This window comes from Castor canadensis, chromosome 15, assembly GCF_047511655.1.
Source record: "Castor canadensis chromosome 15, mCasCan1.hap1v2, whole genome shotgun sequence".
Taxonomy (NCBI): Eukaryota; Metazoa; Chordata; class Mammalia; order Rodentia; family Castoridae; genus Castor; species Castor canadensis.
The window spans coordinates 75,400,850-75,689,207 of NC_133400.1; the positions used below are offsets into that span (position 1 = coordinate 75,400,850).

At 39.2% G+C, this 288,358-nt stretch overlaps 2 protein-coding genes, 1 long non-coding RNA gene, 1 other non-coding gene and 2 pseudogenes across 22 annotated transcripts; 3 read left to right on the forward strand and 3 right to left on the reverse strand.

Annotated features, from left to right (window-relative positions):
- Positions 1-762: 762 nt before the first annotated feature.
- Positions 763-162,545, reverse strand: Mllt10 (MLLT10 histone lysine methyltransferase DOT1L cofactor). Of its 17 annotated transcripts, none has more exons than XM_074056535.1 (25): positions 162,457-162,545; positions 162,131-162,290; positions 157,857-157,936; positions 123,997-124,051; positions 117,819-117,928; positions 98,877-98,980; positions 96,474-96,567; positions 93,822-93,917; positions 70,380-70,475; positions 58,709-58,964; positions 55,300-55,869; positions 48,623-48,667; positions 47,376-47,408; positions 39,839-39,886; positions 28,017-28,195; positions 17,003-17,120; positions 15,613-15,685; positions 13,060-13,214; positions 10,869-11,057; positions 10,368-10,456; positions 9,892-10,253; positions 8,766-8,862; positions 8,119-8,233; positions 4,292-4,468; positions 763-2,437 (listed from the first exon to the last, which is right to left on the reverse strand). In XM_074056535.1, exons 2-25 carry the CDS (start codon positions 162,288-162,290, stop codon positions 2,430-2,432), a joined length of 3,309 nt encoding a protein of 1,102 aa, XP_073912636.1. In that variant the 5' UTR covers positions 162,457-162,545; the 3' UTR covers positions 763-2,429. The 17 variants fall into 17 exon arrangements, with proteins under 17 accessions (XP_073912636.1, XP_073912633.1, XP_073912634.1 ...); XM_074056532.1 differs by having other exon boundaries at positions 8,096-8,233; XM_074056533.1 differs by having other exon boundaries at positions 8,096-8,233; positions 162,431-162,480.
- On the reverse strand, positions 79,762-89,161 carry LOC141417513 (thiosulfate:glutathione sulfurtransferase-like; annotated as a pseudogene).
- Positions 119,786-120,247, forward strand: LOC109687623 (ribosomal biogenesis factor-like; annotated as a pseudogene).
- Positions 140,307-140,437, reverse strand: LOC141417754 (small nucleolar RNA SNORA48). Its single transcript, XR_012442388.1, has one exon. It is a non-coding gene; the product is annotated as a small nucleolar RNA SNORA48 (small nucleolar RNA).
- Positions 162,546-176,946: 14,401 nt separating the features above from the next.
- Skida1 (SKI/DACH domain containing 1) lies at positions 176,947-182,162 on the forward strand. The gene is made up of 2 exons (XM_074056552.1): positions 176,947-178,222; positions 179,109-182,162. The coding sequence occupies exon 2, from the start codon at positions 179,222-179,224 to the stop codon at positions 181,967-181,969; it is 2,748 nt and encodes a 915-aa protein (XP_073912653.1). The 5' UTR covers positions 176,947-178,222; positions 179,109-179,221; the 3' UTR covers positions 181,970-182,162.
- A 19,300-nt stretch (positions 182,163-201,462) lies between these two features.
- Positions 201,463-240,751, forward strand: LOC141417514 (uncharacterized). 3 transcript variants are annotated; one of them, XR_012442144.1, is made up of 4 exons: positions 201,463-204,688; positions 213,645-213,824; positions 239,432-239,639; positions 240,148-240,751. It is a non-coding gene; the product is annotated as an uncharacterized lncRNA (long non-coding RNA). The 3 variants fall into 3 exon arrangements; XR_012442145.1 differs by having other exon boundaries at positions 239,436-239,639; XR_012442146.1 differs by lacking the exons at positions 239,432-239,639; positions 240,148-240,751 and adding an exon at positions 214,273-214,458.
- Positions 240,752-288,358: the final 47,607 nt, after the last annotated feature.

Genomic DNA, 288,358 nt, shown 5'->3' on the forward strand with positions numbered 1-288,358 from the left:
CACGCTTTTAAGAAGTGAAAACCTACACAGCCTTCTAACATTTAACTCACAGTTTTAGTTACTTGGACAGTCTGAAAATTAAGGAGGCAGCAATAGATGATCCACCGTGTCATTTTAGTGGAGTGATCATCTGTCCTTAGCCTTATTAGATAAGACTTTCTAGTCATCTTTTTCATATGTATATAAACTCATTCCTTAATAAAGTTAGGAAACTAAAGCCACTTTTTCTTGTTCATTCAACTCCTAATTACTAAGCAATACACACAGATCAGTATATTCTGAACTCGTCTGAGAAAAAAAATCAGCACTGTTTTTAAAAAGTACAGGAGGCAATTTGAGTGGCCCAAGAACCAGTAAATCAGTCTCTCTTTCAGGGAATTTCCCTAGTTAAATCAAACTGTATAAACAAGAGGAATGTGATCTTTTTACCAAATATGCACACTATTCATGTGCTATAACTAATGATCTCATCCGGAGTTGGCTTTCCTTTTATCTCACTGAGATTACTTCCATCTTCTTTGCCTTGGAGAATGGACACAGTCTTCTCTCCTCTCCAGTGCTGACTGTGCCATCTCTGGGCACAAGGTCGACTTGCTCTGCACATAATACAAAACTCTCCTTCTGAGAAGCTTAGATACTCCACGGTGATATTCATGGTGCCCCCCACACAAAGCACAGCCTTGCACTACTGGAAGGAGCTAGGCGTAGGCGGCCCAGTGGTCTTCAGGACAGTCATCCTCTCCAAACAAGAATGACACAGAGTTATAAACATTATTAAATTTTATTAACAAAAACTTTGTACATTTTAATACATGTGGAATTTTACATCTAGGTAAAATATCAACACATTCAAAATTTACCATTTATACAAATTGTTACAGAATAATAACCAGTGGGTTAAATAAGTAAAATAAACCACACTGGTTTTTTAAATTATCTACAAAAGGTCTGACTTTAAAATTTCCCTGAACATATAAAAATAAATTAATTTTACTTTTCAATTAAATCTACCAATTAGAAATATTACAAATCAAAATATCAGTGTTATCTTATGAATTTTCACAATACAAAACAGATTCACAAAACCTTATTTACAGAAATGAGGTAAGAACTGTGCAATGTTTAACCAAGAGACATATTGCAGAATCAACATGTTCTTCCAGCTAAATACACAGTGGAGGTCTAATTACAGCTGGGTCTTTTCCACTAATAATTCACACATTTAAGAACAGATCAATGATTATATCCCCAATTTTTTCTTACTCTGACTTTTTGTCATATCAAGAGCATGGGTTTTGCCCATTCAGGAACTGTAGTGGCCGGGCTGTCTTTGTTTGAATGGTCAGAAATGGAAATTGTTTAAATAAAACAAATATAGACTGTTAGCAAATCCCCTCATTTTCTTGTGACTCATTAGTGGACAAACACCCAGGTAGTAGTTTCGCCTGAGCTATCTACAGTGGCATAGGAAATTTTCAACAAGGGCAGAAGCATGCAGAAGGCCACTGGTGTGAGCAGCCTCTTCTTGCCACTTATGAGGATTGACTAGCTGGGGCTCTGCTATTTAGAGCCGCTTCAACCCAGGGAGGTCCTAAACAGGCACTTAGTTAAGGCCAGGCCCTACCAGCAGTTTCCAGAGCGGCCTCTCAAAAGAAATCTATCACTTTGAATTGATCTGGTTCCCCCAGCAGCCTTAGAACTCACTTAACTCAAAGTCTCTTTAAAACATGAGTAGGTCATAACAATAAAGAAAAAGCATTTAGCGGAAGAAAAATCACCTTTAGCAGAAGTAGACATTTCCGTACTAACTTGATTACCAAAACTGGCCAAATTTTGTTAGAAAGGAAATTTTTTAAACAAAGTTTGCAAAGTCCAAGTTGATGATTAATATAATGGCAATGAATAAAACCCCAGGAGAAGAAACTGGACAGTTCCTTGAATTTAGGATCTGACTCACAAGAGCGAGCATATTGTATATAAGATCATATTTCATATTCCAGCTTGCACAAAACTGAGTAGTTCGTAAATGGAGTAAGTCTTTAGTTTTGCTGTTCATATCTCTAATTTGTTACAAAACTAGTTGTGCACCAACTACATTAAAGTTTTCTTGGTTTAATAAACTCATTGCATGTAAATTATATCACTGACAAAAGTTAATTATTAAATTTTCTTTAAAAGTTCAAACACTTTGGGTAGGGGGTGAGAATTCCATTTCAGTGCAACAAAGCAACAAGAACATGAATCAAAGCCTTACAAGAGTATCCTCCTGGCTGTCCTCTGTTGTGCGGATTCTTGTTGCATTTCTTCGTAGCTGTGGTAAAACTGCAGGAGCAGCCAGGGAAGTGAAGTACCAGAACAGCAGGACAGGCAATTTTTAGATCCTTCCCAAGTGTCAACTCTTCTCTTGAGCCACAGGCCCCGCCTTATCACTAAGTCTCTGCATTTACAACAAACAAAGTCAGATGCATTAGTTCAATCAGCTCTGCCCAACACTGAAGAGGATATATGCTCTGAATTTGACACTGAGATGAAATGTGGTATACAGTTACACCTTTTTTCTGTACATTTGACTTTTCAGCATAATGTAGACATGAATTTAAAAACATTAAGTTCAGGGGCATACAAAGACGAGAGAGGTAGTATGCCCACCCAGCTTCAGGACACAGCTTCTAAAGACTGAGAGCAGAATCCATCTGCCAAATCCACTCTTCCATGAGCCATATGTAACACAGTGTTGTTGAGAATGAGTTTTTAGGGACTAAGAAAGCCACAGGCTCTGATCCTACATCTGCCATTGGTCCTTTACTTGCTTCACTCTCCATTTACCCATCCATAAAAAGTGGGGTTACCCTTTTATTTTAGAGACTGAAGTCACATACACAGCAGGGCATGTAAACTACTTCCTGGTGCTACAAACAAAACTCTTTTCTGTCATGATTGATTTTGAGACAAGGTCTCATTTTTGTTGCCAGTCTGGCCTCAAACACATAATCTTCCTGCCTCAGCCTCCTAAGTAGCTGGAATCGTTTAAGTGCACTACCATAACCGATTCTGTTATATTATCTATTATTGTGATTCCTCCTTAAAAACACATTTAATACTGTATAATCCAGGAAAAATTAGCTTTTTAAATCACTTTTTGACACAAGGAAAAAAACCTGTGATCAAAAGTGGAAAAAAACTGCAAAATTTCTGTATTAATACAGAACTACTGAAATTTCCCATGTCAACATAACACTGAAGAAAGGTAACAAGATTTGTGGTAACAGTATTCCCTATCAGGAAGCCAGCAAAACAAGAGCGCAAACAAAAAGCACTGAAGTATTAAGAAAAAACAATAATTGTACATTTTGAACCACTTCCCATTCCTAAACAAAAACCAGTTTCTGAAGACTTAAGAGCACAGTATATAGAAAAATTTCAAAGTAATGGTAACTAGTAAACACTGGCTTTTAACTTTTTTATTTGCCAAGTTTCCCTCCTCATCCTTTCTTTTCTCCCCTTTCCTAACACCCACTCTCCAGCTATGTCCCAATACCCTTCTTCTAACAGGGCTCTGCCCTGAACTGGACTTACATTCCAGTAAGCAGATCTGACTGACTGGGAGAATTAACAAAGACAAACAACCTTAGTGTGCCACTGCAGGTTAGCATAACTGTTCCTGCATCCGTGTCTAATTTATCTTTCACATTAAAAGGGTCAGATGCTATCAAAATTAAGAACTTAAAATTTAAATTCTATTAAAAATAACTGCAATTTACTTTATTTTAAAAAGTAATCTAGTAGAATATTTTAATTGCCTGGTCAAAAATGTATGTATTAATCATATTATAAACATAACTACATTTTAAAAAGCTATTTGGAACAAAATTACATAAACACTCCTAAATTACTAGGCAAATTAAAGTTCCTTTTTAAAAAATTATCTTTTGATTGTACTGTCACATACAACTTGCTAATTAAAACATATTTTCAGGGCTGGAGGTATGACTCAAGTGAGCTGCCTAGCAACCTGAGTTCAAATCCTGGTACTGCAAAAATAGGACTGCTAACTTACTAAAAAAAAAAGGGTTTCAAACCCTTATGTGCAAATCAAACTGACATAGTTAGGGGCTATATAAATTGGCTTAGGTCCTTTGTGCTTAGAGCATCTAGCTGCTCAAACAACTGGATTATAAAAGAAAATACTAGAAATTATGTTAAAAATAAAGACGCTAGAGAATCGTCATCTGATGAATCACACCATTCTTCTTATTCCATCAGCTGTAACACTGAGCACGTATCTACTTACTGTGACTTTCTGACCCGCACTGTCCCCATGGATGGTGAGGAAGGGGTTGGTGGAGGCTGTGTGGAGCGGGGGCGGCTGAGTGCCTGTGAGAAGGTTGTTGATGGGAAGCTGCAGCTGCTGGAGCTCTGGCGGGTGGTGCTGCTGCATCAGCTGGTACAGAAAGGCCTGGTGCTGTTCCTTCAGCAGAAATATGACACAAAGTGAGTGCTAGCCTCAGATGTCAGCAGTTAGCAAAGCCTGCTTTTTCTATTTCTTTATATGTAAGTCACATTCACACCATGAAGAAGGAAAACAGGAATTTCATTTAGAAGAAAAGCATACTGCACTAAATAATACCCACCTACTATATAAAAGCCAGTGTCTCTGAACAGCCCATGTTCAAAACAGGACAGAGACCTGTACTCAAGTTAGGTTGTCCATGATGAGCAACGAGCAATGAGAACAGCTACTGCAGCGGAGTCACAAGCTTAAGGTGTATCATGGAGGCCAAACCCTTCCCATAATTCTGTTAAAAGTTCCCACTCATGCCTAACAAGAGGGAGCTTTCTGATGCAGTTATAGACTATTTTTCTTAGCAAGCATATATTTCCTCAGCACATATTTCCCTGAGTGCTTATTATGTACCAGGTACTGTCTTCGTTGCTTGGGACATAGGGAAAACGGGGTCCTTGCCTGTCTACCCTAGGAGAAGAAGAGATAAAAAAAATGTTACCCTGTGATGATTGCTAAAGGTAGAAAAATGAGTATGCATGAGACAGTCTGGTGCAGGCAGGGCAGTTAGGGTATTCTCACTGAGAAGTTCTCATCTGGACAAAGACTTGGAGGAATCAAGGGGAATTGGCCAGGTGATGAGAAGGAAGAAAGGGACTTGTAGGCAGATAAGTAAGCCAGTATCAAAGATGTACACCAGAGTTTATGCAACTCAATCCAGGACCTACGAGGAGTCTGGTGGGGCTGTAGGGAGCAGTGAGGAGGACAAGAAGGATGCAGGGCTTGGGGCTATAGACCATGACTACTTTGGCTTTCACTCGGAGAAGATGGCAAGCCAATCAAAGGGAAGTTTGGGGCAAAGGAGCCACACCATCTGACTCTGGAAATTCCCATGGAGTAAGTCACTGTGAGATGTCATGAAAAGGAAGGACTGCAAAGATTTTGGCCTAAGCAGCTTTAAGGATGAGGTGGGGAATGCTGGGCAAAGTGGGTCTGTAGAGGAAGAGCAATTTGCTTTTGGACAGGTTATGTTTGAAATTCTTCTACGATGTGCAAGTGATATTGAGTAAGCAGGTAGATCCAGAAGTGTGATGTTCAAGAGAGAGACCTGAGCTCAAGGTGTAACTATCAGCAAGATGATATTGAAAGACACATGACTGGCGGCCAACACTGACTTCTAGGGCATATTCAAAGTAAAAGATGCTGAAGAGAAGAGGGAAAACCCCGGAAGGGAGGTGAGAAAAGAGGGACCAATTAGGTAGGAAGACAAGCAAGACAGCTTCATGTCATGGGAGTCGAGGAGAAAGTGCTTCAAGGAAGAGAGTATAAACTGTCAAATGTTGACTGACTGGGCAGGTAAGATGCAGAATAAGATACTGACTTTTGGATTAAGCAATGTGAACCTCACCGGGGAGGAGACAACAAGCAAGAAATAGGGTGGCTGAGGGGGAAGGAGGAGGGTGGTTAAGCATGAGTACATTTTTAAGATGGAAAATGTATGTATGAGTAAAACAAATTCTTGCCTACACAAAGTTTGATGCCCATAAATAAGCAAACTTTGCCCCACAACTAAGGCTGACAAAGGAAAAAGTAGCAATTAAACTCTTTTAGTCCTTGTGGTCTCTGGGCAATAATTTGTGCTGAAAATATTTCTCAGTCATTTTGTAGAAATAAGAAATCTATGTGTGCTATTATTATTAGAGTAAAATCTTAAACAGGAAGAGACCCAAATAAACTGAATACGAGTATTTTATATTAAGATGAGGTAAGACATGATGAGATTACAGTTTATATAAGTATTTCAGAATTTATATATAGTATATCTATTTGAACTATGATAAGAATGGTAAAAGTACATATGTAAATTCTTAGAGAAGCTATAGGCAGAAGCTGATGATACCCTGTCCTGTACTGTTAGCCAGTGCATGTTCAAGTTGCACTAAATGGAGTGTGCTAGGGGATGGGGCTAGAGAAAAGTCACTTGATACCCATTTGGCCTCACATTCTTCTGATGAGCACAGAGGACCAGCACTGACTGCCCTTGAGTTTCAGCTATACGCTCCCTTGTGCATCTAGGTCAATTCTCCACACACACACCCCTCTGACCTCTATTTCATAATTTCTCTCTCCTCTATCAACACCCCATCTCCCTCCCTCTGCTGGCAACTTTACTTCTAATCCTAATTGAGAAAACCCCAGAAACACTAAAAGTGGTATTTCCTCAACTTCCTGCAGCTGTGCCCTGTCTACCCCATGATCATAGTAAAAGACATTTTTCACCTTTGCTCACTAACCACCTCCTCCCTCCCCAACCAAGAACTCTCCCATTGATACACACTGCTAGTCAACTGAACACAACCAGCCTGTTTTTCTCCATCTGCCCATCGCTCTCTTTTTTTATAGTAAAATGTCCTGAGGTGCATCTTCACTTTCCCTCCTATTTTCTACTGGACCACTTAATGACTAGGTTTGCTAACTCTCATTATATTAATACTGCCTTTGTCAGAAACTTCCAAGCAACAAGATCAAATGGCCAATTCTCATTCTATCAGAATAATTTAAATTTTACACAACTGGCACCCTTTCTAGAAACATTCTCTTTGCCTGGCAAAGTAAGACACTGTTCCTTTCTTAACTCACTGGTCACCTTTTCTTTGTATCCTTCACTGGCTTACTCCTCATCCTTTAGGAAAACACATCAAATCTCAGGTTCTTCACATCATCTATACAACAATGACCCCAAATTCCTATCTTAATACCCTTCCCTGGGACTCTAGACTCATAGTTGGGCTGGGCGTGGTGGGGCACACCTCTAATCCTAGTACTGAGTGGGCAGGGGCAGGAGGATCAGAAGCTTTAGGCCAGCCTGAGCTATGTCATGAACTCCCTCCCCTGTCTTTAAAAAACTAGTATCTGCCTATAACCTACACCCATCCCTACATATACAGATTATAATCTCTAACATGATGGGAATGCTATGTCAATAGTCAGGTGTTTAGGGAATAATGACAAGAAAAGGCTGTACAGGTTCAGTACTGAAGCATTTTGTTTTTCAGTATTTTTGATCTGCAAATAACTGAATCTACAGACAGGGAATCCATGGGTACAAAGGACAAAGTGTGTGTCTATACGGGAACTATTTCCTCTCAAAAACTGGTTTCCTTCTGTTCTTCTAAATCTCCATAGAAGTCAACATCCAGTTATTTCAGGATTCTTTTGTCTTGTATGTCTCACAAACACATCAAAATGTAGCACAATTCTAGTTTTTCACCACACAGAACACACCATTTTAAGACACCAGCTCATCATGTTGAAGTTCAAACTTTACAAGTAATTCTGAAAATAATCCTGAGAAAGAAAACTATGGACAGATGAAACATGACTAACAAAACTGAGATAATTATTGAAATGAAGTGTTAGTTGAGGCTTCCGTATATACTACTCTCTATTGTTGGTACACTAGAAAATTTCCAAGACAGAGAATTTTGTTTAAAAGCATCACCAACGGCTTTCTGTCACACTTAATAAAATCTGAATTCCCTGCCACAGCCAAACAAGGTGGTACCCACTTCTAGAGGACACACACTCCCTTACCTCTCTCCTCTGCTCCGGCCTACCTCTCACTCTGCAGTCATGCTGCATTCCTTCTAGTCTTCCAAAACACAACACATGCCCAGGTGTTTTACAACTGCTGCTCCCTCTACCTCGAACACGCCTTCTCTTCTCTCTCCCCTAAGTCAAAAAGGCACACTCCTTCAACTTTTATACAGGTCTGTGCTCAAATATCATCCCCCAAAGAGCTGGACCAGCCTATCTATAATGGTCCTCACTGTTTAGCTCAGGGATAGAGCACTTACCCTGACACATGCAAGGCCTTGGGATGCATCCCCAAAACCACAAAATAAATAAATTGGCCCTCATCTCACCATTCCCTATCTCCATATCTTGCTGCCTTTTTCTTCTCAGCATTTATCACTATGAAAAAGCATGTACTTACTGTCCATCTCCTCTATCAGAAAACACAGACTTATGTCTTAATCACAAGAACCTACAACGGTGCTATGACACGCGTTTTAGTATCAGTACATTAATGAATGTTGTGTCACATAGGTATGCCAACTGTGCCAAATGACAAAAAAACACTTTTTGGATCATGCATTCAATACTGTTTCACAAAGGACTAATCGGAATCCACACTGAACATCTATTACAGTTTAGAATACTTGTTCCTGATAAAAATCCATTAGTAAAAAGAAGAACTTACTGGTGTGAGCTGTTGAGAATTTAACAACTGCTGAAACTGCTGTTGATGAATAAGCATTTGCCTTTGCTGGTCAGAAAGTAATCCCAATCCTGAGGCACTGAAAAATTAGTAAAATACTTATTTTTCTACTATATACTTCTAATGCCTTTTTAAAAATGTAAACTGAAAGACAACTTTTCAATTTGATATTTAACACATTAGTAAGTTTTTAACTGTAACACTTTTTAAAAAACAATTATATGCAAGTTTTCTTTGTCTACACACATGTGTACAGCTAAGTAAGAATTCACATTGTCAAAAAGCATTACTATAAACCAATAGGCACGAGCTTATTTCATGGAACAAAAATTTACACATTTATAATAAAACATATACAATAATTTCTTTTTGATTATTCAAGGATAATTTAACCCGTACCAAATAATATATATATATCAAATTCAAAGAAAGGAGCACTTCCCTGCCATGGCCCAGGCCCCAGATTTGATCCTTACCATGGCTTAAAAAAAGAAAAATACCACTAACTGATTTGACCTAGCTTTTTTATTCCAATGGTCAGTAAAAGCAAGCATCAGAGAAAAGAAAGCCAAAAGAAATAGCTTACTAATACCCACTGCAAATCCACTTAAATTACTTCACAAAAGTATATTTAAAAACAACGTGGCTTTAGTTCCCTTATTTTGAACTAACATTCAAATGAAATCCTAAAACAATGAAACCAGGGAATCTCATTTCCTGGAAATTCAAGATAAATATTTGCCCCTCATATCAAAACTTTTAGATTAGAACAGTAAGTTACATTTGAATTTTAAGAAGCTGATATCATGTGATCACCACTATAATGATACCTATCTTTAGAACTTACTATATTGGAATGCAATATACAAAGGAAAAAAATTAACATTTAAAAAGACATTACAGATCAGACTGACATTTTCAGCACAGAATACTTTTAATGCTTTGTTACTGAAAAATGATTAAATATACTGAGTAGCATATACTTAGCTTAAAAGTTTTGGTAGACTTTTTTTCTTAGAGTACACGTATGAGAAACAGATAAAAAAGCCCAACCTATAAAATATAGAGCACAGTGACATTTTGCATAAAATATACGTAAGTTTCTTACCTGTTAGTCAGTGTAGCCGGCATTGGATGTGTTGCGTTAGGCGGCACAGTTGTGTGGGTGAGCGGAGCAGGGTTCTGGGATATTGTGACAGGGGTCTGAATAACCCCATTTAAAGCTCCTACAATGCCATTAATTGCCAGTTGGTTACCTGGCAAAGCTCCAATTATTCCACCCACTGCAGACACAGCAGGAATGGTAGATGTTACAGTCTGCATTCCACTAGCTAGCGCTCCTACTGTCACGCCATTGACCTGCTGAACTCCACTAACTCCTGAGCCTTGCTGGGCTGGACTCTGCCCAGCAGGAGGAGGAGTAGAAAGAGCAGAGGAACTGCTGGTGCTCTGTCCACTGGAGGTTAGGTCCTAATGTACAGAAGAATAGAAACTTCCATTGTAAAGAGCATAGGAAAACTGTTTAAAATAATTTTATTTTAATTATACACTATTGTTCACAAGGAAAACACAAATGAAAATTACCTGATTTAACACAGGGAGGGAATTGTCTGGTAAATAGTTGTTTCCTATATGTGGGCTCTTACTGCTGTTCAAGGAATCAGTAGTAGGAGCTAGAATAATAAAAGACAAAAATAAATTTATTAACCCTGTTAAATTACAGTATGTGTTAAAATTAAAAGTTTATCAAACACTTTTTGCTAAAGTGCATGTTAAGAACACTTAGGTAGCATCTTGCTGCTCCTAAGACCAGTTTAAGTAGGGGAAAAAACTACATTTACTGAATAAATCAATAATGAAATCATTACACATTTAAATAAACTTCACCATGAAACCACGTACTAAAGAAGAGAGAGAAAAAGCAAGTCAATCACTAAGCAGGTTCTCTATGCCCTTCAAAAATAACCCATCATTTCTTTTCTACATCTTCATACAACTGGTAACCAGTTATTGCTCACTTAATATGCAAGTGGCATTGTCTATTATATTTTCCTTAAGATAGAAAACAAGTATTTTCATACTTACCAGTCTGTGTTGAAAATGCATGTATTTGATGAGATGGACTGGGATTTGTTGTTATTGTTGGGAAAGGCACTGAAAGCTGTGCATTCAATAACTGAAGACGTTCCTTTTTGGCAGTCAAGTTTTTAATTTGCTCCTCTAATCTTCGATTTTCAACTTGAAGTTGGTGTAATGATTTCAGCATTCCTAAAACTAGCAAAAATTTGATTAACTTTTAATAAAGACAAGTCCCACATCCAGGACTAAGTATTTTATGGACATAATATCAATAATCTTAGAAATAAGTTAAAACTCAAATGTAGAAATCCTGTAAAATATTTCTAAATGGGGTTATTCCTAAATTTTTATGTAAATATAAATATATCTAAGCATGAAAGGATAGTATTCCTTGATGTACCATCTGGAAACTTTGTTGTCCACATAGCAGAAAAAAAATCCATTAGGTAATTTCTATCCTCAAAAAAAAAAAAAAGATAGCATTTTATTCTCCTCAAAGTAAAAGCCTAATTAAAATCGAAGTGGGACGGGGCACAATGCAAGCTGTAGAGTGCACACCTAGCAAACGTAATGCCCTGAGTTCAAACCCCAGTAATGCTCCCTCCTCCCCTCCCAAAAACACGAAAAAAATCAAAACTCAAGTGCCTGCCATGATTTTTCATTAGTCATATTTGCCTTAGGAAAGGATGTCACACCAATGTCCTTCACCACAAGGAGCACACATTTTATTTGTTGCTTGTTTGCAGCTCAGTGGTAGAGCACATGCTTAGTTTGTGCAAGGTTCCAAGTTTGACCCCAGCATTAAAAAAAAAAAAATTACACATGTCACCAGGCACCACCTGGCAGGAAGCCTCCAATTCCAGCTTTCAGCCTGTTACTCCACAGGTCTCCCAGCAGGGAGCGCTGTGTGTGCGCCCCTGCCACCGTTCTCACTTCCCAGAAAGGCGTGTATCATCTATATAAACAGGCTGACTTTCTGTCTTGCAGGTCACCTCAGATACTGTGTTAATTCCTTCCAAGACCTGGGCCTCCCAAATGACAACACAGAGCATTGCTTTTAGGCCATGGTGATGGACACTTTAAAAAATTCTATGTATTAAAAAGTTTTATTTGTTTAACATGACCCCAGGGCTTTGGAAAGACACAGCTCTACTGGTACAGACACACATGGTCATTTCCCAAGGATTTAACTTTTATCCCTCCTCTTAAAGATCCCACAAAGAAACTCTTAGTGTGCCCAAATGAGATGCAATAAGACTAAGCTAAACCTGTCCTCCAGCTATCATGTTTAAAGGATTATCCTGGCATGAATTTCCTCACAATTAGCATTTTTTGTTGGGGTACCATTCATAAAAACACCAATTTATGGAGTTGGCTCACTAGCAATTTAAAAAGTATTTTGTTTTAATAAAGTAGTAAAAGTTATCCCAAAATGATGAAAATCATCTATTTTCCCCAAAGTCATACATATAATTAGTACCAGGACACTTCAGCTAATCACCACCTGCTCTTTCACTTTTTTTTTTAAGTATTTTTCATCCATGGTCCTAATACTTAAAATCTTAAAGACATTAAACCTCTATATACAAGATATACCACTATATAAGTATACCACATAATTTAATAAACATGATAAACATGACATACTGATTATATAACTTAGTAATTTCTCCTCCTTCTAAACTATACAGTAAGAAGATACCTGCCACATTTCACTAAATACATTCTTTTAAAGAAGTTCTCCCAAAGTGAAGTTTTCTTCAAACAATTAATTGCTTGGAGAAAATTGAGCTCATGTAATTTCATAAATTGATAAGAACTAAGTATAGCACAATGGAGAAACAAAGCATCAATGTTACCACAGTGTAAACAATAACCAGATAACAAAAGGCACTTTAAGATGTTCTTTACATTTTTCATGTCATTTTCTCCTAACAACAACAACCCTACGATGCAGGTAAGTTCTTATTCCACTTCTACAAATGAGAGTAAAGAACTTCAAGAAACTTGCCCAAGATCATAGTGTTAGTAACAGTTAATTAAATTGGTTTCATTAAACTACCACATTGTACCTTCTTAGCATATTATACAAGATGTGTATCATAATCTCGTATTTTTCTGAGTAAAAAGGACTTTGGCACTCATTTGCCTGCTTGTCCATCCATCTTTATTTAAAGACAAGAAAATAAGTACTTACTGTCACTAGGAGTACCCTGTTCTAATAAAAATTGCTGTCCTTCACTCCACTGCCTCTCCAAAAGCTGTTCTATACTGGCTGCTACTGGAGGCAGATTTTCCAAACTGCTGTTGCCTGGTTGATCATAGCGAATCTGTAAACTGCTTACAGGGGATCTGTTGAAAACATTAATTGTCAAGTTACAAAGAAGGAAATGCTTTTAAGGAGAGTACATTAGACTTTCTTACCTTACACTGACCCCTTTTTCCTGTACAAGTTTCCTAACACCAGGCTGCTTATGCCAAACATATCAGGTTTCTGGGTTTTAAAAACTATAATCTACCCTAAAATTGAGTAATTATCATTCTTCCTCCCAGAATTATAAAATAAAGGGAATAGCTGACCCTACTACATAATTAAAAACCACCAGAAAATATAAAAGCAGCCCAAACAGAAACAGTTCTACACAATTCTGCCTTAGTATACATATCAAATAATGCCAATTACAATACTGTAGAAGGCATCTGGATTTACAACCAACAAAATACTATATATCAGTGAAAAGAAAATTTTAACAATTTTGAAGCAGCTTTTTGTTATAAATTCAAAATTACTATTTTCAATACTAAGGACCATTATTAAGTCCAAACCAATTTTTATTTCTAGGCAAGCTCTCTACCACTTGAGCCACCCCCAACCCCCAAACCAACTTTTATTTCTAAAATGTCTTAGATCTGTACTTCAAATGGCAATCATTAATCAACCCTTCCAAAGAATTAAGATGAATGTGTAATATTTTCTTGTTCACTTTTTGTTTTAAATTACTAAATTGGAGCCATTTTTGGTCTCCAGATTCTATTCTACCATAATAAATCAATAGCTTTAGCATTTCCAAAGTGTTTCTACATAATTATCTCATAGACCTTCACAACAACCCAGTAAGCAGCCAAAACCTGGGTTACAGGTTCCATGTGCACATAAGGAAACAAGATGGGCTTTTAGTGACTTGTCCAAAGACACTACTGGTGAATGACAGCTGTGCCACTACTTGGGTCTTCTAAGCACCTACTAATGTTCATGCACAGCCTTAATAAGCTCCTCTACGAAGAAATCTCTTAAAATAAGAAGTTCAAGTGATAAGGCTTTATATTTCATATGAAAATGCAATGTGCAACACACGTTTGGCCATGCCTCTCTAAGGACGACGTTATGCCAGGGTAATTTAGGCTATTCCATTTCAGGCTGATTTTTAAAGAATAATAAAGTAGGAAACATTTGCTAAAAATAATTTAGTTCTATGCATCGTGTTATGTTCCATTAAAAAAAAAACTATACTAAGTAAAGTAATCACTAAGGGATTTTAAATAATTTCTGGGTCACTTAAGTGATGTTCTAAGTTTAAAAAGGGGACAAAGAAATGCTTCTTCCACTACACATGAGCAAAAAAACCATTGGCTTCTTTGAAAAAGAAAAGTATATGAAGTATTCTCAACATAAAATCACAGAGTAGTAAGCTAATATTGTCATTTATATTTCAGAATCCTGGTTTACAAAAAGAGATGATTTAATTTTCTTCAAAGTTCAATAAAGAAAAACACTACTACTTTTAGTTCAGCTAGGAATTGCATAGGGAAAAGACACTACTAGATGTACCATTAGAAAAACAGAAGAATGCGAAGTTATTAGACTAATGTCTATAATGATAAAATGTTCCTTAACAGACATTCCCCAACTATATCACCCAACACAGAAACACTAACCCTCATTGTTGTCATCACATGAAAGTTCCCACTTTTCCTCCCATTCTCCATTGTCACCCAGTCTAATGTTTGAAATGAGTTTATAAAATTAGAGAACACAGAGAAAACAAACTAGAAGGTGGTGCAGAAGCTGAAAAAGTGGAATAAAGCAAAAAGACAGCTACCATTAAAGTCCATTCTCTTCTATAAACTGACACACTATGTCACACCACCATTCTCCCCATTAGACACAGAAAGAAGACACAGTTCCACAACCTCACACTGATTAATAACTTCCAGATTAATAAATGGTACTGGACTGCTGTCATATAATATCTAAGGTAACTTCACAAAAATGAAATATGTTTGCTATACTCTGCTTCCAACAATTTAAGAGCTGGAGGGCTATCAGGAACCTGCCACAGAACTCCACTTGCAAAACAGCAACTAAAGACTGAAGGTAAGTGCATTGCCCACAATTGCCAAAACTGGAGCCCAAAGTCACAAGTCTTAAGACTATTTTATCAGCAAAAATCATCACCCAACTCACTCAATGCATTAATTGCACCAGCAGCTAAATATACAAGTGATAAAAGAGTGCTCAAACTGAAAATATAAGAAAATGCATTCCTTTTAGCTTAGAAATCGAATGTGTTTAAATTAATATTCAAATTAATTCAGAATCATTTTTCTTGACTGTCTAGACATGTTTCTTATCTACAGAATGCTTTCACAGCCTCACAAATGTACACTCTTCTGATAGGAGATAAGCAAGTTTCCAAGTCTCAGTGTTTCCCTTTGCTTCTCTATGCAGTGTAAATAGCAGCTTGCTTACCGTGGTGAGAGACTTCCCCGGGGTGAGCTTCCTCGGCCAGCTATGCTGCGGCCATTGTCTCCAAGATCTTGATCTGCAGTGTAAATATTTCAGAGCTGATAAAGTGACTCTCACAAGATAAGAGGTTTTAAGCTCTTGCCCTGATTTTTCCTAAAACACACATTAAACCTTTACCAGGATCTATCCAGTTACCATGAAAGCAGAAGACCTAGCAAGTTGCTACTTTAGAATTGCTGAGCTGTGGCATGTAAAGCGTTGTCCCTACATGTTTCTGTGGGTGCAGAAGGCATGGATTATGTTCTGTTCTTTCATTCCTTTCAATTTTACAGCACAGAAGCGTGGTTTGAATTTGCAGTACCCTCCCCTCAGCCACTTTTAATTTCTACCGTTAAAGCAATGAATCACAGCTGTGGACAGCTAATCTGTATGCTTATCACAGCAAATCCTTATGCTTTGTATTTTTTAACACTTTGCATCCCAAAACAAGTTGTAAAACACACTTACATAGGGCTTACAAGAGACTAAAGCTATAGCATATGAATCCTTGCACCAACAATAAAATTGCATAAAACACTAACTTTCCAAATTGGCAAAACAAGTAGAAATCCAGACTTTTGTATTTGAAAGGAAAAAAAACAGCTAGTCTTTTTAAATATTTCTGAGGTAATAAGAGTATCTCCTCTTGAAAAGTAACTTGTATTTCCCCTGCAGTTAGTCCCTTATAAAATCACCCTATCTATCTGGCCTCTTTCAAGGTTGTCCTCCCCTTATTCTGAGTTAGGTAACCTCTGACCCTTGAAGGGTAAAGACCTGACTGATCCATTCTTGGTGAACTGTTAAACCCATTCCCTTCCCCCAAACAGGCATGACTACTTGGACATGTCAACAAATCCTTAAGGATGGAATGAAACAAAGCAAATCCAGTGGCTCATTAAAACAGTACAAGAGGCAAATGCTACAAAATGTCAACTGGTAAATATTCACAGGATTACTAAACACTGTAGAAATTCTCTAACAGGATTTTTTAAAATCAAGTTTGTGCAATGCAATTTCGTGAATTATGCAAATAAAATTTAGGCTATTCACAGAAAAGCCCAGTGTCATGTTACTTTCATTGCATAGAACTGAGGACTGAATACATCAATCACAAAAGTCACAGGAGACTTTGTTACATTCCTGCCTGCTGATGACTCTTAAACATTTATATTTCAGACAGTTTAAAATTTTAAAAAGCATGTCACTATTTTGCAGCACAACTACGATTCTTTCGGTTTAAAAAAAAAAATCCTCTATATTAACCACACCCCTAGACTTTTTTAAGGATGAGCCAACAAGGGGAAAATTACATTGGGGAGAGAATTTAAAAGTTTAATTAATTCTTGAAACTTACCTGTTTGATTGTTTTCAGACTGTGCTATGAGCGTGGCCATTGATGGAGTTGGATTTAATCTGTTGCTATACATATGAGATGGTCCCTGACTAAGAGAAGATCCGGACAGGGTATTTGCCTAATTGAAAAGATAATAATAATAAATGAATTATATTGGAAAATACCTGAATGTTTTTTCTCCTACACACCTAGTAAACTATTCTCTAGCTCAAAATATATGCAGAAATTCCTGACTTTTTGAAAAGCAAATTTCATTTTTGTTTTAGCTTTCCAACATGTCAATTTTTTAAAAGTTACATAACTACAAATTTTCTTTAAAAAGTATTCAAAACTAGTCAACACAAAACCCAGTGTGCGGTAGCCATGTAAACATAGGACTATTTAATCTTATTAAAATCATTTACAAAATAAGAGCAGGTAGATAACAGATGTCTAACAAATGCTCAAGTCTCAAGCTGGCTAGAGAGGTCAAAAGGTTCAACTACTATTTTTAGTATTTTAACTATATAGAGCCACATTTTCCATTGCTTAACTCTGTCATTAGTAAACCCTGCACACTGTTTTGTTACTTCCTATTTTGATAGACTTGGAAGCCTGCTGCTTTTGCTGTTTTGTTTTGTTTTTATTTTAAAAGAAAGCAAACAGGCATCACAAGTATGTTTTCTATACAATGCAGGGCTCAACGAATCACAGCTTTGCCCTGACCCCATATAAGGCACTGTCTTTTTGGCAGGAAGCCAGCTCTACTAACTGAAGAGCTCAGTCCAAAGTTTGTAATTCATTCATGTTGCTAACCACAATTCTGAAGGCCTCTACTGGGACCTGTGCCAAACAAGCGAAAATAAACCCTTAAACAGATGAAGCTAAGGAGGCTGGCCAAAGTGTTGCATAATCCAGTGTAATAAAAATGCCTTCTTTGATATGCATACTCTCTCCCTCTTTCCAAGAATATTTAACCTTAAAATGTGACATTCTGGAGGCAAATCTCTTGTACACAAAAACTATTACTCACAAGAGGCTATTAACTGGCCTGAAATAATTTTCGTACTTAACAGAGCCACAATTTTTGACTTATTCCTGAATGAAATAAAACTTTTATAAAATGAAATCACTGCATAGCTATTTCAGAACAAAACCCTTGAAAGTAATTTCAAAGAACTGAAGCACTTCTAACATAAAGAAAGTGAATAACAGTAGAATGAAAGATATATTTTTGGCAGGTATTATAGCATATAAGAGACAACAATGACACAGTAGTTATAATAAGCAAAATATTACAGAGAATAAACTGTGTTTCTGGACAGATTTCTAGCCTGACAATGTATTTAGCCTTTAGCCAACTTGTTAAGCATAACTATACCTTTACAATTCATAGAAATAGTTTCCAAAATGTAAAATCCTATCCTTGCTTTCTATTGTTTCAAAGGGTATAAATTCAATCTGATCAGTTTCTGGGTTTCATTTTTTTCCTCCTATTAACAATATGCATTCAGAGTCAATAAGTGTATACTTTAAAGCACCATTTAATTATTAATTAGCCCTCAGTAAAAGTTGTAAAAACTTCAACATAGAGATCAACAGTAGATAGTTACCATGTGTTAAGTAGTATGGGATACACAGGAGAATCTTAGCTATCATAAAATAACTGAGAACAAGAAAAATACAAACAAGCCAACAGAAAAACTAGATGTTTCCAGGCCCGTGTGTTATCAAAGTCTCAGGTACCTAACACTTAAAAATGCCTTTCAAAGAGCCAATTTACTCTTAACTGGAGACATAATTCCAAAAAAGATTAACTAAGCATATAACAGATGAGAAGCGGAAAATTAATTAGAAGGAAAAAGAAAAATAGTATCTTGAGACAGTTTGTTGGCACCAAGAAGTAGCAGCTAACATCCGGGGAGGAGAGAGAAAAGTCTGAGGATGAGTGAGAGGACAAAGGGCAATGGAGGGGCACATTCAAGGCACAACACGATTAACTTTCAGACTCTCCTTGTCTTCGCAGTCATCTATGGTACTTACTCGCTAAATCACAACTTATAATTTACTAGTTGGAGTACTTGTTCAGTTCTAATTATCAGTTTCATAAACTGCCCTAATCTCGTAATAAGAATCAAGAGAGCCAACTCTTATCAGAAATACTCTTTTTTAGGAAGTGTTTCTTCTGCCAAGGACTTCCTATTTTTCCCCAATAGCTTCTAATTTCAGAGAGTGACTCTTTATTGTCTCCAAATTATCTTAGTTTCTCCATCATCCAATAGGCCTGCTATACTAAAGATCAAAACTGAAAGCAGTACAGCATAATAACTGGTCTGCACGATGACTATCACAAAGAGAATAATGTAAACTATCTTTAGCATATTACAAAGTAGGAAAGTCTCTCCCTTCTACCCCTACACCGCAGTACAGGAGATTGAATTCAGGGCCTCACACATGCTAGGCAGGCTGCTCTAACTTCTTCCCATTTTAGTTTGTTTTTCAGATAGGCTCTGGAGTTAACATTTTGCCCTGGCACCTCTTGGGATCACAATCTTCAAATCTCCACTTCCTGAAAAGCTGGGATTACATACACATACCACCACACCCAGCTTGTTTTTTGATAGTGTCTCACTAACTTTTGCCTTGGCCAACCTGGAACCACAATCCTCCTCCTAGCTCTGCCTCTCAAGTAGCTAGGATTTGGCATGTGTACTGCAATACCTAAAGTCTCTTTTGAAAAAAGATAGCTGGTAAAAGTTAATAGTAATAAAATAGTAACAACTAATTTCTGACACTATCAGATGGCTAAAAATCATCTGACAGTTGTTTTCCTTTATAAAAATAACATAATTATGTAAACAAATTTTCAGGTAGGTGGTACATGCCTATAATCCTACTCCTCTTTAGAGGTTGAGGCAGGAGAATTGAGAGTTTGATGACAGCTTGGGCTACACTAAACCTGACTGAGACAAAAAAAAAAAAGACTTTCAAAAAAGAAATAAAAACAGGTTATTGATGTTACAAGATAGGGTTTTTTTTTTTAATGTTACTGCATCTAAATCACTGTACATTAATTTTGACTGGAAAACTCAAGTCATGAACATCATTTCAAGGTAGGCAACATGAGCTACCAAAGACTCCATAAATGTCTGTCACAGTTAGGCCACTATTTCCAAAATAATGTTTGGAATGGTTAGTAGTGCTAGAACCACTGGCGAACCTTCTTGTTAGTGCCTCCAGGCCAAAACCCTCTCACATTTTAGTGAAAAGATCCCACAACTTAATAGAGAAGGTTAAATTGAGTTGGGAAAACACAACTTACTGAACAAAGACACACGATTATCTGGGCATTTTGAAGACTAAAAAAACAACAGTTTTGCATTAGTTAAGTGAAAGCACTAAGATTCACAGGGATGAAGAGAATTCCACGCTAACCTACACAGACAGTGCTTATGAAGCAAAGGACACTGAAAGCTTTTATATGGAAGAAATCTTCAACAAAGAACAAAGGAAACACTAACGTGACACAATACTTCTCAACAACATATTTTGGACAGGGATTTTTAAAAATGCATTGAAAACAATTACTAACATACCATAAGTCTGCTTTAGAAGGTCTGGTATAAAGACGAGAAATTCAGCTGGGTACCTGTGGCTCATGCCTGTAATCCTAGCTACTCAGGAGGAAGATATCAGAAGGATCGGCGTTTTTAAGCCAGTCAGGGCAAATAGTTCTTGAGACCCTATCTCGAAAAAACCCAACACAAAAAAATGGCAGGTGGAGTGACTCAATGTGTAGGCCCTGAGTTTAAATACAAGTACTGCCCAACAAAACCAAAACAAAACAAAAAAAAGACCAGTCTAAGGAAATAGTTCACAAGACCCTGTCTTGAAAATACCCAACACAAAACGGGGCTGGTGGAATGGTTCAAGTGGTAAGCACCTGCTTACCAAGTATGAGAAGCTGAGTTCAAATCCCAATACAGGAAAAAAACAAGACTAGAAATTCTTTCTGGAAGGAAGTACCTATATTATGACATTTCAATTTCATTCTGTAGCAGTAGGAGATTGGCTATTGTGGACATTTCTTCCTACCCCCACCCTCACCCTCATACTGGGATTTGAACTCAAGCTGGTGCCTGGCATGGACAGACATTCTTGCTCTATTGGTACTATAAGCAAATGAGTTTGTTAATATTAGGAGAAGCTGAATGAAGGATATTCACAATATTATGTGAATACTATGTATTGTTCTTTTCTATACATCTAAAATTATTTCAAGATAAAAAGTTAATATTGCTATGATAAAGTTCTACTTTAACTTGTAATGTATGGTATCTTAAAGAGGCTCCCTCCCTCCACCCCACTAAGATTAATAATTGAAAAGAACCACTTCCATACTTAAGATGTTATTTATTCTGACACTCTAGTAAAAACCTCATTAAGAAAAGGATAATTATTTTAAAGATGGACCCAAAGACTACTGATTAAAAATAAACTGATGATTACAGAGGTAAATCTGAATCACTTTTAAGCAAAATATGTTTAGGTGTCTGAGTTAAAGAATACCCTTGACAAATCTAGAATAAGTTAATATGTTAAACACAAGAAAAAAAATGCAAGTCTCTACCCAAAGCAATATTCAAACTCAAAACAAATCAATGAAATTATCTCCTAAACAGACTAGCATATCCTATTAAAATATTAACAACATTAAAAATGTATTTCAGGTTGAAATGTTACCTTGTTAATAGTTCACCTGCTGTATTTCAAATGTTTGCTTATGAAAACAAAGGTGTTTGTAAAGAGCTATAACAAATTCCTAGGTAGTTGGCTTTTTTCTAAGGAGTTAGTTGTATAAGGAAAAAGATGAGGTCAGCCCATTTATCTGCACATGAGACTTAAGAGTAGGTATTGTTTTTGGCACATTTTACCCCCTCTCTAATGTTGATAACCCACACAGAGCTTAGGGCATGTCTGTTGGGACTACATAGAGAGGGAAGTATGTGTTTTCATTACCCCATTGGCACCCTGCCACCAAGAAGAACACATAACTGGCTTTATTCAGAACCACTGATAAGTAGGACAGTGAAGTCAACATAGGGAAAGCTGGGAGAAGAAGACAGAGTCCTGGGAGTACTTCACCCAGGTGGGTTGGGACTTTTCATTGTATAAGGAATACATTATTTATTGATAATGGCAGAATTATAAAGAATGAATAAGAAAAATTAGGTGTAAAATATCTTTGGAAAATATTGTATTCAAACTTCCTTTCCTGTCATACAGGAACAGAGTGTAGCAAGCATTTAAAATGCACAATTAAACTATCAATAAACATTCAAGTTAAATGTTTCCAATAAGAGCTGCTTCTTCAAATTTCCACACTGACACGTGAGTTTAAAATGCACTCTTCTAAAATCTCATCAGACTCACTAAATTAAGCATTTACTCCTTAAAATTTCTAATTCATATATACTTTTTTGGAGGGGAGGGACTAGGGTTCAACTCAGGACTGCGCTGGGAATAATGGTACCTATCCCATAGGAATATTACCATAATTGAGTTAATATATATAAAGCACTTAGAAGAATGCTGGCACAGGGCAAGCTTTATATTTTAGCTTGCTATTTTATGAGGGTTTGGGTATTTTGGGTTTGTGGGTTTTTTGGGCAGTACTGAGGCTTGAACTCAGGACCTCATGCTTGCTAGTCAGGTACTCTACCCGTTGAGCCATTCTACCAGTGCATATTTTAGCTTGCTATATTAAAAATTACTTTTATAAGCTGTTATAGTTTCCTTTTTCCATAAACATCCATTAGAAAATAAGGCAAATGCTGGTGGCTCATGCTGTAATCCTAGCTACTTGGGAGGCTGAGATTGGGAAGATAATGGTCTGAGGCCAGCCCAGGCAAATGGTTCATAAGATTCCCCCGATTCCAAAATAACCTCAGCAAAATGGACTGGAGGTGTGGCTCAAGCAGTAGAGCAACTGCTTTGCAAGCACAAAGCCCTGAGTTCAAAACCCAGATCTCACGAAAGAAAATATAAATTAGCAATCACATTCTGACACCATGGCATATTTCAAAGATTAAAACCTATTTCTCAACAAAACACTAGATGGTATTATTATTATACAGCAATATTTGCAGCAATATTTTAACCTACATATTCTATAATAAAATAATACTATAAACAGTATTTTTAAATATGTGCTTTTTGACTTTACAAACACAGAATGTTTGATCAAAAAGGTTTCCTAACGAAATATGAATGAACATTAGACAGGGATCAACTCATGGGAAGTTTCATCCATTCTCCAACTTCATTCAAACTTTATACTATGAAACATACTCTGATAACAGCCCCCATTTCTGTGTCAGCTACCAGCAGTAAGGCTTTAATGCTCAGCATGTGATGAGAGATGAAACCAAGTGTGAACAACTTTTCTGGTCCCATGAGTAGGCTGACTGTTGAAGCTGTCAGATTCAATTGCATCATTCCACATTATTCAATGCCCCAAACTGCTCCTTAATTGTTAGGAGCTTAATGTATTCAAAACCACCATTTAGGCTAATGCTGAAATGCTCCACAATTGAGTTCCCAAAAGGTACTAGGAGGGATTAAAGTATAGTTAAACCATCACTGAACACTCATGATTGGATGGCAGGATGTGCAGAATAACCAACCAATTCTAAGTGGGTTTCTTAATTGGTTAGTATCTAATCAATGCATCACCTATGTTTTGGAAAAAAATATGTTCCTAGGAAAAAGACAATTACTGAAATATTTTAGAACTGGAAAAGATCTTGATCTACAGATGAACATAAACTGGCTAATGTTAATCTACCTACATTAGCATGGAATTATGAGTTTTAACAGAAAATGCCAATACTATTTTTAGTAACGGCAGTGTTTCTGTGCAACTTTCTCACTGGTAACCAGGATGTTTCTGTAACCACTGAAATTATTAACTATTAATTCTAATGTACTTTATGGTCTGCAGTTGAACATCAAAATATATGTGAATAGCAGGAAGGATAAGTACTTAAATTATTCCTATTTAATATATGAAAACACTGAGGCTCAGAAAATTAAAAAGGTTACCCAAAACACACTAGTGAGTAGCAAACCTCCTGGAACCCAAGTCTTCTGACTCAAAATTTCTGCTATTTTGCATTGTGTCACAAAAATGGACACAGTACAATTCCCCCCAATGTTTTTCAAAGAGATGCCTGTTAGCATAATAGGCACATAATTGAGAAATTCATTTTTATAATAATAATTGGAAATTAGAGTCGGAATGTCTAGATTTCAGATTTTTACCACTTACCAGATAAGATACATGACCTTGCACTATCATATAACACTTTCATCATCCAACAGTAAGTAACATTACCAAACAGCTATAACTTATTTTGCTCAGAATCAAAACAGATGAAATTTTCATTCTAATCAAGCATGAACACAAGTATCTCCCCCTCCCCTCCACTGCCTCGCCCAATTGAATTTGCATAGGAAACAGGAGAATCAATGTGTCATAATCAGTCATCATCTGAAAAGAAATGAAGGGCTACATTTAAGACAATCCCCCCAATACATACACACCCATTACAGTACTAGAAAACAAAATATTTAAAGTTAATTGAGGTAACAGTGTCACAGAAATATGTAAAACTTTAGTCACTAAACTGTACCTTTAAAATATCAGCAATACTAGTTATCATATAAATCTGGAAGTTTATTTAATATTAAGTGATTTTTTTTTAAACCTCTCTCACTCTTATAATATGAGGTAAGACAAGAAACTGTGATCATCTATCTACATGAAGATGGTGTACAAAAACAAAGCTCAGAATGCAGGGTATAATACAACACAATTGTTTATTACATTCACTCTTAAATTTTCCTATTAAAGAAATCACTCTTCAAACGAAAGCACGTACATTCTCGCCAAGACAAAACAGAATGCAAGAACTGGGGAACAGTGGGATTTGAAAGGCAAAATGAAAAATTAATGGTACTTTACAGACACTAATTTATATCTCTACTCATGATCCAACAAGGGAAGCAAAATAATTTAACAATGATATGGACAGGAGTTCTACCTTCCAAAAATGTTAAGGAACTATAACTATTACTAATATCCCACCAAGAGTTAATGTGGGTTTTCTATCAATTAGTTATTTGTAAAAGGACATTTATTCTAAAAAAAAAAAAAAAACAAAAAAAGTATAATATATCAAATACAACAAAAGGATTTAACACAAGATATAAAATTGGGTTATCAGTTTTTTACAAAAACTTTTAAACTTGGGTAGGTAATCATTAGAGTTCCTTATCTTCCCACAATTTTAAACTATTTCCTTTTTTTCCCATTAAAAGCCCAAATCAAGGTATTCTTAGCTTTTAATTTCTATTAACCTATCTTGATTTTACTTCTCTGTTCACTTTCTAGGAAATAATTTGTAAGACAACAGCTAAATAAAAGGTCTCTCTACCTTATTTACAATGAAGATCAGAATGAAGAAGAATGAACCCTTAGACTTATCTTGCTAGCACCAACCCAAGCCACTAAAAAATTACTATTTCATTAAGTTTTATGGGGAAGGGTTGGTAAATAAAAAGTTATTCAAGTTTAGTATTTCTATTATCTGTCCATATTTTTTTAAGTATTTGCTTGCTAATATGATGGTTTTCTTTTCTCCTCATCCTCACCCCCAAGTGTTGGGAACCAAGGGCTGTGCACATGCTAGGCAATTATGATATTCTTAATAACTTTAGCAAGACTTCTACAATTATACTTTAAATATTACTAATTTCCATTTACCCACTTATCTTATCACATCGCTCTCTTCATTTTAAATGTTACCTATAAAGCATATCTAAATAAAATGTTAAGGTACCTTAATACACTGAATTGTATGGTTCAAAGACAAACAAAACCTACACTAGGGTTAAATAGAAATGAACTCGTGTCATGGGAGGGGGGGGGGAAAGAAGGACTCAATTACCAATTTTAAGAGTCCTATTATTTCTACCTAAATATTTTTATATACTTTCCCTTGCATGTTGCCTAGAACAGTTCACATTTTCACATTCAAAACATTACTATTGTCCCAAGGAGCTAAATTGAAGTAGTTCTGAAATCAGTTCAACTGAGAGGTCAACGTGCCTCAGTTGCCTGGAGACTGATGGTTGCTACAGCAGCACCAGATAAGCCAGACTAAATAAGCTTCAGCTTCTAGGCAGAAAGCGTTTACTGCTAGACAGCAACACAGATGCAATTGTCTCAGCATGCAGCATTTGAATCTAACTGGATCATCACATTTATAAGTGACCCATCTTAACAAAACATGGACAGGGGATAAAAAGTAAAGATTTTAATTGGACTGAATCCTGGATTACTTGCAACTATGATTTCTTTGTTCAACAGTTAAGTCACATGTTAAATAGAATTTTTCCCTCTAGCTATAAATTTCTCTTCAGCACCACTTCCCCCCATCCACCTCTCCCTAAAGCCAGTCCTCAAACACACAAACATAATGATTACGTAACAAATGAGATTTTTGCTTCGTTCAGCCTGGAATTTACCAAATAATTAAAACAGATTTTTATAAAGACAGAAAAGAAAATGCACATTGAAAATGTTCATGTGATACTTGGTCCAAGGATATTAAGCTATCAAGCATAATGGTTACACTTAATTTTTAAAAAAGAAATAAAACTATTTATGAGAGCCATTCTTTAATTTATCCTTTCACCCTCCCTAGGCCAAGCCTTATTATTATATATTATGGCCACCTCACTTTTCTAGTGACATCATAAGCTAAAAAAACCCTTCCTAAAGTAATCAAATGCCCCCTATTCAAAATGAGAGGTTCACCAAATATTTAACTTTCATCTCCAAAGATGATACTACTAATCATGCCATTGATTTTCTGAGCTGAATGGTCTATGTTCATTCTAGTATTTGGCTTTATTTTAATGGTGATTGTTTACACTCCATCACTTACACGCATGCATTAAGAACAACCTAATGTTGTGCTTTCACATGCAACTTAAAGAAAATGCATGTGATATTCTAAAGTACCATACAATAGAAATTACCTAAACATACATAAGTGCTTTTTTGTTGCTGTTGTTTGTTTTTGTCTTGTGATGCCTGGGATCAAACCGAGGGGCTTCACACATTCTAGGCAAGGGCTCCACCCCTGAGCTATACTTCTAGCTGCAAAGCTCAGGTTTATAGCAACATATATGCAACTACTTAACTAGTTGTAATTGTAGTCATTATTGCAATTTTTTCAAAGTGTTAAAACTACTAAGATATGAGAAATGAACATTAAATTATAAAGAATTCCAAATGAATAAAAAAATATACATGTTAAGAATCTTTACTGTTACCTTTGGGGAGGTGTGTGCATGTGCATAGCTTTACCCATCTATTGTCCTAGTCGTAAAATTCGTATTTTTCTTATTTGATGCTTGCTTTTAAAATGTTTCTGTAGACTAGGGCATCTACTGAACTACAGATCTAAAGTGAGGTAAAAGGAATGAGGATAGGAAAACCATTATTTGCAAACTTTATGAATATCTGTTGTCTTCCACTAGGAGGAAAACAATGTAGTGGTTAAAGGCATCATTCCTCCTTTACACAATGTTCTCCTATGATAGTTTTAAAATTGTAGACAGCAGATCTTCATGTATTATTTGTGTGATTTTTAAAATTTGTTTTAAATTCACAGAAGTACAAAATTGGCTCACATTTTGTGAATTCTACTTTTCAAAGAAAAAGAACACCCTGAAAATTACTATTTTATATCCTCACAATAAAATGAGAAACCAAGAAACTGAAAAGAATCAAATGGTGTCCACTCATTTGTCCTCTTCTCATGAAGATCATGTTAAAAAAGACTCCTATAGAGCTGTATTGCATTTGTTTTTCCTCCAACCAAACTTACCTGAAAAAAAGAAAAGAAAAAAAAAAGCAGCAAACTTATCTAAATGCCACGCTATAGCATTAACAATAACGTACTTGAGTTGTAGCAGCTGCAGGGGGTACAGACGATGCAGCTGAGGGGGAAAGCGCTCCCACCTGCTGCAAATGCCCAGAAGATTGCTGAGGTAAATGAGAGCTGGAGACAGGAGTACTAGATCCTGAGCCAGATATTACATTTGGAAAGGATGCTGCTACATCATTGTTGTTATAAATACCTGCAAGAAAAGAAATTTTATTTAAATATCTTATAGTAAAATTTGTAACAGACATAAAATATTAATCAATAAGCTACTAACATTTCTTCCTGATTCCTTCCACCTTCCATAATAAATTTTATTGTTAGGGCTGGAGATATGGCTCAAGCAATAGAGTGCCTGCCTGGCAAGCATGAGGACCTTAGTTCAAACCCCGGTATCACCCCCCCTCCAAAATTATAAATTTTATGTTAAAAAATGTACTACAGTAAGTGCGTAAACATTGATGTTAAAAAATGTACTACAATAAATACATAAACACTGAGTTTTCTGTAAGAACCTAAGTCATTCTTCATTTGGTAAAATATTTGTGTTATAAAAAGACAGGGACCACATCTCGTGTGTGTGCGTGTGCGTGCGCGTGCGTGTGTGTGCGTGTGTGTGTGTAGCTATAGGAGCCTTGTTCTAGGAAGGCTACAATGTAGAACAGGACTACACTTGAAAGTGGGACTACACTTGAAAATGAGTCAATAAAGAAGCTGTGACAAAACTGTGAGAATGAACAACAGAGGTGGGTTCTACAGACAGTTAGGAAATAGACCAAACAGAACCTTACCACGTGGCTACATGGGGGGTGTGAGCAGTGGGAATGAGGGAAGAGGAAGAATTAAAGCATGATGATGACATGAATGACTAGGTGGTAGTACCACTGCCTACTGGGGTCACAAGAGATAAACAATGAAAAGACTTGATGAAAACATTTTCAGTTGTTCCATGGGGTAAAAGCCAGAAGGAAAAAAAAAAAAGAGTAGGAAGTGAAAACTACTCCTTCTGAAAAAACAAAAGAGGAAGCAATAAGGACATGAGCCTACATTAAGTGGAAACAAGTAGTTACCGGGGAAAAACAACTTTTTCTTTAATAGGCAAAATTGCCCGTTTATGCTGATAACAAAAAGCTCATAGAGAAGGAGAGGTTCTTTGAGGATAAGAGACAGAACATCTAAGAACAGGTAGTTCTCACCAAGTGAATCTTTTACCCCACATAGGGACATTTGAAATGTCTAGAGACATTTTTAGTTGACAAAATAGAGTGCTACTAGTATCCAGTGGGTAGAGTCCAAGGATGCCACTAGTGCAGAACAGTCTCCAAGGTCGTAGAGTAGCTCAAGTGGTAGAGCGCCTGCTTAGCAAGCGTGAGACCCTGAGTTCAAATCCCAGAACCATCAAAAAAAAAAAATAAAGTCTCCAGGACAACTAATTACTTGGCTCAAAGTGTTGAGGTGATGAAGACTGAAAAAGCTTGCTACAAACCAGGGCTGGAGAGAAGGGAGAGGAAGATCAAGAGAATCTGGCACTTAAAGAGGAGCTGGAAAGAATGAACTAAGTGGGCTGCAGTCAAAAAAATGCAGAAAGTATAGCCCTAGATGGGAACAATGTTTATCAATTATATCAGTACTATTTGCCTTGTTTCAAAGAACATAAATACTATCAATTCATATTTATAAAAACACCTACTACCTTTTGCAAACAAGGAAAATAAAAGAATAGGGGTAATTTCAAAGTCCTTACAACTATAATTTAGGCTCCTAGATCCTTTTTATATCCACAATTTCTTTAGGAAAAATATCTATTCATTCTGCAAATATTTAAGAACTCACTGTTTACTGGACATTATTGTAAGCTTGGATATCATTATTCAAGCTATGTGGTCTCTGCTAAAAACTTAGCAGAAAAAAGAAAAATGCATTTCTGGAAGAAATAGTGGCTTTGAAGCTAATTTCTGAAGGCACTGCAAAACTGAGGAGAAGGGTGGTCTCAGAAAGAAACATGAGACAGAAAAAGCAAGGCAAATTCTAAGAACTTATAAGTACCATCTATATACTTTACACAAGAAGATCAGGGACCAAATCAAGAGCATTAAAAGCTAAAATGTTCAAGTTTAGAGACACCTGAAGGGTTTTAAGCAAAACCTGTGTGATCACATTGGTAATTAAGCAAAACATAAACCGAGGGCAGTAGGCTGAGAGAACATTGTGAAATGCTGCTGCACTACTACTGGGGAACAAAAGTAGAGAGTAATCCAAGGTAACGGCAGTTCAGAGACAGGAAAAAGGCCAAGTTCAAGGGACGTGATGACTAATTAGATCTGAAAAATAAAAATGAGCCAACAGTCCACAATGACTCTTAAGTACCAGTAAGTGATAATGGTGATAGCACTCATGGAAACAGGAATCACAGTTGAGAGCTATCAGTATTTGATTTCCATGTGCAGGTAACTGTGCTTGGTAATAGCTCAATATGGTAAATATTACTGTCCTTTTACATATAAGCAAACAGAAGAAATAAAGTAATTTGCTTGGTTATCTAAGAGATGGCAGAATCAGGATTCAAACTCCTTGTCTGACATTATAATAGAAATCACTTCCATTATAGCCTTTCCAAGTCCTATAGGATGCAGGATGCCCAAAGTACTGAATCCAATGGGATGAGCCTTAAACTCAGGGAAAAGCAAAAAAGGAAAACAAAATGAACAAACAAACAAAAAAACAGGTCCGGAGACAGAAATCTCAAACTCAGAAGCAAGTTAGAGTAAGTAAACTTGCAAACTCAAAAAGACTTTGTGTTGGCCTATATTTTGGCTAAATTTTTTAACTAATTGCTCCTATTTAGGAATGTGGAAATTCCACATTAAAAAGTCTAAATTTCTAACTTCTCTTGAGAAACTGAACACCTATCACACTAGCTATTACATTCTGAGACAGCAGCAATTTGGCTGGAGCTTTGGAAAGGACATAGATACTTAACCAATCAGTTCCCATTGTGCTTCACTATGTCACTTGTTTTATCACTCACTATGTTACCCACCTGGTTCCTGTAAGTATTTAATTTACCACTTCTGATATGGAAACTGGACATAGCCAAGGAACAAAAATGATACCACCCAAGGGAATTTTCAGCATGATCAAGAGAAGAGGACCTCCCAGGTACCAGTGGCTCACACCTGTAATCCTAGTTACTTGGGAGGCTGAGATCGGGACTATCTAAGGCCAACCCAGGCAAAATAGTCTGCAAGCCCTCATCTCCAAAATAACCAAAGCAAAATGGACTGAAGGTGTGGATCAAATGGTAGAGCCACAGCTTTGCAAGCACAAAAGCCTTGAGTTCAAACCCCAGTCCCCCCAGAGAGAGAGAGAGAGTGAGAGTGAGAGTGAGAGAGAGAGAGAGAGAGAGAGAGAGAGAGAGAGAAGAGGACCAAAGATTAAACCTTCAGGAACAGTACCATTTAAAGGACTGACAAAAGTAAGAGCACAAAAGACAAACTTAGAAAATGAAGATATATTAGAAACCAGTAAAAAGAAATTAAAAGGAAAAGGTCAAACTAATCTACAGGTCATTTAAACTAAGTCTAGAAAAGGACTTTTTTTTATTGCCACATTACTAAATGTGGCAATAAATCTTGACAAGATGACTCTTAATAAAAGTTTGGTTGGGCAGGACAGAAAAGAGACAGCATGTTAATGACATTAAATATTCATAAAACTTACACTCCAAAGACAGGCACATAACCTATCTGAGAAAAATATCTACTTTTAAAAAGTTGATTATTCCAATAGCTCATTCAATATATAACTGTTTTCTATTACAAAAAGATACTGAAGACCGTGAAAAAAGAAAAAGAAAAGAATTCTGCCTAAACACCCTCAAGCAGTAGTAATCAGTGTTGATAAGCTACTAAAATACAGTAGAGAAATATGGGTACATAGGACACACAGGAAATGTACTTCAGAGGAAGATTCAGGTGAAGAGCTACAGAAACACTTGCATTTTTTTCAAAGTATCTTAAAAAGATAAAACACTCATTACCCAGTAATTGTGAGGGAGAAAAACCTACTCTACGTGCAGTCTCCAACTTTTAAAATGAAAAAGTTAGGTGGAGGCACATTATAATTAGAACAGCACAAACTTTTTTTTTTAAACACAAACTTTTGAGACAAAATTAAGTCCAAATTCTGATTTTTCCAACTATGTAATCTTAATCAAAATTATTTACTGTTTCTGAGCCTCCATATTATTATCTAGAAAACAAAAATAATAGCTACTGAATTTGAGAATATCTATTTATAAAGGTTTTAGCAATGCTTATCCCACAGTGAATTTCAATAAAATGGTAGTAGCTATAGTTATTTTGGTATTTTAAGCTCTAATCAAAAATTTATATGTAAGTCAACTCAAGTACATGTCAAGTCGTTTAATGCCACTATTACACTTTGAAAGTTGCAATTGCTATGACCATATGCAGTAATGTATCATGAAAATATCATATTGAAAAGCAAAACTGTGGTGACTGAGGACCTTCAATCCTGAAAAATAACTTGTTTTGATAGCACATTAATATATACTCAAATAGAAAGTGTCACAGCTACACATGCAATCTAGTGATCACCCTTTGAAACTGTATGTGGCACTCCAGTTTCTGCTACAAAATACAACAAATTAAAATTCCAAGCAAGTAGCTTAAAATCCTACATCTTTCTTTTTAAATGAAGATCACTGATTTTTTCATATCCTTTACAATTCAGGTATGACTGATACAGCATGGACACTTTACTAAGACTTCTAGATCATTCTTCACAAGAAAATTGCTGCTCTTAAAATTGTTCTTGTATCTGCTTTCTATTTAACTTCTATTTCCATCTTTTACAAGTAGTATACTTTTCAAATCAAATCAAATTAACATTCATTGAGTTAAGTAGAACTAAATTCTATAACCTACTAGCTCTAAGAAAATACTCTAAATTGCATGTGTTTGGGATAGAGAACAGAAAAATGCAAAATGACAGAAAGAATGGAAATGACATACTGATCCACATTCATTTATCCATCAACCTATCTATCCCTGTATCTCTCCAACCACACTGCAAACAAATAGTAAGTAGCTACTAAGAAATGGCAATTTGCGAGGAGCAGGGAGTAAAATATGGAAAAAAACAAACAAGATAAAATCTCTGCTCTCCAGGAATTTACAATTTAATTGGGAAGGGAAACATTAAACTACATGAATATAAGTTCCAACACATACTATGATAGAAGAGAAAACGGTTCTATGACAGTGAAAAATTAGGAAGAAAGACCTGTCTAAAAGAAGTGCTATACAATATAAGCCAAGATCTAAAGGTTAAATAGGTGTTAACCAGACAAATAAATAAATGGAACCTTACTTATAAAACCTTTCAATGATGAAATACCAAGTCGGTAGTACACCTAATGCACAGTGGAGAGAGTGGTAGAAAGCAAGGTTGGAGAGGAGGAAGAAGCAAATCTCACAGAACCTTGTCAGCAATGTAGAGGTGCTTAGAATTTATTCTAGAATTAATAAGACAACAAATGTAAACAGCATGACTTTTTAAAAGATAATCCTTCTGACTGTTATGTAGCATATTGGACTGAAAGGAGAATAGGTAGAAATGAAACAGCTTTTAGAAGACTAATTCCACAAATGAGATGAAAACTTATGCCCTTCTATAGACTAACATGTAAAAAGATGAATCTGGTTACTTGAACACAAGCACTGCAATGGACAGTTGATCTGACTAAAAACCTAATGACAAAGGGAACAACCCTTCTCATTAAAAAAAGAGGAGCCTTCAATATCTGACCTTGAAATAGGACCCACGATAATCATGTAAACCTTTAAGAAAAGAAAATGGTAGAGGAATCAATGTCAGACATGGCAGAAGAAAAAGCAAGAGAGATGCAGCAGAAAAGTAACAGAAAATAAAAAAAGAAAAGATGTATTGTTTTAAGCTGCTTAATTTATGGTAACTTGCCATGGCATTAATATTAAACTAATGTATTTGCAGTGCCAGAAAGTAAGAAAGTATGGGAAAGAGCAATAGAGGGGCAATTTTGATCAGAGTACATTATATGCTTGTGTGGAACTATCAAAATGAAATCCCTGTGTAAATTAATATATGCTAATAAGGAGGGGAGGGGAAGGAGAAGAGAGGGGAGAGAGGAAGGAAGGAAGAGAAAGGAGGGATGGGAATGTAGCTCGGGTTAGAGTGCATGCCTACCATGCACAAGGTGCTGGATTCAATCTTCATCATTTGGGAGGAAAAAAGCTCTAGAAAGTAAGAAAGCACACAGTTGTTTGAAAAGGGAGTCCTCAGAACTTTACTCTGCTCAGGAAAAAAGATCTTCTGCAGAAAAAAAAAATCTGTCTCTCTTAGAACAGGAAGTGATTATAAATGAAAATGGAAGAAACGAGCATAAAAAACAAAAAAAGGATGAACCAATTCAGGTTATAATACATATATATTCATAGAAATGTCACAATCAAACACCGTGTATAGCTCTCTTAAACAAACATGTCATATTTTTTTTATTTTACAAAAACAGAAAACAGGAAGGCAAAACAGGTCCTGTCTTGGGGGGGGGGGTTACCTATGGGAGGGTGGAGAATATAAGAAAAGAAAGGCTGAATATGCTGGAAATATTATATACACATGTAGGTAAATGGAAAAATGAGACCCGATGATAACTATTCAATAGTTTATCTTGAGATAAAGAATGATGAAGGGGATGAATTCAATTATGATATATTGTAAGAATTTTTGTTAATGTCACAATGTACCCTCAGTACAACAATAATAAAAATAAATTAAAAAAAAAAACAAGGAGAAACTTCTCATGAAGTACGTATTTAGTTAGCTTATGGCAACAAGCCAGAAAAATTAATGAAAATCTGATTTTGATTGTTCTGTCTGCATGACGTTGTTTTGAGCCAGTAAACACTCAACCCCTTGTAAACATTCATTCTGTAAGAATCATCTTAAGTGTTGTTTAGTTCATGCGCCATATTGTCTCCTTCACAAAGAAAGCTTAAGAGAGTATGTAGCAGATAGGAGGTACTGTACTACATAGTTGGGGGAAGAATTAATACTGGAATATTTTCCTGATAAACTAAGGGGGGACCACAAACACATACATACTTGACCAAGAATGTTCCAACATTTGTTTGCAATATTGCCTACCCCACTATGCTTTTCCCTGTTCACGTATTTGAGCCAATATAGGTTAATTTTAGGATGTATATGATACACAAAATGGTTCTGAGATTATAATTGTATGCTACAAAATAGAAATGTACATTTCCTACATGATGGAAGGTTTATGGTTGATATAGTTGGTAGAAAATAGTCTAAGATTTTTAAAAGAGAAGGGAGATATAAGGATGTGTACTAAACACTGTTGAAAAATGGGAGGCGGGAGGTAAAAAGATAAGAAAGAGTAATCGAAGGGGTTGAATGGACCAAGTATACCTCCAGTGGGCATACACCAAGATGCCCCTTTCAACATCAACTTAAATATTAATAATGAAAAACAGAACTGTAAAATAGGTACAGTATGTGGGGGGGTACTAGTAAGAGGTGGGAGGGTGAATGGAGGAGATTACGGTGAGGGTATATGGTTGATGGACTTCATATACTTGTATGAAATAGGGCAAAGAAACCTCTTGCAATTGCTCTAAGTGGGAAGGGGAGAGAGTGAGGGGAAGATGATGGGGGCAATGTAACTAATGTACAATATAAGTCTAATTAGAATTGTCACCATGACTCTCCCCCCATGTAATGAATATATCCTAATTTTTTTAAATGTATTTTTAAAAAGGGGGAGGGGGAGAGGAATGGGAGAGGAAGAAGAAAACCAAAGAAGGGCTATTTTTAAAAAGGAACCACAAAGAATTTCAAGAACTGAAAAACACGTTCACTAAAATTCTTTACTCAATAGTCAGGTGAAGCAATTACCCAGGATCTAGAAGAGAGAGATAAAGAAATGGAAAATATAAAACACATGAAGGGACATGAAGTACAAAACTCACACCAAAGCATGTCTAACAAAAATTCCATATGATAGAATGGAAAGAATGAGAAGCCATACTATAAATGCAAAGGCTAAGATTATGTACATGATGAAAGGCATGAATTCTATCAGGAAGCACAAGAATTCCCAAGAACAGTGAAGTCACACTAGACATGTCACAGAAACTAAGAAATGTTCTTAAATAAGTAAGCAGTGGTAGAAGTTGGAGGGGTAGGCACACAAATAGGAATGTAGGAATAAAAGAATTTAAGAATTGTTTTTTTGGGGGGTTCTGTTGTTTGGTGCTATAGTTTTAAGAAGATAGACAATAGAGTATGTTTAGATGCAAAAGCGAGAAAACTAAAATGGCATGATCTGTAAGAAGGCAGAAAAAGATAAAATCCAGAGCACATCTAAGGACAAGCTTTTGACTTCAAGCAGGACTGAATGGAAGGAAAAGAGGATGGATAACATCGAGCAGGTTTTCAAATTTGGCTTTGGAAAGACAAGGAAGATTTTTCCTGGGAGTATGGGGATAGGAAAGGAAGGGAGTTTAAAAAAAAAAAAAAAAACGTTAACACTCCTGGCAAAAAGTAAACTTAAGTGAGTATCATGAATCTATGAAGACACGAATTTGTACTACAGTGTGATTCTTTTTCCTCTAGAAGTACTTATCTCAAAAGAAGCATAAAAACATGGGAGTTAATGAAGGAGAGTACTTCAACTAAGATGAAACACTCCAAAATTAATACCAATCATAAGCTCAAAAGTGAAACATCATGAAATGCTGCTGCACAGTGATTTTTTTTTTCTTTTGCTATTTCTTTAAGGAAACTGAAGGGAAAATGTCAACTAAAATGGAGAACATAATCTTATTAGACATGGCTGCTATTAAAACAATTTGCCTCTCTTTTTAAATAAAAACACAAAAGCAATGACCCCCTGAAATTTTAGAAAATGGAGGCAAAAAGAAGACTACCTTGGAACTCTTAATTTTAATATACCTACAATGATAACTTTGTAGTTACTTGGTACATGGCTGAATGTTCCAACTAGAATTTGAGCACCATAAAAACAAGAGCCATGGATAAGTTGTGTGCTTTGTCATGTATATATTATTTTATGCATACTATACATACAGTTTGGTGTTCTGGGTTTGGTACCTGCTGTAGTTTAAATCTTAATTGTCCTTTGGGAGATTTGCTCCCCAGGGAGACACTATTGGGAGGCAGTAAGAGGTGGGGCCTAGTAGGAGGTCTTTAGGTCAATGCGAGTATGCCCTCAGGGGGAATAATGGAACCCACCCTAGTCCCTTCTTCTTCCTCTCCTAGACCTTCTAGCCATGAGGTAAGAGTGTTTGCTCTGCAATGTGTTCTTGCCATAATGTGCCACCCTACTAATGGCCCCAAAGCAAAAGAGCCAATCAGTTATAGGCTGAAACCTCTAGAACTGTGAACCAAATGACATTTTTTTTTGTAAGTTGATTATATCAAGTATTTGTTATAGTGACAAAAAGCAGACTAACACAGTGTTGTAGAAATACATAACATGTATTTCCAAGTTGATACATAAACTTCCTAAATATCATTTGACAAACCCAGAAGATGCTACAAGAAATGAGCATTATCTTTACATTCCTAGATAAATGTCTCTTGTTTTTGTTGTTCTTGTTTGTTTGGTGGGATTAAGACTTGAACTCAGGGCTTCACACTTGACAAAGCCACACCTCCAGTCTAATAAATGCCTCTGTAAGTCTAGTTTTTTCATATGTACATTTCCTTATGACAAAAATCACTCTTTTCTCTATTAAGTCCTTTTATATCTCTCTCCCTAAGAGGCAGTTCAGTATTAATTATCCAATGATTTAGGATTCTCTTCGTGTCACTAATATTTTTTCTACAATGTCTGTGTGAGGATTTTTTCCTTCAATCTTTTCTGTTTGGCACTCTATGGGCCACTTCAATCTAAGATTTCTGTTTGTCTGCCTCATTCTATATATAAAGGAATATTATTTATTTGAATTATTCCCTCTTCTCCATTTATTTCCTCCCCTCCATTTTTATTTCTTTCACTAGCTGGGGCTCATGTATCTGGGTTCTATTTCTATCTTCCATTGTATTTTATACACAAATGAACACATGAAGGACTTCCTTCATCTGATTTGCCATTACTTTGTTTCTTAGCTGCATGCAGTGTATTATTCATCCTACTTATTCTGTTCTTTACTTCAACTCTTTATTCACTGAACTCAGGGCCTCGCACTTGCTAGGCACTCTACCACTTGAGCCATGCTCCAGTCTAAGTCTTCCCTATTTTAAAATACACCTGATACCACAGGGAGCAGTAGCGCATGCCTGCAGTCTCAGTGCTTGTGAGGCTGAAGCAGGAGTATAACTTGAGCCCAGGAGTTCAAAACCGGCCTGGGAAACACAGTGAAACCTGACAGATAGACAGACAGACAGATAGATATAAATGAATAAATACCTGATGCAATTTCTTTCTTAGTCATGACCAATTTCAAAGTTTCTGTTATGATCTCTACATGTATTAACTATAATTCCCTCAAGTTCTATTAATTTGTATGCTAAATATCTTCTTAGTAAATGAACACTTCTCCTCACCAGCTACCATTCAAATCAATCGCAACTACAATCAGGTTTTCCTGGGTAGTCAGTCTGGCTTCCACTATCCTCACTGAGGACCCCTGACTATATTGTAACAAAAACTTATTTGATTTTTCTGTTCTAGCATTAGCTCTTTTCCATTTTTTATATGCAATCACCAGGTGAGCCTTCCTAAAGAACGGGATTTACTATCTTTCCCCCAACTTAAATATCAGCTGTCTTTGCCTTCTTGGCCTAAAAGCTAAGGCTGCTGTTTTTCATGTTTCATGTCAAATATCATTATCTCTGTCACTATCCCTTATCGCAGCCTGTGTGTACTTCTTTGTGACTGCATGTGATATTTTGTGTACCTGAGATTGAGAGTCTGGCTCTGAACTCCATCTCCAAGTAGTTAAATTATATAAATAAGATATCTTCTGAATATCTTATTTCTTCAGTTGAAAGTAACTATCCCTAATTTTAAACTCCTTTTACTGTAGATCATAAAAGAAGCTATATTTCTTAAAATTGCTACTAATACACATTTCTCTTCCTTGTATGCAGTGCATACTTATTTCTCCAAAGCAACTAACAAGGATCTTACCTCTAGAAAGAAGTTAATAAATACTTGTCAAATGGAAAAAGCTAAGACAATCTTAATAAGGAAGGCTCCATATAGCCAATTCCCACAGCCTGCAAGTTCAGTGTTGTCACCATGTGAAAACTAAGGACTTTGGGGAAAGGGCTAGGGCAGGTGCATAATTAGTTGGCATTTTCTATTTCAGAACACATGCGCTCACTCCCAACTAATCCAGAAGTATTCGAGAGGTAAATTAAAGATTTAGAGACTTATTATACATAATACCACTAGTCTCAGATTCTTCCCTCCCTCAACACAAACGCAGAAAGCAGAATTAATAATCAAAGACCTAGGCACATAACCCCTTACAAATGAAGTTTTAGAAATTCTAAAACCCATCTTTGTCTTAAAACAATATGACAAATCCAAACAAATGTAACAACAAGAATGTCAATAATATAGTTCATCCCACCTTCCATCCAAAATTGTGGATAAATCCTTTCAGGCATCATTTTTGCAACTACAAATCTCTACTTTATATGGAAAGGTTTCCAAGCTACCATAGGATTAATTTAACATTATTACCTCTGGAAAATCATGCTTGAATTTGGTACATACCTATGAATTTAAGTTCCTGCTTTGTTAGTGTAGAACTGTCATCTCTGTCTAAAGAAAAGACAAACTTTTAATTTTGGACTTGTTTTTACCACCAGTTCCTAAAAACTATCATGACTGAGAAGTTAAGACATTGGGGGAGAGGGGGAGTGATCAATAGAGTACAAGTGAAAAAAAAAAAACTAAGTAAATTTAAAAAGTCACCAAAGTCACCAACAATACTCTAAAGAGATTATTAACGGCATTACAACATAATTAATTAATTTCTATTACTTTCCTCATTGAATAGAAACTTCCAGACATGCATAAATTCATTTTTTATAACAATTAACATGCATTCTAAAAAAAATACTTTTTCTCCCAGTGGCTGACTCACCAACCAAATGTTAGTAATCTAACTGTCTCTGAAACCTATCTTAAAGGAACCACATTGACAAAGTAGTCTGGATTCTTTGAAATGGAAAGTCTACCTTATCTACAGTATATGTCTTATAAATTTATTACCAAGGCTGTATAGTATTGGCCAAATTCTTTCCTACACAGGCTTCATCACAGCCTTGCCCATCGTTTCACAATGTCTCATCAAGTATTATTGTCTCCCTCAAACTTATCTTCTCTGATTCAAGAGAACATTCTAAGGACTGGGATTACTTTCCTTCAGGTAAATCTATGATCTGATTCCAACCTGCTATCACTGTGCTTTGTAACTCCTCCCAATGCCCAAGGCATAACTCTTTTTTCCCCTTCATTATTCTACTAAGTGATTCACAATTTATATACATCAGAACAAACTTGTATACATTACAACAAACTTAGTAGCATTTGTTATATTCTGAGAAGCGACAATTTACTGTAGAAGCATAAAGAAATATGCTATGTAAACCGGGAGGGAGGGAGGGAAGGAAAGAAGGAAGAATGGGAGATAGATACACTATGTAAGCATAGTTCTTATTGTTTACAGTGACAACTAGTCCCACCAGTAATATCTCATTATACACAGTGAACCTCAAATGACACAAACCAGTTATTGACTGGGGATTACTCTTCTGTCTTCTTGGATTCCTACCAAGTTAAAGCTTTTTTTTTGTAAGTGGTACTGGAGTTTGAACTTAGGGCCTACACTTAAAGCCACTCCACCAGCCCTTTCTTGTGAAGATTTTTTTGATTTTTATCCCAAGATGGAGTATAGCATCTTATGAACTGTTTATACGGGCTGGCTTTGAACAATGGTCCTCCTGATTTCTGCCTCCTGAGTAGCTAGGATTACCGGTGTGAGCCACCATTACCCAGCTTCACTTAGAAGCTCTTTTGAGGTCTGGGGACATGGTTAGGTAGGGTGCCTACCTAGCAAGTGCAAGGCTCTGAGTTCAAATCCCAGGACTGCCAAAAATTAATAATTTCTTGAAATGAAAAGTGGAAAGGAGAATTATGGAGAGGGTGAATTCAACTATGACATATTTTAAGAACTTTTGTAAATGTCACAATGTGCCTCCAGTATAAAAATAATAATTTTTTAAAAGAAGTAAGAAATGACACATGTAAAAAGAAAAAAAAAATCCAGATTCCTATAAATTACCCTGGTGATCCTGAGAATAATATTCTTGATAGAGACTGTTCACTTCTAAAAATCAATAAGCATTCACATATATCCTTATTCTATAGCAGGTATATATGAATTAATTAGTCAATATTACTTTGCCTCCTCCATCAAATAAATGAGGCTTGTTTAATTAATATAGCCATGACAAACTGTGTCATAATTAAAAGGATTTTTAATGTACAACACAAAAATTCAATTAAAAATATACTCCTATGAAAATAAACCTTAAGTTCTTTTTCTTTCTTTATTTATTTTTACTTTGGTGGGACTAAGGTTTGAATTCAGGACTCAGGGCTTTGTACTTGCAAAGCAGGTGCTCTACTGCTTAAGTCATACCTTCAGTTCATTTTGCTCTGGTTATTTTCGAGATGAGGTCTTGCAAACTATCTACCCCTGCTGGCCTTGAACCTTGATCCTCCCGATCTTAGCCTCCTGAATAGCTAGCATAATAGGCATGAGCCACAGGCACCCAACTTAAATTCTTCAGCTACCCCCTCTAATCCTACTTCAAACTTATGGTAAAAGTGAGAAAAGTCAAGACAAATAAATGTAAACAATTCTATAAGAGCCACAAAGAACTAAGTTACTAAACTGAAACAAGCCTGCCTAATGCAAAAAGCTTAATTTCCAAACAAAATGAACATATTGCCAAGAATATATGAAACTTCATCATACAGAATTTATCCCACTAGGACTATTTGATCTTTGAGATCAGTATGTTATTTTTCTAAAAGTAGCTTTCTTTGTATTTATGCTTTGAAAATACCTAAAGACACCTATTTCCAAAGTGTCTGAAGTATTTTACACAAACCCAAAAGAGTAACTACCATTGAATCCTAGATCCTTACTGAGAAATATTAAATGATGATGCCTACTTAAAAGTCAATGTCTACTTAAAAGTCAATGAGTATTAATATATAATAATTCCTTGGTTCTTATACTTCCATTGACTTTTCCCAGAACAAGTTTCAGTGCAGGAATAAAATTTCATTTTATGTGAGATATTTTATAATACATCAGATGCTAGAAAATAAATGATGACAATAATCCAGTCTCTCCTAGGACAGAGTCTTAACTTTCTAATGGAAGAAATACTTCTTAAAGTTTCAAAATGTGAGCTAAATCTAAGACAGGTATCAGAGAAACAAGTAATTGTCTGGAGGAAAAACAGACTGGACAAATATTAGAACACTATGTATAAAGAATACTACGGTGTTAAAAACAGAGTGTTAATAATTCTACCAAAATGAGTAAAAATAAATAAACAAACAAACAAACTTTGCAGGATATAAAGCTGTGTTTAGTTTTATAGACTACTTTTACTAGATTCAAAAAAGTTAGGAAGCCACACCAGCAGAAACAACCAAAATCTAAATCACACATTTTACAGAAATAGTTCAGCTTATTAGGAAATTATATGTAGCTTTCACTGATACAGCATAAAGTTAGAGAGAACAGATGAAGACTGAATAATCAGATAAGAACCAGGTTATGAAAAACTTCATAAGCCATCCTAAGGACTAAGACTTCTACCCCATAAGTACCAAAAAAACTCTTTAAAATAATATGACATCTTATTTGTATTTGACGTAGATCATCAATTCTGGTCTACCCCTATCTAGAGAAGGGTCTACATAATGGAATGAAGATGAGGAGGCTGCTGAAACAGTTCAGGTGACAAATTATGCTGAAAGCAGGCAAGCAGAGGAAGTGGAAGTTTAATCAGGGAAAAAAGAAAAGAAAAGGTAAGTTGGGGGCTGGGGGCTCACACAAGCTATCCTAGCTACTTGGAAGGCTAAAATCAGGAGGGTCACATTCTGACACAAGCTGGACAAAAAGTTAATGAGACCCCATCTCAACCAGTAGCTGGGTGAGGTTGTGTATGCCTATCATTCCAAGCTATGCAGGAGACTAATATCAGGAAGACTGTAGTTCCAGGCCAACCCAGGCAAAAAAGAAGTGAGAGACCTCCTCCACCCCCAACCCCATCCCCATCTCAACAGAAAAAGGCTGGGTGTGGTGGTGCATGACTGTTATCCATGCTATGGAGGAAAGCATAAAATAGGATGACAGTCCAGTCCAACATGGGCAAAAATTGAGACACTATCTCCAAAATAATCAGAGCACAAAAGGCTGGAAGCATGGCTCAACTGGTAAAGTCCGTACCTAACAATCATGAATCACCCTAGTAACACCAAAAGGAAAAAAAGAAATAGGAAAAAACTTAAAAAAAAAAAAAAAAAAAAACTAAGAAAATGAGAGGGGAGAGTTCGGTTAACTTCCTACAGTAAAGTCTGGTTTAGGTGAATGCTTACACACAGACAAAAGGATCACAAAAGAAGCAGGCTTAGAGTGGGAAGGTAAGAAGTGAAGTTTATGAAAACGGCTTTTGGAAATGAACCTGGTATTTAGGAGAAAAGCCTAAACAGGAAGCATGAGTTTGGGGAAGCTAATGAATACAGGGGACAGTTGAAATTGTATTTTCAAGGTTCTCTAATGCAGTATATATGGGATGAAAAGTAAAACTGTAGGTGAAAAATACTAGGGAAAAAACAAGGAGCAAGCAAAGAAATCACAGAGATACACAGGCAACTGTTGTGGTGTACACTTGTAATTCAAGCATTCGAGAAACTGAGACAGGAAGATCCTGAGTTTGAGGTTGGCTTGAACTACAAAACACCCTATCTCAAAATAAATAAATATCTTAAATCAATAACCTAGTTTTCCCTTTTAAAGCAAAACAGCACAAATTTCAACAATATAAGTAGAAGATAGGAAATAATAAACATTAGAGCAAATATAAAGAAAATAGGAAAAAGATGAGAAAGAAAATCTTAAGTTAGTCCTTTGAAAAAAGATCAACTCAACTGAAAACCCTTCAGCTAGAATGATCTAAAAAAAAGGAAAGATTGGTAAATACCTAAAATCAAGAATAAAAAGGGGTTATTACTACAATCTTTACCTAAATGAAAAGGATTACAAGAATACGATGAAGAATTCTATGCCAAACAATTAGGTGATGCTGATAAAATGGCCAAATACTGATAAACACACAACTACCAAAACACAAGAAGAAATAGGAACTCTGAGTAGACCTCAGAGTTGATCAACAAATTGATCAAAAGTCAGTAATCGAATTTCCTCAGCCTGATGAAGGGCATCTATGAGAAACCCACAGCTAACATATTTAATAGTGAAAATCTGAAAGCTTCCTCTGTAAGTAAAAGTACATGAGTAATGTGTACTCTCACCATTTCTAGTCAATATTATACTGGAGCTGGGAAGAAGGGGGAAAAAAAGGACTCACTGTTTAATGGCTATCTCATTTCAGTATCCCAAGAAGAAAGGTTCTAGAGAGTGGCTCTAAAACAATGTGAAAATTCTGAAAGCAGCTGAGATCAATGGGTACTAAGAGCCAGGTAATCAGAGCAAAAAGTTCTAGTATGCTATTGCACAGCAGGGTGACTACAGATAACAATAATGTACTTTACATATTAAAAAACCATAAGAAAGGATTTTGAAAGTTGTTACTATAAAGAAATGATAAATGCTTGAAGAGATAGGTATGATTAACCTGACTTAAATATTACATTCCATTATAGGTTAAATTTTATATATCAGCTAAAAAATAAATTTAAATTTTAAAAACTGTATTATGCGTATATTGCCACATTTAAAAAAAAAAAAAAAAAAAGAGGGGCTGGCGGAGTGACTCAAGTGATCAAGAGCCTAGCATGTGTGAGGCCCTGAGTTCAAAAAGAAAAGAAAAAGAAGCTGGGTACCAGTGGCTCATGCCTGTAATCGGGTAGCTACTTGGGAGGCTGAGATAGTACGGCAGTTCGAGGCCAGCCCAGGGCAAAAACCTTTGTGAGACTCTCATTTCAATGAAAAAAATAAATAAAACCCTAAGTATGGTGAGCACCTGTCATCCCAGCAATGCAAGAGGCTGAGATTGGGAAGTATGCAGCTCCCAGCCAGTTTGGGGGTGGGGGAGGAAGAAAAAAAAACTTTTGGGAAACCCATCTCAATGGAAAGAAAACAGGTACACTGGAGAGCATCTATCATCACAACTACAGTGGAAGGCATAAAATAGGATTGTGGTCCAGTCCAGCCTGGGAAAATAGCAAGACTCTATTTCTAAAATAACAGAGCAAAATGGGCTGGACACGTGGGAGAGAAAGAGAAAGAGAAAGAATGAATGATAATGCTAAAACTTGCAAAAAAGGAGCAATCACCCACAGGCCAACTCTTATTCCACTCACTGGATATCAGTCTTCCCTTATCTTTGCAATTAAAAATACATATCCATTACATTTCTTATTTCTACCTTATGTGACTGAGAAAACAACAAGCAACTGACTATACTCTCTGAAACACAATCTTCTGAAACCCAAAATTTTAAAGAAATTTAAAGAATTTAAAGAAAGTTCATGATCGATCCTATGATATTAATTTATTTACCTTTAGGGTAACATTAATCCGTCAAATTAAAACAACTCAGTGCTTGTCAGTGAATAATGAGTGGCATCAAAGAATCTATATGGCAGTTCATTCAAAATTGATCCCCACTTTACTTTCCTTTACCCTAAGTATATCTGAACCTTTAAATTCTAATACATCAAGAATTACAGAGCAAGTATAAATTTATCTATGCAAACTGAAAAAATATTAAACTTCCTCAGCTTTTGTACGACTCTACCAAAGAATGGTAACATGTTTATTCTCAAGAATGCTTTTCCTCTTTTCTATAGACACCTAATGTTCAAGGAGTTCCTTGTTATATAGAGTATTCATTATCTATCCTTGGCAGGTACAGATTGCAAGGGAAGTAAAAATTATAAATAGGGCTGGGCATGTAGCTCAGTGGCACAGAACTTCCCTACCATGCCCAAGACCCTAGTTTTGATCCCCAGCACAGCAGGAAAAAATATATATAAATAAATATATTAATAAAATGATGTCTTACAAGTTTCCCGCCTTGACCACTCCTACCATCAAAGCAACGGGTGCATCTATGCCTGCTCATTGTGTCACTGGTTTCTTGCTTAACTGTCTGGTGAAAACATCTGACAATGTTAATCTGAACACAATGCAAACTGTCTACAAATTCAACTACATTGACAAAATATGAAAAGTTTCATAAAGATAATGTACTCAAAAACTGGAAGCACATAAATAGTCCTGAACAAATAAATGAGTTAGATCAGTTAGTAAGTGAAAAGGAAATCCACCAAAAATGTCACTAGATTTAACAGAAATTTCTGGACATCATAGACTAAGCAAGGTTCTCACATATTATTGCAAAAAAATTATTATAATTACACTGTAAAAGTGAAAGTAGAGGGTTGGAGGTGTGGCTCAGCATGAAGCTCTGAGTTTAAACTCTAGTAGGGCTTTAAAAAAAATAGAAAGAAATGAAAAGTGAAAATGGCACTTGTCTTACATGCAGATTCATAATCCACACCAGAAGATGCAACTCCACTGTAAAACCTGACCCCAAAACAGATGCAATTTAAAACTCTGCTTTCCATTTGTTCACTATATAAAATGTATGGGATAAAATAGTAAGTGTTCAAATAAAAAATAAAATTCAATTCCAAGTTGTGGTTAAAAGCAGCAAACTCCTAATGTAGGTTACTAATTACTAACTGCATTAGCAAGAGATCTCAAAAGAACCAGAAAAACTATTTACAAAAGTCAAAGACTTTCAGAAACTTAGAACACTATTACCATCCCACCTCACAAAGAAACAATAAAAGCCAAATTGATAAACTAACTACACTGACCTATCATGCTCCTATGGGCAATCTATAAAGTTTTCACTACTGTACTGAACAAGTGACTCCCTCCAGCACTGGATTCCATCTAGTCAATAGAACATGCTACCAAAGGCACCCTTTGCAATAAATAAACCATGAGAAAAGATCTAATAAAACTTACCATTGTGTATTGCATTCAGCAACTCTGAGAAAGCTTTTAAGTGAGGAAAAAAGGACTTAAGGTTAAGATCATTCACAAACACAAAAGAAATACATAGACACAGACTATCAGTGTAATAAAATTCCACTAAGTCTATCATGTATTATTGTTTGAATCAGTAAAACTGCTATCTTCCCTCATTTTTCACATAGTATAAACTTCTAAATATTGCGTTTCACTTTTACTACCTAGTAAACTGAAATATATTAGATATATTGTCATAATTATGATAATTTCCTTAGCATAACAGTATTTTTAAATCACTTTTAAAAAGACATTTAGCAATCTATTCAATGTCTGGTAAAAGTGAGTCTCTATGGGATGTAATTCTGTATAGGTAAAGGTACCTCACAGCACATTATCTTTGAACCCATTAAACATTCTCACTTTCTAGAATTTAGCATAAGTGGCAACACACATAGAGATTTAAGCAAGAAAGGTATCTAATGCCAATAAACATGCTGAAAAATGATAACACTATTAAGACTAGTGGAAACCAAAATACTATAAATACTATTTTGTCAAGGAGCAGAGTTAAAGCGGAATGGAAAAATACAAGTTAGAATAAATTAAAATATATTGCCCTCATGTGGACACTAGGAATTAGATCTCCCATTCTGAAATTATTCCATTTAAGAAAAAATAGTATCTTTTAAAATAAATATAATCCCCTGGAAAGTAAAAATATCTTAGAATATTTTATATTAGAGTGTTATATACCATATGTAGGTTTTTAATATATTATTTTGATAAGGTTTAATTCTAAAGAAAGAGAAGTCTGTTTCTCATTTAATTAACATATGAATTTGAATTAGTAATCTTGAGAGAAATACTGAAATAAAAATGGAAAAGGGGGGGGGTGCAGAGTTCACAATTCTACAATGGAAGCCCTGTATTAAAAGTACAACAACTGAAATTTGCCCACAATCTGACTGTTATACAGATCCTGGACACACACAGACAGAAGAGTAGAACATTAAGGTATCTTTGTAGGAGAAAGAAATCTGCTTAATTAAAAACCAACTGCATTTTGTTTTGTTTTGTTTTTTGCTTTTTTTTTTTTTTTTGGTGGCACTGGAGTTTGAACTCAGGCCAACTGCATTTTGGAAAATAAAATTTAGAGGTTCAAAGGTGGTATAATACATTAGAATAGAAGACTAGAGTAAGAGCCAAAAGGTCTGGGTTACCAACCCAGTGGAACAACTTACTAGTTGTTGGACAAGCTCCATCATGCCGATACTGCATGGAAATTTCTGTTGGGAGGGAGAGAAAGGAAATCAGCAAAGAAGGTGCCAGTGACTCAAGGAAAGAAAAAGAAGTAGACCAGAAATATGGAAGAAATTCACAAAAAAACCCAGCTGAGTAGACCTAACAGAAGTGCAGAAACAAAAATTATAAACTAATAGCTGGGACACTAAGGGTAGGAAAATCCAACATAATGGAATTCTCACAAATTTTAAGGGACAGCACGAGAATGTATATGCACAAAGGATGAGGACACAGAGTTTAGATGGGAACAGGTCGTCAAAAAACATTTGAATACTGTGGTCATTTAGAAATTAAGAATGATAATTACTTAGTTTATGTATGACCAGTAACTTATATAACTGTTTTAAACTATGCTCAGCTCGCTTGGTGAAAACATAATTCTTGTACTCCACCCAAGTGAGGCAAATAAGCAGAGAATGACCTGCTAAAAATAAAAGCTGCCAGAATATGGGAAATAAATTTCTATATGGCATCATAAGGAAAAAAATAACTGATGAAACCAGGACCAAGACCATGGCTCAAAGAATCTGGCTTTACTAGAAAGAACTGCTATTCCCTTGAAGCAAACACTGTAGAGAAGAAAAAAAAAAATTGCAAGTAGAAGGATAGCTAGGAATTCCCTGGATATTACTTAACCAAAAACATTCCCCCCATTTGTACAACAGTCTCCCAGGAAACTATCACTCACACATCTACCGACATTATGTTCTTCCAAAGTCCAGTCTGATGCTGGTCCCACCCTGAGTAACCTGACCTAAGAAGAAAGGCAAAGCAAGGTATACACCAGCCAGCACAGTGGTTTACAATGTAAGCTCTGGGTTAGGTCCTTTCCAGATGACACTCAGAAATGAGACATAGTGGGAAATTCTCTACCTTAATGCCTGATTAACAAATCTAACACAAGTAAGATTTGAAGGGGTAGGGTGGAGGTTAGTGAAGAAACTGAAATAGTACATCATAAGGAAATAACAGCTATTTGGAATGCGGCTGAAAAATAAAGGACATTCATAATAGCAGAAAGACTTTCTCTATGGCAAAAAAAAAAAAAAAAAAAAAAAAGAACTGCGATAAGTCTATTCTGGCCTTTAATCTAGCACTTTTATAGAAAAACAGCCCTAATGTAGGGCCAGCAAATATACCAATCATCAAAGATAAAAACAAAATCAGGGGATTTTCCAGGTATATTCTGGCCTCAGCAGTACTGTAATCACAGTATATACAATTATGAACCTGGGTCATTAAGATACACTTAAATTATGCTAACTGTACTTAACTCCTTAGTTTACAATACTTTATTAGTAACTATTATTTACTGGAGCAGGTACGATGATACACATCTGTAAATCCAGCACTCAAAGTCTGAGGCAGGAGGATCATTGGTTCAAGGCCTGGATTACATAGTGAGACTGTCTCAAAAAAAAAAAAAACGGGGGCGGGGGGGGGAGGGGGCAAAGGGTGTGTTGGACTAATATTTGTATCTTTAGAATTCCATTACTTATGTAATCAGTAACAGAAATATTTTCTAGGGAAAACTCCAATTTATTTTATTAACTAAAAAGATACAATATAGAAATATGCTTAGTAAGAAATCTTTTGATATTTATAAGAGCAGAAATTATAATTTCATAACCTAATTTCAGTAGAAGCCAGAATTTTAACAACTTATCTGTATGAATTTCATCACAGCCAAAGGAAAGGGTGAAGATGATTGAAGTACTTGATACACATGCATAAAAATAATGCAACACATTAAAAACTGTCAAAAAGGGGAGATGATAAAAAATAATAGAAGGGTCAATTTGATCAAAGTACATTACATGCATGTATGGAAATATAACAATGAAATCCCTTTGTACAATTAATATATGCTAATTTTTTAAGGAGAAAAAGAGAACTTTGGCACTGTATCTTGTCTCAGGAATGGTATGGCAGCATATTTCATTTTTTTTTAAATGGGGAACCATTTTTGAAAGAACGTCACATGCCAGCAAAAAAAAAAAAAAATCCAATGCTAAACCATCAACTTCCTGTCATTTCATGAACCTTCTCTCATTCAATAAGAACAAAATGTTTATTTTCTGTATACCTTAAAAAAAAAAAAAAAATGTAGCAGGGGCTGGCAGAGTGGCTCAAGTGATAAAACACCAGCCTGGCAAGCCTGAGACCCTGACTTCAAATTCCAGTACCACTAATCAATCAATCAATAGTAAAACTTTCATTTTAGCAAATCATAAATTCTTAAAATGTGGTGGAGTAAAAGGACAAGTTCAGCATGCTGTAAGTACTAAGTTTCAAAAGGAGTGCCTAACTGTTCATATCCCAAGAGTATCTGTAAGAGAAAATTCAATCAAAAGCTTAATCCAAATGAGGGCATGTGGTACACACCATAATCCTAGCACTGAGGCATGAACATTGGGATTTTCAGGCCAGTCTGAGCTAACAGTAAAATCATTTCAGAAAACAAATGTAGGGGTAGGGGGCGTGGCTCAAGTGGTAGAGCACCACTTAGCAAGTACAAGGTCCTGAATTCAATCAAACCCCAGTTCCACCAAAAAAAATTAAAATAAAACGGAACCAAGCCAAAATTTTTGGCTGATATAGTCTATCAGCCAAAAAGTTACAACCTATAGCAGTCACTTAAAACAAAATGCTATTTTTTTTTCATTTTCTACATGTCACTGTAAAACAGTAAGCCACTTATCAGGATGTATTTCAATTCAAAATTAAAATCTTATAATCCAAGTTCTGATCTTATAACTCCTTATCTAATCAAGAAGTTTTTATTCTAATTTGGTCTAGAGCTCCTACAATAAATATCTACAGTATGCAATAATTTGAACATGTTGGGAGAGAATTTTAAAACTCATGGTTTTTGTGTTTGTTTTTTGTTTCTTGAGACAGGTTCTAGCTATATAAACTTCCTGCCTCAGCCTCGCTAGTGCTCAGAATTCACGCTAGAGTTAATGATAGTTATATGATAGCTAACATTACAATTTCAAGAGAGAATCACTTTACTAGAACCTGGCTATACTTCTGCTTTATGTCCTAGTTGTGGCAAAACAGGACAAATAATAGTAATAAGAATAAAGAAGACACCTATTCAGCCTGGATTAAATGAGATGGTATGTATAGGGTACATACTTAGAAACCTTTAAGTACTTTCAAACATAAGTTACTACCATTACTATAAGCTGAATGGACCGTGACATCTGGATCTCAGCCTTTGGCACAGCTTGGGATGACTGCCATAAGTCGAGCACCCAGATCTTAAAGAAATGTTTTGTGTTTATTTTGTTCAAAGTACTCTGCTGGCAGTGGGAATACTGTGGTGAACATGATGAACATAGCACCTCATGCAGCTAGTGTTAGAGAGGATGTTAGTGTCTATCATGCCAACATGAACTTACAAAGGTCACCTTACCATTCCTAAATTATCAACCTGGCTGGTGGAGTAGTTTCAAGCAGTAAGAGCGCCTGCCTAGCAAACGTGATGCCCTGAGTTCAACCCCCAGTGTTGCTCCCCATCCCCCCAAAAAATGAAATTAAGACTAAATTATCAACTTGTCATTAAAGCAAATCAATCAATCTTTTAAAATGAGCACCATGAAACATTCTTGATGAGGCACTAGGTAGTATACATTTTCTCCATCCTATTTCATTATTTGGGGGAAGTTTCCTTTTACTGTTTTTAAATGATTTCTCAATTTAAAATTAGCAAAAATGAAAAATTTACTGTTTCATATTAAAGGGAAATATTACTGGTTCAAAATGCTCACAGGTCCTTTATTTGACTGACATTACACTTGTGTGTTTTAGACCCTAATCAGCAAACATCTGTCAAATTTTATAACTAAACCACTCTCAAATCAGGGAAAATGCATACCTCTACCACTTAGAGCTATGACATCTCTGACTTAAGCTTCTTGCTCTATATAATGAGTAATAACACTTAATGCTTCCTAAGTGCTTAACACAGTGTGTGGCACATACTCAGTGTTCATCAGTAGTTGGCAATTCCTAAAGATGTGTGGCACTTAGCCAAGCTTCTTCTAGATAACGACAGACTTTTTACTATACTACATCAATAACAAAATACGCTATTCTAGTCATAAAACTTTTACATTAATCTATAAAATTAATGTTATTTCAGTTTTAAGTAATCTTATTCCATAATTATAGCTTTTAACAAGTTAAATTTCAGTGATTTTTAACAAAAACATTTAACATTAAAAATTCTTGAGAAATTAAATTTCAAGTCATTTATTTTATGAAATAATAATACCCATGGAAATCCCCCCTAAATTAATGTTCTCCTAACAGTAAAGGAAACACAAAAATATTTTTTTTCTGCCACCAAAGTACACAAAAAACACTATCCTCTAAAAGTAGTCATCCCAAAAGGAACATTTTATTTCCCAGTGCCTAATGGGAAATAAAATGAGTAGGAAAATCTTTTCAGGGATGCAAACCAGTATTTTAACTCCATTAATTTGAAAATGTGTGTTTCAAATATGCATTCAAATGTAACTTTTGAAATTCAGGAATTTTAACACTATGATTGGAAACTATAGGAATCTGAAGATTACTCTCCAGCAAAGCAAATTAAGGCTTAGTTTTTCTCAATATGGTACTCATGGCATTATTATGTCTCTTGCTAAATAAAACTTAAATGAACCGAACTGTTTCTGAGTAAATTTGCTTAAATTTACTTTCTGTGACAAGGGCTAAGGCTAACTGCTAAACACTTTTGATCTCAAAGGAAACATAAAAATATCTAATTGTCCTATATATTTAAATTTTTAATGAACTTCTTTCTCACTGTAATTTAATCCCTCCCCTCCCCCCCCACCCAAATCTAAAATGGTGTTTCTCAACCACTGGTCATTCTAGACACCTGGGCACATGTAACAATGTCTGGATGCATTTGTTGATTGTGCCAGTAAGGTGCTACTAGCACTTAATGGGTAGGGCTAAGGATTCTGGTAAGCATTCTACAATATACAAGGCAGCACTGTACACAGTTATCCCACCTAAAATGTCAATAATGCCAAGATTGAGAATCCTGTCCTAGAACTACTTTAATGCTACTAAGGAAACAATCCTTCTACAGTTTCCACTCAATTCTGGTAAAAGAGCCTGGGAAACAGGTCCATGACAGGCACCAAAGCCATCTATTAAAAGTGGAATAAATTCCCTGGCTGTGTGATCTTGTACAACTTTTTTACCTCTCAAAGTAGCAGTTTTATCAGCTACAAAATAGGGGCATTAATAGCTCTTTATATTAATACTGTTAAATGAGATAATAAGTATAAAACACTTAACAGAACCTAGCAAACAACAAATAATTACAGTTACTATTTTTCACATCTTATCTTTACAAATATGCTCCCTTCACAGTTGAAATGGTTACTCTTATGTTTGCTTACTAAAGTTAGTATATGAACCACTAGGCTGGACACAGTAGCTCATATCTATAATTCCAGCTACTTGAGAGGTGGAAATCAAGAAGATAGAGTTTTGAGGCTAGCCCAAGCAAAAGGTTTCTGAGGCCCCATTTCAACAAACAAGCCAGGCATGATCGCCTCAGGCAAAACCACAAGACCTTATCTGAAAATTAACTAAAGCAAAAATTAAAAAAAGGTTGGAGATGTGGCTTAAGTGGTACAGTGCCTGCCTAGCAAGTGTGAGGCCCTAGCTGAAACCCCACTACCACCAAAACTTAAGAATTCTGTATTTACAAATTATACAGTATGAAAGTATAATGGACATTCTTTCCTTAATTGTATTTATTTTTACACACCATTTCCCATCTACTCTTCACAACAAAACTAGTATAATCCACAATTAGTTTATCTTAGCTAAAATCTTATTTTTAAAAACCAGAAGTTAAATTTACAATCAGTGTTTACTGAAAGCCATCTCATATCCAAGATAGAATTTAACAGATAAATCCTGACACTTCAGACTGCCTAAAAGTGTCATGCTTTTTAAATTGAAAATATTCCTAAAACAAATGGCAGGTTACACAACAGTATCCTAGTGATGTGAACAGCAACACATATAAACTTACTTACAGTATATTATTTTAAGTCTAAAATAACAGACAAACTTTAAATCATTTCAGCTATCTCCTGAAATGTGACTGTTAAATTCTATAAATATAAGTCAGTTATCACTGACTGAAAAAACATTCCAGAAAGAGTAATTCATAGTATGTGTGAAATTATTTAGAAAGTAAAAACTAAAACTGAAGCTTAGAGAAAGGCAGATAAAAACGCTAACAGTGCAAAACTTTCACATCTTAAACGTGAGTTCTGGTCGGGTTTAAACATGTAAAAACAAAAATAGGGAATGAATTCTAGGTATCTCATAAGTAATGGATGCCCAATAAACTGATTATTCTATATTTAGTTAAGTAACAGATTAGTATCAAACATTTTCATGTGCCAAACTAAGATTAAATTATTTTTCATCAAAAAAATGAAAAATTAAGAAATGTCAAGTTAATTAAAAGTCATAAGTAATTCATTTATTATAATAACTGTTTAAAACTTTTTGGGGTATAAGAAGGGGGTAATGGTGGGACTGTGGAGGAACAGCAATGGACAAACCCTACCTGAACCAACTGGAGAGGAGCCAACACTAAGACTCTGTAAACTTCCATTCCTGAGCAATGTAGGAGATTTCTGAAGACTAGAGCTTGTTATGCTTCCTGCAGCTGATGCTACAGATGACGTTGGTGAAGCAGAAGAAACTGAGAGATGAGAAACATTCTCTTGACTTTTGTTTCCTTTGGGTCTACCAGGCCCATGCTTATTTTGTTTATTTCCTTTTCTTTTCTTTTCCTTTACAGTTTCTTCTTCTATGCCAGAAGTTTGAGCCCGCTTATATCCTGCTGTAGGAAGGCTGGAACTACCCAAATCTGCAGGTGAATTTTCAAAGCTTTTAGGCTGGGAAATAACAGCTGAGGCCGCAGGATGACCAATTAAGGAACTAAAACTATTTACCCCCCCTTCCTGGCTTCCAGACTCTCCTTTATGTACATCTTTGGTTGATGACGACTGTTGGGAGTGAGTATAACTGTCATTACGCAGATCTGAGTCTGTAAAGCTCAAGAAATCCTGGGGAGACTGCACTGAACTTCCAGAAGATGATTTTACACTGCCTGGAGTTCCTGAAAAACTACCTGTAGTGAAAAACAAAAATGGGGTAGGGAAAGAAAAAGAAAAAAAAAAAAAATGGATGCAAAAGTTCCCATGAGCAGTAGATGTGATACAAAGAATAGGGTTAAAAAAAAAAAGTTAACTATAAAACTTAGGATATCAGTATATATCAAAGCTTGATTTGAAAAAGGTTACTACTGAAACTAAGGTTATCTCTGAAATTACCTTTTCAAATATTTGGCATTTTATAAGTAGTATTAAATTGTTACTCTGAAATTGTAAGCTATTATTTATATAATTACTAAGATATAAGATATGTTTTATTTAACCTACCTTTTTATCACAGCATTCCTCAGTTCTCCCCCAAACACCCTGTGTATCTTGAGGAATGACTGAAGAAGAACAAAGTTTCTTTTCCACAGACATGCAAGAACATCTGTCACAAAACGTTAATGTGGCTCTCCACGGAACCTTCTTTTTCAAGTACTGAAGATACGATTACAAATGTTCCCAATACACCATAAGAACCAAAACATGTGTCCTAGGTTTCCTAGGTTTTAAGTTTTAACTTTAAGACAGATCAGTGATCACTACTATTCAGCTGAATCTACCCAAACAAAACATGGATATGGGAAAGTAATGAGCAGGTGTGACCTAATTTATTGTACCTTATTCTTTCCCAGTCCATGTTCCATGTAGCTGCATAAAGAAAACCACAGGCGAGACAGTTTTCATATACCTCTTCCACTACTGCTTATTCCCTCCTCACTCTAGTCAAAGAACATTGGCAGTTCACCATGTTATTATTCGAACCTCAAGATTCTTTCTTGCCTGGTAGAAAACTAGTATGATCTGGGAGAAAACAAAAGTTGGTTCACCGTGCCATTTTGTGAAATCCTCTTCACACTTGCCAAATGAAGTAGCCAAGTGTTTAGACTCAGTTGTGACTAAACAGTATGTTCATAAAACAAACTATATTGTATTTTAGCTAAAATGTTTGGGAAAAGAAGCTCAAAATAAAGTATCTTACTGGAGTAGAAAGGAAATTTGAAACTAAGTGTTAAATTTATTGTGCAGTAAATTCCAGAAATCTCACAAAAATCCACCTAAATATTTGCAAAGATTTTTTTCTCACAAAATTTCCTTTAAATGAAGTCTTGAGGTTTTGATTTTTAAATTTTAACCTCTTCTGAAACAGCTTCTTTAAAGAAACAACAACTCTAAAACAACTCTCACGACTACATCTGTGGTATTAATTTATAAAATTATTTTTATTTATGTGGACATTTTCAGGTTTTGTTTCAATAGAAAAAAATGTACAAATTAAGAAGTCACCTATATTTACATCAATCACTGAAGGATAACTGCAATTTGCTATGTAATTAGCAAATACAAAGACGTTCTTTTAGGAAAAAAAAAACGTTCTTATTATCCATTCTACTATGTCACCACCTCTTTCCTCTTTTGGTTTTACAGCCAGTAATAAAAGTTTACTAAGATACAGTACATGCTTTAAAATATTCACTGTCTATAATACTTTAAATATTGACTGAATTCTACTAACACCACATTCAAAATGTGAATGAAGTTACATTTAAGGTGAACTAACGTTTCATTATTTTCCAAAGTGGTATAAAAATAACAGTGTAGGACTGGTCATGACTCAGGTAGAACAAGCATGAGTGAAGCCCTGAGTTCGATCCCTAGAATGCCCCACCCACCTTCAAAAAAGGGGTAAATTTTAGTAAAATAAAAGAGTAAAACTGACATTTCATTTCTTTTAAATTTGTCTAATTATTTGTTATACAAGGGGCACACAAGCACACACACAAATCTGAGCCTTGAAAATCTTCACGTTCCAAATTATTACTTTCATTAAATATATGAATATACTTTTTAATGAGAGGGCAACAGGCTAAGCAATCTACATATTCCTGCTAGATTTTGAAGGTAAGTTTATTGTTAGCAGATACTTCGACCTGGGTAAAGAAAACTGCTCATTTCTCATTTATCTCTAGGGGAGAAAAGGGTGAAAGGGACCATGTATCATATTAAGTTTGCAAGTATATTTACTTCCAACAATTATAACATTTCTATTTTTCAAAATATTTATGTTCATATTAAAAATAATACAAGCAGTCACACCTGCATTCTAAAATGTAGCTGAGTTGATGTTTTCCGTAAACCAGGGTTGCCTCAGAAAACGTAGCATGCTCAGTTAATTCTGAATTTCAGTTAAACAACAAACAGTAACTGGAACATAGTTATATTAAAATATTACACATTTATCTGAAATTCAAATTTAATTGGGCATACTTGACAGAAGATAGAGAAGGCTGAGTAAAATTCTATTTTAAACTTCAAGTTTTATAATAAATGAATTATTGATCAACAATTAAAATTTACTGAGATCTACCTAGATCACCTAGAAATTGCTCAATTCATGTCTACCTACCAAAAATGTAAACCTTAAGAGTGATATAGATTAAGTAAACTTGATCAAATACATTATAAAAATGTTTTAAATATCACAATAAAACCTCTCTGTACAATTTAGTCATGCTAATAAAAATTAAAGAAATAAAATTAAAATGTAAATCTGTTTGAATGTTCAATTAGGAAAGAGATAAAAACAATTTAACTTTGGAAGCACCAACCACAACATAAAAAGAAAGTAACAAAGTTCCAAATGTATTTTAAAACAAAATACACTATTTTTAAAGTAATCTTACATTAGTTAATTAGATAATAATCTATTATAACTGTTAGATATAAGTAAAAAAATTAACTCTTTTACAAAGCATAACTACTATTGACAATTATCAGGATGAGTATTTTAACTAAAGCATCATAAATTAATACCTTGTGGAAAAGGGCTAGCTGCTGACACAGTTGTTCCTGGATTTCTTCCACCACCAGGCTTCCTTCCCCGTTGACCTGAGCTGTGAGTTGAAGATTTCTTCCCTTTGCCCTCTGACCCTCTAGTCTCTGAAACATCTTTTCCACTAGAAGTGTGTGCAGAGACTTCCTGGAAATTAGCATTTGTAAATCTTGCTGTAGTATCTTCCAAGCGCTTCAAGGATCCAGGTATAGAGTTGTTGCTAGTGCTTGTATAAGTCTAACATTTTGATTCAAAAAAAGGAAGTAAAAGGAAAAAAGAACTGATTACATTTGGTTGAAGAAAACAATAAATGGCAAAGATAAATATAAAAAAGGTTTTAGTTCTAAAATAAAGCCAGATCTATCTAAGAAAATCATGCAAAAGCAAGTATTTCAAAGTCTGATTAACTACACTTTTTTTTTTAATGGTCCTGAGGAATCAAACCCAGGGCCTCGTACACCTTAGGCAAGTATTCTACCACTGAGCTACATCCCCAGCCCTACTATTTTTTTTTTAAGAAAGTATAATTCATACTTGTATGAAGGTCAGATTGTAGCAATTAATAGTAATATGTATTAGTCATATTTACTAAGTAACACATAGCAACATCAAAAGTATTCATGTCAAGCAACAACATCATATTCAACAAGAACATACTATTTCCTAGGAACAAAATTAAGGTAACTTTAGTTTTCAAAACAGGAAGGCAACAAATACAGGGAATTAAGGTGCTGTTACAACCATTCCATTAGAGAGCTATGTCTATTAGATTATAAGGCTCTCTTCTGGTATACAGCAGAAATTTTTAAAGAATTCAGGTAAAGGCTCCTAATGAAAAAGGAAAGATCAAAAGTCTGTGAATCAAAAAATGTTTCTCTCAAGTCGAGGAAAAAGCTATACATTAAAGTTAAGATTTTCACTACTTTTGATTATCAGTCACTACCTTTGATCTAGACATGACTGGAGAACAAAGCAAGATAAAGATTTGTTAAAACAACTAATTTCTAGTTTTCGTAATCACTTAAATACAAAGTGTGCCCAAATAATGGAAAATTAAATGACTATGAGAGTATACCACAGCAGAATACATTAATCAACATGCTTTGAAATGAAAGGGTTGTAAGGTTCACAGGGGCAAGATATCCAGAATTGCTACTAAATCTGCTCAAGTAGCTGAGACACCTAGTACATTTAAATTGAGTAAATGCCTTGAACAAAACATGCACTCAATTTTCATTGAATAAACATTTTTGTAATGTATCTATATGAAATCTCTGTAAAAATGAAAAATTTACACAAATGTAAATTTCCCACAAATAGTAATCACTTAATACTAAGCAGATACATTTGAAAAATGAGAAATTGAGGAAGTGACAACAAAATCAAGCTTCAAAATGTTTACTGGAGCTTGAGTGCTTGAACTCAAGGGCCTATACCTTGAGCCACTCCACCAGCCCATTTTTGTGATGGGTTTTGTTTTTCAAGATGCGGTCTCCCGAACTATCTGCCTAGGCTGGTTTCAAACCACAATCCTCCTGATATCTGCCTCCTGAATAGCTAGGATTACAGGCGTGAGCCACCAGCACCCAGAGAAAACCTAATCTTTACTGCTACTTTTCTGCTACCTGTTGCTACCCCAAACATCCATTGATTCTGTGCCGGTTAACAGATTTTCACCATCAAATAGATTATTACCTCATAAAAACAAAACAGTGACTATTCTAGTAAGGTATACTCCACCAACAAGAACAAAGCCTTCAAAGTTCAGCAGGGAAAAAACTCCATTTAACAAATCAATCACAATAAGCTGATTGGTTTCTAAGGCTTACTTTAGATACATGAATCTTTTCAATTTGGAAATGACTCCACCTTATTTTCCATTTACTTGAGTTGATTCTGAGGTTCTCCATTCCTCTCACATCTCATCCTTCTATGACCTAGTGAAGTTTAAAAATCATCTGAGGCCAGGTACAGTGGCTCATATCCGTAATCCCAGCTACTCAAGTAGCAGAGGACCACGTTAGCCCAGGCATGTTGGTATATGGCTATGATGTGAAGTAAGTGGAAAGGAGAGCTAAGAGGATCATGGTCACAGGATGGATAGGGCAAAAACTTGAGACCTTATTTGAAAAAATAACTAAGCAAAAAAGGTTAGGGGAATGGCTCAAGTGGTAGACTGGCAAACCTCACTACTGCCCAAAAAAAAAAAAAAAAGAGGGCTTTTCAGAAAACACAGTGGTATTTTTCACTCACATACTTTGTTCAAGTATCAAATGATGATGACGTGAAAGCTGGGTAAGGTACTGCCAAGGAAAATATACTGTTCACTTCTATAGAACAACCTAAATTATAGTTGGTAAATTTTTCTAATTATTTCAGGAAATGTCCTTGCTTACAACCTGAAGTGTCTACCAATCTGTCCATAAAACAAATAAAAACATACTATTGAGTAGAAAGGTATTACAAAAAAAAAAAGCAATGAATGAAGCAATCAAAATTCAGTAACAAAAATCACATTAAATAAAAACATAACTGTTTTACTTTAAATTCTTTTCAGATGATACATGCCTATTATCTCAGCACTCTGGAGGCTGAGGCAAGAGGATCATGAGTTTTAAAGGCCAGCCTGGTCTATACAAGTTTCCGGGCCAGCCTAGACTACAAAGTGAGACCCTATCTCAGAATGAACGGATGAACGAATGAATAGATTCCACACCTTCTAAGTTCCCAAAAGTATCAGATTATTTAATATACCAAAAAAAAAAAAAATAGCTGAAAACACTAACAATTCAAAGTATGTTCTAACGCTAAAATACCCCTCCCCCCAAGGTTATATAACTTTTGTTCAGTTAGTTTTAAAATGTTTTAACATTTTTATTAGCATATATTACTTGCACAGGAGGGTTTCAGTGTCACATTTCCATTTATGCCTACAATGTACCTTAGTTAGATTCATCCCTTCCATCATTCTAAAAATACTTATTCAATCATGACTGCTGAGGCAATAGGGTACTAGAGAATTCCATTATAAACATGAAATCAACTCAAAATCAAGTGTGAGGCCCTGAGTTCAAACCCCACTGCTGCCAAAAAGAAAAAAAAAGATGCAACACAAATATACCTACTCAATAACATTAACTAAGAACAAAGAATACTTTCTATTTTAAACAGGATTTTTAAATTACAATTAGAATGAAACATAAGCCTACAGTGGGAAACCAAAGAAACAGCAGCTATGATTTTTTTTTTAAAGGTATGGTTCTTGTCATCTACATTTATGAAAGAAGGCATAAGGAAAGAAATAGACCAAAGCTGTAAACATTAGTAAACATACTATGTTGGATGAAATGGATTTTATTTTTAATTGAGTTAATAAGTAAGAGTTTGTTAAAAATGATATATAATGATATGTAATGGCCATAAAGTAGAATGAAATTTTGTCATGTACAAAATGGAAGTGGAGAACATCATGAAGTTAGCCAAAGGCTGCATGTTTTCTCTCATATGTGGAATACAGACCCAATGCAAATAAAACTTTATCATATATCCATAAGTATACACAGAACATGCTTCCTTTAAAAAGTGGGACTGTTAGAGGAGACTAAGGAAGGAGAAAAAGAAGGGAAGAATGATAGAGTGAGTAATACATCATATCTGTGTAGGAACAGATACAACAAAACACTGAAAACTGCTGAACAACACAGGATAGAAGGAAAAGGGTGAGGAAGTGCAAGGGTGGGGGAGGGGGCTTAGACTGACTTAACCACAAAACATTTACAGGTAAAATACTAAGGCAAAAATCCTACTGAACAATGAACAGACACCCAAATGAAGGACAAGAATGTAAAACAGTTCACGCAGTGGGGAGGGCACTAACTGGAAGGAGAGGGTAAATGAAGAAAGTAAAGAAGGTGAATGGTTGATGTACTTTCTATAAAAGTGTGAATATGGAACATTCGAACCTGTTGAAATCACCTTAAGAAGAGGACTAAAGCAGAAAGGAGAAAATGGAGGATGAATCAATTTGGGGTATTAGATAGAGAGGTAGATAAGTAGACAGGTAGATTGATATAGATATGGAAAAATCACAATGAAACTCCCTGTATAACCATCATAACCATCATAAACAAAAAAATGTCTCTTTTTTAAAAATGAAGAACAGAAAAGTAAAACAATCCTGCTGAGGAGCTGGTACCAGTGGGAAGAGGGAGGGCATAAGGAAATGGTAAAGGATAGCAAATATGGTGAATACGTAGTACTATGTATTCATGTATGAAAATGGAATGAGACCCGTTGAAACTGTTCTAGGAGGGAGGTAGAAGGATGACAGAGAAGAATGAAGGGTATAAATCAAAGATATACTGTAGGCACATTAGTAAATGTCACAATGTACCCCCAGTACAACTATAATATGCTAATAAACAAAGAAAAGGGGTGGGGGAAGATAATGGTCAGTAAGATCTACATAGTGAGTTCCAGGCCAGCCTGGGCTACACAGAGAGACCCTGTCTCAAAACCTCCCCTAAGCAAACAAGAAAGAAAATGGAAACATACAAAATGTCCAGATAAAACTACAAGAACTACAAGAAAAGATGTGGGTAACAAGAACAGAAACAAAACCAAGGGCAACAACTATAAAACAGTAACTAATGTGTTAGCTATTAACCCAAAGATAAAAAAAATCATCTTTTATGGTCAGACATGGTAGTTCATACCTATAATCTCAGGAACATGGAAAAACATAAACAGGAGGATTGTGATCCAGGTTAGCCCCAGGAAAAGGGCAGGAATGAAATCACTTTAAACATCAAAGGTCTAAATACACCAATAAAAAGCAAAGATTGTCAGAGCAGAACAAAAACCAAGAACCAATTTTATGTTAGCTACAAGAAACCTACCTTAAATATAGATACATGTAGTTTGAAGGAAATGGATAGAGAAAGATATACTATGCTAACCCTAATTCTCCCAAAAAGCTATAGTTTACATTAAGTATGAACAGGAAAGACTTCAGAATAAAGAAAATTATCACAGATAAGAATGGACATTGTATAACGTTAAAGAAATTAACACATCAATGTCTATGTGACTAATAAAAGGGCATCGAAGTGTTAGGCCTCCAACAGAACTTCAAGGACAAGGGCTGGTGGAGTAGCTCAAGTGGTAGAGCATCTGCCTAGCAAGTGAGTTCAAACCCCAGTACCGCCCAAAAAATAAAATCCTAGAAAGGAGAGAAAAGATGAATCCTCTATTATAGTTGTAAACTTTAACAACCCTCTATCAGAAACAGATCTAGTTAGCAAAAAAAAAAAAAAAAAAAAAAAAAACAGCTAAGGACATAATTAAACTGAACAACACCATTAACTAACTGGATATGATTGGATTCATAGACTACTTCATTCAACAATAGCAGATTACACATTCTTTCAAGCTCACATGTAACATTCACCAAGACAGCCTACATTCTAGAACAGAAAACACATCTTGTCAAACTTAAAACAATACAATTCACATGCCTTTCTCTCAGACCATAATGGACTTAAACTAGAAACCAACAACAGAAAGATAACTAGAAAAATCCAAAATACACAGACTAAAGACATACTTTTTCAAATAAAAAACAGGTCACACTAAGGGGAGGGCACTAACGGAAGGGGGAGGTAAAAGAATCGAGTAAAAATGAATATGGGTAATGTACTTTCTATACAAGAATGAATATAGAATTTTTAAACCTGTTGAAATCATCCTAAGAAGGGACTATGGTAAAAAGGAGAAAAATAGCAAGGATGAACCAATTTGGGTTATAATACATATATACGTGGAAATATCATAATGAAGTTCCCCGTACAGCTATCTTAAACAAAAATGTCTTCCTTCAAAAATGGAAAACAGCAAAGTGAAACAGGTCCTGTCTGGAGGTTGGTACCAGTAGGAGGGAGGGAGGATATAAGGAAAGGGAGGATATAGGAAGGTGAATACTGTGGAAATATTATATACTCATGTATGAAAATGGAAAAATGAGACCTGCTGAAACTATTCTAAGAAGCGGGAGAGGGAGGATAAAAGAGAATGATGGAGGGGTGAATTCAACTAAGATGTATTGTAAGCACTTTTCTAAATATTATAATGTACCCTCAGTACAATAATATAATAAAATTTTTTAGTAAAATGAAACCAGTGAAATTAAAAATATGAAATCAAGAGAAAATCACAATCAAAAGCCAGTTCTTTAACAAAACCAATACAATAGATAAACCTCTAGCCAAGCTAAGAAAAAAAATTAGTATCAGAATTAAAAGAGGGGCTGACACTATTGCTGCCACACACATTAAAGAGGTAATAAATACTACGAACAACTCCTTGCCCACAAATTTGATAACCTAGATGAAATGCACCAATTCCTTGAAAGACACAATCCACCAAAATACACACAAGAAATATGTAACTATACCTATATCTAGTAAAGAAATTATGCCAGTCACTAATAATCTTCTAAAACACTAGACCCTAAGGAGTTCACTGGTGAATTTAATCAAACATTTCCAAAATAATGCCAATCCTTCACAGTCTCTTCCAGAACATACAATCAGAGGGAATACTTCTTAGGTCATTCTGTTAGGGCCAGCATCACCTTAAAACCTCAAAGCTAGATAAAACATTTATGAAAACTACAGATCAATCTGTCATGAATATACATGAGAAAATGCCCATCAAAATGTTAGCAAATCAAATCCAACAATGTATAAAACTAAGTATGCAATATGACCAAGTGGAACTTATTCCAGATATGAAAAGTAGTTGAACATTTGAAAGTCAATTAATATAATCAACATCTAAAGGAAAATCAAATGCTCTTATCAATTCACACAGAAAAAGGCATTTGAGAAAATTGATACTCATAATAAAAACTCTTAGCAACCTAAGAATAGAGAACTTCCTCAACTTGATAGAGAATGTCTACAGAAATAATGTGGCTAATGTCATACTTAATCATAAGAAACTCAAAGCTTTCCCACTACAATGAGGAAAAAAGTAAGGATATTAACTCTCACATCCTTATATGTTAAGGATGTTAATAACCACATGGATGTTGGTTAGTTACAGCTTTATTCATAACTGCAAAAACTTGGAATCTACCAATTTCAGTAGATGAGTAAGTAAATAAACTGGGATCCAGACAATGGAAGATTATTCAGCAATAAAAAGAAATGGCTTGATAAAAGCATCATAAGATGTAGGGGAGGGCTGGTGGAGAGGATCAAGTGGTAGGAGTGCCTACCTTGCAAGCACAAGGCCTAGCACAAGGCCCTGAGTTCAAATTCCATATTCCACCCCCCGCAAAAAAGATGACAGGAAATTTAAATTCATACTGCTAAATGAAAGAAGCCAACCTCAAAGGGCTACGTGCTATATGATTCTATATGACATTCTGGAAAAGGTAAAACCAGAGATGATAAAAAGATCAGTGGTTGCCAAGTATGAGATGGTAGAGAGGTATGCATAGGTGGAGCAAAGATATTTAAACCAATTAAATTACTCTGCAAGATACTAAAATGGTGGGTACACATCATTATACAACTGTTAAAACCCACAGACAGTATACATTAAGAAAGAACCATAAACTGTGAGTTTTCAGTGAGAATGATGTGTCAACTACATTCATCAATAATAACAAATGTTACCATTCTGATGGGAGTTTTTGATAACAAGGGAGGTTGTATAACAGTGAGCACAAAGAGATATGTGGGAATTTTCTACATTTCCTGCTCAATTTTGCCCTTTAAAAATGAAATTATATTTTTTAAATGCTTATATCAGGAAAAACATGAGAGGGCTCATATAAAATTCATCAACTTCTGCCTTAAGGAACTAGAAAAAGGAAAGCAAAGGAATCCAAAGTAAACAGTAAAAAGCAAAACCAGAACTAATATCAATGAAAATAATACAGAAAGACCAAGGAATTATTAACCTTCTCATAAAGAAAACCCCAAATGAAGATGGCTTTAGAAATGAAGTCTTTTTTTTTTGGGGGGGGGAGGGGAGAGCCAACATTAAGGTTTGAACTCAGGGCCTCACACTTGGTAGACAGATCCTGTACCACATGAGCCACTCCGCCAGCCCTAGAAATGAAGTCTTAATACATTTAGAAATAATGCCAAATCTACAAGAACTCTTTTAGAAAAATAAATGGGAGTGAATTACTAGAAACTCATCCTAACAGGTTAGAATTACTTGGACACCAAAACCAAAGACATTGTAAACAAATATCCCTCATGTACACATACACACAAAATGATAGTCCTTCAAGTAAGATTTACCCTAGAAATCCAAGGTTATTTAACATTAGAATGTCAACCAACATAACACATAATATTAACAGACTAAAATTAAAAAAGAGTTGGGGAAACTCCATGTGATCATTTTAATATATCTTATTTTTAAAATACAGAAAAAATGATTTGGCAAAATACAGTACCTGTGGCTGATTAAAAACTCACAGCAAACTAGGAATAGGTAGAAACTTCGACATTATATCTAATGATAAAAATTTGAGTACGTCCCTCTAAAGTAAAGTACATAGCAAAAATGTCCATTCTCACCCCTCCCACTTAACATTATACTGAGGATTCTAATAAATGAAACATATAGGTCAGAAAGAATGAAGTACAACCGCACTTGCAGATGGCAAAGCTGTCTATAAAGAAAATCCTACTGAATCAATAACCTCCTCAAACTAATGACACTTTGGTAATGTTGCAGGATACAAGATCAGACATACAGAAATCAAGTGGATTTCTAAAAACTAGCAAGTAACATCCAGAAATTGACATTTTAGAAAACACTACTTACACAGTAGCATCAAATATTTGGAGATAAAGCTGATGTAAGATGTATAAGACCTATATACTCATTTCTCAGATTAAAGACTTAAATAAATCCAGAGATATACTATGGCCAAAAGACTGAATATTAAGATACTAATTCTCCCTCAAATGTTCTAAACATTAAAGGCAATTCCAATCAAAATGTTAGCAGTCTTATTTCTACAAAGTGATAATCTTATTCTAAAATTCACAGAAAATGCAAAGAACTGGGCTGGGGATGTAGCTCAGTGGTACAGCACTTGCCTATCATGCTGGAACCCAGCAGTGCAAACACAAACAAACAAGCAAGCAAGCAAAGGCAAAGAAAAAAACTTTGGAGCGTAAAGAACAAAGATGGAGAACGTACTCTACCTGACTTAAAGGGCTATTACAGGGCCGGGGGGTGCAGTTCAGTAGTAGAGCACTTGCCTAGCATGTGCTAGGCCCACGGTTTGATCCTCAGCATCATACACACACAAAAAAGTTTCAAAATAGGGGGTTATTACAAAGCCACAGTAATCAAGACAGTGTAGTACCAATGTAAAGACAGACAAATAAGATTATGGAACAAAATAAAGATGTCATCCAGAATACATAGTCTCACAAAACTTAACAAGAAAAAAGCCAATAAAAAGGATTTGGGGATGGGGGTGGTCCAAGCAATGTATACACATGTAAGTAAATGTAAAAACGATTAAATAAATAAACAAACAAATAAATAAAACAGCGCCACCTTAAGGCATACAGACTTTAAAAAAAAAAGCAGGTGGTAGGGAGGTCTAAGACGACCATCACCACAAAGAAAAAAAAAAAAAAAAAGACAAATATGTACATTGAAAGATATCCAACATAATTAGGCCTTAAAAAGTAGGGTAGGTGACATAGTTCAGTTGTAAACCCTTGTTTAGCATGTGGAAGACTCTGGGTTCAACCCCCAGCACCACAAACCAAAAAAAAACGTAATAAAACCTCAATGAGATACCACTATATACCCACTAGAATGGCTAAAATTAAAAAGATTAATACTATACCAAGTTCATCAATTGTTGGGTGGATGATAAACAAGTCTTGTTACATCCATACAATAGAAGTCAAGAATAAAAATGAATCAACTATTAATACACACAACATGGATGAATCTCAAAATAATTATGCTGAGTGAAACAAACCAACAAAAAATTGTTCATGTTGTACACGTCCATTTTTTTTAGCCTGCTAGAAATTCAAACTAATTTAAAGTGACAGGAAACAACAGTCATTGTCAGAGCAGGAGTGGAATAGGAAGACACAGAGAATTTTTTTTTTCTTTTTTTGCAGTACTAGGGTTTGACCTCAGGGCCTCACATTTGCTAAGAAGGCACTCTGCTACTTGAGCCACTCTGCCAGCCCATCTTTTTAAAGTAAACTTATTTTGAAGGAAACACACACAATAATCTTATGACAATAAAGGTACTCAGAAGTTTAATGTATCAAATACACTGGATTTTTTGTTAACTTTTATTAAGGTATTACTGATATAAAACAAATTGCACATATTTAAAGTAAAAAATAAGACAAATGTTGACATGTACACATTAGTGAAATTATTATCACAATCATGGGCAAAGTTTCTGTGTGTCACTGGTGGAGTGGCTCACGTGGTAGCTTTCGAATTGTTTTGTTGAATAATACAACTCTCTAATCAAAAGGGCTGAGACATGGCTCAAGAAGCAAAGCATCTACCTAGCAAGTACAAGGCCCTGAGTTCAACCACCATATGCCCCCAATCCCAAAAAAAGTTTATGCTATTTTAAACTGCTAAATCTGTGAAAGTTTGTTCTGATACCAAGAGAAGTTTTCACCTTGTCTACAACCTACCACTCCACCCAGTCTTTTCTATCTTTGTTAAGAGAAGCTCCATTATTTCTATTTAGGCTAAAACCTATGGAATTATGTCTTATAATTTCTGTTGATTTATATCTTTCTCTGACTCCTCTAACTTATTTTAAGTAAGTCGTAAGGATTCTGTCTTTAAATGTATTGAAAATCTAATCACAACCTCACTACCTCCACTGTTTTCACTTCCTTCATTGTGTTATTTCAGTAACCTCCTAAAGGACTTTCTATGTCTATTCACAACAAAGCAGCAAGAGGTCCTTTTAAAACACAAGTCAGACCATGTTATATTTCAGTTCGGAACTGTCAGATTAGGTCACTCTTCACTCAAGCTAAAAGACAAAAGTGTTTAAACTGGCTTATATAATCCTTCGTGATTAGTGCCTTACCCTGTCCCTTATTTCCCACTGCTTACTAATTTCCTCACTTGCTTACTCTGTCTCAACCACCTGCCTCCATTCATTTTCACATTACATGCATAATAATTTTAATAATATTTAATGTTTGTTAAGCAATGCTCACTATGAACCACATACCATTCTAATTGCTTTAACTGCATTATCTCCTTCAATTTTACAAATTACTTCCCCCACTTTACATATGATGAAACTGAGTTGCAGGGAGGTAAATTAACCTAAACAGTAAAAAGTCAGACTTCAAAAGTATAGGTAGACCAAATTCACAGTGTCATTGGTGCCTTAAACTTGATATCCTTAATTAGTCTTTGGAGACAAGTATAGAACAAACAGAAGGCAGCACAAAGAACTAAGAAGTGGCAATCCTAAGAGCTTAGTGTATCGCTGGGAAGTTGAGAAAAATTGAGAATTATGATAGTGGAAATGAAAATACTTCTTAGGGGTTAAAATCGACGCATAACTAGTTAATATATAAAATGGGATATTTTAAAACTTACTTTTTCTGTAGTAACAGTCAAGGATGGAACCAATGCAGGTGACGGTTCTGGTTGCTTCTTGTGTTTTTGTTTGTGTTTGTCCTTTTCTTTATATTTCTAAAAAATGAACATAAGTAAAACCCAATTTAAATCATAGACTATATATATGCAATACTGCAATATTCTTTTATGACTCAGAAATTTAAAAATTAATACTTCTGTCTAAAAGTAAAAAAGTCACTCCTCTGATCAGTGTTATTTTATACTTAACAAGTAAAATAAATTATTTTAAAATGACTTATCTTCTCTTATTCTTGATCAATTTGAAATAATACCAATAAACAACTGAAGTCTACAATTATTTACTACATTGATATTTAACAAAATATATACTTTCTCTTATTAAAAAGACCAAACACGTCTTATAAATAACACTTGAAGGTTTACATAGCACTTTATATGTACTATCACATTTGAAAAGTACCAAATTCTCCACCACGAAGCACTGAATTTTTTCTTATTTATTTATGTACTTATTTATTCACTTATTTATTTATTTAGATAGGGTTTCTGTGTAGTCCAGCAAGCCTTCAAACACAAGATCCTCCTGTCACAGCCTCCTGGAATTACACATCCAGCTACCTTGCTTTGAATTCTATGTCCCAGAAAGTTGAAATCAGGATACAGAAACTCAGGCAAAAAATTATTTCTTGGGTTTGCTCATAAAATGGACGGATTATAGGCTGGAGGCGTGGCTCAAGTGGTAGAGCACTTGCCTAGCAAACATAATACCCTAAATTCAAACTCCAGTACCACCAAAAAAGATAAAAAAGAAGACGGTTATCTCTAAGCAATGACAAAAATAGACAAAATTAGGTATGTTGCTATCACGTTAAAGTTAATGAATATAAAACTAATGCATTTTCACATTCAGTGCTAAACGAGCATAAAAAAGGAATTTGATTAAGTAACTGAGTATCAGGATGCCAACCTTTTTTTTTTTTTCTTGGTACTGGGGTTTGAACTCACGGCCTCATGCTTGCTAGGCAGGTGCTCTTACTTACTGCTTGAGCCACTCTACCAGCAGGATGCCAACTTTAATGCCAAAGAAATTTAATGAAAATGTTCTGAATTGTTTTTATCATATAGGTTAAAAAATAGTGCAAAATTTGCTAATATTTTAAAGATTTAGTTGGATTTTTTTCATAGTGTTTAAATTTAATCATTCAGAATATTTAATCTGTTTAAAGTGTCGAAGATTAATTTCCCTCAGAGAGATTAAACACAGGCAAAACAGAACACATAAAAATTAAGGTAGGCATGGTGGAGCACACTTGTCATCCCAGGAGGCTGAGGCAACAGGATTGCGAATGCAAGGCCAGCCTGGGTTACATATCAAGTTCCAAGTCAACTTGATCTATATAGCAAAATCCTATCTCTGAATAACAATAATACTAAGGATACATATTTTATTATAACACTCTGCATAATTTCACTTTTTGCTTTTAATATCTGGTCTAAATATGTACGACATTTTCTAGCCATAATGTTAATACTTTTGCAAAAGAAAATGTAAACTAACACAATAAAACTTTTTATCCCAAACTTTATGAGAAAACTTTTCATCTTCAAGTTATATTCATGATGACAGGTGACTCCTAAGGAATCATGCCTCTATTTTTTGTAATAGGATATTACTATTGCTCTTCCCATTATAAGATATCCTCTTCTCAATCCCTTAAACCTGAATTAGCCTTGTAACTTGTTCTGATCAACAGGATGTGGTATACAAATTCAGAAAACCAAAGCTTTAAGAAGTCTTGCATGGCTTCAACCACTGTTACCTTGGATCTTACTCTTCACTTTCCTGATACAAAGGCCAAATGGAGAATGAGGCCTTCTATGGAAGAAATGAGGTACCCCTGCCTAAAGGCAGCAGCACCTACCCCAAAGCATGTGAATAAGACCAACAATAACCACCTAATCAGTCACCAATTAAATGTATCATCATCAATAAACCCAGCTGATACCACATGGAAGTAAGATGAACTGTCCATGCTGAGCCCTGCCTGTTACAAGCCACCAAAACTTGTGGGGTGGTTTGTCAAGCAACAGTAGGTAATTGAAATGACACTAGAATACACAACTAAGTCTTAGGAGTTAAATAAGATATAAATTAAAAGTAACAATTATAGACTTTTATGTATAAAACAAAGTAATACATTTAATTACATAATATGACTTATAAATATGATATTCAAATGATCATGGGCTTTATAGGGAAGACCAACATTATCTTCCCTACAAAAATAATAAAGGAACCTTTCTATACTTCTTTACTACCTGCATTCTTCCCACAGTGGGCTTTATTTCTCAAAGTACAAGAACTGGGATTAATAGTAAATGATCCTGAGCATAAAAAAGGAAACCCTAATAATCTGAAAAGCACATGAGAGTAAAAACCAAAGTACACACAACATACATGTATGAAAATGTTGTGTATAGCTATATAAAAGCAATACAAAGAAAATCACAGAATAATACAGAACTCTAGTCCTATATAATACATCAACAAATGTACCTTGAAATGAAAATTGCAAATGTTCAGTGCATGGATTATATTTATATTAACAAGCTATAAAATATTAATCAAAGCAGTCAACTTTTTCACTAAAATGATACTGATTTTAATAGATTAATAGAACAAAAGGAAAAATCCAGAAAAAGATAGTTACATATGAATATTTAAAATGTGATAAAGAAGGGGTTCCAAATCAACAAGATTGAAATTATTTAATAATGGTACTAAAACAACTGGTTAATAATTTGGAGAAAATCTCAGACAAAAATAATTAAAATCCAAATAGTTTATTTCAAAGAGCAAAATTTTTTAAAAATCTAAAAGTTTAGAAGAAAGTTTTTCTTTATCTGACTTTGAAGAAGGAAAGACTTTTCTAATGTTAAAAGCAAAGTAAGGGCTGGGGAGAGGGAGGAAGCAAAGTGGAAGGAAGGAGGGAAGAAGAAAGGGAGGAGAGGAAGGTGGGAGGCAGATTTAGCTATACAAATTGAAAACACAAAATTCAAACAAAACTAGGAAAAATTTAGAAACAGAGATCGTAAGATTTGTAAACTCTATACATTTAATAAGGTTTAAGCCTTTCATGAATAAGAAAATACATATGCTAAAGAACAATATAGAAAGGGTATGACTAGGCAAGTAATCATACCCTCTGCCTCATACTTTCATGTCTAAGAGGTGAACAATGGTTTAAATAGTTTATAAAATACAGATTTAAATGCAGCAACATCTAGCTGCAATGGGGGTGGGGAAGAAAACAACTTGAATGTCCAACAGAGGTGTGCTTGAAAAGAAATTTTTATATAACCATGTAATTAATGGCAATTAAAATAAGTATGTTATTAAAGAATATTTAGATATTTGAGAAAACTGTTAACTATGAGTTTTGTTTTAAAATTTTATGCAAGAAGAAAAAAACAGAGGAAAATAAAACTAGAGGGAGTATTTTTATATAAATACAAAGGGTAAAAAGAATCAATGTCACCCCCAACTGTATTAGTATGTAAAATAAACAATTTTAAAATCATTATGTAAGTGACAAACCCATGTTATCTCAAGCCTTAAAACATCCCTGTGAGGAAATTTTTTTCTTTTTACCTAAGATCATAAAAATATGGTTTAAACAAGCACCAGGCAGACTGTTACCTATCCTCTCCAAGAAACTTAATTAAAACATTTTTTAATTTTAAGGAAAAAAAAAATCCCTAGGTAAGGTATCCATGATGAGAAATTCTAAATCAGAAAATCAAGAGTGGGGAAATGCAGGAAGGGACAGAATGAAGGAAGAGAAAAGTTTAAGAAAATGAGATTACCAAATTAAGTTTCAATAAGGAAATAAATATGGCAGCATTTATATCTCTGTAATGGACTGAAGTTTTAGGTTTAGTTCCAAAATAAACTGTTTGCGTGTAGAGAAGTTATACAGGAGTTGTAATCCTAAACTTAGATCAAGACTTCCTAAATTCAGAGTCAGACTAACTAGGGGGAGGGCCAATGTTTCTATTAAAATAAGTTCAAGAAGCAGTAAAAATAATACTTGTAAGTTCTTACATTCAGGCACAATGGAATGAGCTATCTCAGGGGTTTGAAGAGCATGCATCTATCAATAAACCACTGACAGAAATGTTTTGAGCAAACTAAGGATGATGGTACACACCTAAGAATCCCAGCACTTGGAAGTCTGAGGCAGGAGGATTATAAATTTGAGGCCAGCCTGGACTACAGAGAGACCCTATGTCTAAAGAAAAAGAAAAAATGGGAGAGAGGAGAAAAGAAATGTTTGCAGCAAATTAGAAAGTGAATTCTACAACGAATACAAGATTGAGCTTGAGGTTACTTCTCAGAAAAGCTCTATGGAATAAATTAGCAAAGGCATGCTAACATATAGAAATGAATTTCATTATCACCAACTGCTGAGGAGAGTTCATCAGAAAGCCCAAACTAGAAAGGAATACCTGACTACAAAATAAGAAAGACAAAGAAGGGGCTGGGAGTGTAACCCAGTGGTAAAACTCTTGCCTAGTGAGACAGACAGACAGAAGGAGGAGGAGGGAACAAATATCTTTACAAATATAAAGCAAAATATAAGGCTAGAGGTGTGGTTCAAGTAGGAGAGTGCCTGCTTTCCAAGTGGAAAGCCCTGAGTTCAAACCCCAGAATGGCCAAAAAATAAACAAACATAAATGTATTGACATTGAAAAAGATGACTGGAAATCACAAGTTTTTCCTATATTAAAAAGTTAAAAAGAAAAAAGAAAAGAACAAAAAGTCCTAAGAACAACCAACCAAATCAACCAACAGCAACCAAAATCAGAGAGAAAAGGGAAAATGTGAGAGGTAAGAGGTACAGACTCTTTGGAAATGAAGGATCAAAGATAAGAATGAATGCTAGGATATTCCCCAACAGGAATGAGACACACCACACAACTGAAATTTAAAATTTGGTATAAGACATTAAATCAAGTATTAGAAGGAAAAGTCAGCCTGGGATTGTTCCAGAAAAGCTGCCTATTGCCCAAAGCTGAGCTTTGTCTATCCCTCCTTACTGTTCTCTCTGGCTCTAGGGGGAAAAAAAAATTTAGCCTTCAAATCTTGCTCTCAAAAATGGTGAAAATTACATAAATTTTAGTACAGCAAATGTCAAAAGAGCAAGAGAAAAACATGAGTAAAGTCAGGCATGGTGGTACACTACTATAATCTCAGCACACAGCAGACAGAGACAGAAGGATTTTGAGCTCAAGACTAGGCCAGACTAGATAGACATTGGCTCCAAAAAAAAAAAAAACAAACCCTGGGTGCCAGTGGCTCAAGCCTGTAATCCTAGCTACTTGGGAGGCTGAGATCAGGATGATCACAGTTCAAGGTCAGTCCAATCCAGCCAAATAGTTCACAAGACCCCATCTCCATAATAACCAGCACAAAATGGACTGGAGGTGTGGCTCAAGTGGTAGAGCAATTACTTTACAAGCAGGAAGCCCTGACTTCAAACCTCAGTCCCAGAAAAAAAAAAAAGAAAAAGAAAAAAGAATACAATGTGCTTAAGATAGTCAAAATTTGCAACCTCAAAGTAAATTTAACTTAACATAAAGCTATCTCTGAAAACTGCCCCACACTAAATAAAATTTAATTATGAGTTCAAACAAAGCTTAAGAATGAGATGAAATAGGAGAGTAATAAGGATTATAGAACCAAAGTAATAACAAAACATTACAGAATTAGTAAATAAAACAGAATCAGCAAAAAAAAAAAGACATTGTTGAAAATAAAAATACTACTAAAAAAATCACAGTAATGAATATGAAAAACAAAGTTAAGAGAGGAATTAATAGCTACAGAAAGCAAACATAATCAAGCAAGGATAACTTGTGTCCCTGAAGTGAACAGAGAATCTAATAAATGGGAAACAGAAGTTATGTTTATATACAAACATAAAAGTCTACAAAATGAAAGATTCTGCTGTAGGACTGTGGATGCAGCTCCGAGGTAGAGTACCTGACTAAGCCTCAGGCCCTGGGTTTGATCTCCAGCACTGCAAAAAAATATTCTGCTAGAAGAGGAGAATGAGGAAGAGGGGAGGAAGAATGTATATGTGCACGTGTGTGCGTATGTGTGCACATGTGTTTGTGATCTCTGCAGCAGCAGCAGCAATATTCCAGGCCCACTATTTTAAGATCTTAGTGGTAAGAAAGTGTGACCAAATAGTGGTATTATATAAGCCAAGATATAATCCAAAAATAAGGCAAGAAGAAAAAACCCATTTTGAAGAGGTGATAGTAAGAACTTGCTGAAAAGAGCTGGGATAAAAAGGACTAGTAGTGAACATCTAGCAAATCTATAGAATACTTACATAACTCAGAATTATGCTACTGAAGAAAGTGTCACAAACTGAAAAAATTTAATGTAAGTATCCTTAAAAAATCATGTAAACAAATTGGGTATCAGGTAAAGTGAGATGAGCACAGCCTTTCATAGTAGGAGCTCAATACAGAATTTAAAGCATGTAATTAAAACACATAATAGCTTGACACCAAACAGTAACTAGTCACAGATTCCCTCCTTGTTGACAGTTTCTAATTTTCTTGACAAAATCAAGAGCTCCCTCTTGATTTTGGCCTTATTCTCCAGCCTTGTGGTAAAGATGGTCCAGGGCAATTAAGACTTATCTATTCTCATTAACCACTAACTGGCCTGAGATAGGTTTAGGTGAGGATAACAAAACAGAAGGAGAAATTTTCTTGGAGACTTTGGAATGTTCTCCACACTTTTTTTAGGGGGTGGGGGTGGGGAGAATGGGGTTTGAACACAGGCCCTCACACTAAATAGGCAGGTGCTCTACCACTTGAGCCACACCACCAGCCCTCTAGTCACTCTTAAAAAGGTATTCCCTTCCTGCATTCAGATGCTCAAGGATTAGGCCATGACCCTTGAAAGACTGCAGTAACCTGGCAACCTCAAGGAAAAAAACCAAGAGAATCAAAGGTCAACAAGGTCCTGCCACTGTTGAACTGGCTACTGTTAGTCAACCTTAAAAAAGCCTCTAACTTTGGCAAAATAACAAATCTCCAATTGCTGTAGCCACTCTGATTCCAGCATGCCATTACTTATAGGTAAAAACCATCCAAATAGGAAAGACAATCTTCCCCCACTTCCTTTTGGAAGTACTAGGGGCTTGAAAGCAGGGCATCTTGCTTGCTAAGCAGGCACTCTACCACTTGAGCCACACTCCTTGCCCCAATTTTACCTCTTCTATGTCTTGTTTTTATAATTTTTGTTATTAAAGATATCTTTAAAGAAATAATCTCCCATGTTCAGTAATAATCTATTTTACTTTCATTTAGCTTATTTGACCAAAATAATTTTGTCTATCTAGTCATCCTTTTAGTCTATGCATAGAAGAAATCTGGGATATTTAGTATTAATGATGGCTATAGTAGACTCTTGGAAAGGATGAAGGCCTCACAGGTCATCTGAGGGAAATCTATGGAAGTATCAAACATAAATGAGAAAGTATATGGTCAAGGGGGCAATAAATGAACTTTTAGTTTATTGCTTGGTTAATGAGAAGTAATTGAGGACATGAGTGCAGGTGGAGCATCAAGAAACGCATGTAAAGAGAACAGCTGCAATGGTGCTCAAATAGCTGCTACCATTCTGTAGATGCAACTGGGGGACTTCCTCATCAGTCTGGTAGTTCAATTCTACCCCACTGTAATAACAACTATGACCTCATTCTCCCTGTCTCAAAGAGAAATCAATGTACCCATGCAAATTTGCTGAAAAATTTGGAGGAAGGAGAGACACATAGTTTCATCGCTCTGTTGAACACAGGCACCCAGAGCACTAACCTATCTGGATCCTTAGGGAAGAAAAGACTCCAGGATTCAGTAGGTAAGACTCACAGGGAAATAAGGAAGTTAATAAAACTTTGAAGGCAGGGCCTTTGGACAATGAATTATACTTTCATTACTGCTTATACATCTCAAGTACAGCAGTAACTAATTATGTTCTAACAGGAATCAAAGTACAGTAACCCAACCTAAGAAGGATTTAGGGGTTTTATTTTGTTTTTTTATGGCAATACTGGGGTTTGAACATGCTCAGCAGATTTTTGCATTTTTAAAGGATTCTTTACCTAAAAAAAAAAGAAGACTATGTGACAGAGACAGACTGTGTATGATTTGAAAAGCCCAAAATATCTACTACATGAATTTTTACAGAAAAAAATTAACAAGCCCTGTGTTACATGCTTATCTTTACCCATCTCACAAATATGAAAGGGTATTCTACCAATCAAGAAGAAAAGCACATAAAGACGTGCTAGTGGGTAAATAAAAGATTCCCCAAACCATGTCCCTTTCTAGGGTGATTCAACAAAAAAAAAAATACATAATTCCAAGAAGACAAAAGAAAGCCACAGCTTTGGTAAAGGACTTAAAGATAGCATGGGTAGGTAGTAATTGACTTAATCTCTTTAACTTCTGCCTGATGAACAAGTATACCCAATTCAACATTTAATATGAAAGCTTTTTCCTCTTCCAGAGATAAAAGACCCTGATCTCCTTTCTCAATGCCTCATCAGAAATTACCACTTTTCATAACTTCAGCAAACACTTTACTACATTATTATCTTCTGAACCAGTTTCATATTCTTATTTTTCCTACTCAACTATAATTAGAATTTTTCCCAGACCAGTTAATAATTATTCAAAGTTATCTATAATACTATCTTTCTCTGTTTGGAAGGAGGTTGGTTTCTGAGGCAGGGTCTTGCTCTATAGCTCAAGCTGGCCTCACACCCATGACCCTGCTACCTTAGCCTCCCTAACACTGGGATTACAGAAGTGTACCATCATGCCCACCTAACACCCAGCTAAAACTACCTTTATCCTCCTACCCCCACACTTAAAACTCAAGGATTGTGCACTGGGGAGCAGGGGTACTAGTATTTGAACTCAGGGCTTCACACTTGCAAGGGAGGCACTCTACTATTTGAGCCATGCCTCCAGGATTCAAGAGGTTGGTTTTGGGTTTTTTGGTTTGTTTTTTTTTTTTTTTAAAGCATGTGACATGTTTTCACTGGGTTCAAGTAACTACATTAGGCCAAGTGCAGTGGCTTGCACCTATAATCCCAGCTACTCAGGAGTTAGAAACTGGGAAGCTCCTGGTTCAAGGCCAGCCAAGGCAAAAAATGAGCTAGTAGACCCCCATCTCAATCAGTAAGCTGGGCATGGTGGTATATGCCTATGATCCCAGTTACAGGGAAGCAAAGGGAACAAGTTAGATAGAAGGAATCACCTGAGGTCCACCCCAGGCAAAAGTATGAGATTCTGACCAAAAGCAAAAAAAAAAAAAAAAAAAGGCTGTAGGCATGATTTAAATGGTAGAACACCTACCTAGCAAGCATAAGGCCCGGAGTTCAAACCCTAGTACCACCAAAAAGTAAAATAGAAAAGACTAAAAGAAAGGAATCTGCTTCAAATACAGTACAGATTGGCAGTAAGACATGTACTTATATAAAGACAATAGTATAAAAGTGAAATGAAAATCATGTAAAAAAGAGACAGTGGGGGGGCAGGCAAAGTGGCTCAAGTGGTAGAGTGTCTGCCTAGCAAGTATGAGGCCTTGAGTTCAAACCCCAGTGCCGCCAAATGAAAAACAAAAAAAAAAGTTAACAGCAAACATTTCACACCAAGATGGTGCAAAAGCAAAAAGGAAGCTCCTGCTTCTCCCCAAGGCCAAGAAGGCAGTGCTAAAAGGTGTCCACAGCCACAAAAAGAAGATACACATGTCACCCATCTGCAGGCGGCCCAAGACGCTGCAGCTCCAGAGGCAGCCCAAATACCCTAGGAAGAGTGCCCCTGGGAGAAACAAGCTTGACCACTATGCCATCATCAAGTCCCCCTGACCACAGAGTCTGCATGAAGAAGGTAGAAGACAACAATACACTTGTGTTCATCGTAGATGTCAAGGCCAACAAGCACCAGGTTAAACAGGCTGTGAAGAAGCTCTATGACACTGATATGGCTAAGGTCAATGCCCTGATGGGGCCTGATGAAGAGAAGAAGACATATGTTCAGCTGGCTCCTGATTATGATGCTACAGGTGTTGCCAATAAAATTGGAATCATCTAAATTGAGTACAGCTGGCTAATTCTAACTATACTTTTTTTTTTTTTAAAGAGAGAAACATAGTGTGAACCATCCAAGTCAAAGAATGTCTAGCTTTATTAGAAAGGCAATACTGATGCCAGGTGTAGTGTAGCACATGCCTATATTCCCAAATACTCAGGAGACTGAGGCAGTAGGATTACTTGAGTCTAGGAGTCCTTGAACTCCTAGAAGCAAGACCTAGGCTTAGGCTTAGTTGCCTAGAGGAGGGAGAAAGGGAAAGAAGAGAGGGAGAGAATAAAGGAAGAGAAGGAAAGAAGGAAGTAAGATGGGGCTGGAGGCATGACTCAAGTGGTAGAGCACTTGCCTAGCCAGCAAGCATGAGGCCATGAGTTCAAACCCAGTTCAAAAGAAAGAAAAGAGGAAGGGGGAAGGAGAGGGAGGGGAAAGGGAGGAATAGATTTGGTAAGTGCTGGATTTGGGTTTGAGTCAAAGTAAGAAAAGAATAAAATGGGGACAAGTGAACAATACAATCCAAATGGCTAATGAGGACCCCAAGAAACCAAAGGCAAGATGTCCACTTAAGTCTTCGTACAGACATGCAGAGAGAAGAACTAAGGAGAAAACCCAGAAATCTGTCAATTTTGCAGAATTTCCAAATGCTCTGAGAGGTGGAAATAATGTCTAGGAAAGATAAATCTATATCTGATGAAATGGCAAAGGTGGATAAAGTCTCCTATGACCAAGAAATGAAGGATTATTGCTAAGGGAGGCAAGAAACAAAAGGACCTGAATGCCCCCAAAAGACCACTGTCTAGATTCTTCCTGTTCTGTTCAGAATTCTGACTCAAAATCAAATGCACAAACCTTAGAGCATTGCTACTGAAGATATGGTAAAAAAAAAAAAGCTTGGTGAGATGTGGAATAACTTAAATGAGAGTGAGAAGGAGCCATTAAGGTGGCAAAGCTGAAGAAGTATGACAAGTCTAAAGAAAAGTTTGATAGTGCAAAAGATCCCACTACAGTTACCAGGAAAAAGTGGAAGAGGAAGATGAGGAGGAAGAGGAAGAGAAGAGAGAAGAGAAAGATGAATTAAAAAAACTTTATCTGTCTGCTTGTGAACACCTTAGAGGAGGACAATGCCGTAATTAACACATCTTTTATTTGAGATGTGTCTACTTCCCTCACTAGATTTAATTACCAAATTTGATCTCAATCATATTGTAGTCTCTCAAAGGGCTCTAGAAATTTTCAGGAGTTTTCATGAAGTAAACCCCTGGAGCACCCAAAACTGTATCAAAGTTGTACATATTTGTAAACATATTTAAAATGAAAAGTCATTTTCATGATCTTCTCACTCTGTGCTATTGCTGTGACAGGCATTTGGATGTTTCTGGCATTTTGTTTTCAATTTGTAAGGTGTTGTTAACTCTTATGAATATTGGCCAGAAATCCTGCATTACCACCTGTACATATCTATAGTTTGTGAAAATAAAAAAGCAATCAGGAGAGAATCTTAATGTTCCTTACTTGGCAAGGAGGCTGTGAGGGAAGATGCCTTTTAGAGGGGCTATAGCTCAGGGTGTGCACTGTGAAACTGGACCTGCTGCTACTGCAATGGCATCCATTTTGCTTCATGTTGTCTTGTTTTGTGTATAATGACATAGCATGTGTTACTTAGCTGTGGAAAAGTGGGGGGAGGGCAGGTGGCATAAGAAGTGTTTGGATTTGTTTTTTTGGTTTTTTTTTTTTTTTTGATTAAACGCTCTTTATTCGATGCTTTTGTGTGCAAAATGCTATAAGGAGTTATCCAGCAAGTCAACCCCTTCATCATTCTTAGTTAAAGTGGACACGAGGGACCCAGGCATTCAAGTCACTTTCTACCTAACCCTCTTTCTCCAACCATTCTTTATAGGCCCCAGCGTAGTTTCGAGCTCTGTGGAGAAAAAGAGAGGTGAGGAAAGGGCACGTCCAGTAGGCAATCCCCAATCCGGTCCCAGCTAGTAAGCCACACCTTGCCCATACCCTGTGTTTCCAAGGCCCAGGGCCAGCTGCATGGCCTGGAAGCCCCTCTTGCCCAGCTGACAGAAGAAAACAAGATTCTCATCTTCCAGCTTTGGCTTCTCAGCAGAGTACAAAGCTTGGAAAGCATCTGGGTCCATCTTCAGGGCACTTTCCAACTCAGACACAGGGATGTTGAGCGCCCCAGGGATGGTCCCAGCTGCCGCCTCCTCCCGAGATCGCACATCGAAGAGACTACCCGACCCGAGGCTAGGAACGAGCGGAGTTCAGGGAGCAAGACCGTGGGAGCTCCAGTCATGGTTCGCGCAGTGATTTTGAGTCGCAGGAATGCAGCCCCAACTCGCCCCATCCGGGTCTGCAGCATCTCACCCTCGCTCCCTGAGCCGCAACCTTAATTAAGTGCAACTGTTTTTAACCTGAAGAACTCTTCGTTGTCGGCAAAGAGCATCAATGAGAGTTCAAGAATCTTCTGTACTTAAAACACAACTTGCAATGTTCTGTGTATTTCATGTTTAGAATGCTGAAATCTTTTTTAATTAAATAAACAGTATTACTTTTAAAAATAGTAATAAAAAGGAAAGAATAAAATGAAGGATGAAGGGGGGGAAGGATATAAAGAAAGGGTGTGGGAGGGTGAATGCAGTAGAGATATTATGTACTAAATGAGACATTCTGAAACAATTCCGGGAATGGGGGGAGAGGGGATAAAGGAGAATGGTGTAAGTAGTGAATTCAACTATGATATATTGTAAGAATCTTTGTAAATGTCATGATGTACCCTCAGTACAACAATATGATAATAAATAAACAAAGTGAACATTGAAGAGGACCATTATTTGACAAAACAATAACAAGTGAACAGAATAGTGTTTACCAAAAACAAACATTCATGGCTTGTTTGGTTTTCCATATAAAGTTTTGTTTGCTTGCATGGCTTGTTTGGAGGCAACCACTAGAATATGATCCATCATATGCATTCAAACAAATTAACTTTTCTTTTAATGTTTAATGCGCCAATACTATGCCAAGCACAGCTTCACTGCTTAACTCTTGTTTCTATATTTTAAGAACACTTAAAATATTAATAATTTATCATCAGATTATATATCTACCCTGACCTATTTTGAGCTCAGTTCACATTTCTACATGCCTTTAAAATGTTTCCTATTTTACTACTTAATTTTAATGTGACTGAAATTAAGACTCACGAGCTTTTTAAAATAAAGTTCACAAATGCAACTTCACAACGCTCATAGACAGCTTTCTGTGTAGTCCCTACTTATATTTATGATAACCATTTTCCTAATGAAGACAACCTCTTATAACCACCTACCCCTTTTCCCTTGCCCATCCACTATCAATCAGGACTAAGCCATATAGATTTTATTCCTACAGCACCTCAAACATCATTTCCTGGTAATAAGATCAGGTTAGATTTCATTACTTTTAATCTGATTCAAGTTAACTTGCTTAAACAGCATAATACAGTGGTGAAGAGCAGACTCAGAAGCCAAACTACCCGATTTCAATTTCAGTTCTGTTACCAGCTGTATTTGTACAAGCTATTCAATTTCTATTCCATAGAATTTCCATGTGTAAAATAAAAATTACCTCAAGAAGTTTGTGGTTGAAGACATGAATTAATACATGTAAAGCACTTAGAGCAAAGACTTAGCATATATTAATTACTACATACACATTAGTGATTGTTGCTATTGTCATCATCATAATCATTCTACAAACTTGTCTCACTATTTCAATCACTAAGTAAACGCCTTATACAATGGCTGAATAATCTTCCTCAAGTAGCTATAATCCTACCACTATCAAATACAAACTCTTCTTATAGGAATTGGTATAAATTGCCCCAATCCATATGTTCATTGCTTATCATTTCTGGTCCCTTAACAGTTCAATAACCGAACCTTCCCGGAGTTCAAAATATTCTCAACTTTCTAACTCTTAAAAATCTGGAAATACTATTCATGTTACTGAGAACACTGCCCCCCATAGCTCAAGAAAAATCACTGATATGTCATCCATTTAGCATTTCCTAATGCCTCACAGGAAGCATCTGTCGTATTTCTACAAGTACTTCATTTCTTTCTTCCTAGCCCTCCCTACCTTACTCAGGCTTTCCTGTATTTGTTTTAGCTATTCAATCTGAACATACGCTAACAGTTCTCAATGTCAGACTCTATTGACTTTACATCTTTTTAGCGATAGTGGGCTGGTGGAATGGCTCAAGTTGTAGAGAACCTGCTTAGCAAGAGTGAGGCCCAGAGTACAAACCCCAGTACTAGCCCCCCCAAAAAAAAATTAGCTATAGTTATGTGACAATTAAAATTAAACAAAAAATAGGCCTATACAAAAAAATCTCATCAATAGAACCATCAACTGAGCAACTGATTTTGCTATACAGAATCATACTAGGTAAGTATCCTGTTTCTGAGTAGAGTCTGCTAATATTCATTAGGAAAAAACTAAAATACTCATAATTTTTCATCATAAAAACTTTCCAGTCAACGTGTTAGATGAGAGGTGGCAGAAAGTCATTGCTAGGGCAAAGGGTATAGGCTCAGTGGCAGAGCACATAATTAGTGTGTATGAGGCCCTGGGTTCAATCCCCAACACCAAAATGGGGGGAGGGGGGGAAGAAAAATTCATTTTTGTATTGTAATTGGTGGACTAAAACTTAGTGCCCATTTGATTCCCATATTTGAGAGTAATGCCCATTCTCCATTTAATTGAAAAGTGACAACTACAAATTTGGAGTTTGTTCTGCTATTGCCTATTTTTCAAGGCAAAAACAAACGAAAGATCTCTTGCTTTTAAAATAGCTCTTACAGGGCTACGGGTGTAGTTCAAGTGATAGAGTGCTTGCCTAGCAAGTGCAAGGCCGAGTTCAAATCCCAGTACCACCAAAAAATACTAATAAAATGTTATAACATAAAGCATTCAGTGAAACAGTAAAGCCTTTTAAAACTGCCTTACACTTTTGCCTAAATTATCATTTGGAGCCAGGCACCAGTGGCTCATGCCTATAATGCTAGCTATTTGGGAGGCTGAGATCAGGAGAACCATGGTTCAAGGCCAGCCTGGGCAAATAGTCCAAGAGACTACATCTTCAAAATAACCAGAGGAGTTTGGATTCTTCTCTAAGGCATTTACAATAAAACTTGTGGAAAACATTTCTAGCAAATACTTATTTTTCAAACATATGTTTCTTAATTTGATCTCATTGGTTTTTTTCCTTATAAAACTTTGTAACTTTTGTTTATTACATTCTACAAAAGTACAACTTCTATCTAACAAAATAAACTAAGGAGCATTTTTTTTTAAAGATGCCAAGACATGGATCCTGTCTGGAGGTTGGTACCAGTAGGAGGGGGAGGATACAGGGAAAGGGTGAAGGAAGGTAAATTGGTGGAAATATTATGTGTTCACGCATGAACATGGAAAAATAGGTCCTGCTGAAACTGTTCTAAAAAGGGGGGAAGGGAGAATTAAGGAGAATGATGGAGGGGGTGAATATGATTAAGATAGATTGCAAGCACTTCTATAAATGTCACAATATACCCCCAGTACAACAATATGAAAATACAAATTTAAAATGATAAAGATAATAATAGTAATTTCTAAAAGGTGCCAAGATGTTAGCTACATAGCACACAAAATTAAATTTAATGGACTTCAGGTAAGACTAGTCTAGGAGCCACTCCTTCTAAACCTCTTTGTTGCTTTGGCTAAAAGGGTCTTAAGGGCAATGACTCCTACCCAACCTGCCTATCACTCTCCTCCAACATGGGACCAAATCAGACCAATGAGGACATCTTATCCCAGTAAAAAGGAAAGACTTATGCCCCATACTGGCCAGAAGTAGCCAAAGATTGACTGTGACTTCCTGTTCCCTAAAAGATTTCAGGATCTTTGTTCTTGAATGGGGAATGATAGGCAGCAGTTAGACATAAGTGGTGGCCACAAGAGGAACAAATCATTGTAATTAAACTTCCAACTCCACAGGTAACCAGTCTCTGTTAAGATCAGAGTAGCCTATTAAAGTCAGGGGATATCACAAAATGCTTTTAAGTCAGCCACTCACCTAAAACTTAATCCTTTCTTTACTCAAGAGTAAGCCACACTCTAAATATTGGCTAGGCATGGGACTGGGAGTTTTACACAGGGGAAGGAAGCAACAAGAAAACCTCCAAATAGTCCACAGTATCCACTGATGACATTCTGAAAACCAGAAGTTCTGCCTTTCAAAGCAAGCTAACAACTACCCCACCATGGTTTCATAGATGTTAAAAGAAGTCACAGTACTCCTGAACAGGACAGAAAGGAGTTTATTTCTCACCACAATCGCAGTAGCTAGAATGCATTTCCATCAATGACTTAAGCCCCAGTGTGACAGGATGACTTAAGAGTACAGGTGACATACACAGTGGGCTGTGTGAGGAACCTTGAACTTAGGGAACCTGATTCTGATAATACTCATGTCTGGCAACTACTTCAGAAGGAGGTATCTTCCATGGCTGTAAGCAAATTTCTTTTGCTCTGAATGAAACGCCTCCATTTTCCAAAGCTGTTTGTTATACAAACAACCTGGAAAAGATAATCTGGAACCAAGGTAGCCAGGACCTATACTCCTACAATGTGTAAAATATGTGAGACCAATGAAGAACTGTCTCCCAACACTTAGAAGCTGTCATCACCCAAAACACCCCAATGAAATAACTACAATCACCTACTCTTTCTCTATAACATAATAATTAAGTCACACTTTTGCTATACTTCTTCTTGGACCCCGCTGAGTCCTCTAGGCCCTTGCTCCAATATTTTCTACAAATTTATATGCTCCCTACTTCCCTAGTTTCACTATACCTATCATCCAACTTCAATCTCATTATTTTAAACACTTTTGAAAACAACTTGTCTCCCTTATACCCTACTGCCTTGCATTATCTACGATCTTATTAGATCATATCTAAGATTCTTTTTGTTTATTTGTGGGACTGGAGTTTGAACTGAGGGCTTCTCACTTGTAAAGCAGGCATTCTACCACTTGAGCCATACCAAGTCCATTTTTGCTCTGCTTATTTTGGAAACGGGGTCTCATGAACTATTTGCCTGGGGCTGGCCTCACACTGGACCTCAGCCTCACAAGTAGCTAGGATTACAGACATAAGCCACTGGCTCTGGCCGTATCTAAGATTTTTAAGAGTTAAGTGTGCTATTATCTACAATTCCTCATATACATTTCATTTGTCTAACCAACTTCAATTGGCTTCTGCCCCCACTACTGCACTGAAACTCTTCCTTGACAACTTCCTTAGCACTAGATTCAAAGGACATATTCATCCTTCCGCTGCCTGACATACTCCCTGATTTCCTCTGTAGACTCCTCCCTTCCCGACTATTGAGGAAGAAAAGAAAAGCTCTTACATTAGAATTCCTAGTAATGGATAAAAACAATGATTAGGAAAGTACCTTTTGCCAACCACTATTTATTTCAGGATATAATCACTATTAGATATCCCAATTTGTGGCTAAAATTTTGATGAACACAGAATGTCCAAATCTCCAAGTGCAACGTCAGTCTCCAACATGGCTTCCAAAGAAAGACCACTGCCCCTATGTAGTGCCCACCCACATTGAACAGGCTGACAGTCAACCAACAGAATATTGCAAAAATGATAGTATGCCATAAATGTGGTTAAACTGGAAATTTTTATAGCACATACATTTTACAAAAAAGTATTTTTTAAAAGAAAAAAATTTTTAAAAACTATTCAAAAGGGGAAAAAAACTGACAGTTTATGACCTCTGATGTTAGGTAATCTTAAAAAAAAAAAAATCCAACTTCTGCCTTTTCTCTCTTACAACATTTACTCTGTAAAAAGCTAGGTGCCACATTTTATGACATTCAAGTAGCTCTAAGGAAAATAAAAGCCCATGCAGCAAGAAACTTAGCATCAACTTGCCATTTTGAAGAATATCTTCCACCTTCAGTCAATCCTTCAAGTGATTATATTTTAAGTCAACATCTTAAAGACAATCTGATAAAGAGATCCTGAGTTAGAAATACCAACTAAAGGACTGCAACAGCACCTACCTAGCAAGCTCCTTTACCTAGCTCGTGCAGTATCTTCCTAGCAAGCTCCTGCCTCCTAAACCCAAATTCTTGACCCACAGAAACTATGAAACGGTGCTTATTGCAGTTTTAAGCCACTGATTTTTTAAACATTCTTATTAGCATATGTTAGTTGTACAGGGGAGTTTCATCACGACATTTATATATGCTTACAATGTACCTTGGTTAAATTCTCCCTCATTCCCCTCCCCCACTTCTTAAAACAATCTCAACAAGCTTCACTGTTCTATTTCCACACAAGTATATAAAGTACATCAATCATATTCACCTGTTCCTCTGTTCACCTACCCTTTCCCTGTACCATACACCCTTGAACAGGACCTATTTTTACATTCCTTTCCTTCATTTTTTTACATGTATTTTTGTTGTTCAGAGGGTTTCACCGCTATTTCACACATGAATATATTTTACTTGAATCAGATTAAGTCCCTTTATTACTCTCTATTTCCCTATTCCCACCCACCCACCCCAGTCCCTAAACTTTATAGAGTAGTTTGTCATGCTACAATGGATAAACAACACAGACTTACAGATTACTCTTTGGGAATTTGTTACCAGGAGTGGGGTGTTCCCATAACAACACAACCTAAAAATACAGGAGTTGCTTAGAATTAGAGTGAGCAAAGCTGACAGGACTTTCAGGAGATTATTAGTGAAAGCTTTGTGAGCACTAAAGAGACTGTTAATAGAAAGCTGTATTCTTTAAGAAGGGCTTAAAGGACAGTATAGCTTTCCTTTGCAGCTTGAAGTATATGAAGCTGAGTGGCACAGCATGTGCTTAGCAGGAATAATCTCCAGCACCAAGCAAAGAAGAAAAAAATGTAAAAATAAAATGGAAATCTGTTATGTAGTACCTGAAAGTTTCACAACAATGCTGCCTATGACAACATGAGAAATAGAACATGTATTTAATGAATTACATGGTTTAATTAAGGAGATTTCCAGATAATTTTTGAAGGTTCAGGCTAATGTCTTATTGTTTACAACAGAAAGAAAAGTAAAGAGATAACCCAAATAAAAAACTATTGATTAAAAAAAAAGAACCAAGACTTACTGGGTTTAAAAATTGCTGTCTCTCCAGACAGCATACAATGCTAAAAACAAAAAATGACTCCCAATCAAAATACAATCTAGGCTACTGTCAGAAAACCACGGAATAAAGATTAAAACAATGATATGCCCAGCTGGGCATGAGGCACATACCTGTAATCCTAACATTTTGGAGGCTGAGGTAGGAGGATCTCAAGTTCAACCCTAGCCAGGGTTATGGAGGGGAGGGCAGAGGAGGGGAGGGAAGGGTTGAGAGTGTGGCTCAGTGGTAGAGTGGTGCCTGGCATTCTTAAGGATATAGATTTAATCGCCAGGACTGCAAAAGAAGAAAAGCTTAAAAAACATATAATCCTTCTAGCTGGTGCTCAATACCCAAGGATGAAGTTTACAAATAGAATTGCTTATAAAACTCTTCATGAACCAACCTCTTCTTGCACTTCAAACTCATCAAACATACACACCAGCCAACTGAAACATTACTTATGAAAGTCCTGTCTTCTTTTAGCTCTCTGCTTGAAATCTGCAACTGAAATGCAAGATTCCAAAAAGGAAGGTACACAAAAAAAGAAGCAGGTGTCAGGTAACTCCCAATGCTGAAACCTTTGACAGGACAGAAAAGTAACAATAATGCACTGACTGAGAATTTTAGCTTGCTGAACCACAGAAGAAAGTAGTCCAGTTCTTTTCAAAAGATGAGTTACCCTAAACAAAAGGGTAACTAGTCAGTCCCCTAGGTTCACAAAACACTAATCAAAAAAGTCTTATCTCCCATAAACCTCCACAATACTGTAACGTGTTATATTGGCAAAAGTTCCTGTATCTGCTGCCAGCTATTAAAAACAGACTGGAATCAAGGGCAACTAAGGATGGGAGATAAATCCCATCTCAATGTAGTAGGGGACAGATGGACTTCTGGCAAACCTACTTGAATGCATTTCCATTTAAAGACAGTTTCCAAGTTAAGACTGTTCAACTTAACTATTTTTAAACATGATGTGATATCTTTTCACATGATGCAACAGCAATATATGCATTCAATAGAAACTATACTTTGAATTTTGGGTTTTAATCTTATTGGGCTAACAATACAGTACAATTCTCTCTGGCAATGCTGTGCAATGGCAGGAAGCAGCAGCTTCCAGTCAGTTACGTGACTGCAATAGTAAACGACAGTATACTGCACTGCTAAGCTATGAGGCTAGATAGGTCAGGTGTTGTGCACTGGACTTATTTGCAACTTGTGATGGACTTACTGGAATGCAACTCCACCCAAAGTTCAGGTACATCTTTAATACTAATGGTGAGCAGGCTATAAATGATTATAATATTATAACGTTAATACAAAATAGATTAATTAGCATTGATGGCTAGAAAGAAGGTAAGTCTGAAGACCAAATGAACAAGACTATCTCAATGCAATAAACAACCACTGATTTCTAAATACTGACCTACATACAACTTAGCCTTCAGAGATAAACTCTTTCTGAAGACAGGCTTCCCAATATACCACATATTCCCATGTCTGACATTCCTCTACATTTCTGAACTCTTCTACACCCCATTCTGTGGTTTTAAAAACCTTCAAATTAGAATAAGGCAAAAAGTAAAGTTGGTGCTCTTAAACATTTTTACAGGTATGAAAAGAATTTATTTTTTAAATGAAGAGTCCTTTATAGACAGAGATGATTTTCTTATTAAAAACCACCAAAATGCATTCCTAGTGATTCTGACTACAGCCAAATCACCACCTGGTTGCTTAAGAAAAACATATTTCTGTTTTACAATTGTGACATGGACCTCTGTCCTCAGCACTTCCTGGCATAGAGCTTTACTATAAAGTCCATGTTTCTATCTGAACAAAGCCTTAGAGAGTAGCTAATACTGTGGTCTGCACCTTTTTTTTTTTTTTTAATTGAAATAGAATCTCATTCAGTAGCCCTGGCTTGTCTCAGACTCTCCATCTTCCTGCTTCAGCCTCCAAGTGCTAGGATTATACATATCCAGCACTTATCCTACCTACCACATACAGCCTAAATGCAAAAATCTTTAAAAAAAAAAAAAAAAAGCAGGCAGGGTCCGTACTTCCAGGTACTCAGGAAGCTGAGGCAGAGGATCATCTGAATTTAGGGATTCAATTTCTGCCTCACCTACACAGCAAGACCCAGCTTCCTAGAAAAAAGTAAAAAATTTAAATAGGGTAGAAAAGCAGGGCTTGGTGGTTCAGGTCTGTAATACCAGCACTCAGAAGACTGAGGCAGGAGGATCTAGAGTGAGTTCAAGGCCAGCCTGGGACTTCATAGCAAGACCGTGACCAAAAAAAACAAACAAAACGGTATTACAGAGGGAGGGAGAGGAAAAAATAAGTCTATACTACTCCATCTTTAACTTTATCATCACTTAACATCGTATCATCATTTTAAAAGTCCCTCTTCCAGACATTACCAAGGCAAGCAAATATAAAGACTATGAGCTTACAGTACATTTATATATAATATATGTATGTTAATAATAAACCTATGGTTAAGAATAAAATTCAAAAATAGATTTTAAGCTTGGCAACAAAAAAACTGAGTTCTAATTTCAGTACATGCAAAAGAGTAAAGTCCAAATACTATTTAAATACTTCTAAAATCTAAAGTTTTTAAACAACTTTGACTAAATACAGTTTTTAAATCTAATATTCAACAACAATTTCAAAAATAATTTCCTAAGACATGAAATCAAATTTATTCAGAGGGGATGATAAATAAGTGTAGAGCATAGTCATCAAGAACATATTTATTCAACACTGTAGTACTTTTAATAATTGTTCTCCAAATAACATGACAGGACATGCATTAAACTAAGATTATAAAGTATATACTTCTAAAACAAGTATATGCTTGTGACATAACATCATCTCATCATTAATGGTGAGACGTCCCTCTTCACACATTATGAGCACTGCATAAAGCATCTTCAGCTTCTGATTTTAAAAGCTTAAATAAGTCTCATGGTGTCTCTTACTAAACTGCTAATGAGAACAATCTTGAAGTTTTTCAATACTTAATTACAAAACCACCATGAAGAATTCAAGATAAATATGGGGCTTAAGACATACTTTTATACATATATACATGGTCTAACCTTGAGTATAAAGTTATATTATTTCACTCATAATGATAAATTTAATCTCAAAACTAAATACTTAAATTTTAATATTTACCTTTAAAAAAAGTATAAAAATAAACTCAGACCAAAAGGTGCTTAAATAACTATATATCAGCATTTCCCAAATCCTAAGTATTTACAGACGTGAAAAAGTTAAGTAATCTATTTCTTGAATACAACCTGCAGAAATATTTTCAAACCTTGTTTATCCCAACTGTATAAGAATACTGTTTTCCACTGAAGATGTCCCTCATATCCTTGTTTCCATTAAAACAATTCATAGTAGAATCCATTTACTACACTAGCAATAAGGTCTTACAGAAATTAAAATCAAGTGAGTAATTATATAATATTCACCTTTTAGTTGATTAACAGGTAAGTTAGAGGAAGACAGATTAGTATTTAGGCAAGATTTGTGTTTTAATTAAAAAACAAAATATTCTCAAAGAAATGGTATAACAGTTAGTGGTTAGAAAAAATTATAAACCATTAGCACCATGAAAACCCAGTTAATACTTAGAACTTCAAAACTCTTCTATTATAAAAGAGAAAAGCTGATGAGATAATTACTTAACATGAAGTAATCAGTTAATGATATATATAAACTATTATTGTTGAAGTCACCTAAAGATTTCACAAGATGACCATAGTTAACACATGCAAGAAATCACTCTCATGCTTTCAATCAAATTGCATTTTAAATTTTCAGCTGCAAAAGGTAAAAACCATGTTCACAAATATGGCATTATTTTAAACCTACTCTTTGAACTAATATTTATTAATCAAAAATTTTCTGTATGTTTCCATTTCGCTATCAAGAACTTAATTAGATTATCTAAAAAGGCAAAAAAAAATTCTATTAAGTGATGTGCTACATAATTAGCAACAACAAATCCACTTACTTTTTTCTCTTTCTCATGATGTTTATCCTGAGAGTGAGAGGAAGAATCACTTAAACTTTGATCATATGACCTATTAGATCCCCGTTTGCTCTTTTTCTAAAAAAGAAAATATATATACATATATGTATATGTATATAAAAATTACTTAAAGAATTTTTATTAGGTTTAGACTATTTCATGTGAAGTATTTTAAAATGCCTACTAAAGTAATAAGTTATTGTCTTAATTTACATAATCCACTTTAGAAACCTTTGGTTACATTACAAGCAAAAAATTAACCCTAAATTTAACACTAATGCCATATTATTAAAATGTATGAAAACAGATTATCTATTTTCAAATAAGCTATATCATTTTTTGGCAGGGGGAGCGATGGCAGTACAGAGGGTGTTGAACTCAGGGCCTCCCGCTTGCTAGGCAGGCGCTCTACCACTTGAGGTATTCCATCAGCCCCATGTCTTCAATGTTGTTTAAAAAAATTGTTTCAACCAAAAAGAGAAAATGCCATATTAAAGAAGGATGCCAAGACTAGAAGAATAGAAAAGTAAATATTTAAAGAGTTACTATAGCCCACTAGTAAAGCAAGCAGATTTTTGTACTTTGGTATTAAGGAAATCAGTTCTTTAAAAACTTATCTCTGTAGTTCATTTAGAAAAAAAATTAAAAGAAATGTCAGTATTAGACCCATGCATTTTTCAAAGCATTACACATTTCTGTTAAAAATAACTTACACCATTGCATAATGAAGTATGAAGATGAGAATTATTTGGAATGTTTAAATGTTGCTGGTGATATCATAGCTAACTAGTTTTAACTAAATAAAAATTACAAAACATATGCAAATGTAGTTTAAGTATTCTTATTAACTTATTAAAGACTTTTCCAAGTTAGCAAATAGAATAACTTTGCGTGAATAAATAGTAATGAGAAAATTCTACTTGCACAAACTTCAAAAATTATTTTTATGTTTTATCAGTATCAACTCTCATTTAGAAAATGAAGATTACAGTATGCTCTTAACACCCACAAAGCAAAATTTTCAATTTTACAATCTCAAGTCTTCTCTCAAAACAATTCAATTTTTTTTTGCCAGTCATTAAAATAAATCAAAACCTTTAGAATCAAATAACATAAACTCAAATTTTAAGTTTGTATCACAAAATATAGACTGTATCAGGAGATTCAGCCTAGCAAATGTGCTATCAGGTAACTGGACCATCCTATGAACATCATCAGGTGTACTTTCACAAACCTAGGCGCAGTGGTCTCCTACATACCTAGGTTATATGGCATAGCCTACTATTTCTAGGCTATAAACCTATATGGCACCTTACTGTACTGAACACTGTATGTAATTACAACACGGTGGTATTTCTATATCTAAGCATATCTAAACAGAAAAGGTAAAGTAGAAATACTAAATGACATTAATTTTCAACTCTGTGACAATCTCATGAGACCACCATCAGTACAAGTAGTTCATTACCATAATATAGCACATACTACATTTCATATTATGAATCAGAAAAACAGAGACATGAGGTGCTCACAAGACTCCCTAATAATATTATTCCTTGAAAGAAACAACAAAATAGCCATATTCACCAGGGAAAGGTAGTAGTTTAAAAACTAGACACAAGGGAAAACAAAAATGGCAAACCTTCAGTGTATCAATCTGTACCATTAAGAACTAGGAAACATACTTGGGACATTAAGGAACTCTTGATCCTTCAAACAAACATGGGAAAAAATATATAACAATCAATCAAATGTTACTAACTCAATCATCCATGCAAAAATTGACTAAATCTAAAAAAAACTCCCTAAGTTGGATTTAATTATGATTTCTCAAGGTCTTTAACCAAGGTCCTTACAAAGAGCCTTATTTCGGTTTGACTATTTCCTCATAAATAAAAGTGAAAATACACAAAAAATAAAATGTCTAATAATTATGAAACAGGAAGATGGGAACACAGGATTAAAAAAAAAATGAGCACCAAGTGGGGCGATGCATGCCTACAATCCCAGAACTTTGGAGTCTGAGGCAGGAATAGTGTGCATTCAAGGATGCCTTGGCTACATAGTAAGACCCTGTGTCTCAAAAAAACAAAAAAACCCAAAATGATAATTATATGCTGAAAATCAAAATGGCTGATAAGAAAAAGTTCTTTATAAATTAATTTTTCCACTACATGATAAACATTTACTATCAATTACTAATATACAGTCTAATCTAGAATAATTTAGCCTATTCACCTTTATAAAAGAACCAAAGCAAAACAAAGTCTTTTTAAATTACTACCTAGGTCTTGGGAGGCTGAGATCTGGAGGATTGCAGTTTAAGGCTAGCCCAGGCAAACAGTTTGCAAGACCCCCATCTCTAAAATAATCAGAGCAAAATAGACCAAAGATGTGGTTCAAGCGATAGAGCGACTGCTTTTCAAGCATGAAGCCCTGAGTTCATAGTCTCATCAAAAAAAAAAAAAGAAAAAATTACTAGCTGTTTTTATTTCCAATAAATAACATGCTAATTAAATTTAATCTTGAGCAAAAATCAAGGCAAAAGAAATTGCTATTATGAAGTTTGTAAAACCAAGTCACTATTGTCAAAACTATTATCATTTTAATACAAACTCAAAAAGTAATTCTTACCAGCTTACTAAAATGGTATTTACAGTAGCCACAGTATTGGACATTATCTGCACCATTACCTTCTTCTTCACAAAGTAGTCCAGCAAACTGAGCACTGAAAATAAAGGCCAAGTCCATCAATAAAAACTCAAGCCAGAGTATATATTAACAAACAAAATCTACTTCTAAGCATGAAGTGCTTATAAGAAAATATAATGGAAATAAAGAGAAAACAGGAGTTTGAGGTATAGCTCAGTATTAAAGTGCCTGCTTTAGCAAGCAGCATGAAGTCCTGAGGTTCATCCCCAGCACCACAGAGGAAAAAAAAAAAAAAAAGTTCGGGGAGGATAAGGGAAGATAGAAAGCTTTATTCTAGTGTAGCCAACCTGCAACTGATTGTTTGTTTGTTTGTTAAGGTTAGAGTTTAAAATAAACTCTTCATCCATTTCTATCAAGGATGAAGATGTATTCATGTCTTATGTCAAATAGTCATTAAGGGTTTTGTTGTTCTGTTTCTCAGAACTACTGGGAATTGAACCCACAGCCTCACGCACGCTAGACAAGTGCTCTACCACTTGAGCCATGCTCCTAGCCCTAGTTATTAAGTTTCTTTAAGAGGTGGGCACAGTGGCACACACCTGAGTCTTAACTACTCAGGAGGTTGAGGCAGGACAATCTCCAGCCTGGGCAATAAAGCAAGATCCATTCCTCCCCACCCCATCACCCAAAAAAAGGTTAAGATAAATTATTTTTTTCGCTTCGCAATTAACAATTCTTACTTTCTGAATCTACGTCACAGGAACAAATAAAAGACATGTCTCTCTAACAAACCAAAATGACATGTGATGGAAATTACAAGGTTATATTTCTTAAAAAAAAAAATCTTGGGGGAGTAGGGGGGAACATTGAGATGGAGTGTCCAGGGTGGCCTCTTAACTTCTGCCTCGGCCTCCCAACTGTATGTGCCACCATGTCCAGCCTTAAGACGAAATTTCTTTCTTTGTTTTTTTTGGTGGGACTGGGGTTTGGACTCAGGGTTTTACGCTTGCAAAGCAAGTGCTATACTACTGAGCTACACCTCCAGACTCAAAAGAAAATTTCTTAACAGGAAAAATTCATTCCCCCAACACTAATCTTGCCACTCTAAATGCTCAGTAACAGCACAGTAGGCAAGATAAACGTAAGTTGTGCTTTTCAGTCAAAAACAACAAAAGAGGGCCAGGGTGTAGCTCAGCGGCTGGTTATTTGGCCAGCATGCACAGGTCCTGTGTTCCATCCTTGGCACCCCCCACAAATACAAAAAATTAGAGAACTGGACTGGAGGTGTGGCTCAAGTGGTAAGGTGCCTGCTTTGTAAGCATGAAGCCCTAAGTTCAGACACTAGACCTGCCAAAAAAAAAAAAAAAGTTAGAGGAGCTGCAGGTGTTCAGTGGTATAGCACATAACAACGCCTTGAGCTAAACCTGCTGTACCAAACAAAACAGAAGAAGAAAGAGGGAGGCAGAGAGAAAGAAAAAGAGATGGACTGAAACCTAAAGTTATAATATTCACGTTTTTAAAAAAACATATAAAGTTTATAATCAACCTGTCAATCCGACCTTTCACATTTTTTATCACTCCAAAGTTAGTGTATTTATATAGGTCTCACAGGCAAAAAACAAAAAGCTTTCATCTTTGTAAATTTAGTAATCAAAAGAATGTAAAAAAATCAAAAATCTTTTTCATTTTCCAAAAGCAGCCTAAAATGTGTTTCATATTTCCAAAACACTAGAAATGAGCAGTTAGGCAAGGACTGAATCTTAAATAAGTACATGGATTACTCCCAAACTTTTACTTGAACTACTGTCTATTATATAGAATAATTTTTGCCCCTGAAATTTTATGCTGAAAAGAAAAAATAAATCTAAGTCAATTTTCAAGAAATAGCCACTATAATATTGAGAATGATGGTGACTTCATTATTTTTCCCTTGAGACACAGAAGCACTACAATTCACCGAGTCCTTACTAATATCTACAACACTGCACTGCATTTACCTACCAGGTTATCTACTCCTAATAACAAATCAAAGGATATGCAACCAATACCAATATTATAAAGTAGATGAAACCAGAGCTTGCAATAGAATTGGGACCCATTTACTATAAATCCATTCTAGTAAGTAGTCAGTTATTAGAATTATCATTATTACAAATAAGTAAATCTAAACACAAAAATTATTCCAGTAAGTGCTGGAGGTGTGCCTCAAACAGTAGAGCACCTGCCTTGCAAGCTTGAAACCCAAGTTCAAACCCTGAAACCATCAAAAACAAAAAATTATTTCAATAAAATGAACTGCAGTAATACCTGAGTACTACACTAAGTCTTCAACATGATTGTTAAATAATTTGCCAATTTCACTTCTGTACAATGATGGACACTTACCATGTTACATGGAAAGCCTGTCGACACCCATGCTTATTACATGTCATGCAAGCACCAGTGGCTGCTTTGCTTTCTCTTCCTTGTTCATCACAAATGTAGCAAGTCTTAGGGTAGAGGGAAACAAAAATGAAATAAAAATCGTATACATGCTCAACATGAATCTGTACTTTATAGTTATCTTCAGAAATGAAGATCACGTTTACTAACTTATCTACTTTTCTTCAAAACATGAATTCTTTTTTTGGGCAGAAATTTAATTTTTGTCAACAATAGAGATAAGAAAAGATAAGCAGAACTATTTAAGTAATTCTACTAAAAATTCACAAAGGCACTGTGTTCATTAGTCTCAAAAACCCTGCCAGACATGAAGACTTCACAGATGATGAGGCCAGAAGTCAGGTCACAGTCTAAGACACCCTTTTTTTTTTTTTTAAACCTCCTTGTCAATATATTCAACTGATTCTTGTAACAGGGTATTAAAATAAGAGGTTTATCATTCCTCTCACTACAAATAAGAACATTAACAAGGATTTGGTATAGGGAGTTGGGACCTAAGGGACAAAGGACAGCCATATGTATGTGAGCAAGGTTTAAGTCATTCTTACTCTCTACAAGAGATCCCACTAATGTCCTTTTAAGACCCACCAACCAACAGGAGATGTTGGGAAGGGAGGAAGATGCTTTAGCTTAGTAGGTTGGAAATGCCTCAGAGTTGTAAGTCAATGAACAACCCTAGCATCTTTGACTGACTTCTGGTCCATTTGCATGTAAAAATAATCTTTTCACAGCTCAAAAATTATAGCTGGTCATGTGATAGCAGACTCAATTACATAAGCAGAGAGGACAGACTATTTGTAACAGGGTTCAGAGTTCATACATAAAGGCATTATAAGAAAACAATGGTGGGCTGGGATGTCGCTCAAATGGTAGAGTGCCTACCTACCAAGCATGAGATCCTGAGTTCAACCCCAGTATCACCAAAAAAAGAAAGAGGGGGGGAGGTAAGTAAGAAGACAATGGAGAATTCCCATTGTATACAAATATCAAAACATCACACTGTACCTCATAAATGTATATAATTATGGTTTATAAAGCAAAAAGAAGAGGAAAAAAGCAAACTATAAAAGTATACAAATGCTATTAGTCCAGTATAAATTAGCCAATAAAATTTAAGTAAACTCAGGGCTGGGGAATCCTATAAAGAGACTTTGGTGATGAGTAATTAAGATGAGACTGGTATCTCCAACATACCAGTAGAAAAAAACATAACAGCACACTGGATGATTAGCTAAAAGAGCCAGAGAACTAGAGAGCAAAGGGTGACCATTCTGGAATCAAACTCATCCCTGGGAATGGAAAAACCTGCACATATGAACTACATTGCACCCAACAGGAGACTCGAATCAAGATTTGTGGCAGACTTAAAAATCAGGACCATGGTTCACCCCATCTCAACCAATAAAAAGTTGGGCATGGTGGTGCATACCTGTCATACCAGGTCTGTGGGAAGCATAAATAGGAGGACAGAGGTCCAGCGTAGTCCAGGCTTACAAGTGAGACCCTACACAAAAAATACTAAGACATGCCAGGCACTGGTGGCTCACACCTGCAATCCTAGCTACTCAAAAGGCAGAGAGGAGGAAGATCGTGGTTCAAAGCCAGCCTGGGAAAAATGTTTACTGTGAGGCCCTATCTCAAAAATATCCAATACAAAAGAGGGCTGACGGGTTGGTACAAGTGATAAAGTGCCTGCCTAGCAAGTGTGAAGCCCTGAGTTCAAGTCCCAGTACCACCAAAACAAAAAGGTTATACACATTAAGTCAATGTTAAACCTTTTAAGAAATGACTTGGATCCCTTGAAAAGTCTCTAAGTCACATACACATTCAAAAGAAAAGGGTGAAAACCCAGTTGTTAAGATTGCTTAAGGCTGGGCACTGGTGGCTTATGCCTATAATCCTCACTCTCAGGAAGCAAAGATCAGGAAGACTGCAGTTTGAAACCAGCCCAGGCAAATAATTTGTAAGACCCTCTCTCAAAACAAAACAAAACAAAACAAAACAAAAAACATCAGAAAATAGGGCAGGTGGAGTGGCTCAACGTATAGGCCCTCAGGTTCAAGCCCCAGTACTGGGGAAAAAAACTTAAGTAAAACCAGATCAATAAATTTTGAGTGCAGATTCAAGATACGGCAAGTCTATGAGTTAAACTGAGAAATGGATGGAGGCCTACATTTGAGTAGTTTCATCTGAAGGAAACAAACTTCAGAGAATTAGTTCCATCACTTCATTAAGCAAATGACCAAACAAACAACATTAAGACCCACATCAAGAAGAATAGTTACATGGAGTAACTACAATATACTAGCTAAAATTAGTTTTCAACTAAATTATACAACATGCAAAGAAATAGGAAAGTGTGACTCATACACAGAGAAAAAACAGGCAAGGATCAGTGAATGTACCCAGATGCTAAACGTGAAAGAGAAAAGAGGGAGAGAAGGAGATCTCTAAAGGTACCCAGATGCTAAACTTGAAAGAGAAAAGAGGGAGAGAAGGAAAAAGAAGTACCAAGGCGAAGCCCCCTTGGACTGTCAATATATACTTAAAAAAAAAAAAAAGGACAGGAGGGAAAAATAAGTCTTCTCCAGGGATGGGTACTAGTAGAAGGTGGGTAGGCACAAGGAAGGGAGAAATGAGGGTGAATATGGTGAATATATTTTGTATCCATATATGAAAATAGAGAATAAAACTTGCTGAAATTGTTCTAAGAAGGTAGAGAGAAGGAGGAAGAGGGAGAATGATAGAGGGGGTAAACCTAACTAAGATAAATTGTAAGCATGTGTAAATATCACAATGTATCCCCTGTAAAACTATCATATGCTAGCAAAACATTTTTTAAAGATATTATGATTTAGACTGGGCCCTGATGGCTCACACATGTAATCCTAGCTACTTGGGAGACTGAGATCAGGAGGATCGTGGTTCAAGATCAGCCCGGGCAAATAGTTCATGAGACCCTCCCTCCATTTTCAAAATAGCCAGAGCAAAATGGACCTGAGATATGAATCAAGAACACCTGCTTTGCAAGAGCAAAGCCCTGAGTTCAAACTCCAGCCCCACCAAAAAGAAAAGGAAAACAAGAAACAGGAATAGACTATGGTATAATAATTCTATTTCTAGATTTCTAGCAAAAAAAAAAAAATCTAAAACAGAGAAAAAGTTTTCATGAAGCAGGACTTTTGTCATGTTTTTATTTGTAAATGGAAATGTTTCATTTCAATATGGTAACAGCTAAACAATTTATGATACAAACATTTGAAATTAAATTAAAAGCCAGAGACACTGACTTCTGATCTGTTCAATGAATTACTTCCCCTCCATGGAAAAAATCTGACTTTCTGTGAGAAGCCACTCCTGCTTCGTGGGACAAAACTGCCAAATTGGCAGAATCTTCAGAGACGACTATTCAGAGAAATAGTTTAAGAGGACATGACCACCCCCGAGCAGTCAGCATTCCCCAACTTCTTAGAGGAACAAGTGGCATTCAGCCATATGAGACAGTTCAAGAGGACTGCACAAATGAGGGGACTTCTCCAGATCCAAATGGAACCAATTATGCCAGACCTCTAAAAGCAACCAAAGGCAAGAGATTTTTAAAAGGGGCCCTTACACATATGCTCTAATACTTAAGCCTTCTAGGTTTCTACAAAAGGCAAACTCATGTCTTTAGCCACGGCCTTCTGTTTAAGCAAAGATAATATAACTTTCAATGGTATCTAACTTCTGCTTAGGGACAATGAATCTTCTTTCTGTACACATCCGACTCATTGATGTTTACTCTCTAATTGGACAGACACCTGTCTTTTGGCACACCTGGCCGCCAATGTAGTCAGCCCTTAACTTATGCCCACTACAATGACAGTCTAAAATGGAAGGCCATCTAAGAGTTGAAAATAGTTACAGACATAAACATTTATAGACAAAGTAACCATAAGACTCTGTCACTTTTCAAAATGAAAGGTTAGATTCTTTATCCTTCCTGTTACAGCTGACAGGGCCCCCTTCTGATGCTCTTGTCATTCTTAATGTTCAGGTTATGCCTTCTAAATCAGATTTATCTCTTCCATAATGAAAGCCTTTAGGACCCAAATCATGAGGCAACAAGGATATCGATCTCTACAAATTAACAAGATATCCATGAGCAATCCAGATCTCCATGAGGAACCTTAATTGTAAAGGACAATAATTCAGATACCTTGTGTCCAAATGAATCCCAAGAGAAAAAAAGAGGAGAGACAATTTCTGCTTATAGGTAGGGTCTGCTGCACCTTGTCAGCTTGAAGCAGATACTAAAAACAGACCACCCTCCCCTTCAAATCCCCAAAAAAGAATGTTTTGGAATATTGTCTCTGAGGGGGAATTGAGGCAGGGTAAATGAGAGACTCATAGAAAAAAAAAACTTAACCATGCTTTGGCTCAGGAACCACCCTTACCTGGCTGAGAACTGCCCATGCCCCGACCCAATCCTTGATTACTGGCTGGGAATTTCCTTGCTCTCCCCTTTCCATAGGTTATTAAGGGTTTTAAAAGCACCTGAAGAACAGAAACACACTCTCTCGGCTTCCAGCTTCCACCTGGGCCTCACCATGCTTCCCTTTGTATTTCCCTTCCATAACTTAATAAACTCCATTTATTACCACCACCCCCCCCAAAAAAAAAAGCTAGGGACAAAACCTGTGCATTCTGCATAGCTGTAACTGTTTTTCTTACTACAGATATTACAGATCGAAAATGTTACAAGCACCAGGCATATTTGCACATACCCTATGATACCAGCACTCATTAGAGGAGAGAGGAGGATTGAAAATTCAAGGCCAATCAGGGCAAAGTTAGTGAAATCCTATCTCAAAAAAGAAAATTAAAAGGGTATTTGGGGGAGGAAGACCAGAGGCATAACTCAAGTGGTAAAGCACTTGCCTAGCAATCACAAGGTCCTGGGTTCAATCCCAATACCACCAATAAACAAATGAGGGAGAGGCAGGAGGACTTCAAGTTCAAAACCAGCCTAGGGAGGAGAAAAAAAAAAAAAAAAAAAAAAAAAAAACACAGCCTAGGCTACATAATGAGATCATCTCAAAAACACAAAAAGAATATATACTAAAATATTTGAAATGTTTTATGCCACATTTTTATTAAATATATTTAAATATTCTCCAGTACAATCTAAAATATGGAAATCTCCATGTGTGGAAAGCACAAGAGTTTAAGGGCATATGAGATTATTTACAAAATCCCCCAGAGTCTTACAATACATTTTATTTATCTGTTTGAGGTGTATATTATTCTGAGAAAATTTCCTTATGTTTTAACAGACTCTTAAACATCAAAAAAGAGAAAAAAGTAAAAAAACCACTATAGCTTATTAAGAGGCTGAGGCTCAACTAGCAGGATTGCTAGTTCATGGCCAGCCCAGACTATGTAAGTTAAGACCAAGTCTCAAAGAAAAAAAAAAAAGTTTAGAAAAATCCAACATGCCTTTAAAGTATGTCTCTCTGACACCCTGATACCCTTTGGTATTTATGGTATTAAAATCAAACAATTCACATAAATCACAATTTACTCAATTTTATGCAAATTGATTCCAAGCTGAATAGAGTAGACTAATAATCTGTGCTCTGATTCTAACATTCTAGTGTTGTACAATGAGGAAAAAAAAAGAAGTTCCATCACACAATTATCTCTGGATATGTTTCACTTGAGATCAAGTGACCATAAATCACCTCTTCTTTGTGTGTGTGTGGGGGGGGCAACACTGGAATTTGAATTCAGGGCCTCACATTTGCTAGGCAGTCACTCTTACCACTTGAGTCACTCCTGCAGCAGTCCTTTTCTTCTGTGACAGGTTTTTCAAGATAAGGTCTCAGGAACTATTTGCCCAGGTTGGGTTCCAACCTTGATCCTCCTGATCTCTGCCTCCTGAGCACCTAGGCTTTAAGTGCCATGCTTAAATCACCTCTTTAAAGAGTTGCCAAAAAAATCCAGGTGCTGGAGGCTCACAGTTATTATAATCCTAGCTATTTGGGAGGCAGAGATAAAGATCACAGTTCAAAACCAGCCTGGGTAAACAGTTAGTGAGACCCTATCTCATAAATCTCCAACACAAAAATGGCTGGCAAAGTGGCTCAAGTGGTAATGTGCCTGTCTAGCAAGGGTTCCACCCTGAGTTCAAACTCCAGTACCACCACTTGAGCTGCTCAACCAGTCATGGTACCTAGAGGGAAATGGCTTCTAAGTCAAGGAACTTAGACACTAGCTAGGGCTAGTTCCTATAAGGAACTCAGCTAACATGGCAAGCAGAGAAATTAAACTGATTATAGACAGAAGAGAAAGACACAGTAGGGTTCTCATCAAAGGTGCAAAGAACAGTATAAGGCTTCTCACATTCTAATTCCTAGTCCAAATCCCCATGCTGTAAGACTATATTGTAGCCTTTCTGCCAGCACCATTTGTACATGAGCTAGTTTTAGTAAATTTGATTTTTGACTCAAATAAATCTGTGGCCTTAAATCTAATATGTTTCTATTAAAAAAAAAAAAAAAACACCACATTTGTCAAATTTGACCGACCTTGTATGGTTTGCTGCCCCACAACGTAATCTCCTATGTATGATTTTTTTTGTGAAATATTATCTCTTAATCAATCACACTTAATTATACTGTATTACTTAAACACTATCATCTACAAGTTCCCAAGAAGTCAAATGAACATGAAAAACAAAAAAAAAATACTGACTTAGGCAACTTGTATGCTGTCTAGTGGGATTATGGATTTTAATTCCATGAACAATTTTAAGTCGACTTGTGAATTCTACTTTCTACAAGTTTATACTGGAATGCTGCTTTTAGTAGTCAAAATCAAAGAAATGACATGAAGGGAAATTATACTGCCATTCTTCCACAGTTCTTATTAACCCCATTTAATAAAATTAGTCTCTAAACCTTGATATTACTGAAAGAAAGCAATTAAAAATTGAGCACAGAAGCACAAAACTCACAAAGAACAAATAAAAAACAATTTAACATTCCCTGAAAACAAGGGAACAATACCAAGCACATGTGGTGGAAAAAAAAGAGGAAAGGGGCAAAGAAAACTGAGAGAAGCCAAAAACGGAAATGAGAAATAAAAATTAGCTGAGGTAGGAAGAAAGAAAACAAGAGAGGGTAATGGGTGGTGAATATTATCCAAAAGCATCATGTAATGTCTGAGAATGTCATTAATGAGACTCATTAGTTTGTGCAACCAAGACAGGCTAACAAAAAAAATTTTTTTAATAGAATGGGGCTGGGCACAGTGGCTTAGTAGCTACTCAAAAGGCAGAGATCAGAAGATTGTAGTGTGAGGCTAGCCCCAGCAAGCAGTTAAGAAGAATCCCTCTCAGTCAGTCAAGTATGGCATGGTGGTGTGCATCTATCTTCCCAGCGGAAATAGGAGGATCAAGATTCAGGCCAGAACAGAAATAAAAGCAAGACCCTATTTGGAAAATTACTAAAGCAAACAGGGCTGGGAGTGTAACTCAAGTGGCAGAGCACCTGCCTAACAAACACAAACCCGTATACAGTTTAAAACAACAACAAAAAATGTTTCCTCTACAGATCTAACTGGAAGACTGTTTTCCTTTTCCAAATAATTCAATTCTCCAGAAAAGAAAAATAATGACTGTTAACCACTCATCTATCTGAGTAACTAGTATGAAGTGCCAAGGAAAGACATTTATTAGACATAGAAAAGCAAATACATTCAATGCTTTTGTAAAAGTGTGAACTATATCTTCGGGCCTCATGGTAATCTCGTGAGTATATGCTAGTGAACAATTTGTAGATACAGACTTGTTTAACAAAGTAGTAAGTCCCATGAACATATGCCAAGAATTTAAAACTAAAGTGACTTTTGTTCAAAGAAATGCTTCAATTCACTTTACTTTCCTCACTTTCCTTCTTTCCTCCCTCCTTGGGACCCCTCCTTTCTACAGCTGAAATTGTGCCCTAGTAGTTATATTCCTGAAACTGAAAGATAGTTCTGAATTTTTTTTCCTTCCTTTTCATTACACTAAACTTGTTAGCTGAAACTCTTACATGCTACCTTCTTTCATTCCTACTACTCTTCTATTTAGATCATCATTATTATCTCTGGAACACTGCCATGATCTCAATAATTTCTATACATTTATACTTGTCTCTTCTACCTTCCCTTCCCCAATCCTCCTTCCACCTATCCATTAAGATGGCAGACATGAGCTTTTATAAAAATCCTGCAATAGGGACCAAGTTCAGGCTCCTTAACATGATGATTATGAGGCATCTGAAAATCTGACCCTTGACAGCTTCTCTCAACATTAGACACATCACATTCAAAGTCCTACCAATACTTCCCTTCTTATCACAATCCCCAATTCCTTTCTACTTCTCATCCCACTCGCTATTCAAAAGTTTTGCTCCTTCAGTATATAAAACTAGCACCCAAGCACATATCCTTCCTCTATCTTCCCCTCACAACTAGCACTTAAGACACTTTGAAACCTTATGTCTAAGACAACTTTTCTCTCTTTCCTCAGTCTTGTTAGACTAGGTTAGGTGAATTCTCTCTGTATTTCTAAAATCCATGTACATACTACAGTGCTTACCAGCCACTGATATTCTAGCCTATAGGCCTAACATAAATTTTGACTAACATCAACAGACAGACAACTATTTAGTTTTACTATCTATCTGAAACTTAATTTGCAATGTTTTTTGTCTAGTCTACTATCACCCTTTAGGGTCATTTAAGAAATAAAGACTATGGAAAAGGCTGTATGTAGGATATACATATCATCATCGGCTTACCCTGTATATGAAAATTGTAACTTTGCATAATGAGTGCTTTATTGTCTCTGAAGAATGTATTCTTCTACCCCAAAAACATTTTACAAATTTCCTCATTGCCACAACCTTCACATTTCTGAAATGTTACTAAAAGGTAACTTCAATGTGCAATTATCATGTTCATTAACAAAATGTCTCTGACAGTGAAATGAGAAATTGATACGTGTAACAAAAGAAAATATGAGCAGTCAAAAAATAAAAATTTTAAATAAGAATATAAGTAGTTAAGCCGGGCAGCATAAATCTAGCTACTCAGAAGGCAGAGAACAGGAGGACTGAAGTCCAAAACCAGCCCTAGCAAATACTTTGCAAGCCCCTAGCTCAAAAAACCCTTCACAAAAAAGGGCTGGTAGAATGACTCAAGGTGAAGATCCTAGGTTCAAAACCAAGACAACAAAAAAAAAGAAAAAAAAGAAAGAAAGAATATTAAGTGGCTAAAAAAACTGGACATTAGGGCTGGCAGAGTGGCTCAAGTGGGAAAGCGCCTGCCTAACAAGCATGAGGCCTTGAGTTCAAACACCAAAACTGGGGAAAAAAAAAAAAAATCCGGTATTAGCTATTTAATGACATGTAGAAAACTTAGTAATACAACAGGTCTATTCAGTAAATCTCTGCAATTTACACACTGCTATACAGATGTCCTAGAAATTTTCTTTTCCTGTCACTCACAAAATTTCCTCTCAATTTTGCCAATCCCACAATGGTCTAGCCACACATAAATTATTATTCTCTGAACAAGCTTACCACCTCCCCTTTGCACCTGCTAGTTTATGTTACTTTCTCTGTCTAGAATTATTATTTGATCCTTTTCTACACAGGTCAAATTCCAAGGTACTGTGCAAAAAGCTTTTTTAAGTACCTTATTCAACATGAGGCAAAAATAATCCCTTCTGGAGCTGGGGGTATACCTTGGTGGTAAAGCATTTGTATAGCATATGTGAGGGCCCTGGGTTCAACATCCAGCACCATGAAAAAAAAAATTTTTTTTTTCATGATGTTCTCACAATACTCAACTCAGAGTTACTGTTTTCAGAAAAGATCTTAATTAACTAATTATTTGCTGCTATAATTTGAGTGGGTCACCCAGAAATTATGTATTAGTCCCAGTGCAGCAGTGTTGAAAGGTAGAACCTAGCAGAAGGTGGGGGTGTTTCAGTCTTGGTGGCTCCCTGCTCATGAATGGACTAATGCTGTCTTTCAGAAGTGAGCAAATTCTCACTCTGAAGGTCCTTAACTAGTTACTATGGGAACAGGCTGTTATAACATGAACCCACCCCTAGTATTCTGTCTCTTGCACATATCCATTTGCCCTTCTTTTTCCCACCATATTGTGATGCAGCACAAGGCTCTTGCTAAAGATGGCTGTCCAAGATTGACTTTTCAGCCTCCAGAACTGGGAATAAACATATTTTACTTTAAAAATTACCCAGTCTTTTGTTGTAGTAACAGAAAACAGACTATTCTCTATTTAATGCTGTATTTTATCTTTGAATTCCTGCTGTCTAGCTTGTACAATGATTGATATAAAGCAGTCCATACTCAGTGCCCAGTATGGGGCAATGGAGCTAGGGGTGTAGCTTAGTGGTAGAACACTTGCCTAGCATGCAAAAAACCCTGGGTCTGTTCCCCAGCACTAATTAATTAATTAATTAAACAAGCTCTTGAAATTATTCTTCACTACCATCCATCATGGATTGGTATCTTCTGAAACCCAATAATCCACTTTCCAATCATTTGAGAATTGTATGCCCATATTAGGCATGCTGAATACATATGAACATAGTATTACTATTAACTTTCTAAGACCTTTTTTTGTGTGTGAGACAGATTCCTACCATTTTGCAAAGGCTGACCTCAAACCCTTGAACCTCCTCTGACTCAGCCTCCCAAATAGCTAGGATTATAAGCACACACTACTGTACCTGGCTCACAAGTGACCTATTTTAACATTTCCTATGACAAAATAAACTATTGACAAAAATTCAACAACCATATATAGCAATCGTTCTCAAGGAAAACTGCAAGAAGGAAAGAAATGGCAAGAGTTAAAAATAAACCCAGGCTGGTGGAGTGGCTCAAGTGGTAGAGCACCTGCCTAGAAAGTGTGAGGCCGAGTTCAAACTCCAGTACTGCCAAAAGAAATAATTATACACACACCCCCACACCTCCACACCCATATTTCTGGGAGATTCAATGCTGCTATAAGATTTTCATCCCTATAAAAGTATTTCACTAATCTAAAAGAAATGGACAGATTTCTAGATACATATGATCATCCAAAACTGAACCAAGAGGAAATTAATCACCTGAATAGACCTATAACACAAAATGAAATTGAAGCAGCAATCAAGAGTCTCCCCAAAAAGAAAAGTCCAGGACCTGATGGATTCTCTGCTGAATTCTATCAGACCTTTAAAGAAGAACTGATAACAACCCTACTTAAACTGTTCCACGAAATAGAAAGGGAAGGAAAACTGCCTAACACATTTTATGAAACCAGTATTACACTTATCCCAAAACCAGGCAAAGACACCTCCAAAAAGGAGAACTATAGGCCAATCTCCTTAATGAACATTGATGCAAAAATCCTCAACAAAATAATGGCAAACCGAATTCAGCAACACATCAAAAAGATTATACACCACGACCAAGTAGGCTTCATCCCAGGGATGCAGGGGTGGTTCAACATACGAAAATCAATAAACATAATAAACCACATTAACAGAAGCAAAGACAAAAACCACTTGATCATCTCAATAGATGCAGAAAAAGCTTTTGATAAGATCCAACATCATTTCATGATAAAAGCTCTAAGAAAACTAGGAATAGAAGGAAAGTTCCTCAACATTATAAAAGCTATATATGACAAACCTACAGCCAGCATTATACTTAACGGAGAAAAACTAAAACCATTCCCTCTAAAATCAGGAACCAGACAAGGATGCCCACTATCTCCACTCCTATTCAACATAGTACTGGAATTCCTAGCCAGAGCAATTAGGCAAGAAGAAGGAATAAAAGGAATACAAATAGGTAAAGAAACTGTCAAAATCTCCCTATTTGCAGATGACATGATCCTATACCTTAAAGACCCAAAAAACTCTACTCAGAAGCTTCTAGACATCATCAATAGCTATAGCAAGGTAGCAGGATATAAAATCAACATAGAAAAATCATTAGCATTTCTATGCCCTAACAATGAGCAAACGGAAAAAGAATGTATGAAAACAATTCCATTTACAATAGCCTCAAACAAAATCAAATACCTAGGTGCAAACCTAACAAAAGATGTCAACGACCTCTACAAGGAAAACTATACACTTCTGAAGAAAGAGATTGAGGAAGACTATAGAAAGTGGAGAGATCTCCCATGCTCATGGATTGGTAGAATCAACATAGTAAAAATGTCGATACTCCCCAAAGTAATCTACATGTTTAATGCAATTCCCATCAAAATTCCAATGACATTCATTAAAGAGATTGAAAAATCTACTGTGAAATTTATATGGAAACACAAGAGGCCACGAATAGCCAAGGCAATACTCAGTCAAAAGAACAATGCAGGAGGTATCACAATACCTGACTTCAAACTATATTACAAAGCAATAACAATAAAAACAGCATGGTACTGGCACAAAAACAGACATGAAGACCAGTGGAACAGAATAGAGGATCCAGATATGAAGCCACACAACTATAAGCAACTTATCTTTGACAAAGGAGCTAAAAATATACGATGGAGAAATAGCAGCCTCTTCAACAAAAACTGCTGGGAAAACTGGTTAGCAGTCTGCAAAAAACTGAAACTAGATCCATGTATATCACCCTATACCAAGATTAACTCAAAATGGATCAAGGATCTTAATATTAGACCCCAAACTCTTAAGTTGATACAAGAAAGAGTAGGAAATACTCTGGAGTTAGTAGGTATAGGTAAGAACTTTCTCAACGAAACCCCAGCAGCACAGCAACTAAGAGATAGCATAGATAAATGGGACCTCATAAAACTAAAAAGCTTCTGTTCATCAAAAGAAATGGTCTCTAAACTGAAGAGAACACCCACAGAGTGGGAGAAAATATTTGCCAACTATACATCAAAGGACTGATAACCAGAATATACAGGGAACTTAAAAAACTAAATTCTCCCAAAACTAATGAACCAATAAAGAAATGGGCACGTGAACTAAACAGAACTTTCTCAAAAGAAGAAATTCAAATGGCCAGAAAACACATGAAAAAATGCTCACCATCTCTAGCAATAAAGGAAATGCAAATTAAAACCACGCTAAGATTCCACCTCACCCCTGTTAGAATAGCCATCATCAGCAACACCACCAACAAAAGGTGTTGGCGAGGATGCGGGGAAAAAGGAACCCTCTTACACTGTTGGTGGGAATGTAGACTAGTACAACCACTCTGGATAAAAATTTGGAGGCTACTTAAAAAGCTGGACATCGATCTACCATTTGATCCAGCAATACCACTCTTGGGGATATACCCAAAAGACTGTTACTCCAGAGGCACCTGCACATCCATGTTTATTGCGGCACTATTCACAATAGCCAAGTTATGGAAACAGCCAAGATGCCCCACCACTGACGAATGGATTAAGAAAATGTGGTATCTATACACAATGGAATTTTATGCAGCCATGAAGAAGAACGAAATGTTATCATTTGCTGGTAAATGGATGGAATTGGAGAACATCATTCTGAGTGAGGTTAGCCTGGCCCAAAAGACCAAAAATCGTATGTTCTCCCTCATATGTGGACATTAGATCAAGGGCAAACACAACAAGGGGATTGGACTATGAGCACATGATAAAAGCGAGAGCACACAAGGGAGGGGTGAGGATAGGTAAGACACCTAAAAAACTAGCTAGCATTTGTTGCCCTTAATGCAGAGAAACTAAAGCAGATACCTTAAAGCAACTGAGGCCAATAGGAAAAGGGGAACGGGTACTAGAGAAAAGGTTAGATCAAAAAGAATTAACCTAGAAGGTAACACCCACGCACAGGAAATCAATGTGAGTCAATGCCCTGTATAGCTATCCTTATCTCAACCAGCAAAACCCCTTGTTCCTTCCTATTATTGCTTATACTCTCTCTACAACAAAATTAGAAATAAGGACAAAATAGTTTCTGCTGGGTATTCCGGGGTGGGGGGGGAGGGGCGGAGTGGGTGGTAAGGGAGGGGGTGGGGGCAGGGGGGAGAAATGAACCAAGCCTTGTATGCACATATGAATAAGAAAAATTAAAAAAAAATATTTTGATAACCACAAAAAAAAAAAGGTATTTCACTATAACTCCAGGATACCCAAAACTGCATTGTTAATTTTAATGTTCATCTAGAAAAATGTATTTACTAATAAACATATAAAATCATAATAATTTAAAATAGTGTGAAACTAGACTAAAACAAGACACATCAATGGAACACAAAAAGCAAAGTACAAAGTACAGTTATGTATACACAAAAATTTAGGAATGATCCCAACAGTATTTCAAATCACTATGGAAAACATAGATTATTCTCTAATAGTGTTTTTTTAAAAACTGACTAACCAGCAGGGAAAAAGTTAAGACACACATCTCACCATATTTTAAAACTAATTCTAGATGGATTAAAGATTTAAAAAGTAATTTAATTCTTTTTTACGTCCTCTGTCCCTTCTTCTTTGAATACTTTAATCTAATCTTAAAGCCATGTTGGGGGGGGGGCGCACGGGGGAACAGTCCAAAACCAGTGTCACAGCCTGAACTGGACTTGTTCCCATAAGGAAGGCAGGGTTAGGGATGGGTGGGATGTCAGAGCAATTGAACAGATCAAACACAGAGCAAAAAGCAGGCAGTGGTGGACTGATGCTGACTGTAAAATCCCAAAGAGGATGAAAGGAACTGCCATGTAGGAAAGAAGCAACAACCCAGAGATGGGTGTGGAGCTGGAATGAAGTTATAAAGTATCATCTGCTTCAAGAGTGATAGTGACAGAAGATTTGTCAATATAGGAGAGATTGATCAAAAAAGTAAGTCATTGAGGATAATGAAAGTCAGGTATCTTTACATCCGAAATGAATCACAGATACGAAAAAAAAAACTTCAAATGAACCCAGTGTTGTTGGATAAGATTCGGATACACCACTGTAAGTTTATCTACCTCAATATATAGAGATGGATCCAGAAATACACACAGAAATGTATGTTACATATGTATGTATATCCATATATTTCATAAGAAATATCACTGTGACCTGTTTTCAACATACATAAATACAGAAACAGTATGCATGTCAACATAGGTAAATTTAAGTCTCTCTATAGGCATTTATTTCCTAACTATACCAACTGAGAGGGCCTGAGATGAGCAATATCCTCAGAACAATGAGCACAATTAGTGCCCACTTTGGTTTCTAAATATCATTCTCATCTAAAGGGAATTAAAAATTCCTTGGAGATGCCAGTGCCAGTGGCTTATGCCTATAATCCTAGATACTCGGGGAGCAAAAATCATGAGGATCATGATTTGAAACTAGACTGGGAAAATCTCGAAAAAAACCCTTCACAAAAAGGGCCTGGTGGAGTGACTCAAGGTGCAGGCCCGAGTTCAAGCCCCAGTACTGCCAAAAAAAAAAAAAAAACCTCCTTGGAGAAATAGTAATTCCAGAGCTAGAACAGAATGATACAAAATGAGTCACAAATATATTGTTTTGTCAGAGGTAAGGAAATGCTCACAGCATGATAAAAACATGTCAAGAGACACAGAAGTCAGTTTAAAGAGTCCCTACCAGCCAAGTCTCAGATAGCATGAACATAAAAATAAATGACAGTAATGGAGTATGAGGCATTAAAATAAAATATTAACACATAACTCCATACTATAATCAGGGAGTAAAGAAAGTTTTTTTCTTTATAATAGAATGTTAACTGATAAATGTAAAGAAATTACAGAATTAGAAGCCAGGCACTAGTGGCCCACACCTATAATCCTAGCTACTCAGGAGGTAGAGATCAAGAGGATCACGATTCAAGGTCAGCTCTGGTAAAAAGTTTATGAAACCCTATCTCAAAAACACCCATCACAAAAAAGGGCTGGTAGAGCAGCTCAAAGTGTAGGTCCTGAGTTCAAACCCCAGTACAGCAAAAAAAAAACCAGAAATTACAGAATTAGAAAACCATCAATCATAGCAATAAATTAATTAAGCCACAAAATACCAATGGATGCTAAAATTAGTGAGTACAGGAAAAAGAGTAAGAAACAAGATACATACAAATTACTTCCCCACAAAATGCTTATTGACTATAAAGAGAGAAAACATCAATCTGAAAGTGGAAAAACCTGACAGACACAACCTTAATCAAGTGATCAAAGTAACATAACAGGAAAAAATGAAATCATGTATCACCTGATAATGCAACAAAAAGAACACAGAATCACTTGTGTGGTATTTCTATCAAAAACATATAATCTACATCTCATCATGAGGAAACATCAGACAAATCCAAATAAGGGGAAAGTATACAGAATAAATGGACAATATTCAAATGTATCAAAATTATGAAAATCAAGGAAAGATTAAGATATTATTTGAAATTAAGAGACCAAAGAGACAAAATGCAATTTATGGTCATGAATGCTATCAGTAGATCAAACAGTAACAATATATCATTGCTAATTTCCTGATTTTGATGCTTATATTAGAATTGTATAAGAGAATGCCTCATTTTTTTAAATTTTTTGTGGTGCTAGAGGCTGAAGTTCTAAAAAAGAAAAGTACTTTTAAAAATAAAACTTAGTACTAAAAAATATACTAGCATAAAGGACTTTCTTTGCACAGCATCAAAAGCAGAAACAACAAAGAGCAAATGTAAAAATTACACTAAAATTTTACACTTCTGTACTAGAAAAATAATTAACCTGCTGCAATACCAACAAAAACCATGAGGACAAAATGAAAGTGAAAATGTAAATGTTAGGGGTTAGTGGTATAGTTCAGTGAAAGAGTGCTTCCCTAGTGTGCACAGTATGGGTGCAATCCCAAGCACCACAAAAACCACAACAATAACAATGAAAAGCAGATGTTAAATTTTGGACAAAAACATACACAGCAAATATATAAGACAAAAGAATATTGTCTCTGATGTAAACACACTGAGTAAAGTCATAATATAGCATAAATAAATATGCAATGTCAATTAACAAACATTAAAAACCTCTACAAAGAACTTAAAAATAGCCAGATATGATAATGCATGCCCGTAATCCCAGCTATACAGGAGGCAGAGGTTGGAGGGATCAAGGTTAAAGACCAACTCGGGTAAAAAAAAATTAGCAAGGCCCCACCAACAAAAAAGCTGGGCATGGTAGCCCATACCTGTCATCCCCACTACACGGTAGAGCACCTGCCTTAAAAGCACAAGGCCCTAAGTTCAAATCCCACAGCTGCAAAACTCTTAAAAATAATTACTAATATTTTTCACTAAAAAGAATAGCATTTTCAATAGTAACATACAGAGTGACTTAACATGCTATGCAGTTATGAGCAATTTCACACACTGCTTATGTAATGTGAGCTTGTAACTGCATTCTACAGGACAATCTCACATAACATATGGAAGCTTCCAAAGTATTCACATCCTTTCACTCAAATTCTAATGGTGTAAACAAAATGCCAGACACCAAACCAGGCCCTTCAATACTAGGTCTGGGTGAGTTCGAGGTCAGCTTGGGCTACAAAAAACAAAACAAAACAAAACAAAACAAAAATGACAGGTTGTTTGATTATTGTTTATTGAATCTAAAGACTGTCTAAAGACTAAATCTCCATTAAAAAATATAGCAGAAATATCATTTATTGACAAAAAGTGTTCAGAAGTAATAAACTACAAAAGGGAACAAAACACTATAAATAGTATGATCCAAATGTTTACATATTACAGGCAAATATGTACAGCAAAAGCCAAGCACTGATGGCTCAAGCCTGTAATCCTAGCTATTCGGAAGGCAGAGATTAGGAGGATCGTGGTTTGAAGTCATCCCTAGGCAAATAGTACCCAAGACCCTATCCTGAAAAAGCCAATCACAAAAAGGGGCTGGTGGAGTGGCTCAAACAACAGAGCACCAGCCTAGCAAGCATGAGGCCTTGAGTTCAAACTTCAGTCCTCCAAAAAAAAAAGTTCAGAAGAATATCTAGAAGAATCTGAATCGGAAAATTTAAATAGGTTTTTGACATATTTTTCTACTTAATTCTCATCATTTTCAATGTCAATAAATATTACATAATAAAAGGTTTTAACATTAAAATATCTGAAACCTCAAAATTGACCACAACAACAGTCTACCACAGACAAACATGTACCTCCATTTAAATTTTGCCCTTTAAAGGCACACTGGGTAACAGAAAAACCTTCAACAAAGCAGAACAACATGAAACAATAATGTAGATAATTAGGAAAAAATTTTTTAAAAGTAAATATTAAAGGCTTATGAGTACTTTTTCTTTTCTTCTTCTTCTCTTTAAAGATAGAGGGTCTCACCTGTTAACCCACAGTGGTCCTGAACAAATGAACTCAAGCTATCATCGTGCCTAACCCCTCCCATGAACCTAAGACTACAGGTGGGCACCACCACACTCAGGTAAAGTGATTTTTGATTTAAAGGATTAAAAATAAAAATCGTACCTTGAGGTATAACTTTGAGGGGAGTTATATAACTTTCTGACACAGAATTACTATCCAAGAAAGAGTGTATGATATAATAATGAATGTTATGCTAAATAATAATTATTTCAAGTCTAATAAAACCTTAATACCTGAAAAAGCAAAAGGTCAAATGTGTATGGATTAAAAGTCCAGTAAACATTAAAATAATACATGCCTACATTAGAATAAAAGGTGGCAGGCACAACTTTATGAGTTTTGTATTCCATGATCTTAGATATTAAAAAAAAAATAAAACTCCTGTCCCTCTCCTAGTTACAGAATAAAAATATATTCAAATAGTAATAAAATAATGTTCACTTTACCTTATTATAACGATCATGTGGAACAGACTGTAAAACGATTGGTTCCATTGTAGAAACATTGGCAAATTGTACTTCTGGAATATACAGGGCACAAACCACATGAGCCCAACCTGAAAGTAAATAAATAAAAATAAAGTCATTCTTTAAAATTTTATCAAAAATATTCCTGCCTTTCTGAAAAGATCCTCTTAAGATGGCTATTTGAGCAACTGCACAATAAAGACATTCTGCACAAAGTCAAACCACTGCTGACAAAGCGTCCTTCGTCATCTCTCCAGTTAATATGCACAGTAACTTAAATAAAGGGAACATTTACAAATTCAAATGCTGACACTAAATCAAGGCATGTTGAAGCTAAGCATGCTACTCTACCACCTGAGCCCTCCCAGTCCTTTTGTTTGTATTTTGTTTTTGGGTAAGAGTCTTGCTAACTTTGCAAGCCACACCTCCAGTTGATTTTATTTTGGTTATTTTTGGACATGAGGTCTTGTGAACTAATTGTCCAGGCTGCCTCGAACCATGATTCTCCAGGTCTCAGCCTCTTAAGTAGCTAGGATTACTGACATGAGCCACAAGTTCCTGACTTAATACTTTCAATCTTAATAATACTAAATGTTTACTTCTTGTGTGATACTGTGTTTGAACTTGGGGCTTGGGGCTTTGCGCTTGCTAGGCAAGTGCTCAACTACTTGGGCCACACCTCTAGTCATTTTTGCTCTGGTTATTTTGGAGATGAGGTCTTGATTTCTGTACTGGCCAGCCTGGGCAGTCTGCCACCATAGTTAGTATGACAGGTGCACTCAGCATGACCTGTTTTTTCCTGTTGAGATTGGGTCTCCAGATCATTTTTTGCTCAGGCTGGTCCGAAACCACCATCCTCCCAATCTCAGCCTCCTGCATAACTGAGATGACAGGTGTACACCACCTTGCCCAGCTTTTGACTGAGAATGGGGTCTTGTGAACTTTTTTGCCCAGGCTGGCCTCAAACCAGGATCCTCCTGATCTCAGCCTCCCAAGGAGCTAGGATAACAGGCAAGAGCTTCCAGCACCAGCTTTAACTTTTATATTGCTGTCAATATTTTGAATTTAGTATCAGCATTCATTATTTTACTATTTTAAGTTTTCACTCAAAACATTTTAGCAATTGATATAAATATTAGTGTTTCCTTTAATTGTTAAAATGTAACTGAAAGCATTAAGAGCTAATGAAACAGTGAAAAGTTACTCTAAAACTAGAAAAGGATGAAAGTCAAAGAAGGCAGATACAACTAAGGGAGAAAAGGAAATAGTAAACCCTTCACCTCCTTTCAATTATACACTGAAGGATTACAAACTAAGATTAAGAACAAACTAAGCCAGGCATCAGTAGCTCACACCTGTAATCCTAGTTACTAGGGAGGCAGAGATCAGGAAGATCACAATGCAAAGCCAGTCCAGGAGAGACCCTATCTTGAAAATACCCAACACAAAAAAGGGCCCGCAGAGTGGCTCAAGTGGTAGAGTACCTGCCTAGCAAGCGTGAGATCCTGAGTTCAAACTCCAGAAACCCCACCCTCACTCCCCAAAAAAAGACTGAAGAAGGAACAAGGCAAAAAAAGTAGTTATAGGGTTTCATTCCACATTTTATATAAAGTGTACATACAGTAGACTGAACTTATTGGTATGAAAATTGTAATCCTTAGATCATCCATTACATAAATAACTATGTGTATATGTCACATAGTACACATGCAATTTAAAGAAATTTAATTCAAATGCAACAGTAATTACTTGCATTATTAAAGTGATAAAATGTAGTACTAAGCCAGGCCTGGTGATGCAAGACTGTAATCCCAGCTACTGGGGAGGCTGAGGCAAGAGGATCCAAATTCAAGGCCAGCATGGACAACACAGGGATACCTTGTCTCAGAACAAAAAAAACTCAAAAACCTTTTTAATTAAATTAAAAGATCTGAGAATGTATCACAATGGCAGAACACTTGCCTAGCATATGCAAGGCCCTCTATTCAATTCTAAGAGCAGATAACGTCAACTGCAACTTGAGTAGCTGTACCCAGGTATTGAAGACAATACCTGAGAACAAATTAAGAGGGCAGAAGTCCAGGAATACATTTCACATAGAGAGCCAAAAAAACAAAACAAAACAAACTTTAAGGTTAAAAACAAAGCAAAGCAAAATCAGTTACTACTCATCTTGAGAATATAAGCATTATGAATGATTAAAAAAAATGTTAAGAATAATTAAGGCTTTTGTAAACATACAGAAGGAAATGGTGCACTTCCCAAAAGACTTTTCTCTTAAACCTCTGCAGAAAGAGCTGATTTCTCAGCAGCATCATGAGAATGAACCAGTTAATGTTGACAAAGCTACAAGATTAATGGCTCCGTTGCGGTGCAGTGGTGATGTAGCAAATTCCCCAACAAGATAAACGTTTTCCACCAAAAAAAAAAATCACAAAGGGAGAGAAAGAAGTAAAACTGCAAAAGGGAAAACCAAAAGTAAGAAGAAACAGGAGGAGACTTACTTCTGTCCAAGATGGAAATTACAGGGACCAGTTTGGCTTCCCCCATGAAACAATTCACATACTCCACTTCAAAAGATGGACAAAACACTTGAGACAATGATTTTCATGACCCTGGATATCAGGTAGTGAAGGACAAGCCCACAAAGATGGGAAATAAATTCAGTAAGCCTTAAATTTGTCCCAGCTTACTGTCTTGAGAAGTTTCTCAGGCCATGGCACAGAACATTCTCAGTGTCTAGGAAATGGAGCTAAGATTCTGGTGAGACCAAGACAGCTAAAACTGACAGGACAGGGTACTGAAAATGAGAGCCCATCACACAGAGAGAACTCTCAAGATGTGCAGAAGCTACCATTTGAGTATTCATCAAAGTACTCAGTACTATGATGAATATAGATATATATTTATATATATGGATATATGCATAGATATATATAGGTATAGATAGATATAGGTGTGTATATACATATATACAGAGAGAGAGAGAGAGAGAGAGAGAGAGAGGGAGAGGGAGAGGGAGAGGGAAAATTACCTGAGAATGGGAACAGGCCTTTACTAAAGGATGAGATGAACAGTAGCAAACAGGCCCATTTGGACCAGATACACCACGTATTCTCGCAAGCCAGACTGAAAAATTTGTAACTTGCGCTACAGGTGCGGCTCAAGTGATAGTGCCTGCTTTGCAAGCACAAAGCCCTGAGTTCAAATCACAATCCCACTTAAAAATTCATAACTCTCAGAGCATTGAATAGGAAACTCAAGAAGGTCTTGACTCAGAAGTGAGAAAAACACTATTCCAGACCCACCTAATAAATCCAAAAAACAAGACCCAAAGTGATCAAACTTTCCAAAAATCTTAAATGTATCTCAAAACAAGGCTTAATAGTTAAAGGAATAGAAAATATCCAGATTTACAACAGGGCTGGTGGGGTGGTGGCTCAAGTGGTAAAGCACCTGACTAGCAAGCAAGAGGCCCTGAGTTCAAACTCCAGTACCACCAAAAAAAAAAAAGTGTATTCCTTTCTTAATGAACTTTACTATCACTTTAACTAAAATAAATAAATAATAGTGAACCAAGCAACAATTTTGGAGCTAAAATAATAACTAAAACAAAAAACTGCACTAGACAGTGTCGACAGCAAATGTAAGCAGGTGGGTGGGAAGGGGAGTGAGCGAACTCGAAGGCAAGCTGGTTCAGACTGTCCAGTATGGGAGCACTGGAGGAAAAACAGAAGTGTGCAGAAGTAACTTGAAGGACACATTACCATTCACTTGCTGACTTATCCACAGTAACTTCCAGTTCTACACCCTACAAGCCCCATCATTAAGCACCTACACAGATGTGCTACTTCTTTTTTGTGGTGCTAGGGTTAGAACGAGGGGCCTTGCGCTTCCTGGTGACCCAGCACTCTGTCACTTCAGCCATACCTTCTTCAGTCCTGTTTGCTTTATGTTAGTTTTCAGATAAGATCTCATGTTTTTACCCAGGCTGACCTCACACCATGATCCTCCTACATATGCCTACTATGATGCTAGGATTATAGCTGCACACACTACACCCATTTTATTGGATGAGATAGGGTTCTTGTGAACTTTTTTACCTAGGCTGGTCACAATCCACAATCCTCCCAATTTCTGCCTCCTGAGTGGGATTATCGATGTGAGCCACTGCACCCAGTCCTCCACTTTTATCTTTTATATCATATTTTTATTGTACCTTTACTATGTTTAGAAACACAAATACCACTATGTTATAATTGCCTACAATACTCAGTTCAGTAATGTGCAATACAGGTTAGAAGCCTAGGAATAATAGGCTGTATCATATAAACTGTGTGTAGTAAGCTATACCATCAAAGTTTGGTAAGTACCCTCTATGATGTTTACACACTGACAAAAATCACCTGATGAAGCATTTCTCAGAATTTACAGCCATCACTAAGCAATACATGACTATATCTAAAAGATTAAGAAGAAATGAAGAACGTTTAGCCAATAAAATTTTAAATTTAGATAAAATGGAGGAATTGCCAAAACCCGTAACTTACCAAAACCAATCACAATTTTAAAAATAGAAATTTTTAAAAATTCTTTAATCACTTTAAAAAAAAATCTACAATTAGAACCTTGTAGCTCAAGTGGTACAGTGCCTGCTTTGCAACCACAAAGCACTGAGTTCAAATCCCAGGCCCACTTAAAAAAAAAAAAAGACACTCAAATGAAAAAACACAAGACACAGGGGTGAGGGGTGTAGTTCAAGTGGTAAAGCACTTGCAAGTACAAGACCCTGGAGTTCAAACCCCAGTGCAACCAAAAGAAATAAAAATAAAAAACTCCAGACATGGATTTACCTATGAATTCTACCAAACATGCAGGGATAATACCAATCTTACATAAATGCTACCAAAAAGAGAGAGAATACTTGTTGTAAGACCAGCATAAAATTAATACCAAAATCTGATGAAACTATAAGAAAACTATGGCTTAATTTCTCTCATAAACAGATGTCAAAATTCCAATTGAACCCCACAATTAAGTTTATTATAGGAAAATCAGTTAACTTAACTTTCAAAAATGAACCAATATAACTCCTAAGCAGAATAATGAAGAAAAATTATATCATCATCTCAATAGAGGCAAAATGCTATCATATCACAAGTTTCCATCTCAGTTCCTTCATTTTCATAGCATATTATGATTTAATAAGCTCATGTCTACATATATAAGAATGGTACTGAACTACAAAGAAATACAGAATTCTTGGAAATGAATACTGGATGAGTATCCCTCATTCAAAATACTTTGGAAACAGAGGTGTTTCAGATTTTAGAGGTGTTTCAGATTTTAGAACATTTGTATAGACTTTTACCAATTGAGCTAATCTCTAATCCAAATATCCAAAATCTGAAATGTTCCAAAATCAAAAACTGATGCTTGAAAAGTTTTGAATTTTGGCTCATTTCAGATAAGAAATGCTCAACCTATAGCACTCAAGAATCCTTTAAAAAGAGCACCAAGCCAGGAGTGGTGCGGCATGATGTAAGCCCAGCACTTGGAAGGCTGAGGTAGAAGTATCAGATCAAGGCCAGCCTAGGCTACACAATGAAACTCTATCTCAAAAAAAAAAAAAGCGCAACAAAGTTAAGATTTTAATTAGAGTAGCTCATTCTACATAAACTAGCCAATGTTTAAACTGCCAAGAGAAAAACTGTTTCCACATAAAAAAAATTAATAAATTAAGCTAGGCTCCTCTACTCCCAGCACTCAGAAGGCAGAAGCAGGAGGATTTTGAGTTTGAGGCCAGCCTGGACTACATACTGAGAACTTGTCTCAAAGAAATAAATTAATTAAATACACTACTGCTAATAGTTGAGAACTAAATACTACTTAACTTGATAAAAATATGAACTAAGCCAGAGTGGTGGTATACACATTGGGAGACAAGGCAGGAGGATCATGAGTTTGAGGCCATTTTGGGCTACGTAGCAAGATCTTGACATCAATCAGTTAGTTAATTATGTCCACTACCGTTAATATTTGAGTGGTAAACACTACTTAATTTGTCAAAATAATATGAACTACCAAACAGTGTAAAAATACTCTACCAATCCAGTTTTCAATTGCACTTTTTTTTTTTTTTAATCTCTGTACTTACCCCCATTATCTGTTCTTTTTAAAGCTCCATCTTTATGGGGACACAGTTCACATCTCTATTTAAAAAAAAAAAAAGAAAAGGAAATGAAGAGATTTTTTTTTCAGATTACCAAAAGAACACATCTTCTCTACAACTCCAAATTAACAAAAAATGAGAATAAGAGCATGTGCACCACTCGCCACCAAGAACATTCCAGAGCATCACTCACAAAATAACTGTTCTCAATGACAATTAATTTTCCTTGCCACCTGATTAACAACTTCTTTCAAAGCCATTTTTAACTTTGAAACTCCTGCTACTATTTTTAAATTGTACACTAAGGGGGGAAAAAGATAGGTATGATGGTGAGTATAGTCACAGGTGACTGGGGAAGTTGAGGCATAAGGCTCAATTGAGCCTAGGAATTTGAGAACAGCCTGAACAACACAGCAAGGCCCCCTTTAAAAAAAAAAAAAAAAGGCCATGGTGGTACATGCCTGTAATCCCAGGCCAGAAGGCAGTTCCAGGCCAGCCTGGGATACAGGAGCGGAGAGGAGAGGAGAGAAGAGAAGGGGAGGGGAGAGAAGGGAGAAGAGAGCTGAGAGAACCTGCCTCAAAAAAAAAAAAAAAAAATGCCAGCAGAGTAGCTCAAGTGGTACAGTGCCTGCCTGACAAGCATGAGGCCCTGAGTTCAGACTCCAATACCACCAAAAAAGGAAGAAAAAAAAAAAAAAAAAAAACACCAAAAAGCCACACTCAGTTCAATCCCCAGCATGCAAAAGAAAACATGTTTCTCAACTATACAACAGCCAGCCTCCCTTCACAGGAGAGAAACAAAGTTGGGAAAGAAACAAATGCTAATATAACTAAATCTAATACCAAGACTATGGGGGTAAATGAAAATATAATGGAAAGGGTAAATTTGTTCAAAGTACACTGTATACACATATGGAATTATCACAATGAAATCCCCTTGTATTATTAATGCATGCTAGCTTAAAAATTAAATTTAAAAAGACTATGGTCAGAGATAGACTGGGCTTTTCGATGATTAGGTATAGAATAACTAGGATCAAAAAAATTCTTATTAGCTGAGCTCCAGTGGCTGATGCCTGTAATTCTAGGTACTCAAGGATCATGGCTGGAGGCCAGCCCAGGCAGATATTTCACCACACCCCATTTCCAAAATAACCAGAGCAAAATGGACTGGGGGTGTGGCTCAAGCATTAGAGTACCTGCTTTGTAAGCAAGAAGTCCTGAGTTCAAACCCCAGTCCCAGTGTGGGGGACAGGGAAGGACCCTATCTGCCATTTTATATCATTTGTATACTTTTAACTTCAAGACATCAGAAATCTATGTACAAAAATTCTATGGTCATTTTTAACTATAAAAATCTTACAAAAGTTGGCCAGGCATGGTACTAGACCACTCTGATTCCAGCTACTCAGAAGGCAGAAACAGAAGGATCATGGTTCAAGGCCAGCCCAAGCAAAAAGTAAGTGAGGCCCTGTCTCAAAAATAAGCCAGGCACAGTGGTGTACACATGCAATCCCAGGAATAGATTTCAGTCCAAGGCCAGCCCTGGGCAAACCAGGAGACCCTAGAAAAAAAGAAATGTTGTTAACCGTTTTTGGTGGGGGGAGGGGTGGGAGCTGGGGTTTGAACCCAGGCTCATCACTTGCAAAGCAGGTGCTCTACAATGTTTGAGCCACACTGCCATTCCATTTTACTCTGATTATTTTGGAGACAGGGTCTACCAAACTATTTGCCCAGGGTGGCCTCGAACCTCAATTCTCCCCCCACCCCCCACCCCCACCCCCACCCCACCCCCCGCCACCATCTTAGCCTCTCAAGTAGCTAGAATTACAAGCATGAGCCACCAAAGCCTGGCTCACAAAATGTCTTAAACAAAGGATAGAATTTAAGAACTATCAGAAATGAACTGTATAATATCCACAAAGATTTTAACCAAGTTTAAAAAAATCATAGACTAGCATGGCACGGGTGGCGCACACTTGTAATCCTAGCTAGTCAAGAGGCAGGGATCAGAAGGATCACAATTCAAAGCCAGTCTCAGGTAAATATCAGGAGTACCATCTCAAAAAAAAAAAAAAAATCACAAAAAAAGACTGGTAGAGTGCTAAAAAACAAACAAACAAAAAAAGTATTATAGACTTAACAAACATGTATTAATTAAGATTGAAATGAGTGAGAATGGTAAGATGAGTGATTTCTTTCCTCTATTCTAAAGTTCATCATTCTGTTTATAACATTTTTACAGGTATACATCATTAAAAGCTAACTAAAATACTGTGAATATACCTTGATGCCAAAGATAAAGGACAAAAAATTTTTAGAGAAAAATGGAAGGTACAGTTAAGAAGGATTTAGTATGAGGCTCTAGATGCTACAGCTAAGCAATACAAACAACCAGACATCACAGTTTCATAAGGCAGGCTACAGCTAGCTACATTTGCCACTATTAAAATTTACTACTCATTTTTATTTTAGTAAGTGAGAGACGGTGTTAGAAGAACACAGTAGATCCTGTGAAAGGGAATCAAGAGAGTATAAGGAGACCCAAAAAAGCACATATTCCAGATCTCACCACAACTTATCAAGGAAAACGACTGCTACTTGAAATGGCCAAAACAAGTTAACAAATAAAAAAACTATACAAAAGGGTTCTTTTTCTTTCCCCTCTCACCCCCCTCCCTCCCCTGCAGTGCTGGGGATTGAACCCAGGGCCTCACACATATTAGGGGCAAGTTCTCTATCACTAAGCTACCTCCCCAGCCCAGTTCTCTCTCTCTTTTAAAGCATGTCTAAGAAAGAATGCAACTGTTTTTATCTTTATAATTTTGGCATCAATTTCCAAAAAAATTTACTGAATCCAGCTTACCAAAATGCTCTTTTGACCTTTAGAAACCTCTGGCTATTTAATACTCTAGTGAATTATTAGAATTTACTGACTAGGAGCATCATATTAGAAAAAGCAAGAAAAGCCAGGGCTGAGTGGCTCAAACCTAAAATCCTAGCTACTTGGGAGCCTGAGATCAGGAGGATTGTGGCTGGAGGCCAGCCCACACAAATAGTTTGTGATACCCCCATCTCCAAAAAATAACTAGGGCAAAATGAACTGGAGGTATGACTTAAGAGGCAGAATGCCTGCTTTGCAAATGAGAAGCCCTGAGTTCATTCCCCAGTCCCACAAAAGAAAAAAAAAAACAAGAAAATAATAATTGCAAACATATTACAGACTAAGAAAGGTTCCTCTTATTATTTAAAAGATGTAATCTTGGAATTTTTTACAAATGTATGTATTACATAATAAAAACCCATATTTGATATTTATCCCCAGTTCCTGGCATAAATCATCTTAAAACCCTGGGTATTTCCCTAGTGATCCAATCACAACTGAGTTTATGCTAATGAGCTAACTTAAGAAGGAGCCCCTAGGTAGCTTCAGGATGGGACTGGTCACCAGATAAAGCAAATAATTATGCAGTTGGAACTTTTTAGCTCCACTCAATGTTCTGGCCTGTAAAATGGGAGCTGGATTAATCAAACTCTATAAATACTCTTCTTTCACCATGAGACAAAGTTTCACTATGTAGCCCAAGCTGGCCTTAAATTGGTAATCTCCTGAATCTGCCTCCCAAGGTGTGCACCACCATGCTCACGTCTGTAAATAGTTTTTTTTTCCCTCTTTCTCCTTTCTTTCATTTCTGCTTGCTTGTTTTTTCCCCCTTGGTGGCACGAGGGCTTGAATTTAGGACTTCACACTTGTTAGGCAGGCGACCAACCTCTTGAGCCACACCTCCAGCCCTATAAATATTCTTGAACAATAGATTTGCTCTGTTTTTTGGGTTGGTGAATGAACCAAATGTAAGGAGAATATCATTCCACAAAGAGCTCTTACACTCAGGACACTTTCGGACCTGGAACCACATTTATTTGGGGGGGGGAGTTGTTTTGTGTTTTTTGAAATAATAGTTGCCCAAGTTGATCTTAAACTGCCAGGCTTAAGTGTTCCTCCTGCCTATAAGGGTGAATCACTTGATTCCAGGCGTCCAACTGTATCATTTATAATTTCCTCTATAAGGAGCCAGTAAACATAAGTAACGTGTTTCCTTAAGTTCTATGAGCCATTCTAAAAAATTATTGAACCCAAAGAGGTTAGCTGTAGGGGCTGGAAGTATAAATTAAGTGGCAGAGCCACCTGCCTAGCAAACACAAAACCCTGAGTTCAAACTTCAACACCACAATCAACCAATCAATCAATCAACAAATAAATAAGGGATTGTGAGAACCCCCAACTTATAACCAGTAAGTTAAAAGTACAAGAAACCCAGACTTGGCAATTCGCACTGGAGGCTGAAGCAGTTAAAGGAACTAAAACCCTTTAACTTATAGGATCTGATGCATTCTGGGCATAGTGTCAGGAGTGAATTGACTTTGTAAGACACACAGCTAAAATCCAAGGATTGGTTGGTATGGAGAAAAAGTATCTTAAGTGAAAGTGTAAAGGGTGTCTTTCACAATAGTATAAAACATTTACCATCATGATTTCTTCTTTTGTTTCTTGTTTGATTTGTTGTTTAGATGTGGTAGTTTCAACCCACTGCCTCATACGTGCTAGGCAAATACTCTGTGGTTGAGCTATTCCTACAGCCCCATTTTTTCCTGTTTTAAGCAAAAAATGTACTCCTGAGAAGTGAATGATTCCAAGTCTGGCCCAGGTAAGCCTGCAGCACCTTGTTCTATCAGATAACAAGGAAGCTATAAGAACTACTAGAATCATGGCAAAAGAACTTAGAGGTCAATCTAAAGAGATGCCTATTAGCTAAAGATGGAATCACTTAAAGCCAATAAAGATAACTGCAATGGACTGGAACATACCAAACATTTTTAAATCCATGATAAAATGAACTTCTGCTTCCAAAATGGTAAGCTTATGAAAGAACATACCTTTAACACAGACAAATATAAATTCTGGACAAAATACAAGTAACAGATACCTGAATGCAGCAGAGGGTAGACAAAAGTACCTAGATTCTATGGAAAGTAAATACTTGGAAGGGACCAGCATAAAGGTTTCCCATTTTTTAGAATTTTTAGCCTGATGACAAGCCAGTCAGCCCATAATGGCTCCTGTAGTCTTAATACCTACGACCCAGAAGACAAAGTTCAGAGTAGCATTAGTGCCTGTAAAGTGAAATATGAATCCCAAAGAGCAGAGAATGAGGAAAAAGTCCAAAATTTTTATGAACTACAATCAACCCAAACCTTTCGCTGTCTTTGAACCATCCATGCACAGGGCAACCTAGTAACCAGCTAAAGAAAAAAGAAAGAAAATGAGATTTAAATAGGTACTCAAAGTACATAAAAGGCAGTTTGAGTCCAACCAAATCAACTGCCTGATATTTTTGGTTTTGGGGTGTTGCTTTAATGGTATTAGGGTACGAACTCAGGGTTTCATGTTTGCTAGGCACGTGCTCTACTACTTGAGCCATGCAGGCCTCCAGCCCTTTTTGCTCCAGTTATTTTGGAGATAGCATGTCACTTTTGCCCAACCTGGCCTGGACCCCAATCCTATTTTACACTTCCTGCCACCACTGGGATAACAGGCATGCACCATCATGCCCAGCTTTTCTTTTGCTTGAGATGGGGACCTCAAAAACTTTTAGGCTTGGACTAGCCTCAAACAGTGATCCTCCCAATCTCAGTCTCCCAAGTGGCTAGGATTACAACTGAAGGTGTGGCTCAAGCAATAGAGCACCTGCTTTGCAAGCACAAACCCCTGAGTTCAAATTCAAACTGAAGTCCCACAAAAAGAAAAAAAAAAAAAAAGTAATTGGGATTACAGGAGTGAGCCATTGGTACCCAGTTCAACTGCCTGATTTTCAAAAATATCAAATTCTTCAAAGGGGTATAATAGACTATGGCCTTTCCCACAAATAACATTTATAATGCTAAGGAGAAGATCCAGGTTACTTGACCTATAAAGAACCAAAAAAATGTTAACTATCCTCAAAATAAGACAATCAATGAATTGTCAACCCCAGAATGATCCAGACATTGAAATTAGCAGAAAAGGGTTTTAAAACAGGTATTATAACTAAGTTCAATAAAGCCATGAAAATGTTCTGATAACAGATGAAGTAAGAAATCTCAACAAAGGAAAAGAAACTATAATAAAGAACTGGATGGCAGGCTAGGGATGTGACAGCCAATGGTAGGGAGCATGTCTCACTTGTATTAGCCCCTGGAGAGGGGACAGAAGGGGAGTAGAGGGGAAAAGGGGTAGGAGATGGGAAGGGTGGGGAAGAGAGAGAAGAAATTATGCTAAGGGAAAGAGGCCACTCACAAAAATAGCATGAAATGATTCCACTTATATGAAATGCGCAAAATAGGCAAATCTATAGAGAAGCAGATTAATGGTTGTCAGAATGAAAACATTCTAAAATTGATTGTGGTGATGGCACAATTCTGAGAGTATTTTACTAAAAACCACAGAATTATACACTTCAAATGATTGTACTGTTAGTATGTGAGTTGCATATCATTACAGTAATTCTAAAATATATCTAAAAGTAAGTCTAATGCACATTAAAAATAAAAAATAGTAAAATTTAGGGCTGGCAAAGTGGCTCAAATGGTAGAGTGGCTGACTAGCAAGTGTGAGGTCTTGGGTTCAAACCCAAGTAACACCAAAATAAATAAAAAATAAAATTTAAACAAAAAACAAAATTTACAACAGCAGACTTCAACCCAAAACATACAATTACATGAAATGTTAAGAGACTAAATAAGTATATTAGCACAAATATGAAAGTAAACGTGAACTATACGTATCTATAAGAGAGACACTTAATAAAGACATAAATGGATTAAAAATACATGGATAATGAGCTGGCAGAGTGGCTCACGTGATGCAGTGTCTGCCTGGTAAGCGTGGGACCTGAGTTAAAGCCCTAGTACCAAAAAAAAAAAAAAAAAAAAAAAAAGAGTACATAAAAACAAAAGTAATTGGGTAAAAATGGAAACAGAAGATGGAGAGTAAGAGAGAAGGGTATTTCATGGTAATCACTATCAAATAATGAAAATAACATAATAATCATAAATATGTATACTTAATAACAGAGCTTCAAAATGTATGAAGCAAAAATTCATATAAAGGGATATCTAATTGTCTAGGGAGACAATACCTTACTATAAGGTATTTTAACATCTCTATCCCTATAACTGATAAAACTAGAGGAAAAAAAATCAATAAAGTTAAAATGGAGGATGGGAGCAGTAGATCACAACTATAATCCCAGCTACTCAGGAGGTGGTGATCAGGAGGATCACAGTTCAAGGCCAGGCCAGGCAAAAAGTCAACAAGACCCTAGCTCAACAAAATAAAGCAGGTAGCAGTGGTATATACCTGTAAACCCAGATATGGGGGAACATGGGGAGAAGGATCACAATCCAAGACCAGGCCAGCCAAAATCATGAGACCCTATTGGAAAAACAATCGAAAGCAAAAAAAGGATGAAGGTATGGCTCAAGTGGTAGAGCCCTGAGTTCAAACACCAGTATAATGACAAAGGGGAAAGGGAGGGGGAGGAAGTAAGAAAGGGGAGGGGGAAAGGAGGAATAAAGAAAGAAAATCTAAACAATGCTATAACCATACCTTCTTTTTTAGGTGAACATGGTACACTCGTTATGAAATACCATAAGCTGGGCCACAAACAAGACATAATGAATTTAAAATGATTGTTAACATACAGAATATATTTACTGACCACATAAGAACAAAAAAGATATAAAATAACATAGGATTCCTCCTGAAAAGCCTATACAAGAACAAAGTAAACCCAAAGTAGAAAAAATAAAATAAAGAGCAGGGGGGAAAGGAAACAGAAAAGAAACAGTACAGAAAATTTTAAGTCAAAGCTGGTCCTCTGGAAAGATCAACAAAGATGAAACTACAAACTAAACTGATTTAAAAAAAAATTTATCAGTATCAAGAATAAAGAGAATTAGCACTACAAAACCAAAAGATAAAAAAAGGGAAAAAGATTATTATTAACTACTTTATACTAACCAATTCAACAGCTTAAATCAAATGGAAAAATTCCTTTAAAATTACAATGTATCAAAACTGACAAGATAGGGGCTGGTGGAGCGGCTCAAGTGGGAGAGCACCTGCCTAGAAAAGGTAAGAGCGCCTGCCTAGAAAGTGTGAGACCCCTGAGTTAAAACCCCAGTACTGCCCCAAAAAAATAAATAAATAAAAATTGACAAGATAAAACAGAAAATCTGAAGTCCTTTAAGTTGAATTCATTATCAAAAATCCTTCCCAAAAAGGTAACTCTAGGCTCAGATTCTTCCCATTGGTAAATTCCTTCAAACACTAAGAAAGAAACAGCATCAATCTCACCGAACACTACAGAAAATAGAAGACACGATGCTTTTCAAGTCATTTTCTAATTTCAGCATGAATACCACCAATAATAATACCAATATCTGAGAAAAGGCTACTAAAAAAATATTACAAAAACATCCCTTGTGAGCTAGGGACATGGCTCATGTGGTAAAGCACTTGCTTACCAAGAACAACGTTCAAACCACTATCACTCAAAAAAGAAAAATCCCTCATGTACATAGACGGAAAAATTATTTAATATTAACATTCAAATTAAACAACATATTTGAAAAGGACAATCCACCAGGAACAAAGAATCCATACCATGAATAATATAAAACATTTGAAATAAAACAAATTTCACACATTAATTTTTAAATATATCATCTCAATTAGCAGAAACAGTTTTTGAGAAAATTCAACATCCACTTATGACAAACTCTCAAGATAATTAAGACTAGCTCTTAACTTGTGTATTTATTGTTTTCATACTGTTTTGTTTGGGTTTTGGCAATGCTGGGGACCACAACATACTAGGTACCAGCCCCTAAATTCTGTATTTTTGATGCTTTAACATCCTGGAGCCTTGCTGACCTTAAAGAGTTGGTCCTTCCCAAGACTAGCTAATTCCTAGCAAACAACCTGCCTGCTCCATAACTTTCATGTGAAAGGAATATAAAAACCCATACCTCTAAATCATCTCCATTACCTATCTAATATGCTAGGCCACTATATTCCCCTGCCTCAACCACCCCAGGGCAAAGTATTAAACAACCAAGAGCACCCCCTTTACCCCGGAACCCTAGAAACTATTCAAATTAGATGATCCTACCCTGCTCACCCTCCCTTGCCCATTTCCCCAATCCACCTCCCCTACCTTTCCTTCACTCCCTCTGCATCCTGATCCATGCCAATGCCACCACATGTGACCCCTTGTAATATGGCATGCCCCTTCTTCTTGTGATCTGATCTGTTGGGTGTTGCCAGTCCTAAATAATTGTAGACACTATTATTTGAGGTCAGGCACTGATGGCTTATGCCTGTAATCCTAACTACTCAGGAGTTAGACATCAGAAGAATAATGGTTTGAAGCCAGACCAGGCAAACAGTACTTGAGACATTATCCCAAAAATATCTGACACAGTAAAGGGCTGGCAGAGTGGCTTAAGTGGTAGAGATCCTGCCTAGCCAAGTGTGAGGCCCTGAGGTCCTGAGTTCAAACCCAAGTACCACACAAAAAGAAAAAAGATTAACTCTATTCCACAGAAAAGAAAAGTAACACAATTGAAAAAGAAGAGGTAAAACCACGGATGCTAGTGTTGTGGTAGTGATAATAGTGTTGGGGATAAAACCCAGGGCCTCATGACTGCTAGGCAAGAGCTCTATCACTAAGCAACATCCCCATCCCCAAACTGGTCATTTATGTCAAGATCACCTACTAGGCAAATCTAAGTAACCCACTCAAAACACTATTAGAATTAATGTTATTCAAGTAAGACTGTAAGACACAGGTCAAAATGCAACAATAAATTCTGTTTCCATGTACTAAGAATTAGAAATTGAATTTTTAGCCAGTTATGGTGGTGCATGCCTGTAAGCCAAGCACTCATAAGGTTGAAAGGCAGGAGGATCATGAGTTTGAGGCCAGGCTGGGCTCAAAGTGAGTGCTTAGGAAGCCTCTGTCTCTAAATTATTTACTAATTCATTTATTTTAAAATATGACCAGGCATGGTGGTACATACCTGTAATCCCAGCACTTGGGAGGTGAAGGCAAGAGGATTACAAATACAAGGCCACCCTGGACTACATAGCAAAACCTGTCTCAAAATAAATAGTATCAGAAAACAGAGAATAAAATATATTTTAAATGATTTAAAAAAAAAAAAAAGAAGAAGGTATAAAGACCAAAGAAAACTACAAAACCATGCTCAGGTAAGAAAAGAAAAAAGCAAGCCTAAATGATATATGATGGCAATGGGTAGAAGGACTCCACATTGTTATTATGTCAATCGTCCTCAAACAGATATATAGATTCAAAGCAATTGTAGTCAATAATCTCACTAACTTTTTTTAAAAATGGAAAAGCTAATATTTATATGAAAATGTAAAGGACAGAATATACAAGGTAAAAGGAAAAACAAGGTTGTAGGGCTTACAATTCTGACATCAAGATTTATTATATTATAAAGTTACAAATAATTAAAATAGTGTGGTATCAATGTAAGGCTAGACAACTAGATTAATGGAATAGGATAAAGATTTCTAAAAGAGAGCCCATTTACACACCCATGTTTTCCACCAAAGCAATCAATCCATTGGGAAAAAGAGACTCTTTTCAACAAATGGCACAAAACAATTGGATACTCATATGAAAAAAATGAAGCCTATAAAAAATAATTTTGAGATGCATCACAGATGAAAATATAAATTAGTAAAAATAAAAAATTTTAAAGAAAATTACCTTCATGACTTCGGGGTTGGGAAAAGTGTCTTAGCTCACAGTAAGCAATAACTACAAAAGAAAACACTGATAAATTAGACTTCTCAGATTAAAATATTCCTGCTCATCAAAGGGCACAATTATGAAAACAGGTAAAACTACACAGATTTGGGGAAAGCATAAAACATTTATCTAAGAAATGACCGGTAGCGAGCACATATAAGACCTTCTGCAACTTAGAGGAAAAAAGCTAAAGGCTTGAACAAACTCATCAAAACAGAACTCACAAATAGTCAATACACAAACTAAAACATGCCAAATCTATCACTAGTCATTATGAAATGCAAATTATCACCACAATGATATCACTTCCACTAAAGATGGAATGAATAAAGGGGATTAGATACAGCTTTCTTGTATGAAATCATAAAAACCTAACAAAATGAATGAAACATCACTAAAAATACTGAACAAGTAACATAAGACAGTGATTCCTCAGAGACAAGAAACAAATGACACAAGCCACACAGTTGCCCAGCTTACTGCCTTGGGAGATTTTCCAGGCCAAGGAACAGGGAGGAGGAACCCAGGCAGAGCCTGTGGTCTCCCCAAGTTGAGGAAAACGGAGCTGGGAGTCCAAGGAAGCCAAGGTGGCTAGAGCTCACAAAGGAGACCAGCACTGAGTAGAGAGCTGGAGAGAGAGAGAGAGAAATGAAGAGATCTACAAAGGCTCACCCTAAATTTTTAGTTGAGTAACAAATCGTCACTTGCATGTGAGGGACCTACCCAAGGCCAGGAAGAGAACCACCAAAAGAATTAGAGGTAACAATATACAAACTTACACAAGGAGTATTTATGAATAGTACCTACTCCCAAAAGCCAGAATGGAAAAACCTAACAATTCATATAAATCAAAGAACTAACAATGCTTTAGAAAAAGGAAAAAATTAGTCCTAAACTAAACGCAGTTCCAGTCCATCCAAAGATAATGTAACAGCACGACACAAAAGAACAAATTTTCTCAGCAACTTAACCATGCTAAGGAACAAAGTCCAAAATATTTTAGGCATATAAAAATAAAGAACAAGGTAAAATTCACAAAGACTGAGTCAATCAAAACTTACAAGATTTATATAGATGCAAGATATTTTATCCCATAATGGAACAAAAACTAATCAACCAAAACTGAAATAACAGAGAATTAGTATACAAGTCCAAATACTTATTCCTACATTTCAGATGATTACAAAGCTAGAAGAAATAAATTAAGTAAAAATATGAAAGTTTTGGGCTGGCATAATGGCTTAAGTGGTAGAACACCTGCCTAGCAAGCATGAAGCTCTGAGTTCAAACTCTAGTACCATTTAAAAAAAAGTTTTAAAAATTTGAACATCCAGAGATGAAAATTACAAGGTCTAGGATGAAAAACATACTATAATATTTATAACACACACACACATAAAAGCAATACTTGCTAAACTAAGATAAATGAATTGTGGGGGAAGAAAAACTTTAAAAAACTGAACATAAGTTAGCTTTTCAATAACTTCAAGACGCCGAATATACTTGTCACTAGAACCACAAAGTATATATTACAAAAAAAACTGAGGAAATTAGTAGTCAACAATTTTTATACTTGGTTAAAATTGTAAATATAAGTAACAAGACACTCTTTTAATAAACATCACGAGAGCGTGAAGAAATATAAATTAGTATATACCGTACTCAAATTGACTAAAACCAAACCTAAAAAATCCTTAATGCAGAACAAGAAAAATGTTGGAACAGTTATATTAGTATCATACAAAGGGCTGAGGGCATGGCTCAAGTGGTAGAGAACCTGCCTAGCAACCAAGCACCGGCCCTGAGTTCACATCCAGCAGCACCATAATAGTAATAGTAATAATAATAATAACAATAATAAAAAGAGAATCTTGTCACAAAGATTAAGGTTAAAGATTTAACTTAGCAAATAACCGGGTGCCAGTGGCTCATGCCTGTCATCCTAGCTATGCACAAATAGGATGGTCGCTGTCCAGCTCAGCCCAACCATAAAGCAAGGTCCTATCTCAAAAAATAACCAACATAAAAAGGGCCGACAGAATGGCTCCATGGTAGCGCACTTGCCTAGCACATGCAAGGCTAGGAGGGAGGGAAGGAAGAGGACTTACCTAGGCACCAACCAAGGCTGACACCTGTAATCCTAGCTACTCAGGAGACAGAAATCAGGAGGACTGCAGTTCAAAAGCAGCCTGGGCAAACAGTTTGAAAAAACCCTATCTCAAAAATACCTAACACAAAACAAAAACAAAACAAACAAACAAACAAAAACTAACACAAAAAAGAGCTGGCAGAGTGGCTAAAGAGGTAGAGCGCCTGCCTAGCAAGGGTGAGGCCATGAGTTCAACTCCCAGTAACACCAAAAAAAAAAGTTTATCAAGCAAATACAGGGAGGTAAAGGTATAGCTCAGTGGCAGACACTTGCCTACCATGTAAAAAGCCCTGGGTTCATCCCCAGCATATGAAAAAGAGACAAAAAATCCTAAGCATTTATTTACCTATTAACAGGTTCAAAATAAGTAAGGCAAAATATGAAGAAATGAGAATATTTACAACTAAATAGTAATTTGAAATTTTCAGCAATCCTTTCTCAATTACAGAAGACAAAATCAGTAAGAACATATAGAAGCCTCGATAAATACCATCAACCAAACTGACCTATGTGACATTCACAGAACACTACACAAACTGACAGAATACATATTCTGTTCAAGTGCATATGAAACATTCAACAAGGCAGAACACATCCGGGCCATAAAACAACCTTTAATAAATTTAGAAGGTTTTAAATCACACAATGAATTTTTTTTTCTGATTTATTGACAACACTGAAATCAATTCAGAAATTTCAAAAAAGCACAATGTAAAGTCTCAATACTTGTGATCTAAATATACTTTATTTTTACTTCTTTTTTTTTTTTTTTTTTTGCAGTACAAGGCTTCAAACGTGCTAAGCAGGTGCTCAACTGCTTAAACCATACCTTCGGCCCACTACCACTATTTTTCTAATTTTGAGACAGGGCTTCATTATGTTGCCCGGGCAAGTCTCAAACTCCCAATCCTCCTACCTCGACTTCCCCAAGTACTGGGAGTGCTAGAATTACGAACTATAAGCATAGTCCACCACACCCAACCTTAACATACATACATACATAAACATATATATATATATACACACACACATATACACACATATATAGATAGATTTTTTTTTTTTTTTTTTTTTTGGTGGTGCTGGGGTTTGAATTCAGGGCTTCACATTTACTAGGCAGGTCTTCTATCACTTGAGCCACTCCAACAGCCCTCAAACCTACTTTTAATGGCTGGGGTGAAGGACATGGCTCAAAGTGGTAGAGCACATGCCTAGCAAGAGCCAAGGCCCTGGGTTCAAATCCCACTACCACCAAAACTAAATAAATAAAATGACCAATGGGTTCGAGTTGAGGATAGAGTTCAATGGTAAAGAATGCTTGTCTAGCAGAGGCCATATAGCAACACACACACATACAAAACAAAAACAAAAGAAAACCACAGGGGACGAAAGAAAATATTTTAAGGCATTTAATGCAGTAATTGAGAGGGAAATTTATAGCATTTTAAATGTCTACATTTAAAAAGAAGGGCTGGAAGAGTGGTAGAGCTGCTGTCTAACAAGCATGAGGCCCTGAGTTCAAACCCTAATACTACCAAAAAGAAAACAAAAAAACAATGCCTGTAATTTTAGTTACTTGGGAGTCAGAGACCGGGAAATAGCCAGCCCAAGCAAATAGTTTGCAAGATCCTATCTTGCACACACACAAAAAAAGGATTGGTGGAGTGGCTCAAGTGGCAGAGCACCTATTTAGCAAGCATAAGGCCCTGAGTTCCTTGAGACCCTATCTTGAAAATGCCTAACACAAAATAGGGTTGGAGATGTGGCTCAAGTGGTAGGACACAGGCCCAGCACATGTAAGACTCTGAGTTAAAATGGAAGGAAGGAAGGAAGGGAAGTAGGGAAGGAAGGGAGGAAAGGGAAGGGAAAAAAGAGAGGAAGGGAAGGGAAGGGGAGGGAAGGGGAGGGGAGGTAGGAAGGAAGATGTCTGAAAAGCAGAAAGAAAAAAAAAACTGAAGTGGTGAACAGAGCCTAAGAGACCTGTTTGACCAAAGTGACCAATATTTACATTGTAAAAGTCCCACAAAAAGAAAGGGATAGCAAGGATATGTAAAGAAACAATTGCTGAAATGCCCCAAATTTGAAGGCATAACTGAATACAAACATCTAAAAAGCTAAACAAACTCAGAAGGTCCTCACCAAGGAACATTATAATCAAACTTTTAAAAATAAAGAAGCTGGGAGCACAGTGACATATAAGTCCCGAGTTACAATTCTGCTACCACCAAGGGAAAAAAAAGAACCCCATATCGAAAAAAATTGTCCTTCAAAGGTGAGTAGAACTAAAAGATGAGAAAGTTTGCTATCACTAGACCACCCTGCAGGACATGCTTAAAGGAGTCCTGCAGAATGAAATAAGAAAACTCTAGACAGTAACTTGAACTTATACAATGAAATAAAGATCTCAACAGGCAGATAGAGAATTTAGGTGACAGGAGAATCTCCTCATCCCAGAGAAGGATGAATACTTTCTTCATGTACAGGATACAGAACACCAGGCTGGTACCAGACATATCAACAACATATCACATTAATGTGAAAATCTCACCCAAAGAATTTTCTTTTTATTAATGATAAGACACATGTGGACACTCAAGAGAGTGAAGAAACAATCTAGTCCGATCCCTGTGTTTTACTGACACAGAAACTAAGACCCACAGTGAGGATTTATTCAAGGTCAGAAGTTAAGGGACAAACATGGGCTTATAATGTAACTCCTCTAAATTCTGGGCCAATTTTTTCATTATAACACATACTGTTTTCTCCCTCATAGTTAAATAGTTACACCTGTTTGGACTTCATAGAAACAAATAATAAAAATAAAGCTTCTATTACAAAAAGTCAAAGCAAGCCAGGCACCAGAGGCTCATGCCTGTAATCCTACATACTCAGAAGGCAGAGATGAAGAGGATGGCCATTTGAAGCCAGCCTTGGCAAATGGTTCACAAGATCCTATCTTGGAAAAAAAAGAAAAGAAAACAACACAAAACAGGGCTGGTGGAATAACTCAAGCAGTAAGAGTGTCTGCCTAGCAAACACTGAGGCCTTAAGTTCAAACACTGAGGCCTTAAGTTCAAACCCCGGTGCCACTTTAAAAACAATGAAGGCTCATTGTAGTGATGAAACTGTTCTGCATGTTAATTTTATCTCCATCAATATCCTGGTTGTGATATTGTTCTATAATTCTTGAACATGTTAGCACTGGAGAAAACTGGGTAAAGGATATTCAAGATCTCTAAATTATCTTTTTTTTTTTAAGCAATACACGTGTTCAAGGCATGAACAATGCATGTGTACAGGCCAAAAGCTGGGATAAACTAGGGATCTTTTTGCCTGTGGCTAGTGTGAGATGCATAATGATCAACTTGATGCCACTCTACCCAGGTCAGAGACTTATAATTTTTTAAACCCAAATATGAATCTAAAGTTGACTCAAAATAAACTTTTCCTGTGAAAAGGTGATTAGGGAATGCAAGAAGAAATGAAAATATTCTTGGATCCTTTGTTTAAAGAATTTCCTGGAGCTCACAGAACCCAGCAAGCAAAAAACATTTGCATTGAAAAAGCATTAAATAATTGGAAGAAAGAAACCGTGTGCTCATGTTTTCACACTAAGACTTTTTAATTTAGAAGCAACTACTTGGACTTCTGATGAAAGAGCTATATAGGCCAAAAGAATCCAATGTGTCAACTATAATCCAATAAATGGAACTGCCATTCCAAAAAAAAAAAAAAGGCAATATGAACCAGAAGCTGGGGGTCAGGCCTATAATTCTATCAGGAGACTCTCGTTTTGAGGCCAGTCCCAGCAAATACTTTGAGAGACCCTATCTCAAAAATACCCAACACAAAAAACAGCTGGTGGGACTACAGGTGTGGCTCAAGTAGTATAGCACCTGCTTTGCAAGCAGGAAGCCCTCAGTTCAAACCCCAGTTCCCCCCCAAAAAAACAGCATTTCCCTTAGGCTGGGGACATGGCTCAAGTGGTAGAGTGCCTGCCTAAAAAGCGCAAGGCCCTGGGTTCAAACACTAGTACAGCAAAACACAAACAAATGGCTGGTGGAGTGGCTCACACAGTACAGTGAGTGCCTGCCTCGCAAGCTTGAATTCAAACCCCAGTACAACAAAATAATTAAGTAATAAAAATACACAAAAAGCAACTGTAACCAGGCATGGTAGCTCACAGCTGCAATCCCAGTACTTGGGAGAATGAGACAGGAAGATCAGGAAATTTGAGAACAACCTGGGTTCCACAGTGAGAACCTCCCTCAACAAAACCAAAATAAACTGGGCATGGTGGCTCAAGCCTGCAATCTTAGCTACTCTGAAGGTGGAACTCAGGAAGACGGAATTACAAGTCCAGCTAGAGCAAAAGTTCACAAGACCCTATTCTCAACCAATGGCAAAATGGCACCCACCTGTCATCCCAGCTATGCACAAGTAGGATGGTCACTGTTCAGGTCAGCCCAACCATAAAGTAAGATTATATCTCAAAAAATAACCAACATAAGCCAGGCACCGGTGGCTCACGCCTATAATCAGGAGGATCAGGAGGATCTCGGTTTGACGCCAACCTGGGCAAATAGTTCACAAGACCCTATCTCGAAATACCCCTCACAAAAATAGGGCTGGTAGAATGGCTCAAGGTTAAAGCCCTGAGTTCAAGCTCCAGTACCACCAAACACACAAACACACACACACACAAAAAGGGCTGGCAAAATGGCTAGAACATGCAAGATCCTCAGTTCAAACCACCCCAGGACAAAGAGAGAGAGAGAGAGAAAGAAAGAGGATCTAGCAGGACACCAGTGGCTCACACCTGTAATCCTAGCTACTCAGGAGGCAGAGATCAAGAGGATCTCAGTTCAAAGCCAGCCTGGACAAATAGTTTGTGAGACCCTATCTCAAAAATACCCAACACAAAACACGCCTGGTAGAGTGGCTCAAGTGGTAGAGCACCTGCCTAGCAAGCATGAGGCCCTGAGTATCAATGCAGTACCTATCAAAATCCCAACAACATTTTACATAGAAATAGAAAAATCTACACCAAAATTCACTTTAAATCTCAAGGGACTCCAAACAGCCAAAAAATCTTGAAACTCAGTAACACTGGAGGACTCAAACTTTCTGATTTCAAAATATACTACAAATTGGACTGTTGGAGAAAAAAAAAAAAAAAGAAAGAAACGGCATTGCCCTTGAGCTGGGGACATGGCTCAAGTGATAGAGGGCCTGCCTAAAAAGCATAAGGCCATGGGTTCAAATCCCAAAACAGCAAAACGCAAACAAAAAATAAGTTAAAATTCTAGACACACACATTAAAATGTAGTTGATCAAAATTAGTACTCTTTGGATAATAGTAAAATAGTAATTCTTTTATAGTTTATAACATAAAGCTATTTGTACAAATGACGGAGGAAATAATAGTTTGAAAAACTTATCCAACACTAAAGAAGACCAAAAATGGAATACATTTAGAAAATTCAACACTTCCATCCTCCTCCCAAAGTTAGCAAAAACAATAAAACATCCATAAATATTAACTACAGTTGCCGAAGATTAAAAAAAAAAATTGAACCTGTCATGAAGAGAAATACAACTCATCTGTATTTCTCTATCCTAACTTGAAAAGAGAACAAAGCTGGAACTAGGGGTTTAAACAAGAACATACAAGGGCAAAAACTAGTAAGGTAAACCTCAGGATCCAAACTGTGAAGGAACACAGTCCCTCATAAATGATACACTTCCTAATCTCACCACACTGATGCTATTTCATTTTCTTCTAGTTAAAATAATATCAAGTTGAAGATTCACACATACATATATATTAACACTTCTGGGCATGAGCTAGGATGAAGCTAAGTAGTAGAACACATGCTTAACATGCATGAAACCTGGGTTCAATTCCCCACACACAAATAAACAAACATCAACAACAAAAAACTGGGTAATTTGCTTAAATTATTCTATGAAGTACAGCACCTAAGAGCACCAACTCAGCCAAGCCCCAGTGGCTCACACCTGTAATCCTAACTAATCAGGAGGCAGAGTTCAGGTCGAGGTTCGAGCCAGACAAAAAGCAAGATCCTATCTCAAAAACACCCAACACACTGGACTGGAGGTATGGCTCAAGTGGTAGAGCACCTGCTTTGCAAGCATGAAGCCCTGAGTTAAACTCCACTCCTATTTTTTGCATGATCCTGAACAAATTAACTGATCTATCCCCTACCATTTCCTCATCAATTAAAAAATAAAAGAATAAAAAAAAAAATTAGAAAGCCAAGCACCCAGCTACTCAGGATGTAGAAATCAGGAGGACCATAGTTTGAAGCCAGCCCAAACAAATAGTTTATGAGACCCTATCTCAAAAATACCCAACATAAAACAGGGCTGGAGGAGTGGCTCAAGTCACAGAGTACCTGCCTAGCAAGCATGAGGCCCTGAGTTCAAACCCCAGTACCACCAAAAAAGAAAGAAAGATAATAGTACAGAGGAGCCAGGCATTGTGGCATGCATCTGTGATCCCAGAACTTAGAAGACTGAGATAGAAGGATCTGAGTTCAAGCTCTGAGCATGGGCTAAGGATGAAGGTAAGCGGTAAAACAGCCTGAGCTACATAGCAAGACTCTGTCTCAAAAAAAAAGGTACAGGGCTTAGGATGTAGTTCAGTGGTAAAATGCTCGCCTAGCATGTGCAAGGCCCTGGGTTCAATTCCCAGTAGTGCAGAAAAAAAAATTAGAATGGTTATCTGTTTCACTGTCCTAGCAAAAGGATAAAATAATATATTTCCACATGTAAGCACGTGTCACAAAATAAGAGCACCATCCTCATCTACACCCATACCATTATGAAGGTGCCTGATATCATCTGATCTTAGAAGCTGAGCAGAGTCAGGTCCCAGTGGCTCAGGCCTATAATCCTAGATACTCAAGAGGCAGCGATCATGAGGATCAAGGTTCAAAGCCAGTCTGGGGAAATAGTTCACAAGACCCTATTTCGAAAAAAATCCCTAACACAAAACAGAGCTGGTGAAGTAGCTCAAGGTGTAGTCCTTGAGTTCAAATCCTCATACTGCAACAACAACAAAAAAAAAAGCAGCAGCAGCAGCAAAGCAAAATTAGGCCTAGTGAGCACTTGGTTAGCTACTTTGCAAGTGAGAAAACTGAGGTTGACATGATGATAAGAAACCTGATCAGTCAAATAATCTATACTTCATCTGACTTCAAAGTCCATAGTCATAACACTACTACTATACTATCTGGTTATCTTGGGAGAGTGGGGGAATTATGAATTATGGCTTATTATTTTACTTATCTTCCTTCCCAAAATTATCCAAAAGTGAAAAATGAGTATGCATACACTACTACTAAAATCAGAGCTAGTTTTTTTTTTTTTTTTTAAAGAGAGGTAACAACTGGATTGGATGTAGCTCAGTAATAGAGTACATGCTTAGCCTAGGACCTGGGTGCAATACTTAGCACCAAAAAAAAGAAAAAAAGAAAGCAACAAATACTACCTGAGGCTTTAGAAGTTAACTGGCTCAGAGAACAAAAAAAAAAAAAAAAATCAGTGGTAATTTCTGAGAATAATAAAGGAAAGTAATCTTATGGGGTTATCTGTCTGCAGGTAGCTAAACAGAGTATGGACTAGGAAAAGTGGAATACAAGAGGTGGAAATAAGATAAATAAAAAAAAAAAGAGTTTGTATCATGAAAAGGCAGTTATAATTTGTACTTAGTTATATTTTTTATGGGGGGCAAAGGGGAGTGGTGAGTGTTAGCGATCAAACCCAGGAGCTCACACACATTAGACAAGTGCTCTACCACTGAACAACATCAGCAGTCTTCTTTTTGGATCTAGAGCAATATAACCATAAATTTCATGCCCTAATGTATAACTACGAAGAAACTATTCAGGTTGTCGTGTGTTTTTCATCCAACCATACCCTGTGCAGAATTTTAAATGTCTAAGTCTGAGAAATACTTTTAGTGAAAACACAAGAGAGTAGAAAAAAAGTTTCCCTGCAGTAGTAGTTAGGGAATACTGTAAGAAACTGGGAGAAAACTGACTTTTTTTTTTTTTTTCACTGCAGTACTAAGGTTTGTACTCAAGGTCTCACACTTGCTAGGCAGGCGCTCTAACACTTGTGGTAGAGCCACGTTCAAGGCTTGAGGCCCTGAGTTCAAACCCAAGTACTGACAAAAATGAATAAATATATAGACAGACAGATAATGGAGTCTACTACATATAATATGCAACCTTTCTGTAGAAGTTAAGAAAAACAAGAGTTTGTATATTTATAAGCATAGACACTAGGAAAGTGAATAAAAAATAACAATAGGGAGTTAAGAAGCAAAACTGGATAGAGACAAAATTTTAGTGGTGTATTTTTTGGGTTTTTTTTGGGGGGGGGTACTGTGGTTTGAACTCAGAGCATTGAGCTTGCTAGGCAGGCACTATACCACTTGAGTCATGCCCTAACCCACTTATTTTAGATTTTTTGATGTTAAAGATTGAACCCATGATCTCAAACATGCTAAGCACACATTCTAACACTTTATTCTACCATCTAACTAAATCCCTAGTCTTAAGGAGGGAGAATTTTTACTCCCTCCTTAATTTTTTTGAATCATGTCATTATATCAGCTTATAAAAATTAAGTAATTTAAACTACTGCAATAATCTAGACAAAAGCACTGGAAGTGTGGCTCAAGTGGCAAAGCACCAAATTTGCAAGTGCAAAGTCCTAAATTCAAATCCCAGTCTTATCTCCCCCCTCCCAAAAAAATCATCATCATCTAGACAAAAAAATTACAGTCTAGGATTATGACAGTGACTACAGATACCTACAGATATCCAGGAGACAATGGAAATATGGACCTGAAGGCTGGAAAAACTGTTCAAGTAGTGATGACATTGATAACCACAGACATTCATAAGCATTCATAAGTTTACCAATAGGAAAACAAATAAGCAGACCAGAAAAGTAATTTTGTGACTTAAATCTTAAAAGAAAGAAAAATGAGCTGGAGGCGCAGCTCAAGCTGTAGAGTGCCTGCTTGGCAAGTAAGAAGGCCTGAGTACAAACCTCATCACTGTCAAAAATAAAAAGTAATAGTAATAAAGAAAGTAATGCCAAGGGCTTGGGGCATGGCTCAAATGGTAGAGCACCTGCCTAGAAAGCAAAAGGCCCTGAGTTCAAACCCCAGTACTGACAAAAAAAGAAGACAAAGGGAAAAGGGACAGAAAAAGGAAAATGAGGAAGGAGGGAGGGAGATGCCAAAAAGGAATCCAAAAGGCAAAAGGCAATGTTGAAAGACATAAGAAAGCAGCTTTCCAGAAGTCATGAGAAGAGACTTATAAGAAAAATCACATGCTCTCTGGCACAATGATTTTAAATGCTGAAAATAGGTCAAGAAAGAATCAAAACTGAAAAAATTGGATTTGGTTATTTGAAGTTAACATCAAAATTAACAATAATAAAGAACCAAAGGTAGTACTTTGAGAGGTAAGTGAATAGAAGTTTATGATATTTTGTATACTTCTGCCAAAAAATCTTTTAGGAATGGATTTGAGGCAATCTACAACCTATATTAAAACAATAAAAAAAAAAAAACAGAAAAATGAGTATTAAAGCATCTATTATTTATTTACTTCATAAGCATTACCCTTCTTTTTTGAACAGCACCCACCCCCCTCCATTAGGGAAACTGCTCTTACCCCTGACTCCAACTATGTAGTTCTAGTGAGGGTTGCCATTCACAGTACCCTCCCCACTCCAGTCAGAGGGATGGTGGGTACATGATCCAACAGGTCAATCAGAGTCTTTCTCAGGATTCTTCAAGACAGCCCCTTCTCCTGGTGGAAGGGGCTGGGAAGATGAAAGCCAAGAGCTGCCAGCAGTCATGGTTCCAGCCTCATGTAGTAGACAGTCTGTAGTATGAGAGAATGAAATCAACACGCAGAGAAACAGAGGTAAGAGGTAAAGACCTAAACCCAATGGAAAGAGGAAGAGAAAACAAATACGCTAATGAGACTAATATAGCTGAAGTAACTAAAAACCAGATTTGATTCTGGGCTGCTGGTAGCCAGAATAAAAAGAAAAAAAGAAAGTAGTTCACATATCTAACAAAAAGGAGGAACAATACTGGAACCCCAAGCGTGATAATCTTCATGAAGCTAAATTGTTAAAGAACTTCTTATATATGGATCTTTACTTAAGTGTCACCAAAAGACAAACTGGACAGAGTCCATGATGAGACATGCCTGAGTATTAAAAGCAAATGCAAATTTCATATGGTATCACTTATAATGACAAATAATTATCTCTCAATCATTAAACAAAACTAAGAGAATGAACAATATTAAGCAGTTGAGGAAGTCCAGGCAGCAACTATAGTTTTATACTTCCAGAAAGTTTTCCAATGAAGGAGAAAGGACAATAGGTTGAACATGTAATAAGAAAGTGAAATGCATGGGAAGATTCAAAAACATATGTAAGGAGATGTGGGAATCAGGTAAAAAGGAAAGACTGAAAATAGAAAACATAACTGGTAACTGATAAAACAAGACATCAGAAGAAGCCAAGTATGGTGGTATAAGCTTGCAATCCCAGCAATTGGGAGGCCAAGGCACGAGGATCTGAGTTCAAAGACTACCTACTACATAGCAAGACCCTGTCTTAAAAAAACAAACAAAAAAAGATCTCAGAAGAAATGGAAAAGCCCACATCAGTAGCACAGGTAGTTAACTGCATTTGAAACTACCTCCTTTCCTTCCTCAAATACCAAATGTCAATAGTGAGATAAAAGGGTATAAAGCCACAAACACAACAAAGAATATAAAACAATAGCTATAAAATTTTGGAAGGTAGGAAACAGAAAGACAAGTGGTAAATGTTTTCACAGGGGAATGGAATGTAGCTCAATGGTAGAGTGCATATTAGCATGCAGGAGATCCTAGGCTCAATCATCAGCAACAGAAAAACAAAAGTCAAAGACTTCAGAGACCAGAAAAGGTTGCTAAAGTAAGACAAGCCAAAAAGTAATGCATCTTATATCACACAGCATTAGAAATTAGAGCCACTATAGATCCTAGAATCCACAGGATGGAGGACTACACATGCACAATGGTCTACATAGACAGGAGAGGTGTCTTTCAGTGAGACCAAAACCAGGAGTACTGGATGTAAGGTAGAAAGCAATCAAAACAATCTCTCTTCTCCACTACACACTACCAAGTAACTATGTATCTCCTATTCTAGGAAAATGAAGTGTTTAATTTTCTAGAGAGAGTAAACCAGAAAAAATCTAGGGACACTAGGAGCAGTTGAGAGAAGGGGTATCACGTTTAAAAAGTTGAATTCTACATACTCAAATTCTGGCACCAACCTAGCTCAAACAAATGACTGGAGATTTCTCTCTGACTAAACAGAACCTAGATAAACAGAATCTATGATAAAGTCAATCAGCCAACAGTCTGTGCACATACACAGGGCTTCCAATCAACTCATTAGGAGTGCACCTTAAATTTGAGTGGAAGACAATGAGTCACCAGATTTTTTTAAATAATTTATTAGGACATATTCATTATATAGGGGGGATATTCATAGTGACAATTCTGATTAGATTTATACTGTACATTAGTTACATTATCCCCATTGTCTCTCCCCCTAAAGTCACCAGATTTTTAAGGAAAGTCTCAAACAAGAAAGACAGACCAAGGACTGGTGAAGTGGCTCAAATAGTAGAATGTCTGCCTAGAAAGACAGACCAGTTGAGTGCAGGTACCTCATGCCTGTAATCCTAGATTCTCAGGAAGCAAAGATCAGGAGGATTTTGGTTTGAAGCCACTCCCGGGCAAATACTTCCCACTTCAAGAGACCCCATCTCAAAACAACCCATCACTAAAAAGGGCTGGTGGAATGGCTCAAGCGTAACAGCACCTGCCTAGCAAGTATGAGGCCCTGAGTTCAAAACCCAGTGTCACCAAAAACAAAAACACCAAAACAAACAATCCAAAGGAAAAGTGTCCCAGGAGCAGAAGGAAACTTCAGAAAACTAAAACAAAGCAAAAACTCCTAATTAATATACACAGGGTTAAGAAAAGACACTGGCTGGCAGAACATGTCAGGTGGCAGAGCACCTGCCTAGCAAGCATGAGGCACTGAATTCAAACCCCAATACTACCAAAGGAAAAAAAGAAAGGATGCTGCACCCAAGAAACAAAAGCAGAAGATAAAAAATAAGGAACGCTCAGAGAACCAAAAAAGAACCCAAGTGCAAGGCCCTGGGTTCTAGTCATAGCAATAAATAAATAAATAAAATTAAGGGACAGATTATAAAATAAACTGAGGAATCACCTCAAAAAAAGGTCAAAGGATAAATAACTTAAAACACAAAATACAAAAAAATTAGGATCAATTCAGAAGCTCCAACAACCAAATTTTAAAAAAGCAAATAAATATAGAACTGGGGAAATTATCAAAGAAATAGAAAAATTGTTCCTATCCTGAACTCATGTTCCTTAACATTACTTATCAAATCAAAAATACACCAGTATTAGCTGGGCTCTGACGGCTCACATCTGTAATCCTAGCTTGAGAGGATCATCGTTTGAGGCCAGCCAAAACAAATAGTTCATGAGACCCCCCCCCCCACATCTGCAAAATAACCAGAGAAAAATGAACTGCATGTGTGGCAAAGTAGAGTACCTGCTTTGCAAGCATGAAGCCCTGAGTTCAAATCCCAGTCCCACAAAAAAAAAAATACACCAGTATTAAAAGCATCAAAAGCCAAGCAAAAGTATCAGAAGCCAAGCACCATGGCTCACACTATAATCCCAGCTACTCAGAAGGCAGAAATCAGAAAGTTCAAGAAGGTTTGAGGCCAGTCTGAGGCAAAAAGTTAGAGGAGACCCAATCCTCAACAAATAAGACAGGCATGGCTGTATACACCTGCAATCCCAGCTGAAAGGCACAGATAGGAGGATTATGATCCAAGGCTAGTATGGACAAAAAACAAGAGACCCTATCTGAAAATGTCTAAAGCAAAATAAGTCTGAGAGCATGGCTTAAGTAGTACAGCACCTGCTAGCAAGCCCAAAGCTGAGTTCAAGCCCCAGTACTGCCAAATGCTGGGATTATGGGCATGAACCACACAACTATGTGCCAGAAACAGTATAGTAGGCAGATAGAAGAAGCCTAATTCCTAATAACTACACAAGATTGTGATAAAAACTTTAAAATGCCTTTCTGGATTCCTTTTAAGAAAAGAATAACCTCCTAATATGTAGAAGCCACAATAACCTGGTCTTTGTTATTAGCAGCCTAACACAATTCTTAACAGATAGAGAACAAATGCAAAAAACTCCCCAGTGACATCTTCAGAACTTATGGTAGAGGAACAGGAATACAAGAAAGAACACCTGAAGATTAGCTTGCAGACAAATTTACAAAGCATACGAAAACATCTGTCACCATATTAACAAATGAAAGAATTACAAAATCTCTGAGAAGCTTTTAAAGTATATTTTAAATGTTCAAATAAATAAAAGAATATAATCTGTAAAGCAATAGCATGACAGCATGAAAAATGCAAACTGAAAAATAAAAACAAATCAGCCGAATGATGGTGGCTCACGCCTGTAATCTAGCTGATCAAGAGAATCACCGTCCAAAGTCAGCCCAGGCAAAACAGCTCAAGAGACACTATCTCAAAAAAAAAAAAAAATCACAAACACAAGGGCTGGTGCAGTGGCTCAAGGTATAGGCCCTTAGTTCAAACCTCAGTATCCACTCCCCTAAAAAAAAAAAAATCTTCTCAAAGGCTTGAATAAATGTAAGTTCTAGATATAGTTTACTCTGGAGAAAATTCACTCATTGGGCACAAATCTAAAGACAGGGCTAAAGAATTATCCATAACAAAGATTAGAAAAAATGAAAGAGACTGGCAGAGTGGCTCAAGTGGTAGAGCACCTATCTAGAAAGTGCGAGGCCCTTGGAGCAAAACAGCTATTATCCTAGAACTCAGACTAGCATACAAAAGCAAAATAATGAAATACTTAGATATAAAAGACTAATATAGGAAGGCTCCAGAAATACATATACAGTATACCATTCCTGCAAAACAATACCAAACATCATACACATGTTGTATACATATAAACATTAAAACTGGGTATGGTAGCTCATGCCTGTAATACCAGCTTTAAGGAAGACAGAGATCAGCACAATCACAGATCAAGGGCCAGCCCAGGCAAAAAGTTAGTAAAACCCCATTGGTGGTACACATCTGTAATCCCAACTATGCATGGGAGACATAGGGTAGGAGGATCACAATCCAGGTAGCCTAGGCAAAAAGTGAGAGACCATATCTGATAAACAACTTACGCAAAAAAGAGGGGAGGGGGACATGGCTCAAATGGTACAACACTTGCTTAGCAAGCACAAGGCCCTGAGTCCTAAACAACAATAACATCAGGGAAAAAAACATATGAGCCCAACAGACATTGAAAGAATAATGTTTGTCTCAGATTAGGGAGAATAAAATAAGAACTTCAACTTAATTTGTTGTATTTTTAATTTCAGGAGGAGTGCGGGATTTCAGATAGGGTCCTGCTACATAGTCCAGGCAGGCCTCAAACTCACTGTAATTTATTATTTCTCATAAAGGAAGATTTGAAGCAAACATGAAACTTATTCATTCTGGATAGGAATGCACAAATATTTATAATGTGTTCTACATTGTTTAGAAATGTCTGATAACTAAATGTACATTAAGATAATCTTAATTAGAAAACAAAAACATAAATATACAATTCACATGGTTTTATAGACATATTGATTTATTTTTATATACCTCTTTATTAAGCAAAAATTACAGAATAGTGCAACCCTAGAACAATCCCTAAAATCTTAGAGTTAATTCCATGCAGCAGTTGCTCTCTGATGATGTAAAAAACCAAGAAGAAATGTAATCTTAAATTAGGCAGAATGGTAGGAAAAAGTCACAGTTTGCCTCCTGCAGGAAAGGAATATTAATACCCAAAATACCAATACCTAAAAATGCAAATTTTTTTGACACAGAGGTTTCATTATGTTGCCCAGGATGGGGTCAGGTGGTTCTCCCACCTCAGCTTCCCAAGTAGCTAGGAGTACAGGCAGGTGTCACCACACCTGGCTAAAAACACAAATTCTTTGTGCTTTTGAGGGGTTTTGTTGTTGTTGTTGTGTCTGTGGTGCTAGGAATCAAACCCAGGGCTAGGAAAGTGGTCTACCAGTAAGCTACAACCCCAGCCCTAATGTAAATGAATTTTAGCTGTTTTACTTTCTACACAATCCACTATCAACATACTTTTAAATGGAATATATAAAATCTAAATATCTTCTCTGTAACTCATTAAAATTCTGTTAAGTAGGGCTGAGCAAAGTGGAACATGCCTGTAATAACAGCTACTTAGGAGGCAGAGGCCAGAGGATCAAGGTTCAACATTGGAAGCCAGCTCTAGCAAAGTTAGCAAGACCTATCTCAAAACAAACTGATGAAAAGAGCATAATAAAACCACCAAACACTGCACGAAAAGGGGGCAGGGGGAGCCTAAGAAAATATAATAGAGAGGGTAGCAGACTTGTTCAAAATACACTGTGGATAATTCTATGGAATTATCACAATGAAACCCCTTACACGATTAATATATACCAATAAAAAATAGTAAACCAGACACCGGGCTCATCCCTATAATCCTAACTACTTGGGAGACTAAAATGGGGAGGATCAAGACCCCAGGCCAGCCCAGGCAAGTAGTTTGCAAGACTCCACCTCCAAAAATAATCAGAGCAGAGCTGGTAGAGTAGCTCAAATGGTAGCGCACCTGGGTAGCAAGCTTGAGGCCCTAAGTTCAAACCCCAGAACTGCCCAAAAAAATTAAATAAATAAAACGGACTGCAGGAACGGCTCAAACATAGAGCAACTGCTTTGTAAGTCAAAACCTTGAGTTCAAACCCCAGTCCCACTCAAAAAAAAAAAAAAAATTGTAACAAAACTATTTGAGGTGAATAAAGCAATTCAAGTACTTTTTCTGAACAATGAATGCCTATCTAAAACAGCTTACCTTTAAAACCAACCAAATTTTCTCTAACTCCCATATAACTACTTTCATTTTCCTCTTTCCTTATACTCCCAACATACAATGTAACCCTACAATCTCAATCTCCTTCAATGCCCTATTACCAACAGGAGTTCCACACAAACTAGGAAACTACAATTGTTTCACTGTCCTTCAGTTCCTTGGCAGCATTTATTAGCATCTACTCTTCCCTGAAATCCAAGGTGTCTGTTCCTGCTATACACTTCAGGTTCTCCTTTCTTGACAGTTCATTCCCCACCTTTGGTACCTTTTCTCTTACTCTCCCAGATGTCGGTTTTTACCATAGTTCTGTCTTCACTTTTCTTTATCAAAAAATGTCATTTAGTTCCCAGTCTTCCTTCTATGCAGCTCCAATTCTAACTTCACTCCATTAACCTTATCCTAAATTTCCAATTTAAAAAAAAAAAAAGAATCCTAACAACAGCCAGGTATGCCGGCTTATGACTGTAAACCTAGCTACTGGGGAGGGAGATCAAAGTTCGAGTCCAGCCCAGGCAAAAAGTTAGTGAGACTCAATCTCCATCTATAAAAGCTGGGCACACACCTGTCATCCCAGCCACGGAGACAGCCTAAGTAGGAGGGTAGTGGTATAGGCTGGCCCTGGCATAAACAAAAGATCCTATTGGAAAAATAACTAAATCAAAAAGGGCTGGGGGCATGGCTCAAGGTACAGTGCCTGCCTACCAAGCACAGGGCCCTGAATTTTAACCCCAGTACCTGGAAAAACAAAAACAAAACAAAAAAATCCTAGTGGGACCTGGGGATGTAGCTCAATAGGAGAGTGCTTACCTAGCAAGCATAAGGCCCCGATTCCCAAGGCCACAAAAAAAAAAAAAAATTCTACCAGTGTCAAAATCAACATGCCTAAAACAGACTTTATTTATTTTTTGGAGGGGGGTGGAGAGAACAGTGTCTTGCTATGTAGCCTTGGCTGGCCTCCAACTCAAGATCCTCCTGCCTCTGCCTCCTGATACAGGCATACATCACCACAATGCAACGAGAATCGGTATTAATTGTTCCTTTCTACTTTCTCTTCTTCCTTATTAGTATTACTCTGGGTTATTTTTGTTATTTTTGGTCCTAGGGACTGAACCCAGAGTCTCAAGCATGTGAAGCATACCTTCTACCAAGTGAACTACAGCCAACTCTGTTATTAGTATCATCACCTTTCCAGAGTGATCATCCTTCATATTTCCAAATCACCTGTAATTATTCCCTTTCCATTAGCTAACATTCATTTACATCATTTAATCTTTTGAGATGCTCCCTTCTTACTTCCTCTCCTTCTCCTACATATTTAAAGTCATAGCATCATAAATCTTTCAGTTTCTAACTCCCTTTTTTTTTTTTTTTTTTTTTTTGGCAACATTAGGGAACTCATGATTGCTAGGCAGGTGCTCTTATCTCCTGAACCGTTCCCCCAAACCCCCCACACCTCAACTTGCAAATCCATTCTATACACCACCAATAAATTTTTCTGAAAAAGCTATTTTATCTTTCTAAGACAATACTATTAATTATCTGTCAAGGTACACACTGCCAGTTCACAATTCCCCTTTCCTAAGAAGTGAATACCCCTAACCACAGGAATCTCCCTAACTGTATCTGAGAAACTTGATCCTACTGTGTGATCATGGCTAACTAGTCCAGAGCTAGGCACCTTATCCAAGCCTGACCAGTTTTTTCCCAAAGGAATAAGAGATTCAGACTGAGATTTTATGCTTTTAAGACAGGAGATAGAAAATTTCATGAGCTGAGGTACAGTCACCTTTCTCCACAGGAGGCAGTGTAACATGGTGGTTGGGAGCTTAATAAGCTGCCCAGACTCCACGTCTACATATGTATCTCTCTTAAAACTACGTTGTCCTTATCCATAAAATGAGAACTACCTCACAAACTTGATGGGATGATTAAATGCGGTGGTATAAAACATTTAGCACAGTATCTAAAACATAATAAACACTCAAAAAGTGATCTCTGGAGTAGGCAGCAAAGAAAAATCTTCAGAAAGAAAAAGAATGAAGTAGACACACAGATCAAAGCAAAAACAAGAAGACTAATTCAATTCCCTTTCAAGGTCATGAATACATTTCCATATTAGGGTTCTTTATTCTGTAATCTTACAATAAAATGCCCTTTTTTTTACTAACAAAAGCTTAAAATGAGGAGGGTTTTTTTGGTGGGATTGGGGTTTGAACTCAGGGCTTCATCCTTACAAAGTAGGTGCTTTACTGCTTGAGCCACACCTCCAGTCCATTTTTTCTCTTTAGTTTAGAGATGGGAACTCAAGAACTATTTGTCCTGGCTGGCCTTGAACTGTGATCCTCCCCATCTCAGCCTCCCAAGTAGCTAGGATTACAGGCATGAGCCATCAGAGCCCAGCTAAGACCCTACCTTTTATACTTATACACCATGGAAATTTGAAAGACTGCCTCCTCTTTAAGATCCTGAACAGCCCCACATCCCACCAAATGAAGTAGAAATAAAACATGCCCTCCAGTACAACTACCATATTCACCTTGACTGCATCCATAGAATAAAGGAATAAAAAGAGTCAATAATTGGCACTGAGACAGTCTACCACACCACAATCATCACTTTGTCCTCTCTACATACCCATCTTCCCATTTTCTTATCTTTTCTGGTCTTTGATGTACTTTGACATTCACTGCCTCACCTCTCTATCAATGCCTACTGATAACTTAAAGCATAAATTCCTTTGGTTGGTGACCTGTTCACCCCAAACCATAGCATACTACAAAAGGAGAAAAAGTCAAAGAGTAGGCCTATACATACTTTAAGTCTTAAAATTTTTATGATTGATTTCATTTTCTATTTGTTAAGTCCTATTATTTTAACACTACAATGACAGTTGTATAATGGATTCTAACACAGAATCAAAATGAACCAACAGAAATACCACAACACTGCTCTGAAACTCACAATCCTATATCCACTGCCAAGTGTGGAGACACACATACGTAGTCAAACACCGATTCTTGTTTACTGCTGGGATTTGTGCAGCCCCAATTCTAGTGGCTGAAATGCAATTTAGTATTATCTTTCATGGTTCTACGGGATGACTGGGATCAGCTGGGTGTTTATTGCTTGGGTTCTCTATGTGATATACACTGTGTAGCGCTTGTGGCTGAAGTCAGTTATAGGATTCAATGAATTAAACATCTAAGATGATGCATTCCAATCTTTGCTTCCGCTGTAGCATAACATTTTCTCTTTGTGTTTATATCTCCTCTCTTCATATAAGGACATGAACCACCACTTGTAATCCTACCTTCTAGGAAGGCAGAGATTGGGAGAGTTGCAGTCAAGGCTAGCCCTGGCAAAAAAATTTCAGAGTACAGGACCATAATTTCCACTGATTCAAAATTGCCTAAGCAAAAATAAAAGGTTCTCCTTTTGCTATATGCCTAGAAAGAGAAGCTGAAATTTTTATTTTCTAACTCCTATCAAATTCTCTAGTCAGCCAGGTGCCAATGGCTCATGCCTGTAATCCTACCTACTCAGGAGGCAGAAATCAGGAAGATAGAGGTTTGAAGTCAGACCAGGCAAATAGTTCACAAGACCCTATCTCAATAAAACCTAACACCAAAAAAAAGGACTGATAGAGTGGCTCAAGGTATAGAGTACCTGCCTAGCAACTATGAGGCTCTGAATTCAAATCCCAGTACCACCAAAAAGAAAGAAAAATTCTCCAGTCAACACTGAAAGGAAGTAAGTATCAGCCGGGCGCTGGTGGCTCACGCGTGTAATCCTAGTTACTCAGGATGCAAAGATCACGAGGACTGCAGTTTGAAGCCAGCCCTGGCAAATAGTTTATGTGACCCTATCTTGAAAAAAACTCATCACAAAAAAGAGCTGGTGGAGTGGCTCAAGGTGTAGGCCCTGAGTAAAGACTGGTGGAGTGGCTCAAGTGGTAGAGCACCTGCCTAGCAAGTGTGAGGCCCTGAGTTCAAACCCCAATACCACAAAAAAAAAAAAAAAAAAAAGAGAGAAAGAGAAAGTGTCACATTGTAAATGCCAACACTTCTGTATGAGAAAAGAAGATTATATCTATTTCTACTGCTATTTCCAGAAGCTCAACTGCAAAAATTCTGGCACCAAGAATAAATAAACCTCTCTGGAAGTTTACAAAAAGGTTCAGAAAGAAGGTAGGCAGCCAATAAAAGAAAGAAGGTTTACTCTGTTACTTTCTCAAAAGCACTGAACGCCTGACATAAGGAGTGTTCAAAGTTAAACTATACAAAGACATGTATAGTAAAAAGAATGTGATAGTGGTTAAAATCCTTGAGGCGTTTCCATTATACAAAACCTTGCACAGATATCTAAGTTGTATTACTTCCTTATGTCATTTTTGCCATTAGCCAATATAACTTTCAAACCATTTCTCACTTGTAATTCTGTAGCTACAGTTAATAAAGCCTGAATACGACTTTATATTTTTGTTTTCAAAGTATCCATCAATATATACTTATTTAACTCAATCTGTTTTTTACATTTTATAAAATCTATTTAAAAATACAAATCAATATTTAGCCCAAAGACTCTCTCTTAAATTATAAAACTGACAACTCTTCGAACTACAACATAAGTGTACCATCCTAAGCTACTCACAGAAGTATTTTAAAATATTTGGTAAACAGTCCTTACCACTCTGGCTGCTCTCTCCTGAGATTCACATTTCCTGCAAAACCATGGTCCAGTGGGTACTTGAACAATGCCATAGCAAGCTGTTGGGAACCAAATGTTTAAAAATGTTAAAATTCAAAGAATTATGGAAAAACAACTTTTATAAAATCCTACTAAACTATCTCTCAAGCTAGCCAAGTCCACTACTTGCTTTAGAAATAATTAAAATATTTTGTATGCTATTTACCATACATACAGTCATTTAATTAAAAAGTAAAATTGAATGACATTGTAATAAAAAAATTAAAATTCAACTTATGTTTTATCTACAGTCTAAATGTGCCAGGCATTGCAGCACATGCTGGTAATCCCAGCACTCAGGCAGGTGAGGCAAGAGGATCATTGTGTATATTGCTGAAACCCCATCTCAAAAAGACTTTTGGGTTTTTTTTTTTTGTTTGTTTATCCTTTTTAGGAGCTGGCACACCAGGCACCTGTGGCCCACACCAGTAATCCTAGCTACTCAGGAGGCAAGATCAAGATGATCACCGTTCAAAACCAGCCCAGGCAATATTTCACAAGACCCTATCTCAAAAATACCCTCAACACAAAACAGGTCTGGCAGAGGGGCTCAAGTAGTAGAGCACCTGCTTAGCAAGCGTGAGGGACTGGGTTCAAACTCCAGTACCACCCAAAAATTATAAATTAATAAATTAAAAAGTCTACAAGTTACAAGTGTTAGCTTTTTACTTTATACTTTTATCTTTAATATGGAGAAAATCATGTAAAACTTTAATACAGAATTTTGGCACTGAGTAACTCAGAAATTCATTAGCCAGGCACTGGTGGCTCACATCTATAATCCTTGCTATTCAGGGGACAGAGATCAGGAGGATTGAGGTTCGAAGTCAACCAGGGCAAATAGTTTGCAAGACCCTTTCTCTACAATACCCAACACAAAAAAGGGTTGGCAGAGTGGTTCAAGTGGCAGAGCACCTGCCCAGCAAGCATGAGGACCTGAGTTTAAACTCCAGAACCATCAAAAAAAAAATTCATTAATTCATTCCTATACCTTGTATTTTAAATAGCAACCTTTTTTTGTTTTGTTTTGCTTTGCTTTGACACAGGGTCTTGCTACATAGCCCACACTGGCATGGAATTCTGGATCCTCCTGCCTCAGTCTCTGGAGTGGTAGGACTACAGGCATAAGCCACCACACCTGGCTAACATCAAGCATTTTAGATCCCTCTAATAAAAGTATTTCCAAATCACCTTTTTTTTTCTTTTTTTGCATCACTGGGGGTTTGAACTAAAGGCCTCACCCTTGTAGACAGGGGCTCTACCACTTGAGCCATACCGCCAGCCCTCAAATCACCTTTTTAAAACGAGCAAGATACTGCAGAAAACAAAATGAAATATATGTTAAAAGTGAAAGGCTGGCAGAGTGGCTCAAGCAATAAGAGTGCCTGCCTAGCAAGCTTGGAGCCCTGAGTTCAAACTCCAGTGCCACCAAAAAAAAAGTGAAATACTTTGTGGTGGTAGAGCACTTTCTTAGCATGCTCAAGGACCTAGGTTAGATCCCCAGTATCATTAAAAAAAAAAAAAAATTTTTCTGTGAAACGCCCATAATAGTCGAATCCATAGAAAGATTAGTATCGCATAGGGCGATGGGAGGTGGAGAGAAATGGAAAGTAACTGGTAATGGATTCAAGATTTCTTATTAGGTTGATGAGAAAGACCTAAAACCGACTGTGGTAATGGTTGCACAAAATATGAATATACCAAAACCACTATTTTACACATCCTAAGTGCATGAATTGTATGGTAATGTGAATTATATCTCAATGAATGTTATAAAAAAGAAAACAACACATGTTTATTTATAACTATTTTATAATGGGAATGCTCCAACAAGGATTCTGAGTACATATCACACAGCTAATTCACAGACTCACTGTTTAAAAGTTGTTTTGGTGGCTGGGTATTGTGGTACACATCTATAATCCCAGCACTCCAGAGTCTGAGGCAGGAATATCTCAGTTCCAGGTCAGCCTGGGTTACATAGTGAAAGTGAAACCCTATCTAAAAAACCAGAGGGCTGGGCATGGTGGCCCACACCTGTAAATCCCAGTTACTTGGGTGGCAACGATTAGGAAGATCAATATTTGATAGCCAAGGCAAAAAGTTAAGGAGCCCCTATCTCAACTAAAAAAACTGAATGTGGTGAGGCACAACTAAAATTCCAGCTATACAGGAGACATAGTTAAGAGTACTGAAGTTTATGGCCACCCCAAGCAAAAATACAAGACCCTGTCTAAGAAATAACTAAAGCAAAGAAGGGCTGCTGGTATGACTCAAGTGGTAAAGAGACTGTAAACCCCAGTACCACCAAAAAAAAAAAATGGGGGGGGGAGGACTGAGGATGTAGCTTGGTGGTAGAGTGCTTGCCTAGTATGCAAAAAATCTTATGTTTGATAAACAGCATCGGAAAAAAAAAAGAGGTGAGCTTTTGACATTAGTAATAATTAGCTCAAAATTAAAAATTTTCTGAAAATCTAAAAACATTCATTTTACATTCTCACATGAGTTTACTCAGCAAAAGCTTGAAAACATCTTAAATATTGGGAAGAAAACAACATAAAATCAGAAGAACTTTTCAAAAGCTAAATTTCTACTCCTTTTCAGCATGTGTAAATAAGTCAAGGTAAAACTGTTTTATCAGCCAAGAAAGAGCATCAATGTCCAAACACATGCTTTTATTTGGAATTACTTCTGGAAAAGAAAACTTAAGAGTTACATGAAAATTGTCTATATTGACAGATTAGTTAACAAAATATAATGATTTATCATTCAATTCATAAGCAATTCTGCCACAAATACCAATGAGCACTGTAATAAAAACATATTGACGGGCACCAGTGACTCACGCCTGTAATGCTAGCTACTCAGAGGCAGAGATTAGGAGGACTGCTGTTCAATGCCAGCCCAGGGAAACAGTTTGCCAGACCCTATCTTGAAAAAAAAATCACAAAAAGAGCTGGTGGAATGGCTCAAGGTGAAGACCCTGAGTTCAAGTCCCAATGTGACAAAAAATAATAATTACATATACATATGTATATATACATATATATGCGCCAATCCTAAAACCTTAACATCAGTATCTAGTTTTGACACACATTTTCACTCCTGAACTTTGCTCTTCTTTAAAAGGAAATGAAAAGGCCTGCCATCTCAGGTTCATTCACCATTTCAGAATCACCACCACTGTATCTAGGTGTCCTTTCCCGGTGTGACATTCCGTTCTTTAAAGACCAAGCTTCAGCCCCTTCTGCTCCCTTGGTAGTGCCCCCTCCAAGCACTGCTGAACGTCATCTACAACATTCCCTGAAGCTTCAGAAATGGGAAAGGAGAATGGGATGGTGAGTAAACAGCCAGCCAGCAAAAAAAATCTCAACTGTTTCGGCCTCAATTTTCTTACCACTAAAAAGGAAAAGAGCCAGAAACTTTGATGACCAGGAAAATATCTTATTGGAGTCGTTGGCATTTCTTTTGCATATCCAAAAATACTAACCGAATAAAAACATCCAGAAATAAAACTAAAAAGCTCGCCAAGCCTCTGAGTGAGACCACCACCTCCTCTAGTCTTGCCTCCCAAACAGAACAGGGGGACCTGAGGCAGCCCAAGGCAGCTGGGCCCAGACACTCCCCACAGAGCCACACTGGCTTTGGGCGGCTTCTCACCGTGCACCAAGCCCCAGTCACCGGCAGCAGCGGGATGTCTGCCAGAAAGCTCGGGGTACAGCAGTGACCACCTCCCCCTCCCCGAGCTCAACAGGCAGGGCCACCCGTGCCTCCCCCAGCAGCCCAGCTCCGGCTCCACGCCACAGGAAGTCTGCAGACACTGCGGCAGACAGGAGCCGGCAGGAGAGGGGCGGGGTCTGGGGCTCCGGGACCCCAGGGCCCAGCACACGCCCTCTCCCACGCACCCGCTCTACCCCTCCCCACCCCACGGGCGCAGGCCGCTGCCCCGCAAAATCTGCAGACCCCGGCGCAGGCAGCGGCCAAATGACACTTGAGAGTGATCGCGCAATCACATGACAGGCCACACGCACTTTCTCCCACATGCACGGCCCGCACCCCCCGCGCGGTTCTCCCAAGCTCCCGCGGCCGCGGGGCGGGGCGGGGCGGGGCGCGGCGGGGGAGGGGCAGGCAGCCCGGCAGTGGCTACTAAGGTGGGGGAAGCCGTGACGGTTGGGAGCGGGCCGGTTCGGCCCGGCGGGCGGTTGGGTGTTTACCTTGATGCACCGCGACGCTGCAGCCGTGCCCGTCGCAATAAACCAGCGGGTTCTCGGCCCAGCCTCTCTCGTCTGAGCAAACGCAACAGCCTCCAATCATCTCCTTCATACTATGGGAGACCTCGTCCTCCAGTGACACGGGCCGGTCGCTAGAGACCATCTAAGAGGGAGTTGGGGGACCATTAAAAAACACAAGCAAGCCAATGAGTGCTTCCCCACCCTCCCCACCCCGAGCCCGCTCCCTCCCGACTTCCCGGTCTCCGGCCCCCCGGCCCCCCGGCCGCCCGCCCGCCCGCTCACTCGGGCTTTGCCGCTCAGTCACTCACGTTCCGCACAGGAGTCAGGGGCCATGTCCTTGCTGACTCCCCCCACCTCCCCTCCACCGCCGCCTCCGCCTCCGCCTCCGCCTCCTCCTCCTCCTCCTCCTCCTCCTCCTCCTCGGCGTCTTCCCTCCCCACCTCCACCCGGCCGCTAACGCAGGCGCCCGAAGAGGGCACACATAATCAAGTAGGCCTCCGCACAGGCGCACTGGGGGGGCTCCCGCTGGGCCTGGGGCAGCCGGGCAGGGAAAGGGGCTGCGCTTCCTCCTCCCAGCGTCACTCGGCGTGCGCGCCCGCCCCGCTCCCGGCGTGAGTGAGGCGGCCAGGAAAGGCGAGGCCTGCGTGCGCGCCGCCGCCGCCGCCGCCGCCACGGGCCCCAGCCTTCCCCTCCCCCTCGCCGCTCGCCGCCGCCGAGGTGTGCCGGCGTAGGGGGTGAGCAGAGCCGGCGGCGCGCGGAGGCCCGGAGGAGTGGACGGAGGGAGCGAGGGCGCGCGCACGCTGCGGGGGGGGGGGGGGGACGTTCGGTCGCCTTCTGCAGCGCCGGGCGCGCGGGCTGCGCGTGCGCGTCGGGAAGGGACCCGAGAGGGAGGGGAGGGACTGGGAGCAGGGCCGAGGTGAGGGGAGGCGGGTGCGGAGGGCCAGGCCGCGGGGTTCTGCCCAGAGTAGCTGCAGGGCTCTCTCCAGGACATCTCCCCGCTCTGGGAACCTACCTGCTGGCCTTTTCCTCAAGAACTGGCCGGCGGGTGACAATGGTTGGGAGAGAATGCCAGCTTTCATGAAGGTTGTAATGAAGCATGGCTTCCTGCAGTTGGCCGCGTTAACTTCACAGTACTAGTGCAGCCTCTTCACCCATTAAATCCTCATCCTGGATTCTTCCCAAAGTTCATCCAGTGGAAGGTTTACCACATCCACTGCCCATTCACGCCCCACGTTGGCCCCATTGACAATCAAAGTGCATCACAGAAGGTCAAAAGCTTGTGTTAGGGTTACACTGCGAGAGGGAACCCCAAGATTACCCTCAGCTTGCTGGGTAGAACTGAGTACAAATGGTTATCAGGAATCAGCACTATAATCTGGTAAATGCAGTTATAGGACAATATAAGTGAAGGAACCCAAGATCTCCTAGTCTGTCACTGAAGGATAATTAACACCCTTAAGACAGTGGAGTCTGCTTTTGATTGAGGATTCCTCTGATCTGACTCTTTCCGGATTTACTCTTGGAAATGGGAGGTCATTTAAGTGGCAGAAAGATGGGGGCTCCCTCCTCAGATGCAAATAGAAAATGGATTAGGCCCATCGGAGTAGGTTAATTAGCTGGATACTGAGCAGTTTTTAAGTTGTAAAATGTTCCACTGTCGCCCTATTCCTTATGGATCCATGTAAACCCAATATTGATTTTAAACAAAAAGTGTCGAATCATAAAAGTTTAGCATGAAACGGGAATCATGGATAGATTGCTTAAATGACAAGCATGGTTAGAAATTGAATTCATGGCTTTTGGTTAAAAACTTGCAGGTACTACCTAGTTTATCAGGAATTAGCAATGTAATGTGATGATCTGGAAAATGCACTTGTACAATGCTAAAGGGTGGAGGAATCCAAGTTCTAGTCAGTCACCAGCAAAATAATATAATGCTTTAAGCTTTAAAAGCATTCCCAATGTTCCCATAAAGAAAAACATAATGGTAACATGGCTATTTTTTCTATTGCAAATTAATTGCTAGGAATCTATTTAAGAATGATACTATAGTACAATGTAAGCATACATTAGCAAGTATATTCAAATATTTTAAAAGCTAAATAATATACCTACAGTAATGGAAATCTACCAAAGCTTATAAGGAGAAAATGTACACTAAAAAGATACACAAAGCCGGGGATGTAGAAAAAGACACATAAATATAAGAATCCTCTTTTGACTGTATTAATTCATTTAGAAAGGGCTATTACAGGATTACATACTATAAAATAAAGATTTTAGGGGATCTGGCAATAATTAATAAATTTCTGAGCTTAAAATAATTATGATCTTAGAATGTCTTTGAAATATATAAAGTTAAAATGACCTTCAAACAAGAGCATACTGTTTTGTATATCTTAAGTGTACAATGTATTTTATCTTTACACAAAGGACACCAATTCAATATTCAATTTCTGCTCAGATTCCTAATGTAATTTTGAGTTTAAATCAATGTAAAACTTCCTTTCATACATGCTGAAGTCAAGTCTTAATGCACTAAATTATTTAAAATATATTCATTTTATTTTTATGCATTTGAGTTTAGTTCTTATGATGGAATTAATTTGTATATAAAGAAGGCTGGTACCTCACCTTATTCTGTAACATCTAATAAATGTAAGTAAATACTTGCTCTTTCCAAAACAAAACAAAAAAAAACCAAAATTGTCATTTATAACAGGTTCTGAAATTAAAAAAATAGGACAAATATACACTATTTTGTAGCAGACCTGTAAATAAATAATAGTATCTCAAGCAGAAATTTTATTAAAGACCTACAAGAGCATAAATGTTGACAAAATATTAACTCAAAACTGATTTTTAACATGCTATATGTTGAGCTATGAAAATAATAAGATGTAATGGATGTAAATACATCCTTTTCATTTTAACTTATGTGCCAGGTATTGAACATTTTCTTACGTTATATATATGAAGTATAACGTTTAGTATGTTTCAATAAAATATTAAGTGTAAAGAAAGGACAGCAGACAGTAAAACAGTTCAAATATACAGTGAATTATTTATTCATTCAGTAAATATTTATTGAACATGTGCTGTGTGCCCAGGACTGTTCTGGATATAGGAATATAGCAGCAAGAATATTGTATTTGTCTTCTATGAGATATATAGGTTGTAATATAATAAATATATGACATGTGGCTGGATGTGCTAATTCTTATATCTCAGAATGAATAAAACTTATAATTAAATTGCCCAGAATTGTCTAAGTTCAAGTAAATTTTTAAAAATACATAGTGACATAAAAAATAATAAATTACCATGGCATATATACAACAACTGCATAGAAAAGGAAAATATCAATCTTAAAGTAATGTTACCATTTAAATCTAAGTCCATATTCCCAAAATATCCAAATCTTATCTAGTACCTGTAGAATAAAACAAAAGCCTATTCTCTCTGATATTCCTCTTCATATAACTACCAACACAGTACTGGCTCATCTATTTCTCTAAACTAATCATCTGAGGCAAACCACAAAAAACTCCAAGTATTTTATGATGTAACCTCTAACCCTACTATAATGGGAAAATGTATTTTCATTCCATGGGTAATATATCTTCTTATAATTTTCTTTAGTCCCTAACTTAGGCACCAAGTTTTTCAGTTTGCTTTTCCATAATCATTTGCATAAGTAGATAATGTGAAAGAAATATTTAAAGGCACATTTTGGTTCATGGGTTAGCATTGTTTGAAGTTTTATTTGCCTTCTGTTTGTACATATTATATTTAGTCTATTAAACCCATTGTTGAAGTATATTTGTATAATAAGGTATAGCAACTATAAGGTATATTTCGATAGTAATGAGATGTATTTCTGTAATAAATAAAACTTTATACACTTTTCTTAGCTCAGACTCTTGACTTCTACAACATGTTAGATCTGATACTAAGTTTTTTAAACAAACGAAAACATTCAAATTCATGGATTGCTGAGTGTCATTGGAAACTATAACCTTATTTTTAAATAAACTAGTTAGAAAACTCAAAAGGGCAGTTTTTTGTGATCTTTACAGACTATCAGATATATTCTCCTTTACATAAAATTTTACAAAATGTGAGTGAAATTTTGTTCATTTGGTACTTTTTCTGTGGTTTATCATAAAGCATATATATTTATGCTAGTTTCATTAAAATACGGAAGTATTTTGGAAACTAATTTTGTTATTTACTTTATCAGTATCATGTCTTTATGGATGCAAGCCCATACATAACACCTCCTAGATGTAGTATGTATTTGAAATTTCATTACAGCTTATTCATTTCAATTATGTTTTCAGTTGAGAGTCTGTTAATGGCTTTTGCAAGATTCCATTTAATGAACCTTGTTAGTCTTACTAGGTGATCTTTTTTTTTAAACTCACCATAGTATCTAGCTAAAGTGTCTAACAAGTGTCTTGTACCTAGTAGGCCCATATAAACGTTTGTTTAATATACAATATTAGTTTTTCAAACTGCTAATTGCAGTTTGAGCTTTATTCTTCAGAGTAAGGCAAAACTTTGTGTGTACAATTGAACTAAAATTTCTAAGACTAACAGAAATTTGCAGATAACTTATTCTTTAAATAGTTGAATTAATATATATGAAGTTTTTCTTCCCCAGATAATTTAGAATTGTATACATTTAAGTAGCCCTAACATGTTAATCACCTTTTCATGTAAGTCACCACTCTATGCAAAACAGTCTCTTAGAATGAATCATAATATTACTGCCAGATGCACTTAATTTTTGAAAAGAGATAATTCTCAAATTTAAATCATGAGTAATCTAAATAAAAAATCTTTTGTAAAATTGAGGTCTAGTATTTCCTTTAAAAGTTTTGGTTTAATTGATCTTGTGTTTGGCTTCAGGGCTGTTGCCTTTGCTATAAAATTGATATTAATTGGCTGCTCTTATATTTTGGGGAGTTAAAACACCTTGTAATTGCCGATAGAAAAATAATATCTCAAAGAATACCTCTAGATTTTCTAGGTGTTATATAAACCTCAAACATTTCAGAGTTGACCCCCTTTTTTTTTTTTCTGTGATACAATACTTAAATGTGTTACACTTTGACTTTTCAGGGTATCATCAATAAAATGTACAAGTAGGACTGTAAAATCCACACTCCATTTTTTACTGACACTGAAGATTTGCATCTCTGTTATAATTAAAGTGTCATATTTAGGTATCTGTTTATAGGATACAATAAGATTATCTAAGTGAAAAGATCCTGGAGATGGAAAGAGGAAAATCAGTTTTTGAGATGGAAGAGAGAGCCTTAAATTAAATATATCTAGAAAGGATTGCAAAAAGAAGAAAGCAGAAATTGAGCTGGTAAATACTATTTGAACCAACGAAGGTCACTTTTTAAGATTTAAATGTTTTCCTTTCTCAAAAGGGGCCACTGCTTACCAAATCCAGAAACAAGTCTTAAAATATGTTAATTAAGCTCATTGTGTCCCAGAAAGAATGAGTTTGACAAATTCATTTTTTATTCCTTCAACTAATAAACTGTATGTCTAGCACATCTGAGATTTTAAGAATCTATAATGTGGATATTTACCTCTTGAAATTGTACAGTAACAGTGCCAAGGACCAACATGACCCCATAGGGTGAATCTTATGAAGCTTAACATTCCTGGCGAATTAAACACACGATCCTCGGATCTTTTTGTCAGTCTTACTTTACTGTGGAATTAAGAGCCAGAATGTGCGTAATTTTTATACGGTGGCACTTTAGCCCAATTAAAAAAGCAATCTTCTTTGGCTCAAGCAGAAGTGGAAAATATAATGACATAATATTAAAGAAAGGTATCACAAAGACTGACCAGGATTGCTGCTTGTCCCTTTCCATCCCCACCCCCATTCATGCCTTTTTTTTTTCCTCTCATTTGTTGTTTTTCTCACAAGTATACCCTGATTTGTAATTAATTTTTTTACTTTAAATGAAGCAAAAATACCTGAGATGGTAAAAGATGTAAAAGATTCATCTTCTACTATCAACTATATCACAGATAAACTTGTTAAGTTATTCTAAATATTCAAAGACTTAAAAATAAAAAATGTAAATTAAATACAAAGGGAGGAGCTCTGAGTGTGGAACGGAATGCATAGACTGAAAATACTTAATTTTCAACCACGATTTTTTTCTTTTCAAACCTTTCCATAGTTACGCCTCAAATGACTTCTTAAATGAAAATTGCTCTCTGTTCCTTGAAATAAATGAATGATTTCCACGAGGAAATGCAAGTTTATAGAAAGAAGAGGCGCAAAATGAAAGTGTTAAAATGCAAACAACTTCTATAGCATTTCAAATGCAAAATCACCATCGCTACCCTTAACTGACTCTTAAGGGGTATTTCCTAACATGCTATTTAGGAACATCATCTGTTAACTTCTTTCTTGTAATTCAAAACTCTTGCCAAATGATGTTTTCATGATGACGTGTAAATATAATTTTCCATTAGAGATCAATTCTAATTGGTTTTTAAAAATCCACCTTGGAAAACAGTACTGCATTATACACAGACTCGTAATGAGTATTTTAGAAGAAATTTCCGCAAAGTCTATATTCTAAATCTAAGTCGAAATTACTCTCTTGCCCAAGTAAGGTTTGGGCCACAGAATTGAAATTATTTCTTAGGAGTTTTCACGCACGATGACTTTGGTCTTGTCTTCAAGACTCACGAGCACTTGTTGGAAATCTTCATTTGTTAAAAACTGTGACGTTTGCCAGAAATATTTTTTTCCCGTATGCCTCACAAAGGAAGAAAGCAAGCAGTTTCGCAGGTTGGGTTGCAAATTATTTGTTTCCAAAACGTGGTTCAAAAGCATGTTGGACGTTTTTCCCCTTTTATAATTCACTGTTATTTTGAAAATGCATTTCACGTTAAGGACGCAAGCCCGTTTCTCTTAGGGCTAGCTCAGCCATTCCTTTATAAATCAGAATTCTTGTATACAACAAAGAGCTGAGTAATCGAAAATGGGGACAGAGAAACATGCTTTTCCGAACTCCTTTGATCCCTTGACATTCATTTTCGAATCCGTACGTTTAAAGATATTTCAAACATTATATCATCTGCTCTAAATTTGCAGATCCAGGAAAAATGGCTCACATTTATGGCTTATCTAGTGATCCCTTTATAAACCGATTGGTGCTGCATTCCCTTTCCTTTCAACGTGTGAGTTTGCAGGCTTGCCCGGCTCCTCCTGTTCTGCGGCACGTTGCAGAGCCTCCTTCCTACCACGTCTTTCATTCGGAATCCCTCGCGGGCCGAGTGGGATCGTAAAACTTCGCGGCCCGACCGGACCCGACCCGACCCAGCCCGAGCTTCCCCAAGTTCCCGGAGAGGCAGCGGGGGTCTCGGGGCCGCAGGACCCCCTCCCTCGGGAAGGACGCGCTAACCGCGATTCAGCGCGAGGCCGGAACAATGGGGGCGGCCGAGCGCCCGAGCGGAACCCGCTTCCTCCGCCGAGCGCAGCGCCGCCCCCGCCCCCCTCCCAGCCCCGAGGCCGGCGGCAGGCGCTCGGCGATCTCCCCGCGGCCGTCCGCGCCCCCCTCCCCCACCGGGCCTCGCTGCCTCCCTCCCGCCACTCCGAGGCGCTTCCTGCCGCGACCCCAGCTTTCGCGGAGGCCTTCTCCCCGATCTTTTCATAACTCATTTACAATTTTCTCTTCGATTTTCAGAAGTGGGTGAGAAGTCTCCCTTCCATGTAATGCTCATTTGCTAATTTCCCTCCAGGAAAAAAAAAAAAAAAAGATTCCTGGGGATATCCCAAATCTAAAAAGAAATACAACAAAATGCAACAAAAACCTTTAAATGCACTTCCCGCATTAAGAAAAAAAAGTTCGATGCACGTATGTGGTCTGAAACCTACAAAAGAACTACGCCCTCTCTTTTTTTATTTCTCCTTTACTTATTTGAAGCCATCCATCCAAAGCCTTCCGACCAGAGGGCAGAGGATGTGTCCGGCAGCACGCAGCCCATCAGAGGTTTTATCTTACTCCTCCTGGGACGGGGGAAAAAGTGGAAAGTGGACGAGGGAGCTTCCAGGGCAGAAAGCGACACAATCCGCAGGGGACGCGGGCGGGCGGGGGTGCCGAGCCCCGGGCTCCGGGCCGGGAGCAGGGCCGCCGCGGGAGGAGGGTTTAAATAGTGGGGGCGGGGGGGGCGGCGGCCCGCGCGTGACGATACTTTCTGAGAAAGGATGGGGCTGCGGTGGACTTAACTTGTGGCTCATCGTCCCCTCCCCCCTCCAAGAAAAAAAAGTTGGAGGGAGGCGGGGAGAACAGCCCCAGCCATCCCATTTCCTCCCCACGACTCCCTACAAGCGCTAGGGCTGAGGCGGGCAGGGACGGGGCGCGGGAGCAGGCGACCAATGGCAGTCAACAGGTCCAGGCCTCCGCAGGGCCGCGCGGCCGGGTGCCCTCCCTGGGCCCCGGCCCCTCCCCGCCCCCGCGGGCCTCCTGCCCCGCCCGGCCTGGCGGCGGCCGCCTCCATCGAGGCTGGGGTGGGGGTGGGGGTGGGGGCGGGGCGGGGGTTCCCCGCCGGAGAATCCTCCCGCGGGGCTGGCGACGTGGGGAGAGGGACGGGGGAAGGGGGGATGGGAGGGAAGTGGGGAATGGAGGATTAAGAAGGACTCGAGCTCGGCACGAGCGCGGCCCGCGCGAGGCATCCTGGGTAAAAAGTGGCCGCGCTGCACCGAGAGAGCGCGGAGAGGAGCCAAGGTCAGAGGTCAGGGCACTGGAGCCCCGCGAGCTGAGCCCCCCACGTGAAAGCAGCCAGCAGGAGGAACCTTTTTGTTTTCGACCGCGCCTGCAATGCTCTCCTATTGACCAAGCTGCTTTTCCCGGGCTGCGGGAGAGAGGAGCTCCACGGCGGAGCTCCTAACCCCACCCCACGTCCTCCGCCGCCGGCACACATCCGAACTCTATCCATGCTCCCACCTCGCATCCCAGCCCCCCGAACAGGGCAAGCAATAACGCAGTAAATTTGCTTTAACAACAAGTGGGGGTGGTTGCATTTACTCCTCCCTCTCGTCTCTCCTCCCCCTCCTCTCGCTGCGGCTCTTGACACTACTACAAACCAGGACTATAAACATAAACATGTGTCACTGTAACAGGGCAGGTAATATACGCATTTTGAGGTGGGATGGGGTGGAAGGGGCTTGGTCGCCGCTTGGGGGGCAGTAAGAAAAAAATGGTGTTTCACGTGCTCGACGGCTTTGGCCCCCCCCCAACACACACACACACACACACACACACACACACACACACACGGATCCATTTATATAATGCCGAGGGCGCTCAGTCACTTATTCAGCCACACAGACCCACAAAGGCAGACTTATCGATAACCAGGGTACCCCAAAGCAAATCCATTTAAATAGAAATCCTTCTCCTTTCCCGGCCACCGCTGCCATTTCTTCTATTAGCAAACGGTAGCGTCAATACTTGACTTCCCTTTCCTTTTAAACTATTCATTTCAAGCCATGGAGATAATTTTCCGACCTAAATCATGCACCACTGTCTTCCCATAGATTAGTACCTATACATTTTGAGCGCAGAAACCCCTTCAAACATCAAGAAAGACTAAAGGACCGAGTTCGAAATCTGGTATGCAACGGTTATTTCTTGGACTTTGCCTTCATACATATAGCAACTTCTGCTGCAAGTTGCTGCAACTGGCGCGGTGGAGATTCGCCACGACGAGCCTTTATTATTATTTACTCTGCATTTACACTGCCTCTCAACTTTTCTCTCATTCTTAGTTCAACAAGCCTAGCAACCACTACTTAAGGTAGAGTAAAGCAAATTCCCTCGCAAGCTTTTTAGCTTAAAAACGGAGGAACATCCAGAAAATGTTCAGATGGGGAAGTGGTTCCCTTTGTTCTTTTCATTGTTTCTCTACAACTGGTGAATACAAGGACAAACACTTACCTTCTCTTCTTTTTGCTCCAAAAACCAGACGTTCCCATCAGCCTTAAAATACACAATCCACCTTGAAAGTAACTACGAATGTCGGGAGAGTTTGTATTCCATTCTTTTTTGCTCTCTGCCCTCTTTTAGCGTAGGATTAAGTTGCGGAGCACGTTGCTGCAAGCTGTAGCCCCCCGCCTTAGTGAATCGGTCACGTTTAGGACCCTCTAAGTCCATCCTAATTCTGCCAGTAGAATTGAGGGTATTGGAACTCTAAACTTTCAAAAGGAAAAGGGCCTGCAACTCTCCAGAAAACTTGCAAATACCCTGATTTTTTTTAGCCATTGATTTTGCACCACATCACGAAATAGTATTTGCTAAGAAATATTAGTTATTTCTTCGAGGAAAGTTTTTTTTTCAGTTTTTACTTTATATAAACAGATGCGTTTTTTAAACATGGAGGGAAAGGCAGGTTTGTATAGGCATTTAACAGAATGAGTGCATTTTCCATAACGTTTGTTGTGCATGTGTTTTTTAAAAAATAAAAACAAAAACAAAAAACAAAACAAAACACCACATCAGCTGAGAATGGAAGCAAATAAAAGTTTGAATTAAAATGTGACATGACTTTAAAAAGAGGCTTTTATTTGAAATGTATTAGTGTAAAAATAGTCTCAGAGGTGAAAAGTAAGCTTTCCTAAATTAAGACACTGAATTTGCACTCTGATTCCATAAGAAAAAAGCAGATTTTCTGGTTAATAGTGTTTAGTGCCCAGCCTGCTGGGCATTACTGCCCAAACCTTGTTTAAATCTGATTATGATGTGATTTGCTAATGTCATGAATAGGAAATGATACTTGTAGATCCATAAATTTGAAGTTGTGACTTTTTTTTTTTTTTTGATCTCCCGCTTTTTTGTGTGTTCCCAGTAGCTGCAGCAGTCGAAGACAGTGATTGGCTCCAGTACTCCTAGAAGGATTTGGGCTGAAGCCAGAGGAACAGAACCAGAGGATTCCCTTTCCAGGGACCATCAGGCTGCTCCTGTCTTGTCTTTCCTTTCTCCCCTCAGGGGTACTCAGGATTTAGGTATAGCTTCAGCAGCCCCATATATAGGCCTCAACACTTAGTGTCATCACTCCAGCTTCTGCACCTTTGGCCTTTGTGCAAAATAAACAAAAACTTGAGCAACCCAAATAAATGGTGGTTCTTGAGATTTGTGTGTTATTTCATATATGAAGGTTGAACTCTACTTTCTCTGATTTCTCCCCCTCTACATTCAGGATCAATTGTGAAAAGGCCCTTGTGTCTCATAGGAAAATATTGCAACAAAACAAGATAATTGGGGGAAAAGGCGGTTGCAGTAAGAAAAGTGGCTTTTCTTTGATAGCATTTAATTGGAATTAAAAGATTCTTGAGCTGTAAACATTCTTTATTTATTCAGCACACATAAGCAGGCATTGTTTTATCACCATCATAATTATGGTGTCCTTTAATCTGGCTGATAGCAGGAAAGATAAGGGAATGTGCCTACAGATTCAGATCAGGTCTCAAGTCTTGCCTTTCTTTCCCTTACTCCCTCCCTCCCCTGTCTTCTAACACCCCCCCCCCATTCCTTCCTTGGTCACTAGGGTCCCCCACAGCCCTTGAGATGAGAAGAACAGGAAGATTGTGGCCTAACCATTTCGTACATCATGAAAGTGATTTGTACTACACTCTAATTTGATGCAATCCATAGCCTCCTTGTCTCCTATGTTTATAACTGCTTTTTAGCTTGCAATATGTGTTATCTGAAGAGTTGCTTACTGCTCACCTGTATAAAGTCTCATCCACTAGGGTTTCCTGCTTTACCTTTGTCTAATTTAAAAGCACACTCTTAGGGCTTTTTCAGAACAAAGCCTCACAAAAACCTCTTTACCTCCAAGGATTTGCAAATTTATAAAGGCTGCATTGAATTCAAGATGGGTCAGAGGGCAAAAAAAGGGTAGAAGGTCACTGCATTTTGATTATGGGTCAGTAGACAACATGGCATATACTCTGTGTCCCAAACTTTTGTTAAAGACAGGATTTTTAAATGCCTAACAACAGAAGGATGGGCCCTTTGGGAGACTTGTCCTGATATGTTTAAATGAGACAAAAAGAAAAAAAAAAAGGAAATATACTAAGTTATAATTTAAGGTGTTCGTCATTTCAGTCATTTCCTATTCCTCTATTCCCACTTTCACCACCCAATAAGGAGAGAAGGCATGATGTCAGACAAGTAACTAAGGAACTATTAAGATTTTGTTGTCCTCTATCCTCAACTAACTCAGCCATATGAGGCTTTAAATTATTATTATTTTAGACTTTATATTGTAAATATTATATTACTTTTAGTTAACAGTATGAGAGACTTCTTTCATTCTCCTAACCAGTATACTTATATTGCTGAGGCCTTTGTGATGTTCCCTTACTCTTTTCTGTCTGAATTCACTTTGAACAAAATGTGCCCAGCAATCACTAAGACAAATGTATATGGTGAAGAGTTGGATGGTGGTGGGGGGGTGAGATCCTCATTTAAATTATGTATGTATGGGTGAGAGCTTTGAAGGAAAAGGATTATTTTAATGCTCTTCAATACTTTAATTATATGACAGTTGTAGTGTAGAAATGCAAAAGTACTCTTAGGTTTTCCTTCAGGTTTTCAAAAGAACTTTCCCCATTAGTAAACTACTCCTGCAAATTGCTGTTGCATTTCCCAGCTAACCATTTAAAAGACTGTAAATGCCGTGTGCATTACTTCACTCCAGAGGAAAGAGGTCAGACTGAATTGCTATGGTATTTAAACATAAAATACAGTGAAAATAAATCAAAATAGAACATCTGAAGGTAAATTTAGCACATTCATATGGGATAAGAAAAGACAAATATGTTCAGATCTTCATAGCCCATCACTTTAAAAACTGAAAGTGCCGATTCTTTACAATAAATGCAGAAGTGGACATTAAGAATATTTCAATCTGTATTTCTACAGATTTTCCTTTAGCAAGCATCTTTGTTTTTGAAGCTAAAATACTTTTTTAAGAAAGGATATAGATTATGCATTCCTCACTGAGTAAATGCTCACATTTCATTAATACACTCAATGCATATCATATATATGCCCAGATTCACAATAAGTCCTTGTTATATATATCTATAACATATATATAGATATATAGATATATATAATATATAAGTTTATATTATATATGTATATGTAAACATTAATTTGGGCATATCCATCCACATATGTTACATGCATTTGAGAAACATACAAGTTAATGTATCTTTTCTTTAAAAACAATTTGAATATAGTCCATCTGAATTGGGTTCACCTTTGATTATAGAGGAGGCTGACATGGTCAACAAATTTATCAAAGAAACCCTCTGGCTTTTGAAGAATAGTACTTTATACATCTGGATCTGCACATCCAGGCAAAGTAAGTAAATTATTGCATAACTTTAAGCATAATTGATAACAGACACCTTCAATTTTTCATCCCTATTCTTTTGGCCAGCTTTCGCATTAATAATCTAAGCCATAAATGTTGGTAGCTATTGATCGAAATCCCCGGTGTGCATGCAAATCCATCTTAAAGTCCCCTGCCTTTCATGTGTGAGCGCTCAGGGGCCTCTGCTAGATCTTTTTATCGGGATCCGACCCCTAATGTGCCTGGAGAAGACCCCGGATATGCAACGTGTGCTGATGGCCACAAGAAAGCTGTCTGTCACATTGTGTGTGTGTGTGTGTGTGTGTGTGTGTGTGTGTGTGTGTGTATGAAGGCTCCAGCATCCAGCCTTCACACACACACACACACACACACACACACCAATGGGGAAGTTAAAGGAACAAAAGAATGTATTAGAGAAGAAGAAAGATGTGTAATAGGATATTAAAAATGTATAAGTGTAAAGGTGTCTGCATGCACATACTGACACACTGGACAAATACGGTAGATGATAGATAGATAGATAGATGATAGGTTTCTCAAATCCTTTGGTATCTGTTTTTCTCTAATTGACCCAAGAGATTATACATTTAGTTAAAAAAAATACTTAATGTTATACTAGTTTTTAAAACCACCTATATTGCCAGTATTTTAAAAGTGAAAGAGAGGAAGGGAAAGGAAAAGAAGGTAAATTTAAAATTGTTACTAAATTATGTTGCCATGTATAGGAGGAATAAGAGAAAGAGAGAGAATGAGAGGAGAGAAAGGGAGAGGGAGGAGGATCTAAACAGGAATCAAGAACAACTAAAACTACCTGACCAAAAAAGAGGACGCTCTAGCTAACCTTTTATGTCTTCTCAAAGGCTTTTCTTTCTTTCTTTCTTTCTTTCTTTCTTTTTTTTTTTTTTTTTTTTTTTGAGTTTACTATTTCTTGGCTGTTTGACTCTTTGGTTTAAATCTTAAAGCTGGGGGGAGGGGAAGGGAGGGGCGGGGGTGGGGGCGGGAAGGAGGGAGAGGGCTGGCAGTATATAAGTGCATCAAGAGGAATTTTAAAACATTATTGTCTCTGGCAATAGAAAGACTCTGCTCATTCTACTTTAAAAAACAAACACCAGCATCTGCTTTTCCCGGAAACTTCGCTTTCTGCTTAAACCTTATGCATTTTCCTCCTGTGGAAAGTGAAAGAGAAAAACGCGGTGTGATAGATCCAGATGCAAAAGAAAGCCAAGTCGGTGGATGGTATTAGCTGTGACGAGGCATTGTTCATTGCTGCCTCTCGGTTACGTTTAAAGCCTGAAATATCACGAGATCCATTCAATGATCCTTCTCTCATTCAAGGGACAAAAATGTAATTTGCTGTAGCTCTGATTTCTTGGATGGAAATGCTAGCCTTAGATTTCAAAGGCAAGAACTAGACATCGTGGTTTGTACACACATTGATTAAGTTGAAGAGCGGCGATTACATCTGTGCTGAGTGCAAAGTAGTCCAGGGCTGACTTTTCAAATCCCAACCTCCTGAGTTACAGACTCTCTTAAATAGACTTCCTTAATTTCCGGATGTACTTCTTGAAATTCCCAATTCTCTTCAAAATTCCTGGGAAATTACAAAAGAGATGAGAGTGGGGGTGGGGAACTATGGCCGAGATTTCATCTTGTCAAGCAAACTACCTTGTACGTCTGATTCCTGTTTTATCTTTTTTTTTTTTTTTTTTTGAGTCATACCTGCTCCCACTAGCCAGGCCAGAGCAGGGGAAGCTGGAACTTTTGAATGTGAAGAAAGAAATTATTGTACATTTTTTTCTTGCAGGCTCAGAAATATCCGTTTATTCTTTAACCACACGCCTGTGTCTATTTTTGGAAGAAGAAGGAAACATATAAATGCCTGGGTTGCATTTATGCTGGAGTTGCAAACACCGACCAGTTAAGAAGAATTTTGCCGAATTTTGCAAAGCAGCCAAGAAAACGCCTTGGGATCTTGGTAATGCAAGTGGAAAGACCCTTGCTCTCATTTGGTAACATTTTGGATATCCTTGAAAAGGACAGCAAACCATGCCTTAATGACTTAAGAAGAGGTTAAACTATATTCAGATTCATCCAAAGTGATTTTGTTAAAGCAGATGCTTGATTTCATGGAAAACCATGGGAATTGTGGAAGATTCACCTCAACTACCAACCAAGCCATCATAGACCATTGAAATTGTCTGCTTCGTACATCAGCACTTTCTTTTCATGGTTATTAAGTAAAACCTCTGGAAGCACCTTGGGCGGGCGGTTTACATTCTCTTTGCTTTGCTGCAGAAGAAAGTAATGTGTTCCCTGGAATTCTGATCTGTAGTGAACAGGACCCTGGCAAAGGCTGTGCTGGAGACTCTAGGAGGATCCCGCCTCCAATCCAGCCTGGTTAATTGTGAAAAGTGTACACATTTCTGGCTTATCTATGCTTTGTTATGGGTCTGACGTGAAACTACCTCCTCCCCACCCCACCCCCCAGCAGAGAACCGAAATCGAGTTGAATCGTTACAGTGTTTCGAAGCTGGAGCACTCAACTGCTTCCTTGGTCAAATAACTTTGTATCTGGTTGTAAAAAGGCATTTCGGGGGGAGGGGGTTAAAAAAAAAAGGAAAATCGAGAGAAATTCCAAACGTAAGTCTGTACTGGGGTGGTTCATCGCGCGGTTTAACTTTGGAGCTCCGAGCCGGTCTCCTTCCCCACTCCCATAAGGGAAATACCAGGCTATTCTGCACATTTTCGCTTAAGCTCCATTTTCCAAAGGAAAAGGGGGTGGGGCATATCTATTTAGGCTTGATAATGTTTTTAAAATGCTTTTCTTTGAAACGATAATAGCTGCATCGGTAAAATGCAAATAAAGCAAAAAATAGGCAATATTTCTTTAAAGGGGAATATACGGTTTTTTTTTCTTTTTTCTTTTTTAAAGCGTACACACACTGCTTCTGATGAAGTCTGTGAGTCAGGCTGTTTCTGAGCTCCGATAGTTTAATGGAAAGATTTATATACCGACTGTATTATTTACTTTGGGAGGGGAGGTGGCAGTATAAGGGTATGCTAATTAGTAGGAGATTTTTGGGGGAAGGGGTGGAATATCAATTTTTATTGCATCACCTGTCAGGAGTGTCCAATCAGCGTTGGCTTTAGGGGAATTAATTGATGAAGGTGTCTCCGGACGAGCTCACTTCACTCTGTCATTTTATTTGTAGCTAAAGCAGCGGCGGGAATAGCAGCTGCATTTCTTTTCTCTTTCTCCCTTCACATTCCATTATCATAGTACTCCAATGGAGAAGGGAGGAATAGAGGGGCCCAGGTACTGATCTGCGTCGAGGACTCAGACCAACACACTGGCAGATCAGAAACCGGATGGTTTTTTCCCTCTTTTTTAAAAAAAAGAAAACCAAAAAAAAAGCAAGAATCAAGTCAGTGTAATTTCATGGGGCTTTCCACCCCCCCCCCAATAATTTCGCCTAGAGTTTGGCACTCCCTTCGCCGGGAATAACAGTCTTTGTTATTTTATTAGCAGGATGCCTTGAGACACACGCAGCATCTGGCGGAGGATTAACATACATACATGTGTATGTATGCGTCACGTATATATTTGCTGCAAATGGTGGGGATCATTTAGTGCCCGAGATGGGAGACCTGAAGTCAGGTTTTGAAGAGGTGGATGGCGTGAGGCTCGGCTACCTCGTCATTAAAGGGAAGCAAATGTTTGCCCTCTCCCAAGTCTTCACAGATCTGCTGAAAAACATCCCGAGGACGACCGTGCACAAGCGCATGGATCATCTGAAAGTGAAGAAGCACCACTGCGACCTGGAGGAGTTGCGGAAACTCAAGGCAATCAACAGCATCGCCTTCCACGCGGCCAAATGCACGCTCATCTCCCGGGAAGACGTGGAAGCGCTCTACACCTCCTGCAAAACCGAGCGTGTGCTCAAGACCAAGCGCAGGAGGGTCGGCCGGGCCCTGGCCACAAAGGCGCCGCCGCCAGAGCGCGCCGCCGCCGCCAGCCCCCGCCCGGGTTTTTGGAAGGACAAGCACCAACTTTGGCGGGGCCTGAGCGGAGCCGCGCGGCCCCTGCCAATCAGCGCGCAGTCCCCGCGCCCGGGCGCCGCCGCCGCGCGCCCCGCCGCCCATCTACCTCAGATTTTTAGCAAATACCCGGGCTCGCACTACCCGGAAATCGCGCGATCGCCTTGCAAACCCCCTCTAAACTATGAAACTGCCCCGCTGCAGGGAAACTACGTCGCCTTCCACTCGGACCCTGCTTATTTTCGGAGCCTGCTATGCAGCAAGCATCCGGCTGCCGCCGCCGCCGCCGCCGCCGCCGCCGCCGCCGCCGCCGCAGCCGCCGCCGCCTACTACCAGGCATCGGCGACCGGGCCCCAGCCCAAGGCGGCGGCGGCGGCGGGCGCCGGAGGCCCGGTGAGCCTGACCTACCGGTGCAAGCGCAAGCGCGGGGGCTCCAAGGACTGCCTGCTCGCGCCCCACGCCGGCGCCCGGCGCCTGCTGCTGCTGCCCAGGTCCTACAAAGCCAAGGCGGCGGCGGCGGCGGCGGCGGCTGCGGCGGCGGCGGCGGCAGCGGCTGCCGGGGCAAGTTGCCTGGAGAGGTTTCATCTGGTCAACAGCTTCTGCCCGCCTCCCCACCATCATCATCACCATCACCATCACCATCACCACCACCACCACCACCACCGGGCCCAGCAGCCGCAGCCGAACCACCACCACCCTCACCACCACCGGCCGCAGCCCCAGCTGGGCAGCTTTCCCGAGAGTTGTAGTAGCGACTCCGAGTCCAGCTCCTACTCGGATCATGCAGTCAACGACTCGGATTTTGGCTCCAGTTTGTCCAGCTCCAGCAACTCTGGGTCCTCGGAGGAAGAGGAGGAGGAAGGAGAGGAGGAGGAGGAGGAGGAGGAGGAGGAGGAGGGGGGGAGTGGGGCCTCGGATTCCAGTGAAGTCAGCTCGGAGGAAGACTCGTCGTCCGAGTCAGACTCCAGCTCCGGCTCCAGCCAAGTGTCAGTGCAGAGCATCCGTTTCAGGCGCACCAGCTTCTGCAAGCCTCCCAGCGTGCAGGCGCAGGCCAACTTCTTGTACCATCTGGCCTCCGCCGCCGCTGCAACCAAACCCGCTGCTTTCGAGAGTGCCGGCAGACTTCCCGACCTCAAGAGCAGTGTCAAAGCGGAGTCGCCCGAGGAGTGGAATCTGCAGGGCTGGGCCCCCAAAGCGTCTCCGGTGTACTGCCCGGCCAGCCTGGGGACTTGTTTCCCAGAGATAAGGAACGATAGGGTATCTGAGATTACATTCCCACACTCTGAAATTTCCAGTACTGTAAAGAGAACTGACCTGACAATTAACTGCCTTGCAGAGGGGGCCTCTCCACCTAGCCCAAAGACAAACAATGCATTTCCACAACAAAGAATACTCCGAGAGGCTAGGAAATGCCTACAAGCAACTCCTCCGACACACTGTGCAGATAACAGCACAATAGCTGCTAGGTTCTTAAATAATGATTCTTCAGGAGCAGCAGCAAATTCAGAAAAAGATTCCAAAATCCCTTATTGTCCTGAATTTGCTACGGATTTGCCCTCTTCGCAAAGTGATCCTAAAGTGAATGCTGTAGCATCAGTAGCAGCAGCAACAGCAACTAAAGCCGAGAATCCCTGCACTGACACAGGCGACAAAACATTGCCATTTCTGCACAATATTAAAATCAAAGTAGAAGACAGTACTGCTAATGAAGAATATGAACCTGATCTTATTACAAATAAGCTTAAGTGCGAGTGCAATGATACAAAGGGTGAGTTTTATAGTGTGACTGAAAATAAAGAGGAGGACGCCTTGTTAACCACAGCCAAGGAAGGATTTGCATGCCCTGAGAAAGAAACTCCTTCCTTAAACTCACTGGCTCAGAGTCAGGGCCTTTCATGCACTTTAGGTTCTCCAAAACCTGAGGATGGGGAATACAAATTTGGTGCCAGGGTAAGAAAAAATTACCGGACACTAGTACTGGGAAAACGACCTGTCCTTCAGACACCTCCAGTCAAACCAAATTTGAAATCAGCTAGAAGTCCTCGTCCTACAGGTAAAACTGAGACACATGAAGGAACACTGGATGACTTTACAGTTATAAACAGACGCAAAAAGGTAGCCAGCAATGTAGCATCAGCAGTGAAAAGGCCATTTAATTTCATGGCAAATTTTCCTTGTCCACCATCACTCATTATTGGGAAGGATGGGGATTTGTGGCCTGCGTATTCCTTAAATACCACTAAGGATTTCCAACCTCCTCACAAGGCCCATCCTATATGGAAATGGCAGCTGGGCGGTTCTGCAATACCTCTTCCACCTAGTCACAAATTCAGGAAATTTAATTCATAAAAATGTTTTGGAAGATATTTTCTTGAACCATATTACCTTCCTTTTGTTGTAAACTGCACAGGATGGTTTGTACAAGTCCATTAATGGTGTTACACCCCTTTCGGAGTCCTGGTTTATCGCATTTTGAAGACAGAAATCGGATTACTTTTTTTTTTTTCCATTGCGAGTTTTTTTTTTTTTTTTTTTTTTTGGAGTGGGGTGGGGGCGGGGTGGGAGAAGGGTTGGTTTACATACCACAGACTACTTCAGGCTAAAGACTCAAGTAAAACTCAGTTATTATGGTAGAGCTGGAACACTTTACTGTTTCAATGCTAATAATGCACCGGTACCTCAATTCAACTGCTACAAATAAATGTCAAAAGGTTGAATAATAAATATTACAATGAGCCATTAAGTTTATGCACTAGATTTCAGACCTGGAAGTGTAACTGTTAATTCAGTGAAAGTTTGTTAGGTGACATGGTTACACAGTGAGGTAGCAAGAAGTTTCTGTGAGCCCAAAATGTAATTCTTCTGGAGCTCTTGTTTGTGGGGTGTCTTTTTTCTTTTTTACTTCCCTCATTTCCCCCTCCAAGAGTAGTTGCACTTAACTTTTTTTTTTTCCTAAGTGGAAAGATTGGGATGTGAGTCATGATTGAATGCTGATTAAAAAAAAAAAAAAAAAAAAAAGCTGCCTCATATATATAATAAGTAAAAGAAATATGGGATTGATTTTATTTTATTTTTTTGAAAGGAGGTGCTTTTACTTTTACAGCCACTCCTTGCAATTGGAAAAGTACTTTTTGTGTTCTCACCCAAACATTTTAAATAAGATGACTCTTAACTATTGTCCTGCTTATCTTGTGGTCTGAACATGACTCTTCAAACTTTCAAAACAATGAAAATATCTCTCTTAATAGCAGGATATTTTATGGTCTCACTCTTCATAGTGACAAAGCAGTAAATACAACCAAGAAAAAGAAGGGTCAGAGTTGTAATACCCCAAATGAAAAATAACAGTTATTTCAGGGCTTTTTTGGTACCAGAACTCAGGCACTTGGATTTTATTACCTTATACTTTTTTTTCTGCATTTCCCTAAACTTCTGTTTTCAGACCATCCTGTGTATAGAGCAGGAGTGTTTCTACTGCAAGTGACAATCAGAGGCGACTATCTATATTTGCACTTAAAAATCAAAGTAGTTCAACATGCAAATGGCTAGGGTCTAGCACTTGGTAAGGGCCATGCTGGTGTACTATGTTATAATGATGAGAGCAGTAAATCAAAATTATGGAAATTTGCACTGTTGAAAAGCATGCTTTAGCTTTATTTTCAATTAAAAACACTGTTTAAAATTCCTGGTCCCATACATTTCTACTTATTCCAGATTCAAGAACGGTTAACAGGAATGAATGGTTTTGTTGACATTTTCACTTGTAATGGTTTTGCCTGAAAGAAATGCATTTATTTGGTACAGTGTTTTGTTGTGAGACTTTGTGATGAGGCCAGTCAGATCCTGGGCATGACACTGGTGGATTTCTTCCCAAAATAACAAGAAAACTTTACAAAATTGTTACAAATCAAGTACTAAAAGGTTCAGATTTAAGAAAGTGAAGCAGAGATCAGTTGTTATTTGACTGAAAGTTGAATCTAATCATTTTGGGGGCCACCAAATTATGTATCTCAGATCCTTGCTATCTGGAATCTAAGAAGTTGCATCTATAGATCATAAATCACAAAGCAAAACAAAACACCAATGAAATGTTTACTGTGTGAATTTAAGTCACTATTTCTCATGGAAATTCAGTCTATTTTTCCCCCTTAACCTTTTAATTCTTACTCCCTTTGAAATTTTCCCTTTGTCTATAAATGTTGCGGATAGATCTGGATGGTCTCAGCCCTAATTGCTGTATATGCTCTGTGGTTTTCCTCTTGTTGTAAAAGGACAGAGGCTGAGAATACCTGCATCCAAATATGTTTGGATGGAGTAAACAGATGCTTTGAACTGTCTCCTTCCTTTCCTTCTTGAATGTTACCAGATGTAGGTTCACTGGATTTTTTTATTATTATTATTATTGGAATGGTAGATATGCTCCAAGCAAAAATTTGGGGATTTTATCTTTGAATTCATGTATGTATATAATTCCAAAGACCAGTCCATGTTACAGATAAAGCCCCAGAAAGCTGAACAATTGACTTCTTAGTTTTAGTTCCTTCCTCTTTAGAAGGCAATACAGAATTTAGGTACAGTGACTTGTCCTGAAAAATCAATCTGTAAAAAAGTGTGACACACACACTGGAAGTCAGTGATTTCTACTCTTTAATTACTGCTAAGTCAAGAAAGTTCAAAGTAAGGCGACTAGTACATTTAGACCAGTACTTTCCTTGTTGGCTATGCACTCATTGTTCCTAAATTATAAACTGAGAATATATCTGAAGTCTACAGATGTTGGGTGTTGGGAGGACCTTAAGAGGAAATAAGCACAAATCAAAACAAATATACCCTATGGAATTTCTGACATAAAATATCATCCTCCAACTTTTACACTTGGTCTCCAGCCCTCAGAGAATCAATAGTTTCAGTTTATAGGAGCTGGAGAATGAGTAGTATGGAGGCCGAGGCATTCCAGAGTGATGCCATCAAAAGGAAAGAAATTAAATAGTCAACACGAATTTCACCCCACAGTACTTCTATAAGCCAGCCAACTACAGCAAAACCTGAGTTGGGGCTACTGTCAGGAAAGTGTACCAAATAGTATGCAGTAACTTGCAAATACAAGGTATTCTTTCAATTTCTGGTAGTCCCTTAGCTGTTTTCCCATTCTGCTGTGGGAGTCATTCTCAGTATAGTTTATTTTAGTTGGGTTGTTTTATGAGTAATAAGAATATCTAGATTTTTCTAAGCTGCTATAAATGTCCTATTTGTTCAAAAGTTAAGTCTTACTGAGTGAGAAACAAAAGTTACCTCCATTGATAGATTACATTTTTTTTTTTACATTTAAATGTTTTCAGGGAATAGAATTAAAAAAAAAAAAGGCATTATATGGCTCCAGGGTCACTGATTCCTGTGTTTAAATTAGCTCAACATTCAGACATGAGGAAAACCCAGGAAAAGCCTCTTTCTTTGACTTTTTGGTGAAACAAACTTATTTTTTGGTCTCCTGTAAAAGTAATATCCTGATAAGACTATGAAGTGAAGATTTAATTATTTTTTTAAGAGATGTGTGTACTCTCTCACTGTCAAGTTATCTGCCTTTATAGAAAATGCAGCTTGCTCCCCCCCCACACACACACACAACTATTTTTTTGAGTAGGTGTTCCTTTCTACTGCCTTACTTGATTATAGTGGCGTAATCTCAATAATGGTTGTTTATTTGAAAATCAACAACAAGGAGCCACCACTAAACAGCAATAACACAAACTAGATGGGCTGGTGTGTGGATTTTTATCTTATTCGTGTCTGGGTGATTTGCAATGATCTAGAAATTCCTCAAAGTTGTAGCCAACAAGAATTGGATGGGGATTTCTGCTGATAGGAGAATGATGGTCTTGTTTGCATGCAGGAAGAGATATAGAAGAAACTAATTCCTCAAAAGCATTTTTTTTTTCAGAGAAAACAAACACAAAAATCTTCCATGGTAAAAATTTTATATAAAAAAATTAATTAATAAAGCGTTAGCATTTACAAAAAAAAGAGAGAGAGAGAGAGAGAGAGAGAGAATGTGAGTTTTGCTTCACCTTGAAAACAACTTCCTGCTGAAAAGGATATGAACAGAGGGATTTCCCAGAGCTAAAGTAGGAAGGAAAATAAATAAATAAATAAAAGCTCTCCATCAAATACCTTAGGAAATTGGCAAGGAAGAACTGGACATCCACCTTAGCGAGTCTTCCCGGTCACCCCAGGATTTTCCCCTTCCCTGTAAGGAAGAACTATTTTTAATGCTAGCTTTGGTTTTAGTTTGCTCCCTAGGCCAAAGGGCATTTTGCAAACCAGCTTGGGGGTTGGGGGACGCAGGGCAGATCGAGGAGGTGGGGGAGGGCTGCATTTTACCTGTTTGGCAGGCCCTCTTTTGGTTAAAAAAAAAAGGAGGGGGGCCCAGCTATCATTCTTTGCCCATGCCCTAGGCCCCCGCTACTCTCTCGCTCCTTTTCAAACTGTGGCGGCCTCACAAGCTCCTACTTTAAAAGGCCTGAGATGTTTTGCATGAAGCCCTCACAATAGGGGTTGAGGGAATTGACAGTTTCAAAAACAAGGCGTTCAGTCCTTTCCAGCTGCCGGGCCCGCTCTCTCGCACCAACTCCTCGTCCCTCTCTGCTGGTGGCGTCCTCCGCAGCGCGCGGCCTCCCCCCACCGCGCCAGCCCTCGCTCGGGCCGTCCCACCCCGCCCCCAGGCTGTGTTTGTAAACAGGGGTCAGTGGCCAGGGGGCTGCTGGCGCGGGGTTTGGGCCTAGTGGCCTGGGAGCGAAGGCAAGGGACCAGGAGCGGGCAAAGGACTGCGGGCGATAGGGCTAAAGGGATTTCGGGGTCCCTGTTCCCCTCATTTGACCTCCAGCCGCTCAGCTCCGGGTGTGTGTGTGGGGGGGCACACTGACCCAGAGCAGCTGTGGGTTCCCTGGCCAGGGCCACCAGCAACAAGAAAGATGTTTAAGTGCCGCCATTTTGCACAAATTTCTTTGTGACTTTTTTTTTTCCCGCCCAGATCTTGTTCTCCTCGGAACGTGTGATGATTTCGCTCCCCGGGGCAGAAGAGCCTACACCCCCCAGCTCGTCTCGCTCAGCCTCCAGTCCAGGCAGCCTCCAGGCCGGGAGCAAAGGGCTGCAGGGCGCGCGGGGGGAGGGGGGAGGGGGAGGGCCGGACTGGAAGGTCTCCCCTCACTTTGCACCCCTTTCGTGTGTCCTGAAGGCATGGCCCATCCTACACACGCCGCCTCGCTATTTCTCACCTCGTCGCCCAGGCCTCATCTCTCCTCCCTGGGCTAATGGGGCCCAGCTCTTTGTACAGGGCAGAGAGCTGGCTAAGGCCTCCAAAGTGCGCGTGTGGGACGCGAGTGGCTAAGGGACGGGGGCTCCCCACTGGGCCTGCAAGGCTGCGAAGGCCTCCTGGGAAGTGGCCCAAAACCAGAGGCCCGTAGTGTGGGGAGGGCGCAGGAGTGCCAGCAGCCCGTGCAAACTCCTCAAGTGGGCGACCCGTGATGGGGCACGGCTGGCTTACTTGGCGCCGAGGTTCCGGTCCCTTGGAACTTTTCTAGTGCATCTGCAAGTGGGATGATGACCTGGAAATGGAAAACGTGAGACAGTGACCTGGAAAAGCACCCTCGGCTGGGGAGGTTGGAGTGCAGCAAGACAAACAAAGCTGCTACTGGGGACGAGGGGAAACAGAGGTGCACTGCAGCTAGGTCACAGCAAAGTGCAACAAGCTTGTTTTCCCGGGTGTTTAAAATGCAGCCCCAGTTGTAAAGTGTGTGAAATTACGCACTGGTCTCTTAAAGAGTGCCTAATTTATAGTAAATAGCGAGGTCTTTGTAAATGGCTTTATTATGTTGTTTCTTGTTAATTGTTGAGAAAATCCCCATTGTTGAGTGTGAAAGGCTTTATGAGCTAACCTGGTCCTCGGCGCAATCAGAGGGCAGTAAATGGCCGCTCGGCCTCCAAGGCCTCGCGCGGAAGTAGGCGCCGGCCGAGAGTGCCGCGAGGACCTCTGGAGATGCTGCCCCGGCCCGGGAAGAAAGTGGCGAGGCTTTCCAGGTTTTAATTAATGAGAAAGTGTGTTTTGAACTTGCGGGCCCCCAAGAGCAGCTGGCTGAGTGCGGCAGGGGGAACCCGGCTTGGCCGCGGCGACCCCGGCGGCGAGGGCCGCGGGGAGGCGGAGCGGCCCGGGGCTCCCCTCTCGGGTCACAGCCCGCAGGGGGTTGCGCCTCGACTGCAGGCCCGCCGGGCCCGGGCGCGGACTCGGGCCGCGCTGCCGTGGGGATTGGGCCTTGTGGCTTTGTCTGCGGTTCTCCCGCCGGCCTCGTGGAATCCGGGCTCGGGCCTGTTCCGCCAGGCCTGCGGAGCACCCCAAAAACGCCTGCCAGCCCGGGGAACTGCAGGGTAGACAGGCAGAGCAGGCTCCGGGGAGAGCCCTAGGCCCCTGCCTGGGCCTCCTCGTCTTTTGTTCAGAGCGCTCTCTCCTTCCCTCCCTCTTTTCTCTCCCCCTCTCTCTCACGCGCGGACACACACACACTATCTCTCCATTAGGGACCTGAAAGGGACTCAGAAGACAGTTGAATTAAAGCGGGATGGGGTTTTGGTTCTGTTTGTTTAACAAGGAAAAGAATTTCTTCAGCCGCAGATGAACTACTTCTATCTCCCTTTCCTATCTCCTCCACTTCCCCTTCCAGCCAGCTGGGACCCGGGGAGGGAATGGGTAAAAGCCGGCAGGCGCTGGGTTCAGTACGTGAACTTTGAGGAGGACTCGGCCGTGTCCTGCAGGCCTGGAGCAAGCGGGCCGGTGGACGGTGCCTCCCGGGCTCGGACTTAGGATCCGGTGGGTCGTGGAGGTGGGTGGGGGTGGGGGAAGCGGCAGCCGGCGCCCCGCAGCCTCTGAGCTCAGGCACTGCAGCTGAAGGGAAGAGAATTTCTTCTTGGGGCTGCAATGGTGGAAGAAAACCTGAGTTAGGTGGACTGTATATGAGGGTTTGGACATTAGCTAATGCAAATCACAAGGAAATGTTAATTCCAGTCAGGAAAACCTGTGTTCAGCTATCTTTCTTCCTTTCTAAGATGGCCCTCTGCTTGCGCACACTCGCTCTCACCAAATTAGCTATTACGTGAAATTCCCCTGGGTTTAAAGCACTTGTTTCACGGATTCGCGTACAACCCATATTAACTATGCACTTTCTGCTATTCCTCTTGTGACTGTCCCTGCTTCTTCCTCCTTTGCGGAGAGTATGATGCATTTTATTTTAGCCCAATCGATGCGTGCAAATACTGGGATAACACAACCCACACATCTGCGGTGGAGGCTGTTTTCAAAATTGAGTTTAGGGATCAATACTAAGTCGAAATGCTCCAAATTGCACGAATTCACCAAATTCAAGCCTTGGGCTCCCAAACCCCTTGCCTGACTGATTAATGCACTCTGACTATAGCTGTGCTTCTATTCTTCCTGCTTCTCAAAACAGGATGTTTTCATCCTGTGTGTTTGGCTTTCCCTAAAGATCACTCCGGTTTGCTAGGAAAAACACGACCCCAAAACGTGTGGTGTTAAAACCATTGTCAGTGGCTTCCACGCAGGTCTCCTCACACTTGCATTGCTGCCATTCCCCTTGTCTTTATTTTTCTAGGACCTAACTGTAACACCTAAGAGTGCCATAGTGGGTGCTCTGTAAGCGTTTGTCCAAATGAATAGTATTTTACTAGCCAGGAAGAAGTATTTCCCAGGACTTCTTCCTCTAGAACTGAGCTGTTTGGGTCATAGCACATCTAGCTCTCCATTCTTTTGCAGCCGGGGCCATAGCTCCAAGGACTGGTGTCTAACTGGGGGGAAGGGCAGTGATTGTCCTCTTGCTTCAGGGGCATGTAAGGAAGAAGAGATGTATGGATTCTAAAAGAGAATTAGGAGACCCTTCTTTCTGCAGGTGTGTGTGTGTGTGTGTGTGTGTGTGTGTGTGTGTGCCTAAAAGAACACCAAGGAAAAACAACCCAACAACCTAGAATGCTAGGGTTTCCCTGTTTCTTAGCTTCTGTTCCCTGGGTCTTCCTTGAGGTTTAGATGACTGGAACAAGACAGAAAACAGAGGAGAGAGAGAATGCAAGCAGTCTTGAAGCTCTCCAGTAAGTTCCAGATATTCATCTAATCAGTGCCATCAATATGTTTGTGTTTGACCCTTTTTGGATGGAAAAAGCTTAGCAGCCAATAGACTTACACCCTAAAATATCAGCAGTCTAGTACAGAGCAAATGCTCACAGGTCTCCAAAGGGCCTCCCCATCCTGGATGCATGGAAGGAAGAGAGGGAAACCATTTGAGTAGCTGCTGACCCTCTTCCCCAAGCCACCCCCCCCCAAAAAAAAAAAACACAAATAAACTTAGAATTCTCCTGGAGACAGGGCTATTAGAAAAGTACATGAAGGGGTACCTAAGGTTGCAATACAGTTTCCATTGTTAATACTTGCCTTCTTTAAGATCACTTTAGGTTAGCACTAGGAAAAACACAATACTTGTGATAAGTGATGAGCAGTGGGAAGGAAAAACAGAATGGAGAGGACTGCACTGAGCTTAGGCAGCAATCCTGCCCTTTTCCTGTGAAAGTTAATATAATGCAATATACAAACAAAGTAAGGCTATACTTGATCAGTAGGCAGGCATTTCAATGTCTGAAACAACCTGAAAGGGCCTAGATTCTTGAATCTCCCAAAAATAAAGGTGCATTTTACCTTCATTCCTCCTTACATCTCTCTTTCTCTTTTTTTCCTCCTCCCTTCAAATGAATTAAACCCCCCCTCCTTGTCAGTAGGGCAAATGTCAAAGATTAGTTTTCTTCCTCTGCATTGGGTCCAAATATGCAGAAAGGTGGATGGTTACACTTTCAGATCTCTGGTTATTACACCCATTTGAATTTAAACCTGCTTGATATAGTAGGAATCGCCATGAACAGGTTTGTTTACTATTCACCTTTTTCCCTTTTCCTTTTTATCTTCCTTTTTTCTCTTTTCCCACCCTCTCAGCTTCTCCCCTTCTTCCCTTTCTGCTACCTAACCCTTACACCCAGGTGAAGGCTACACAGGGAAATACCAATATTTAGTAAGCCTTTCTCCAGAGGCGGAAAGAGGGGAAGAACTGGACTTAAACCAATGCTGAGCGAGGCAGTCTGGGAGCCTGCAGTGATCCTGGGCTTCCTTGCTGGGGTGAGGGGCCAGGGCTTCCCAGCCTCTTGTCCTGCATGTGCTGAGCTATTCTGGTTAGACTATAAAAAACAGCATGCTTCTCAAGACCAGGAGAGCGCCACTCCATAAACACATGGCTATGCTCTAACAGGGAACGCATTGCCAGATGCAAATGTACAGAGATGCTTTTAATTCTGTTCCAAGTGTTATACATCATGTGGCAAATTGGTCTTCAGAAAGCCAATTTTTTTTCCTGTTAATAATAAAGACTTCTTAAACAACCTTAAATATATATGATGGAGAATTAAAAGTGTGTACATCACTACCACCAGACTGGTTCTTACCTGATTTTGAAACGAGAGGTAATACTTTTTTCTTTTCTAAATCAGAAAGATTTTTAAGTGGAAGAGCTTGGTTGACATTTGAATTGTCTAATTATCTTTGCTGTTCCTATGATTTTAAGAATATAATAAATACATTTAAGTCCTTGTGTTTTTTTTAATCCTTTCACATCTTTGTGGGCCATAGAATTAAAAGTAAATTAATTATACACTCTTCGCATCTTTTTTTTTTTAAAGAAAAACTACCCCTGTAATATCTTTCCTTGAAATATCAACATTTCGTATTATCGAATAGATTTCACTGTTTGCAATTTAACATTATAACTAAATGGGAGGAAATGTATTTGTAGGACTCAAATGGGAAGGAAATGTTTATTACTTATTTTGTAGATTTGAGCTAATAGGATTGCTAAAAATTCCTTTGGATCAATCTCTAAATAAGATCTGATCCTACACATGAGGGCTACATATAAGATCCTGACACAACAGAAGGATTTCTAGATGAATTGGAAGCATCCTGATTGTGAACTGCCTATCTCTTTCTGTTTTGAACCAAGATTGATTTCAAATGTGATCTCCTTCAAGAAAAAAAGTGCAAAAAATCAGTACTGAGGAAGAGAAAAGCAGGAACTCTCTTATAAATACTGTTAGGACCATTGATCCTAGTTACCTGCTGTAATGTGAATGGAATCATTATGGCTGTTCCATTGACACGGTTTCTTCATTCAGGATCCTGGCCAAAGGAGTAGCATGTCAATGTGTAAAATTCTAGCCAAAGATAAGCCATTACAATGGAAATTGCGATGTGCAAAGTCTCATTGAAGCCAATGAAATTGAGTGTAATATCCATATAGCATTTCATCTGCCTGCTCCAGGATTTAGTATGCAGCTCTGCATTGAAATGAGATTATGCATATAAAATGCCAATATAGAATACGCTGCCCAATAAAACATTAGAAAAGCAACTTACAGCCCATATACATGGGCTTTACTTAAATTTGAACTTCATGTGCAAAATAAACCTCAGCACCATCAGGACACTAAATCTACACAATGTCCTCACTCTAGTTTTTCATGCTTCTTTCTGCATTATTCCCCCACCCCCTCTCCTATCCAAACACAATTCTTTTAAGGGCACTCTTCAAATCATCTAACAATTCCCAAAGGGTATTCCAGGAGTCTCTTAAAGTGTCTTTCTAAATTAAAAGGCTCCAAACAATTTAAGTGCATTTTTGAACCAAAAATATCAGAAAGTATTTGGACTTGCAAACCTATGGTTGTGTAAAATGAAGAAAGGGACCAAAGAGAAAATGCCCCCACAGTGGATTACAAGGTTATGGGACAGGTCACAAGGAAAGGGAAATAAAACTGAATGTTAGGTTAGGATTGTAAATTATGCACCTTTCAGGGAAAGAGGTTTAAGGTCTCTTCACTCAAGGTTTTTTTGTTGTTGTTTTTTTTCCCCCATCCATTTTGCTATTAATTCTTAACTCTTGGTAGGCAGTTCTTTAATGAGGTTGTTTGTGGCAGGTTAATTTTCTCCAATCTACTGAGCTCCTCATTTTCCCTTTTAAGTGCACTGCTGCCTAGAGCTTTCAGAATTTTCCATACTAGAAGAAAACAGAATAAACGTGGTGAAGTTGCCTGCTTGGGCTGGGAATTAAAGGGGCTATGTGGACAGATAAACAGAAAGCCTGGACAGATGGGAGTGGGAGGGTAGAAGCCAGGCTGAGTTGAGGGTAAGGGGGAGAGAATTCGGTCTTAGGAGAGCAATGACCCTAGGAGTGTAATATATTAAATATTGCAGCGATCGATCTCAATACCCCAAGTGGACACAGGAATAAAAATTCACCAACAAGCTGAAGTGATTAGGAATGCTTTGTTGTGAGGGGGAAAAATGTGATTTTCTTCAAATCCTTTTTGTTCAGGTTAGAAGAGGCCCAGACAATCCAAGTGTAAGCCCTGGGCTCCCAGTTTGGGATATAACCCTAAAGGTTAGTCATATCTCAATGGTACTTCTGCACAGTGGAAAGATGAGCTGTGTACCAAGGAGGATTAAATATCAAGCACAATTATGGGCTGGTGACTCTAGGAGCGTTCTCCCAAATCAGAGAAGAGGACGTTTGGGAGAGGCTGTGACTTTCCTGTGCATTAGTCTTTGTTTCAGCTCTGGGACAAAGCAGTGGCTTTTGCACAATTCTTCTTTCATTAAAATCCAGGGGAAAATGCACAATATAGTTTACAGAGAGCCAAATCACAATAGTGGGAGGTGAAAACAGCCTTTGGTGCTATGTAGGGGAGAGATATTTTTGAAGTGTTATTCTGGGGACAGACATATGAAACATCATACATAACATATAGGCACAATACCTGCTACCACATGATTTTGTTAATGGGAATTGGGTGGGATTTTTGCTCCTTTTCCTTACCAAATCCAGCTCTTACACATTCATACTATGAACCATTCTCTCTCTTTCTCTCTCTCTCTCTCTCCTTCTCTTTCCCTCTCTCTCCCCCTGTCCAGGAATCTGTTTAGGGATTTTGGGTAGTCACTGTGGAGGCTGCTTGGAGCAGGGGGATTGTTTTCAGTCACAGCCTAATGGGCAAAGCCTGGGCTCTTCACACTGGGGACACCAAGTCTGCTGCTAGGGACACACTGCTGGATGCCTGCATACAGCAGCAGCAGCAGCTACTGCAGCTGCCTCCTCCTTCCGTGTGGCCGCTACAAATCTGAGAACGAAATGCAGCATCATACAAAGGATTTCTTTAATGAGGAAGAGTTCCTTAGACTGACTGTGGGCTGTGGCTACTGCTCAGGATTCTCTTTCCTCTACAAGATCTTTTCTTACCTATTACAGGCTTCTTTATGTGTTAGCTAGGGGTTGGAATAGGCACCCCCCCACACACACACATACCCTTCTTCCCCCTGATAACCCAGAGGCCGACTTCTATTTTACCCTGGTGGCCGAGTGAGGATGGACTTAGAAAGTCTGAGTCAGTCTGGACTGTAGTGTTGGGCAAAAGCTAACATTCTCTCTCATTCTCTCTCTCTCTCTCTTTCCCCTCTCTCTCCTCATATATTCTCCCTTTTGTGCCATCAGTCATCTAGTCTTCTATCCATCACAGTGACGACTAGCTCCCACTTGCTGCATGGTTCTAGAGCTCAGCCATATTTCTGTGTGAGCATCTCCTTACTATGGACCAGGCAGGAGAAGGAACCCTAAGCCTGTCCATTTCTTGAAATCTAATTCGGCCTGACCATGGTAGGTTAAGGCTGAGATTAGTTGTGCAGCAGAGCACTTAGGTTCCTGCAGCTCAAATCTCCCAGGCTTTCTTGGAGTGATGAGTGGCTACAGGGAGGCTATTATGCCCTATAAAGCTGTTTATCTCCCTTAAGCTACATGGCTCCTTCCTCTCTTCAGGTTGGGTCCAGTCAGGTGCAGGGGTGGACTATCACTCAAAAAGTTACCTTGAGACGCTAGTTACTGAAACCAGTTGTCTCTCTTCTTGAGTCTGGGATTGAGTTAAAGGCACACTTGGATAAGAAAGGAATTGCTCCATTTTGCTGATCTTTTAGCCATCTTTTATTCTCTATCTCCCTCCTCCTCTTTTTCTCTCTTGTCTCCTCTTCTAATCTTTATTTTAAATCATGTCAGAGAACATGCAGGTTGAAAGCACCAGTGGACTTACAGGGTGAGGGCCTGCTGAAGCTGGAGCCAGGCCTGGGCAGGTGGAAGAGTGCAAATTCTTGTTCTTGTGTGACTGAGGGGTAATTTAGAGAGAAGGAATCTCCTGGGGTGAAGACGAGGGGGTGGGGCTGAGGTCACTGAGGTGTAGTTTCTGAGTCCAGGGCCTCCGTTCTGGAACCCTGAAGGCCTTCCCCAGAATAGGTACCTGTTGCTTGAAGTGTCTGAGGAGCCTTTGGGTCCCTGGTCAATTGTAAGTCTTGGGGATAGGTTGGGCTCCCCGTGGGACTGCTGGATTCACCTGTCATTACGTTCACTGCCCAGAGACCCTGACAAACCCCACAATGTGGGCCTGAACAAGGGTGCTTAAGGTTCACTGATCTGTGTGTAGAACTTTGCAAAACTGCAAATAAGCGAGAAAATTTGCCTATTCTTGTGAAGGGAGATACAAGTTTGCACTTAACATGGAAGCATGAGAAAAAGAGGGGGAAAAAAAACTTCTGGCCAAAAGCCCCACTGTAATCTCCAGAACAATTTCATTTCCTCTGCAGCAACCTGGCTACACTAGCCCAGGCCTCAGAAAGGTCAGGAAGGAGATGGAGCTTAAGGAGCGGGGGTGGGGTGGGGAAGAGGAGAGGGGCTAGGCCTGGGGCTAGGTCGCTGGTGAACGCTGAGCTGGGTGGTGCGGAGGGAATACGATGGCAGGCTGCAGGGACGGGGGAGGGGCAGAGCCCCATCTTTTGCAAGGGTTTGGCGTCTTCTAAAGGGGTTTTCTCAGGAATTCGCATGATCCGCCTTCGGGGCAGCTTGCTGGGATATCCCCCGCCCCTTCCAGAGCTGGTTGCTGGGAGCTCGGGTTTCCGCGGAAGCCCGGCGCTGCCTGGCCGCCTGCGCTCTGCTGGCTCGGCGAATAGGCCTTTCCCGCTTGCTGAGAAAGGGAAAAGCGCGTGCCCCAGGCCGTGCGGGCAGCCAGGGAGCTCGGTGCGGGTGGAGTTCTGTCCTCCCGCAGAAGCCAGACTGCCCCTGCCAATTGCGTAAACCTCGCCTGGCCAAGCGGACTGGAACGTGGGGTCAGAGGAAGAGGTTCCCGCAGTCGGAGGCCGAGAACCCTAGGGGTTGCCGGCTGCTGGGAACCCGCGGGGAGCAGTGTGAAGCAGGCCGCCGGAAGCTTTGCCTTTCTTCACTGAAGGGGGAGCTGGTAACTTTTGAACCCTTTACTTTAAAGTGATTGATTGTGTCCCTCCAGAGAGCGGTTCCACCCCCCTGTCCCCATCTCCGCCGCCTTCTCTTGTCACCTGGGTTCTAAGTCTGTGCGGAGGACGCACAGGGCGGACCGGGCCGTGCGTTTGGAGAGGTGTGCTGCAAACACAAGCACCCGCAGCGCGAGCTCCTGTCGCGCTTTGGGATGAATTCCAATGTGAGGACCCACAACTGCAGGGTTGGTTCTTGCTTCCTTGCATAACCCTGTAGGCAAAAGTCGCCAGCCATCGCTTTTCCCATGACATCCGTGCCTGAATGCCTGCCTCCCTCCAAGGAAAGTCGTCGCAGGACCCGGGCTCCACACTGGGTGCCTTCAGGGAATGAGGATGAAGGCTCAAGGCCTCCACGAGTCAGGTTGATTATTAATTTGGACTGTTCGGAGCTAGTAACATGTTCAACACCTTCGGCTTTGGGAATTGTCCCGGAGCTGGGAAGGAGGCGTGAATGACCAAAGCTTGAGGCTGGGAAAAGCGAGTTGGGGAGGCTTCCGGACGTCTCTGAGAGAACTGGGTAGAGCTCCCCAGGCAAAAGGTTCGAGTTTCCTCGCCCCTAAATAAATTCTTAGTTAACTAGTGTAAAGTAAACACATTAGTATTATTAAATGGGTGAAACAAGGCTGAGAGTGGAGGCATGTCAACTGGACCCAGACCCCGTGATACTTCTCCGGTGACAAATCAGGGTGCTTCCAACGCGAAAATGGAAATGTAACATTCGACTGGACGAATTAATTTTTGACGGATTTACGGTATGATTTTCTTTCAGGCGGTATTCATTGGTTCTGTCGATCCCTAGTGCGGTCCAAAGGCAGAAATATATACAAGCACTTTCTGCTTTGCGGAAGCCCCTTAACAGTGTCTCCCAAAGAAAGATCAAGACACTTTGTGAATTTTCCCCAGATAATGCCTCATATTCCGAATGACTGATCAGAGAACTCCGGTATTGTTAAATAAAATGAGAGGAAGGCGAGTGACGTGGGAGTCGAACAATGGCATTTCTGAATCAGTTTGCTTGATTGACATTTGGGAGCTTCACGACCCCAGGGAACAGGACTCATTACGGTGAATACACCAAAACATCAGCCAAGATTAGAACTCTAGATCCTGTTTTAATCCCATTTCAGTCTAAATTATAGTGGGAAAATATAAAATCCAAGAGCGAACTACTTGATCATATATTGATCTAAAGTTTTAAGGGGAAATAAAAGTGGAAAACTGATATACTTTTCAACACTTTAGGAACAGCGCTATAATGCAGTAAAACGCATAAGTATAGTAGGGTAGGCACTAAGAATATTCGTGTGATATAAAACATTTCATACATATTTTGGGAGCTACCTTACTGGAGAAATAAGTAGGGAATTTTTCTTATATAAATGAGAAAAACATCATAATCCACCTCCACTAGTTGAAAAGTGAGGGTCATCAGAAAATTGATGGTAAGAAATAGCCAAATATCTTAAAGCTAGAGTCTAAATTTCCATTATTATTTGGAAGACTTACCTATTACTCGGGAGAGGAATTTTTTTCTAATGTCAAAAGTTGTATCAGCATTAAATGTAACCCAGAAAATTGTGAGAGCTGATCTTCAACTTGTGTTGGAAAAAGGGAGTGTGTTTTTGCAAGTCTGTTTTAACAACACAAAAGTGTGACATCACGTGTGCTGTGGGTTAGGAGGGAGTCCAATCTATGGCAACTTCATTGTACAAAAATTCTGATTCTTCAGTGGAGCTCGTCCTCAATTCTTAGAAACGTCAAAAACGGAAAGTCTTAAGTATTATGTATCAAATAGAACAAACTGCCCACAGGAAAAAACCCACAAAGCAAGCTGTGGTAGAAGGTACAGTTATAGTCTCATGTTTTTTAGTAGGTAAATTACAACAAAGGGAATGTAACAGGAAGATGTGAAAATAGAGATTTGTTATAAACAAAGGAATTGAAAGAGGTGCTGCACATATAGCCACACAATCATTTCGAGGGGTAGATTTTAATGAGAAGACTCTGTTGCATGGGAACTGGGAGTCATAAGAATTATTTTTGCAGCAAGAAAGAACTAAAATTAATTATTAGGAGCTCAGTAATCACCAAATAAACTCTGAGCTTTGAGGTTAAAAATAGACGACTATCTTCATGTTCAATTATACAGTATCAATTACTAATACAACTGATGTTTCAGCGTCTTAGCTGGACCAGATACCATCTTCTATGGAGATATCTTGGTATTAATTAATGACTTCTTTATTCTCATTATTCACAAGGAAAAATAGGGGTCGTGTCACATTAAAATTAAGATTATCTTAGTTTATCTGGGCTCTTAAACAAAGATCATTCAAAGTAATTATAGTTTGAATTAACAAAGGTAGGCAATTTATCTCATTTTTTTGTTCAAAGACAGGAAAATAAAGATCAGAAATAAGCAAAGTTTCATTTTGAAGATAGAAAGAGGCAAACAAACATGTCTTGACTTTTGCAATATTTCCCTTGCTAAAGGGGGAATGAGGGAACTGTAAAAGACGTGACTTTGCAAAGTCAAGTCCTTTTTAAAAGACTCGGATCGAAATTCTTGCTATGCAACAAGGATTCAAGTTTGATTAATTTTCTGCAAGCGACGTGACAGCGGTGTTTTAAAAGATTAATTAAAATTGAAGTGATACGGAGCAGGAATTCAACCTGCAGAGGCGTCCCTGGCGCCTTGGGGGGCTTTGCAAGTGAGTCCCAAGCCCGAAGTGCGGGCTTTCCCGAGCCTGGGATGCAATTCCCCGTCTCCTGGAGAGGAACGCGGAATTTGGCAGGGCGCCCGTCTGGCCGCCTGGCATCCCGAGCTGGCCGCCAGCTCACGGGGGTGGGGACGGGGTGTGTCCCCGGGAATTAGCTGTCGAGAGAACTGCTAGCGCGCCTTTAGACCAGTCAGTGAGGACCAGGGTCACTCCAAAGGCCCGTGAGTGCTCCAGGCAGCCTGGAGCGGACGGCCCAGGCCCTGCCCGCCACTTCTGGGGGACACCTACTTTGTGACCCCGCTTGAGCTGAGCCCCCTCCAAAGTCGAGAGCCTGCAGGCTGCGGGGTGCACGGATGGCACTCTGCAGAGGTGCGTTCACAGTGCTGAGAACGCCGAGGGCGGCGGCTGTTGGGCCTAGAGCATGAGCTTGGACCAGCAATCCCACCTCGTGAACTCGAACCCGGGTCCCTTCAACATACCACCGCCTGGCCACGTCCTCCCACCTCTCTGCTCACTTTCCCGCCCCAGCGTCCCCTCCCCGCCCCCAGCCCCGGCCCTTCACTTCATTCCGCGCCGCCTTCGTCCGAGTGGAAAGTTAAGCTGAACACAATTGTAACTGTACTCTGCAAGACACAATCGCGGGAGCCCTCGGGGTCGCGCGCGGCTGAGAGGCGACGCGGGTGGCGCCGCTGAGGGTGCGGTGGGGCTGGGGCAGGGGAAGAAGAGGGTGTTCATTTGCAATCAAGCCTTCCCAGTGTCCCCTACTCTCCAACTGGGGGTCTTGAGGTCCCAACCGTGAGGCCGCGCCGCGCCTGGTTGCCCGTGAGCCCCACGCCACCGACCAGGGCGACCCCGCCTCTGGGGCGACCCCTGCGTCCTGCGGCGGCTCCAGGAAAGCCCTGGCTCTGCGGCGGGTCCCAGAGGTCGGGGATTTAAAAAGGTCCTTGGGGATGCTCTGAGCCCGGAAGGCGATGTGGTTTCTCCATCCCTTGGTTTGCCTCTCCCACCCTCTTCCTGGAGACCTCGGAGGTGGCGAAGTGGGAAAAAGGAAGCGGGAATGCCGGCGGTGCTGGCTTGGGAGTGGGAGTCAGGAGCTACGGGAGTTCGGGTGCGAAAGGAAGAACCGGGACGCGAGAGAAGGGGAGGTGGGTGCAGGGGACGCCTCTGGGGGGGGGACCGGGGGGGGGAAGGAAGGAGAAGTGAGGCGACCGTGTTCTTCCCCTCCGAGTGGCGCAGGGGGACCTCTTCCCAGGGGAACCCCCACCCTGCAGCTCCCAAGCTCGAGAACAAAGGGGCTGGGAAGCACGGCCCGGGTCGGGGAACGGAGGTGGAGGGAGGCAGGAAGGCAGGAGGTGGGGGCAGGGGAGGGCGCCTCCGCACATTTCCTCCCGCGGCCGAATGATGGAAAGCTCCCTCCAGCAAACGCCTCACTGAGGCCGCTTCTAAATCCGGGAGGGCTCGGGTTCCTTACCTAACCGCTGCACTCGCGCCCTTCCTCCCCCAGCGTCCCCACCCCCTCCGGGGACTGCGGTCCCAGTTCCCGCGGCGGCGCGGGCGGAACTGCGGGGCAGCAGCGCCCCCTGCAGGTGCAGGGAGCCTCCGCAGCCGCCGCGCCGCCTGGGCTCTTAAGGTGGAACCCGCCTCTTTCCCCACCGTGCTCTCTGGGTCCGCTGCTCTGTTGCCCTTAGTCCACCCGCTGCAAGTCTCCCTCGCCACGCGGGCCTGAACCAGAACGGTCTGACTCTGCAGATCCCTGCTGCTACTTCCTGATCTCTTGGTCATACTACTTGCCAGACCTCGTCCTCAGATGCCCTGTGTTCTCCATCTCCACAGTCACTATTGATAATTCCCTGCGGGTATAAGAGGATGCGTACATTCCGCGTCAGGGCGACAAGACCAGACCGACATTTCTGTAACAGGGAAGCAAACTTTTACTTTCGTTTATTAAAAGAAGGCCAGCAGCTAAGGGTCGCCGAAGGGCTGACCAGTGCATGCATGGGTTTTTTGGATCTAAGAGTTCAAGGATGAAACTGGGGGATCGGGGCATTCCCTCCAGTGCTCACACCCCGCAAACTCGTGAGCAGGTGCGGGTGTTTGAGGTTGGAGACCAGCAGTGGGCCCACAGGGGATCCTCTCCACGTTCACCTCCCGCGCCCCAGCTGCATCGTACTCTCGTCGGGATGCTTTATTTGGTGAGACCAGGGAAGGTGGAGGAGATCGAAGAAAACCATTTTTTTTTATTTTTAATTTTTTCTTTAACCTAATGGCATGTACAAGTGAACTCATCACCTCTTGGAAACAAGTCACCGAGGAACTCCAGGATTGAAAAACCTACGAGCAACTGAGCAAGAAAGGAGCAAGCTAACCGAGGCTCCAGAGCCCTCCGCAGTAAATTCTTTTGGCACTTTCCTCCTCCTTGTCCAGGAGAGTGCGGCTCCAGGCGGCCCCGGGACTCCCGCACCCCCCGGACTCAGAGCGGCGGAGCAGAGCGCAGCGCAAGGGTGCCCGGAAGGGAGGCGGGCTGCGGATGCTGGGCGCACTGCTCCCCCGCACCGTGGGAACTTCCCTCCCCCGCTGGCCGCCGCGGCTCCGCCCAGCCAAGCAGGGGCTGAGAGATTGGGGGGCGGGGGGGCGGGCACATACAATAGAATGGGAAGCCAAGTCCACGGGTTAGGCAGCTGTGGGGGAAGCTCGCCCGGGCAGGTGCCGCAGGGTCAGATCCGCCCCGGGGTTGCAAACCGCAAGCGAAATCGAGAAGGGCAGGAGCTTTCCCTCTAATCCGTTTTACACTGTGAAAACCGCAGACCTGTCGCCTAGGCAGCCACTTTTTAATTGAGAAGCAAATAGACGAAAAAGCAAAACAAACGCGCGGGTAGACTTTCTTTCCTCAGGTTTTTCCTTCTCAAAGGAAAGCCTGCTTTCCGGCAACAAGGGAAATTGATTTGCGCTCGCAGCAGCGTCTCCCCCGCGAAGGGCTGCCCAGACTGCGTCCCCTTCATTGCGCTTAGGCCGGGCTTCTCTGTGCGCGGGTCCCGCCTCTCCAAGGGTACCCCGTAAACCTTGGGCGAGCCAGATCCCCAGCTTTCTCGCTTGGTCTGAAGGACAGACGTGAGCGTTTGGGTGTTGGGATTCTGAACGCATAGAGAGTTAATGGCAGATTCGGAACCGAAAGGGTACAGGTTGAAGTCTCAAATCCAGGGACTCCGGAGTCCTGGGGGCAGACCAGAAGAAACACTCGCAGACGTGTTTCTAATTTCAGTTATCCCTAGGGAAAAAAACCCAAGTTGCTACATTGCCTCCAGAACTGCCCAGGCAAACTCAATTAAGCGCGTGTCCTGCTGGGGTTGCTCAGCCCCTCAGGGAACCGGCAGAGAAGACTGCAGAGCAGTGAGGAGTAGGGTGGTGTACGGTGGGGTCAGGTGGGATAGTGGTTGTCTCCTTCCCATCTTCCTGTACTAAGATGGGAAATATTTTTTTTTTTCGTCAAACTTGTGGTCATGAAGATGGAAAAGGAAGGAAGGTAAAGGAAAAGACTAGAGAAAGACTTGTATTTGAAAAAGGAAAACTGCGCGGTCAAATTGTGGAAAGGAAGGAAGGGAAGGAAAGATGGAGAAGTCTTCACTTCTTTGTTCTTTGAAAGCTGGACACTTTCTCTCAAAATCAAAATGTAGACAGGCGGTCAGTCTTGGAGCATGTGTGTGAAGTTGAGTGATACTACTCATTAGTTCACTTTGTTAAAGTGTTGGTTGGGTTGAGTGAAGTTTTTAGAAGGTTCTTTCTCACCGGCTCAACTCATTTTGACTTAAAAAATTTTAGAAGAGAAAATGTGTATACAGCAGTGTTTGTAATCTTTCTAGAGTCTATTTCTAAGACAAGAGGTTTTATAGTAAATTATACATGATGGCTGTTTTTTCCTCTAGAACTGTAATTATCACCAGTGAGGAAGGAGTCCTGAATTCTTTCTTCACTTTCTATTAATAAATCTCCCAAGAGAGATAACTTCCTTTATGTAACTGCAACTATCTCCCACTTTCCTCTCTGACTTTCTTGCCTTGTCACATATGAACTTACACATGGCAATGCCATTCATAAACTTTTAAAAATCAATCTTCAATTTATGATTTTCCAATCTGGGCCCATGTTTTAAGTTTTCATTGAGGTTGGGGACACTGTGGAGGACACACCTTGGTCTCTGTATGTGTAGTTTGTCAAAGATCTTTGGTAAACCAATGAAATGACCATCATTGCTCTGAATTTATTTCTTTGTGATAAATTAGAAAATAGTATTGAGCTGTTTAAGCAGTATTTTGTATCAAAATATCAAAAGATATTGAAAAGTGAGGTATAGTTTTTCCAAATGTTCAGAATGATGGCTTCCCACTTGCAGTCATGTTTTGGCAAAACTACTTCATATTAGTTGAAAATGACTGACTAGTGCTAGCTTATTCACTTCACTGTACCTCCAACAACTTAAATTAATGTTGTTCAAATTACTAAAGTAATGCCTGCTAAAGGTTGGAAAAGTAGGAAATGTGCAATTACTTATGTGGGGGTTTTTGTTAAGTTTTAATTAAATCTGATTTTTGGAGAAAAAAACCTAAAACAATACAAGAATCCCTTGAGTGGTTTTGTAAAATAATGTGTGATTGTTATTTATTTATTTTTAAAGTATCACCAAGAGCTATTTTAGTGAAACTAGATGAATGTGGGTATCGGTTTTTTTTGTTCTTTCCAGTGATTTTATTTTTCCTCTCCCAAATGTAGATACATAACACTACAACATGTACTTTAATTTGTTCTGACAGAAGGAAAACTGATGTTGGTTTTCTCAGGGCATTGTAGTTATCAAAAGGGGCAATGCCAAAATTATTTGATAAGCACCATCTTTTCTAACACACCATTGTCTACATGAAATTCCATTTTAGGAAAAATACAAGAATATTGTATTTGTTTCAGAGGTTTGAAAGTACAATAGAATTTGAAGTACTGAAAATATGATTCCTGGTTGACCATATCTTAGAATTGGCCAAGGTATCGCTTCTTGTAATGACTTTAATAAAATGTCAGAAAGGAAGGAGGGATTTGAATGGCAGGCAAGATGTGATGAATGAACACAAGGAACAATGAAGCTATGGACAAGCATGCTAACTTTAAGAATTCTATCTAAATTATTATTTTTGTTTCCAATGTAGAGGAAGACATGCAAGTACATCAGTGTTCATCAGATGAAGGTAATAAAACTGTGAACCACAGTTAATGGCCTGTGACTGTGATATGAATGTTAGTGGAGGTGAGAGAATACACTGGACCATTTGTTCCTGTTTAAGGAAGGTCAGTGGTCCACAGTTGAGATGGATAAAGTTTGTAGAAAATTGAGGCCATCAAGGAAAAGAGGGAAAGAAGGCTAAAAAAAAGAATAGAGCAAATTCTGTAATTAAAAAATTGTTTGTTTTCTGTTTTCGATTTGACACTAGTCACTAGCTATTTAGATGAAATAAATGGACTATCACTTAATAGGCAGAGGGACTGATACAATTTCCTCTAAAAAGATCTGATTCCTAGCATCCAAAGGAAACGAATTCAAGTTAGTATTAGAACTTGAATTTGTTCTGCCAGAGTGAAAATTGGTTCCATTAGGCATCAGTCACAGAACTCTTTCAGACCTGGCTAGAGCTGTAGATATGATATGTCTACCTAGCTGGAACAATAAAGTCTTAAGTAATGCTCAATATGCTTTGGGAAACCATCCAGGGGCTTTTAATTTTTTTTAATGAAAGTTTCCTAATTTTACAGTCCTCAGAAATCTGGACCAAGTCTAATTAAGGTCATCAGGATGGATGAAACCCTAAGGCAAGGCTGTTTAGAGATAACATGGTAAGAGTAACTTAAAATATGAAATACTCAATTGTGTGCAATCTTTCACAAGGATTCTTTCCTGAGCTTTTTTTTTTTTTTAACTCACTTGCCCCATACTTCCTTCTTATTGCAGATTTTATAGTTCTCTGGGGAGAAGTTCTTAGAAGAAGTAATGTATCAGACAGAATACACTATCCAAAAGCTTAAAAGTAAAAGTCTAAACAACAGTTGTAAAAGAAAGAAAACTTCACTGAAGGTGTACATGTATGCCCAATATAATGATAAGTATGAGAAAAATATACATGTCACCCTAAAATTCATAACTTATTAAATATGGGAGGGTTTCAGATACATTCAGTTCACAAAGCACATGTAGATTTATGTATAGAAACATACTTATTTTTCACAAATGAAATAAAATAAATTGATATCTATGAAAATACTTGATATCTTTTGTGAAATAATTATACATTTAAAGAACTTAAAAATTACTATGAGAAATAGAATATTAGACTCAATAGGAAAATTAAAATAACTTTATATTTTTAATTTGTCATGGTAATTGGAAACTTGTTTTCTGTTATTCTTTTGAACAGCAAATTTGTAAACTTAGTATCCTGGCATCAGTTTGTATTTTATGTGCTTTGTTTTATTTCTTTGTAATAAATGTTACTAGCTAAGTTAATAGTACCAAACAGAAAAATCATAAAATCTCATAGGTAATGTTCTGGTATGGATGGTAATTCAACTTTAGAAGTATGTATGGATAATTCAGAAAGCTTACTTACTTAAATTGTTTTCTTATTTTGGATTCATCTTGCTGTCATTAGATTTTTCAGTCTCTTTTGTTTGTAATGGCAGATACCAGTATTTTCAGGGCATGTAAAAATAAATGCTATTTTCTTGTTTCTCAAGATCTGACCCAAACTTGTTTTTCTTTTACAAATTGTTAGAAGTAGATAAAGAAAGCAGTTTGCATTTCTTTTACTTACCAAACGAAAAAATTGGGGTATATTCCTCAGAATAAATTTAGTTGTTTTTTTTTTTTTTCAGTTCTTACAACATCAAAAAATCATCGTAGAACAATCACAATAGCAAAACCAAAAAATCCCCATTTAAAGTTAACGCCTACCTGGCTCCTTCAAAGTAGTTGTATGGACTTTACCAGAAGTTGCCTGTCAGAGTCCAGTTCTTCCTGTTTTTTCCCTGCTCCATCCAAAAGAGATTGCTTTGCCCTGTGGGAGTCTTGCTCTTCCCAACAAGCGTGGACAAAAACGCAATAGTTGGTTCCAGGAGTGTTGCCTTTGACAGCGTGTCTCAGGGGACTTAATATTCTAGGTGGCAAGAGGCCAACATTAGTAGGAATTAGTAGGTAACTGCCAAGCTACAATCTCACCGTGAAAATAGTATTGCCGTGGCCCTGAGTGGCCTGTACTGAGGGAGATTAATCCTGGTGTGTACATGCAGGAGAAAAGAAAACATAAACATTGTAGATTTTTATAACAGTCTTATAACTTGAGAATAGCTTTGTTTATTTCTTCATGCTTTAGAAATCAGAACAATTGTTGATGTTGTTAGTATTATTTGCAGTGCTTGGGATCCAACCCAGGCCCTGTAGCATGCTAGGCCAGTGCTCTAACACTGGCTACATCACCAACTTCTTGTTTTTTTTTTTGGTTTTGGTGGTATTCAGGGCCTTATACTTGCTAGGCAGGTACTCTACCACTTGAGCCACACCCACAGCCCTTTTTACTTTAGTAAATTTTGGATAGGTTCTTGAAGTTTTTTTGCCCAGTGGGCTTAGACCACAAACCGCTTTACTTATGGTCTGAGTCCCTAGGATAACAGGAGCAAGCCACTGTGCCTGGCTTATTCATTGGGATGGTATCTCACTAACTTTTTGTCTAGGCTGACCTTGAACCTCGAGCTTTCTGATCTCTACTTCCCAAGTAGCTGGGATTATAGATATGATCCCTTGTTTTGTTTTTGAGGCCACATCTGTGTTGCCCAGGCTGGCCTTGAACAAGGCTGAAGCAATCATCCTGCCTCAACTTTCTGAGTAGCTGGACTACAGCTGTGTTCCACCATGCCTGACCCTAAAATCTGAATTATATCATTAGTTATGTTTATTTTAGTCTGTTCTATAAAAATAATAAAATGCCCAACAATTGTTTTAATGGCCACAGGTCCCTCCTGTTCCAGAATGCACAGCCTTTCTGCAATGTAATTTTGTTGATTCTCCCATTCAGGAGTAGATCTATTCTCCACCCCTGGAATGGAAGCTTATCTTGAGACTGGCTTTGACTAATGGGATGTAACAGAAATGGGGTACAAGTGCTGAAATTGAGGCCTCAAGAAGCTCTGTGAGGGCTGAAGGTGTGGCTCAAATGATAGAGAACCTGCTTAGCAAGTGTGAGGCCCCGAGTTCAAACCCAGTACCACAAAAGCAAAACAAAACCAAACCCCCACAAAAATTGGTAGCTTCCACCTTTGCTGTCTTGGACATGCTACAAAGGAGTCTAGGAGAAGAATCTTAAGGAGGTAGAGGCCAGGCCCCTACCAGCTGAGTATCGCCCTGCACAATCAGCAGAAGAACCACCTGTATGGCAGAATCACAAGAAATCACATCATTCTTGCTTTCTGCCACTACGCTTTGGGATGGCTGGCTATACAGCAATTTAGACAACCGTACTTGTCTGTAACTATAGTTATCATCTCAAGTTGAGCGTTAGTTTGGAGATACAGCGAGAGTCTGGACTACGGCCAAATTAAAGAGTTTTTGCTTTTTAAATATCCTGTTAGCATATGTGAAGCCACTACAGGCCCACATTTACTATCTGTGATTATTATTTTGACAATTGCTTTTCATCTCTGAAGTTGGCAAGATTTAAGGAAGCTGTATTATTTTAAATCATCCACAGAGCAACTCGAAGAGGCTGACAGAGTGATTATTTTATCCATATTTGAAAGATGAGTAAACAGGTCTATGAAAGCAACAGAAGTGTAGAGACCAACGTGTAGCTTGACAAGGAAAATCCCTGAGGAGAATGTCAACATGCCTGTTTTTTCTTTTTAAGACATGGTCTTGCTATATAGCCCAGGCTAACCTTGAACTTAAATTCTCCTGCCTCTGGAGTGCAGGGATCATTTTTCTTATTTGGGAGATAAAGGGATTGTATGCAAAGACTTTTGAAGTCCCTTCAGCCATAAGTCAGAGGTCTCAGACTTGGGTCACCTTGATCAGAGCCACTGAAGAGGAGAAATGAGCTGAGAACAGGAGGCTGGGAGAAACCAGCCTGCACCAGAACTGGGCATCCAGACTTAGTGGAAAGCTATTCATTCACTCACTTCATTCATTTAACAATTTACTAAGGGTTTTGTTTGTTAATGTCCCAACACTGTTCTAGGCATTGGAGATGCAGTGGTGAATAAATCCCACAAAATCTCTGCTTGTATGTGACTTCCATTGTGGTAGAGGGCTTCTAACAAAAACAAACGATTGCTAATTCAAATAGAGATGAGTGATGGCAGTGGGTATGGACTCCACCTTAGGAATAGATGATCAGAAAAGTTTCTCCAAAATGATGTTTGAGAAATGGGTTTAAATCCTGGTGCTGCCAATTATCAGTTATGTGAAATGAGACAAACAAGTTACCTCTCTGAATCTCAGGGTTTTTTTTTCCCTGATGCTGGGACTTGAACCCAGTACCTCAGGGCATGCTATGTGAGTGTTCTACTACTGAGCTACATCTTCAGCCCCAAGAGTCCCAGTTTTCTTACTGTTAAGTGGAGCTATTTATAGAAGACGATTGTGTAGAATCCGTGAAATATTTCATGTGATGTAGATAAGTCAATCTGAATTTTCATGATTTTAGCTCTTCTCTTTCCCTAGAGTGACACACTAAGGCATTGTCCTTGTGGTCTTCAGTGGGGACACTGCTGGCAGGTGACTGGGATACTTCATTAGGCAGGATTGCCTATGTGCAATGCTGTATGGTTAACAAACCTCTCCTCCAGCAACTAAATGCCAGCAACATTCCCCGGTCACTGTGACAGCTGTAAAACCCCTCTACTTCAGTTGGCTTTTACTGAGTAACAAATCATCCAAAACTCAGAGGCTTAAACAAAAACCATTAGTTATTTCTCACGATTCTCTGGGTGAGATGTGAGTCTTCTAGTCTGAGCCAGAGGGACCAGGATCAATGGTCTACCATGGCCTCTCTGGATAGCTTGGTCTCTCTCCAGGGGCCACTCATCTCCTAGGATGCTGACTGGGCATCTTTACTTGGTGCCTACAGTACTCCAACCACTGCAGAAACAAGCCTCAGTGGAGGGCATTTCCAGGCTTCTGCCTACATTGCTCATGCAAATGCCCTGTTGGCCAAAGCAGTCAGATGGCCAAGCTCAGGCTCAGAGTAGAAAATGGACCTTGGATCCTTCCTAGGAGAAGTGTAAAGTCATGTAGTAATGGAGCATGCTTGCAGCACTGAGAAGAACTTGTGGCCATTTTTTTTTTTGAGTTTATCAGAGTCTGTTCTGGCTACAAATTATTTATATTCTTCCCACACGTGAAATATGCTTACCACATTCCAAGAGCCTTAAAAACTCTTATGCTGATTATTGCACCAGACTTATTCTCTTTCTCTCTCTCTCAGAGAGAGACAGTGTCTGACTGATTTTTTGAGTCAGTGTTTTGCTGTGTAGCCCAGGCTGGCCTCTAGCTCATGATTCTCTTGCATTGGTATAGTATTTGTATGTAACCTTATGATTGTCTTCTCACACAGTCTTTGTGTGTGTGTGTGTGTGTGTGTGTGTGTGTGTGTGTGGTAGTGGGGTTTGAACTCAGGGCTTTGCACTTGCTAGGCAGGTTCTCTACCACTTGAGCCATGCCCCTAGCTTTTGTTTTGTTTTTTGGTGGTAGTGAGGTTTGAACTCAGGGCTTCATACTTGCTAGGTAGGAGCTCTACCATTTGAGCTACTCTGTCAGCTCCCCCTTTTTTGTTTTAAATTGTAAGACAGGGTCTCTCTGTGTTGCCAGACTGACCTAGAATTTCTGGGCTCATGTAATCCTCCTGTCTCAGCTTCCTGAGTGGCTGGGACCACAGGCACATGCCCCCATGCTGGGCTTCTGTTGTACACTTTAAAAGTAATCTCTAGATTACTTTTAATACCTAACATAATGTAAAAGCTAAATAAATAGGTGCTATACTGTATTGTTTAGGGTATAATGATAAAAAAATCTATAGACTGAACTCTGTAGATGTTCAGTACGGATGCAATTTGCTTTGTTAATTTTTGTGTGTATGTGTGTGACTGTACTAGGGTTTGAATGCAGGGACTCTTGCTTGGTAGGCAGACACTCTATCACTTGAGTCATGTCTCTAGTCCTATTTTTTGAATATTTTTGATGTACACTTGGTTTATTCTGAGGGTTCAGAATCCATGGATAAAGAAGCCAGACTCTATGTCATATAAAAATGCATTATTTTGAAATAAGCATACTTTTTGGAATGCATATTAACACATACATTGCCTCATGTGTACTTTTTTGTGGTGAGAACACTTTAAAGTCAAGCTTAGCAACTGTCAAGAATGTAACATATTGTTATTAATTGTAGTCACCATGTTGTACAGTAGAGCTCTTGGACTTACTCATGTTTAACTGGTTTCCTAGCCAGTTTCTTCCACAGCCTTCCTCCCTTGAAGTACTTTACTGCTTCAGCTGGGATGACCCAACTGGTACTTTCACCATTCTGCGTGGAACTTACTATAGCTCAATAAAAGAACTCATCAGCTATCTTTTCTGCCCTCTACATCACCTCAGGTGGCAGTTCCCTGTTGTATATGCTGTATACCACAGATCATAATTTCTAGCCTGCAATAATAGCCTCTACTGATTTTTTTTTTTTTTTTGAGCTAGTGTCTCCCTATGTAGCTCAGGCTGGCATCAATCTTGCAATCTTTCTGCCTCTGCCTACTGAATGATGGGATTACAGCTATATGCCACCATGCCCAACAAATAATAATTTGCTCTATTTTTCCAGCTTTCTTAATGTTTTCTTTGTTGCTTTTCCACCCTCTACCCAGTCTTCAAACCAAAGTCACATATTTTAGATTTTGTTCCTCTGGTTGCACTTTACTTCCAGTACCAACAATTGTATCAGTTAGGGAAACAGAGCTGTCAGGAGCAGTAGGGAAATGAAGAATCAGAGCCATTACAAAAATGTAGGAAATCAAAGGTCTGTCCGAGGCTCTGGAGTGGGTAGACTGAGCTGAAGCTGCAGAGAAATCTGAGAGGCCAGCCACTACTCAGGCCCTCCACAGGCAGTCCAAAGGGAGAGCTCCCAGACAGGGCTTTGGGAAGCTGTGGGCACTTGGGTCTGACACCCACACCCACACACACAGCCACACACACCCAGTGGTCTGCCTGGGGTCTGGTCTGTTGGTCTTAGGGCCGATGGTTGGGAAAATGAGTAATGCAGGGTGAGAGGATGATGACCCACTGCCATCAAGCACTTCTGAGTGTGCCCACCGTTCCTGACTGGGGACCTCCTGAGGATAATGGCTGAGCTGTGCTTCCCTTCTGCCTTCCAAATTGCACTCAAGTTCCTTTTTTTTTTTTGGCCAATTCTTACTTAGAACTCACAAGGAAGAGGATTCCCGGAACTATAGTTAACCAAGTTGACAACAGCACAATTCAGTGCTCAGCACATACAGAGGCTTTCCCAAGCCTCCTGAGAAAGTGGCACCACTTTGTTTGAGGTCTACTGTGAGAGGCACAGAAGTACAGAAATGTAGGCAGACTAGATTTCTAGTAGAATTTGTGTTTATGTGTGAGCAGAATGGACGGGAGTATGAGATAGTGCTCGTATGGTTTTGAAAATTGGTTCAACTTGATTTTCTGCTGGAAAAATAGACTTCAGGCCTACTATTCTCGGTGTCTAAGAATTATCTACATCTGTGGTTTCCAATATATGATTTCACATTTCCTTGTAGCACCGTTGTCATCTGTCTTGTATTCCTGCTAGTCTACTAAAATTGATCTTATCAAGGATACCAATGACTTCTTGGATAGTTTTATTTGATTTCTGGGGAGGAGGAATGTGAACTGACTGTTTCCTCCTTATTCTTTCTCTCTCTGATTCCTACAATGGGATCTTCTTTCAGGATTTCTTTTGTTCTGTCCATTCTTTTACTGCTCAGGCTAGGATTATATGTGGGACTCTCTTCTGTGTGGGAGCCAGCTCACAGCAACTCACAAGAGCCATTTGGGTGCATCTCTTCACAACTCCATTCTCAGCAATGACAAGCTGGTAGCTTGAATTGGTGGGAGTATTTACACCACAGACTCCAGCGTATGCTCCAACCAGGCCTCCTGTAACTGAGGAGAGGAAAGTTGAACACTTTGCATAGCACGGTTTCTATTCTTGCTCTTCACGCTCTCCCTGGATAATCCACAGTTACAGTCTCGACATCATCTCTGTATTGATGATCACATCTTTCCTCTCCAGGGAAGATCTGTCTTTAGGCCCAGTTTTTCCAAACCCCTTCTGGCTTCACTTGGCTGCTCCACAAGCTTATCATATGTCCCCTTAAAACTGCTCTTTCTTTCTTTTTTAAGTTCTATCTCAGTGATTGGCACAATCTTTGCCTTCTCTCTCACCCTTATCTCCCCACTCCTCATTTAAACAGTCATCAAATATGCTCAGCTATTACTCATCTATCTTCCTTCCTTCCTTCCTTCCTTCTGTCCTCCCTCCTCCCTCCCTCCCTCCCTCCCTTCCTTCATTTCTTTCTCTCTCTCTCTCCAATGCTGGGGGTAGAACCCAGGGCCTTGCTCATGCTAGGCAAGAGCTCTGCTACTAAGCTACATCCCTAGACTTGGCCTCGAACGTGTTATCCTCCTGCCTTCACCTTCTGTGTGCTGGGATTACAGAAATGTGCCATCAGGTCTGGCAACTCCAGTTCTTTCTGAAAGACCTCTGTTCTTCATCATATCCATTACAGCAGCCTTGGGTCAGCGTTTCTCTTCTGGATTGTTGCAACAGCTTCCTGCCTGGCTTCCATTTCGTCTCATCTGTTGCCAGAGCACTCTACATGCTGCAGCCAGAAGGATCTTTCAGAGGAACAAATATGATCATGGCCCTCCCTTATTTGAAACTCTGGGTGGATCTTAGCATCAAAGTCCAGTTTAACTTTCATGCTGCACAGGCTGTCTAGGATTGAGCCCTTGTTGCCTTTTCAGTCTTATGGCTTTTCACAACTTCCCCCAACAGTCCCTTCCCTCCACTCTCTTTCATTTCTGGAGCTTTCAATGTTCAGTGCTCTCTATTCAAAATGCTCAAGGGATAGGGGTGGAGCTCAGTAGAAGAGTGGTTACATAGCATGTACATGAGGCCCTGGGTTCTATCCCCAGAACAGCCAACACCCCCCCCAAAAAAAAAAAACCCAACAACATATGAAATGCTCTGCTATCTTCACCTTCCATTCATCCTTCTCATCTTTTAACTTAGAAATCACTTCTGCTGGGTGAGGTGGTATATGCCTGTAATCCCAGTTACTTGGAAGGTAGAGAGAAGGAAAATAGAAGCTCAAGGCCAACCCAGAGAAAAAGTCAGTAGGATGCCTGCCCATCTCAAGAAATAAAGCTGTGATGCCAGCTATGAGGGGAACAGAAGTAAGAGGATCACAGTCTCAGGCCAGGACAGAAAGGGCTGGAAGTGTGGCTCAAGTGGTGGAGTGCTTGCCTGGCAAGCACAAGGCCCTGAATTCGATCCCTAGTACTGCCAAAAAAAAAAAAAAAAGATTGTTTCCTCTGTGTGGCAGAATGAATGCTATGTATTCACCCAATCATTTCATTTTCTTCCTGGGACCCAGACAACCTACATCACCCTTCTCTTTTGAGTCTGGATGGGGCTAAGTGGCTAGCTCTAGAGATTAGAATGTAAGTGACAGTCATGTGTGTGACTTGCAGGTCCATATGAAGTGTCTGATGAGACTTTCCTACCATTCCTGGCCCACCCCTCCCCATATGTCAGTTGGATGCTGCTACTTTGAAGCTGTAAACTGGTATAGGCACAAGGAAGAGGCTGCTTGGGTCCCTGAGACACCTCTGGAGGATGCACTGAGAAATCTGCCAGAACTGAACCAAAATGTAAGTATATATTGTGTCAAACCACGGACATCTAGGGGTTGTTTGTTTTGCCGTCTAGCAATAGATGTCCAGATTCATGTCACTTGGGAATCCAGCCTGTATCCACTTTAGAGGTATCCACTTGGTTGGATACCTCTCTGTCAGTTCTCATAGCACTAGGCCCTTAATCCTGGCATAGAATCATCAGTACAATACGTCAGTGCCTGTTTACTTGTTTCTTTTTAGCAGCTGTAAGCTCTTTGAGACCAGGGATTGCATCTTGTTTTCTGCTGCTGATACCATTTGAGTATGAAATGCACCCTGCAGGCTTATGGTTTGAATGCTTGGTCCCCAGCTGGAGGTGCTGTTTTGGGGAGCCTAGCTGGAGGAAGTAGGTCACTGGGGCATGTCTCGGAGGATTACACCAGATGCCTAATCCCTTCTTCTCTCTCTACTTCCTGGCTGCCAGGAGTTACACAGTTCTAAGCCATCTGCTCCTGCCATGTGATGCTCCGCCTCACCACAAGGAAGCAACCATGGATCGAGCACACTGAAGCTATGAGCCAAATTAAATCCTCCCTCCCATAAATTGTTTCTGTAAGGTATTTGGTCACAGGGATGAGGAAAGTCACTAACACAGCTGCCTAACACAGCATTCTGCACTACTGCTGCTGTTTGTTGGCTTACTACAGAAATACAAACACATTTTAAACATCTCTTTTATGTATGTATGCATGTATGCATGCATGCATGCATGTATGTATTTCTGTAGGGAGTGGCACCCAGAGTCTCATGCATGCTAGGCATATGCTCTAGCACTAGGAACACCCTCAGTTTTTATCTTTTCTATCACTCTATTGAGGCCTCACATTTACATGAAGACCACAATCTCTCTTCTGAAGCTTTCCATCTTCTTCCAGTTTTCCAATAATAATAATAATAGGAATCAGTTTGGCTATCAAACATCAAGCAGAGAAGAGCTGTAGGATTGAACCAGTCCCTCAGTGGTCTCTGGTTTGGGCTGCTATTCTGTAGCATCACTACTGAAGAATGGCCGAGCCCAAATCTGGCTTCAAGGGTGGAACAATGTCCTTGCTAGTCCAGATCTCTGCAGAAGCCCACATGTGGGTTCCCAAGGAATTGTTCCCATTTATGTGCACTCATTATGCCCAAGACCTTACCACTAGGACAAAGGAGTGGATCAGAGAGGTCTAGCATCCCCAATTTCACACTCTGTAGGAGCTACTCCTCCTCTGTGGCCTTGTAGGCCCTGGGTCACCTGTTCAGCATTCTTCTCTGTCTCCTGGTGAGTTCCCCCCTTTGGAGTCTTTGATGTCTTTTGCCCCCACTGGTTCTCCAGCCCTCAGAGTGGTTGCAAGGACACGGATCCTCAAAGAGAAGGGGCCAGGGTTTGATTGCTTCTTCACAGGGTGCTTCTGTCCCCATGCAGACGTATTCCCAAGGACCACCTCTGTATACCACGCTTTGAGGGACAGACTTTGTTAGGTCAGAAAAGGTCCTCTGCCCCTGTCGACCCGAGCTGTAGGTGCCTGTCCCTTATGGATTCACATGACTAAGAATGGTCATGCATTGATTTTTTCCTGAATAAAAAGCAGATCCATTCAAAAGTGACTTTTTCTGCTCACTGAAACCAGCAATTCTCCAACTTGGTCTCCAGGGTCACTTTTTTGCTTTTAAAAATCATTGAGATTTTATTTTGTGGATTCTATTTGTCTATATTTACTATATTAGAAATTAAAACAGAAAAACTGTAAGAATAACAATAACAAATTCTATAACGGCAAATAACATATCTTATGGAAATAACTGTTTTCACAAACAAAAAGGATTAAGTGAGAAGAATGGTGCTGCTTTATATTTTTCCAAAATGCCCTTAATATCTCTGGACTAATTAGAGGACACTGGATTCTCCTATTTGCTTCTGCATTCACTATGTTGCGATATGTTATTTTGGTTGAAGTAGTTGAAGAAAATCCAACCCCATGTGACATGAGACTGGAAAATGGGAGCGTACTTGAGTAGGCTTTTTAGAAAATCATATCATAGATGTTATTCTTTTTTTTTTTTTTTTAGTGTGGGAATTGAACCCAGAGCCTGCTGTAATTTTTTTTTTTTCATACTAGGTATTGAACTCAGGGTCTTAAGCTTGATAGACAGGTACTCTATCACTTGAGTCACACCCGCAGCCTCGGCTGGTTATATAGAACCCAGGTTCCCCTTGAACTTGAGATGTTCCTGCCTTAGTCTCCCAGTGCTGGGATTACAGGCATGTACCACTGTGCCTCTCTGATGGATCTTTTCCACATATATAATTATGTAACTTCATGTACTGATCATGTGGGAAATATTGGGTCACCAAACTATGCAGATCTTCCAAAGGTTGACACATTTCATTGTATGCTATTAAAATAATTATGTTTGTTATTTATCACCATTGAGCTCATTAGATTTTTTTTCCCTTTTTTTTCAGTGCTAGGAATCAAATGCACACCTTATGTACGCTAGGCAAGCACTTTACCATTGAACTAAAACTCCAGCCTTCATCAGAAAATTCTTAAGTATTGGGAAAAATATTTAAGAAGTTAACATTTTCCCAATACTTGTGAGCTTAACAACTCACAACAGCATACTTAAGCTTTCAAAAATTCTAATATTTGTTTGAAAGCTCAAATTTTATCACTGGAAATCAACACTGTCAGCTGTTTTCCTTGAAGCAGTGGGTTCACTTCATTTAAGTCTGAGACAATATGTCAAATACCTGAATATAATGTTAGTATCTTCATCGGTTGTCCTTTCATGTACAAATGGTGCTCTATGAACTGCTGCTGGCTCAGCTCAGAACTCAGGTGAGGCACCAGTGCTATTCTTTGGGGCAACCACAGTAGCTGGGTGTGCAGCATAAAAGCTTTATATGGGTAGGGTGGGGTGGGACTCAATGCTAGAGCACTTGCCTACCATGTGCAAGGCTCTGGGTTCAATCCTCACCACCACAGAAGAAAAGAAGTGCTTTATGAGACTTCCTATTTCCTTTTTTTTTTTTCTTTATTCATTTACTCATATGTGTGTATTTTGTTTGGGTCATTTCTCTCCCCTGCCTCCCGCCTCCTCCCTCTTCCCCCCACCCCCCTCGCTTCCAGGCAGAACCTGTTCTGCCCTTTTCTCCAATTTTGTTGAAGAAAACACATAAGCAATAATAAGAAAGACATAGCATTTTTGCTTGTTGAGATAAGGATAACTATACAGAGAGATTCCTAGCATTGCTTCCATGCACAAGTGTGTTAGAACCTGAATTGATTCATCTCTACCTGACCTCTTCACTACTTCCTGGTCACCTTCCCATATTGACCTCTGTCATTTTAAGGTTTCTGTATTAGTTCCTCTGCAGTGGGGACATCAAACACTTTCAAGTTTTGGGTTTCCTACTTGTCCCCATTCCTCCTGTATGTGTTCTCCCCTTAGCGTGTGACCCAAGTCTAATAATATTACTGCATTTGTTTTAGATCTAAGAGAGTTCCTATTTCTTTATGGAGTATTAAGCGTATTAAGAATGTGTATAGTTAGGGTTATTTAAAAATTAATGATTTGGAGCCAGGCTTGGTGGCTCACGCCTGTAATCCTAGCTATTTGAGAGGCTGAGATCAGGAAGATTGCAGTTCAAGGGCAGTTTGAGAAAATAGTTCAGGAGACTCCATCTTCAAAATAACCAGAGCAAAATGGACTGGAGGTGTGGCTCAAGCAACAGAGAGCCTGCCTTGCAAAGCAAGTGGAAGCCTTGAGTTCAAACCCCAGTCCCATGGGAGGGGAAAATGATTTGGGGCTGAGACAGAAGGATGGAGAGTTTGAGGCCAGACTGGGCTAACAGAGAGACCTTGGCTCAAAACAACCACAAAATTAATGATTTTCAACAAAAATGGCTTTTTTTTTTGCTATACCCCCCCAACTCTTTCTCTTTCTTTTTACTGCTTGATAATGAAGACTAACTGACACCAGCTCACTTTGGTGTCACTGTCTTTTTCCTTTTTTTGGCAGTACTGGGGCTTGAACTCAAGACCTGTGCTTGCTTGGCAGGTGCTTTCCTGCTTTAACCACTCCACCAGCTAGTGCCACTGTCTTGATTTAGGTTGAGGGGCCAGCGTTTTACCTGTCTTTGTTTGTATACCAGTAGTACACCCTTACAGTATTAGTAAATAGTGCAAAGTCAAATGGTATTTTATTAATACTATATAATAGCTTTGAACTTGCAGATCTACCAAAAGGGTATTATAGTTCTGAAAAGATTTTCAGACCATACTTTAAGAACTGCTTGGGAGTTGAGTATTATAGCGCATGCCTATAATCTTAGCTACACAGGAGATGGAGGCAGGATGATAATGAATCTGAGGCCATCCCAGGTAAATTTAGTGAGATCCTGTTTCCAAAACAAAACAAAAATCAAAAAGGGCTGAGGGCATGGCTCAAGTGGCAGAACACTTGCCTAGCATATATGAGGCCCTTGCTTCAAGCCCACACAAAAATGCATTGCAAAACCCAAACCCAAACCCAAACAAACAAAAAAACTGCTTTGGGCTGGGAGTAGCTCAGTGGTAGAATGCTTAGCATGTGTGTAGCCCTGGGTTCAATGCCTGGGGCTAAAAAAAAAACAGAACTGGTGAGTTACACAGTTCTCCTTCCTCTCCTACTTACTAACTCTTCCTAACTAAGAAAAGCAAAAATAAACAACTCCCCAAACCAAACCCAAAACTCCATCAAGGTATAATTGATGTAATAACCTACACATGTGTAGGCAGCTTCTTTAGCTAAGAAAGCCTATCAGGCACACTCCACAGGGTAGCACTCAAGCCAGCCTCAATGTGCATTTCCTGCCTTTGACTTGGATTGGCTCTTTCTCCAAGGAGCCCTGGAGGTGGTCTTTAGAACACAAAATCTGGAACATGTGCTCATTGCCATTGGTTTAAGATTGCTTCTAAAAGTTTGCCACAATCATCTTCCCTTTCCCCCTGTCCCTCCAAAAAAGATCATTTCTAGGTCCTTTGAGTGCTTAGAGCTAAGAGATTGGTAGACACAGATACACTTAAGAATAAAGTTCACATTAATATTTCCACCTCAAATTTAACAAGTCCAGGATATTTATCTATTTCTTTTTTTTTTTTTTTGCAATACTGGGATTTGAACTCAGGGCCTCACACTTGCTAAGTAGGTGTTCTAGCATTTATTTGAGCCACTCCATAAGTCCTGTTTTGTGTTGGGTATTTTTAAGACAGGGTGTTGAGAAGTTGGGCTGGCTTCCTACTGATTTCTGCCTCCTGAGTAGTTAGGATTACAGGCTTAAACCACCACTGCCTGGTTTATCTATTTTTTTTTAAAAATATTATGTGTCTATCTTTTTATTTATTTATTTGTTTTTTTTGCCATATTGGGCTTGAACTCAGGGCCTACACCTTGAGTCACTTCACCAGCCCCTTTTTGTAATAGATTTTTTTCAAGATAGGGTCTCTGGAACTATTGGCCCATGGCTGGCTTTGAACCTCAATTCTCCTGATCTCTGCCTCCTGAGTAACTAGGCTTATGGGCGTAAGCTCTTCTATCCTACGTGGAAAATCTTGGTACTGAACAATAGTGATGTAATTATTTATTTTCTTTATCCTATGATATAGATGAAATAGTTTGTGAACATCCTTTAGGATTGCATCCATATGTTCATCAAAGCCTTTGGTAAAGTTATCCAGTGAGAGGAAGCGGGCAGGAGAGTTGGAGGCGTGAGTACAGAGCAGAAGGTATAGAATAGTCCTTTCAAAGACTGGCAAAGTAACTTTGGGAAGATATTTAGTAGAATCATCTGGGAGTATTAAGTCCCTATTTGGGCTATGTGGTTATTAAGTTAAAATGGTAGCAACTGGCATGGTGTTATGTGCTGTCATATGCCCACAGGGTTCTAACCAGTGTTGGATTTCCTCAGAACGTGAGAAGAAGGAGTGAGAATGTGGGTGGAGTGATAGAGAGTGAAAAAATGATCAGGCCCATGGGTAAATGGTCCTATGAAATCAAAAGTAGCTAGGGCAGAGAAACTGGATCTAGAAAGTTTGAAGGATAAGAATAAAAAGGAAGGGTGCTTTGAAAACAACATTTTGGGGGTGGAAAAAGCTGCCCAGGATGACATGAGAGAAGGATTGTGAATTCAACAGAAGCAGGACATTGGAATAAGAGTTGAGTAGAAATGTTTTTCTCCAGAATCCCCAGAGATATTGAGGTGGTATTTTGAGTCATTTGGGTTTAATTATTATGCCAAGGAATAAACTCTGTGGGTGGAGCATTGGTTGACATCAGGTGACTGATTTCTGGGTTATGTTTTAGGGTCTTGTCCAGAGCAATTTTGCCCTCTGGGCAGCATCTTACCACCTATGGGATTCAGGCATCACTGTAGACCCGAGCCAGGAGGACATCTTTCTTAGGACTTCCACACTCAACCAAGTTTTGCTAACAAATTAATTTGCATAGGCTACTTTGATTGAATGAGCCTTCAAAGTCAGAGAACTTATTGAAACTCTCTGAGATGGTCCTTGAAGTTGCAGTTCAAGAAGAGAAGTGTTGGGCCAGGCGTGGTGGTACATGTCTGTAATCCCAGCTACTTGGGGGGCATAGATAGGAGGAACTTGGTCTGAGACTGGCTTGAGCAAAAGTACAAGACCCTATCTGAAAAACAAGCTAAAGCAAAAAGGGATGGGGGTATGGCTCAAGTGGCAGGGCACTTACCTTGAGTTCAATCGCCAGCACAGGAAGAAGAGGAGGAGAAGGAGGAGGAGAAGGAGGAAAGTTTTAAGTAGGAAATATGCATCATTGTGGGTGATTACAATGGAGAAGACATTCATTGCAGAAGTAGCAAGTGAGTAAGGATCCTCGAAATGAGTGTGCAAATCCACAGCCACAGAGTTACTTGGCAGGTGGGTTTGATTGACCCCATGTTCTTCCCCTACTTCTTGTCCTCTAGGACAAGACACCCAGTGGATCCCCTAGAAAGCCTTATGCTGCCAAAAACTATGAATATTAGATTAAGACAAGAGTTGAAGGCTTTGATTTGTGACTTGGCTGCAACACAGAGATTTTCCAATAGTGACAGTTCTCTGGGAAAGGCAAGCAACAGACAGAGACAAAAGGCAGTAGACAGAAATCATTCGTAGCTTCAAAGTGTTGAGTGTCCTGGGGCCTTGGAGGTAGCTGGGGCACATGCATCAATGTTTTTGGTTATGTCTGGAAGAAAGAAAGACCTCCACATTTGTGCTCTTAGTAAACAGAGTTTGGAAAACAGCCCTAAGTCTGGGGCAGGCAGACTTGGAAGGAAATGACAGGCTTATTAGGACTGTGACTGTTGATACTTTCCACAGAGATGTATAGCATATGTAGGAGGCGAGACTTAGAGCTGAACTTGAGTGTCCAGTGAGATCAAGACACAGGGTAGGGTGTGACCAGGAAAAAGGTCAGCGTCCTCTTCCCCTTGCTATTCTTGGTGGTAATGAGAGGAACAACAGATTTCCGCAGTACAGAGGATGGAGATGTGTGTCATTTTAATAAAAATTTTTTCTTCATCTAGTTTCTACATGTTTTCTTGCTTTTAAAAAAATTCTTGTCTGGGGTATACCTCAGTAGTAGAGTGCATACTTAGCATGTGTAAAACCCTGGGTTTTATCACCAGCACCAAAAGTAAACAAAACAAAATCTATTTGTAATTGTCCATCTTTTAAAACAACTATTTTTTTTCTGGTTTTTGCAGTGCTGGGGATTGAACCCTAGGCTTTGTGTGTCCTAGGCAAGAGCTCTACCACTTGGCTAACTTCTTAGCCTAAAAAACCTATTTTTTTGAATAGGTATTGCATATAAATGGTATGAAATTTAAAAAATATGAAGGGTGCTCGATGAAAAATAAGCATCTTTTCTTCCTCAGTTTCCTAGTTATTCAGGTCCTGCTGTTAATTTCTTGAGTATTTGACAAGAGATCTTTTTTTTTTTTTTCATTTTTCTTTTATTATTCATATGTGCATACAAGGCTTGGTTTATTTCTCCCCCCTGCCCCCACCCCCTCCCTTACCACCCACTCCACCCCCTCCCTTACCACCCACTCCACCCCCTCCCGCTCCCCCCCTCAATACCCAGCAGAAACTATTTTGCCCTTATCTCTAATTTTGTTGTAGAGAGAGTATAAGCAATAATAGGAAGGAGCAAGGGGTTTTGCTGGTTGAGATAAGGATAGCTATACAGGGCATTGACTCACATTGATTTCCTGTGTGTGGGTGTTACCTTCTAGGTTAATTCTTTTTAATCTAACCTTTTCTCTAGTTCCTGGTCCCCTTTTCCTATTGGCCTCAGTTGCTTTAAGGTATCTGCTTTAGTTTCTCTGCATTAAGGGCAACAAATGCTAGCTAGTTTTTTAGGTGTCTTACCTATCCTCACCCCTCCCTTGTGTGCTCTCGCTTTTATCATGTGCTCATAGTCCAATCCCCTTGTTGTGTTTGCCCTTGATCTAATGTCCACATATGAGGGAGAACATACGATTTTTGGTCTTTTGAGCCAGGCTAACCTCACTCAGAATGATGTTCTCCAATTCCATCCATTTACCAGCGAATGATAACATTTCGTTCTTCTTCATGGCTGCATAAAATTCCATTGTGTATAGATACCACATTTTCTTAATCCATTCGTCAGTGCTGGGGCATCTTGGCTGTTTCCATAACTTGGCTATTGTGAATAGTGCCGCAATAAACATGGATGTGCAGGTGCCTCTGGAGTAACAGTCTTTTGGGTATATCCCCAAGAGTGGTATTGCTGGATCAAATGGTAGATCGATGTCCAGCTTTTTAAGTAGCCTCCAAATTTTTTTCCAGAGTGGTTGTACTAGTCTACATTCCCACCAACAGTGTAAGAGGGTTCCTTTTTCCCCGCATCCTCGCCAACACCTGTTGTTGGTGGTGTTGCTGATGATGGCTATTCTAACAGGGGTGAGGTGGAATCTTAGTGTGGTTTTAATTTGCATTTCCTTTATTGCTAGAGATGGTGAGCATTTTTTCATGTGTTTTCTGGCCATTTGAATTTCTTCTTTTGAGAAAGTTCTGTTTAGTTCACCTGCCCATTTCTTTATTGGTTCATTAGTTTTGGGAGAATTTAGTTTTTTAAGTTCCCTGTATATTCTGGTTATCAGTCCTTTGTCTGATGTATAGTTGGCAAATATTTTCTCCCACTCTGTGGGTGTTCTCTTCAGTTTAGAGACCATTTCTTTTGATGAACAGAAGCTTTTTAGTTTTATGAGGTCCCATTTATCTATGCTATCTCTTAGTTGCTGTGCTGCTGGGGTTTCATTGAGAAAGTTCTTACCTATACCTAACTCCAGAGTATTTCCTACTCTTTCTTGTATCAACTTAAGAGTTTGGGGTCTGATATTAAGATCCTTGATCCATTTTGAGTTAATCTTGGTATAGGGTGATATACATGGATCTAGTTTCAGTTTTTTGCAGACTGCTAACCAGTTTTCCCAGCAGTTTTTGTTGAAGAGGCTGCTATTTCTCCATCGTATATTTTTAGCTCCTTTGACAAGAGATCTTTTAAGCATTTTTATCAAGTAGTAAGTTTTGCGTTTTTTTTGGTGGTGGTAGATTTTTTGTTTGTTTGTTTGTTTATTTTTGGTTTTGGTGGTACTGGGATTTGAACTCAGGGCCTCTCATATAGGCAGGCACTATATCACTTGAGCCATACTCATAGCCCGTTTTTGCTTTTTTGACTGGGGTCTCACAGTTTTTGCCTGGGGCCAGCCTTGGGCTGCGGTCTTCCTACTTGTACTTCCCATGTAGCTGAGACAACAGGCACAAGCCACCACATGTGGCTTATTGGTTGAAATGGGGTCACTGCTCACTTTTTGTCCTGTTTGGCCTCTAACTGTGATCCTCATGATCTCTATCTCCTGAGTGGCTGAGATTACAGATGTGAGTCATCTCACCCCACTGTTGTTTGCTTTTTTTTTTTTTGTGGTACCAGAGCTTGAACTCAGGGCCTACACCTTGAGCCACTCCACCAGCCCCTTTTTATGTTAGGTATTTTCGAGATAGGGCCTCACAAACTATTTGCCCTGGCTGGCTTCAAACCTCAATCCTCCTGATCTCTGTCTCCTGAGTAGCTCGGATTATAGGCATGATCCACCAGTGCCTAGCTGTTGTTTGCTTTTTGAGACGGGATCTTGCTATCTTGTTATGTAACCCTTAAACTCTCTAACCTCCTGCCCCAACCTCCCAAGTGCTGAGATTACAGGTGTGTGCCACTACCATGCCTGGCCTAACAAATTTATGCATTATTTTTTTCTTATGCAAATGGTAGCATATGCATTTCTTTCCTTTTCCCCCCACTTAATGGCACATGTTAGGTATATCTTTCTCACACTAGAACCCCCTCTACCTTCTAAGAAGACTCTGGTTGCTTTGTACTTCATGGTTAGAAGTAGCATCATTTGTTTGGCTAATCCTTCTTAAACTAACTGCACAAACGTGCTAATATGTTTAGGAGACAAACCTGTAAGAAGATTTGATTGCTCCAACACAGGCTTAAAATTTAATAGACATTGTCAAACTTTTTACAGATTGTACCAATTTGTACTGACATAAAAGAATTTTCATCTTTTTTTTTTGTGGGGGGTAGGACAGGGGTTTGAATTCAGGGCTTTGATCTTGTGAAGCAGAGGCTCTACCACTTGAGCCACACATGCAGTCCATTTTGCTCTGGTTATTTTTGGAGATGGGGGTCTCTCAAACTATTTGCCCAGGCTGGCCTTAGATTTCGATCCTCCAGATCTTAGCCTCCCAACTAGCTAGGATTACAGATGTGAGCCACCAGCATCTAGCGTGAAAGATGGATTGACCTTGGATGCCCAAAGAACGTGGAATCAAGCAGCTGAATTTTGGATTTCATGAGTGGCCAGCCTGTTGGGAGTAGTTCTGGGATATTCACACCTGTCGCTGTCCTGTTGGTCATCCCAGATAGCAGTAGGTATGTTGGAAGGCTCTTCATTTGTTTTATACCTTGCTGGTTCCATTCCCTCCGTTAACTTTTTAAACCTCTTTCCTTCTTTTTTTCTGCACTTCCCTGGGCTGGTGCATTCTTTCTGTGGCTTCATGCTTCCCTGATACTTTCTAGATCTGGTTCTCCTGATGGGAACTCATGTCTTCTTTGTCCCCATTTGTATACTATTGTATGCAGAGACAAGGCCCACGTCCACTGTAAGGAAGTCCTTCCATGATGGGGGCAGGAGTAAATTTTGGTTTATTTGAGAGAAAGTAAAGGAAAGATTCTGTCCACCGAAGATGGGGTGGTGGTCCAAGCTTCAGGAACAGCCAATGACTAGTCAAGGTCAGTCCACAGCGGGAGTTGTCACAATGTGATGCTAGGCTTTGTACTGGAAGGTGAAAGCCGTCCTGAAGCTTTTAGCTGGAAAAGGAAGGGGAAGGTAGGAGATCATCATTGCCACAACTTTGTGATGGGGTTTCCAGGCTCAAGCTGTTTCCTTTATAATTCATCCTCCAGCTCACCCTGAGAATTATCTTTCTCAAATGCAAGTTTGGATGTCTTGCCTTTGTCACCGCCAGCATACAATTTAAACGATTTAGCATAAGGTGGTCTGGAATTCTCTTTTCTCCCCAGGCTGTACATGCTAGCATTCTTTCCTCCCTCCTCATCCCCACCTGCCCTCCATCCTTGTGTGCTGCAGCTTTTCAGAGCTTCTTACTGTTTGATGTCCCTTGTTCTTCCTAGTTCACCTATTGAATGGAGAAGCGTTTAAAGGATGACTTTCCGATGGGCTGGGGATTGAACCCAGGGCCTTGTGTATGCTACATGAGCCTCTAGTACTTAGCTACACCTCCAGCCCTTGTTTATTTTGAGGCAGGGTCTTACTATGTGGTTCAGGCTGACCTTGCACTTGAGATACTCCTGCCTCAGCCTCTGGAGTGCCAGGAGCCTGGCTATGACTTCTTTTAGGAGAGACAGAATAATTTTTTGTTTTGTTTTTCTTTTGTGTTGCTGGATTGAATCCAGGGCCTCACACATGCTAGGAAGTGCTCTACCACTGAGCTGCAACCCCATGTTAACCATTAAAAAATGTTCCCCGTTGATATTTTTTCTTTTTTTTTTTTGTACTGGAGTTTGAACTCAGGGCCTTGTGATTGCTAGGTAGGTGCTCTACCACTTGGATCATGCTTCTAGCCCACCCCATTGATTTTTTTTTTTCTTCTTTGCAGTACCAGGGCTTAAACTCAGGGCCTACACCTTGAGCCACTCCACCAGCCCTTTTTGTGTTAGGTATTTTTGAGATAGGGTCTTGAGAACTATGTGCCTGGGCTGGCTTCAAACCTCAATCCTCCTGATCTCTGCCTCCTGAGTAGCTAGGATTACAGGTGTGAGCCACTGGTGCCTGACTCCCATTGAATTTTATTGGCAAATAATTTAAGGACATCATTCCAGTTTCTCCCTGAAGCCCATAAAACCTTCAATAATATACTAAATGCATATTCAATAATATATATAACAATATATGGATATTGGTATAAATGTAGGTGCTCAATATAGTCAGTGAAAATCTGTGTGTTGTCCAGAAAGCTCATTACAAAACGAGTAAGCATAGCTGGGTGTGGTGGCCTGTAATCCCAAAACACTCGGAAGGCTGAGGCAGGAAGATTATAAGGTCAAGGCCAGTCAGAGCTACATAGTGAGATCCAGGACAAACAGGGCTAAGTAGTGATACTGTGTCCAGAAAAAAAAAGAAAGAAAGAATAAGCAAGTGTATCATATGTTTTGAGATTGTTATCACAAGGTACAGCTAAACCTTAAAAAAGACTTGGAAGGCTGGGGTGTAACTCAGTGGTAGAGCTCTTGTCTAGCATGTATGAGGCTTTGGGTTCAATGCCTAGCTCTGTCAATAATGGAATAAAAGAAAAAAACAAAGGCTTCCACCTTTTTTGTTGTTTGTTTGATTTTTGGTGGTATTGGAAGTGGGTCTTGTGTTGGACAGGAAGGTACTCTACCACTTGAGCCACAACACCCCCAGTCCCTGAAGGCTTAAGCACTTTGCAAACGCAGAAGTGCTGAGGAACAGAAGACTAATGTCAAAATGTATGAGAATAGGATGAGCCTTAATTAGGTTTTTAAAATGATCTTTCAGCTTTGTTTAAATTTTACTCTTAGTTTAGGTATATACATAGAGACTGGTAGGAAACGTAAATTTTGGGGCCCAATGTGGTGTGGTGGTGTATACCTGTAATCCCAGCCACTTGGGAGGTGGAGATAGGAGGATCAAGGTCAGAAACTGGCCCTGGCAAAGCACAAGATGCTATCTGAAACAAACTAAAGCAAGAAAAAAAAAAAAAAAAAAAAAAGGCTGAGTGTGTGACTCAAGTGGTAAATGTATTAACAAGGTCAGGAGATTTTAAAGTTCTATTTTCTCTCTTACCTGGTACAAACCCAAATTTCAGCAAAAATTTTTTTCTTAGTTTTATTTGTCATGGGAAGTGGTAGTCTTAAATGGTAGTCTTAATAAATAACAGTACTTCGAATGCAAGAAAACATTCCAGCACAAAAATGTTCTTGAAGAATTGTGCTGCTTGAGTTTAAACAGGGCAGATTTCTTCCCATTTCATAGCTGGAGAATGTTAGAGTTCAGCTGTTTTTCTATAAAATGATTTAAAAAAAATTTTGGGTGACCTTTTTCTGCCCTCAAATAACTTTGAGAAGAGTTGGACATAAAACCTTCAAACTCTACATATTCACAGCCCTCCGAGGAATACGATCGTTGTTCGTTTGAGAAAAAGCTTAGTATTTTTTTGAGTTGGAAAGCTCTAATATTACATGTTTGCACATGCTTGGTATGTTACTCTTCATCTGCTGATGAAAATTGATAGGACACTTTTCTACCATATGTGTAGATGCTGGTTTTTCACTTTATTTACCATGTCATAGAACTTACAAAGGCGTGTGGAATTTATGCTGTAACCTTTATATTGAAGTTAAAACTTTACATCTGTCAGGCAATATAAAAACAGAGGTCCTGTCACAGCATTGAGGAAGTCATATAGAACATCGTATGATGGTGACGCCCAAGAAATGATCTCAGCTCTGTTTAGTTCCCATCAAAGGAGGCTGAGTATTCTGCTACTCCATGGGAAAGGTTTTTTTGGGAGGTTCCAATAAAATATTTTCACACGCATTCTGCTAGGGCCCTAAGCAAAGACTGTTGATTGCTAGTGGGATTTAAAAATAACTTTCATGGCAGTTCTGTTTTGAACACCAAAGGTACAGGTTATGGTTGCAATATGAAATGTCCTCTAAAAGGCTCATGTGTTGAAGGCTTGGTCCCCACCTGGTAGATGCAGTGTTTTTTTTTTTTTCATTTTTCTTTTATTATTCATATGTGCATACAAGGCTTGGTTCATTTCTCCCCCCTGCCCCCACCCCCTCCCTTACCACCCACTCCACCCCCTCCCTCTCCCCCCAACCCCCTCAATACCCAGCAGAAACTATTTTGCCCTTATTTCTAATTTTGTTGTAGAGAGAGAATAAGCAATAATAGGAAGGAACAAGGGTTTTTGCTGGTTGAGATAAGGATAGCTATACAGGACATTGACTCACATTGATTTCCTGTGCGTGGGTGTTACCTTCTAGGTTAATTCTTTTTGATCTAACCTTTTCTCTAGTACCTGTTCCCCTTTTCCTATTGGCCTCAGTTGCTTTAAGGTATCTGCTTTAGTTTCTCTGCATTAAGGGCAACAAATGCTAGCTAGTTTTTTAGGTGTCTTACCTATCCTCACCCCTCCCTTGTGTGCTCTCGCTTTTTTCATGTGCTCATAGTCCAATCCCCTTGTTGTGTTTGCCCTTGATCTAATGTCCACATATGAGGGAGAACATACGATTTTTGGTCTTTTGAGCCAGGCTAACCTCACTCAGAATGATGTTCTCCAATTCCATCCATTTACCAGCGAATGATAACATTTCGTTCTTCTTCATGGCTGCATAAAATTCCATTGTGTATAGATACCACATTTTCTTAATCCATTCGTCAGTGCTGGGGCATCTTGGCTGTTTCCATAACTTGGCTATTGTGAATAGTGCCGCAATAAACATGGATGTGCAGGTGCCTCTGGAGTAACAGTCTTTTGGGTATATCCCCAAGAGTGGTATAGCTGGATCAAATGGTAGATCGATGTCCAGCTTTTTAAGTAGCCTCCAAATTTTTTTCCAGAGTGGTTGTACTAGTCTACATTCCCACCAACAGTGTAAGAGGGTTCCTTTTTCCCCGCATCCTCGCCAACACCTGTTGTTGGTGGTGTTGCTGATGATGGCTATTCTAACAGGGGTGAGGTGGAATCTTAGCGTGGTTTTAATTTGCATTTCCTTTATTGCTAGAGATGGTGAGCATTTTTTCATGTGTTTTCTGGCCATTTGAATTTCTTCTTTTGAGAAAGTTCTGTTTAGTTCACCTGCCCATTTCTTTATTGGTTCATTAGTTTTGGGAGAATTTAGTTTTTTAAGTTCCCTGTATATTCTGGTTATCAGTCCTTTGATGTATAGTTGGCAAATATTTTCTCCCACTCTGTGGGTGTTCTCTTCAGTTTAGAGACCATTTCTTTTGATGAACAGAAGCTTTTTAGTTTTATGAGGTCCCATTTATCTATGCTATCTCTTAGTTGCTGTGCTGCTGGGGTTTCATTGAGAAAGTTCTTACCTATACCTACTAACTCCAGAGTATTTCCTACTCTTTCTTGTATCAACTTAAGAGTTTGGGGTCTGATATTAAGATCCTTGATCCATTTTGAGTTAATCTTGGTATAGGGTGATATACATGGATCTAGTTTCAGTTTTTTGCAGACTGCTAACCAGTTTTCCGAGCAGTTTTTGTTGAAGAGGCTGCTATTTCTCCATCGTATATTTTTAGCTCCTTTGTCAAAGATAAGTTGCTCATAGTTGTGTGGCTTCATATCTGGATCCTCTATTCTGTTCCACTGGTCTTCATGTCTGTTTTTGTGCCAGTACCATGCTGTTTTTATTGTTATTGCTTTGTAATATAGTTTGAAGTCAGGTATTGTGATACCTCCTGCATTGTTCTTTTGACTGAGTATTGCCTTGGCTATTCGTGGCCTCTTGTGTTTCCATATAAATTTCACAGTAGATTTTTCAATCTCTTTAATGAATGTCATTGGAATTTTGATGGGAATTGCATTAAACATGTAGATTACTTTGGGGAGTATCGACATTTTTACTATGTTGATTCTACCAATCCATGAGCATGGGAGATCTCTCCACTTTCTATAGTCTTCCTCAATCTCTTTCTTCAGAAGTGTATAGTTTTCCTTGTAGAGGTCTTTCACATCTTTTGTTAGGTTTACACCTAGGTATTTGATTTTGTTTGAGGCTATTGTAAATGGAATTGTTTTCATACATTCTTTTTCCGTTTGCTCATTGTTAGTGCATAGAAATGCTAATGATTTTTCTATGTTGATTTTATATCCTGCTACCTTGCTATAGCTATTGATGATGTCTAGAAGCTTCTGAGTAGAGTTTTTTGGGTCTTTAAGGTATAGGATCATGTCATCTGCAAATAGGGATATTTTGACAGTTTCTTTACCTATTTGTATTCCTTTTATTCCTTCTTCTTGCCTAATTGCTCTGGCTAGGAATTCCAGTACTATGTTGAATAGGAGTGGAGATAGTGGGCATCCTTGTCTGGTTCCTGATTTTAGAGGGAATGGTTTTAGTTTTTCTCCATTAAGTATAATGCTGGCTGTAGGTTTGTCATATATAGCTTTTATAATGTTGAGGAACTTTCCTTCTATTCCTAGTTTTCTTAGAGCTTTTATCATGAAATGATGTTGGATCTTATCAAAGGCTTTTTCTGCATCTATTGAGATGATCAAGTGGTTTTTGTCTTTGCTTCTGTTAATGTGGTTTATTACGTTTATTGATTTTTGTATGTTGAACCGCCCCTGCATCCCTGGGATGAAGCCTACTTGGTCGTGGTGTATAATCTTTTTGATGTGTTGCTGAATTCGGTTTGCCATTATTTTGTTGCGGATTTTTGCATCAATGTTCATTAAGGAGATTGGCCTATAGTTCTCCTTTTTGGAGGTGTCTTTGCCTGGTTTTGGGATAAGTGTAATCCTGGCTTCATAAAATGTGTTTGGCAGTTTTCCTTCCCTTTCTATTTCGTGGAACAGTTTAAGGAGGGTTGGTATCAGTTCTTCTTTGAAGGTCTGATAGAATTCAGCAGAGAATCCATCAGGTCCTGGACTTTTCTTTTTGGGGAGACTCTTGATTGCTGCTTCAATTTCATTTTGTGTTATAGGTCTATTCAGGTGATTAATTTCCTCTTGGTTCAGTTTTGGATGATCATATGTATCTAGAAATCTGTCCATTTCTTTTAGATTTTCAAATTTATTTGAATATAGGTTCTCAAAGTAGTCTCTGATGATTTCCTGGACTTCCATGGTGTTTGTTGTTATCTCCCCTTTTGCATTCCTAATTCTACTAATTTGGGTTTTTTTCTCTCCTCATTTTAGTCAGGTTTGCCAGTGGTCTATCGATCTTGTTTATTTTTTCAAAGAACCAACTTTTTGTTTCATTAATTCTTTGTATGGTTTTTTTGGTTTCTATTTCGTTGATTTCAGCTCTTATTTTTATTATTTCTCTCCTTCTATTTGTTTTGGGATTTGCTTGTTCTTGTTTTTCTAGGAGTTTGAGATGTATCATTAGGTCATTGATTTGGGATCTTTCAATCTTTTTAATATATGCACTCATGGCTATAAACTTTCCTCTCAAGACTGCCTTAGCTGTGTCCCATAGGTTCCGGTAGGTTGTGTTTTCATTTTCATTGACTTCCAGGAACTTTTTAATTTCCTCTTTTATTGCATCGATGATCCATTCTTCATTAAGTAATGAGTTATTTAGTTTCCAGCTGTTTGTAGATGCAGTGATTGAGAGATGATTGAACCTACTCAATGGATCAATCACTGGTGGATTCATAATTTGATGGCATTATTGGGAGGTGATGGAAATTAGGAGATGGGTCACTGGGGGTATATGTTCTTGCAGGTCCCTTTCTCTCTCTCTCTCATTCTCTCTCTCTTTCTATGTGTGTGTACTGGCCACCATAAGATGACCAGTTCTGCTCTACTCTAACCTCTACACCACAATGATCTCTCTTCCCTCAGGCCCACCATGATGGCGACAGTCAAGAACCATGGATTGAGAGCTCTGAAACATGAGCCAACTTAAATCTTCCTCCTTCTAAATTGTTCCTCTCTGGTGTTTTGTCACAGTGACAAAAAGCCAACTAACAGTATATAGTTCCTAGTGTCACCTACATATCCTCTGAATGTTGACTAGCATACACAATGCAGGCGTTTGTATCATATTGTCTTCTGCAGTGGTTTAAGTTTCATGCTGTTCCACATTCATCTTTCATCCTAGAGTGGAAACAGAGCTCTGCTGTCATTAGCCCCAGGGCACTTGTGGGACTCTCTGAGGTGCTTGTTGTTGTTGGTGGTATTATTGTTGGTGATGGTGGTGGTGGTGGTTTCCTCTGTGGTGCCTATAGTTGGTGTTGGTTAACTTCATTCGTATATTGATGTCCTAATCCTGGGTATCTCATAGTGCGACCTTATTTGGAGAAAGGTGTTTATGATTATGATTATTATTAGTAGCAATTATTATTTGCAGTGTTGGGGATCAAACCCAGACTGGAGAAAGGGTCTTTACAGAGGTAGTCAAGTTAACATGAGTTCATTAGGATGGGCTCTAATCCATTATGGCTGATGTCCTTATAAAAAAGTTCAACTTGGTTATAGAGACAGAGGAAGGACAATGTGAAAATATAGGGAAAGATGGCCACCATAACCCAGGGAGAGAGTCCTGGAGCAGATCCTTTCCTCCAGGCCCTCAGAAGGAACCATTGATTTTGGACTTTCAGACTCCAGAACTGTGAGACTGTAATACATTTCTGTTGTTTAAGCCATTCAGTCTTATTTCTTATGGCAACCCTAGTAGGCTAACATAATGCTTTTATGAATTATTCCTTTATGTAACGATAACTAATTATTTAGTTCAAGTGTGGTTTAGGTTCTGTGTTAGAAATGGACGAGTTATAACCTACCAATCTAAGCCTTATTTGCTTCAGATTTTTTCTGTTAAATTGAACACTGCAGATTCATGAACCCTTCCAATCCCTTCCCTTCCCTTCCCTTTCCCTTCCTTCCCCTCCGCTCCTCTCCCCTTGTAGATGGAACCCAAAACTTGGTACATGCAAGTCAAATGCTCTACCATTGAGCCACCTCCCCAGCCCAATGAATCCCCCCTTTGGAGGAGTACTGAAGTTTGAACTCAGGGCCTCACATTTGCTAGGCAGGTGCTTGGCAGGTGCTAGCCATGTTCCCAGCCCTTTTTTGCTTTCGTTTTTTTTTTTTTCAGGTAGGGTCTTGTGTTTTTGCCTGGGGCCTTGCACTATAATTCTTGTACCTATGGCCTCCTGCCATAGCTGGGATGATAGGTGCATAATACAACATTTGGCCTGTTGGTTGAGATGGGGTCTTGCTAACTTTTTGCCTGGTCTGGCCTCTGACCACAGTCTCTTGAGTAGCTGGGGTTATAGACATGTGTCATTGCGCCTGGCCATAGTGAATACTTTGATGTCAGTAATGATGTCGGCATAACACTGAAGATATTTGGGAAGTCTGATTTGGCTCCTTCTCTAACACCAGTCCACATGTATCTATTCCCTCTCACATGGGGTAGGTCCCCTGCGGAGCTGCCTGGTCCTCAACACTGATTCATAGGTCACTTTGACTCAAGTCGCCCAGGAATAATTTGGTAACAGTCATTCCCATGCATATAAATGTTTTAATCCATTCCAAGTTAGACCAGGAACCAATTATTTTCTTACAATAATGGAAATTACTTTTATTATGAAGGAGCAATGTTTGTCATAGCATTATACCACAGACCTTTTATTTTCAAATTGCTATATCTTTATTTGTTTCAAATAATTAATTGAATCCATTTTTTAAAAGAACACCATTAAGAAGAGAAAAATTTTGGTGTCCCTGGTTCTCTAAAAGGGAGCAAAAAGGACTTGGAGTTGTACCTTAGTGGTAAAACACTCAACCAATATGTAAGAAGTTTGTGGTTTGATACCTAGAATGGCAAAACAAGCAAAACAAAACAACAAAAAAGAAGAAAAATACAAAAACAATTTCACTGGAAATACCCTATTTAAAAAAAAAAACAAAAAACCCACAACTTTCTCTGCCAAATTAAAATTGAACAATTGCCAAAAGTAGTGAAATCAAGTTGCATGTTCTCTTGCCTCTCTTGAATAATTAGCAAAGCAGGTCTTTCAAACAGAATGAATCCAAGAGGAGTGAACAGTTAAGGAAAAAAAGAAATTGAACAGCCTTGGGGAAAATTCAATTCATATTACATTTGAGCTACTGAATGTGATTTGACTATATGGCAGAGTGGCCTATAAATCCCCCCAACCTCTGTCCATCCTAAAGCACGATACTGAAAGCAATGCTTGTCACTTAGGCTACTATTTCACCGTGGCTTTCAAGATAATATTCTGTCCATTTTAAATAACATTTAACATGTTCATCTCCCTTTGACTGAGCACTTATAGCAAAATTATTAGTGCTCATGGCTTACTGCAGACAGTATTTATCCGGCTTTCCAGAAGCCACTTTTATCAGTTGGGGGAAAAAAAAAAACCCACTGTAGGATTTCCAACCTTTTAGGCTAACATCTGACTCTATTAGCTCCTAAGAAGAAGAACCATAAATAATCTCCCCATTTTGCAGTCTATGCTTTTAGCTAAAACATTAATCATAGAGTTTTTCCCTTTGCCTCATGAGAAAAACCAGTCTCTTAGACCTTAAAAATTTGGTTTACAAAATATAGCTTTTACGGTAGGCAGCAGTGGTGGTTGGAGCTAGAAAGAAGGGGTTCTTTGCTGGACTTTTTGAGTAAAAAACTGTGGGAAGAAATAGGTTTCCCCCCCTCCCCCAGAGCCAAATAATATCTCAGAGATGTCTGTAGTAATAAATTTGTCAGGAGGGACATTATACTAACTCTTTCAGGTCGTAAGGATACCTTTTGTGCCTTACAACACCAAGGCCCTAGAGCTCAGTGAAGGTTGATTAACTGTGTTTCTTTTTTTCTGTTTTCTTTCTTATTAGTGTATATGAATTGTACAAAGGTGTCACACCGAGGCGTTTCACACATGCATGTATTGTATGTTGATCAGATTGAGCCCTTCTTGTCTCCCATCTTCCCTCTCCCTATTTTCCGACAGCTCTCAGTGAGTTGCCTTAAGTAACTTCATACAAGATACAATGTATTTTGCTATGGTTCCCCTTCATCACTCTCTTTCCCTCTCCTCCTCTCCCTTTTCCCTTCCAGCTACTCTCACAATTAGTCATGTTTATATATATATATATGTGTATAAATGTCTCTCTCTCTCTTTCTCTCTGGTGGGATTGGGGTTTGAACTCAGGGCTTCATGCTTGTAAAGCAGGAGCTCTACCCCTAGAGCCATGTCTCCAGTTCATTTTGCTCTGGTTATCTTGGAGGTGGTGGGGGAGGGTCTTATGAGGAATCTTGACTCTTCCTATCTCAACTTCCCAAGTAGCAAGGATTACAGGTGTGAGCCACCAGTGCCCAGCTCCTAGAGATTTTTTAGGTGTACATATGAGAGAAAACATGAGACCTTTGTCCTTCTGAGCCTGACTTACTTCACCTATGATGATCTCTAGTTCATCCATTTTCCTGCAAACAACCATGTTTCTTTTTATATAGGCTTTCTCTGAAATTCACATATATAAAATGTAGTTATGATTATTATTTTACTTGTCATTAAAGTAAGAGATGTTCTTTCATGTATTTCATTTAGTAAATAAGCATTTTCTGTTTCTTACAAGGTAATCAGGAGAGAACAGTTTTTTTTTTTTTTTTAAACACAACTCTTTGTTCTCTTTTCTTCACAAAAAGAGGAAAACCATTGTCTTTTAGAGTTAGCAAGGTAGGATTGGATGACAGCAATTCTGGTTCAACCATTGACTCTCTAAGTCATTTGCTTCTTTTTGGTGCTATGTAATAACCCAGGGCTACATGTGCTAGACATGTACTCTACTCAGAGCTCCACTCTGAGTCCCGTTGTTTGCTTTTTTTTTTTGTTTTGAGGCACTGGGGTTTGAACTCAGGGCCTCACTTGCTAGCCAATGCTTTACCACTTGAACCACGGTTCCAGCCCAGCCCTTTCAGGTAGTGTCTTGCACTTTTGCCTGGGCTGGCCTTGAATGGTGATCCTCCTATCTCTGTTTTACAGCAGCTGGGATTACAGGTGTATGTCACTTCATGTGGCTTAGCTCAGACTGTAAGTAACATTTCAATTAACTTGAATTACTAGTAGTAAGAATCTAAAAATCAGCAATGTTATTCATCCTTTAATATCTATCTGGTCTTGAAGTTTTTGATTTCTGAAATAGGCTGTAAATGGGAATGAAATGATTAAACTACCACATGCAAATTTCACCAGCTCTTCATCTGACAGGAGATTAATATCTAGAATATGTAAAGAACTCAAAAGATTAAACACCAAAAGAACAAGTAATCCAATCAATAATGGGCAAATGAACTGAATGGACACTTCCTCACAAGAAGTGCTCATGATGTCCAATAATTATGTGAGAAAATGTTCAACATCTTTAGCCATCATGGAAATGCAAATCAAAACATTGAGATCCCATCTTACGCCATTCAAATGGCTATCATCAAGAAAACAAAGAAGAGTTGGGCATGATGGTGCATACCTGCAATCCAGCACTCAAGAGGCTTGAGGCGAACCTTGGCTACTAGAATAACAAAGAATATCTTTAAGCAAATTAATGACTGGAGTTTTCAGTCTCTCGATGTTTAACTTATGTACTGCAATTTGTAAACTCTCAGCTTAAAGTTAACAGACCTCACTTTATTTAGAAAATATTTTAGCCTGTGTGGTGGGGGCTCACACCTGTAATCCTAGCTACTTAGGAGGCAGAGGAGCCACTCTAGGCAAATAGTTCTCAAGACTCTATCTCAAAAAATATCCACCACAAAAAAGCTAGTGGAGTGGCTCAAGGTGTAGGCCCTGAGTTCAAACCCTAGTACCACAAAAAAAAAAAAAAAAAGAAAAAAAAATTAGAACTGGAGGTGTGGCTCAAGCAGTAGGGTACCTGGTTTGCTAGTGCAAAACTCTGAGTTCCATATGCGGACATTAGATCAAGGGCAAACACAACAAGGGGATTGGACTTTGAGCACATGATAAAGCGAGAGCACACAAGGGAGATATGAGGATAGGTAAGACACCTAAAAAATTAGCTAGCATTTGTTGCCCTCAACACAGAGAAACTAAAGCAGATACCTTAAAAGCAACTGAGGCCAATAGGAGAAGGGGACCAGGAACTAGAGAAAAGGTTAGAGCAAAAAGAATTAACCTAGAAGGTAACACACATACACAGGAAATTAATGTGAGTCAACTCCCTGTACAGCTATCTTTATCTCAACTAGCAAAACCCCTTGTTCCTTCCTATTATTGCTTATACTCTGTCTTCAACAAAATTAGAGATAAGGGCAAAATAGTTTCTGCTGGGTATCGAGGGGGTGAGGGGAAGAGGGAGGGGCCGGAGTGGGTGGTAAGGGAGGGGGTGGGGGCAGGGGGGAGAAATGACCCAAACATTGTATTCACATATAAATAATAAAACAATAAAAATTAAAATAAATAAATAAATAAAAGTTAAAAAAACCCCAAAACTCTGAGTTCAAACCCCTTCCACCAAAAAAACTTTATCAGGTGATATGTTTTCCATTAACCACATCCATATATAACGGTTCACCAAGAACATAGTTGGGGGTGGGGGTGGGGTGGGGGGTGGAGAGGTGGGGAGGGAGGTGGTGGCTCAAATAATGAATACACATATAAGTAAATGTAAAAATGATAAAATACAATTAAAAAATAATATAATTGCAATAATATATTTATATGTGTACACTACTGGCATAATTACGGTGATACAGTTTTCAAATAATGAATACACATATAAGTAATGTAAAAACGATAAAATACAATTAAAAAATAATATAATTGCAATAATGTATTTATATGTGTACATTACTGGCATAATTATGGTGGTACAGTTTTTTGTGTTGTTTTTCTTTTCTAGTGAATGAAATTCTTAATTACATGTCAGTCCCTTTTATGTATGGAGTCCTGGCCATTGACATGAAATAAGTTTACAAGTGACCAAAAAAAATATATATATATAGAAAAAAAGAAAAAAAGAAAGAATACAAAACAAACAACAAAAAACCCCATAAAAAACAAATGCTGGCAAAGATGTGGGAAAAAGAAACCCTTCTACACTTTGATGGGAATGTAAATTAGTGTAGCCCCTGTGGAAATCAGTATGGAGTTACTCAGAAGACTGAAAATAGAACTACCAAATGACTTTGCTATACCATTCCTAGGTGTGTATCCAAAGGAATCCAAGTCCGCATACAGTGGAGATACCTGCACATGCATGTTCATTGTAGTACTGTTCACATTAGTCAAGATATAGAACAGTGTTGGTGTCCATTGATGGGTGAATGAACTAAAAAATGTTATGTTGGAGTATTATTCAGCCATGAAGAAATGATTATTTAGCCAAATCATGTCATTTGCAAATGGATGGAACTGGAGATTATCATGTTAAATGGAACAAGCCAGATCCAGAAAGATGATAAGCACATAGTCTCTCTCATATATGGAATGTTAAAACAAAAGGCATAAATTATAGTAGAAGGGGGTTAATAAGAGGAAGAGATGGGAGGAGGGCAAGGGAGGACATTGAGGAAGTGGAGATGATCAAAGTATGTCATATGCATGAATGAAATTGTCACAGTGAAATACACCATTGTGTACAATTAAAATGCACTAATATAAAAGGTAATGTTTTTGCTTTTCGTTCTGATGGAAGACCTATAAAATCTGTAGTTTCAGATCACAGTATATGTTAATTTTTCAGCCTTGAGCTCCCTTTATCATCTGTGGGGAGGCCAAACAAAGGCCTGGGTTTCAGATTTCTCTCTGGTGACTGTCTTCTGTGGTAACAAGTTTCTATGCTGCTTCCTGGGATGGTGAGCCAATCTTTTCAGGCTCTTTTTCACAGGGTCCACCTCTTGGTGCACATTGGCTTGGCATAGTCACTTAGTGTTAATGTCGCTGGTCCCACTAATAAGGATATATTTAACTCTACTCCTGTATCAGCCTTTGACTTCAGCTACCAATTCAGAATTCTGCCATGTTCCTAAGAATTTCATTTCCATCTTAACATTTAAAAAGTAATATTTTATACAGCATTCTTACGAGTTTGAAGTAGAAGGATTTCTTACATCATCTTAGTCTGTCAAATTGACTAGAAAAAGTTGCTTTGGCATGTTGAGTACTTTGAAAGGAACGGGTTTGGAAGCAAAATCTTTTGACCTTCTTTTGCCCCCCCTTTCTCCTGCTTCTTTTTCTCCCTAAGACAGGGCAGAGAAACTAGAACCTCTCTCCCACAAACCCAGCTATAAAACCTAAAAATATTACTCTAACTCCCCTCATCGTTTTGTGGAAGAGCTGGCTGCAAGGAAACTCTTTCACCTGCCTTGACTGATCAAGAGGGATCCTGTCCATACCCAGAAGAAAGGAATGCCACCCAGAGAGGCCAAGAAGACTCTGAACAGAAGGCCTTGGTGAGTGTCCACTCTCAGTCTTTATCATTCCATTTTGTTCGATCACATTTCTACATGGCTGTCCATCCTTCATTGAACCCAAACATAAAGATGGACAGATTTCCTGGGGTCTTTGGGTCTTCATTCTGAAGATTTCTGTATGTAAATGTTTAATTACATGAATTAATTATAATTTTCTCTTGCTAACCTGTCTTTTGTTATAGGTGTGTGAGCTGTGACACTATTATGGGTAGGGAAAGTATCACACCTTTCTGTTCCCAGATATTAATGAAGAAAATAGTTCTAAAAAGATAAGAGTGTCTCAGTGGTAAGGACTGTTATGTTGTGGAGCAAAGGTATATATCATGCCATGAATTTGGAATACTGCCTGATGTGGTGGTATCTGCCTATAATACTGGCACTTGGGATGCAGCATAGAAGGACCATGAGTTCAAGTCTAGCCTGAGCTACATAGAGAGACCTTGTCTTAAAAAAATTTCGGAGACCTAAACTTTTGTTTTTTCTCCAGTGCTGCATATGGAAACCAATCATCCCCAGAAAAACTGGAATACTTATATTTTTGCCTTGTGTCATTGGACAGAAAAAAAAAAAAAGAATTTGTGTGTGTATACATACATACCTATGTACATATGTAAGTATGTGTATATGTGTAGGCACATATATATGTTCTTTTTTGTTGGTTTCATTGATAAAATATCATGCAATACTTTAATATTTGATTTGAATTAAGGGGTAGAGTGGGTAGCAACACAGAGATGCAATACTTGGAAAATTGCTTTTTGATTAGTGTTTGAGATCCTGGATGAGTTGGAGGAGAATTTCAAACAGGTGCTATGATAAGGAATTTGAATAAAAAACCAAAACCCTCTCATAATAATAAAAAGAAATAGAGGCTGGGAGTAGAGTTTAATATCACAGCACATGCTTAACTTATGCAAGGCCCTGAGTTCCATCCCCAGCACCCAAAGACCAAAACAAACAGCCAACCAACAAAGGATCCCCCTTTCCCCCAAACAGCAGCATTCCCTCCATTCTGCCACAGCTGCTTGAAAGGAAGTCCTAAGATGAGACAGAGCTGTGCCTGGTGATCACATGCTGGTTAAGTGACGCAGAGGAACAACTTCTAAGCTCCACTGAGAGATGTGGGATGTTCCAACTGATTGGTGAGGGCAGAAAGTCCCCACCAATGCAGCAGGCAAGGACTGACAATATGAGGCCCTCAGCCTGACACACCTGGCCTAGGTTCGAATCATTGAAAGCGTCATTTCTCCCAAGCCCTGGCCAGCGGTCCTGGGCTCCGACTGCAGAGCTGGCTGGTGTCAGACAGTGACCTGCTCTGTTCTATGACTGTGTGGAAGTATCATCTGAGGTCATGAATCTTGATCAATCTTACTGTAAAAACATAGTCATGGTGCTCTCTGGTGGATCTTCTTGCATATGCTTTGGAAAGGGCAGAGAACTGGCTTTTGGAATTTGTGACGCTTAATCTTTTCTTTCTTTTTTTGGTGGTGTACTCAGAACCTTGCTCTTACTAGGCAGGCGCTCTACCCCTTGAGCCACTCCTCCAGCTGGTGATAGCTTTGATTATTAACGTGACTGAATTAAGAAATGCTTGGGAACTTAGTAAAGCACAGTTCAGGTATGTCTGTGAAGGTGTTTGCAGAGACAGTTAACTAAAGGGGAGAGACATGCCCTGAATTGTGAGTGGCACGATCCCCATGGGCTGGGGCTGGGAGCAAAAGGGAAAGAAAGAGGAAGCCTAGTCTACAACATGCTGCCTCTCTGCTTCCCGGCTACCGTGAGAAGAGCAGCTCCTCTGCCATGCCTTTCCACCATGATTTTCTGCTTCATCACAGGCCCAGAGACAGTCAGCTGGCCTTGGGCTGAAACTTCTGAAACTGTAGACCAAAATCAGTCTTTCCTCTCTATAAGTTATGTATGTCAGATATTGTGTCCCATGGATAAAAAAGTGACTTGCACAGAATTGGACTGGGAAATTTAACTGGAGTGAGCATGCAGTTTGGAATCAATCAGGCCCTTATTTTGATGGTACTGGGGTTTTGAACTCAGGGCCTCACTCTTGCTAAGTTTGCCAGGCAGGTACTCTACCACTTGAGCCACTCTGTCTTCCCTGTTTTTGTGATTTTTTTTTTTTTGAGGTAGGGTCCCCTGAACTATTTGCCCAGGCTGGCTTCAAACTTCGATCCTCCTGATCACTGCCTCCTGAGTGGCTAGGATGACAGGTCCCGGCAGGGTTTTGTTCTTGACCCCAGGCTTTCCACCTTTAGTTCTAGGCTTTGATCTAATTGCTTGACTTTGAACTGCAAGTATTGCATCTCAAGTGTTTCTTCAACACAATGGGGTTTATGCAGCAGTTTCTGTGTTGATTAAATATGGGAGCCAGCACCAATAGACTCTTGGTAGATGGTATTTTTATTTGGAAAAATATCTCAGAAATGGCAAGTGGCAATATTGAGCCAAATTATAAACATCGTGTCTTCCAAGAGATCATCCTTGATGCTGAATCTAATTTAGGCTCTCTTACATTTTCTACTAAGGAGCTCTCTTTTGAAGGCATTCACCACTATTGGTAACTGTGCAGTTATTATTTCTGGGAACGGCTAATGCAGCAGTTAACTCAGTGCTGAGGGAGGGAGGTTGCGTGAGGACTGGGGGCAACCTGATATCACTAACCAGGGCAGTCCCTACTTGGATCTGTCTTTTGTGTGTGTGTGTGTGGTATTGGGGTTTGAACTCAGGACCTTCACTTTGAGCCACTCTGCCAGCCCTTTTTTGTGATGGTTTTTTTTTTTTTTTTGAGATAGGGGTCTCCAGGTTGGCCTCAAACCACAATCCTCCTGATATCTGCCTCTTGGGTAGCTAGGATTACAGGTGTGAGCCACTGGCGCCCAGTGCTGTCAGTTCTTTTGTTGGAGCAAGGGACTTAGTGCTACTGGACTCCCCAGTTTTTCCTATAACACAGAACTCTTAACTTTTTATGTGAAATGTCCTGGCTTTAAAGTGTTGGAAAATGGTTCAAAAGATAGTGTAAGACAAACAAAACTCATGTGTGGGCTGGGGATGTAGCCCACTGGTGGAGTGCTTGCCTGGCCTGCTCTAAGTCCTGGGGCCAATCCCCAGCATTGTAAATATGAAACAAAAACCTCAAAGTCACATGTGGCCACAGTAGACCCGAAAGGTGCCAGTTTACAGCCTCTGGTTTGTATCTGTCTCTATCTCTAGACTACTTTTTCTTCATTGTTTGTGCAATACCTGGTATAGTGCAGTCACATAGAAGACACTAAATATTTACTGAAAGAAAGAGGAAGGAATTAAAAAAGAAACGAAGGGAGGAGAGAATTAAAGACTAATTGTTTCCCTGTTTTCTCCTATAAATAATTACATTGTAAAAATTGCAATACTAGGACTATTAATGTAGGCAAGTTGGTCACTTTCATTTTTAGGGGTTCTAAGAAAGAAAAACCAGTCGCTACTTCTCTGTATCATCTTTAAGGAAAACAAAATTACTTTTGTTGTTTTTATAACCTGATGTTAAAAAAAAATAACAAACTGTTTACAGCAGAAACAAAACTTGCCATTTGTAAGGATTGTTAAACAGACTGTTGGTTGCATATTGCCAAACCAATTTTTGTTTGCTGTGAAATAGAATTTAATCTCTGACCTCAAGTGTTATTGTGTAATGAGCTCGCCAAATACATAGAACTGTAGATTTCCAAGCTAGTATGATTTGTGTACTGGCTTGAACTCTGGAAGTCATTGCAGCTGTCATTTGGTGAAAAATAGGGAAAAAAGGGCTTTGGGGAGCTTAGGTTTCTGGCTGATAGAAGGGGGAAAAAACCTCAAATGTTAGGTTATTTAGAGACTGTCCAAACTGAAGTGGCTATCTTTGACATATTTGTAAGTTTCAGTATTCGTAGAGATTTGTCTTTGGGGACACAAAATATGCATCAGTAACTAGAGTGGTCTGTCGGAGAGATTACTGAATTGCAAGATGAACAACTGTTCCTAATAGATACTTACTAAGTGTCCTGCACCACGTTAATCACCCGTGTCCCAAAAACTCAGTGTTACAGGGGATGGTGGAGGGGGCTGTCTCTGTCCTCCAGGAATTTACAGCCTGGCTAGGGTGCCAAGGCCAATAATTGGGGAAGGATAAAAGACCCTATGATTAAGGGCTAAGCCATGTGTTAGAGACTGTAAGTGTAACAGGAAATCACAGGGTAAAACTCACAGCAGGCTTTATAGATTAGGTGAGAAACTCAGCTAGAGCTCAAAGAAGTATGGTTAGGATTTAGAGAGAGGGAAAGAAATACATCACTATCTTGGTCCTCTCTGCTTTTGAACAGATGTTAATTCCGATCTAGGGCTTTTCTCAAAAAAAAAAAAAAAGTTTTTTTTTTTCTACCATTGATTTACATATTTAAAATATTTTTCTATAACTCATATTTAACCAGTCAACAAATCTGATTTTTTTTTTAATTCAAACTGGATTCTTTATTCACTATGTAGCTGGCACAGGCTGGCCTGTACTGTTGATCCTCCTGCCTCTGCCTCCCAAGTACTGAGATTACAGATGTGTACCACCACACCAGGCTAAAGTTGGCATCCTATTGATCATACCCCTCCTGAGGACTTTTGAACTTCAAGTGTAGATTTTGATTTGCATCAGTTCACTCAGCAAGTGCGAACCAAAGTCCTGTGCTTTGTGTCTGACCCCACACGGCATTGTTCACCAACACCCTTCAGATAGACTCTACTGATTGTTACATAAACGCTTGCACATCCTCATGGTGGAGTACTATGTAGAAATTTGTTTTTTGGCGATATTGGGGTTTGAACTCAGGCCTTATGTTTGCTAGGCAAGTACTTTACCACTTGAGCCATGCTCCCAGCCCCTGTGTAACTATTACAAATGATGATTTATGCTTATATTTATTATTGTGGAAGTTGTTCACAGTGCATTTTTTCTTTGTCAGGACTCCCCAGGGAATCAATCATGGTATATGTTTTAAAAAACATTTTTATTAGTATATGATACTAATACAGGGGTTTCGTTGTGACATTTCCATATATACATGTATTATACCCCATTTTGGTTCATTTCCTCCATTATTCTCCCTCCTACCCCACTGCCCTTCTTAATGTGACTTCAACAGGTTTCAGTGTTCCACAGTTACACTTGTATAGAAAGTACATCAATCATCTTCACCCTCCTTTATCCCCCTCCTCTTCCCTCAGTTACCCTCCCCTTAACAGGACCTGTTTCACATTCCTGTCCTTTATTGTTTAAGTGTTTGTTGTTCAGTGAGGATTTTGCCTTTTGAGATGCTGCCTAGACTGGCCTTGTATTTGGGATCCCCTTGTTTTAGTCTCTTAAGTAACTGGGATTACAGATGTGTGCTCCTTTGCCCAGCTACAGCATATTTTTAAAAGAAAAAAGCAATTAGTAAATATCTCATCCTAGTAAACATATGTTTTTAATGTATCTGCTTGTATGGGAAAAGATTTGGGAGTTTTATTTCAACCTTTTGTTTTTTTTTTCCCTACCCATTCCTTTTCTTTTGCTTAAGGTGCTGGGAATTAAACCAGGGCCTCTTGCATGCTAAGCTTGTGCTCCACCACTGAGCTGCATGCCCAGCTTCTGACAGTTTCATTTATTTTATTTATATATTTTTGCGGTGCTAGGGATTGAATGCAGGGTCTTGCATGTGCTAGGCAAGAACTCTGCCACTGAACTGTACCTCCAGCCCAAGGTTTATAATTAATATTATTATTAGTTTTGAGACAGGGTCTTTTTTTTTTTTTTTTTTTTTTTTTAGTAGTACTGGGGCTTGAATTCAGGGCCTCACACTTGCTAGGCAGGTGCTCTACCACTTGAGCTACTCCGCCAGCCTTTTTTTAAATTAATTTTTATTGTTTTATTATTCATATGTGCATACAATGCTTGGGTCATTTCTCCCCCCTGCCCCCACCCCCTCCCTTACCACCCACTCCGCCCCAACCCTCTCCCCCCCCAATACCCGGCAGAAACTATTTTGCCCTTATTTCTAATTTTGTTGAAGAGAGAGTATAAGCAATAATAGGAAGGAACAAGGGTTTTTGCTGGTTGAGATAAGGATAGCTCTACAGGGAGTTGACTCACATTAATTTCCTGTGCGTGTGTGTTACCTTCTAGGTTAATTCTTCTCTAACTAACTTTTCTCTAGTTCCTGGTCCCCTTCTTCTATTGGCCTCAGTTGCTTTTAAGGTATCTGCTTTAGTTTCTCTGCGTTGAGGGCAACAAATGTTATCTAGTTCCTTAGGTGTCTTACCTATCCTCACCCCTTCCTTGTGTGCTCTCACTTTTATCATGTGCTCAAAGTCCAATCCCCTTGTTGAGTTTGCCCTTGATCTAATGTCCACATATGAGGGAGAGCATACAATTTTTGGTCTTTTGGGCCACCGCCAGCCCTTTTTTGTGTTGGGTATTTTCAAGATAGGGTCTTGAGAACTATTTTTCCAGGCTGACTTTGAAGCTTGATCCTCCTGATCTTGCTTCCCAAGTAGCTAGGATTACAGGCGTGAGCCACTGGTGCCCAGCTGAGATAGGGTCTTGTGTAGTCCAGGTTGTTCTGGAACCCATGATGCTCCTGTTCAGCCTTCAGAGTGTTGACATTACAAGTGCACACCACCACACCCAGCTTCAACTTTTTTTTTTGGTGGTACTGAGGTTTGAACTCAGGGCCTTGTGCTTGCTAGGCAGGCGCTCTACTACTTGAGCCACTCTACCAGCCCGGTAAGTTCTCATTTCTTGATATTGATCACTGAGCATGATAATAAATGAACATAATAATAATATGTTAGCATCCCTTCCTTCAAAAACCATTAAGAGCTTACTGTTTACACTAGTAACAGAAAGATTAAAAACACCGGTTGCATATTTTAATCACTTGTGCTACTGAAGCACAACACAACAGAGCAAAACAAAACCTGCCAGTGCTCAGGCTCTCCTTCAGCCCAATTAAGGGAGCCTGTATGAGGGTCAGGGCTCTGGCTCTTTTGAAGAGCTCTTCAGGCGGTCTTAGTGTGCAGCCAGGAACATACTAGAACCAGAAATCTCATGCTCTATGGTGATTGAATCAGAAACACCAGAACGTATTTTAATTTTATTTACTTATTTATTTTGCAGTGCTGGGGATCAAATCTAGGGCCTTGCACATGCTAAGCAAGTGCTCTACCACTGAGCTAAACCCTCAGCCCAAGTTGTGTGTGTTTGTGTGTGTGTGTGTGTGTGTGTGACTGGGATTTGAACTCAGGGCTTTGTGCTGGAAAAGCAGGTGTTCTACTGCATAAGTCATACCTCCAGTCCATTTTCCTCTGCTTGTTTCTTGAACAATTTGCCTTACCTGGCCTTGAACCTAGATCCTTTTGCTCATAGCTGCTTGAGCAGCTAGAATTATAGATATGAACCTTCAGTCAGTGTTTGAGAACCACTGCCATAGATATATAGCTTTCAGCTTGACATCCACATTTAATGTAGCCTCAACCTCCCCAAACCTACCCATTACCATTTTCTGACCTCCGCCGACACTGTCACCTAGCAAATCTCTATGTGGCTCTGGCCTCTTCCTGGACTGACTGGTCACTCTCTTTTTGAGCCACCCACATTTTAACCATCCTCCAAGACCCAGGTCAGGTCTTACTACCTCCCTGAAGCCCTCCTGCCTTTCTGGTGTCCTTGCACCTCTCCGTCCCTCTCCCTTCTTCTTAAATTTCTTCAGCAGGTGCTTCATGCCTGTTGCAATGTGAAGCATTGGGTGGAATCCAAAAGAATTATGCAATGGTCCCTTTCCAGGGGTTGTACTGAACTGTATATGGGATTAAGGAGGAAAGAGGGAGAGGCAGCCAGGTCGATGGGATGTATGGTGGGGAGGCGGAAGGCTCTGCCAGATGCATAGGGCTGCAAAGCAAAATGCAGACCCAGAAGAGAGGAGAGGAACAAGTGCCCTACATACTGTAACCCTTAAATGAAGAACTTTTTCTTCCTGTTTATAAAAGTGTTTACATAGAAGGTGTGGAAAATATAGAAAGACAGAAAAGAAAATTCTCCCATTTTCCTACATACACTGTTGTTAGTTCTTGTTTGTCATTTCAGTCATTAAAACAATGGCTAATTGCCAAGCACTGGTTGTTCACACCTGTGATCCCAGCTACTTGGGAGGCTGAGATAGGGAAGATCACAGTCCCACCAAAAACAAACAAAAAATCAAAAAACTTAATGTACATAGCCATAGATAGAATATATTTTATAATAATAGGATTGTATCTTTTCACAACCACTTTTAGATTAATAATAGGACTGTAGTAAACATACTTTATAACCTGAATTTCTTTTTTTGGTACTGGGGTTTGAACTCTGGGCCTCATGTTTTTGAGGAAGATGCTCTACCACTTGAGCCACTCCACCAGCTTAACAAGGAAATTTAATTTAATAGAGGAATTTAGAGAGGAATTGTGAAGATAAACACATTCAGAATAGTCTTTGTAGAAATCTGACTTTTTTTTGTGGTGCTGGGGTTTGAACTCAGAGCTTCATGCTTGTGAGGCAGCCTTTCTACTGCTCGAGCCACACCTCCAGCAGAAATCTGATTTTTTATTTTTTTTTTTCAGTGCCGGGGCTTGAACTCAGGGCCTACACCTTGAGCCACTCCCCCAGCCCTTTTTTGTGATGGATTTTTTGAGATAGGGTCTCTCGAACTATTTCCCAGGTCAAACTTCAATCCTCCTGATCTCTGCCTCCTGAGTAGCTAGGATTACAGGCGTGAGCCACTGGGGCCTGGCAGAAATCTGACTTAAAAATTTCTTTTGGCTCTACTGGGGTTTGGACTCAGGGCCTCACACTTGTTAGGCAGGTGTTCTTACTGCTTGAGCCATCCTAATAGCCCTTTTTGGTGATTTTTTTTTTGAACTAGGGTCTCTATTTGCCCAGGGCTGGCTTTGAACCATGACCATTCTGCTTGCTGCCTCCTAGGATTACAGGTATGAGTCACTGGCACCCCACTAGAAATCTGAATTTTTAAAAAATTGTCTTGGGTGGTCCTGTGTTTATAAATCCTAACTACTCAGGAGGCAGTGATCAGGAAGATCGAGGTTTGAAGCCAGTCTGGGCAAATAGTTAAAGAGACCCTATCTCGAAAATATCCGACACACACAAAACCAGGGCTGGTGGAGTGGCTCAACTTGTAGAGCGCCTGCATAGCAAGTGTGAGGCCCTGAGTTCAAACCCCAGCACCATAAAAAAAAAAATTGTCCTAGCTGACCAGGTGTAGTGGGTGAATGCTTATAATCCTAGCACTTAGGAAGCTGAGGCAAGAGGATTGTGAGTTTGAGGCTTGTCTGGGCTACAAAGTGAGACCCTGTCTCAAGAAAACCAAACAAAAACCTCCCCTCCACCAAAGTGAAACATTGTTCTTTTTCAAACCCCCAGCCCTCCAGTACTGGGATGAGCCTAGGGTCTCACATTTGGTAGGCAAAGTGCCCTATCACTTGAGGCGCCTCTCAGCACTACAATTTTTTTTTTTTTCAAGAGACAGAGTCTTGTTATTTTGTGAGATTGGTCCTGATTTCCTGGGTTCAAAGTGATCCTCCTGTCTCAGCCTTCCAAGTAAGTGGGACTATAGGTGTGTACCTCTGTAACCAGCTATGTAATTTTATTTTTTAATTAATTAACTAATTAATTTTTGGTGGTATTGGGGTTTGAACTCAGGGCCTCATGCTTGCTGACAGGCACTCTACTACTTGAGCCACTCCATCTGTCCTGGTTTTTTTTTTTTTTTTTTTTTAATCATCTACCTTCATATCTTATGTTATGTGATATTACTGATGCTCTATCTTTCTCTTTTTCTTTTCCTCTCTCACCGAGTTCCATAGAGTAGTTCCACTGTTTACAAACATGTTTTACGTCTAAGTTTGTACGATCATGGTTGTTTTTGTGTGTATGCTTATCTTTGGATCTATCTTCGACCTATGAGAGAAAACATGTGGCTTTTGTGTTTCTGATGCTGGCTTACTTCACTTAACATGATTTCCTTCAATTGCATCCATTTACCTTCAAACCATGTCATTATTCCTTATGGCTGAGTAAAACTCCATTGTGCATATGTACCACATTTTCTTGATCCATTCATCAGTTGTAAGGCATCTGGGTTGTTTCCAGAGCTTGGCTATTGTGAATAGTTTTGTGATGAGCATTGGTGTACAGGTGTCTCTACTGTATCCTGTCTTAGGTTCCTTTGGGTAGATGCCCTGGATCATATGGCAGATCTATCTCTAGTTTTTTGAGTAATCTTCATACTGCTTTCCACAGTGGTTGTACTAATTTACATTCCCACCAGTAGTGTATGAGGGTTCCTGTTCACCTCATCCTCACCAGCATTTGTTGTTGTTATTACCCTTGATTATGGCTCTTCTAACTGGGTGAAATGAAATCTAAGTGTTGTTTTGATTTGCATCTCTTTTATAACCAAGGAAGTTGAACACTTCTTCATGTATCTGCTGGTCATTTCTTCCTCTTCCTTTGAGAAATCCCTGTTTAATTCATGTGCCCATTTCTTCACTGGGATGTTGATTCTTTGGGGTCTGAATTTTTTGAGTTCCCTGTAGATTCTGGATATTAGTCCCTTATCAGTGAGTAGCTGGCAAAGATTTTCTCCCATTCTGTGGGTAGTCTCTTGAGTCTGGTGACTGTTTCCTTTGCTGTGCAGAAGCTCTGTAGTTTAATGCAGTCCCATGCCAGCCCTGTTTTTGTGTTGGTTTTTTTCAAGATAGGCTCTCATGAACCTGTGCAGGCCTCAAACCTAGATCCTCCTGATCTCTGCCTCTCAAGTAGCTAGGATTACAGGCATGAGCCACTGGTACATGGCTTGAATTTTAAATAGACACAATTCCACATACTTCATATCATTAAATAATTGTCTTTGGCATCTTTTTTTTGGCAGTACTAGAGTTAGAACTCAGGGCCTTGCGCTTGCCAGGCAGGTGCTCTATCAGCAAAATTTTTAATGTTTTCAGAGTATTTCATAATTTAACTAATCCACTATTTTTGTGTTTCTCTCATTTGTTCAGTTTTCTATTTGTGTGTTCCATTTGTTTGCTTAAAATTTTCCTTTAAAACCTTCAGGCAGGGTTGAGGGTGTAGTTCAGTGGTAGAGTGCTTGCCTCGCATGCGCAATGCCCTTGGTTCCACCACTAGCACCACAAATATCAGGAAAATACTTATTTATCACAAAATATTTATTTTAAATACTTTCTTCTTTTGTACTGGGGTTTGAAGGTGTTTGCTAGGCAGTTCTGCCACTTGAACCACACCCCTAGACCTTTTTTCCTTTAGTTATTTTTTAGATAGAGACTCATGCTTTTTGTTCAGGCTGGTCTTCAACTTTGATCCTCCTACCTACACTTCTTGCATAGCTGGGATTATAGCAGTGTGTCACTATGCCCAGCTTGTTTTGTCGAGATGGGAATCTTGTTAACCCTTTGCTCAGGCTGTCCTCCAACCAGTATCTTCTCCATCTCTATCTCCTGAATAACTGGGATTACAAGTGTGTGCCACTGTGTCCAGTCCCCCCCCCCATATTTTTTTTGTTTTCTTTATGTCTTAAGTTCTTTTTTTGAGGATTTTCCCCAGTGTTGTTGTTTATGTGTTCTGTTGAGTTTTTAGTGTCTGAAAACAAGTAGTTCCTAAAATTTTTCTTTTTTTTTTTTTTTATGGATTGTCATTCTTTTAAAATTTTTCTTAAGATTTCATCTTTTTTGTATATTCTGTTCTTGTATCCTGGTGCAGTATGTGATTTAAAATACTTTATTTGCCTAGCTTTTGTTTCCTTCCAGTTGCTATTTTCTGTGTGTAGTTTTCGTATTTGTGGGGTTAAAGGAAAAGCTTACAGAACTCCTCTCATTTCTGGCATCAATTTCAAGTTGGAGGTTCCTAAAACTGTGCTTAGGTTTGATAACTTGCTAAAAGGACTCACGGAACTCACCGAAAGTTGTAGTTTGGGAAGAGGGAGTGTGAGTGGGCACAGATGATAACCTCTGATTCCCAGATGCCAGGGGGTTGCCGATGGCTAGAATTGAGGCTGTGTCACCATCAGATACAAAGGGAAGATGTTACCAATGAAATTTAGAATGGTGGATTCCACTTTCAGGGATTGCTTAAGGAAATGCACAATCAGTAAGCAAGCTAAATATACAATCCCTTTATTATTGTTGTCCATAATAGCTACAATAAGAGAAGGCAGAGATACAGCTCAGTGGTAGAGAAACTGACTCAACCCCCGCACTGCAAAAAAACAAAAAAAGTTGGGATTTGTCCCAATGTTGGATCAAGCTTGATTTTGGCTCATAACCAGAATCTGGCATGTCACTGGGTCAAGGTCACATTCTGAACTCCAGTAGCTAGCCTTTGAGCCATTCATTACCACAGGGAATGTTAGACTGAAGAGGAAGCGAGGAATGTTAGAGGAATCCATAAGAGGATGGGGAAAGAGACATGGGAGAGTAAGGAACTCAGCCCAGCATGGTAGAAATCCTTAAGTAGTTAATAAATAGGATTGGAGATTAATAGTATGAAAACATAGATCTGGTTAAATGCAGACCTCTTGGAAGTAGGTGAATCTGCCACAGCCCCTATGGTTCCCCAAACTTTAAGGGTCTTAAACAATATTTACCGGAGTTTGGAAAAATTTAAAAATCCAGAGGACAACAGTGGGAAATAGAAATCTGACCTCCTGTTGCCCATGAAATAGCCCTGCAGAGTAATGGTGATAAAGATTGTTGAAGGTCTGAGTTCTTTGGCCAGAGGGTGGGGAAGAGACTTTTCTAGGACTCCTTGACCAAGGAGCTCAATGCATTGTGGATACAAAATCTGTTGGTGATGTCCTTACTGAGCTGTTTTAGGTTGGGAGGACACCTCTCCACAAGATAGAGAGGTTCTAGGTGAACACCGAGTGAAAATTGGAAGGACTGAACAGATTTTATGTGGGGTGTTTGTGTCTCCTTTACCTAAATGTCTGGCAGAATGTTCTCATTTTTTTTATAGGTTCATAGGTACATGTTGCATGAGATTTTCTTGAAAGGGCTAAAATATCACTAAAACAAAATGGAAAGAATATGAAAAGGAGTAGAAGATTACAAGTATGGCAGAAAGGTCCTCCTCACATCTGGGGAGGAGTTCATTATACTATTCTCTGTTTGCAATCTTTCATAATAAAAAGCTTTAAGTGATATTTAGAGATTTGTAGTTTTTATGTATTTTTATTATTTGGTGGTAGTGGGGTTTGAACTCAGGTTCTGGGGCTTGCTAGGCAGGTGCTGTACCACCTTAGCCACACCCCAGCCCAAGGTTAGCAAATTAACCATGGCTGCTACTACAGAAGAGGTTTGGCCGGTGCAGAGGCTGGCCTCCAGGAGCTATAATTTTCCCATCTCTGCCTCTCAAGAAGCTGCAATTATAGATGTAACTTACATTACATGTCAAAAATTAAAATTCTTGTACATGTAGTTTCTGAACACTTGTAGGATGTCTGTGATTATATTTCATCCAGGTGGAAGTATGTCCTTTCTTACAGTGGAGAGTGCCAGGGAGACTCAGCCTTGCCTTTGGAAGCGGCAGAGAGCTGGGGGCAGCACTGGAGCATTTCCCTTCACCTAATTTCTCAGTGCTCACCCTAAATATCAGGGTTCTGCTATAAACATTTTAATAACTGAGCAAGGGCTCACTGCCTGAGGTATGTGGAAGCCAAAAAGAAAAAAAAGAGCTTTTTTTATTTTTTCCTTTGGCGGTACTAGGGTTTGAACTCAGGGCCATCGCGCTTGCTAGGCAGATACTCTACCACTCAAGCCATGCTACTACTAGCCCTTTTTTGTGTTGAGTATTTTTTGAGATAAGGTCTTGACAACTATTTGCCCAAGGCTGACTTCGAACCACGATTTTCCTATCTGTGCTTTCTATGTAGCTAGGATTACAGGCGTGAGCCATGGGAACTTGGCAAGAAAAAACTTTCCTTGCAAAGTTGACTGGCAAAGAAGGGCAGGAACAAAAAGCTCAAATGTGCCTCCCAGATTGGGAGTGGGGGGAATTTACAGGTAGAGAGAGAGGAGATGTTGCTTGTTGAGTGGGCACAGGTGTGGACAAGTCCTCACACCTCTTCAGGGTTGTGTGTTTCTTTGTGGGAGGATTAGCATGAGCTGTGTGGGGGATTTCAAGCTTGTGATGTCAAAAAGTCATTGACCAATGAAGCTGACTTGTGCACACATCAGTTCTTGAAAAGCCTGTTACTAATCATCCTCAAGTAGTTATTCTGGAGTCTTTTCCTAAAAAAACCAATAACTTAAATACTTTATTATTTAAGGAATTTATGTACGGGTGTGTCCAGGTCTTAACCGATTTCAATTTTAATATTATTTTGTTTATTTATTTTTTTACCTATGGCAATAGAAGGGCTGTGGCACTTAGGACTACAGAGTGAGACAGCTGTGGATGAGGCTGTAAGAAGTGAAATCTACTTGAGAAAGTAAAAGCAGCCTATCGATGGGCTTTTATGTCCTCCTGAAAGGCTCTGTCCTCTGCTCTGTGTGTGCTCATAATTAACAATGCTTTTCTCACATAGAAAGTGGTGAATGCTCTTGAGAAAAACTAGAACCATCATTGAGTTTTAAATATACCTGAATCCTAGGTGTTGATGGCTTAAAAATGGCTCAGGGAGCCCTGTGAGCTTGTGATTTCAACCTTGAGACTTTTTCATGAACAGGAAAATGGAGTGGCAATCACATCGACAGAGATAAGTCATGTCCCTACAGATGGTAATGTCATAGGTTCCACCAGCCAGCACTGTAATTATGACTACTGTAGTCACAGAAAGGGAAGAAAAGAAAAACAAGAAATGAAGACAGGGATGGTTGTAGGTTCTGCCTATTTGGTTTCTGGCAAAGGAAAGCGGTGTTGTCTTCCTCCGACAGAGGAATGTGCAGGGCAGAGCTGCAGGTGGTAAATGAAATGGCAGAACTGTGACCACCGCTTACCTTATCCCCTTGCCTCCCACGCCAGACGTGTCATTATGCGAGATGATCACTTGCACAACAGGGCTACTAGTTAGAGAGCTCCAAAATGGAGAGAGCAAAGGGGAGAAAGGACGCCTCTATGTGCTGAAAGGAAAATCAGAATCAGTGTGCTGCAGGCCCTTTGGGGTGCTGGGTGGCACTGGAAGGGGTGTTTCATGAAGTTTGCCCAGGACCATTTCCCCTCATGTCCTCTCTAAGTTGGGATCCATGTGATAGAGGACAAGAGTGGAAATGTGTGTCAGTGACCGTATTTACCATGATATTGTAGATTTCTTTCTTTTCAGAGATATAAGGATATCTGTACAACTAGTAAAGTAATAATAATAATGAAAAAACCCCATTTACTGAGCTGACACATAATTTAGGGAAAGTGTGAATACCCAAAGGAATGGTTGCTACTCAGACCAAAATGACACACGGTCCTTTTACTATTTCCCTCTCCATTTCACAGAAAAAGAATTAGAAGGTCAGAAAGGTTAAGTGACTTGGGCAAGGGCATACACAGGCTATTGCAGGAGCTCTGGACTGTCTGCACTCATACTATGAATTATCCTTGGCTGTTTCCAGGGGCAACATTGAATACATTTAAATATGAACATAAGAAAAGTTCCCTGAGGAGTTGAACTGGAGGGTCTCCCCTATTATAAGACCCCATTGTAAACTGGGCACTGGCAGCTCATGTTTGTAATCCCGCCTACTCAGGTAGCAGAGGTCAAGCTAGACCCCATCTCAAAAATACCCAACACAAAAAAGGGCTGGCAGAGTGGCTCAGGTGGTAGAGCACCTGCCTAGCAAGCAAGAGGCCCTGAGTTCAAACCCCAGTACCGCCAACCTCTTCCCCTCAAAAGACAACCCCATTATAGTAGCGTCCCTTAATGGTTCCATTCTTGTTTCCCAGGCTCTGAACCTTTTTCCTGTCACATAATTGAAGCAACTGACACCCACCCCACCTTCCCAGCCCTGTGTTCCCTCCCCACCTCCCCAGCTTGGTGTTGGCACTCAAAACCTTTTGGATTTCAGAATTTTTTTTTCTTTTTGAGACAGGGTCTCAAAATGTAACCCAGACTGGCCTTGGACTCACTATCCTCCTGCCTCAGCCTTTCGAGTGCTGTGATTACAGGCATGCACCACCACATCTGGCATTTTGGATCTGGAATTTCCGGATTAGAGATGCTCAACTGGTTTAGCCTGTGCAAATAATCCCCAAATCCGAAGAACTCTGAAATCTAAAATAAGCACTTGGGGCAAGGGGAACGCGACCTGTACTGTCATCACTCACCATGTACTAAGTGAGAATGTTCCAAATAATTATGAGGCAGGCACTTTTTCCCCCTCGACCCACTCCTTGAAGCCCATTGCAATTACGTTATTTTCAAAGTCACAATTTTGCACTAATGTGAGGTTCTACTGTATATAGTTTTCTGTGTTCTCTCCCTGGACGTACTGAATATAGTCGACATGTCTGGTGTCCTGGCTACATCATGCATACAGTTGGGATATGATACAGAATGTTCTATAGTACATGACCAGAGACTAAATTTTGTTGATTATTTTTCTTTGATATGGTTCTCACTAAGTTTACCAGGCTGTCCTCCAATACCTGGGTTTAAGAAATTTGGTCAACCAAACTCTTAAGTTGATACAAGAAAGAGTAGGAAATACTCTGGAGTTAGTAGGTATAGGTAAGAACTTTCTCAATGAAACCCCAGCAGCACAGCAACTAAGAGATAGCATAGATAAATGGGACCTCATAAAACTAAAAAGCTTCTGTTCATCAAAAGAAATGGTCTCTAAACTGAAGAGAACACCCACAGAGTGGGAGAAAATATTTGCCAACTATACATCAGACAAAGGACTGATAACCAGAATATACAGGGAACTTAAAAAACTAAATTCTCCCAAAACTAATGAACCAATAAAGAAATGGGCATGTGAACTAAACAGAACTTTCTCAAAAGAAGAAATTCAAATGGCCAGAAAACACATGAAAAAATGCTCACCATCTCTAGCAATAAAGGAAATGCAAATTAAAACCACACTAAGATTCCACCTCACCCCTGTTAGAATAGCCATCATCAGCAACACCACCAACAACAGGTGTTGGCGAGGATGCGGGGAAAAAGGAACCCTCTTACACTGTTGGTGGGAATGTAGACTAGTACAACCACTCTGGAAAAAAATTTGGAGGCTACTTAAAAAGCTGGACATCGATCTACCATTTGATCCAGCTATACCACTCTTGGGGATATACCCAAAAGACTGTTACTCCAGAGTCACCTGCACATCCATGTTTATTGCGGCACTATTCACAATAGCCAAGTTATGGAAACAGCCAAGATGCCCCAGCACTGACGAATGGATTAAGAAAATGTGGTATCTATACACAATGGAATTTTATGCAGCCATGAAGAAGAACGAAATGTTATCATTCGCTGGTAAATGGATGGAATTGGAGAACATCATTCTGAGTGAGGTTAGCCTGGCCCAAAAGACCAAAAATCGTATGTTCTCCCTCATATGTGGACATTAGATCAAGGGCAAACACAACAAGGGGATTGGACTATGAGCACATGAAAAAAGCGAGAGCACACAAGGGAGGGGTGAGGATAGGTAAGACACCTAAAAAACTAGCTAGCATTTGTTGCCCTTAATGCAGAGAAACTAAAGCAGATACCTTAAAGCAACTGAGGCCAATAGGAAAAAGGGACCAGGAACTAGAGAAAAGGTTAGATCAAAAAGAATTAACCTAGAAGGTAACACCCACGCACAGGAAATCAATGTGAGTCAATGCCCTGTATAGCTATCCTTATCTCAACCAGCAAAAACCCTTGTTCCTTCCTATTATTGCTTATACTCTCTCTACAACAAAATTAGAGATAAGGGCAAAATAGTTTCTGCTGGGTATTGAGGAGGGGGGAGCGGGAGGGGGTGGAGTGGGTGGTAAGGGAGGGGGTGGGGGCAGGGGGGAGAAATGAACCAAGCCTTGTATGCACATATGAATAATAAAAGAAAAATGAAAAAAAAAAAAAAAAAGAAAGTTAGGAAAATGCCCCTTTCCTGTCAGCTTCCATAGTATTTATTCTGCTTTCCCATGTGCTGGCTGGAGTTATCTTTGTTTCATATAGAAAAAGTGATAAAGGATGTGTTTAACTTGTTCTTCTGTTATACCCATCCCATGCTCACCAGGGCACTAGCTCTGCAGGTCATGAGGGAGGTCTGCAGGTCACAGGCTGTTATCTGCTTACAACTGCCTACCCACCTGACCACCCTGACTCACCCACTTGCAGCACCAATGGTGGCGCTTCCTCCCCTGGCACTGTGGGGTTCTTATCTGAATGTTTCTGCCATGTCTCAAATGGTCCTTAGAACCTGGAGGACCAGTGAGTAGTAACCCCAAATGCCTTCCCGGACAGTGATGAGTTAGTGAGCATATCCAGGTCTCTGCACACCAAGACTCCATTCCATCTATCCAAAGTAAGGGAAAAAAGTGACTAGGGTAAGTCCACATGGTTCCCTCTGAGAAAGGTATCCTACCTTTTATTTTTCAACTGCTTAAAGGCCTTTTTGAGTTGTCAGGACACTTGATTATTTTTTGGTTAGCTAAAATTCCTACAGGAGTGATACCCTCCAGATACCGTACTTTCTGGGTAAGAGGGTTCTATCTTAAAACTAGAATTTTTTTGTGGTCTTGCTACTCAATCATGGAGATAAATGAGATTTTACCCTAGCATACCTGAACAGAAAAAGGCTTCCCTAGATAAATCTTTTATGCCATGGTTTTAGAGGAGGAATGAAAGTTTTAAATCATCAAATAGAATTGATATGAATTTAAATCTCACTTACTGTCATATCTGTAAATTTGCCATCAAAATATTAGTCAGGAAATACCATAATTGTAGCTAGTAGTGAAACAAAACAATACACATTTTTTCCATTATTAAGATGATTATAAGAGATTATGAAGAACCCTTTGAAAATGCAGATAAGTCACTTCAAAAGAAAATAAAAACCCTCAGTCTCATCTCTAGAGATAGCCATTGTTAATATTTTTGAAATGTGTAGTTCTACAGACAGTTCTCAAAAGAAGACATATGAGTGGCCAATAAATACATGAAAAAATGTTTAATATGCTTAGCCATTGGGGAAATGCAAATCAAAACTGCATGCATTTATAGGAAAATGGATGAACTGGAGGTCATTATGTTAGGCAAAATAAGTCAGGTTCAGAAAGACAAATATCACATGTTTTCTCTTATATGTGGAATTTAGATTTAAAAAAAGGCATAAAAGTAGAAGGGGAAAAGGAAGGGAACCAGTGGGAGGGGAGAAAAGAGTAGGTAATGGGGAGTGGATATGATCAAAGTATACATTTAGAAAACGTCATGATGAAACCCATTAAAATGAACAAAAAATATTAAAAAATAAACATGCTCTAAACTTTTTTTTTTCTAGTATTAGGATTTGAACTCAGAACTTCACATTGCTAGGCAGGAGCTCTACCACTTGAGCCACTCACCAGCCCTTTTTTTGAGTTGGGTTTTTCAGATAGGATCTCGAGAAGTATTTGTCCAGGGCTGGCTTCAAACTGCAATTCTCCTGATCTCTGCCTCCTGAGTAGCGAGGATTACAGGATACAGTCACTGGTGCCCAGGTGTTTTAGACTTTTTTAAGTACAAATATTCATTTTGAGGAGTGTCCTGAAAAGATGGTATGTGAGCTGGGTTGAGTTCTTGCCTCCTGCATAAGACCTGGGTTTGATCCCCAGTGAGTGAGAGAGAGAGAGAGAGAGAGAGAACCTTTCTCCACTACATATTTTATTACAATTATTAGGTTAAAAGTTACCAAGGGAGAAACTGTGTCTATTTTGTTTTGAACAATTACCTAGTTTTTATGATCATCATGCTTTGGGAGAAGAGGGTAAAATATGGTCAGTAAGACTAGCAAATTTAGTTGCTGGGTTCCATCATAAGCCAGGAGAATATAAAAAGACTAACCTGTTGGGTGTCAGTGGCGCCTAGATACTTGAGAAGGTGAGATCTGGAGGATTGAGGTTCAAGCCAGCCCAGGGAAATAGGTGGTGAGACATCATCTCCAAAATAACCAGAGCAAAACGGAGTAGAGGTGTGGCTCAAGTGTGTTAGAGTATCTGCTTTGCAAGTGAGACACCCTGAGTTCAAACCCAGTCCCACCAGAAAAAAAAGAAGAAAGAAAAAGACAGATCTGTTTGTGGTCATCAAGTCAACAAAATAGCCTATCAGTTTTCCTTCTTTCAATTATAGACCGTGTGGATATTGGTTAACGTTCTGAAATAAATGAATATGATGCCCAAAGAATAACATAAACTCACTCTGACTGATGTATATTTCAAGGCATTCACAAGTTATTGAAATCCAAACTGAAATGAAGACAGCAAGCAAGCTGCTTTAACAGACAGAAGGCTTTCATTAAATGTAACCATTAGTCCTGTCCTGATTATTTACTGGAATGTGTTAGACTGCAGTGTTTCTTTAATCTATTGATGAACTATCACCTCAAAATATGTCACTGAAGAAAAATTGTGGATGTGTTAACCAAAAGCATCGGATAGACCAAAAGCCCTCCCCCGGTAGGATTAGACAAATGAAGAATTTACTTGAGAAGAAAGAAGGGGTTGTCATATTGCCAGGTTGCTCTACCTCTTTGGAGCCTTTGGTAGGATTCATGGAACAAAAGCACAAAGCTGTGTGAGTGACCTGTTGAATTATAGGAGCACTTTTGATTAGATCCTTCATAATGATAGTCTGAGCTTTACCAAAGCAGTTAAGGGATAATTTTTTTTTTTTTTGAGATGGGGGTTCTTGCTATGAGCTGGCCTTGGGTTCTTTTGTTCAAGAGATCCTCCTGCCTCAGCCTCCCCAGCAGTTGTGACTACAGGTGTGCAACTTTGTACACAATGTGGGATAATTCTTTATTCTACAAATGACTCGTGATGATATTTTTAAGGAATTAAACATCCAGTAAATTTACCACATCATTTAGACTTTAAAATTCTGTCTGTAACATAATAATAACAGATCTTTTTTTGGAGGAGGCTTTATTTTGGGGGGGGGTTGAGCTCAGGGCCTCATGCTTGCTAGGCAGGCAAGCTACTACTTGAGCCACTCTGCAAGCTGTGTTGGGTATTTTTGAGATAGAATCTTGTTTCTTTTTTTTTTCTTTTTGCCCGTGTTGCCCTTGAACCTTGGTCCTCCTGATCTCTGCCTTCTGAGTAGCTAGGATTACAGGTGTGAGCCACTGACCCCCAGCTAGAATAGAGCTGATGTGTAAAGTAAAATAAACTAACATGATACACAAGGTCTAAAATGGAGGTAACAGGTGACCCTTTGGTTTCCTCTGCTGGGTTGAGAGCACCTTCTACATGTGATACTAACAAATTTGGACTTCAGCTATATTTCTCCTGTAATTCCTGTATGCTATGTAAGTAGAAATGGAAGGGACTTAGCAAAACCCTCCCTATTAAATAACCAAGGAACCTGAACCCAGAGAAACTAAGAGATTGCCTAGCCAGACAACCAGTGAGTGGCAGGTTTCACAGTGGTCAGAAGCACAAGTTCTGGAGTTTGACTACCAACTTCAAGTTTTGGCTTCTCATCCTATTAGCTGCAAATCCTTGGGCAATTTACTTCATTTCTCTGGAACTAGGCTTTCTTATCAGTCTTGTGGAAGAGTATATACTGTCCAGAGTAGCTGTGAGAATTTAAGGAGATTTTCCACATGGCAAGCTCAGGGAGTAAGTAGCATTGAGTAAGCACTCAGTGTTAGTGGTGACGGTTGTATTAATTCCTAAGAGCAAATCTGACCCCTATCTAGCATCTTCTTCTGCATATGTAATCCCAGATCATAGATAGCCAAGATGGCACAATAGTGTCCCTGGAAGGCAATCTCCATATGTAATCTCACTATAACACAATATAGTGGGCATCTCCGGAGGTCTTGGAAGGGGATGGGTGAATACCCTTTGTATTATCTTAGGGAGGCATTAATGACTAGAGGAAGAAAATAGGAATTATTTGATATAGGACTGTCACTGTGACATAATAAGCCACACAACTTCTCCGTAGCTCCTGTTTCCTCACACTTAAGACTAAAACATCACACAAAGTTGTTGAGGATCAACCAGGATCAGAAATGTAAAAGCCTTTTGAAAAAGGTGAACCTTTAAGCAAAATGCAGGAGATTGTGAAATACCCAAACCTTCTGGAAAACAGGGCCCAGGGGGAAATCAGCTAAGGTCTATATATCTCTTCCATTTTCTTGTAACATTTCATTCTAAACCTGTCTATGAAATTTAAAGCATCACACTGTATTTCTTCATTTTTTTACCTTGGCAAAGTCAATCAAAATGAAAGGTCTCCTATAATTATCCTTAGACAGTAGAATCAACTTCTTCCTGTTAATAAGAAATGATACAGTGCTAATCATTTCCCTGAGATTTTGCTTCTTTCTATAATGTGAGGCACCATTTTGTAATAGTCTAGGCTAATTAAAGTAGCACAAATAATGTGTATAAACTAGAATCTCTTTAAATTCTTCAGTAAGTTTTTTTCTTCAGTTTGACCTAAACTTCTTTCACATGTGAATGGCAAATATCTAAATCCATTCAAGGTTTTTTGTTTTGTTTCTTTAAGACAGGGTCTCACTATGTAGTCCAGGGTAGCTTTGAACTAATGATTCTTCTGCCTCAGCCTTCTGAGTGCTGGGATTATAGGCATGTACCACCACACCCAGCTGGTAAACAGTTTTAAACCATGTTCCAGAGCTGATAATTTTTATTTTTATTTTTATTTATTTATTTATTTTTTCATTTTTCTTTTATTATTCATATGTGCATACAAGGCTTGGTTCATTTCTCCCCCCTGCCCCCACCCCCTCCCTTACCACCCACTCCACCCCCTCCCGCTCCCCCCCTCAATACCCAGCAGAAACTATTTTGCCCTTATCTCTAATTTTGTTGTAGAGAGAGTATAAGCAATAATAGGAAGGAACAAGGGGTTTTGCTGGTTGAGATATAGAGCTGATAATTTTTAAATACCACAGCCTGGTAAGCAGTTACAACTGGTGGTGCACATCTATTTTCAATTTATGGCACTTGTACCTCTTCTGTAAGATGTTAGCCTTTTTTCTCTTCTGACTCCATTTCCTTGCTGCTACTTATTCTTTTTATAGATTGTTTCAGTCTGTCTCACTTCTGAGCCAAAAGTTTTGAGACGGGGTTCACATTTGGGATCATTCACTTACCCATGTCTTGCCTATACATGCTTCTACAAATGTTTACACAGACACACATGCACACAGGGCTAATTACACAAGGACTTCGCTCAAACCTTTAATCACGCATGTGCACATAAATAACTGAAGAGCCACTAGGAAATAATGGGGCAGCTTTCATATGCTGCTCACCAGTCTCTTCCTTTTCTTTATGGTAACATCTCAATTGCTTCTGCATATGATCCTTTATTTACATTCCCAGAGGTGCAAAAACTGGATCTCCCAATACCTGTAATCCTAGAGTGGATTACTTGAAGGCTTTGTGAATGAACTTTCCATTGCTGTGACGAAGTACCTGAGAGGAATCAATCTGCAGGAGAAAAGGTTTATTTTGGCTCATGGTTTCAGAGATTTCAGTTCCTGGGTGGTTGGTTCCATTGTTTCTGGGCCTGGGGTAAGGCAGAGCATCGTGATGGAAGGATGTAGAAAGGTATGGCAGGGAAAGCTTGCCTCATGATGACCAGGAAGCAAAGAGAGAGAACCAGAGAGGAAGCAGCTGGGGACAAAAATATACCCTTCCAGCACATGCCCCTGGTGACATAGGCTAACTAGGCCTCACCTCCTAATTTTTTCTATGTCTCCCAATAGCTTATTAAGCTATGAATCCATCAATTAATTACTCCATCGACGAAGTCAGAGCCCACAAGATCCAATCACCTCCCCGAGGTCCCACCTTTATACACTTCTATATTGGGGAACAAGCCTTTGATGCATGAGCTTTTGGGGGAACATTTCATATCCAAATCATAACAGAAGTCCTAACCCAGCATAAACGATGACATTGCATACATAAAAACAATATGAAGCAATTGATGGGGTTCAGGTATGGCACCTTGGCAAACTGAATATTTTAAGTTGATCTCTCCTCTGTTCTTCTTCCCCAAAGCAGGTCCTAAGATCCTCATGTGGGGGACTCCCTCCCTGCGCCTTATCCCTGAAGACTTGGTGAAGCACAGAGGAATGTGAACAAATGGGCCTTGCTCTTTTCCCCAGTTTATTACCATTGGCTCCTGTGCCTTTTGCTGTATCATATTTCTTCATGAATTTCCTTTCTTCATCAAACCTACTAGAAAAGAACACTCCAGGAAGCCAGGCATGGTGGCGGATGCTCCTGGGGAGGTGGAGGCAGAAGGATTGAGGGTTCAAGGCTGGTCTGGGAAATGGTAGGGCTGAGATCCTGTCACAAAGACAAAATGAAAACAAAAGGGCTGAGGTTGTGGCTCAAGAGGTAGAGCGCTTGCCTAGCATGCATAAGGCTCTGTGTTCAATCCCCAGCACCACAAAAAAAACCAAAAAGAAAAAAACCACTCCAGGGTTGGAGGTGTAGCTTATTGGTTGCCTAGCATATCTGAGGCCCTGGGTTCCATCTCCAGCACAGCAAATAAGACCTTCCTGTTGCCTGTTTCTTTGGGTAATTCCCTAAGGCTCCCATGTCATGTAAGCTTTCGTATGCTTTTCTCTTGCCAATCTGTCTTTTGTTAGAAGTGTTAGCCATGACACTTTTCCTCTCTGACACAATAAAATAAGAACTGAATGCTCATAATTAACCTCCTTCCGGGTTCTCTTTCTTTAGTGACATTGCTTTGCTGATGATGCCCAAGGCACATACAGGTTTCCCTCTCAAGTCATTAGATCCTTCAGTGAATCCAGAGCCTTACAGGTGCTCCAGGTCACTTCAAGACAGGTCACCTCAAGACTTCCTGGGCTCCAGGCCTCGCATCTTTCTGGTGGTCTTTATTAGCCCCTAGGAGATGTTTACTCTCTGCCCTTCTCCTCTCCTCTTTTTGTCTGCTCAAGGTTCTTGGTTCAGATACTTCTAGCTCCTGTGATTCCCATCCTCTTGCTCTTGGGGTTTGATGTCTCTGAATATGTGTGGAAGGAATTAATAGTCCAGGGCTGTGGCTTGCATCTGTACCGCTCACTACTGCCCCTTTAGTGGTGGGATGGTTTGAGGGTCACTTGTGCTTTCATTTGTTCATTAGTTCATTCATTCATTCAATCAATCATTCATCCATCTACCCATTTGAAGACAGAATAAAGTGGCTTAAGGATTGCTTGGAACTGAAGATATTTGGGATCCACAGTTGCAGGAAGAGGCTCAGTGTTTTTGAGTTATTATCCTAAAAGCAAATCCTCCCCAAAGAAGTCCCCAGTAGTAAATCCTCTCCTGGAAGTTTCACAACCAAAGAAGACTGACTCTTACTATGGAAGAGAAAAAGCAGCCCAAGTCAGCACCCAGAGGAGAAGTTACCTGAACAGACATCTTTTTTTCTTTTTCTGGTTAGTACTGGGGTTTGAACCCAGGGACTCATGCTTGCTAGGCAGATGCTCTACCACTTGAGCCCCTTGACATTGTGGAAGTTGGAGCACAGCCTGGGCCTTGGCCTTTGACTAGCAAAGCCTGCAACCCCTGGCCATGTAGGCACAAATATGCTTCCCAAGCTTGGGTTGGGCAATGAAGTCAAGTCATTAGAGCTTGTGGTTGGCACCCTTTGGGATCCTGTGTTTATTAACCTCTTCGGGCTTTACGAGGGCCTTGATGGCCTTGGCATTGTTCACCTGCATCTTCTTCAGGCCCTTCTTGTGTCTTCTTAGCAAAACACATGTTCCTCAGCAACTCAGAGTCTACCCCCTTGACAGACTCATATTTTTTGTGATTGGGGTTTCTTGATGCAATTTCTGTGTGGTTTTTGAAACTGGTTGTACATGGTATGGTTCTTGGACTTAGTGAGGTTTCAAGATAATTGCATTTCTTCTGGGCAGGGAACTTCCCTTAGTTAGATAACAGAACTGCAGAGAAATTGGCTCCCAGCACTTGTGAAGAGACAGAGAATCAAAGGTGACTGGGAAGCAGGGGGACAAGGTAAGGTCAGAGAAATCCTGGTTCTGAGACTTTCTCCAGTTTAATATGTTAAAGTGCAGACTTTGGACTATTGTTTTCTGACTCCCAGTAGGAGCAAAAAGATTGAAAGGAATAGTCACATCTCAAGGTGTGGTCAAAGTGAGGGGTGCACAGTGGAAGGGGCAAACAACCTTGCCTAGGAGAGCAAGCACCATCTTTTCCTTCATCCCAGATCACTTTGAAAACCTGGCCCCTTGGCACCCTGGAAAGTTCTTCTGCCAGGTGCTGCAGAAGGAACGTGGGCATCCTTTAGGAAATAATGCCAGTGTGAGCTGGGCTGCTTTGAAGTGAGTGTAAATTCAGATCTTTCTGGCCAGTTGAATTTCCAACTGTTTGAAGGTTTTAAAGCAGAAAGATTTTTAGATGTGAAAAATGGTTTGCTTATGCTTATCTGCTCCTCTTTAATGGGCATTTTCCCTTTAAATGTTACACAGATGACTGAAGTATTCTCATGCTGAGAGTAAGTTGGAAAGTGAACATTGCAGTTCTAGTATTTGATGTTGAGTTTTGCTTTTGGATACTCAATGTCCTGAGCTTACACATGTAGGGCCTTCTAAATCAGAAACGGATTCTTAATGGGGTAATGACAGAACCCCCCAGGGTTCAGAGGAAAAAGCCCAGAGATTCCACTGGCTTTCGTTATTGTTCTATGGATGACATGAAAAACATTTTTAATAAAAAGAAATCTGGAGTTAGACTAAGATAATCCTGTTTCTGTTATCTCTGGTAGTAAAATACTTTTTAAAAAAAATCTTTTTCAATGTACATCCAATTCGTATTGCCTGTCTTGGAGTGTCTTATGAGGACTAAATAAGTGGTCTGGGAGAAACCAGGTAGACTAGTTCTTGTGACATCTGCTTTGTTTATTTTTCTGGGGTGGAGAGTTAGAAAACTGAAGCTGGGTAAAAAAGGCAGATTTTTAGGGCTTACAGAAGTTAGATGGGGTCCTCATACTGTAGACCCCTCAGTAGGAGGTCAAATGCCCGGTCATATGTTGCGTAGCAAGGAACATTTCTTTCTGATTACAACTAAGTACTTGTCAGAGGACTTGGAAATACAATGGTCTTTGTTTTACTCCATCAAGATCTTTTTGCCCAGTTAGAGCAGCACTACTGGGGTTTGGCTATGGTTTTCCCCCCAAAGATTCAGGTGCAGGAAACTTAGTATCCAATGTAACAGTATTGCAAGGTGATGGAACCTTTAAAAGTGGGACCTGCTGGGAGGTGATAAAATCATGGGGCACCATGAAGGAATTGGTACCCATATCATGGCAGTGGGTTAGGTCTCACAAGACTGGAACAGTTACAACAAGTGTGAGTTTTTGGACTGGGGGTGTAGCTCAAGTGCTAAAGTGGTTTCCTGGCAACTGTGAGGCACTGAGTTCAGATTTCAGCACTGCAAAAAACCAGAATGAGTTGCTAGGTGTGTGTGTGTGGAGGTCTGTGTGTCTATAGTTCCAGCTCCTGGAGAGGATGAGGCAGGAGAATCATTTGAGCCCAAGAGCTCAGGTCCAGTCTGGGAAGCACAGCAAGACACCCATATCTAAATGAAAAACCAACATATCAGAAATAGTGATTGTGATAGTGTGGGGTTACCCCATGTTTGACCTCTTTCACGTGTGCCTCTTGCCATTCTTGCACACACTCTCACCATGTGATACCATTTGCCATGGTGTGATGCAGCATGATGCCCTTGACAGTTGTTGATTCATGAGCTTGGATTTTCCAATCTCCAAAACTGTGAGCCAAAATAAGACCCTTCTTCCTTTAAGACACCAGTTTCAGACAATTTGTTACAGCAACACAAAATAGACTAAGGAAAGTTTTATACACTGGGAGGTCCTTATTGAGGCAATCTCTGTTTGACTGTTGCTATAACAAATTGCCTGAAACTGGAGTCTGTCTCTCTCACTTGGGGTCAATCATACATCATAGTGTTTTTATAATGAAGATATAGTCTCAACTGGGAAACAAGTGTGTAAAAGAATACTCTAGGTGGGTGCTTGTGGCTCATGTCTGTAATCCAAACTACTTGGGCGGTGGAAGTTGGGAGGATCGTTGTCTGAGGACAGCCTGGGTAAAAAGCTCACAAGACCCCCATCGCATTGGAAAAAGGTAGGCATGATGGCATGTATCTCTGTTCCCAGCTACTGCAGGAAGCATAAATAGGAGATTCACAGTCCAGGCCAACCCTGGGCAAAAAGTGAGATCCTATCTCACAAATAACTAGAGCAAAAAGGGCTGGAGGTATGGCTCAAGTGGTAGAGCACCTGCCTAGAAACCAGGTAGCCCTGAGCTCAACCCCACTACCACCAAAAAAACCCAAAACTAAACAAAAAAATCCCTTAAGGCCATGCATGGTAGCACTTGAAAAGGCCAAAGCAGGAAAGTTGCAGGAAAGTTTGGGGCCAGCTTGAACTTCAGAGTAAGCTCCTGTCTCAAAAATGAACAAAAACCAAAAAAAAAAAAAAAAAAAAAAAAAGCCCCAATTGGAGGACTGCTATTTTCTTTTTTTTGAAGATACATATAGAACCACATTATCTTTATAATAAGAATAGTCAGTGTAACTCAGTTTTATTCTTCACCAGGCCAATGAAAAGCTCACCCTGAAAAGGCATCTGCCCCTTTTGCATTGTTCTAATCTCCTAAAAGAAAAAGTTAACCCCAGACAGGTTCAAGTAACTCCTCCTCTTCCTCATTAACTTCATTTGTTTGGTTAAACCCTGAGGAAGCCAGATATGGTGGTGCAGATATGTAGTCCCGGCTATTAAGGAGGCCCAGGCAGGAGAGTCCCTGGAGTCCAAGAGTTCCAGACCAGCCCGAACAACACAGCAAGACCCTGTTTCAATGTAACAACAAGAGAATGCACTGATGAAAATACTTACTGATTAGAGTCCGGTAAGCACATACATATTCTTTCCTTGCAGTAAATAAAGTTCTATACACACAAAAAAGTCCAACAAAAACATGGCTGGAGCAGTGGCTCAAGTACTGCCTAGCAAGTGCAGGACCCTGAGTCTAAACCCCAGAGTTGCAAAAAATCAACCAATCAACCAAACAAAGACAAAACAACAACAAAGAAGCCAAAACAAACACACAAAACAGAGTCAAAAAAAGATGACCTAGGTTGTAAAATTTCTTTTAGGTTCACCATTTTTTTCTTTTCCTTTCCTTTTTTCCTTTGGCTTGTTTAGGGCTAAATGACAGGTCTGTATCATTTTTAACCATCCACTTTTTTTGCTTGGTGCAATTTCATCATTTGAAATAGTCTTTGTCTATGTTCACATTGCTCTTCCTTAATAGAAACCTGATGAACTTCAGAATTTATTAGAAATATGGGTTCAATATAAACCACTGTTCATTTTGTTTTTATTTGCAAAACTAGAGTAACACAGTAGCTCCCATTTGTTTTCAAAGATATTTTCTATTCTTTCATCTCATTCTTCATTGTAGCTCTGTTCAGGCTGAATGGAAATATTGACAAACGTGAAAACTCAACTTCCTTAATAGTCAAAGAAATGCATGTTAAAGTGAGATGTTACCATTCCTCCTCTCATTGCGATAGAAATGACAGATTTAATCATAGCCATTGTTGGTGCAAGTAAGTGCAACAAGACTCAGAGAGAGCATGCCCAGCCGTGTCAGAGCACCCCAGTTCCGGTCCTCTCGGACACCCTGCCCTCTTCTTCTTCTGCGTCTGTAAATCACCCAGCAGTCTTGCAATAAACCTCGTTCCTTCTTTTTCTTCTACTTTATTTATTTGTTCATTTATTTATTCATTGCAAGGCAAGAGGATTCACTATTCTAATGAATAGTGAATTCATTTCAGCCTGCTTTCTCTTTATGGTACTTATTACTTTTACAGATTGATCCTGTATGTCGTCTTGCTTTCATTGTATTAAGAATAACAAATGTTTTCTTAATTCCCCTCCCTCCTACCCTCCTGAGTTCTGTGTAAGATCATTTTCAGTTTGGGCTTTTTTGTGAACTTTTGGGGATTTTTTTTTCTTTTTTTCCTTTTCTTAGTGTGACTTCACAAACCTCAAGTTTCCCCCCTTCCCCCACTTTTCTGAAGTTCAAACAAAAGGAGATGTATTCACACTTGGGATTGCTGTGCAACCAAAGTATTAATTGCTCTTGGCTCTACTCACTATCTTTCTTGTCTTTACCTCTGCTTCTGGGGACAGATTTATGGGCTCTGTTCCCTACTCATGGTCTGACAAAGATTTATCAAGTGAGATTCTTGTGGTACCCAGGGTTGATGGCTTCCTAACCAGCCCCAAATTCATACTATGATTCTCCTCTTCTTTGGTGGTTTTGGGGGTTGTACTCAGGGTTTTGTGCTTGCTAGACAGATACTCCACCACTTGAGCCACACTGCCAGACTTTTTTGTCTCAGGTTAGTTTTTAGAAAGGGTCTCAAGTTTTACCAAGAGTTGGTCTCCTCCTCCCTTTATCTCCTGAGTGGCAGGGATAATAGACATGTACCCTCATGCTCAGCTTGTTTATTGAGGAGAGGGTCTTGCTAACTTTACTCAGGCTGGCCTCGAACTACAATCCCCCCATTTTCTGCCACCCAAGTGTCAGGAATTATAGGCTTGTACCACCACATCTGACACGTCCCTTGAATCTTTGAACCAACAACCATAACTCCCAGGTGATTTGCAAACCCCAGGGAGGACTTCAGCCTCCACTACAGATTGCTATTCCCTTGATAGACAATGCCCAGGTGCTTCTTGTTTTTGACTCAAGGGAAGGAAAAACAATTTTCTTTTGCCCTTCATAAGGGAAAATAACTGGTATCTTTTCCTAAACCATTGCAATGTTCATGGTTGAGACCCGACATACCAAGTGACAGATTAACAAGAGAAAGCATACAAATTTTTTAACATGAGGTTTACACGACCCAGGAGTTTTTAGAAATGAAGATCCAAAGATGGAGGGAACATCATGTATTTTTGTAACTGGGAGTTCTAGGCCAGAGGCCTAACTCTCCAGGGTTCCACATGTCACCTCAATAGCCAAATAAAAAGATGAGTAATGGTGAAGGGCAGAGAAAGGAGATGTATTGCATGGCAGGGACACACTGCAGGAAGAGGCATTGTGAGTACTTCAGCCATCTTCAGGGTACAGGCATGAGCTTTAGGTTCAAGTAAGAGGAAGAATTGGGGCAATCCCAGTCACAGATGTGATCAGGGGTCAGAGGTGTGGTCTGATGCTCATTATCTCAGGACTGACCAGGGAGGGCCTTGTTACAATAAGAACGTCATAGTTGCCTGGCGGGAGTGTAGCTTCTCCTGCTACAGGATGCTTATCGGTCAGTCTTGGATGGACAAAGTAGATTCCAAGATGGCTGCAAAGTGACTGCAGGACAGAATGGCTCGAAGTAAAGGACACAGATACAAAATGAGAGAGAGATGGCAACTTTTTCTCTGCTTTGAGTTGGCTGTTAGACATTTAAAGGCCTAAGTGAGGAGTCAATGTGACTCAGCAGAAGCAGTTTCTAAGTCCCTTTACATTTTCATGCCTAGGTTTGATGGAGTGTGGATTATCTGAGGATGTATGTTTGGTCAAAGGCAGTATGGGCTAATGGTAAGGAATGGGGTGGGGAGGGGGGATTTAGCAAGGTTGTTTGCTCGTATTTGTGTTTCTGTGTCTTCATTCCTTTCTTCTGGTATAGAGAGAACCCTTCTGGAATGAGGGCCTTATGACCTACTATAGTGGATGATCAGAGAATTCTTTTTTGTGTGGTATTGGGGAATGGAACTCAGGGCCTTTTGTATGTGAGGCAAGCTCTCTACCACTGAGCTCAGAATTCTTTTATGGCCTGAGTCAGGGAAGAATGGAAGGAGATGGTCAGAGAAGATCGTGTGACTGTCATAAGCTGTTATAAGTTCCACTGATGTGTGTGGCAGGCTGTTATAGTTTAGATCTTGTCTCCCAGAGGCTTATATGTGAAAGACTTGGTCACCAACCTATAGCACTTTGGAAGTGGGGCTGGGTGTGAAACCTTGAGGGTAATTTTAGGAACCTGGTCCCTTCCTCTCTTTCTTTGCTTCCTGGCTACCATGAGGTGAGCAGCTTTGCTGTTGTCTGTCATGATGTTCTGCCTCACCACAGGCCCAAAGAGATGGGACCAAATGACTATGAACTGAGAATTCTGAAACTGTGAGCCAAAATAAACCATTCCTCTTTTTAAGTTGATTTCGTTGGGTATTTTGTCACAGTAATGGAAAGCTGACTAACACACAAGTCAAAACTTGCATTTTCCAGGGAGGTTCAGAGGAACCTCACAGGGAGAGTAGGAACATTGACTTTCAGCTGACAGGAACAGAGACCCTCAGAGATCTTAGCTGAAGAAACATTTAGACTTTCTTTTGAGGGCACAGCCTCCGCTTCAATAGTGGCATTTTCTACATCTATGTCAAGTTTCAAGTCTCAGGAGAAAATTGAAATGTTTCAGCTTGAGTGAGGTAATTACCCCCAGACCAGGTAGTGGTTGGGGAGAAACCTGGGACCACTGAGGGGCTTCCAAGTGAGTGGGACCTTTCCAGAGTGGGGGAGATTGTTGAGGTCTTCAGCCCTCCTTCTGTGGATGCTGTGCTTGTGGCCCAAATTCTTCCTTTAAGGCTGCACTTATTCCTGGATCTGCTGGGAACCTTGCAGTGTAGGTGGGAGCTACCATCAGGTGGACCCTGGGAGTTGCCTCTGTCTGAGAACCAACCCTTTGCCCTAGGCCAGGCTCCTGCCCAGGCAACTCACATCCAGTGACTGGTGGGGATGGGTGGAGCTGTCTAAAGACATTCCTGCTGCAGACCTTCCCACAGAGGGCTTGTTCCACAGCCTGACTTCTTCATCTGCTAGTCCTGAGTCCTTCCTTTCGTGTATGAGTGTTGGCCCTGAGTATACTCCCAAATGATCCCCTCACCCTAATCTCCACCTTAGGCCCTTCTTCCTGAAGAACCCAACCTGCCACACACCCCACTGGAATTATAACACCCTATAACACATGTTTCCACACTTATTTTATATTATGTGACATAGTTTGTTACTTATTACATGTTTTTTATGCCTTCTGCTGTGGTCTGAATGTTGGTGTTCCTCCCAAATTCAAATTTTGAAAGACTAACCCCCAAGGAAATGGTGTTAGAATGTAGGGCCTTTGGGAGGTGATTAGGCCATAAGGTGGGGCCCTCTTGAATGGAGTTAGTGCCCTAATAAAGGATTCCTCAGAGCCAGGCAGTAGTGGTTTGTGCCTGTAATCCTAGCTACTTGGGAGGCTCAGATTAGAAGGATTGTAGTTTGAAGCCAGTCTGGGCAAATAGTGTGAGAGACAGCATTTCCAAAATAACCAGAGCAAAATGGACTGAAGATGTGGCTCAAGCACCTGCTTTGCAAGCACAAAGCCCTGAGTTAAAAACCCCAGTCCCACAAAAAAAAAATAAAACTCCCTTACAGAGCAAGCTTACACCTTCCATCAGAGTAGACCAGTCAAGAAGGCACCTTTTATGAGCCAAGAAGTGGATCCTTAACTGACACCCAACCTATTGATCCCTTAATCTCAGACTTCCCATACACCAGAACTGTGAGTAGAAAATTTCTATTGATTATAAATCACCCAGTCTATGGTATTCCTTTATAGCAGCTTGAATGAACTAAAATGCCCTTCAAAATAGACTACAGACTTTCCATATCTAGAAACCTTAATTTCTCATGTGTCTCAACCCCAGTGGCAGCATGAAGCACAGAAGTATCATTGAAAATTAGGTGTTCATTGATGGATTGTCCCCAGTTGGCTGACAAAGTCATGCAAAGTCTAACATGTCAAATGCTGCTATAGATGGACTGAAGATTTAACACTTCAAAAAGACCTCCATTAAAAGGAGGTCTGCAGTCAATAGCTTTTTCCCCCCATTGTTTTTAGAGACCAGAAAATTCTGAGGAGAGGAACAAGATCTCTGTACAGTAATATCTTTTTCTTTTTGCAGTCCAGGTTTCTTTTGATTCTACCTCTGAGGATGCAGCCACAGAACCTTCCAAAGCATGCTTAAACCCATGACTTTAATACGTTTCCATTCTTTAAGAGCAAATGTCTGCGTGGGGGTGAAGAAGAATGTGCCTGCTAGACTGTGATACCACGTGTCTCAAGGCCAGCATTTGGGAGCTGGCTAGGTTCAAAATAGCCATGTGCTAAGAAGAATGGAAAGTTGACGATAGGCCCCTGGGCTTTGATCTCTTCAATATTTTTTTCCTAAGAAGAGGAGATTGAGGAATGAACCAACCATTTCCGCCCACATCGTGTTCATCTCAATTCTAAGACAGACAATAGTTTCCTTTTACCCAGACAATGTTTAGTTTTAAAAATTGATTATAAACATGATTTTCTATTCCTGTAAGCATTCCCATCCCCCTCCCATTCAGAGCTGACTCTTGCAAAGGGAAGTCATTACCTCCAACCCATCAGTTTCTGTCTGATTTTGATAAAGTAATAATATTTCATACATCTACCCCAGGATGCAGACACATTTTCCCCACTCAGTGTACATGTGTGGTTTCTTTTCATTCTAGAGAAATTATGCCGTGAGTCCAGCAAGGAGAATAACTCCTATGTTTTTTCTCTTATATGGAATGTGCTTTTATGATAAGTTTTTTAATTGATTAAGAGGAGAGGGTAATAAATGAACATCAGATCCAAGTTTCAGCAAAAGACTCTTTATTGGAGTACAGGCTCTAAAAAGTTATTTTAGGCAAGTACCCAGAGACCATTTTTAAAAACCACAAGGCTAGAGAGGAGACCAAGACTCTAATGAATGCTGGCACTCCTCAGAAAAAAACTAAGACTTTCCTTCCAAGTGGGCTGGGAGGACGTATTTTAAAATGGTGGAATGCAAACATAAGCTAGATTTGCATTTTAAGGTGTACAGGTTGCCTTTTCTCTCTTCCCCAGTGACTCTGGCATTGTATGGTCCACATTGCTTTCTTACTACAGGATCTTGGGCTGGTTTTATGAGGTGTGGAATAGAGAGCCAGCCTGGTACTGGCTGAACTTTCCATCCTGGTTTAAACAACCTGGGAAAAGTCAGTGTGATTTACGACAGTAGTTACTTTCTACTACCTTTTTTTGGCAGTACTAGGGATTGAACTCAGGGCCTTATGCTTGCTAAACAAGCACCCTATCACTTGAGCTGCATCCTGTGACTACTCTTTTACTTAAGCCAAGAGTACTCTTGCTTTTTTTTTTCCTCTTTAAATTGTGCTGGGATACATTGTGGCATGTATAATAGCTCTTAGAATATATCATACTTGAAGTCACCCTTTCCAACATTCTCATTCATCCCTCTCCCCCTTTCCTGGAATAGTTTCAACAGTTCTCATTTTTCCATTTTCATACGTGTGTATACAGTATTTGCACCATATTCACCCTCCTGCACCCTTTCCCCACAACCTCCCCCTCCCACTGATACCAACCCCCCAGACAGGACTTGTTATGCCCTCCTGTTCTCTGATTTTGTAAAAAAAAAAAAAAAAAAAAAAATATATATATATATATATATATATATATATATATATAATTTTTGTTTGCTTAAGATAGCTACACAGGGAGTTTCCTGGTGACATTTCCATGTGTATATGTATTATTACCCAAATTGGTTCATCTCCTCTATTTTTCTTCTTTCTACTTTAGTTTCCTTCTTATGGTGATTTTAACAGGCTTAAAAATTCTATATCAAGAATATTCTTGTGCTATTAAAAAAAAAAAGGTGCATCTTGAACCACTGTTGCTCCTACCTCTCAACTAATCATCTTAAAGACTCATTCATTAAATTAGTTTTTGAACTCACAAACTTGCTTTCTCTGCAAGGATGGGGGACCGTATCACTGTCCTTGTGGCGACACGCAGTACAATCTTAGCTATCGTGTTGTTTCTGTGTGGCGAGGGTAGCAGCCCCAAGCACGTGGCACGTGCTGGCACCTGTGCCGTTGAGTTGATGTTTTCATGTTGGTGTTTTAGGTTGTGGAAATCCTCCAGTTGAAATGAAAATCAGACACATACACACAATCACAGCCCACACTCCTCCACCCTCCAAAGAGACCCCCTAAGTATTTCTGAAAGATTAAGATGCTAGGCATATGTTAGCAAAAGGTCACCTGAGATGATTGTCACTACTAATACCTTTTAAATTGGGTCATGCTTGTTCTTTATGAGCTTTCTTCGTAATCACTATGTGCCTGGGAACAAAAATACTCCTGTTATGACTAGAGGTAGAAACCAGTACACATGGGTTTTTGAGATAGTGACACGTGACGCGATCGGACCTCAGCCACTCTTCCTGCTATGAATGGGGGATAGACTGCCTCTTACATGGCTGCCTTCCAGACACCAAAGAAAGCTAGTTGTAATACAAATGAGAAATTCAGTAAAGTTAGTAATGTTATGTTGACGTAGACACCTGGGTAAGAGGAAAGAGGAAATGCCCTTGGCTGCAAGATTTCCCTCCCCTTGGTGAAGGTGGAGTCACAAAACCCCAGAGGGCCCACACCTTAGACCAGCAATGAACAGCCCTATATCCTCCTTTCTTGCACATGTCCCATATCAAAGCACATGAGGGGCACAGTGGCCTCTATGTGACCTTCCACTGACAGCTAAACTGGGAAGGACAAAAAAGAACCAAATGCACAGATGCCTGTCCTCACCTTCTCGAACGTGCAGGTCGACTTCCCACACCCAGGCATGCACTGACTTTCACTTTGTTAGTAAGTCATTCTTTGCTGCCTTCCTACTTTTTGTGGTTCTTTTGCTGTGCCTGGGGCAGTGTCTTAATCTTGCACCCAAAGAACCCAGGAATGTTCCATTCACTGATAACAGACTCTTTTCTCTCTGATTTTGGAAAAAGGGAACTATTTGGGAAAAGTGTTGAGAGACGAACTTGTTGTGATGTGGTCAGGGATTTTTCCATTGGTGACTTTTACTTCTATTACACTAGTGAATTTGGAGCAATCAATTTTTGTATTATGGAATTTTTACCATTTATCAGAGAATTTGATTTTTTTTTTTTGTTTAAATGTTGTGCAACTGACCTTAAACTTGCTACGTCAGACAAGCGCTCCTCAGACTCATGATTCCCCCTCCCTCAGTCTTCTGAGTGCTGGGTTTGCAGGCATGTGCTGCCACACCCAGCTTACTTAGTCTTTGAGTCTTATTATAACTCAAAATTTTAGATTTTGTTTTAAGAAGACACCCAATTCATATTTTAAAATGTGTTTTGGAGGGTGAGGGTGGTGTGGGTATTGTGGATTGAACCCAGGGCCTTGCATCTGCTAGGCAAGTGCTCTTCCCCATTCCCCACCCCACCCCCACTTTTTGTTTCTTTTGGTACAGTCTCACTGTGTAGCCCAGATGGCCTCGAACTCATAACCCTGCATCAGTCTCTCCAGTGTTGACATTATAGGAACGTACAACCATGCCCAGTTTAACAGATAGTTAGTTATTAACAAAGAGCTTGTCCTTTTTTTCAAAAGGTCAATACAGCTGCTAGTCCTGGTGAAAACTAGCTCTTGATTTAATAATAAGAGGCCTGTTGCTCATCCTTTCCCCATTAAAATGGTAAATAAACCCGAAACTGCTTCCTTGAGTCACAGTTTTCTGACTGTGACTAAAAACTTACCTTACTATTAAACACTAAAAAAAAAAAGAAAATATGTCTTTTTTCTTGAAAATGTCTTTTGTCATTTTAATTTGCAGCCCCCTATATACTGAACATAAGAAAGTAGAAAGAAAACTGTTTCTTTCTGATACAACTTTCTTGTGGGGAAAATACGGGGGTAGTACATATAGTGATAAATATTTGGACAGAAAGATCTGAATATTTTAAAATGGCTGCATTGTCGCTTGTCTTGAATAAAGTACTGAGCCTATCTGAACCTCCTTTATTTATAAAGTGGACATAGTAGATTACTTAATTCTCCAGGTTGCATGAGAATTAAATAAGATGATGGCTTTAAAGTGTTCAGCATTGTGTTTGCCACACAGCAAGTGTTCATTAGATGCTGGGTTACTGTCGTGCATATTTGTAGCCTTACAGCAAACATTTTGTGTTTTATGACTTTGATGACTATTGAATTAGTTGGATTCAACTTGGTGCATTTGAGCATCTATACAACCAATAAAAAAGACTTGAAAAAAAAGCAATTACTAGAAAGTTTTAATTCTTTTCCTCCTCTGAGCTTCTGGAGCCCTTTAAGCACACATACTTTAAAAAAAAATTGTGTGTTTTATCTCCCCTACTGGTTGCTAAGTTTCTTGAGCATAGGACTATATATATGTGTGTATTTCCTACAAGGGACAGAGTAGTAATTAATACATATTTATCTAACGAATGAATGATTCTCTTGTTGCATTTTGCCCTGCATTTACCACCCTCACCAACTAATTTCTTTTGTGTTAGAGAGATCTGGTTTAGTTTCTTTAAAAACTGTCCCTGACAGCTAGGGAGACAGTCTCTCTTGACTGACCTAAAAATCTGCCCTTGAAAAGAATCATTAGTGGAGCCAAAAATGGAATTGGGGAGTCCAGGCCAACACTTACACACATTAATCTCACTTTTTATGAATGTGTATTGCTGCGGGCATCGGAGAGGTCGTGAAAAAGCTCTAGCCAGGATCTTTTGGGGTGGCTGCATTAGTGGGACATGTTGGGATCAGATCAGGAATTAGTGATGGAAAAGGTCCAAAAGGTTATCAGGCCTCTACCCCTCCTGGTGCAAGCGCCAGGCTTCTGGGAGTTTTGTTCTTTTTATATTTCAAAATGGGAAGGGAAAAGACTTAGAGGGCGGATTTGCATGAGAATAGAGACTGGAGAGAAGAGTGAGGTCTGAGAAATTTGTCTGTCCTCTAAAGGCCACTGGGGTGTGTGACAAGTGTTATGTTAAGCAGAGGCCAACGGAGCACAAAGAGGGACCAAAATAATTGTCCACGGATTGCAGCCTTTTCTTTTGTTCTGATCTAGAAAATGACGGATTCTTCCTTAACAGTTGGCAGCACTGAAAACCTTTGATTTAATTCATCTTCTTTTCCTTCTAGAACACTAGTTGAAAAGTATTTCTAAGTAATTGTGTTACCAGAACCTATGACACTCCAGGGAGGAGGTCTCCAAAAAGGGAGGAGGCCTTTGCCTGGTCCTTGGGTACAGAGTTTATGATGTTGTCTCAAAAACTAATTTTAGGACACATGGAGGTAGAGACTAAGATGTTTATTAGTAAGGCAAAGCAAAGGAAAGATAGACATACAGTACACAGCCCAGACACGGGTGCGGGCACATCTGATAACAGGTGCAATGAGTGCTCTTACACTCCTTGGGTATTTATGGTGAAAAAGTGGGTTGGGGGTTTGGCTCAAATTTGCCTTAGGAAAGAGTGCTCCTCTTTGTCTGACACCTGGTATATTTCATCATTTTTGCTGTTACACTGTTTTATCAATTGGGCCCAGGGACCCAAGGTGTCGTCTTTCTAAATACTTCTTGTGCACAAAGGAGCCATTTCCCTTTTTTTTCCCAGGACAAGTATCTTTCTCTAAGATATTCTTGCTCAGTTTTCAAAGCACAAGAATTATTTTGGGACAAGTGAGTAAGGTCAGAGGGAGAGCCTCTCTTTTTCCATTATTTATTTATTTTTAGAAATGATGAAGCTTGTTAGAACAAAGAAAGCAGTGTCTATATATTTTTAATCGAGCTATTCATTACTACAATGCTTATGTGTGAATTCCTGACTGCTGTTTCCCATGCCTCAGTTTCCCTGACCTATCCTGCCTCAATTGTAACATGCTCAGCACATTCAGTTAGTTTATTAGCCTCTGTGAGGTGATGGATGGCGCTTACCTGACCACCTCCTTGGGACACCAGAATCTGGACTCTCATTGTGAAGATCTGGGGTTTTTTCCTTCTGAATAAGGCTGTAACAATACCTGGAGGGGTTCATTAGCTTAGAATTTTATAGCAATCATAAAAGGTATTAATTACAAATGCCAAAATGAGACCCATATCCAATTTAGGCGGCAGAACGTGAGCACCATTTTATAGAGAGCAAATCAAAATACCTTACTGAGTGGTTCTGCTGGTGGTTTATTTTTCCGCACTGCTGGAGTCTTGGGGAAACCTTTAGCTGTGTGCCTAAGGGAAGGGGCTCTGCTGTGTGCAGATTGTCCTCTTTTATCAGTCACTTCTGTGTTTTGTCTGCTGACCTTTCAGAGTGTTCCAAGCCACTCTTATCCTGCACCCTTTTGCACTGGAAGGGTCACTCCACCCTACTGGAGGTTCTTTTTTCTCCTACTAATTCAACATCCCATACTGCAAATGGGCTCAGCTGAAATCATGAACATCAGAATCCTTGTTAGCTGACCCAAGGTTGTTACGCCTACTCAATGTGAGAGGCTAGCTAGTAGGTGCCTGCTGTCTACCATTGGGGCTCAGAAAACCACACCCTAAAATATGCCACTGTGCATTTTAAACTGAGAGCCTCTGGGGAGAGCCCCTGGCTACTTTAAAGGTGGAATTTTCCAGAAGCTATCCCCTATTCAAAAACAGTCACTGTTTGTGTCACTAGGATGTCAGCTGGATTCTCCCAGTAGGTCTTACATATTTTTGGGCTACTTCTATTTAAAAAAAATTTTTTTTGGAGCCAGGTGTTGGTGGCTCACGTCTGTAATCCTAGCTATTCGGGAGATAGAGATCAGGAGGATAGGGATTTGAAGCCAGTCCAGGCAAATAGTTTGGGGGAACCCTATCTTGAAAAAACCCTTCAACAGAAAGGGCTGGTGGAGTGGCTCAAGGTGAAGGCCCTGAGTTCAAACCTTAGTACCAGAAAAAAAGTTTTTTGTGGTACTGGGATTTTGAGCTCAGGGCCTCCCGCTTGCTAGGCAGGAGCACTACCACTCGAACCATGCTCACAGCCCTTTTTGCTTTATTTGTTTTTCAGATAAGCTTTTCTGCCTTTTGCTTGGCCAGCCTCAGACTTCGATCTATCTATGCATCTAGAATGACTGGAATTACAGTCATGCACATGCTTTGCCTGTTCTTTGAGGTAGGGTCTTGCTAACTTTTTTGCCTGAGCTGGCCTTGAACAGTGATCCTCTATCTCCATCTCACAAGTAGCTGGGATTATAGATGTCAACTACTGTGCCCGTCTTTTACTTCTGGTTTCAATATCTTACCTCTGCATGTTGCTGTTTGCTGTTAGTTTATCTCAGTCTTGATAGCAATATAATGTTGGTCACAGTCTCTTATATTGCTCCTCTCTCCAAAGCTACTCATGGGAGAATATGCAAATTTTACTAAAAGTTCGTAGGTCACAGGAACAACGCACTGGGGCTAGAGGGATAGTTCAGTGGTACAACATGTGCTTAGCATGCATAAGGCTCCGAGTTAGATCCCTCAGCATCAGAAAAAGGAAACAGTTTATATTTTACTCAGTCTCATTCTTAAAAGTCGCCTCCTGGCAGGTTTCACGTGACACTCAGTGTTTTAGTCCTTTGTGTTGCTGAACCAAGATGGCTGAGACAGGTAACTTGTAAATGATAGAAAATTATTCCTCACAGTTCTGGAAACTGGGGAGTCCAAGAGCAAGGCTCCAGCAGATGCGGTGTCTGGTGAGGGCTTGTTCTCTACTTCATAGAGGGCGCCTTTGATGTGTCCTGATGTGGTGGGATGGACAGAAGGGCCCAAAGGGATAGACAGACTCTCTCAAGCCTCTTATAAGGGCTCTCATCTCATTCATAAGAGCAGAGTCTAGCTGACATCTTAGTGACGTAAGCAATGACTGGTTTTTGTTTAATGTTCTTAGAACAAAGTAACTGGTAGATTCCTGAAAGTGGGCAAAAGGTATTTGTCTTTAATGGTTTTGATTGCTGTCACACTGGCTGTTTTGTTTTTTCTTTTCCTTTGTTAAATACACTGAATTTGTATTTATAAAACTCCATAACTTATTTCAAGTGATTCTTCTTTTTTGGAGGCAGGGTTTCCCTGTGTAGCCCAGGCTGCCTGGAACTTGTCATCCTCCCTAGTGCTGGGATTGACAGGTGTGTGCCACCATGTCTGGCATAGGAAATTTATTTTTAGCTGGTACTTAAAACCTGACTAACGTTCTAACAGGATAGCATTAGTATCCTGTCATATATAGAGAGCTATTTATATTATATTACATTATATATATAATATAATGTTTAAATCAGGTTAAACATATTTATGTCGTCAAACATTTGTCATTTCTTTATGGTAAAAATTTTCAAAATCCTTTCTTGTAGTACATTCTTGTCATCTGTAGTCACCCTACTGTGCATTAGCACACCAGAACTTCTTGTCCGTCTCTGACTGTAACTTAGTATCCCTGGCTTGGCCTTTCCCCTCCACTCCCTCCCTCCTAACTCTCCCCAGCCTCAGGTGACCACCATTCTACTCTCCACTTCCATGAGATCATCGTTTTTACATTCCACACGTGAGTGAGGTCATGTGGTACTTGTCTTTCTCTGCCTGTTCTGTCTATGTTGAAAATGACAGGATTTCACTATTTTTATAGTGGAATATTTTCCTATTGTGCATATGTGCCACATTTTCTTTATTCATCAGTTGATGGACACTTAGTTTGCGTCCGTTTCTTGGCTTCTGTGAATGTGTTGCAATGAACCTGGGAGCACAGGTGTCTCTTTGACATGCTGACGTCATTCCTCTGGTTATATACAAGGTAGTGGGATTGCTGGATCATATGGAAGTTCTTTTTTGATGTTTTGAGGGAGCTCCATACTGTTTTCCACAATGGCCTCACACTGATAGGCAGGCTGTGATGGCACCTCTCATGCTTTTCTGCATTTCCTCAGCATTCTGCTTTCTGTCTACTATGGAAACTTCTGGCTGCCTAGTGGTTCCCCAAGGCTGTGAAAGGCCATGGTCCAATCTGGATAAACATTTTAGTCATACAGGCCCTGAATTGTCATTAGGCCAGCCTGTGAGTATGTCTCCTGAGCAGGGGACAGAAGATACAAATATTTGTGTACCTGAGACAATGGTGCTTGGATTTTAGATGTGCACTGAGCTACAGGGACATGGCTTTAGGACCTAGCCATGGAGGTGTTGCTGTGATGCATCCCTTCCTTTCTGTCAGAGTGGGGCGTGGAGGTATGATGTGTTATCGGGAGGTGTCTCTAGCAATTGCAGGGATTATCAGAGTCTGGCTAGCATATGCACTGAGTGTAAAAAGACATTATCTCTCTTGAATGCTCAGAACAACTGGAGTCTTTATGAGGTTTTCTGGGAGGTAATCCAACATTCCTCTATTTTCCTCAATCGGGGTAAAATGCACCTTGCAGCCTCTGACTTCATGGCTGTAATCTATACCTCTCAAACCACTCTTGCTGATTTCTAGCTAGCACTATGAACTCCGTGTCTTAGGATTATGGGTGACCAGTCTATTACTAGGGTCATACCCACCCATATCTCCACCAGACTCTATCTTTCTCTGTCTACCAGGTCTACTCACCAAATCCTGTCTCCTGCATTTGAACCCCAACACATTCTATTCCTCACCCTCCTGACTTGCCCTCCCTCCATCTTCTTAGGCCTTGCAAAGCCCTTGGAAGTCTTCCCACTGGCTGTATTCCTGGTCTTGACTTACTCTTCATGACTCTATTTTAGTAACCAGGACTCTGTGGGACCGGATGTTTTCCATGGGCCTCTTAGGTCAAGTTCCCTGGGACACAGACTCTGAGAAGGAGATGTATACAGAGAAGGTCTGTAGCGAGCATTCTGGGTACCATGCAGTCACAACAGAAGCCTCAGTCAATCCCAAGGGATGCTCAGGAGCTAGGCAGGGTGGAATGTCTTTGGAGCTGTCCCACCAGTCATTGGATATGGTTATGTCTTGGGGAGGCAGCATGACAATGGGTTAGGCAGCTCCCTTTGGGGGTTGACTGTGACTGTTAGCAGCCACCATTCCCAGTAGCTGAGGGAGCAAGGCCTGAGCTCTCCTGCTCTGCTTATCCCTCACCCCATCTTGCTGTGTCCAAGGAACCTGGGCAATGTGTCATATCAGGCACTGTGTGGCTAAGTAATTGTTCCCACTTATTTATTTATTTAGTTATTCACCTATTTATTCATTTATTTATTTTTGGTTATTTGAGACAGGGTCTTGCTATGTAGCCCAGGCTGGCCTTGAACTCATGATCCTCCTGCTTCCACCTCACCAGTGCTGGGATTACACATGTGTACCACCACACCTGGTTTCCCCCTGCTTTTTTCTTGGAACTGGATCTGATCTATCTGGCCAAAGAAGCCCTTGCCCCTTTGAAATGTATAGTCACAACTTTTGTTCTGGGAAATTCCCTCCTTTGACCACAGCATCCGAGTTTTTAATTTTTTTTGAGGGTGGGAGTAGAGTTTGATCTCTTTTTCTTTTGGAAAGCAGGTGCTCTACTGCTGGAGTCACACTTCCAATCCATTTTCATTCGGATTATGTTGGAGATGGGGTCTCACCAACTATTTGCCCAGGTTGGCTTCAAACCACGATCCTCCTGACCTTAGACTCCCAAGTAGCTAAGATTTCATGTGAAACATGGTGCCCAGCTGGGGTTTTCATGTTTTTATTTAACACTTTTTTTTTTCAATGGGGTGGTTTTCCTCAAAGGATTCACAAATTGGACAAGGGCATGGCTTTGGCAATGAAGGTCATAGGGAAGAGTAGAAAACTGGGAAGGGCTTTGCTCAGACCAGCCACATGTGTCTTTAGCATGGAGGACTGAACTGTAACACTGTCGCTGTCACTTTGCCTAGGGGACTTGTGTGCACAGGGACCAGGGAGCTCCTTTTTGGGGGGGTCGGGGATTAAACCAGGGTCAAGCAAGTGTTCTGCCTTTTGAGCCATGACTCCAGCCCTTTTGTTTATATTTTGTTATTGAGATAGGGTTCCGCTAAGTTTGCCTGGGCTGTCCTCATACTTGCAGCTGGGATTATAGAATTGCTACCACACCCAGTGGGGTGATCTTTGTAACTCATGTAAGACCATGCATAAGCAAATGCAGTCAGCTTTCTGCCTCTGCATCTGCAGATTCTGCACCCAAGGATTCAATTACTCAGGGATTCAGTTAACCACAGATAGAAAATATTTGCAAAACCAAATTGGGTCTGCACTGAATATGTAGAGACTTTCCCCCCTGCCATTTTGCCCTAAATAATACAGTATAACACTATATTATAACAGCTATTTACATAGCATTTATATTGTTTTAGATATTAAAATTATCTAGCAATGATTTAAGTATATAGGAGGGACTAGGGGTGTAGCTTGGCAATGGAGCACTTGTCTCTGGACTTGATCCCCAGCATTCCCCCACCTCCAGTGAAAAGAGCATACATGAGCCTGGCATAAAATCATGCAAATACTACACCATTTTATATAGGGGACTAGAGGATCATGAGCAAGGGGTCTTGGAATCGATCTTTTTGTGGATTCTGAGGGATGACTAAATTACAGATTGGTTTAAAAGGAATGTCCACGACAGCTAGATGTGTTTATATTATTGAAAAATTGGAGAAGACAGAAAGCGGAAAGGAAAAAAATCTATGATCTCCCTGTCTTGAGAAAACCACTATTTGAGCTGGGCAATCCTAGCATAGCACTTGTAAGGCTAAGATAGGAGGCTTGGGAGTTCAAGGCCAGCCCTGGGCTACATAGCAAAATCCTGTCTTAAAAATCAAAACAAATCAACAAACAAACAAAAATACTGCTGCATTTTTCCTCTGAAAATGTAGACAGTTAAAGATTGGTTTCTATAATTTTGCATTCTTTATTCTTCATTTAATATAGTGGTGAAGTAAGGGGCTGGAGTCACACTACCTGTGTTCAAATGCCGGCTTCCCCCCTCCACGTTTGTGACTTTGGACAGGTTGTAAGTGCTCTACATCTTTCTCATTTCTAAAGCAGTGACAACAAAAGAACTTTTCAAATAGGTTCCCGTAAAGATCAAATGGACTAATGTGTGTGAAGTTCTTAACACCGTTCTTGGCCTTCAGAAACGGCTCATTAAGAGTTAGCCGTGATTATTTTCCCCTATTCTTACATCTTTTATATATTATATGTCTGTGAACCAGACTGTCCTGTGATTGAACTCTGGCATGGTTAACATTCCCCCCCATTGGACATTGAGGCAGGATCCCTTTTTTATAGTTATAAAAAATGCTACCATGAACAATTTTGAACATACACATTTTATGAATTTTATATTCTTTGGGCTACAGTCCTAGACATAGAGTTAGCAGGTCAAAGGGTAGACTTTTGATTATATTTGTCTTTTATAAAATCCAATTTCTGTATTTAAAGTTTTATTTATTTAATTATGGTCAAGCCTATGAAATAGTATTAATTAATTTATCACATTTCTTAAACATTTAATAAAATTTTAAACCATGTTTTAAGACAGGTTCTAACTAGTACTCCAATTAAAAAATCTTTTCTAAAGTGTGTTCTGCCACCTAAAATTCACGGGTCACTCTTCAGATGAGAGGCAACAAGACATGCTCCATCTTTTTGTGACATCTTTGTATTAACACCTTTTTCCTCCTACCCTTGGTTTTGTCCTATCCTATACTTCAGATTTCTCTTTTGTGTTGAACTGTGGCTTTTTTTTTTTTTCATATTGAACAGATCACTGCCCCAAGAGTCAAAAATAAATGGGAATTGAAAAACATTTTCTGTTCTCTCAATTTATTTTCTTTTTCATGTTGGGTCATAAACCAGAGAGGATGCAGGCTGAGCTCGGACATCTTTTTTTTCTGGATGTGCTCCTCAGGAAGAGTCTAAAATCTCTCAGTTAGGTTTCCTGAACTCAGATCTCTTAGATACGTCTGTACATTTTGAATAGAATTCCCCCAACTGGTTTCTACTGTGTCTGTTCATTCTCTGGCCTGTTAGACGCTTGGGTAAAGATATCTGGGATAAAGATATGTCTATATTGTTGATTGATTTGCACTTCGCAATAGAATTTCCATATGGTGGTTGATAGAACAATAATGTCGCCATTTATAAATCAGTGTCCATTTTATCCTCAGACTTCACTTGAGAAACTTCCAAGGACAGCCCCACCGTTAACAGAAATTCCCATGCTCTAAGACAGCCCCACCCCTACCATAGACTACTGCGCATTCGCTAACTTCCTTAACCTCCCCCTTCTATAAAAGCCACGCCTGGCCCAGATTCACTGCTGCACCATCTTTTCCCCGGCCAGCCTGGCAGCTCGAGCCTGCTACGAAACCTTGCTCTATGGCCGTGACTTTTCTCGTGAGCTTTCTTTGGGAGTGGCGATTTCCTAATATTTGGTGCCATGACTTGGATTGGGTGTGCTGCTGGCACTGACCTCGCTCTCCCGGCCACCCCCACCCCATCCCACTCTCTCTCTCTCTCTCTACTCCCATTCCCTTCCTCTGGATCACAGCAGCTTTGCGGGAACCCCTGATCCTAGAAAGCACCACTCCCTCATTAGCTCACAGGGACTGTGGATCCCTGTGGTGAAGACGTTCCCTCTGGGTGCTCCACATCCCTCAGGCGTGTGTCATGCCTCCAGGCTCTGCCTTCCCTTCCCTTCCCTACAGGACACCTTTTCTGCTTCCTCCGTGGTCTCACCATGTGTCCACTCCCTGGGCTTACTGGGACCCTGACTCCCATGAAAAACTTGAAATATGGTACCTTATGACTTAAGTTATTCCAACTAGTTTGCCAGGCTTCTCAGTCTAAAGTTAACTTTAAATCAGCTGCTAGACAAAAGTGCTTACAAAAAAAACTGCGGCTGCCATGCATGCTAATGCCCTAACTCCACCCCCACAAGGGGAGGAGGGAAAACAAATAGGCACACTCGTGCACAGCAAGAACGCCTGCCATAGGTAAGAGAATCCATAGGCCAACCCAACACACACCCTAGGCCACCAGCTGCACATGGCAGTGGCTGCAGCCCGCCACAACTTCCCCTAGAATAAACACACGCAGAGTACACAGGAAGGGGGGAAGGGCAACAGGCCACAGGATTAGGACTAGACAGGCTGGCTTGTCCCGTGTGTGTGTGTGTGTGTGTGTGTGTGTGTGTGTGTGTGTGGAGAGAGTGGTGTCTTGCACAAGCCCTGCTCCTAGTCCCACCTCACACCTTGGGGCACGAGACCTAGCTAGCCCTTGTAAGCCAATTGTTAGCTCAAGGTTATAGTCCCAAAAATAACAAAATGGACATTACTGTAATAAACTTCGCATTTAAAATTTTCTATACTTTCGGCCTCAGCATAAATTTTTCCCTCCAAATATTAACACTAGTTTTCCCATATGGCACTGTTACTGGCCCGGGATGCCCTCTGAATGCCCTTCTCTAACTTTACG

Excerpts from the sequence above, each read along its gene's own strand:
- Mllt10 (XM_074056532.1), bottom strand. The coding sequence starts at position 162,290 with ATGGTCTCTAGCGACCGGCCCGTGTCACTGGAGGACGAGGTCTCCCAT. Across the intron at positions 17,121-28,016 it reads CTGCAGCTGCTACAACTCAA|GCAAATACCCTGTCCGGATC; the intron begins GTACGTTATTGT and ends CTTTTCAATTAG. Across the intron at positions 10,457-10,868 it reads TGCATTTTCAACACAGACTG|CTCCTACTACTGATTCCTTG; the intron begins GTAAGTATGAAA and ends TTATTATTCTAG.
- Skida1 (XM_074056552.1), top strand. The coding sequence starts at position 179,222 with ATGGGAGACCTGAAGTCAGGTTTTGAAGAGGTGGATGGCGTGAGGCTC.